The sequence below is a fragment of the Ciconia boyciana genome, chromosome 7 (assembly GCF_034638445.1).
Source record: "Ciconia boyciana chromosome 7, ASM3463844v1, whole genome shotgun sequence".
Lineage (NCBI taxonomy): Eukaryota > Metazoa > Chordata > Aves > Ciconiiformes > Ciconiidae > Ciconia > Ciconia boyciana.
In genome coordinates this window covers 36,193,744-36,482,101 of record NC_132940.1, presented here as the reverse complement: position 1 = coordinate 36,482,101, position 288,358 = coordinate 36,193,744, and the positions used below count along the sequence as shown (strand labels likewise).

The 288,358-nt window shown below is 37.6% G+C and overlaps 1 protein-coding gene across 2 annotated transcripts; it reads left to right on the top strand.

Moving 5' to 3' along the window:
* The first annotated feature begins 53,396 nt into the window (after positions 1 to 53,396).
* Positions 53,397 to 278,053, top strand: BRINP3 (BMP/retinoic acid inducible neural specific 3). 2 transcript variants are annotated; one of them, XM_072867509.1, is made up of 8 exons: positions 53,397 to 53,994; positions 72,392 to 72,677; positions 178,772 to 178,962; positions 189,308 to 189,498; positions 209,438 to 209,543; positions 212,423 to 212,659; positions 236,525 to 236,747; positions 276,732 to 278,053. In XM_072867509.1, exons 2-8 carry the CDS (start codon positions 72,442 to 72,444, stop codon positions 277,846 to 277,848), a joined length of 2,301 nt encoding a protein of 766 aa, XP_072723610.1. In that variant the 5' UTR covers positions 53,397 to 53,994; positions 72,392 to 72,441; the 3' UTR covers positions 277,849 to 278,053. The 2 variants fall into 2 exon arrangements, with proteins under 2 accessions (XP_072723610.1, XP_072723611.1); XM_072867510.1 differs by lacking the exons at positions 53,397 to 53,994; positions 178,772 to 178,962 and having other exon boundaries at positions 72,422 to 72,677.
* The last annotated feature ends 10,305 nt before the right edge of the window (positions 278,054 to 288,358 follow it).

The window sequence follows — 288,358 nt, the reverse complement described above, 5'->3', positions numbered from 1 at the left end:
TGTCATTATTCAATCAGTAGAAAGGTACAGACTCACTGTATTTGGAACTCAATTCTCCACCCATTTCACTAATTTGGAGTAACAGTTTGTTACACATCCCAATAAATTCCTGCCAGCTGTAGAGCAGTGAAATATGCAAGAGAAAATCCTGGCCAAGCTGCTCTAGGTGGCCTCCTTGAGAAGAAGGTGTGGACAAGATGATCTCAAGAGGTCCCTTCCAGCCTCAACCCTTCTGTGGTTCCTTGAATGTATGTATATCCATATATCAGTTAGGGAATTAGAGATCAGTAGGATAGAAGTGTTTAAAAGATTGATAAATCAGATCCATTTCAAACTTAAGGATTTTACTAGATTGATGTTCATTAACAATACACATCACCAATGGTTGGTTCTTACTCAATGTCCTGGTTTCGGCTGAGATAGAGTTAATTTTCTTCCTAGTAGCTGGTATAGTGCTGCGTTTTGGATTTTAGTATGAGAATAATAGTGATAACATGCTGATGTTTTGGCTGTTGCTAAGTGATATTGACACTGGTCAAGGACTTTTCAGCTTCCCATGCTCTGCCAGGTGCACAAGAAACTGGGAAGGGGCACAGCCAGGATAGTTGATCCAAACTGGCCAAAGGGCTATTCCATACCATATGACATCATGCTCAGTATATATAACTCAGTTTATATAACTGGGGGGAGTTGGCCAGGGGCAGCAATCGCTGCTCGGGGACTGGCTGGGTGTCGGTCGGTGAGTAGTGAGCAGTTGTATCACTGTTTTTTTCCCCTTGGGCTTTGTTCCTCTCTCGCTCTCTTGTTGTTTTCCTTCTCATTACAATTTTTTGTTTATTTGTTTGTTCCAATTATTAAACTGTTCTTATCTCAACTCACAAGTTTTCTCAGTTTTGCTCTTCCGATTCTCTCCCCCATCCCACCGGGGTGGGGAAGGTGAGCGGCTGTGTGGTACTTAATTGCCGACTGGCGCTAAACCACGACACTCAATAATAGTCCTTAGCACTACATACTTAAACAATTAGTGATAAGGAGCCTGCTTCCTGCCTTGCTCTGCAAAAGCAAAGGGGATAATATTATTGGCCCGCTTTACATCCGTTGTTGGTATCTTGCAGATTTTACTGCTTGCAGGTGATCTCCTGAACCCTGTTTGTGCAATTTGTTTGACCAAAGTCTTTGTTTGACCTCTTGCAGTTGCATATTATTACTATATTTGTGGTTGGCTGTGTTACAAAATGCTTGATGATGATCATGTTGTTAGTAAAGTTACAATGTTACAAAGTACTGTCACTGGTTATACTGTTTTAGTATACTTTGGTCTTGTTCTAAAGCAAGAAAACAGTAGCAACATCTTGTTTAGTCTGCTTCCACTTTATGGGTGCTATAGGCCTCTGCTTTGGCTATAGGCTGATAGTAAGAATTTTACAACTTCTAAAATGATATGCTGGAATATATTATTAACCTTTTCATGGTTAGATGCATGTGCTCTTCTAAGTGAGAAGCTTACTGTCACTGAGTGAATATCATATTTATAGATCACCTACATCTAGGACTCACACATAAAACTTGTGGGGACAGAAGCTGGGTAAATGTATAAGCCCTCATTTTTTTTCCTGTAGAAAAACATTGTAGTTCCATTGTAGTCTATATGATTCAAGTAAATACCCTGTAAATCTTCAAGTATACATATGCAAACAATGATGGCCCAGACTCTGCTTCCATTAGTATTTCCAAAGGTGTATCATTAACTGGGTATTAAATGTGTTAAAATTTAATAGCCTACAGTATTCAAGTACAAGTAGAAATCAATTATTGTTTCCTATTAAAGTAGCAGTAATGGACTATTAAGCAATGTCTCAAATGGACCAAGGTTATTACTGAAAAAAATTAATGGAAAACATTGTAACTCAATATGCTCATGAGCTCTCATAGAAAAAGTCTTAATCATCAGTATTTCAAAATGATGTAGCATTACTAATCAATACAGAGGTGAGAATGACCATCAGATTATATCAGACCTCTGTGTAATGAAAACTAATGAAGATTATGGAGAAGTGACACATGTTCACACACTTGGAGATAGGCTAAAATAAATGAATTTGCTCCACAATAATATGTAATTAACTTGCAAATCCCAGACTACATAAGACTTTCATTGCACAGCTCAGCTGCTTCTGTACAATGGATTTCATATAGGTCTCTAGTGCTCTCTAACAATTCATAGAGCTTTCAGAGAAATAGCAGAATTTAGAAATGAAGATGATCAGTTAGCACATTTTCAAACCTCAAGACAGTTCACATGAAAGCTAATTTAAATTAACTTTTCAATTACGATTTTGAGACCTAGTAGTAAAAGTATTGCTGAGATTAAAATATAATAAATACACTACACTTACTCTATCCACTAATTAGGATTTTTTAAAAAATAAAATTAGATTTATTCCTATAAATCTATCAATGCTGTAATTATTCTTTCAGTTTTAATCCAAATTCTATTTACGGCAATTGAAAATATTCCAAGGTCTTTGATGGAACAGGATCAGGCTCTTCTGTTTTAAATTTCATTTTGCCTGGGAAAGAACACTGGTATCTACTAAGTGGTGACAAAATGAATAGCTACTGCTCACTTTTACTACATAAAGCCTTTATCTATGTAAAATATTGCATAATACAGCTCCATGTACAGGTAATCACAGGGAGATAAGGAAAAGCTAAAATTTTCTTGCAAAATGACAAGTTAAACTGTTCAAAGACCTGTCTGTATTAAATATATTATTAAAAGAATTTACTACACGGGCTAGTTAAACAGCCCTCTTATATGCCTTCCATCAATCAATGGAAGATGGAATTCAGAAAAACACATCACCTCTGAGTTCAAAAGATAACAAAAAGGTCATGTTATTTTAGTGAGCAAATGAGAAAAAGAAATTAGAAAAAAGGAATGAAAGTTATTATAAGGATGGGATAGTCCTCTTTCAGCCTATAAACTGCAATATTCTAATATTAGCAAAAGGTAACCTTGGAAAGACTTGCCTTAAGTTATCTGAAAATTCTGGGAGTAGCTTTTTTCTATCCTAAAGTTCAAGTGTGTAATTCAGAGGAGAGACAAATGAGTATGCAGAAAGCCTATCCCCAACACTCTACCAAAAAGTACAGGGTGGCTTTATGGACTCTTGGTTCACTGACACTCACCCTTTCTGACTCCTTCAGTCTTCTGTTTCCAAGATCTTCTATCCCAAGGAACTGTAAAGGACTCTCAAATTTCAGATATGCACTGCAAAGGCATTGTGAACTGACTTCCTCAATTTTGCCAGGTCTGTAGTATACCAATATTAGATACTCATATAATTACATACTTATATAATTATATACTTTTATAAGTACATAATTATGGTGTAATTGTCCACTGCTTTAAGAGTTCTCCTCACTCAAGAAAAAAGATGATAGGAAACTAGATTTTCAGAACAGTTTAAAGAAACTAGGTGTTAACTCCTTCAAATCAAATAAATAGTGCCTTACAGGAGGCCTGTGGTATTTCTCAGAGACACACTCCACACGCTTACTTATATGGAACCCCTTCAACAACACTAGTAAAGTGCTTAAAAATTATTTTCCCCTTTTAAATGCAAAGATTATGAGAGGAGAAGGAAACACATGCATAGTAATGTTTCATGGAGTGGAATAATTATAAGCACACTGGCTGCTTGTTCTACAGGGATGAAAAAGGTTCAGCAAAAAAAGAAAGTTAAATCCACTTTGCAGTCAAATAATTTTGAACAAAATAATTCAGTCAATCCTATTAAATATTTTAGGCGGAACTAGTCTTTAAATTATTCTCTTGAGGTCTCCATAGGCCTAACAGTTCAATGCCAAACACACAGTGCAGCACAGCCTTCCTCCCTCACCAATTTCCACTTCTGAGAAAATAAATGAGATCTCATGCAGGTCTCTTTCTACCTACCTTTGCACACTTACGAAGCTTCATCCTGCTAGCACTAAATACTCCTGTTGCTGGATTGTGGAAGTTACTGATAACTTTTATTATCAAGAACAAATAGCCCTGCTTGTAACAGACTCAGAAAGAAACTTCCTTTCTTTAGAGAAAGGGATCTATGCCTTTCCAAAAAGATAAGGCTGATCACATAAAACATTCAAAGAAAATGTGTATGAAAATCCCTTCACCTTTACTCTTTATTTTTTTTAAATGTTGATAACTATCTTTGTAATATACCATATCCACATCCAGATAACAAGTCAATCCCCCTGCAGGAACCTAAGAAGGTAAATTGCAAACATTTTTTTCAAAGCTTTTCATTTGGAAATACAAAATGTCAAGAAATTTTAGAAATTGCTGTGGAATCCCCAGGTTTTGAGATACTTATTATTCAGCAGAACAAAGCCCTGAGGAACTTGACCTAATGTCACAGTCAGCCTTTCTTTGAGCAGGGTGTTGGAACAGTAGACCTTCTGAGGTCCCTACCAGACTAAACTAATCTGTGATTTTACGATTCTGCATTTAAAGAGTGTAATTGGCCAAGATACAAATATCTTCAGAGTTTTCTTTTTCCTTAAATGTATGTTGAATTTACCAAAAGGATTTTATGACAGACGGCATCATCTTATTTGATTATTCTTAGTTTGCGTGTTATAGTCTTTAATGCATAGGGGAAACTCTGCTGAGTTTAAGAGCATTTTTGGTTTTCTGGAGGAGCCTGTATGTAGGAGAAATGTGATCCACTTCTAGCTGTGGCTGTTTAAAAGTCACATCACAAGTGTGCACACACAGGGAGATGCCTGCTGTCTTCTTTAGACAACAGACTTAGAGAGTTCCTGAGTAAGACAAGGAGAGTAATAGCTGATTTATGAAAGTTAGCTGATCTAGGCACTCAAGGCAAATGTTCAAAAAAAAAAGTAGTGAAAACTTGACTTGCTTTCTCTACCTTCCCACTGCCTTGATTTTTAATTTTACACAGAAAATATCTTGGTATTTGACCTTTTTTGTCATGCTAGAAAGTTGCATGGATGTGCCTCGCTCAGACAAAAGGAAAAGAGTTAACTCCTTTGTGACTGGGGTGGAGCTTTCTAGTTCACTCAGGGTTTTGTCTGTGTCATTCAGTCACACACAGAACAACTGTGATTACATTTTCTCTACGAAGAGAACTATTGTTATATCACAAATGCTGCATAATTTTACAGTTTTTAGATCTCCTGTTGGTCATCTTCCTGCACATCAAGAGTGGTTTTCAAACTTTGGCACATATAGCTCAGAAATATAAGTAAGTCACACATGCAGGTCTGCTTGGAGGCTTCCAGGGACGGAAGACAGGTCTCTGACAATACAAATATTTAACTGCACGCATTTTTTGAATACCTGTACTTAAAACATAAAATATGTGGTATGATTAGGGTATCAATGAATGATCTTGTAGTTGTTCTCCTGTTACTCAAAAAAGCAACTAGGTGGATTCAACTGACAATCAGTTAAGTTTTTTTGAGAGCAGCAATTGAAACAGAGGGGTTAAGTTTGTCAAATAAAGGGGAAACACTCATTCACAAGCACACACACACTCACCTACTTATATACTGGTCCTGTGTGCATGCCAGGCTGAGTCCCTGTTGGAAGCACCTAGGATCAAATACCCCCAGCACCAATCCATTTTACATCCAACATAGACCAGACCTTCAGATGTCACAGAGGTGGCATAGCCCAGGGAAGTCATGCTAGTGTCTATCAGCTGAGTTTATTTCTTAGTAGAAGTGCAAGATCCAAAGTGCAAGAGTATTATTGTGCATAAGGGGATATAACAAAGATTACACAAAAAAGGTAGAAATAGTATACTGATATAGAAGAATCAACCCATGTCCTGTCCTCATTTAATTTTATTTCATCTCATAGTAAGTAAATAATTCAAAGTTGTATCATATTTTAAGATTTCTCTGCATAATACTTAAAGCTTTCTTACCTAAATATGTTGTTGGGAAAGGCTGGAAATCAAGATTAGCATTCAAAATGGTGTTGATATGTAAAAATAATGACCTAAAAAAACCCCAAATGAAATGCAGTTTAACAAGTTCATATGCAAAACACTATGCTTAGATGCAAACTATAACACAAATATTAAAAGGGGGATGATTGAAAGGTCTTCAAAGAGGGATCTGAGGTTTAGAGAGTCTTAGAAACATGCATAAATCAATAGTACATTTCTGCTGTAAACAGAAGAAAATGTGCAATATGTGCTAAGGAATACCACATATCAAGTACATTAAAAAATCCTTCCATGCTATTCAGCCCCAGTACACTAAGGATCCAACATCTTCTCTGGGGCAGGCAGTAAATTTCCAGGGCAGTACAGTGTCAGTGAAGTCTGATCTGTCTTTTAGGCTGTCTAAGGCTTTCACTGTCTAAGTGTCTTGAGAAGCTGTAAGTAGTGTGCTTTGATCTTGATAACTTGCTAATTACGTGCCGTCAGCATCTGCCATCCATATATCTCATCCTTGCTATTTAGTGTTTTCACACACCTAAATTCTCATTCAACTTGCATTCATACCAGTCTTAATATTTCTACTACAAATCTCAACTGAGGAAAGCTGTGCAGGCATATGTAGGATTGTTTTTATCAGCATCGTATAGCTCTGCAATACCACCAACAACTTGATTTATGGTGCAAAGAAGCACATACAGGCAAAGAAGCATGAACAACTAAAGATGGAACATGTAACTTTTTACAGGCTGTAAAAAGGGTGTATTTACACAGATGAGTGAAGACCGTTGCATGTTCATCCTGCCTTAAGATTCTTATCATAAGATAGGAGGCTTCCAATCTTTAAGAAAGAATAGTTCAAATTTCATTAGAAATTTTCAGTTGTAATGCTGAACATTTACCTTGATTTTAAGCTCTTGAGTTGAATACCTTTGCTGGGGTCTTGTAAGAAGCAGTAGAAGTCATAGATGGGAATTCAAAACACTGACTCCCTCTTATAAGAAAAAGGTTATGCTTCATTTTTTATGAGACATAAAATTGAAGATGATCTGATCTGAAATAATTTTGATTTGTGCCTGCTGAGGATCTTAATTGTGATTCATAGAATAATCCATTGGTTAAAAATGTGCAGATTTATCAATTCCTATATCCTGACTTATACTCCAATTGCAAAAATACAGTTTCAATTCTTAGAGACATTAATCTCTAACCAATGCATCAATCTTACAGTTTCTTCAGTGTAACTGAAAGCTGAATCTGCCCTGTTAACTCTTACATAAATGTTCATGTGGCATAAGACAGCTGGCACATATTGCCTTGAAATGGCCTCTGCATCAGCAAAAGGTTTGTATGTTGCTTTTAGAAATTTCTAAAGCAGTTGCAAGTACTTTGGGATGAAATTCACAATGCAATTCCAGCTTTATTACGCTTGGTTCCAGTATAATTTAACTAACAGGAAGCTCTTTTTCCATTATATAACAAAATTAAAAATAATTGTAGAGTAAATATTAAATTACTACAAATACAAACAAAGAATTAAATTAAAATTATCTTTGACTATAAAATAAATTTTCAAACACAATTTCGTAAGAAATACACAATACTGTTGTAATGTGACAGTGAAATGTGACAATTTGTATTTTTTTTCAGTGAAGTGGGAAATACAGGAGATGTTCAGAATGTTTTCTCAGAACAAAATCTGTTTTTAAGAACTGATTGAGACAGGACATCAATTTTAGATGTAATGTTCTTATTTCATTTGAAAATGCATTTCACTAATTCTTGGAACTAATCAAAGACAAGGTCAAATTACTTATGTTACCCTATACAAAGCAGACAAACATAGATCACATGGGGAGAACTATGTCTAAGAAACTATGCACTCAGGTCCGTATGCAAGGATGCACAAGCATATAGCTTTTCTAGGTTTTCAATTTCTGTTCAGTCTGTTTAAAGAGCACAAAGATAGACAGTAAGTTGTTCTTTCATGTTTAAAGTCAGATTCCAGATTTAGACTCAAGCCTTTTGGCATCTGAAATGAGGAAAACCGTTTTGACTCAGGATACAGAAACTGTTGTTATTTGTGTTGTCAGATTGTGGCATGTGATGGAAAGCACATTTCACTTCTTACTAGAACCTATGTATATAAATTATAATTTGTGTAATTAGAAATTAGAAAAGTAAAGGTTACAAAAAAAGCCAGACTTCATTCTCACTAGTGCCAATTTACAGTAAGGCAAATGGTAAAGTTGTATGTAGTCACAGAACATTTAAAACAAACAACAGGAACTCCATTAAAAAAAGCTTCCCTGTAGCCAATATTAACATGAATTTCACGGTTGGAAAAAAAAAATCCAATGCCGCATGTTTTCATAAAATTATTTCAGCTCTCTGCAGTTTGTCTCCAAACACTAATGATGACTAAGAGCAAATTAACAATAACAAAGTTTACTTAAGGTGATGATCAGCCAAATTAAACAGTATCCAGAACATGACCAAAGGACTTTAGATGAAAGAAGGAATCAGCTTGAAAAAGCGTAAAATTAAGGATGGAAAATATATGGTGGGGGAGATACCTAGGATTGAGAAGAGGGTAACAGAGCAACAGTAAGCCTGGGTTTGACACCACCAGAAGTCACCCTTCCAGCAACCCTCCCAGGCCTATGTGTTGCAGAAGAGTCAGAGATCTCTCAGACAGATCTAATCTAGTAGTTAGTTTATTAAATTCTAATTAGTAAATTTAGGTATGTAAAGTATTTAATAAGTACAGATGGATTGGCGGTCAATACTCTACTATTTACTACACTTAAAGTTAGTATGGGCTACAAAGATTATCGCATAAGCTTATTATATATATCTTAAGTGTTACATGCATGCAAAAAATGTCACTTACCAAGCCATCAATGTCTGGTGTCAGGTAAGGGCTCTCTCAGCCTCGAGGCGTAACCTTGAGAGGCATCCCTACTCAAAGGGAGATCACCACCATGCAGCCAGCTGCTATGGAGGGAGAGCTCAACAGACCCTGATGGCTGCAGATATTTATAGCATAAAATGGTTGATTTGCAGTCAGATTTTCTGCTGTGTTTGTAGAGTTTCAACCAGTTATCAGCCCAGTCTCCAGCCAAAACATTTTTTTTTAGTTTGATACTGAGGTCTCACTGATAGCCTCACACAACAGGACTAACTTCAGTTAGGCCTACTTTCTGGTCATCTGCCTGGACCAAAGTTCAGTTAGTTCAAACAGGAGAAGTGCATCCATCACACTATGCTTATGCCTCACAAAGAACGCTCCCCACCAGACACTGTGAGATATCAGCACCCGGATTGTGGGGTGAGAACACAGTGGAAGTACACAGGGACCCACCTTGGGTGTGCAACTGTGACTCTTGGTGTTGTCACCAGTGTTGGGGGTCAGCAGGGTGTGTGGAGTGGCAGGGGTACACACGAAGCTGGAGGACCTGCATGTGCCACAGAGGGTGTGCAAGAAGGGGAACCTGCAGTGCCAGGAAACGGGATGTGCACTGGTATCACTCATGGTGGCGGGGGGGTGGATCTGTGTGAGTGTGTGAATGACTGACTCTGTGTGTGTGTGTGCATACTTAGAACTTTTTGGAACTAGTTATAAAAGGGCCTTTAGAAATTTGTAGGTTTTTAACAGCTGTTGAGTGTCTAGTAATGTCATTTATATGTCATACTGCTGATATTGATCCTGAATGTATAGCTCTGTCATTGCCATTTGCTTATGTGTTATTTTAAAAAAAATAAATAAACAATTTTGATCCTGATTTGAGTTAAACTCCATAAGCAGAGCAGTTTTTTCTTGTGCCATTCTGAAAGTTCCATATTGTGCCTGCCTGTGTGGCTGGCATGGGCACCAATTATATTCTGGTAGCATTCTGGAAAGCTCAGTGAGGGATCACGTACTTATTTCTTGGCACTTCTGCTTTTGTAACACAACCATAACTTCTGTCTCTGATCTAATTTCTTCAGTGTGAAGCAGTGATGACAAGCAGTTCCCCGAGTTCCCTGCAATTAGTTTGCAGAATTTACTGCTGAACTACTGCCTGTTGGAGAAAAATATTCCAAAAATCCACATATATTTTAAAGAAGAGATATTTCTAGTTGTAAAGAAAGTCTTTAAAGCACTAGAAGTGAACAGGGGGATGCAATAATGTTTGGAGACAGACTGCAGAGTTTTTCTCTTTTTAGGCCAAGGATAAAAGGTTTTAAAAAAGGTTTTGTGACCCCCCCTTCGTGAAAACAACTGTTTGCAACCATTCTCCACCACTCACCTGCACTCTGCTTGATGCAGATCTGAGTAGCTTTCTGGCTGATGGCAGGAAGGGGAAGGATTTGGGCTGTTCAGGAAACACTTACTGCTCAAAAGCCATTTTCCTTTCTCCAGATGCAGGAAGTGAGCTTGATGGGACTCTTGCACAGGCCAGAAGTGTCCCCATTCTTTCTGTTAAGATTTATACTTTAACTTAGTTATTTAATAACTGTGTTTGACTTGTAATGTTTTATTCCTTCAAACAGTTGTACCAGCAAAACCAGTCCTGTCGTGCCATACCATCAAAACATCCAGCTTCAACCTGGACCACTTGATGGGGAGTTCCTCAACCAACCAGGGAGTTAATGACTAAGTGCCTTGTGTGTGGACACAGGCACAACCCTCATATCCAGCTACACCGTGATTGTAACTATGGCACAACCTGAATTTCACCCTGTTAACACACTTATAACATGAATTCCCTAGCTCTTGTCATACAATTCCTGTCCCAGATGTTAGGTACCTCCTTGCTTCTGGCTGGGTTGCTTCACAGCAGTGACTGAGCTTGTGGCCATGATAGGTCCTGTGGTTCAGCAACAGGAGAAAGTATGTCAGTAAAAAGGGGAATAACTTAATTATCTGAAACAGATGATTCTACTGAATCATCATGTGTCTGAAGACACAAACTACAGTGTCCCCAAATACTTTTGCCTCTGGAAGCTTGCAGAGATTTCTGCATAAGCAGTGGCCTGCATGGATGCTCCCTGGATTTTGTTCTACATGTCTTCACCTAGAGGAGAATAAACCAATTAAACTTAAATCCAAAGGCTGTTTAATTTATATTGACTTTGTCTAAAACATTTGTTACTTTTGTGTTCATCATTAAGTAATATGATATATTACAGTCAAAAAAAAAACAAACTTCCAGAAGTCCCATTAAAAATATATCTTGTAAGCTGACTTTCTCTTGCCTAGATGCAGCTCCACTTGTTTCATAATTGTTCATGTCTCAGTTTTCAGTGCAGAGGACAGTCTATTGGACCTTTTAGCACTTGCATTTTAAAGATGTTTGAAAGACAAGTGACACTAATGTATGACAAATCTGCAAAATGTTCTGTGCTGCTCTACCAAAATTGCAACCTCCACCTGACCCACCAACCCCCTGCAGCTACATTCATCAGGGCACTTTTTTTGCTGAAAGACACAAAGGACGCAATCCGCTGTAAATATCAACATAGGAAGCCTTAAAAGATTTAAGTGCTTTATGGCAAACATAAATTTGCATCTGGCTGATAAAAATGGCCACCGTACTCTGTGTTGGCATAATACTTCTTGTCTCAACCTGCTGTAGTGCTTTTGTTACTTTGGCGTTGATGATTAAATTTGAAAAGAAAAAACACCCCAAAACCTGGCAGAAAGTCTTAATTTAATTTTCCATAATTTGGGTCCTTGGATCAACATAAGGAGAGGTTAACTTAGAACTCCTCGGAGTCTTGAGTAGAGCTCTAAAAACAGGACTAATAGTTTAAATCCAATTGTCTTTAGCCCGTTTTTCAGAAGAGGGAGCGTTGAAGGATGGGTTCAAGGGCAAGAAGAGTTATTTTAGGGCCATTCAGAAGGAGCCCTCTAGAGTGATGTATGTTTTCTGGAAACAGGTCTGCCTGCTCTAAACTACTAGAGGGTGGTGATTGCTGTAATTTACCTGCAGAATCAAGGCAACAGTAAAGAAGACACAAAATTAAGCTGAGCTCCCTTTAACACAGTGAGCAGTCAGCAGATTTGCCTTTTGTTTCCTTATTTTCCTATGAAATCTGTGACTACCAGGAGCATACGTGTCTTCTATGTTAATTTAAAATGAATAAATAAAAGGGGTTATATATTCTGTGATGAGTGTATCTTTATTTTTGCTTCAGAAATGGGTAAATAGAGACCAGTTAACTTCTTCAGTTGTTTTTATGAAAATGGACTGTTTTTCAAATGAATCACTTTAGTGAAGCATAAGAAGTGGTGTTTGAAGATTGTTGAGGTTTATTTCTAATTAGGGCCACTGAGAATGATGTTATTTTATTTATTACTATGTTGAATTAATATTTCATATTTAACTGCAGGTGTCCATTTCAATGATTTAGTCTGTTTTAACCATTAAAAAATACAAAATAGAAATCCCTCCTTCTCAGAGACATACCATAGCATTTTTTTGCCAAAAATCTGGTTTCTGCAGAATAAAAACATATATATTTACACACTGATTTTCATAACTACTGAAGATGAAATGAAATTCCAAAGATACCAAAAAAAAAAAGGTCTTATCTTATATTTTTTAACAATTTTTTATTCAGACTCACTGAGAGATGCAGAGTTCCTCTCCAACCTGGGAATCCAAAGATGAAAAGGATAAATTAGGAAGGCAATTTTTAAGGGTAATTTAAAATTCAGTGGAGTTAATCAACTTCACAAAAGCCAATTTCAAGAGTCTTTATGCTGTAAATAATATATTTTTGGTTATGTTGGGCCTTAAATGGTGCTATCCTAGGAAATAAAAGACAACAGAAGCTGAAGAGTGCCTTGGGCTGGAGAAATGCTTATCTCTAAGGTATTTCTCAGAGATCTTCCATCCTTGCATGACATAAGTAGGATCTAGGCAGTTTTTCTTGTCCTATACACAATATTGGTCTCTTTCTCCCACTCTGACTCTTGCTCATGTGTCATACAGGATGTCCTGCTCATACAGGATGCACACCTAAGAAAATATTTGTTATTTAGGTTAATACACAATCCAATCCTGTATGGTTTTTTTACACTTGTGATTATTTCGTCTTTTTGTGTTTTTCTCTACAGATTAGAACAAATCTTAAGAGGGTTTTTTTTTTTTTAAGATTGTCTCTTGGAGTTTCCAGTGTGAACCCCATACATCATTACATAGCAGCTAGAGCTCTGCTGTGGATGCTCTGCTTTCTCTTTATGAATGATTAGCCATTCTGTTTTTGAGACATTGCAGGGAGGTCGCCTTTGATCCTGATTGCCTTTTGGCTAGGCCTCCAGATGTTGGCTTAAACAGATCAGAACTTTTGATCCTAGAATAAAAACATGAAAACAGTTTTTAGGAACAAATGTACTTCTCCTCATAGAAAGGACATAAAGACAAATTTTTGATTCTTCTTAGTTCAGCATAAAATTAAATGCATTTTATTATTTTGTTGTGCCTCTTTATTGTGGGTTTTCAACACAATTCAATTCAGAATAATTATAGATAACACATTTATTTATTAGTTAGAACAATTTCCCCTTGAATTATCAGAATGCTTTGTTCATCTTCCATTAGGAATTGTTTGGTATTCAATATGTTATCTTTTTGGTGTGGGACACAAGGATTGATTCTTTCCATAAGGGCAGCCTGAAGAATTACTTTGGTGGTGTGAGTTGGTTCATTTTAAAGAATAATAAGCTATCAATGTATGTGAACTCTTTCTGACAGCAAAGAAAGTATTAGCTTTAGGGTGAATATGTATAATATGAAAATAGTACTTCCTTTTTATAGTTTGCCTATATTGTATTGTAAATATAGTCATACCCTACTTGTAAATACCCTACTAAAGAGGGTACAAATGAATGGAGATGAATTGCTAATTCAGTTATGTTTTAACTTGTTTAATGTGGGTTTTTTGCATTTCAGAGAAGCTGAAACTACAATACAGAAGGGATATGAAGTAAAAATGGTTTTGTTAAAGCATAAAAAGAAAAATAACTTTGCACAAATAAGCAAGCTTTTTGTTGTTTGTTTATCAAAATCTACCAGAATTGTAAGAGACAGACTCCCTTTCAAATGAAATTTACTTTCTTAAATTACTTCAGAGGTGTTTTTTTCTTTTTATTTTCTTTATTTTGGTTTGGTTTTTTACTTTGATTTACTTTGTTTCATGACATTTTAGTTGAGTTGATAGTTGTAAATAGTCACCGAGTATCACATTGGTTCTGTTTGGCCTAGGTAGAAGTTTAATGAAAGACATTCAATGTGTTTCTATGAAGTAAATAGGTGGAACAACACAGGATGTTCCAGCTGAGTTCTTTAAGGGAACAGAGGTCAGACAGAGAGAGAGAGTTCTCCATTGAAAGGACATCTAGCTGTTAAGTCATTCTTTATTTTAAGGTCTCTAACCAATTACTTTAAGATAACAGATAATATTTTTCACTTTGGCCCATAGTGGAAAATGAGTTTATAGCCAAGTAGACTAGGTAGACTATCTGATGGATGACTCTGCAGCCCATGATGAAGACCATGGTGAAGCAGATCGTACCCCTGCAGCCCATGGAAGTCCACAGTGGAGCAGATATCTACCCTGCAGCCCATGGAGAACCCCACGCCGGAACAGGTGGATGCGCCCAAAGGAGGCTGTGACCCCATGGAGAGCCCACACTGGAACAATCTCCTGGCAGGACCTGTGGCCCTGTGGACAGGAGTCCACGCTGGATCAGGTATTCTGGCAGGACTTGTGACCCCATGGGAGACCCACGCTGGAGCAGTCCATTCCTGAAGGACTGCACCCCATAGAAAGGACCTGTGCTGGAGCAGTTCATGAAGAACTGCAGCCCATGGAAAAGACCCACATTGGAGAAGTTAATGGAGGACTATCTCTCGTGGGTGGGACCCCACACTGGAGCAGGGGAAGAACATGAGGAGGAAGGAGCAGCAGAGACAACATATTATGAACTGACCAAAACCGCCATTCCCAGTCCCCCTGTGCCACTCAGGGGGAGGAGGCAGAGAAATTGGGAGTGAAGTTGAGCCCAGGAAGAAGGGATGGGTAGGGGAAAGGTGGTTTTAGTTTTGTTCTTATTTCTCATTATCCTACTCCTTTGTTAATTGGTAATAAATTAAATAAATTTCCCCAAGTCGAGACTGTTTTGCCTGTGACGGTAACTGGCGAATGATCTCCCTGTCCTTATCTCGACCCCCTAGCCTTTTGTCATATTTTCTCTCCCTTGTCCAGTTGAGAAGGGGGAATGATAGAGCACTTTGGTGAGCACCTGATGTCCAGCCAAGGTCAGCCCACCACAGGAGGCCATGCAGATCACCCAAAAATAGAAGATGGAGAGACATATGGAAACAGTAGAGGTTTTATTAATGACTTTTTCAACTTTACACAAATGGATAACATATTTTTAAAATGTTGTTCACCTGAATGAAGAGAGTTTGGAGTTCTTGCTCTGGCAGAGCTCCATCAACTTCACTTTACCCATGTGGTGTATCTTGTTAATTCTGACACCTTCTTACATCCTTAAAGTCAAATATGATGTTCCAGGTGGGTTGCACAACAGTGGTGTAATCTGTCATTTTTTCTGCCTTCTATCATAATATGACTTTAACATATGCAACACAAAATCCATAATGGCACTTTTTCTTTCATCTGGCATACTGCCTTACTGATGCAGATTTAAATTGTTGCCTTTTATGAGTTCTACTTTTCTTTCATGTCTCCCACATCAACACTGAATCTCTGAAGTTTTGAAATAATTCTTCCTTAGGAGTATTAGCTTGACATTTTCAAAGTTCACTCTCATTGTGTTACTCTTTCCTGGCTCCCAATATTGTTGGGTCCCTTTGCATTTCTTTTCCTTGCCTTTAGCTTTGCTTTGCATATGAGTGAGTGACCAAGGACTGCAGTGTTCACTTAATAGAGAGATGCAGCAGTTAACAGGTGCAGGTGGCATCTTCATCTTCACTGAGCTGAAAACTGCCTTCTCAAAATTCTTTCTGAACTTAATCCTACTAGTAATACAGTTGCATCTTAAAAACAGCTAACTAACTCAGTTGTAGTAAATGTAGTCCTGTATTAACAAATTTGTTTTTCCTTATGGTATACAGTTGACATATATGGAGTTTTCATATGTTCAGCAAAACATATGTTCTGCTTTTCATTTATAAAATCATTTCATTTGCTAGTAAAATAGCAAGGTATTACAGGTAGACACTCTTATACCTATACAGAAGCCTTAAAATCAATCCTGTCTTCTGACTGAGGCTAAGTAAAATTGACATAAATTTTCACTGTTTATCGTACTGAAAAGCTTATTTTTCAGTAGGGAAATTTTCACTGAGGAAAAGGGAATACAACTATTATACGTGAGTTCAGCCAACAATACTAAGCAGTCTGTCCTTTGAAAATGAGAAGGCACCAGAAGAAAAGTAACTCACCTAACTAACTGGGTTATTACTGCAGAGTATGTAGGGAAACATTTTATCTGCCAGTAAGGCTAGGATTTTGTGGCTGTACTCTTAGAAGAGATTCCAGCAAGGTCATGGATGAGGTGGCAGCAGGTAGAGGAATTACCATGAACAAAACAGAACCAGCAGCAACAGAGAAGCTGAAGAGCTGTGCTTAGGTACTCGATACTGTTATTGTCTCACTGCAAGATTAATTCCATGGGCATCTCATTGAAATGATTTTAGCTGGCTAGCTGGATTTTCCCCTAGACTTGTCTAATAAGTGATTTTCCTTCCTAGAGATGTATTTCTAGTTTATCACTGTAAATTTAGGATAATGGTTTAGTACAGGCTTAACAAAAATCAGTAACCATTGCTCTAGAGAAAAAAAATAAATTTATATTCCACTTCCTTTGGAAGTGCTGGAAGTACTGTAGTAGAATCTAACCTTTCCAAAATTGCAGTGTGCCTGTAAGTGCATTTTTGTTTTTTCTTGTACTTACCATTCCCTCTTGTTCTCAGATGCCTTCACAGAAGACTACAAAGAACCTTTGTTGAGTCATTTCTGTTTCTCAGTCTATCTCATCTACTGCTATATAAAAATAACCTCTCTGAAGGATAGCTTGGTAGTAAAATTGTAAGTCTTTTGATTTCTGTTAATATGTACATTGTAAAACCTTTGTCAGCAAATTGGATGCTAACGAAAGCAAAGGAAAATCCGCATGTGTGTGGCTAAATTCCTAACAGTGGCAAATCTAACCAATGGACTACACTTAACTCTAGTATGAGCTGAAGACTGAGTTTACTGTTTTGCTAGAAACACAGATGCTAGTGCTTCATCATGAGTCCCTTCTTTTACCCAGGGGTGAGAGAGAGAGAGGGATTCTTGTAAGTAGCAGCAGATGGCACTTCTGACTATTTTAAAGCAGTCATATTAACAGATGCAACTGAGAAAAACTGCGTGGACTTCACTTTTTTTGGTGACATGTAATTTTGGAGAGTTTTGTCAGCTGATTTTGTCATACTGTGAGAAACAATAATTATGATTGTTGGTTATTTCCAGCTATAAGGTCTTCCCTTTGCTCAATTCTGATACTAAGAAAAGAGCTACAAAGGAAGGATAAGCAATTCTGGACTTCTTTAAGGAATGTCTTATGTTGCTGTGCTGTGTCAAGGAGACCAGAACAAGGCACACAGATTCAAATTTTTTCTTTTGCTCCTCCCCCTGACAGTCCAAATTTATAATTTCTTAAGTTTTTCACCAGTAAATATTGTGTCAAAATGTATTAATCCAACATCTCTTTCCATCTCAGGCTGAACTGTGACTACAAGTGTTTCAGAAAATGTCTTTTGTAGAGAGGAATTTAGGAAGATGGTCCACAGTTCATGAAAATGTTAATGCAAAATGGTTCAAGGATCTTAGCTGGGAAGAGGCCCATAAAAGGCTGAAAAAAGAAAGTGTTAATGAAACATCATAAATTCTGTCCTCTGGAAAAAAAAAAACAAAAAACAAACACAAGCCAAAAATTTAATTTTGGATTAGATAAAGCATTTTCAATCCAAAGTTCAACTCACATTATTATTGTTATTGTTATTATTATTATTACTATTGTTGTTGTTGTTGTTATTTTAGTCAGTCACCTGCAACGTACTTTGTCCAAGTACAAAGCTACACTGCCCTTAATATTAGTCCAGGGAATTCACTGAGGCTTTAAGGCTTAGTTGTTCTTGCTTTCTGTCTTGCTTGATTAGGTGTGCAAAGAAGAACTGACAGCTTGTTAATACATGACAAAGAGCACACTCTTTTCTTCTGGCTTTCTCACTTGCACTGGATAGCAAATGCTGTGCCCCAGAAAGCGCACGTCAGATCATGTAACGTATGTCTGCGTATACTTCAGAGAAGGAAAGCAACACAGATAGCTCTCTCGGGAATATCAGCAAGCGTTTTATGTTCCATTCGTCTCCTTGATTTTATTCTCACTTTCTCCAAGAGAAACAGACTTTGATACTGTACCTGTATGACTTATAGTCCATTATACAGAGAAACCTGAGAAATAAATTTGCAGGCATTCACACATCCCTCAAACCACTCAGCCCTGAGATGCTTTACTCAACATTATCTTCCCTGCAGAATCCATTAATTGACAAGTCTACTGAAGGCAAAAGCACATGAGAAATTTAAGGTGCATAGTCTGAAAGCAAGAGAGAGGGTTGAGGGTCTTTGGTGTAATAGTACAGGCATACGGCCCTATGTGCCAGGGCTCCATATCATGGGTTGCCCAGAAACAGTAGCACCATGCAACACAGTAGATGTACACACCCTAGAGCTGGCATGTGATATTTTAACTTATTGTTAACCACATCATCATTGAGCTGAGCCTGACATGCCCACTTTTTCATCCTATAAAGTGAGGAAGATTTTTTTTTTAACAGTAGTAAAAAAAGTAGTAATGTGTGTTTGTAATAGCAGTGGTTACTTTAAGACTTCTAACTTTTCAGAAAAAGAAAATCAGAAAATTAGTTGAGTGCCACAGAAGACTAAATATTTTTCATTTGAAATGTTCACATGAAAAAAGGCCTTTGCTCCACCCAGAAATCTGAGAATCATATAAATCTGAGAATTCATATAAACACTCAGCAGAGAGGCTAAGAGAAATGAGAACCTAATAGATAACCTAATAAATGAAATAGAGAACCCAAGTAAAAGTTCTCACAAATGGAAAGAGTAAAAGCTTTAAAAAGAGCTTAAAAAAACATATCTATTTCCTCACAGCCACTTTTATTTGTAACAGAAACAAATCAGAGCCCACATAATTTGGCAAAAAATTTTCAATATTAATTACTTTTTTTTTTTTTTTTTAATTCCTTCCATACCAATTATAGACCAGAAAAATATGACTCATCCTTATGGCTCTCTTGTATTTGTTTACTAATGTCAGTGACTTTAAAACTTCTCAAGGGAGTAAAAAAAAAAGTATCTTGTTCTTTTCCAATGTGTAAACAAAGCGCAAAATTGGTACATCTGTCCTTTTATATCCTTTTTTGGTCAAAGACAACCAACGGAGTTTAACAGTCTGCAGAGCAAATAGAAGATATTGGAATCTAGCCTTAAAGCTGATATTTATTGCCAGCATTTCTAGGTCTGTCAGTATATGAGGAGCTAAACATAATTTGACATTGCTGCATTTTAATACAGTTCATGGTTAATTAGGTTACCAGTATCACTGACAAGGCTTAATACTGCCCTTTTAGGAATTTTTTTTTTTTTTACTAGTGTGTGTAAATGATCACCTTGAGTATATGTGTTTTTAGAAAGCTAGCTCTTTTCCTTTCATTAAATACAAGGTTTATAACGTAACCTGAGGATGGAAATTGCTGTAGCTTTTTTTGCACAAACTATATGCAAGTGTATGGAAATAGAGCATTTTTTTACCTCCATTGTAAATTGTCAAAAAATAGCTCTGTATTCTCAATACATGTGTGCAAGAAAACATTATTTCGCAGCTGTGGTACCACAGGCTCAGTTAACAACCCCAAGGTTTCCAGTAATTACCGCATTTGGGTTAGGACACTAATCTACACAGAAGTATGGGTAGAATTGAATTAAAAGTTACTTTCCAAAATCTGTTTCATCCTCTACTTCAGTACCCTGCCATGTTCTGTTGCTCTACAAAAATGGTGATATAATGATATATTTGAAAGAACAAAAAAAGCAGTAGCTGCATTTTTACCTGGATACTACATATACTATCTATCATCTGAAACACTGAGAGTAACCGAAAATTTAAAGATTTCTGAATTAAACCTAGCTAGCTCCTGGTCTTCTACAGATATCAGATCTTCCACTAAAATTTTAAGCTGTCTTGTATACAAATGCTTCTTGTGTGCTGTTTTTCTTTAGCTCATATCAGTCTCCAGAGAAAAGAATCAATCCAAAATGTGATGTCTTACAGAAAATTTTGCCTGAACAAACTACGACATGTACATTCACATCAACAGTCATGTTATTCTTCCCTCATAACTTTGCTAAGACAGTAAATTTTAAAATACAACAGTATTTTCTCATTTCTGAATCTACACATTTATTTTGCACTGCCTAAAAACTGCATCCTGAAGAGACTGCACTGTCTTGAAATTTCTTTGTGTAAGAATTTACAAAGTGTAAGTAAATATTTTACCACAGTCCTTGTCTTCCACGAAGAAACCCATCAGAAGAGAAGCTTCATATCGAAGTAAGCTTAAAACTCTCTCCATATAAGGACAGCAAAAGGGCTAAAAGAAAGACAAGTTTCACTTTTTCCTGTCACTGGGGACTCATCTGACTGCCATGACTTTCAAATATGATGGAGAGCGGCTTAAAAACTACATATGCCAGTTCCCTCGAGACCCTGGGGTGCATATTGTCGGGTCCCATGGCCTTGTGTATGTTCAGGTTCCTCAGGTGGTCTTGAACCTGATCTTCACTTATGATGGGAGGGACTTGGTTCCCCCAGTCCCTGCCTTGAGATTAAGGGACTTGAGAAGTGTGAAAAGAGAGATTACCATTGAAAACTGAGGCAAAAAGTTGTTGAGCTCCTCAGCCTTCTCCATGTCAGTTGTCACTAGTCCTCCTGTCTTATTTACTGGGGGCGGTGAGGCAGGGGTACATCTTTGTTAATTTTCCTTTTCTGCCCAACGTACCTGTAGAAACCCTTCTTATTATTCTTCACATTCCTTGTCAAATTTAGCTCCAACTGTGCCTTAGCTTTCCTGATCCCATCCCTACACTCCTGGGTAGTATGCCTATATTCTTCCCAGGATATATGTCCCTGCTTTCACAGCCTATGCATTCCCTTCTTGTGGTTCAGTTTGACCAGGTGGTCCTTACTCAGCCACACTGATCTCCTGCCTTCCTTGCCTGATTTCTTGCACATGGGAATCAAGAGTTCTTGTGCTCTAAGTGCAATGTTTTAAATAGCTGTCAGCTCTCTTCTGCTACTTTATCCCTGAGGACAGCTTCCCAGAAGGTCCCATCGACCAGTTCCTTAACTGAAAGTTCACTTGTCTAGGGTTTTGGGTCTTGACTATACATTTCTCCTGGCCTATATCCCTCAAGATCATGAATTCCACCAGGGCATGATCACTGCAGCCCAGGCTACCACCAGTCTTCACCTATCCAATAAGTTCCTCTGTGTTGGTGTGCAATAGGCCCAGTAACACGTCTCCTCTAGTTGGGTTTTTGTATCACATGGATTAGGAAGTTATCCTCAATGAACTTCAAGAATCTCTTGGACTGCTTGCAGCTTGCTGTGTCACGTTTCCAGTAGATGTCTGGGTGGTTGAAATCCCCTATCAAGATCAGGGCCTGTGAGTGTGATGCTTCCTGTAGTTGAAGTAAGAACACTTTGTCAACAGGCTCCCTTTGCTCAGACTGCCTGTAGTAAGCATCAGCCACGAAGTTTCCTGTGTTGGCTTGGTCTCTAATTTTCATGCATAAGCTCTCAACCTCTGCATTGTTGTTCTTCAAAGACAGCTCTGTGCAATCAATACATTTTTTTAAGTAGCGGGCAACCTCCATCCCCCTCCTTCCTTGCCTGTCCCTCCTGAACAGTTTATAGCCATTGATGGCAGGACTCCATTCATGTGATTCATCCCACCAAGTTTCAGTGACAGCAATCAGATCATAGCCTTCCAACTGCACAGTGGCTTCCAGCTCCTCCTGTTTGTTACCCAGAAGCAGTCCAGAGCTTTCTCTTGACAAAGCAGAGTGGACTAGGAGACCTTCCACCCTCCCTCAAACTTCTAGTAACAAGATGTAAATTGAATCTGTAAATAACCAGACGTAAATGCTGTTACTATCTGAAAAGTGACTCAAGACTATGTCCAACTAAAGGTTAAATTATACAACATCTCTGATTATGAATTTTGCTGTATGCATGTTATTTGGCTTCCAGAATTGTCTCACATCTTCTGTGCACTTGGAACTGAGCTCTTGCATGTGAGCCAGCACTTTAGCTGGTTCTTGGTTTTTAACCCTGATTCCTCAGTGCCTATCCGAGGTCAAGATTGTCAAAGAAGCCAAAATAACCATAATTTCTCAGTTGCCTTCTTTCCTCTTACTGTCCAGTTGCTTTGTGTTCTGTACTCTAAGCATATAAGGATGGTACAAGAAACCTGCTTCCTCCATGGCAATGACTGAGAGGTTTATAGGGTCACAGAATTAATACTATCCAAGGTTAACAGTCCTGACTGTCTGGTTTGAATTGTTTGATAGAAAGCCCATGCATGGAAGTTGTTGAGAACACTGCCAATGATTTTTTGCTTTAAGAGCTGATCCAGGTCCACTAATGAACACACTTTCTGCATCTTGTTTATGTAATAAACAGACAAGTGAGCTTTTCTGCCTCTAAAATAAAACTGTTGTATTTAGTTTGAGTTAAATAGTCATAGCACTGTCTGAGTACCCATGAATGAATTTCAAAAGGGCATAGAAATAGATCTGTAGTTGCAACTGTATTTCTCTGCAAACCATGTGGGTAACAAAGAAGTAAAAAAATTCATTATTGACTACTACACAGCATTGTCATATTATATACTCTTTAACACATTTTGCTATGAGACTTATAATTGCTTAAAAATCAGAAAGAACTTTAAATATTGTCTGGCCACCTGGGAATCTAATTATCTGGTCATACTCTCAAATTAACTTCTATCATTGATGGGAGGATTGTGTTTCCATTTCTAGGTTTAAAAATATAGGTCCTACAAGGCAGTAAAAGCAAAACCTTCTAAATAGTTTTCATAAAGCTTAGAGTTGTATATATTTTTTTAATTTTCTTTTTAATTGTAAACTGTGTTTTCATCTCAGGAAGGTAAGCAAAACAAGACACAGAAATCAAAATCTTCAACTTAATATCTGCACAAGTCCTGCTTATAAGGCCTTAGAGCCTGTTACCACATTCAGTGGCAAGCTCAAACTGTTAAATTTTCTGAATAAAATTGTCTTTTTATTGTTATTAAAATTCTACAAAAACATCACATTACAAAACACAGCAACACAAAGCACCCTTTGGCAGTCAGGGTGCCTTACCTCAGAATTATCAGTACTGAAGAAAACTAACCTTAGACATAGTAAGCAAAATTCATCCCAAACTCTTGTGGCTTCACTGAAGTTACGCCTGCAAGGAGTTAATTAAATTTATTTCTGAATCATCACTAAACTTTTCCTAATTTTTTGTTCTTTAAAGAGTTGGTATTTTTTTTTTCCCTCCCCATTCTCTCCTTCCCCAAGGAAAGGCCCAAACCCATAATAAAATGATCCATTAATTTTTTAGAGTAGGTTAATTGGTGGGATACTAAGGGATCAAAGAAAACATTGGACATTTGTTCTCTTCTCCACCTGTTCCTATCCTGTATTTTTCATTGCTTGAGAAATGAAATGCATAAAAATGGAACTACCTATTTAAAGCCAAGCCTACAGTATGGCAGGAGATTCCCTTTTATTTCATTCATAAAGTCACGCCTAAGACAAACATAGAGTGGCATAACCCTTGAAATATATTGTTTAATTGGCCAACTACAGAAGTCCAAATTCTGTTATTGAATAAGACCAACCACCAGCATTTGAATAACTCAGACCAACATATGCAATGTTTTATGCAAACACAACTTTTGTCAGCTTAAAGAAGAAATGTTTTCTTCTTCTCTATTCCAGTTTTCCCACTGCCAAACTTTACATCTCAGTGGGATATATTGCCAGTGAAAGAAGCACTACTTTGTCTCCTAGTTCTGTGTATGTTGCAGTCTTAAGGATGACAGAGGCAGGAGACGTTTCCAGTAAACATTTCTAGTGACAGCCTTTCCAAACCCCTGCAAGCCTTCCAGTTTGACACATGTAAGCTATAACCCTACTTCTGACTGCTGAGTGGGAATACAGATAATACATTTAGTGGAAGACTTCCCCAGTAACAGATGAATATTTATTTGGCAATGGCCACTACAGCTTTGGCAGGGAAACATTATTTGTTATTGATTCAGGTAGAAACATAATTTCATCTTTAAAGTGAAGAGAAAATTTGTATGCATAGTCTAATAATAGAGGGTCCTAATTTTGACGGGTGAGTAGTGCAAATCTTGAGACTTTAGTCTTCATAGTCTGTGTCTCTCCCTCACCCTGTTAGCATATGTTAACATCTATTGATACATAAAGACATCTCACTTATTGAAAGACTGTTTATGATCTTATAGTATACATTCCATTTTTGTAGCAGATGGTACTTCTTGTTACTGATGCTGATCACATTTATTTTCTAGTAGAAAGTGTAACACTATCGACATAACAATAAAGTTAATATGTGAAAATAAAATGAGTTCCTGTATTCTGCATAGGGATGTTAAAGTCCCAGGAGACCTAGCTTTGTCTGACAAGGTGCAATCTCAGATACATACACTTTTTTTACAGTTATATTTTTCAAAATATTTCATCATGGCTTTCATCTTAAAATCTCAACTTTTCTTTCTCCCACAATGCCTTTGCAAAGGCAAGCTGTCAGGGATCATCAGAGATAATCACTTTGGGAGTTCCATCTTCTCTTTCTAATCTCCCCTCCAAAATGACGTGTTTATTCTATAAATCTAACAAAAGATCAAGCTTTTCTTTTTCCATTTCCATGGGCAGTATTTTAGGTGGACCTGAGGCTTCCCACTGCCTTAACCATAAAGCTGGCTTTTGTGGTCTATCCCTACATTTAGGTATATCAAACTTACATACAAGAAAAAGTTATAAAACAGAACTTCATAAAAGCCAGAAGATAACGGTTTACATGCAAGATGGCAAGACAAGTCTGGAGAGTATCAATTTACCTGTAAAAAGTTAAGACAGGTGACAGTACTCCCTGGTGCCAGGGATCAGCTGTTGTAGCTTAAACGTCTCCTAACTACTACTTCCTCTGCTTCTAGATGGAGGATTGTGTTTTGTGGGGGTAGTGCTTCGAGGGGCAGTCCTATCCTGTGACTCGAGACAAGCTCAAGAAGTGGGCCCATGTGAACCTCATGAAGTTCAACAAGGGCAAGTGCAATGTCCTGCACCTGGGTTGGGGCAACCCCTGGTATCAGGACAGAAAAATAGAATCATAGAATGCTTTGGGTTGGAAGGGACCTTTACAGGCCATCTAGTCCAACCCCCCCTGCAAGAACAGGGACATCTTTAACTAGATCAGGTTGCTCAGAGCCCCATCCAACCTGACCTTGAATGTTTACAGGGATGGGGCCTCCACTACCTCTCTGGGCAACTTGTTCCAGTGCCTTACCACCCTCATTGTAAAAAATTTCTTTCTTAAATCCGGTCTAAATCTGCCCTCCCTTAGTTTAAAACCATTACTCCTTGTCCTGTCACAACAGGCCTTACTAAAAAGTCTGTCCCCATCTTTCCTATAGGCCCCCTTTAAGTACTGGAAGGCTGCTATAAGGTCTGCCTGCAGCCTTCTCTTCTCCAGGCTGAACAACCCCAACTCTCTCAGCCTGTCCTCATAGGAGAGGTGCTCCAGCCCTCGAATAATTTTTGTGGCCCTCCTCTGGACCTGCTCCAACAGGTCTATGTCTTTCTTGTGCTGAGGGCTCCAGAGCTGGACGCAGTACTCCAGGTGAGGTCTCACCAGAGCAGAGTAGAGGGGCAGAATCACCTCCCTCAACCTCCTGGCCACGCTTCTTTTGATGCAGCCCAGGGTACGGTTGGCCTTCGGGGCTGCGAGCGCACATTGTCGGCTCACGTCCAGCTTTTTGTCCATCAGTACCCCCAAGTCCTTTTCCACAGGGCTGCTCCCGATCACATCATGCCTCAGCCTGTATTGAAACCAAGGATTGCCCCGACCCAGGTGTAGGACCCTGCACTTGGCCTTGTTGGACCTCATGAGTTCACACAGGCCCACTTCTCCAGCTTGTCCAGGTCCCTCTGGATGACATCCCGTCCTTCTGCCGTGTCAACTGTACCACTCAGCTTGGTGTCATCTGCAAACTTGCTGAGGGTGCACTCGATCTCGCTGTCAATGTCATTGATGAAAATATTGAACAGCAGTGGTCCCAGTACGGACCCCTGAGGAACACCACTCGTCACTGATTTCCATCTGGACATTGAGCCGTTGACCGCTACCCTCTGGATGCGACCATCCAACCAATTCCTTATCCACTGAACAGTCCACCCATCAAATCCATATCTCTCCAATTTAGAGAGAAGGATGTTGTGGGGGACTGTGTCAAAGGCTTTACAGAAATCCAGATAGATGACATCCAATGCTTTTCCTTTGTCCACTGATGTGGTAACTCCCTTGTAGAAAGCCACTAGGTTGGTCAGGCAGGACTTGCCCTTGGTGAAGCCATTTGGCTGTCTTGAATCACCTCCCTGTCCTCCATGTGCTTTAGCATAGCTTCTAGGAGGATCTGTTCCATAATCTTCCCAGGCACAGAGGTGAGGCTGACAGGTCGGTAGTTCCCAGGGTGATCCTTTCTACCCTTTTTAAAAATGGGCACAATGTTTCCCTTCTTCCAGTCACCAGGGACTTCACCTGACTGCCATGACTTTTCAAATATCATGGAGAGTGGCTTAGCAGCTACATCAGCCAATTCCCTCAGGACTCTGGGATGTATCTCATCAGGTCCCATAGACTTATATATGTTCAGGTTCCTCAGGTGGTCACAAACCTGATCTTCCCTTACAGTGGGAGGTGCTTTACCTCCCTGGTCCCCAACATGTTGTCCATTGACTCTGGAGGGCTGAGGAGAGCGGTTGCCAGAGAAGACTGAAGCAAAAAGTTGTTGAGTACCTCAGCCTTCTTGTCTGCTGATGCTAGGTTACCATTCTTGTTCATCAGTGCAGGTATGCTTTCTTTAACTTTCCTTTTCTGGTTGATATACCTGTAGAAGCCCTTCTTGTTATTCTTTGCACCCCTTGTCAAGTTCAGCTCCAGCTGCGCCTTGGCCTTCCTGACCCCATCGCTACACAACTGGGCAGTGTCCCTATACTCTTCCCAGGTTACCTCTCCCTGCTTCCACCGCCTGCGCAGTTCCCTCCTACTCTTTAGTTTGACCAGCATGTCTCGACTCAGCCATGCTGGTCTCTTCCCTTCCTCGCCTGACTTCCTACATCTGGGACTGAGAGCTCTTGCACTTTATGGAAAGCATCCTTAAAGATCTGCCAGCTCTGTTCTGCTTCTCTGTCCCTGAGGACCATTTCCCAGGGGGTCCTACTGACTAACTCCTTGAAGAGCTGGAAGTTTGCTTTCCTAAAATTTAGTGTCCTGACTATAATCCTCACCTGTCCCATATCCCTCAAAACTGTGAACTCCACCAATGCATGAACACTGCAGCCTAAGCTGCCTCCAATCTTGACGTCACTGATGAGCTCACTTGCATTGGTGACCATCAGGTCCAGTATCTCATCCCCTTGGGTAGGGGTGTCTATTACATGGGTTAAGAAGTTATCAATGCACTCCAGGAGTCTCCCAGATTGCTTATGGCTCACCGTGCTACTTTTCCAGCAGATGTAGGGTTGGTTGAAGTCCCCCAGTAGGAAAAGAGCTTGCGAGCATGAAGCTTCCTGTAGCTGGAGGAAGAAGGCTTCATCAGTAGGCTACCCTTGATCAGGCGGCCTGTAGTAGACACCAATCACAAGGTTCCCTTTGTTGCCTTGGTCTCTAATTCTTACCCATAAGCTTTTGACCTGCTCGTGGCTATTCTACAGGCTGGAGGATGAATTGATTGAGAACAGCCCTGCAGAGAAGGACTTGGGAGTACTGGTGGATGAAAAGGTGGACATGAGCCAGCAAAGTGCACTCACAGCCCAGAAAGACAACTGTATCCTGGGCTGCATCAAAAGAAGGGTAGCCAGCAGATCGAGGGAGGTGATTCTGCCCTTCTACTCTGCTCTGGTAAGACCCCACTTGGAGTACTGCGTCCAGCTCTGGAGTCCTCAGCACAGGAAAGACATGGACCTGTTGGAGCAGGTCCAGAGGAGAGCCACAAAAAAGATCAGAGGGATGGAGCACCTCTCTCTATGAAGAAAGGCTGAGAAAGCTGGGGTTGTTCAGCCTGGAGAAGGGAAGGCTCCAGGGAAACTTTATTGTGGCCTTTCAGTACTTAAAGGGGGCTTATAAGAAAGATGGAGGCAGACTTTTTAGTGGGGCCTGTTCTGATAGGACAAGGGGTAGTGTTTTTAAACAAAAAGAGGGTAGATTCAGACTAGATATAAGGAAGATATTTTTTACAATGAGGGTGGTGAAACATTGGAACAGGTTTCCCTGAGAGGTGATAGATGCCCCATCCTGTCACGGATGGAGTGACAGTGCACTTCACTCGTTAGAGAGAAGTAAAAAATATAGTTTATTGATACAGAATAGGGAGTTAACAAAGTTCAATGCAACAGTGTTTTAACAAGATTTGATGGCGAGGTACACTTGATTATTTACTGCATAGAGGACAGGGTCAGACAAAACTGTCAGGGAGACCCTCCCGTTGAGTCATGAGGTTCAGAAGGATCCCCTTGCTTTCTGAACTCCTTCTCAGAGAGGAGTCTAGGTGCGGCTAGATCCAGTCCTAGTCCCAGACTTGGTCAACAGTTTATATCTAAAGGATTATATGTGTGCGCAATCAATCCTTTATATCACTTAGCTAAGATTTCAAAGTTTAGCATGCTATTAGTCACTTACCGAGGATCTGTTGCAGCAAGGAATCTCTCAACCTTGAGGAGTAACCTTGAGAGGCGTCCCTGCTCAAGGGGAGATCCTGGCGTGCAGCCCGCTGCCGTGCAGGAGAGCTCAAAGGGCTCTTGGGCTGCTCACTATTTATGGGGATAAGATGATTGACCCATAGTCATATTTGCATGCCGACCACAGGTTTTAGTTTCTTCGGTGGGTGCATTGCACAATAGCCCTAGGCTATTGTGTTGTTATCTGTCTCCTGAATTCACTTTGAGCCGATGCAGCCATCGTGAGCAGATGCATCCATTACAATCACCACTGGTGGTTATCACCTAAGCAGGGTTACAGGAGATAAAGGTTGGGGGCAGGGGAAGCACACCGTCACACATCCCTGGAAACATTCAAAGTCAGGTTGGATGGAGCTCTGAGCAACCTGATCTAGTTGAAGATGACCGTGCTCATTGCAGGGGGATTGGACTAGATGACCTTTACAGGTCCCTTCCAACCCAAACCGTTCTATGATTCTATGACTCAAAGGGGCAGTTGTTATGTAAAGAAAAACAGAAGTGCTGCACTTCTGCTTCTCTCATCCTGTCCAGAACCCTCTCTATTGTCTTTGCAAAATTTGCCAAGAGAGCTGCAAAGCTGTGAGCCAGCTCTGCCCAGATAAACTCTGCCAGAGGAAAACAGCAAGCTACCATTGCTTTTTCTCAAAGTGCTCTTTATTACTGAGAACAGGAAGCTTTTATTCCATCCCTTTTCCTTAACCCCTCTTCTGCTAGTTGCTGATCTTGGATTAGAAATTGCAAGACCTGAGAAGAAAACTAAGAAAGTACTCCGTTTGGGAATTAATTCCTCTTAAAAGGGAGGGCAGATCTCCACCTGTTTCCCTCTCAAAACCTGTAATGGCTCTGAGCTCTTCTAAAAAAAGAGGATTTTTTGGTCAAGATAGTCTTGTTATGCACAGCAGCTGCTAGAGAAAAGTAGTCTCTATATAATTAAGATGCTTTGCTTTGGGACTATCTCTGTGCCATAAATCTTTACATAGAGGTTCCAGGAGATGTTTCCTTTTGTATCCCATCTTACAAAGTTCAACTATTCTTCCCCCATCATCACTATCCCCTTCATTAAGTTTTACTGCAAGGGTATCTTTTAAAACAGGTGCTAAAATTTTTGTTAGGGATGGGTTTTATTGTTGAACTGCAGATTATGTCACATGCATGCTGTGCATCACCAAAGCTGAATCAAATCTATTCCAGAGAAGAAAAATCACTTTTTGAATCTGTTAGCACAGATAGGTTATCTGCAAGATGGGAAGATAAATTTGTTTACTTTCCTAAAGTTCTTTCATGGGCACAACCTGGCTATGATTAGTTAGCTAAGTACTCCTTTGAGTGGATGTACAATCTTTTTTATTTTGCATCATGCCACAGTTATTTGTCCATGTCCTAATTCTGTCTAAATTACTTCAGGCTACTAATCTCTACCTTCATTTAAACTCTTACATGTTTGTTTTTCAATTAGCTGTTATTGTATTTAAATGCCTTGCACTGGCATTTGTCTTTCCCTTTTATGGTATTTTAGATCTTAGATTTTTCTCCAAGGTCTCAGTTTCCTTTGTGCATACTGACAGAGTCTGGTTTCTCATTCCTTATGAAGGAATGTTTGTTTCCAATGTTAGTCTAAGTACTTTCTGTCGTGTTTTTTTTTATCTTTTCCAGCTTCATATAGTCTTCATATAATATCCTAAAAATAAAAGATCAGAGTATTCCAAATGAGGCTTTGCTATTGCTCTATATGTGAGTTTCTAACTTCTGATTTATACGTCTCACTTCTAGAGATATGTGCCAATATGTGCCAAGACATGCCAAGACTTTGTTTACCTTCTTGCTGCTACCAGACATTGAGCAGATGGCTAATGCATTATCCTTAATCACTCTCAGGTCTTGCTACTGCTCTGTTTTGTAGATGAGTGTTCTTATTTGTGCTGTAAAATTTGCATCATGTGATTCTGGTCTCCATCTCCACTTTTCCTTACGCAAGGGATAATCACATCCTGTTGAATCAGACTGGAATTTAGGACCATGGCATAGGGATGCTTTGCAGGATGGTTGCTTCCTTAGAACCGCAAGGAAAAAATGCAAATACTGTTTCTGCATTTTATTCTCTCTCTCTTTTTTCCCCCCTTTTTTCATTTAGGGAAATACAATGAATCACTCCAGCTGATGACTCACAAATCAAATGGCTAGAGATGTTTGGGAATATATTCTATATCCAGTAATATAGAATATAGATATTTTATAGCTAATAACGGGCCTTATTAGACCAAGCAGTGCCAGAGGCCAGAAGTCCACAGTATATTTACAAGCCCAAAACCTAGTTGACAGGATGTGCTGAATAAAGAAACCCCACTGGAGTACCTATTTGCACCCACTACAGCATTCTGTGTCCTGTGTGGTTTAACATTAAATTTCTATACACGGAGCTATCCCAAGATCTTTGTTCCCCTCCTAACAACATAGTTTCTTACATAGAAGGATGTAACCATGGATTTAAGTAATACTCTGTACAAAGCTGAACTCTGAACTTGAGTTCCCTGAATACTGTTAAATAGCCCTGTGAGCAGCCTTGTAGCCACTGTAGCCATGACAGAATTGAGTGACTATTTGTTATTTGTATGCCTAAAATAATTCCAAAACTCCAGTTCCCAAACTCATTTCCTTGTCAGTGTGGTTTCAGTCCCTCTGACTGAGGGGGTAGGCAGGAAGCAAGAGCAGCTCAAGCACAAAAAGGGAGAATAAGTGAATCTTCCTGTTTAAATGTCAGCCTGCTAATTTGTACCTCCCTTTCTGAAGCACCAGCATCACCAGAAGAAATCTTCATTTCCACTTGAGTTCAGAAGGAACAAAACAAACCATTTAGGAACAGCATGTGAATTGGCTGAGCTGTTAGGTCACAAAAAGTGTTCTGTTTGCAAAACACCCATTCAGAATCTCATTACTCCAAATGAGCTCCACCTGCACTCGATTATCAGAGCCTTTTTTCTTTTTTTTTTTTTCTTTTTTTTTTTTAAGTGTAGGAAAATTTCACCTTAACTAGAATGAAGTCTGTGAAACTGTAGGCAACAGTGTTAAATGGGCAAGTTTAAATCAAAGTTTAGCTTGGTGGATGAAACATGTAATTGAGAGTAAAAAAGTTGTACATAAAACACTGCATCATTATAAGTAATAGGGTCAGAGGCACATTTGCTGTCTAAGTGTCTTCTGACCTTGCTCAGCTCTTAGGCTATAGAGACTTTTACAACTGGAATGTATTATCCAAGTTTTTGCCAGGAAACAAAAATACTTTATCTATTCTATTTCTTGAGAAACTGATTCCTTTCCTCTGATTCCTTAAATAAAGCAAAGGATGGTGAACAGGGACACTGAAGATAAAGACAGGAAGCCCAAGGGACAAATATGACTCCCTGTTTGAGAAAGTCATTGTTTTCCTAGAAATCTTGAACTATGGAAGGTTGATATTTTGCATTTCAACAAATAGTTAATTAACAAAAAATGTCAGCTTTCCTCTCATCCCACCTCATTTTCCAAACACTTGTAGAGATGCTTCAGTCACTGTTGTGAGAGGCTGAAAACATTTTCCTTATGCTCTGTCCTCTGATTCTGTGTTTTGCAACCAGCTTTTCTTCCAACCAGCTACCCAAACCCAAAGGACTGTTTCAAAGTACTACCTGGAGAATATTCTTGTCTTTCAACTTTCCACTTATTTCTTACCCCTAGGAAGTTTGTCCTTTCACTAGGCCTAGCCTATTGCAGTGTTTTACTCCTACTCATTCATGCCTGTTTACAAATAGGTCATGTTATTTTCATGAAAACAAAGTCAGTCATGACTGTCTCTAACGGTTCAGACGAGCACCTACACATTGTGAGACTTAAGTAGTGCTTCTTCTGGAGAGTTTTCCAATGCATTATCATGTTTTCTTTAAGATTTTCAAGAAATGCCATGTGATATTTTTGTATTCCACTTAAACCATCAGAACCAATTTCAGTTGCACATCCTATGTCAAGGTCATTCATTACCCCTTTGAACAATTATCCCATATGACCCTCCAAGCTATGCAAGAAGCACTGTACCCTGAAAAAATGGAAATTTCCTGATTTTGTTCAGCACTTACCTGAAACCGAGACCTCTTGGGGGGTAAAGGGAAAAGTAAATAGTTAATAGGCTAGTAATCTGGTCACACAGATTGCAAATGAGACCCATGTCTCTGTTCTACCTGATTAAGACTACAGACTTAAATATAATTTCATATAGCCCTGATGACTATCTGGTTTCCAAGCTATTAATTATTCTCTGATCATGAAGTCATACAGGGACCCCCTCCAAGATCTTTCATTGTGCAAGTTTAGTCAGAGCTAGTACATTCCCACTGAGAGATTTCAGTGTTGGATAAATAAACATTTTACAGAAGCCAGCATCACCATAGTGACAAAGGATTCCTATGTAGTTCAAGTTGAATGTAATCACACCCAAAGGGCTTGTGTAAGTAAGGGAAAGAGACCTCTCAGAGAAGAGGAACAGGCATTGGCTAGTCAGTTTACCGAATACTTTTGATTATTAGCAAAAATATTTGAATTGTTTCCCTTAAACCTGGAGTCATAGCCAGTTTTTAGAATCATTTAGTGCAGAAGAAATGAAATTTTTGTTCATCCAAATACAGCTTTTCCTATACTTTACTAATAAGGTTTTTACCCTATTCTGTCTGAACCACTTATATTATATATGCAGAAATTCATTAATACAGGTTAGCTTTAAACCTGCTAATCAACGCAAATATATCAAATTATATTAGATGGTTTATATATTTGGATTATTGCCACCACCAAATGAAAAAATATTCTACTTCAAAGCAGAAGTGACCCATGGCATAGAATAATAGAAAAAGAGCCAAAGGGTTTATTAAATTTGACACCTAATCTTTCCATTAAGCTTATAAAAATAAGACAGTTCTGCAGTAGTGTTCTAGAGTATTAAAGAAGCACTACTGCAAGATACATTTTCTGAGCCACTGCTGTAAAAATACTGTTTTAATAAAAATGCTGAGAAGCTAGTTCTCGTTTATTTTGCCGTACAATCATGTAGTTGTCATGGATCACACTGAAAAGCTGTTGCACTTAAGAATACGAAGCATTGTCATAAGTCTGGGAAGATGGCTAAAAACATGACTAGAAGGTACTTCACCTAAAAGCAAGAGGCTAGTGCTTCAGCATTAAACATTGTGTCACTGACTTAAAACATTGTAACCATAAAAGATACAACCTTCCAAAGTGCCAAGCTCATTAGCCTTGTAACAGTGGCTCAATTGTTTAATGGCTATACAAAGTGCAAAACAGGAGTACTGTGTACTCAACTAACCCACCGAAAGGTTCCAGAAATATGTTTTAACATCAAGAAGACTCCATGGTTATGGATTCCTCTCTGCAATAATGTAATCACAGAGAATAAAAGCCTAACTTAGACCCTGTTACCCTCAAATCAGGATGTCTATCGTGCCTTCTAGCATGTTGTTACTCTTGCATGACGAGCCTAATCACAGCAGTTCCTGTTGCTTAGCTTGGTTGAATTACCTGACAGGAAAGGAAAAATGCACATTGGCTGGGCAGTGGTCTGTACTCCTTTTCAAAGACCTCAATCACTCTAAGATTCCACCTCAAGAGCAGTCCTAGGAAGTGGAGCTTAGACCGCTGATGAAACCTTAACAATCAAAATATTGTTCTACGCATAAAGAAAAACTGCATATACAACACTAAGTTCTGGTTTTAGTCACATTAATCTTTTAACTGCCTAATAGCCCAAATTTTCTACTCGTTACAGAAAAAACTCATTAATAATGCAATGAAAATTATTATACAGAAAAAGACATTCCTAGTACTTACTGCTTTGTTTTAGCGCTATGTTTAGCCTTCCAATGTTCCTCTGTATCCCAAGGTTGACAGCTCTGGTCTTCCTCAAAGGTTTGGGAAGAGGAGGTTTACCATGTGCAATTATGATCCTGAGGTATTTTCTGGGAAGATTATGATGCCTGTGGTGAAGGTTTTGTTCTTTTAAGTCCTGGGTTCTGCTTGAGGCTTTTACTAGTAATGATCTTTTCTTTTTACTAGTAATGGTAAAAAATCATATCTATTGGGCTACAATCTAGTGAATAAGTTTAACTGTCTAGTTTCAATTCATAACACTTTTATGAAAAGCTGAGCTTTCGCCATACTGTTCAGCACACTGATCCTGTGCTTATCTAAATGTTTTAGTGAATTTAAATTGGTGTGTTTTTCAAGATTTTAATTTCAGTACCTCAAGTGGGCCAGATGCTTAGTTGGTTTAATCCATGTACTTCTGTCAAAGTCAATTAATCTGATATAATACCAGTGCAGGATTGTATCCACTACACTTTTATCAACCTGTGAGCAGGAGAAAAACCACAGCTATTTTTGCTGAGGATGGAGATAAGACATTCATTTCAAAGGTTTTCTATTTTTAACTGTGGCTCTCTTATTTTCTTCCCTCTTCATGGCTGAATTTTATGAGCCACTGGATCTGTCAGCTGAAATGACAAATTTCTAACTCAACCTCTGTCAATTTCTTGAGATAGCTGAATGTATAAAATACTGCATATAAGTACACAAATTACAGATTTAGTGAGTTTGACTGCTACGCTTTTCTCATTCTAACTTCTTTTTCTACCATTCCTGTAGCATGTATGTCCTATGTATTAATTTCCTACCCTGTAATGACTATTGCATTACCTTAATGTTGACATCTAATAGAGAATCTGTTTACTTAGGTTCCTTCTGAAACTCTTCATTTTAATTGACAATTTACACTCTTTATCAGTTTACAAATAAATTGGATTTTTTAAATAAACAAACAGCTGCTTTTTATGTGGAACTGTTGATAGCAGAGATAAGAGCTTAGGTGACTTTGTCCATTATACTCAGCAAAAGTGTCTTCCTGGTAGTGGCTGAAGTCTTTTTCTCCAGAAGAAGGTTGCAACACAAACACATGTTTTAGCCTTGATACCATGAAGAGGCCTCACTAATTCTAAAACCACTACCATGAAAGGAAAGTCAAGTAAATACATAGTTATGTGAGTCAAAGATATAATTGTAGTGCCTGGAACAAAGAATTTGTCTATCTTATGTTTCTAATACTTCCTTTGAGAAACTATAACATAAATTAAATTATTGCTTTCTTATTCTGTCAATACGGATATTAACAGGTCTATATAGGTATATACAGATCTACCTGGTTTAGAAAAGTAGCACAAATATTTCCAATCAGAAGGGAAATCTGAGTAGCTACACTTTTGCTGAAGATGGAATCAAGACACCCGTTGCAAAGAAACTATTATTGTTTCTGATACTTTTACTTCTTTTCTTTTATAGTAAGTATTTCCTATACAGCTGGGTCCCCTCAAGAAGCCTGCTTCTACTCTACTGTCCCATTTCCCCCCAAAAGCAACTAATCCTAATGAACAACCTACTCGTGGCAGAAATGTTTGGATGAGAAATGGGAAAAATTATCCTAAGCTTATTCACCGTGGGCAGATGGTTCTCATAGTGCAGCACAGGGAATACTACAAGATTACTGGAGGGTATTATTTGTAAGTTATACCAATAAAAAAGAGAAAAAATAATTGTAATGTTGAAGTTGAACTAACCAACTAGTTTGAAAAATATATTTATGTTACAAACAATACTGTGGTTTTAACCTTATTGAAGTTCAGTGTAATGTAATGTACAGGCTCCGTTACATGTTCTAAACTCTGGGCTATGAACCTGTCTACAGCAAAAGCAAAAGACTGAAGAAAATGGGGAACACCATGCTCTATATGCTTTTACTTAAGGAACAAATCCTTTCTGGATGGAGATGAGAAGTAAAGTGGTTAAAACAATTCCATAACTTCCAGAAAATGTCTCTGTGACTAGAAAGTTGATATTGCTGTTTAAAAAAAAAAAAAAAAGGCTTTGGAGAACACATTTATTTAAAAAATACAGAGAGCAAAATTAAAATGATGAGTGTCATGGTAACTCTATCCTGTCATTTTGGTTTGTTCCTTGTTTTTTTCCAACAGCCCCAGTCTCCTGACTGTCAATGCTGCTTGCCTGCTGTTCATTGCCTGGTTCCTTGCAGAGAGAATTCTTCTGCCAGAAGCAACCTGGATATAGTTGACCCAGGTCTGAGCCAGATGAGTGCAAACTGTACCATCCTCATTTCCCACAATCCAGGATACCACCACAAACACTGTCACGATGACTGTGTACATGATTTTGTGCCACATTCCATTACCTCACATACCTGCTGAGTGTCATGCTATTCAATGTCATTCTCATGAACTGTGACATTGGCTTCTTATAGTATCAGGTACTCTGAATTGAGAAATGTCAAAATAATAGCATGTTATAACCAAAGCTGGGACTTCAAGGAAACTGGATAAAAGCTATGGACCACGCAGTCACAAGAGGTCAAATTTTTGGCAGGGCAAATGAGACATTCAGTGGGTCCACAAAGACAGGTAAACAAGGCATGCTATTAATCTCCAGTCATATAATTATCTGGAATATCACTGAAACAGAGATTCTAAAAGACCAAAACTTGTTCCAGAGAGGGACTGCTTTCTAGATCATGTTTGATCCAATCCAGTACAAAACCAGCAAAAAGCAGAGTACAGAACAAAAATGATGACCATTTGACTCACAGGTTTTTCTCCCTAAAGATTTTCATATATATTGCATATTATATACACTCAGTATAACACTGGAAAGCACAAAGTAAATGAACATGTAGGAACCCTTTCTGTGAAATGCAGTGTTCTCTCAGAGCATCAGATGGCTTCCAGCCATTAGACGCCCATCAATAATACTAGACATCTTAATGAAACAGGCCTAGTTTTAAGTTTCTTTGTAGAAACCAGCTCAGCACATCTCTGAACAACCCTTATAAAGCCCCTAAGGGTCCGCACTTCTCCATTACAATTTCTGTACGGTATATTGCTAGTCCTGAGATAGTTGCTCCACATAATACAAAAACAGAATTTGGGAACACTGAATGCCATACAGCATGGAAAGGTGATAAAGACATTATGATTGATTGTGAAAAAGCCAGGAGTAAATCAAGCACAGACAAGACTGACAGCAAACTCTTGGATTTGTCTGTCAATATAGGATTCTTACATATACAGTGCATTGAGAAAATATTTTGTAAAGAATAATATACACACAAAGCTATTCTCATGAACATGCATTATTATCCCTAGAGGGGGAAAAAAAAAAAGTAGCAGAAGTGTAGAAAACCAAAGATTTGGGAGAAAATAATGAAAGAGATTTGTGGTTGGTTGGTGGCACTTATTTTATGAACTTGTCAGGGTTTCAAAGGTTAGGTTTCTCTGATCAGTCTGTGCTTACTGTGCCTCCCAGGACTGGAAGTTCTGATGGTAAGATGCTCTCAGTTCATATTATTTTTGCTGATGTCTAGATTCAGTGAATACGTGCCCTAACTGCTTTTTATGCTTTGACTAAATAAAATAAGGGATTAGCATTTGAATTCAAAAGAGGAGTGTGCTTTTAAACTGAATCTGGTCATCATGGTCACTTACTGCACTTTGGTTTTCACTGTGGAGCACTCTTGGACCTCCAAAAGTGGAATCCTTATTAACAAAATTAAACCAAGACACTCATTGTAAGTGTTAGCGGATAATCAGTCCACAGCTCTAGCCTGTCTAAAGTAACCTTACTCCTCTTCCTGAAACATGCATGGTGAGGTTTTCAGGTCCTTAATGCTAAATCTTTCATTCTACAGATCCTCTCTGGTTGCACTACACCTTTTGGTAATATAGATACAGGACCTTCCAACCCTAAATGGAGCATTAGTTAGGGATTCAGATGTCTCCAAACCACAAGTCCAACAATGACTACTTAAGGGATGTTGGAAGACATATTTAATGCTTTTGCTGACTACGATCTGTCAGTCACCAGCATGATTTTGCTCTATATAACTGAAAGCAGTATGTACTGCATGTCCAAATCTTGAGCCTGCACTTGAAGCTCAGAAGTGTTTGCCATTTTGTGGTTCTGTTCAGACCCAGATTGCCACAGAGAATTATGGCCCCAGCCCCTCAAATAGAGTGAAGCAGCACCACATGCTGTTTGAGAACCTTCATACCAAACAAAGCTTGTGCTCTTCTGAGTCTAAACTCTGTGTCAAGACAGAGACCACCTGGTCTTTCCCTTGGACCAGCAATTCCCAAACTAGAAATCACAATTCTGGAAGTGTGACTGCAAATGGTGTTATGAATCCAGCCACAAAGATAATTTGAGTACTGCTGTCTTAAATATAATTTAATATCCTGCTTACATGAAATGTGAAAAATGTGAATCTATATAAGCACTATTAAGATGGTTCTAAACCCCTCAAAGACAGTCCCTTTACTGTAGAGGAAATTTGCTGAGGTCAAGGCATAATTTTCCAGTTTGTATTGCCAGTGTATACGAAAGCAGACAGTCCACTGTATGGGTATGAGACTCTGTATTTTTCTCCTCTCTGTTGAAACCTTTATTTGTTGGTAGTGTTTGGGGTTTTTTTAAGTAGGAAATGGAAGTTACTCTCCAGTCTGAAATCAAAACAATTTTAACTACCCCCCCCCCCCCCAAACTACCCAAGTTGCTGTGATTTGCATACAAAGGGAAAAGACTAGATTTTCATGTCATGTACTCTCTGGTGCACCTCCCTCTCTCAAAAGCAGACTGGCAAAGAAATTGAGACTGCTTTGTATCTTTTTCAGTATACCATGCCGCAATACATTTGTACATTTTTACTGTATCTGCCCTCTGAGTATTTGGTCCTTTATCCTTCTAATAATTGCTTTGTTATTTCCTTGTAGTTTCACTGTACTTTGGCACTGGACAGAAATTATCTTGTATTCTTATGCTGATCTTTCTTTCATAAGGATTTCAGAAAAGAGGCAAATTAACAGAGCTGATAAAGTCCTAGGGAAAATTCTATTGTGCCTTCCATAGTGAGAGATGAAGAAGCTGGCATACAAAGAAGAGGACTTCTCTCTTGACTTTGTATTTAGTTCATTCCCTACCTTGACAACTTATGGAATGTGCTTGCCATTTTTTTTTCCCAATAATATATTTAAAATAAACTAGAACAGACTCTCTTTCATTTACGTATGGATTTTGGCCATGGCTCAGGAAAGCACTCAGGTGTATTTTTTGATCCATTTCTCTTCAAGACAGCATATAAGCACCTGAGCAAAGATAACCATACAGGTAAGTGTTATGAGAAGCATTAGGTAAACTCAAAATCTGAACTGAACAAAGGTCTCTCTTCATCTAGCTATAAGTTCATCTGGAAAGTCAATTACTCTTCTGTTTTCCTTTTCCCTCTTCCTTCAAAGAAAAGGCATAGACAAAGCTGCCAATGATGCACAGACATCAGCAACGGTGGCGGTGCCTCTGTGAAAATGTATTTAAGAAAGGGCAAAAATGCTGGACAGGCAGAGGAGTGAGGAAAAAAAGTGTGAGAAACAGCCCTGCAGACACCAAGGTCAGTGAAGAAAGAGGTGGAGGAGGTGCTCCAGGAGCCAGAGCAGACATTCCCTTGCAGGCCCATGAAGGAGACCATGGTGGAGCAGGGGAAAAGTGTGAGGAGGAAGGAGCAGCAGAAAGAACTGTTATGGACTGATCACTACCCTCATTGCCCATCCTCCTTTGCTGCTCAGAGGTGGGGGAGGAGGTAGAGGAGTTGGGAATGAAGGAGTGAAGTTGAGTCTGGGGAAAAACAAGGGGAGAAGGCACTATTTTAATTTTCTGTCTTTGTTTCTGATTTCCCAACACTATTTTAACTGGCAAGAAATTAAATTAATTTTCCCCTAGTATGTTTGGCCCATGACAATAACTGGTAAGTGATCTCCCTGTCCTTATCTCAACCCATGTACTTTTTCATCTTATTTTGTCTGCCTGTCCTGTTGAGAGAGGGGAGTGAGAGAGTGGCTGGGTGGGCATCTGGCAGCCAGCCAAGGTCAATCCACCACAAGTACAAATTATTTCTATCGCTGGAAGTACAAGGAGCACTTTCTACATGGTTCATGTACAATTTCTACCAGCTTAAGAGTTAAGTAATTGTGAATATACTTAGAAATCTTACCTTAATGATCATACATTATCAAAAGAAGTTTTAAAGAAACTTTTCTCAAGCTACTTAGAAACTGAAGTTTAAATAGTTGTCATTGTTGAGGAAAAGGAGAGCTTATATACTTACTTCCAGGAAAGGTTTTCTGTGATCAAAATAAGACTGTACTTAAGACTGGCCAGAGACATCAGTCATTGTAGTGACATGTTTTGGGAGAGGATTCTTTAAATAATGCTGTACAATGTCTGAGTAGAATGAGAATAGCTTTGGGTGTAGAAGTAGTTTTTCATGAAGAAGCTAGTAGGATCACTCTGCATGTCCTTTAGCTAACTTGAATGAAAAATCCTACAGAAAGCTTGTTAGGATAATGGTTTTAATCTTCCAGCACTGCAAGATGTTGCAGGTGATGATATAGTAATTACTGTGCAACGAGCACATTAAGAAACAACAGAACTTAAAATTACTTCATTGTTCCAATTGCTGATTTGAGAATGGAAAATACTCCCAGTACTATTATAAACAGTGGATATATTGGCAAACTTTGCAGAAGAATTCTCCTTTTCTGCTTGCCAACTTTATGGCCCTCCAGGAAGAGAAACTGTTTAACTAAGCTACTGTAAGTACACCACAATTACCTGTGACAAGTATAAAATATTACTTTATTTATTAGGCACCTTTTTATCAACTGTTGCCTATGGTACCTTGCAGAATAAGATCGTTTACATGCAAACACATGAGATGAATGAAATGCAGCCCTGAAAGAACAGGATATTAAAAAAATATTTGAGAGACATTTAACTTCCATTTCTATGGAAATATTTAACATATGAAAAAACCCTAAGTTCTAGTGACCATCAGTACATGTTGCTGAGTTCATTTCTTCACAGACTTCTAAAATGAAAGGGACTTGTTATTATAAGAATGAGGCACTTTGGAAGAACTGAAAGATTTGAGTCTACATATTTTTTTTTTAACTTAATGGCAGGTTTATATTATATGCAGTTAAAACACAGTCCTTAAAATATATTTAGAATTGAAGCTGATTGGAAGTTGTCAGTGAAATGCCTTGTAAATTTTGTCACAAACTGACCTATAGAAAGTGAAGATGAAACAGAGCAAGTTTTCTCGGATTTAGAGTAAAATTTTTAGTTGGCAGACTTACTTCAGTTAGCCAACAATCTGCAAGGAAGGGTACAGAAGATCTGATCAAGCAATAAGTGTCTGCCCCATGTGGTTCCGAAAAAGACGTATTCAGTAACCCAAATATCCATTGACAACTGAAATGATCTAGTGTCTGATCTGTTAGCTACTTTTGACATAGAAATTGTTCTAATCAAAACCTTCTATATTTTGGATTACTTCTAATTTGCAAGCAAATCGTAAACAATTTTAGAATCTTATTTTGCTGAGGTTTTGAAAAACATGTATTTCCATACCAGCTTGCTTTTCACATGTTTTAATATTTTTTTAAATACAAAACTCATAAAATAATTTCCAAGTCATAAACAGTTGATCTTACAGGTATAATCAATCTCTACATGATAGCATTCCACAGATTAGCAGCATCTCCTCTCTGTCTGCCATGTTGTCACGATACTACAAGGCAGTATTGGAGCCCTGCAGGGGCCATGTGTGCAAACTTACAATAAGCCAGAATTCTTTAACCAAAAAAGTTCCAACCTCACTAGAATCAAAGCATAACAAGTAAGCATAAGAGATAATAGCAGGCACTGTGAATGGAGGATTAAGGCAGTGATAAGATCTTTCAGTTATACTTATCAGTTGTGCGGGTAAGTGGATGGTAAAGCCACAGTCTATCTACAACCAAAGCAAGCTGGATGCTGCACAATCAATCACATCCACATCACACGGCACATGCATGGGGTCCCACAGGCTCTTTACTAACAGGTGCTAAAGCTTTTTAGGTTCCCAAATAAATCTCCACCTGCATTACATAAGACTTTAGCTTCACTTAAGATGTCAAATACCAATAAATATTATTATCCACCTCCAGCAGGGGCTCTACCTAACCCCTACTGGGTTCACTGATCCCACACATACTTTACAGCAAAATCACAGAACAAAATGAGGCCATCGGAGCCTCCATTTTTCTGTGAATAGCTTATTTTTGTGTGTGTTCAGCCACAAGTAGAATAGCAGGAAAAGTACAAATCGCATTCAGTTCTCAAGGAAATAAATGACCAAATGAAAGCACAAACACAAACAAACAAAACTCACCTAGCAGAGAAACATGACAGTGATTGACAGCTACCTAGAGAATGAAACATTGCAGCAAAAGCCAGCTTAATAATATTAGTACTATTTGTATGAGAATGTACTTCCACCTTCTTAAGTTTTTCTTCTTAATTTCTGTGCTTTCCTACATTTGTTAGGATCATAGATAAGTATTTCTTTAACAGAATTTGAGATAAGTGAAATAGGAAAGCTGGATGGAACTATAGTATTTGGCAGACAAGACCAATCTCTGTTTCAAAAACTCTACAACTGCTGAGGCAGAATGATTTCTCTATTTCCAAAACTGGTGTTGGAAGCTGTAGTGGGTTAACTAGCTGGGTAGGCAGCTAAGCCCCCATCCAGTCGCTCATTCACTCACGCAGTCCCCTGCAGCAGGATCGGGGAAGAGAATAGGAAGGGCAAAAGTGACAAAAACGCATGGGTTCAGGCAAAGCCAGTTTAATAAGTGTAAAAAAAACCCCAAACAACAACAACAAAAAACCAAAACTTTTGTTGTTGAACAACAACAAAAGAACATCAACCCCAATTGATGTCAAGGCAATCACTCACTATGTCCCACCAGCAGACTGATGCCTAGCCAGTCTCTGAGCAATGTCTACTTTGGAAAAGCTCAGCCCGCAGTTTTATTGCTGAGCATGATGTCATATAGTATGGAATATCCCTTTGGTCAATTCAGGTCAGCTGGCCTGAGTGTGTCCCCTCCCAAAATCTAGCCCACCCTCAGCCTACTGAACTTTGGGGTGGGGGTATGTGAGGACAGCCAGCCTTGCTGCTATGTGAGCATTGCTCAGCAATAGCTAAAACTTTGGTGTGTTACCAACATTGTTTTAGTCACAAATCTAAAACACAGCACCATACAAACTGCTGTGAAGAATATTAGCTCCATCACAGCCAGACCCAGTACAGAGGCCTACAGAAAACTAAATATTCTTAAGCAACAGATTTGACTATTTTGTACCAAACTAAACTACATACTGAATCAGTATACTTTTCCAACTGTAACCAGATGTAACCAAAATGATTAGTTTGTTCTTTTAACTAAGCAACAAACAGATAGGAGCGGGATAGACAATACTTTAATGTTGTGTTTATACATCTATGGCTATGGATATGTTGCTATGCTCCCAGTACAGCCCCAGCCCATCTTGACAATGAGTTGAGGGTAGTTAGAATAATTGGTTTGTGTTAAAGGTGCCAAATCATTGTTAGGGACCATGCACCATGAAGAAGGGAAGCAAGTTACATAAGCAAAGTGATATTGTGCATGTCCAGAAGAAGGGGTCAACTAAAGGACACACCTGTATGACCACCAAGGACCACCAGAGACCCCCACGGAAGACCCTCAGAGTTCGAAGACGCATGCATTAATGACCATGCAAATATGATAATTAGTTCTGGAAAATAGAATGAATATGCATGATCATTCCAGGAAATTTGATGCATGTGTATGTAATTGGACAATATAAGCTTTGGTTGATATAACCTGTGGTATGCACGCTAGGTGGAACGATCCCCCGTGCATCCGGCGCCGTAATAAAGAATGCCTGCTTCTTAATACTACATTGGTGTTAAGGAGTTTGATTCCCGATTTCAACGACACAATCACAATATTCCGTGCTGAGACACACTTTTTTAGTGAGTAACTTGTTTTGAAGGTGTGGTAGTAGAGCTTTTTTTGTTACTCTTCTCTGATCTTTTTTTCTGCTATTGTGAATGGAAAATTCATGTTCAAGAATTCCTTTTATTTTTGTGAGTAGAACAAGTTAAATATCCTTGTCCTTGCTTTCTCATTTTTTAATTATACAGAGGAAATTGTTTTACCCATTCAGAAATCAGAGAAACTGCAAATGTTTTCTTCATGTACTCGTAATTGCATTTTTTTTCTGTTATTGATGCAATTCTTTGCACTAGCAAGACAATAGTGCTGACTGCTGAATTTGAAAAAAAAATAAAATCATGCTACGGTTAGTTCTTAAGAGTAGATAATGATTGGAGCATTAACTGTAAGGTACAGTTATAAGGTATAGATTGGTTAACTCCATACCAACCATATTTGGACTAATACACATGTCCGCTTTTAGCTACAAATTTATTCAGACTCTAACAGTGCTTAATTGTCTCAAAAAAGCAATTGCCAATTACTTTATATACTGACAATGAATTATCCAATAAATTCCAGTAGTTTGTTGAGAAGACCTTCTATTGACTCTAGACAATCCAAACAGCGCTCAATGAGAATGTTACCTTAGGGTTATTTTGTTGTTATGTTGTGGGTTTTTTTAACTAGCTATGTAAAGTGCACAACTAATGGGGACATTGAGATTATCCTATGTTAATACGCTTTGTCAGTGTTGCTTTTCATGTCTTTATCTGAAAAAAACAAGGAAACAGATGTCTGATCTCCTAATTTAAAATAGAAACACGACTTAGTGTTCTGTTGTATCAGAGATTTCTGGCAAAAAGGGAATGTTATTTCTAAGGTTGAGCAAAAACAAGACAGCTAACTCAAAACTGGATGCACATGTTTTTTGAATCAGGTCCTAAGATTTTATTTACTTTCCCTCTAATGTCATTTAAAGAAATGCAACTGAAAACATGGCTTTCTGGTAAAGACATTTGCACCACCTTAAATGTACAAATTACTGATGCCATGTGATTCAGCGAAACACATGCTAGAGAGTAATCAAAGACATAAAGCCATCCTTGTTTGCTGAAGTTTTTAAGCACATGCTTAAAACTAAGCAGATTCCAGAGTGCTTTACAAAATACATTTGGGCTTTGTGCTTCACTGCTTTGACAAATGGAGAACGTAATCAAATAAATGATGTAAGAGTCATCTTTTTTACCGCCTCTTTTCCTTTGTGACTGAGAAGAGAATCTGACATCTTCCTAGTATCAATCCCCTGCAAGTCGGGAAGAAATAGAAATGTTACAAGGGTGATGGCTGCTGCTGACAAGAACACCTACCTGTTGTGCACTGTAATGACTCAACCCAAGCTGTTGCAAGACAAGAACTGTTAAAAAAAAACAAAACCCAAAAAACTTTATACATATATTACTTACTTATTTTTCATATCATGATGTTTGAGTTGGAAATTAGGTAAATGGAGTTCATCCATCCAAATTCTTCATGCTTTTTCTATCTCATTAGCTCCATGGCCTGGACAAATGATAAATGCTTGTAATATTGCTGTATTTTAAGTGCATGCTGGAGACTGGAAATACATTGAACAGACTGTTCAAGAAACTGTATTGTTCTTGTTCATTGTCATTAGTGGCCCATGTATTTTGATTCTTATGAGGTAATGACATATAATAACAAAGGTTATTTTCAAATCTTACTACAGATCTTTTGCTCAGCTCATTTTTATGGGAGATAACCACATCTACTGAGATAATGCACCAGATGTTATTCAGGGAATGACTATCAATTTGAACCAATATCTGTAAAATAATCTGTTTTCCAAATGCAAATTGCTTTCTCTACATGCTCTTTTCTTTCCAGCATAGCCACCCTGTAAAACACTGTCTTTCTAGTGTGTAATTCCTTAACACCGCAAAGTATCAACTGAGGATTTCACTCGTACCTGTCTGTTGTTCCCTTTTCGGTCCATGACAAATTTCTTTTATACACTCTGGCAAACATATATTTTACTTCTGCAATCATTCATAAAGGGAAAGTACGTAGATTCTAATCAGGATCTCTTATACCTTGAATACAGAATTGCTTTTGTTATAACTTAAAGTAAGTCTGCCTTTTGTACCAGGCATCAGATATAACAGAACTTCATTTGACTTCACTGCCCTTCCAAAAACTCGTCTTGTCTGAAAGTGGGTCTTGCTCTTTTACATGCACCACAGAAAATGCATTGAGGAGTCTTCTATTCATTTCCACACTTCTTCTGTCCTCCATCATTAGTTCAAATGCATTTCAGACTTTGATCTCTCTGGGATAGAGCTTTTTATGTTAATACCTTGCCTAGTCTGGAAGGGACTCAATTCTGACCACAAAGAAGTAACACAACACTAACAGCTAGATTTTATTTGTCTGTGTGACAACACTAAAATCAGCTGGGGATAGGAGCTCAATAGAAGATGCATGGCTTCTGTATTTAAACACAAACACACTAAGAATACACCTCCACTCCTCTACAAATCTGCTGAAGTGTTAGGCCAGTGTGTCTCACACTGCTTGTAAAGTTAGTGCTTGTGGGATGGAGGCCTCCGTTCCATTTTCATCATATCAACTACTGTAAGTACATATTGCACTACTTTCATAGGACTTTCCTTCTGGTATTGAACTACTACAGCCACTGAGAAGAAATTTTCCCTAAGAAAACCAGGCATTTGATACATAGGACTCTCCACCACAATGCTTCAATGTGATTTAAAATGCATCTCTTCCTTTACCTTTTTCTCTACAATTATCTTTTCATTTTCCTGAAAGTAACAGTCTTTTGTGATTTTCTAAAGTCCAGCTAGCAAGAAAAAGTGAATACCGGAACACATCGGAGATTACTTTAAAAATGTCAAGCCCATATTTTTGCCTACATGGCCATTAGCCATGGAAACATGGCCAAAATATGCTTAACTTAAAAAAATAGGGAAAAAAAGGTCAGTAACAGTATTGTAGCACATTATTATTGTCATTGTCCCATGGATTTGGAGACAATTACTTTGTTTTCTGTTGCCCACTTCAGTTCTACTGTCAAGGTTGGGAATACTTAAAAGAAGTCATCTGATTTTACCTATCAAGCTATAATTTGCTTTATGTGCTAAGGAGAATTTACAATCATAAACAATGTCTATCACAGTAGAGCCATTAAATCCCTTTGTTCATTCCTAGTTAGTGGTTCAGGCTGCTGTGTGTTTTGCAGTAAAAGGACACAACCTTGTAGCACTTTACCTAGCACAGATAATAACAGCTGTTTAATCTAGAGAATAGATTAAATCTTCCAAGAATAAGGGGCAGTAGATTGCCAACCCCTAGAGAAGTTCATACCTCCACATCTCAAGTGATATTGTATCCCTTCTAGACATGTATGTCTAGCTGTGTCTGGTGAGTTCATGTGAGCTTACAGGTCTTGCAATTAATATCTTCTGAAAGCAGTAGAGAAATATCATCAGTCTCTTCAAAGAGATATCCTATCTCAGAAGACTGGTGTTTTAATGATAGCAAGAGCCTGAAAAACCCCCAACTTTAAAGGAGTCCTCTGCTGCCAAAGGACAGGGCAAGTGAGTATGCAATCATTGTTAATGCTGTATTGCTTTGATCTAATTTTTTGGGGAGAAATTAAAGAAATTCTACAGTAGTAGTTCGTACTCTGTAAGTGAAATGCTGGGAAATCCTAAAAATAATCTCCTCTGCAAGAAAAGAAAAAGTCAGTGGATATAATTTTATTCAAGTGAATCATATCTTCATTAAAACAAAAATGTATAGGTCAAAATATGCTGTTGTTGGACAAGCAGCTGAACATGAGTCAGCAGTGTGCCACTGCAGCAACAAAGGCAAATCACATCCTGGGCTGCATCTGCAGGGACATTACTAGCAGAGATAGAGATGTGATCATCCCACTCTACTCAGTGCTTGTCATGCCACACCTGGAGTTCTCGTCCCAATTCAAGAAAGAAGTGGACAGACTGGAGAGGGTCCAAAGGAGGGCCATGAAGATGATCAAAGGGGCTGGAGAACCTGCCCTGTGAAGAAATATTGAAGGAGTTAGGTCTTTTCTCCCTGGAGGAGAGAAGGCTTGGGGGCACCTCGTCATAGTATCCAAGTACTTATAGGGTGGCTACAAAGAGCATGGAGGCTCTCTCTTCACAAGGAACTACATGGAGAAGACAAGGGGCCATGGGTACAAGTTGCACGGGGAGAGGTTTTGTCTCGACATAGGAAATACTTTTTTTACAGTAAGAACAATAATGTGCTGGAACAACCTCTCCAGGGACGTGGTAGAGTCCCCATCACTGGAGATTTTCAAGATGTGATTGGACAAGGTGCTAGACAATCTCATCTAGGCTCCCTTTCCCATGAAAGATTGGACCAGATGGTCTTTTGAGGTCCTGTCCAACCTGGGCTGTTCTGTGATTCCATGTTTCTCTGATATGTGTATAAAGCAAAATTCTGAATACAGGATATTTGTTTCTATGAGCAAATACAGGACTTATTTAGATATGCAGTTCAATTTATGAATGCAAATAGTAACTAGAAATGAAAACCAGGAATATGTGACACATTGTTTTCAAAGCGAAATATGAACACTGGACATAGGCAATTAAGCATTCCCTATGTTTTCTAGCTGAATATGCAAATTTGACATTCAAATCAGACTTCTACAAAAACTCACCCAAGCAAAAACACTAAGAACATAAGCAGTCCAAAGTTTAAGCCTTTTTGCTCTAACTTTAATTACTTAGCCATAATTTCAGTTAAGGGCAAGGCATTTTAGTAGGTCATCATTTTGCTCCTCCCAACTGTTTCAAAAGTCAAGTACAGTTTCCCTTGACAAAATACGTAGTGGATGGAATTTTTTGATGGAGAATTTACAGCAGAGTAGCATGCAGAGAATTCATTATAGCTAGGAGAAGGAAGGCACTTTAAGAAGGTGACAGTATAGTTTGCATAATAGATTTGCCTGTTACAAACTAAGGGTAACAACTGCTGAACTGCCTTAATAAATTACATACATTTCTCAGTAGCTAAAGATAAGCATGCAGCAGGTTCTGGAAGAAAGAGGGTCAAAACACTAATTATATGATGTAAAAAAAAAAAAAATGTTATGGGATACACTGTTAAAATGTGCATTTACCAACACAGACATACACCACTATTTAATGCAGATTTACAGTACAAAGGAATCTAATGACCTGTAATTCAGGACCACAAGGTTTTTAGGATGGGAGGACTTGATGTGCCTTTCCCATCTCACATGATGCTGTGCAGCTCCTTGGTTAAGACAGGGTGCCAAGTTTGGATTTAGCATTTTCAGTGGGTGGTATAAATTTCTGCCCCATTCAAGTACAGTTTGTTCCATTGTTTGCAATTTCAGTATTCTGCCCTTTGATGAGATTTTGTAATATTATATTATAAAGCCAGAGATTATTAACACCATTGAACTAAAGGCATCATAGTCCTCTACAATACTTTAACTCTGCTTCAGGACTTCAGGCTCAAATGGAACTGTGGTAGCAATTAGGTCTTGGAATTGACCACAGTGGAAGATCTGTGTTGTTACTCCAAGGCAACTTTTTTTAACCTTTAGGTATTGGACATGTATACACAAGTGAATAATATCAGAATATGCTTATTAGATTTAAAGTGGGAAAGGACCAGAAGAGGTGATACTAGTTGAGGAAACAAAGTTATACTTCTCTCTAGATTAAACAAGCTAGCAGGGAGGGAAAGGGAGCACAGTGAGATAAAAATCAGGGTATGTCCACTGCACCTCTGTATGCTATGAAATGAAAACTGAACCTAATTGCAAAGGGTCTGAGACAAAGCCTGGTGAAGTCAACTTCTTTTATTGGGAGGGTGGGGTTGGTCAGACTCAAAATTCTCCTTGGCTGATTTAAGCTACGTTTGGTGTGAAAAGGCTGCAGAACAAGTTCCGCCTAGGACATCATTAGGGCCAGCAAGAAACCTAAAGAGAAGAGCAGAAAAGCATTAGCATATCAGCAAGTCTCTTTTTATATATTCATACATGTGTGTGTGTGTATATATATATGTATATATATAAAGGTTCATTGGAACTTGCTAGCATTTGCAGTAACAAACACTGCTATGAAGATATTGCTGCCCATGCGCAACCTGGCACTGTTGATCTATCTCATTCACACACTATGTCTCTTCGTCTTTTGTTTTCTCTGGGATTTTATCAGTTCTAGAAAATGGGCAGTACTCTTATTGAGTGTCTTGAATCCAAAAGTCTATTTGATAGTCATTGCAGGCTTGATGTGCAGCGGTCTTTGTTAAGAAACACAGTGATCTTTACATAAACAGGCTGACCTTTGTAACTGGCATTTTGTCAGGATGGGCTAAAGGCGGGAGGGGGAGAGAAGAGGGGGAGAGGAGCCTGTGCTACTTGTTGCTGTAAGAGAAAGTGTATTCCGAGGCAAATAGGCAAGATGGCATGCCTTTCATTTTTATAACTGCATAATGAAAGCTACATATGCCTACATATTTAACAGCTACTACACTTGAAATGGACACTATTTTTTTCTTCCATAACATCCATAACATCCATAACAACCATAACATCCTTCCTTCACTTCTTCACTCCTTTTCTTCCCTCCTCTCTAAAGAAAAAGACAATAAAAACCAAAGCAGGCTAAATCATTGCTAAGATCAGATCGCTCCACAATTCTTTAGTATAAAGATTGTTAAACATGCTGACAGGAACAAACCAATGTGATGCCAGAGGAACCTTGGGTTTCTGCAGTTGCCGAACCTCTCACAAAACATTCTGGAAACATAAAACTGCCAGACTGGCAAATGTACATGAACACTTCATACTAGTGCTTAGGGAGACAAATGAGAGAAAACAAAAACCTTCTTTATCAAAAAGCTCAACAGAAACGACAGTCTCTTTTGAAGGCCATATGTAGCACAATGGATGAGTGCTGGTGTAATACTGGTGGTCACTCTATATTGTCCAACTTATACATCACATAGTCTATATGGTTACTGTGCTTACAGATCTTGGGAAGCATGGTGTGAACACAGCCAGGCTACCTTACTCGCATGCGGGGATGCCAAAGCTTCACAAGAAGCAGGCTGTTCCCTGACATGGACTGGCTTTCAGTTTACTGGTACCAAGCTCTCAGCCTAACTATACATAGGGAAATACGTTTTTATTAGCCATAAACGTGTGCGTCTGCTTACAGCACACATGTAGGAGAGGGACCGGGGACGGTGGGGGCTAACCAAGCTTTTACGGAAATGCTGGCGCTGCCTCCCCCTCCCACACACACCTTGAAATTCAGCACACACCTTGAAATTCAGCACACACTCTGCAACCACTATGCGAGGAAAAGGGAGATTTTTCCAGCGAGTGAGCTCGTGATTTCCATACAGAGAGCCTAGAAGCGCCGGGAAGGCGGGGATGAAAGGGGGATGCTTCTCTTACCCAGGGGAGGGAGGGGAGCACGGATGATTAGCAAGAACATTCCCGCCCATCCCTCTCCCCCCACCTCACAAATGATTATCGCCGCGATGTCCGCCTCCCCGCGTCACTCCGAGCAGCCGGTTCCCCACGCAAGGGCCCCCACCGCCGCCTTTCCCTGCCGGGGACGGAGAGCGGGCCCCGGCCGGAACGGGGAGGACGCGGCGGCCACAGTTGGGAGAACAGGCAGGCGCCGGCAGGGAAAGCCAGCTCCGGGGGAACCTGCCTGTGCAAAAAAAAAAAAAAAAATCTGAAACAAAGGCTTGGCTGAGGATAGGGGGAGAGGCTGGGAGCAGCGGTCCTCTTACCCGGTCGATACCGCCGCTGTGGCTCGCTGGATTGCGGGTGGAGAAGGAGGAGGAGGAGCGGGTGCCGCCCCACCTAGAAGCCGGCCAGCAGGCTGCCTCCCGCCGCACCGGCCCCCCCCGTCCCCCCGGGTAGTGCTGTGCACCCCCAACTGTGCCGCGTACCCCGGTCCCGCGGGCTGTCCTCGGCCGTGCCGTGCCCCCCCACCCTGGCTGTGTCGTTCCCCTTGGAGAAGCGGCGGACTGGCGCCGTCCGCCCCCTGCCCCGCGGCTCCCCACGCCCCGCCGCGCAGGCGGCCCCCTCCCCCTCTCCCGCCCTCCTCCGTACTCGAGGGAGATTGGCGAAGTCCTGCAAATCCTGACCCCGGCGCGGGGACCTCTGCGGAGCGCGCAGCCCCAGGACTAGGTCGGTGTCCCTTCCCCAGCGCCCCAGCCTGCCCCTCTCCGCAGCTGGCGGGATGAGAGCCTCTCTCGCTCCTCTCCGGACCGCCTCTGCTCGCTACAGCCTCCCACTTCTCGGTGCAGTCTTCTCTTTGCTCCACCTGGCTTGATAAAACCCCTCTCCTCCTGCCCGCTGTTAAGATCCCACAATTTGTTATTCTTTCCTTGAGGGTGACTACCATCACCACCAAAAAAACACCCTAGCCCCAGCAAATCCTATCCCTCCCCGCAACTCCTCTTGCTATTCGGATTTCCTTCCCTCTCTCCTCTTCCTCCCCCCTCGCCCCCCCATTTCCTTTGGGTCTTGAGCCTCTCTCTCCCCTACACACACACACACACACACACACAGAGGCACGCACGGTGTGAATGGTTTGTTGTGCCACTCGGAACTGCTGATGGTTTCCAAAGTCTCATCACCATGCAAAGCCCTCCTCTAGCTTGAAGCCGAAGATCATGGACTATATGCGTGGAGTCGGGATGCATTTTCCTCATAGCCGCTTCGCTTCCTGCAATTTCTCCCGGTAAGTAGGTTTTATTTCACGTTCAGATTGCTTGTTTTCAATAACAAGGACACTTTAAAAAAAGAAAAAGAAAAAGAAAAACAACGTCTCAGTTGCCTCGCCTTGCTTCTGAACCTTTCAGTAGCCTGGCTGGCTCCTCTTTCTGAACTCGAAGAAATTACGAAACACCAGCCCTGTTTGCCCGCATCCATTCCGTACGTTAGTGACTGCTCTCGGCACTGAGTTGCAATCCGCACCGCAGTCCCACTCGCAAGAGTCTTTACCATTCTACTGCTTATTCATCACATTTTATTAATGTTTTCATCGGGCGCTGTACCTGCTACATTCTCTAGTTTAACCCTTGCAGATACAGCTGTTCGCATCAATGCTGGAAGGGCTCAGTATTCCTCCCCGTGTAGGAAGATGGACAAAAATCGCTGGTGGTTAAGGAAGTCGTGAGCGTGTCTCAAGGAGTGTCTGGAAGTCTGCGTGGGGAGATAAGGTGGAAAAAGTTAATTACTCTTTCTGATCCCCTGAAGAAGCTTGGATTGGATTGAGGGTGGGGAAGTATTCTCCACAAGGGATAGGAAAGGATTTCCAGACCTGATTAAATCTGTCCTGTAGCTTGTGCTCGAAAGTGCGCAGGCAGGGGAGGCTGGGCGGGCTGCGGCCGGCGCGGGAGGAGCAGCATGCGGCTGCAGCCGGCTCCCGCCCGCCTGCTGCCTGCTCTCGCTTCACGCCCTTCCCGCACTTCTTAATCCCATCGCACCTCCTGATTTTATTTATTACTATTTTCAGGGATACCTATATTTTTGCTGGCCTGAGGAGCACAGGATAGGAGCTAGGCGTAGTCTTCACAGAATGTACGCTCACATGTGTATCTACCTGCCGCGTTTTGAAACGTAGAATATCTTTTGAATCAAGTAGGGGTTTCTTTACTTTGAAAGAAAAATAGAGAAGAGGACCAAGGGAAATAAACACTTTTTGTTAAAAAAAGGACAAGCCTCTTCCGAGTGCTGGTGTGGCCAATCCTTCCAGTATTTCTGTGTCTCTAATTAGCGGTAGAGATCCACCCACGTTCAATAGCAGAAGGTAGGGAGGGAACATGTTACTTCTCACGGGGAGGTATTGACTGGGCTCCATTTAACTATGTCATTTGGTGCGCAGGGTAAGTGTGTGTGTGTGTGTGTGTGTGCAGTCATGTCTCCAAAGCAGTACATGCAGAGATCACAAGGAAGGTGCTAAAGGCTTGCAAGCAGGTAGAGATGCCAGTGAGAAATACAGGAGATATGAATTTATTGCCTGGTGGCAAGCAGAAGACGGAAAAGATCAATGCCGCCTTCAATACTGTGCTCCCGAGAGTGCTCCCCCCCCCCGCCTCTTCCCCTCCTCCCCCCCCCGTCTCCAAATTGCTGGCTGATGTCGGCAAAGGGGGAGTGAAAAAGACCTTCAAGCGTGGGATCCCAAATTCATCCTTCGTCCAGCTCCTCTCTCCTCCCAGCAGCTCGAAACCCCCATGTCTACTTCAATCCTTACAGCAAAGCGTCTTTCTCCCGAAGGCTCTCCTCCTGGAGGTTTTCCCTTTACCGTCATTGCCGACTTGCTTTCTCTGCCCCCGCCCGCCCCTGCGCCGCACACGCCTCCTCCTGGTCCGGGCCCCTTCTCCCGGGACTGGGGTAATTTACCAAATTCCAGTCATTTCCCCTGAATTACCTGCCTCCGACGCTGCTGCTGCTGCTGCTGGGATCCTCCCACACCAGGCTGCTCAGGAAAGTTTCCGTGCAGTCATACCCCCTTCCCTTCCTAGGTATAGAGCATTACCTAGGTAAGTGCGTTTCGAAAGCTCTATCTTATTTTTAATCTTTTTTGTTGTGGTTGTTTAAAACTTTGCGGAAAAATAACCAAACAGGATGTCCTGAGGGATTAACTCGCTGTGGGAATAGCTCACCCGGTGAGCATCACCTCGCCGTACTAGTTAAATGATAGCGCTCTGCAGAAGACATTTATGTGCCCATCAGCAGAGTATTTCCCGGGATTAAGAGCACTCTGTGCCGACGAGGGTGGGAGATGGTAGGACACAGGATGAGGGCAGTGGAGTTGTTTAGATCACAGTCACTGTGATGGATGGCAGTGAAACAGTGCCCGGGCAGTAAAGCTGACACAGGTTGGACCGGGTGGCGTTTCTATATTCAGTAGAAGGCGGGACACACACACACACACACCCCCCCCAAACCGTTGCATATAAACATCAAATAAATCAATGCAATTAATGTAGGCTTAATGGGCGATTGCAACAAACAAGCGTGAGGTATGCTTAATAGAGAAGATTCCCATTAGCCTTGATGGTTCATTTCCAGCGTTCAGCACTCCCAGACCAGAGGATACCCTCTACTCAAATTGGGCTGGATGACTAAGAAAAAAATAGGAATGCCAGGCAGCAGCCTGACGGTTTTTTGCTCTGCTTTGAATGGTTCTTTTGCTTTTTGTACAAAAGACTTGTAATGTGTAAATACCTCCCAAGCGCCGCGGCCCATTGCCGCGGGAATGGTCCCCAATGTCCCTCTTCCCTTCATTTAGGTGTCCAGCCTCCCTGCTGTGTCTGTGTCTGGCTTCGCTGTCAAGGATTACCCCCACCTCCTCTGCTACCTTAATCTCCCCTGGAGCTGTGTGGCTTTGGGACTCCCTTTTGGCTGGGAGTTAATTTCCTAATTTCAAATATTGGCAGTGGCAGGCGGACACCCAGGGAAGGGGCTGTGGCAGAGGAAACACCTTTAAAGATGCATGTCAACGTCCAGCCTGCCTGGTCATCCGCCCGGACTTAACGCTACTCCGTTCCTTCATGATGTGCGTGTCCCCGGGGCGAGGTACCGCGAGGAAGGGGGGGGAAGGGGAGAGGAGGCGGGGGGCGAGGGCCGCGCCGCCGCCCGCAGCATCAGGAGGGGCTCCGGACGGAGCGAGCTCCTGCAGCCGGGCGGCAGCGCCGGTCCCGGCCGCGGGCTGCCGGGACCCCCAGCCTCTCACCAGTCTCAGGAGGAGAGGGTAGCTCGCTGCTTCCACTGCCTCGCCTGCCACTTTGTAGGGGAAGGGGAAATCAATCCTCCAAGGGAGCGGGTGCCTGCTCCGCTCCAGCCCAGAAGCCACGCATCTGTGCTGGCTTGCCAAGGCTGCCCGCAGCGGGGAGGGAGAGAGACTTGACTGTAAAGAGTTAATCAAGGGTTGCAGGGTGCTCCAAGCATGAGTCCTGTGTGCGCCTCATAGATGCACTAGCCAATCTTAGGCAACAGAAGCACGAACTACATGTAGCATGATGTAAAAAGCGGGGTAAAGAAAATAAGGTGTAAACTGTCACAGTATATTGGAAGACAGGAGACCTGATTTTTTGGGCTACGATTTCTGTGCGACTTAGAGATGGCCATGCATTTAAAAAGGTAAGGGCTTTTTTACCAGCAATCTGTATTGTGGTTCACTTCTGAATTCAAGTGTATTTTCTGTGTACCTTTCATTAAGTGTTAAATAGTGTACCACAGAGAGTGGGAAGAAAGTGGAATATGGTATGATTTACTGCTTGGGAATTTTTTTTTTAAAGACTACATCAGTTTCAAGTTGTAATGATTCCTTTTAGAGGTTAAGCAGGTGTATGAATGTGAAGTAAAGTCATGACTGGCAGAAAAATGTAATGTATGCAATAAGTGAAGGATGTTCTATTGCAGCATCAAAATCAGTCATGGATCCATATCAAATTAAGGCCAATGTGAGATAGACGTGATTTTGAAAAAAATATGTAGAGTAATTCAGAGATATATATCTGACAAGCAAGTCTGACAGAAGAAACAACAATAACTTCTTTCCTAGAAAAGCTCACGTCTAACTTTATTTACATATGGCATCAGAAAAGAATGCTATAAAAAGAAGTGAAGTCAAAACCTTATAGAGTCTGTATTTTCAAAGATGAGTGACTTTGACACATTAAGTGTACAGAGATAAAGCTGAAGTGGCCCTACTTACATTTACAAGATATAAGAAATAACTTTGGAGTAGCAATCTATTTAGATATCAGACTTTACAGACTGCTGTCAATGCTCAACTCCAACCGTACAAGGAGTTACTAAGTTTAAATAGGTGATCTATCAGCTTTACCATAAAACCCAGCTTTTAGAATAGAAACATTTGACTTTTATCTCTTCCCCTCTGTATCTAAGCATAGCAGCAGAACTGTAGTCTTAAATGCTGTTGCAGTGCTGTCTAATTATCGGAGTTCCATAAAGAAACTACCTACAAATTTTTGCCTTCAACCATTTTTCTCTCTACATCATGTACATAATTTAAGCGGGGGGGGACGACGGGGGCAGAATCTGTCATATTTTCAGTAACCTGATCCACCTCCAGTGAGAGCTAACCTCCCCTACAGATGCTGAGATCACCAGAGTTGCTGTATTTGGGGTGCTTGTTCATGAAATGCTGAAACACTGAGTGAAAACGTTAACCAGGAAACATGAAAACAAGCAGCTGAATGTTTTACAGATCTTGCTGCAGAAGGCAGCATTTGTACAACATGGCAACAAAACAAGTTGAGGATCTTCGAGTGATGTAATCACCCCATCTCATCCTTTCCCATTTTTTCTACTACTGTCTGAATGCTATTGTGAAGAATTAATTACAGAAGTCTACTAATTGTTTACACCAATGTGTGTCTGAAAAGTTATTTCTTTAGTCACATAGAGTGCTGTGACTTTTCAGTCCTTTCAGTCCCAGGTAGAGACAATGATTTATGGGACTAAAATATTTTTACTTCATTTGGATTAATTTGAAATTGAGTAATCATATCTGACTATGATCAGTCTAAGAAATTTCTTGCTTGAGATGCAACACCTATTGAAAACAAAAGAAAGCTCTTTTTACGAGCAAGCTTGCTTCTTCAGCAATTTTTGAAAATCTAAATGGAAAATTGGAAGATCAATCAATTTACGGAGGTTTTTGCTTAGAAGAAAAAGGGAGTGGTGGGAAGTATTAGGTGATATTTTCTGGAAACATTAAGTGTTTTCTAGCTGTCCTCTATGCCTAGTGCAGCCCTTTCTTATTCCTCCCAAAGCTTCGTCTCTTCTCAAAATCAGAAGTAGACATTGATTTTTTTGGTTCTCTCCTGAAACACTAGTAATCTCATACGGGAACAAAATCATCAGAAATACATTTTGACAAATAGAGCCAAAACACTCTTTCAGAAAGGTCTCGTTAAAGAAAACTGTTCTGTTAGACTGCTGCAGGTAGTAACTTACAGCTAGTCATTTTACGGGGAAGTTATCTTACTCTTCTTCTTGATCTTATCCTATACCTTCATAAGAGAGAGCATTTTTAAAAAATAAAATTGCAACTACAATCTCTTTGTAGCATTGTTTTCCTATTGTTCAATATGTCTGCTGTTCAGTTAGGGCCTGATCTTGCACAATTAAAGGAGATCAGAGCATTGCTATTAACTTCACTGAAAGCTAGATCAATTTCAAATATAGTAATTTGGAAAAAAAATGAACTTCAGATTTAGGAAAAAAAAGCGAGCATCATGAAGTTACATGCTGCATACTGAGCAGTGTAAGGCTTTGCATATCTTGAGTCAGATAGCATTAAAATACCAAAGAACTGGAGGACTTTTAACCTGCTCTTATGTTGGTTTAGGTCTCAGTACTCCATCATCATTGATAAATCAACATTTTTCTATATGAAGTTGAGGAACATTAAGAGAACTCCATTTTCTGAAGTGCTCCACTGAGCTGCAGGCATTCAGTACCTTGCGACTCAAGTCATCATACTGTTGAAAACTGTAATGTGAATACTTTGTTCTCCTAGCTCTGAAATTAATAATTGATATGTACCACAGTAAGTGTGCATACATAAACATAGTTTGTATATACATATGCATACATAGATATAAGTATGTACGATATACCCTACACATATCCACCCATTCATCCCTCCACACACATGGTATGTATAATTACTCTTTTGCCCTGGCTCATACCATGTGATCGATTATTTAGCACGGTCTTTTTCCTGTCTCCCATTGAAAGTCTCCACTTGCCCTATGTGCCACAAAATAACGTGCTGACAAGAAGAAAGAAGGACACTCTCTGCCATGTCAAAGCTTTTCATGTTTAACTAATGAGCATCTCACAAAGGCTACAGATTTTGTTCCACCTTCAAAAGAAGATTGACCAGGCAATACACACTGTTAACTAAATTAAGACTATTAAATTGAGTGGTTTCTCTTATAATGAGGTGAGATCCTAAGGCTTGTCAGTCAGATACCTTTGCTGTAGCAGTCACATTAATGGTGATTAGAAAATTCTGCTAATTTGCAGTAACACCTTCACTGCCACATCTACCAGCACTTGATTTAATGAGAAAAGTGGTTTCTATGGTATTTATTATACATTGCCAAGTAAAGAACTTAAATCTAGGGAATCAGAGCACTACTCTATACCTTTAATCCCATATTATTCATGGCTACTGAGAACTCTGTAGAGCTAATTCAGCTCTTTCAGTACTTACAAATCTATTGGAAATAACAAAAACTCCTGGTTAACTGAATATGCATGACCACTCTGAGGTCAAATGGGATTATTAAAATCCACTATAAATACATTTCTTCTTCATCTGTTTTTTTCTTTTTTTTTTTCTCTATTTGAAATCTCTATTTCTAAGGAGGCTGGTTCACCATCACTGTTGAAAAATACCACTGCATGTTGAAAAATGGTATTGAGGATTGAGGTGGCAGTCCAAGACTATATTTTTAATTAGCTATTTTTCACCTGAAACATTATTGATCCCTATTCATTAGCAGTTTGGAGGACAGACAGGAAAAATATTTATTACAACAAATTTTATCTTGAATAATTTTGTTTGTTTGTTTTGTACTTAATGTGCAGCCTTAAAGGCTAGAATTGCTGAATTTTGGACATGAAGTTTATAGATATATGTGTACTTTAGCATCTTGACCATGATCATATTGGCACTTCTCTTTACTTATAGGAAAGATTTAAAACAGTGCAAGCAGAATGTCTGCACTCAACCTTTTGTTCTTCCATCCTGAACTGCTGGCTGATCTACAGGGCAGAGCTGATACCCACCTCTTTTCCTCGAGAATGTGTAGATGTTCAGCATTTCTTGGATTAATTGCCTTATTCCTTAGTGTTGTACTAACATTTTTAATGAAGATGCTTGTTTATGTAAAGCAGCAATGTTTATGCAAGTGGAGACTCATCCTGCTGTTAGCCTCTGGAGACTATGAATTTATTTCACATAGAGCCATTAGTTGGTGATGGCCATTAGTTGGTGATGTTCTCTTTTTTTAATCACTGCTCCTGTGGGATATGAATCTGACTCATTGGCTTAAAAATTAAAAGCTTTAGTAACTTACTAAGTACCCTTTATGCTATCTGTTAGCATATGTTTATTAGATTGATTCACATTAGTTGAAGACACAGTAGTAGCTTTTTTTGAAAGGTACTCTTATTTATAGAACAGCTTAATTTCTTCATACTGGTTTGTCTTGGCTAGGCAAAGTCTAGAACATTTTCTTTTTCTCAGTCTTTCTGGATTAAAAAAGAAGAGGCTATAATAAAGAAAACCTATGTTCCTTACTTAGAGAGACTGCAGTGATCTGTAATCTCTAATAAACAATGTGTCTCTTATTCTGCACTGAAAAGATACTAGCTGAAAGTTTAAAGCTTTTCACTATTAGCTTAGCTCCTTTCTACTAAATCAGAATGTGTTTTTCTATGAGCTACAACAAGAAATAGTGATAATTTTGTACTAATGAGGTTTTAGACTATCACGTAGCTAAATTAAAACAGTTGGGAGATTGTAATTTGTGATCAGACTCTAAAGCCCAGACTTTCTGTCCTTGGAACATGATGTTCACAAGAAAGACATCTTTTAGCAGACAGACTTTTTTTTCTCTAATTTTGTAATTTCTTCTAAATTTGTCAAAAATCAAGACTTATGAGGAAGCTTTGGTGTTACATTTATATGAGATAGCAGACTGCCCAGTACACATGACATAATTATTACTTGTACAATCAAGCTTTGTGTATTATCCATCCTGAGATGCAATTAGGTCCAGACTGGCTTGCTGAAGCTTGAATCTTTGCTCAGTCAGCCATAAAGTCCCTACTCTCACTGTAAAAAATTAATAGCTGTAACATGAACATTTAAGAGGATCTGGCTACTGCCCATATACTAGTTACAGGCTTAGAATGTTGTGGCAGAGATGTATGAAAAGTAATGCAACAGTTTACAGTAGGATCCGATGTAGAACCATGGTCTCTTGAATCCTCTATGAGTCCTGTCTAGGGAGTTTGCACAACAGGTTACAAGTTGTTTCTGACAGGAGGACAGCGGTGGTATAAGTTGTTTGTTTTGTTTTTTTTTTTTCTAGCATAAATAAGTTGAAGCTTGGGAACCTGAAAGGAGTTTTAACCATCTATTTACACCAGCTGAAAACCAGCTCCACCATCTGTGAAATCAGCTGTAAAATATGCTATGAGCTTTTGAGCACTTTTGTCTGAAAGACATAACAGAAGAGCAAAACAAAAACATTACAATTCTATTAGATATCAATGTTAAAAAATAATATATATGAAATAATCTATTCCTGTTGCAATGTATCTGGAAAAGTGAAGTGAAAGAAAGATATCATGCCCTTAGATCTTTATGGAGATTATTTCTAACTACTGGTCTAAACTGTAACCACTCATTTTCACATGGAAAATAAAATCAAGAAGAGTGCAAATCCTTGATCAGATATCACTTAGATAAAATTAGAGAGCTATATCTCATACCTGAGCCAGAACTCCTAAACCAAAAAATTCATTCTTAGAAATAAAAAACCCATTATTTTTTGTGATAACATTTCAAAACATGAACAGGATTATGGATTAGGTTAGGTAATATCTGAGGAAATGGAAGTACATGAAGCTAGGCTGTAAGCTGGATTTTGTAAATATGTCTTCATTACAGTCAAGAGAGTTCATTGCTTCTTTGGCCACCTTCTTAAGACCAGAGAACAGTTACACACCATTATTTTTTGTATTTATTATTATTAAAACAAAATTAGCACTTCAGCAGCTTCAAAGAAACTTCTTTTTTGATCTGAGACTGACAATTCCTTTCCTCTCCACCCTTTTCTGAACGTTTGTTGCAGAATCTACAGAAACAGAAATTTTAAGTAGCAACAAAAATAGTCAGCCACTCTGTTAGTAGAAAGAACATCTTTGTTCTTATTTTATGACATTTTTGTCATCCAATGATTTGAAAGTACTCTATAGACATTAACTGTTCAGGCTTCACAATACCCTTCTTTCCCGATTTTATGAATAGAAACTATAATTAAAGAAGATTAAGGGACTTGTCAATGGTCATACAGTAAAAGCAGAGCTATACTTCAAGGTACCTCTGCTCCAAGTACTCTCCTTCCTGTATAAATTGAATCTTCTTCAGCTCAACAATCTGTTGGTAAGCAAAATTTCCTTGCACCCCATCTCTGTTTAGCCTGATATGACTCCTGCATTAGGGAATAATCAGTTATATTTGGATTGGTCCTCAGACTTGAAAACCTAGAACTAAAGCCTTAGTGTACAACCTGTAAATAGCTGCTTCCTCTCATTCTAGATGGCAACAAATGAAACAGCTCTGGGTTTTAAAACTAGTAGAAGGATGAAATTAAACAGGTAAGAGCTGTTTGTTACTCTGATGTGGTTTACTGGATATAGCTAACTTATATGTGTCTTAGTATGCATGCTCTTTTCATAGACAACTGGTACTGAGCTGATAAATTGGGCCAGAAAACTGTCTGGGGACTAATAGTTATGGGTGAAAGGTGATCTACTACTAGAACTAGTACTTCATGACTTTTCAGTGATAGTTTAATATTTAATTTTAGGGTGTACTCTTTGTAAATCCTAAAGACCTACTTAATTGCCATTAAAAGACACCCAACGAGATTATCGTAGCAGAGAATATTGAACATTTTTAAGTTAAGCGTTGCGTTTTAAAAAATTCCAGTAAGCTGGAATGCAAGTTTCTAAATATTTGTCTCCCATAAGGATTTTCTACAAATTCGAATGCTCCAGTATGCAAAATTGTACATCACAGTGATACATGTCAGCCTGTGCCTGAGGAAATACTGGACCATAAACTCTCCCTACAATGTTCTTTCTCTTTTCCTGTAGCACATGTCTCAAACTTGTTCAAAGAGTGCTTGTTCTGTTTCCATTCTAACTCTTTTCATACCATCAGATGTTTTAGCTGAAAGTTTTTGGATGATTTGGGATAATGCTTAGTGTAACTTGTGCAATGGAAGAGTGACTTAAGACGGGAATGTCACGCACAGTTCTACATGCAGAGATTTTTTGCACATGGGACAGTCCATGTGCAGTCATGGACTCAGAAAGATGAAGATTTAATCCCCTATGAACTTTTATGATTGCTAAAGTACACTCATCCAGCTTGGAGCAGGTTTAAAGCTCTCAAAGCAGCAGGTTTTACTGTGAATTTGTGGCATCCTGGATGTTGGTCAACTGAAACCCAGGGCTTGGTCAGGGTCTTGCTTAGCCGTTCCAGAAATTAACTTCATTTTAGCTCCTTGTGTGACTGATAGATGTTATCTGCCAAGGACTTAGGTACTAGCCCCCATTTGAAGATGAGGAACTGAGACACCATGAATACTGGGTGGATTTCTCTCTGTTATGCATCTACACAATTCATGTTTGAGGCATCCAGACGCCTCACATGCTTTCATAAACCACGTGCTCTGCCTTTAAGTGGTTGAGGAGCACGAGTCCTCCTGGCTCACAAGCGCAGAATGAGGGCTAAAGTAGCCAGTGTCTGCAGCCAAGCCAGGAGCCGAGCTGTGTCATGGTGACCTCCAGGCAAGGAGGCATGGGGCCAGGCCCAGTGTCGAGCCAGGGAGCCCAAGCAATAATGAGGGGGCTGGGGTAGTCATACCAGCACCACCAGACAGGGGCTGAAGGTCCATGAGCCCCCAGTTAGGCCCCAGGGGTGAGTGGAAGTCCCAGGTGAGGCCGGTCAGGGCCTTTGAGGTCCATTTGTGCACTCGGGGCCCTGACAGCTAATTTCTTTCCCTCAATGTGCTCCCTGAAGGAACAGATTCACTCGTTAAGGTGGAAAGACTAAAATTACAATTTGGGGACACTGTCCTATGTCATCAGCTAAAACACATAAGGATCCATTTGCACAGGAGGGTGAACTTAGATTGACAGATTGAAAAAGCACCTGGGGGAATTTATACATCATGATCTGGGCAGCAAAGGAAAAAATTAGGTCTTTTACAAATATCAGGCACTAAAACAATTACCTTGGTACATCTGACAGCCAGTGCCTACTTCAAAGCTAAGGAGACTGGCACTAGCTGTACTGGGATGCAATAGAAAGCATGTAGGTACATCCAATTAAAGACTCACAGACACTTGCAGGACTGAAATTCTGCAGCGACAGAGCAAACACCTAGGCATGCTTTGTGGGCAATAGCTGTAACCTGCGGCAATCAACTCTCATGTTTCAGACAGAGCAGATGATGGCTGCAGAGGTCAGGCTGACATATGCTCTCTCTTTCTGTGGGTGCATTTTATTTTTACTCCTCTTCTCTGAAGGCTGGGATGAGGCAAAAAAGGCAGGATTGCTTTTACAAAAAAAAAATCAGGCATCCTGTTTGTTCTCTGTTTCAGCTTTTGGAGACAGTTACAAGGGTGTTGTCCTTGTCTCACACAGAGAGGAGAGAAGCAAGCTGAAATCCGGCAGTGGATGAAGCTCTATTTGAGCAAAGAAAAGGTATTGCTTTAGGGTGCATGTAGTCAAAGCAGATACCAGGACCTGACAGAAGGACCCCACTTATTTTTAAGCCTGGAATGTTAAACTCACTTAAGGATGTTAGACATAGAATTATTTTCTCCTTTCAGATTTGCCAACATATCTGCTTTCGAGTCTCTGCTGAGGACAGTTCCTAGGTCAGGACTTATTGTAGATCACAATGAATAACAGAGAACAAGCTGATTCAACCCTGCTCACTGAAAATCATCTGTTGGCAAACATATTTTATCTATCCAGATGCCTTCTACTTTATGCATAATGGCACAAGCTGTAGCCTGCAGCTCATGTGTATCAGATCTGGTGGCAGGGAGAGCTCACCATTCTTTAACTCCCCAAATCCCTGTTCTGTTTCTTTGTCCTACCAGATGTACATGTTGGCTCTCTTGTTACTGCACCAGCCTTCTGGTGGTTCTCAAAATGTGTGAAAGTTAACCACTGTCAAACAGCTGCCTATGAGCACAGGACAGAATAGTCCACCTCAGACCGTGAGTCCTTTTGCTATCCTTCAGGAAGTTCAGCTTGGGAGAGTTTATTCTGTGGATTTGGGTATCTTCTTTGAAGAACAGAATCCGTGTGGTGGCTGAGAGCAGGGCAGAGCATAAGTGAGATGCTCTTTTGCTCTCTGCTATATCCTCTTCTTCTGTAGCACTTTCTGGTCTTTTCTTCCACAGCACGTCATCAGCTTCATGGCTGTTTCATTTACACTGGACTGTGTAAGAATTTCAAGGACAGGTGCCTCCCCAGATCTCATTTGTTTAAAGTTGTTAACATGTGGAAAATTGCTTTTTGAAAAAAAAACCAAACCACTGATTGTAGCACAGAGATCTTATGAGTAGGTCCTGTAGTGCTTTACAAAGGTGGACAACATGATCATCACACTTCAGATGAGGAAGTGAAAGCAAAGAGACATAAAGTGATAAACCCAGGGTCTTATAGCAGATAAAAGTAATCTCTGAGACTCAGACTATTGCTTTATTCTTTATGTAAAATTTCTTTCAATTTTTCAGGGTCAAAATACCTTTGAAAAAAATGGTTCTGACTTATCTTGCCTTCTGTGAGCTTCACTGCTTTTCATCCAGCTGCAGTGAATAAAATGTTGCTTCTTGCCATTGATTTAAAGTTGAAGTCAGTGGTAGCATTCCTGAGAATTTTGTGTAATAAAAAATAAAAAATTTACTTAATTCCTCTTTTCCATGATGTGCAATCTAAAAGAAATATCAAATGTACCCTGTTACACCTGGTATCATACTTCATCAAAAGTAGTAACTTTGAAATCATAGACTCATAGAATCATAGAATGCTTTAGATTGGAAGGGACCTTTACAGGTCATCTAGTCTAATCCCCCTGCAAGAGCAGGGACATCTTTAACTAGATCAGGTTGCTCAGAGCCCCATCCAACCTGACCTTGAATGTTTCCAGGGATGAGGCCTCCACTACCTCCCTGGGCAACCTGTTCCAGTGCCTCACCACCCTCATAGTAAAAAAATTATTTCTTAAATCCAGTCTAAATCTGCCCTGCCTTAGTTTAAAACCATTGCTCCTTGAGCAACGAAATCTCTAAGGCTTATAAGTGAATGGAGGGATGGAGTACCAAAAACGTCATAAGTGATGAAATTATGACCTTACTGAAATCTAACTACCTACAAACAGACTTGGTTGTATTCCCCCCATCAGTTCTCAGATTTTTTCTTTGTTTTTAAAAGGATATATACTTATTAATTATTATTTTGATTAGTTCAAAGAAAATGAGGCTTTCTGTTTTGCATAAAAATCCACCATCTTAGGGACTTTAAAGTTTCTAACACTTGTGGAGAGATGAACACAGTGTTTTCTGATAAGTTACTTATTATTTTCCTTTGAAATGACATATCTGAGAATAACAATCTTCTTAAATTTTTATTTCATCATTATGGGAAGTTACAGCCAGGAGAATCCCACTTCAGCATAGCAGATTCTCATCTTTCCATGGAGACCTGGGACATTTCAGCATTTTCACAGAATTCTAGTGAGCATAAAAACCAAAAGGCTTCAGAGGGATCTTGCATTTCCACTGTCAGAAGGAGATCTCTGTGAGAAGCAGAGAGAAAGAGGGAATGAAGGAGGCAAGGCTGTGCTCATTTCTGTGATGCTAACAGAGACTGCAAGGGCATTGTTCCATGTGTAACAGAGGAGAGGGCATCTCAGACCAATGCTACAGCACCTCCCAGACTTGCATAATAGAGATAAATATTGAACCCTCCCCCCCAATCTTTTTAAAAATATCTGTACATTTAGTGTACAGTTATTTTATTTTGATTCTTGGGAAACACAGGTGTAGATGTAGCCCAAAAAAGCTACTGATGATGCCAACTTTATTGACTCATATAAAAAGCTGCTCCACTGGTGAACCAGTAGGCAGCGATCTACCTAGTGGCTATATCTCTACTGCTTACTAGCTCATCTGTTTTCTACATGAATCTCACCTCTTAGGAAAAAAAAAAAGAAGAGTTGCATGCAGTGAGTTTACCACAGTTTTCTATTGTTTTTGTTTTTTTTTTTTCCTTGAGAAAATTTTATACTGTTTCCATTTTAGGAAGGATTTAAACTTATTGATTTGCTTTTTCTTGAACATTGGTGTCCACACATCTGGGTTGGCCCTATATTGTTCTGTATATCTTAGTATACGTGATTTATCAATTCGTGCTCTGTAAGCAAGAAAGCTCAACCCACAAATCAAGCAGACATTCCAATTTGTACTATTTTAAGTACAGTAGCTTAGTGAGTTCACAAACTACCCATATGTAATTATATACCATTTCTAATGTTAAAAAAATTATTTACATGAAAAAAGGAAGACTGAATTTGGTGGGTTTTGCCCTACAATAGGATGACAACAAAAAGATTACAGACTTCCTGCGTTCTTGTTCACAGCCGAAGCTTGATGAAAATTGTCCCAGTGGCCACAATGTTTGCTTTGCACTTGCCAGTGCTATATTCTCAGATTATGTAAATGCATGGATTTTACCAGTCTTCAGCACCCTTTACATGTTCATGAAAGCTAGGACTTAGCTATGGTATTTCCAGAAGATGCTGAGTCAAATTCATTCTGCATCAATGTCAGTGAGGAGACAATAGATTTCTAACAAAGAAGAATTTAGCCCATTATGCTTCTTGAACTCAGTCTAACCTCAGATTTTAGAATAGGAAGGACTGAAAACTTATTAGCATCTGCAATGCATCCCCCAAACCCTGGGGATAACAGAAAGTAATTGTGCTGAGTACCTGTACCTGATAATTGTCCTGTAAGCTAGCACTTTAAAGAACCAGCATGTTGACGGACAGTCTTCTCTACAGAGTGTCTTCTCCACTTTAAAATCCACCATGTCTGGTACTTAACAGGTGTTCATTTATTTTTCAGTTCTCACATCCCACCCTGAAACCAGCAGGTGCTCAACCACAAATTTAATTCAGATTTTTCCTCCCAGGAGTTCTGTGACAGCTGTTGTAACTACAACCTTTGTATGTTTCACATGCCTATAACAGTCTTTTAAAAATGTTTTCAGTGCATTTGCATTCATTAGAGAATTTGAGGATTTAAAATTTTCAGATATTTTTCACACTGTAACCTTAGGAAAATTCCTTAGGCTGGAATTTTCTAAATTATCTTTTAATAGGAAATACATATTTAAATCCCTCTAACAGCTTAAAAAAATCTTAGGCTTGGTCTTTTCATGCTTCAGTTCCTTGTTTGTTAAATTGAGGTAAAAGTTTACTTCTCAAGGGTGTTATGAGAACTAATGCTATGGAGATCGATTCTACAATGACTGGACAATATAGACAAGTGGATAGGTATCAGTTAAAAATGCACACATTATTTTACTCTTCCTGTGGACTAGCAGTATATTTATACTCTTTCGGAAAATACCTTCATATATCTTTAAAACAAGGAGATTTTCTTGTATTTTCTTCTGTAACTGCGCAGGTTCTCTAAAGGTGTTTTGCCAGTGGTTAATTTATGACATGCCATGAAGTGTAGTGCAAAGGCAAGCATACAGCAGGGCTCTTCACTATTCCTTTTCAAGTGCTCATTTGTTCTGGTTTTAGGAAGAGGCTACATATATAAAATAATTCATTTCCCAATCCTAGTATTATCATTTTAAATTCAAAAGGGACTTAATTAGTCATCATTACGGTCTAATGGCCTGAAACATTTTAGTGTTAATAAGTACCCGAAAAAATAAACTCCTACCTCTCGCAATTCAAAACATGACATGATTTTTTCCGTAGAAAAGATAATTTAGGAAACATGGAACCTGATGTCTTAGCTAGCAGTTTTATAACAGCAGTTGGTATGAAAATTAAAATTCTCATTATGCCCTTTGTAGTTTCACATAATGTGAAGAAATTATGCTCAGGGTCTTCCTAGTCTACGAAAAGGATGATGGAGGGGAATGAGTATGCTGTGCAATATATTTTTCCCTGACTGGTGGGAAGAAGAGGGACAGAAGTATTTGTGGATTTTCACTCTGTTGTGATGCAAAAGCAGGTCTGGCCTGTCTGGAAGTGACTAACATGTCCTCTTCATTCACACTGAGCTAACTTTTAACAGGAAATGGCAACCAAATGATCATAATGGCTTTTATGGACCAGGAGAGCAATCTGTTCCTTTTCAGTTTTGCTTCAGATCTGTGCATACTTTTTCATATGATGCCATGAAGGTTACAAATAGTGAAACCTCACATACTTGAACTTCAACCTGTGAAAGAAAAAAAGCACCAGTCTAGGGAGAAGATACTAAACCTTCATACAGTAGACACAGATCTGCAGGCTTTTTGCCTGTAAGTGATTGCTTGAGAGTATAAATAAAATTTAGAGAGCTCTTTGCTGTAGACTCCTGGAATCTCATTTTGAAAGGATTTATAAAATTAATGCAATCTGTATTTTATGATCATAAACCACTGTGTGGTTGTAATCATTTATGGTTACGACTCAGTGCTTTGGCATATGCTCAGCATGAAATATATGAATAGGGTATTTTTTTTCAGTGAGATTACTTACACATTTATTGTTTGCAGGATCAGGTCCAAATCATGTTACAAACAATTACATTTGTGCCTAAGAAGACAATAAACCTTGGCTATTTCTCTGGTTGTATAGACAGATTATTATATTCTCAGACTGTAAATTCCTGTTGGTTCATATGAACTTCTGTGCTCTTCTGGAGGCAGTTAACTTCCTGCAGCTGATATGTTTATAATCTATACAAAAGTCTGTTCAGAATATTAGTGTCTGGAATATATGCACAGAGCATATTTATTCAGCTACACCATTTCCATTATAATGGACAGGTGATTCTGAGTGTGCAGTTGCAGAAATGTTCTATTGGAAGTATCCTTCATTTAGGGTACACTTACAAATTAAATTACTGATGGTAAAGAAAAATCTCCTGCCAAGTAAAAAAAATCATAGCAAAGGGCACTGTAAAAATGTCATAATGAGTGCTGTTTTGAGTGAATGTGAATTAAAAAATGTTTTTCCCTGTAATTTCATCATCTAGAAAAATGAAAGCTCTCATATTAATATATTTTAATTAATTCTGTACTGTTTTACCTTACACTGAAAACTAGAACTGATTGTTTCTATATATTTAGGACTTTACATGACTTTTGTAATTTCCATATTTTTGAGAACTTCATGCTCTTGCATAGATGTTTTCACAAAATCTGAGCAGGATACAGAATCATTATCCCATTTCACAGGTATGGGACTGAGGTATAGAGAGAAACTGTGGCTTGTCTTCACTGAGTTCCTACATGAGTCTATAGTTAATACTTGATTTTTGATCTGGCACCCAAACAATTGTTTAGGCTCAATTTAAATATTATTTCTGGGCTGTTCCATTGGGTTGGAGTGAATTGGACTGCAAGTCAAGTGCTGCTGTTAGGGATACTCAAAATTGCAGCATCTGGAGCTTGAGTAACTCATTGAACTCATCACTGTGGGTAGCTCTGGTGCTATTGATCAATACAGTCACTCTTTGTCCAGCTACGCTAGTTTGAGCAGAATAACGTCAGTCTCTTAACCACATTTGTAGTGAAGACAAGCCATTAGGTGACTTTTCCAAGGACATAAAAAAAGAAAGTAATCTGGGTCTTCTGAATCTCATCTGTTTTCTGTCCAATATCTGAACTGCGACCTTATGCATAGACATTGCTGAATGATTTTGTACTGATGCTAACAGGCAATAATTCTTGTGTTGCATATTTTTCATTAATAACTAGCATTATTGAAAAAAACTCCAACAATCCCTCCCCTGACAATTTGTTAAGGTGTCCCTTCAACAGTAAATGTTATTACTGATGAAGTTAATGAAGACATTAGTTTCACAGCATTTGAAGTACTGAAACACTCCACTGTTAACTAGTCTAGTGGGGTTAATCTAATGTAAAATGTAATAAAGTAGAGGCCACTATCTCTTTAAACTGAAAGAAAGGAAACTTGTTTCTGCTTCCAAGGGATGCCTAGTGTGTGCTTATCTAATTGACTGTGTATTTTGTCTAGGTGTTGAGGGAAAGCTAAGAGAATGAAGGCTCTAAGTCCCCAGTGGAAGCATGATATGGCGATGCAGTGCTGGTGCTGAATTGTTCTCTCTGATGGCTCTATGGGAGTGGATAGCACTGAGTCTTCATTGCTGGGTTTTAGCAGTTGCTGCTGTTTCGGATCAGCATGCCACAAGCCCCTTCGACTGGCTCCTCTCTGATAAGGGACCCTTCCATCGCTCACAGGAATACACAGATTTTGTGGACAGAAGTCGACAGGGATTTAGCACAAGATACAAGATTTACAGGTATGAAGTAAAGGGAAAGCAATTACAGAGATATCATCCTTAGAAGTTGTAAACTGTCAACAAGGGTTTCCTTAAGGGAAAGTTTCAGATGTGGGAACAAATCCATAGACACAAAATACATTGCTGAAATATATGAAGGCCATATATGCAGTGTGTACTATAGAAATGCCTGCTTGTGTTGTTTCTATTTTGTTTAAAGAACTTTTGGTAATTGATTATGTTGCTTTGGAAAACGTTGTTACTATCTACCTCTACTCTGCCCTAGTGACTGAAAAGTGTCCTAAAGCGTTCAGACACTATCTTTGATTGCAGAATGCTAATATGGAAAACCCTTGATCATGCAGCAAGATCCAGTTCAATTGCTTTCAGTGTGGCTCAAGACATAAGCTGAGACTTTAAGAATGAAATTGTGGGTCCACGGATACTGCTGGCAAAGCATGGACTTCATTGTTCAAGTCAGGGCATTTCAAAAGTGACTCAAAAAGTTTCATGTTAGTTTATACCAGTGTTTTGAGAAGCAGTTTTCTCATCCCTGAGGGACTGATCTTTAAGAGCCACTGTGAGTTTCTACAGAAGTTTGGTCCATCACAAAACTCAGCATTAGGCTGGCCCAATTCAGGCTGAATGGGGGAAAAAAGAAAAAACAGGAGAAGACTTCAAAAATATAGGTCTGCTTGAGAATTTGTGCCTTGCTGTAGAATTGCTTTCATGATACATTTGTAACCCGTCATTTTGCAGTCTTTTGAGACAGCATTGGTGAAATATCTTCTTAATCATTTGCAAGAGGTACAAGCCAGTAACACCAAATAGGTTTATCAAGGGCATGGGAATGAAAAGGAGAGTTCAGTTTAATAGTAGTGACCTAATGGCAAATAGAAAGAAAGGGAGAAATGAGGGAGCATGAGAGATTAAGGACTCAGAAAACAAATCTATAAGCAGAGGTACTTTTTCACTTCATATTGTTATAGGTGCCTCCTGGCAGCAAAGAGAAAGAGGTGGCAGCAGGGCAATACAGGACAGGTTGTCAACTTCCCTAATAACTCTCCAACCTATATAGACAGACCATTTTGGTATGGAAAGACACACATTGATTTCATTTGATACTGTGAAACAGTTTGTGTAAATTTCCTAACTATTTTAAACTATTATTCCCTAGTGGTATCCAGCTCGTTAAAAGAAGGTAAGAGTGATAGATGCGTATATGTGTATACCATCCTTTAGTTCAATGTCCAGTGGCCTGTGACAAAACTGCTGGCCTCAGTCTGTAAAGATTTTATTTTTAAGGAACTTGCTTTATTTTCCTTTCCTAAATACATGCAGTAGAGGGCACTCTGTTGCAGGTCAATTTTGCAGTGGATTGCTTTGCCATATAGAGAGAAATTATACATATTTTGAAAATAAAGTGTGATTTGGAAATATGCTTGATGAAGTGACTTGTCTTAACAGAACAGCATTACCCAATATTTACTGCATTTTAAAAGCTAGCTGTCAGGACCAATAATGTAAAGCCAATAATGCAGAGACTGAGGCAGCATATTTTATTCCTATTATTCTGTATTAGCCAACAAAACTGAATCAAAATTATCTTGCTAAAAACTTGAAAGATGGAATTGTATTTAATTTCAGCTCTTTCAATCAGGTCTTTGAGAATTTTTCTGCTCTCAGGCATCATTACAGAAACATTGTTAAGTATTATAGATCTGTAATCATATCTCTAATATTTATTTGTGAGTGTGCATAGGTTTCAATTGACTTTAATTTACACAATCGCACAGAAAGTGTTTCTTGTGTTTATTTCTATCCTCTACCTATCCCCTTCAAGAAATGGGCCGAGCAAAAGAGGCACAAGCTACCTGAATCAAAAGAAAATCTGCATTTTTTGATTTAGTCTTCCAAATACAAACCTTACTGCAAAGTTTTCTTGTAAAATATGGTCCCATTAGCAAGTAGTGCAGAACACGGTGACCTTCTTATGAACCACACACTGTAAATTTAATCCCTGTTGCTTTTCTACGAGCTTTCCCAGGCTAAAGGATCTGGAGTCTAATTGGTTTGTTCATTCCCTCACCTATCTTTTACCTAATGAAAATGATCCCTTAGGGACACAGTCCTGATTTGAATGGAGAGGTAAGGAAGGGGAAAACACGGGCCTGCATTGACTCAGCTGAATCATATTAACAAGAAAGAAAGGTGCCACTCCAAACAGTGCTAACAGGAGGGCCTCCTTTCCCTTTGCTCTTCACTTCAGCCCTTAAAGTCCACACGTGAAGCCTGACTTTTAAGAGTGAAGAGAAAGGAAAGTCATCTCCCTTCATTTTATTAACCATGCCAGGTGAGGCAGAATGACTGAAGACCTTTTTTTTTCCTTTTTTTTTCCTTTTTTATCTTTTCTTTTTTCTTTTTTTTTCTTTTTTTTCCCTTTTTTTTTAAATGGCACAAATGTGGCAAGTAGCTGCAGACTACCTAAAGGTGTACGTCTCTTTTGGGGAAGGAGTTGGCTCCAAAAGAACTGATGGGACTGTGACAAATAGCACTCTCTTTCCATGTCTCCAGAGCAATGACATCCAAGCCATACACAGAAGATGACCCATTGTATCTCTCTGACAAAACCTAACAAGTACTGCTTCCCACGGGAACTAGCTCAGGACGACCAACCTAACACTGGGACTAGGTGTTTACAATTAAAGGAATTAAATGGTTTCAATAAAAATAACATAAAAACAGCAATGAGTTGCACATACTGCATGTAGTACTTTAAAATATGTTGGAGGAGATTTCAGCAGGAGACTGCTGTATGACTTTTGTTTTCCAACAACGGAACAATTATACAGCAACTAGAATGGTATTTAGATTCCCATTATTTTTTCCCCTCTTTTGGCGGTCTCATGAGAGGCAGTAATGACGTAGGAAAAAAACCCCCTCAATTAAATCATTAACTTCCCAAATTGTTTTAAATTTCAAAATAACATTCCCTATTATAATCAAAATCATATTAAAAAGCAGAGAATACATGTTATTCTGCTTTTGGTTAAATTGGGTAATGCATATTTATGTAAATACCGAAATGCCAGATATGAAGGCCTTTATTCTGCACCATTGTTTGATACTTATTTGAATGGGATCAAGGTCACATACTACAGGCCCGTGAAAGATATAGAATTATTAAAATCAAGATAATAGGACAGAGAACTGGAAAAGCACATATTAAAGAGAACAACAAAGAATGTTAAAATGAAGATTACTTGAAACTTGGAGGAAACATTGCCATTATTTCTCAGCTACTGAGTAAAACAATGTTGTGCTACTTGTTTTATTCCTGTCATTTGCATGACGGGACACAGACTGATTTTAAAGTTTAGTTTCACCTAAACATGTATGGCAATTGCTTTCCATAATGTCCAGTAACCTTATTTTTTTCAGTTATTAAATTATATAACCTGTTTGCATTTAAAATAGATGGAGTCCAACCTTTAGACTAAAACACTTAAGAAAAATTTATCACTATATGGACTCTGTGCTAGCATTTCTATTTTCCCCCTAACTATTTGCATGCCAATGAAGCAAAAAGCAAGTGCTTTGTATGCCCACTCGCTGGTCATTATAAACAAGTGTTCATCTGACTATGAATCTGTTATAAATTGTAGAGATGAAGCCAAAGGCTGGCACTGAGGACCACACTTATTAACTGAGCCCAGTTTCTTATGAGAGGTCTTAACTTAAGCATAATATATTTTTTAAAGATAAAAGTTACGTTTTGCCTTATCTCCCCATCTAGCCTTCAGAGCATAAAACAACCATGTGATAAAACCAACTGATGCATAAATTACAGGAAAGTAGCAGTAGAAAAATCTGCTGTGATCCATATTTTAATCTATACATTAAAGATCAGTTATGTCCATGGGCAAAAAAGCTGATTCTGTAGTGTGCTTAAATCCCCAAGGAGAGGAGCTTTCAACATTACAGGATAGAGCTGAAAGAGACAAATATATATGTAATAATATTTTAATCAGATATTGCAGAACACTAAATAATTGCAACTGATGTTACCAACGTTGTTATAAGTTGGGAGTGGTGGGCTGGTTTTGTTGATTATGTGGCAGTGTGGTATTCCCTATAACTCTTTGAAGGAAATACCCTCCTGCAGGAAATTTAATAATTGCCACAGTTTTTGGTGGCATTCATTGCCACTGATCTATGAAGAGAAATACCAGGAAAGCACCTGGATGGTTGCTGAAAACCTCTAAATTACTGGGAATGTTGTGTCAATATTTTATGGAAGGTGGCTCCTGTAGTTAATATCAGTAAATATTTTGGCAAGGAAACCCGCGTTTATAATTTGTTATTTAATACACAATGGGAGTACTGTGCCTCTTATGTAAATCAGCTACCTAGACAAAGGAATTTAAATCCAAACAGAATGAGAAGAGAGGTTACCAGGAAGGAAAAAGTGATTGTGAAATTATGCAAAGAGCCTACATTTTATCAGAAGAGGTAATTTCTACAGAGATAGGGATGTACCCATGTTATCAAATAAGGAAATCTCCATATCCCTGAGGAAATCTCCTCAGGGATAATGTGTAGTTTTGTTCAAGCAAAAAGATTTAAAATCTGAAACAGATGTGAAAAATCAGGAGAAGGACGAGCCTAGCTTTTTATTTTAAGATGGAAATGTTTGGCACATTTCGGGGAGTGGGGAGAAGAGAGCTGAAAAAGGATACAATTCCTGTCAATATACATATCATAAAGTGAGATGAACTATTTAAACCAAAAGACATCACTGTCATAAAACCAAATTGGTATAAACTGTCTATGAATAAATTTAAGCTGGCAATTTAAAAAAGGTTTATAATCATTAGAGTAACATAGTTCTGGGACATCTTAAGTTACAAAACCTTACCAATCCTGTGAATAGGGGGAAAGGGTTATAAGATACAGTGCTTATGATAGTGGACTAGGTTTTAGTAATCATTGAAATCCTTTTGAGGTAAGTATCCCTAACAAGTGTAGAATACTAGACTGCAAAAGGAAAAAAAAGAATCTCCTAAAGAACTGAGTAGCTCTGTGCAGCATGGTATTTGTGTGGCTTAAGAAGTGTTCCTTTAGAGGCTGTTTTAAAAGGGATTGTATTTATTCATGAACAATTAAAAAAAAAAAGGATTAGAAAATAATGCTATCAAATTAAACATTATTTTGTATTAGGATATATTGGGCTCCCCTCGTATGTTCTGAATCCTCTGGTAACTGAACCTGTAGGGTAAAGTGAGCAAGACTGGAGACTCTAGTAGAGTCTTGCTAATATGTTTTAACACTTGTGTGTGAAGTTAAGTAGAGCCAACATTAAAGTTGATTGTGTTTTTTATTCCCTATCAACATATTTTAGCCCACAACTATCACTAAACTTCTTCACGCATGTATACTCCTGACAGATAGTGCTAATAAAAAAACTGAGGGGTTCAGTTGTGGATGTAAACTTCAACATGCCCTGATTTGCAATTTTCACCCCAGTGTACAGTCTGGAATGACATTTCCTTGTGCTCTTCCCAAGTTTGCTTTGAACTGATAATTTAGGAATTTTAAGACATTGAGAATTAATAAAATGTCTTCAACAATGTCTTCCAATGCAAATATTTAGTAAAATGGAAGGCTGAAAAGAGATGTCTGCCATCATAACTTTCAAAAGTCTAAGGAAACAATGGTATGGCATTTCTTGGTGCTGTTATTTCTTGTACATTTGATCACACTCTAGAAGCCATCATCACTGACCATCATTTTTTGGAAGGGCTCATTTGATACTGGAAGCATCAGAGCTGTTGTCTTTTTTAAATAAGACTGTTTCTTTAGAAACTAAGACAGGAGCTCATTTCTCAGCCATGGACCTAAGTTTCCTTAACACAAAACATCACATACAAAACCACAAAAGGTGAGGCAGGTAGTGACAGAGGAGTGGAAGAGGATATATCAAAGAAAGGAATGAGGCAAATTAGTAGTGTAGAAGTTGAGGAAAGTAATGGGCTGTAGTCAGCAAACCGTGACTCTAACCAGTGATGGCGAGGTAGCTTTCAACAGGTAGCTTAGCAAACCAGTCAACCATTTCCTTCAACTCTTCAGAGCCTTTGCTTCCTTGGGCATTGAATTGCATGCAGTGTCACTGCTGGGCAACTGAGAACTGGGATTATAAATGCACCAAAGAGCAAACAAGTTTATCTTCCACAATTGCCATATCAATAGGGAATAAATAGCAAGAACAGTTCTGTCTGCCTTTTCCAGAAATTCACTGTATCAGTAAATTGCTTCTGGCCTGCATTGTAATTGGTCAGTTTGCTTTAAGAAATTTTCCATTCAGCCTGGTGGATAAAAGGTACAGTAATTGGATGGATCATCATTCTCAGAATGTTTACAAAAGGCTAGACTACTGAATGCACAAGGTCCTCTTTCTAAATCCAGTGGCTCATAGGCTGGGAACAGAGAAGACCAGCTCAAAGAAAGTTTCTGGGATTGTGAGGTGACATATTTCCACTGAAAAAATAGTATTTGTAGTCTAATACTGTCGCCTCATTATTACAGGCAGTATAGATACACAGAACAAAAAGATGCTGATTTTGGTCCTGAGGTATCAAACAGCAATAGTTCCCTACAGTGGAACAATAGTTTAATTAAAGAAGAAAAAAAAAAAGGAAAAAGTAGGACATTTTTTAAGAATGTCTGGATCTGAAAAATATAAATGAGTTTCATTTCTGATTGTGATATACTTTAACAGCCTCTCTTAGTCTAGTTAGCTGGCCATAACAAAGACATGACACAAGTTAAATAACTGGCTTTGGTGAAACTGCTTGCATAAGTACATACTTGAGCAAAATAAAAGCTTTAAATGACTGCATTTCCAGGTCTAGCAATACCTGGACAATGTTCTCCAAAATAATTTAATTTCCAGCCCTTTGTTTCAAATGCAAATCTCCTTCATAAGAGAGCATTTTTCTTTCATCTTTAGGGCCTAAACACATATCAGGTAGTGATGCTTTACAATTAGCAATTCCTATTATCAAAATTATATTAGTTTCTTGATCTGTTTATCCAGGGCATTCTCTGGAAGGTATGCTTGTGAAAAGGTAGAAAAAAAGAAACAGATAATTTAAACTGAGAAGCTACGTATACATAACAGAAACTTTAAAAAATGTTTTCAGACTAATTGTAACTGGAGCCTAGTTTAGTTTACCAGTGATCTCAAGGGGCTGACAAGTACATTGAATGTATGTTCACAAAGGTGAAGCAGTCTTTCACTGATGTTCCTATGGCTACCATGTATGGGCTACCTCCAATGGCATTGGGAGCCTAAGGGGCCCCTCAGATGGGCACCAGAGATACCAAACATGCAGGAGATAAGGACTGGACACCTATTTAGGTCTGTTCCCACAATCCCAGTTATGCCGAGAGGTCTGCCCCAAGTAGGAATATCTCCACAGGCAATGATAAATTATATCTCCAAGGGCAATGATAAAAGAGCTTGAGCTCTTGTGGACACTTGTGGCCCAGGAAGAAGGGCAGAGAGACATGAAGGGCTCAGAGGTGGGCAGGAAGGACCAAAGAGAGGTAAGGAGTTCTGATTCCCAAAATGTCCCTCTGTTTCCAGTTCCTTTACATATGTGAGGCAGCAGAACAGAGAAGTCATCTGCTTTAGGTAAAGGGCTAGCACTTATAACTCAAGAGCACAGGAGAAAGGAAGCTCACTTCTGACACTGATCCACAACCTCAGCCCTGAGTCCATCTTTGGAGGTCTTGGGAAAAGCATGACCAGACCCTGATGAAACAGTATATTTTTAAGAGATGCTGGCTTCCTACAAAATCCTGCAGAAATCTCAGTGAACAACAAGAAATTTATCAGTGAGCCTAATCCCACACCATTCAAAAGCCTCTAAGTTGTTTTGCCACTGAACAGGGTCAGATCTACCCCATATCCCCTCACTGCATTTTCTCGGCTCAGTATTAAACTACTGGGTTTCAAAATAAGAGTAGAGTTTTTCTTGGTGAGATAAAGAAGTGTTAGCACTTGCAAGGATATTAGGGAACAGTGCTGGCTAGGCCAGCAGGATTAGGAGTGTTCTCAGGAGTCAGTTTGTTTGACAAGAACACAAGCGTGTTTCAGCTTGGCAACAGACAAGAATATTGATGCCAAGATTGCCTTCTGTGTTTTTTTTTTTTATAATACACTGCAGGAGTCTGTGTTTTGACAATCTCTCTTTGTATTTCTTCTTATTTGTTTGGTGTATTTAATCAAAGATCCCAAGGAAACTCAAATGGTAAGGAGGAGAGTGAATCTTATTTTTTGTAAACATTACCATAATGCATTTCCAGAATATACTCATTTTCAAAATCTAATATTTTAAAGATAATTATTAGATCAAGCCTCCTACTGATAGGTTTTCCTAGAACAAAGAACATTTATTTAGAGAATATGGTGTGTCATCATTTCAGTTAGGAAGTTCATAAATGATTTAAGTTGCCCTAAAAAAATTAGGGTAATAGAGGCTGTAACTTAATGGTTTCATGCAATCACTGAAGTAGTATAAAAGCTGTTTAACACTAATAAGAGATTCATTCTTCAGTCAGCAGGATACTCTGCCAGGACCTTGGGCTTGAAATCAGGTAATTTTCATTAATTCTTTGAAGATATTTGGTTAGTTGGGTCTTTGTTCTTTCATTTGCCCTTCCTTTCCATTTTTGTTTAAATATCCCTGCTAGTACTATCACTGTTATTCAAGATGTAGGGGATTTCAAATGCTGATGACTTTCATAAAGGGGAAAAACAATTACCAAGATTTCTTTTGGTTACTGAAAAAAAAAGGTTTTTTTATTACTTGAATCAAGTTCTCTGTATTTTCATTTTAACCCCAATAGTGTTATTTTTCCTTACTGCTGCTAGGTCAGTAGTCGTCTCCAAACAGAATGGCTTTCAGGTTTTTCTTTTTGTCCATATGTTAAGTCTGTATGTTATGGCATGTTATATCTTACATAGGGAAAAGAACTGAGTAGTACAGAAATGTTTTCTGTATAGAAAGGCAGTAGTATTGATTGGAATGTATGATTCTTTGTATAGAAGGGTATTTGTACCTTTTCCTTACAGAAGAAGAACAACTGACACCAAATGTGCTCACTCAAGAATTTTTGTCATTTTCTTCTACTATCATTGACTTAAGGTTGTGGTCAATATCCCAGAATTCAAATCTTAGTTGTCTTCTAGCTCTGATTGATTGATTGATTCTACAGGTTTTACTAGTCATTATGCTTGTTCTGAATTTTTATTGTGTAGCTACAGATTCACTCCAACAGAGACCCTTGTGAAGAAAAGCAATACTTCAAAATAATGTCTTGTTGCTCGATTCTCCCTCAAATCGCAATATGATTATTATGGATAATAGTGTTCTTAAGGTCATTAATGGCTCCATATCTCAATTCATCTTCTGATACTCTCAATTTCTACTTTATTTATGCAGCTTGAGAAGAGAAGATACTTTTACTGACCAGACAATTTGATATATATAAAGCTCTGAAAACCGCACACACAAAGCTCCCTAGCAATTTAGAAGTTGTGTATGCAGGTCTTATGCATAGAACAGATAGCATCTGGCTTTAAGTAATGAATATCAAGGGAAAACCACATATACAGGTTTTAACTTAACATAATTTAAAATCAAAAGCGTAAGATATAATATACCAAATATTCTGAAAGATCAGCAGAATCTGAGACCTGAGGAAATATAATTGTTTAATTTAAAATAAATATTTGTACTTTAACTAATTCTGAACTATATTCTTACAGTTCTTGAAATTTAACAAACAGGAATTTTTAACCTATACCCTGACTGCTAGTAGTAGAATTGGATGTTTTACTAGGAACTCAAATACAATATCAGCTTTGCCTACTGATAAATATGCTCTATTAATAGAAAGTAAAGAGAGGCAACACATTTTTATTCAGTTACATCTAATTGTATTTTATTTAATCCACATCTTTAGCCATTTACATAAAGTACTGGTTATAGGTTATAATAAAACTAAATTCTAAACATTATACAGCATAACCAATCTGATAACTTGCATTAACAAACAGAATAAAGTCTTTTGTCTACATTTCACATATTTAACCATACAAAATAAATTTAAAAATAATAATTTCAACTGGTTAAAAATGAAGGACCTGTACTGAGGTCTCTTGTTACATAGAACAGTTCATTGCCATTTTTCTTTTATAAAATATCTAATGATACTTTTGGTAGCAAACCATGAGACTCAATAAATTAGAATAAGTGGAAAACATGTAATCACTGGTGCTTGTTCATTTACTGATTTCTAGAAACCAAATATTTGTGATTACTGTTAGAGTGAATCCATCTGAATACGAATGCATGTGTGTTTATATACATTTATGTGTATATATATGTACACATGTATACATATGTGTGTGCATGTGTGTGTATGTGTATATATACACGTCTATATATACTTTTATATAAAGATAGATATGGATGAGTGAAAATAAATGAGCTTATTACTTCACATTTTTGCAGTGAGAAGAATACTTTTTATTAGAAAGAAAAACTTGTATCTTCTACAGTCAGGTGTTTGAATAAGAGCCTTTGACCAATACATTAATGAAGTTTACCGTGGACACTTCCTGATGAATCAGAGATCCAGAAATTCTCCATAACACTGGCAATGACAAAAGATCTTTCCTCATTAGATCCTTGTATTAAAATGCCTCTGTCAGAAGCGTTCTGTCAGATCTTGCTGCATTTTCCCATGCTTTTGGTCAGCTCTAGATTATGCCACTTACATTAAACTTTAGCTGTGGCTACAATCTGAGAATCTGTAACTGAAACACATTAACATGAACCTTCTGTTTCATACAGGGGCTATTATGACTTTGTTCCAGTTTTTTTCTCTATCTTTTAATATGATTCTAGATATAGTTAATGAAATTAGCCTTGACAGGATATAGTTTTTCTATGTTTTTCTATACAGAAAAAAATATATATGCATGTATGTGGCTACAGAAGCTCTATATTTAACTCCCAGTTTTCCACAGATTCCTTGTGTGATAATGTCATGTGAAATCCATATGCCATAGATTTTCCACCTGTATCTTCACTTGTGGATCCAATATGTGCTCATGCTTGGACAGTGAAGTCTCTGATAAGACTTGTCAATATATCTGTTTGAAAAACATTATAAGTTGTGTATAACTCCTAACTTTCAAGGAATCTGAAAGAAGTTCGTGCTGTGTTCAGTGATTAAGTTGTGTGCCCAAGTTATGACTAACAGCATGTGAGTACAACACAAAAACTTGTTCCTGATCGGTTCTTTCATATGCCTCTTAAAAGGCTCACTAGCCTCTGTTTCATTGCTAATTTCCTCAAGGACTGCTTTCCTGCTTAGACACCTTTGTCTTTTCACTTTTTTTTTTGTATCAGGGATTGAATAGTATCTGAAAGATATTTTTATTTGAATTGCCTCTGGAATTTGCTTTTCCTTTTAAAAAACCTATTTCTTATATGGTTGACTTTGAAGGTCCATCTGTTTATTTAGAATTTTGCCTGAAGAAGTAATAGTTATGTCTATTTTTACTGCTGTCTCCTTGGCCTGGATGAGCACAAGCAAATGTGTGCTTGTTTCCTGGTTCTGACACTGAAGTTCTGTGTGACTTGGGTATGTGTGTCCTTGATACCAAAACCATCAAGGAGTGTTAGATATGAGTACAATATATGAAGTCCCCTGACACTCACCCTTTCTGTTATGAAAGGCAAAACAAACAAACAAACAAAATAAACAAAGAGTTCAAAAATTTTTTTGAGTGTGGTGGTTGTTTTCCCAGGCAATGAGATTGATAGAATATAAATAACTTAAAAAGGAATTGTAACCATAGTAATTTATTGCAATTAAAAGACAATTAACATTAATGTTTAAACTTAAAAGGTTTGTGAACTAAGACATTAAAATAAAACAAAGTGTGCTTCTACTTTTAAAAAATGTCTCCGTGCACCTATTCTATACTTATTGGGAGACAAAATTTTGTATATGTCACACTTATTTCACTCTATTTCTTTTGTCTTCACAGTTAAAACATGAGAATTCCAAAACACAAGTGGGTTTGCAAGACTTTATATAATTGTTGACAGCAATAAAACAGTCTTTATTTGGTATTTATGCTAATATGAAGTAAGAATGGCAAGTTTTTACACAACAAAAGCTGAGGTCACATGACTTCAGTTTCTAATTCAGTTTGAATCTTTGGAAATTCCCATGTATGGTTGATAGACATGAGTCAATATTCCTCTCTCCCTGAGAAGTACTGGTATTTGGAATGAACTGTATTTGGAATGAAAGTATTTGGAATGAAACTGTAGGAAAAGCTCAGTTTTAATTAAGTAAACTTGGTAGCTATATCTCAGAATTCAACCAGGGAACTTTTGAGGGAGAGGGAGGGGGAAACAGAGAGAGGTCCAGTTACACGTTATTGAATGGATCTGTGGCCAAAAGCTGTGTCTGAAGACAGTGTGTACCCGATATGAAGTGGTTTTATCCTTCTGAAATCTGCATTTCCGACCTGTGGTGAAAAGGGGCTTGTGTTTTTCTTCTCTGTTTTGATGTGAGATCATCCTGAAATGTGCTAACAAAACAGTAATTTCAGAATTGCTAGTCTGGCAAGTAACATCCCTTAAAGCCAGAAAACAAAGGAAAATTACGGTAACAATCCCAGGTGTGGAAAGGCCACTGGAGCGATTGCCTGCTAACTTTATCTGCTGAGCACAGGGCAAAAAGAAAGTAGCTTAAGCTTAATACCCACAGGGTAATTACAGGGAACCAGCTGTTCTTTGAGTGCCATAATGAATATGGATTGTTTTCTTACAACTTTGTGTCTTCTGGTTGATGGCTGGGTCTGAGTGGAGCTTATCTTGCAGTCAAGGCATTTATAAAAGGGTCACTCTTCTGCACTCACATTCAGCTCTGTGGGGTCATTTTCAGGTGTGCCTTTGTGAACGCATAATTGTGCCCACTTATGGTCATAAAATGTGAAAATAGTTTTAAAGTGATTTATGGTTTAACTTGTCTTGAAATTTGTTTCAAGTGGGACAGTGAGTTCAAAAATTATTTGGAAGAGATATAGCCATATGCCTGTAACGCCCACTTATATCTACTACCAGAATAGCCTCCAGTTTTTAAGAAACTAGGCTAAATCAAATCTAGAATCAGCCTAAATGAGAGAGATTGCATTCTTGACTGACAAGGATCACTAATGCCACTGACTTGAAAATGCACCAGTTTACTGAGGTGAGATTTTGAGCTAGTAGGACAGGAGCTTAGGCCTCAACTGACATCTAGAAGGTGATGCAGGCTGGCTCCTCATGCCCAGATTTGTGACAGGAAACTCAGGACCATGCCCCATCTCCAAAGTCCCATTGTAATCCCTGCTCTTGTGAAGGACACCTAGACAAGGAACAGTTGTCCTTGTCTAGGAACAGCAGGAACAGCAGGGCACATTGCAAAGTATATTTGCTCCACAGGTTATATGTGGCCTTGTTTTGTAGTAGGGAAGGATTAACTTCATGGCAGGTGGTAAGTGTTTAATTTTTCAGGAGCTGGGACATTTGTATTCTTGACCAGTAATGTCTTAGTAACATAGTCTGAACTTAATTTTTTAAAAACACAGCTCTCAATTTTTCCCCCACCCCAGATATGTTTGTTTCTAATTAGAGAAATGGAGCATGGATTTAATGCTTGCTCATCATTCTTGCACTAGAGATTGTCTAATGACCTATGGTGCATGGAGATTTCTATCAGCACTATAAACAGTTCATAGAAGTAGATCACAAAGTACACACGGTGTAGATGACTGAGATGATATAGCAAGAATGGTTTATATTTGGCAAAAGATTTTTAAGTTTTGGGCATTGAATATTACATCCAAAATCCATATTATATTTTCCAATTTTCTTATGGAAGGATGTCACTATTATACACAGTGTTGCTGCTGGGCCATACTACATTAATTGAATTATTTGTTCTTACCAGATCAAAGCAACAAGGTGATTCTCTCCCTCTACTCTGCTCTTGTGAGACCCCGCCTAGAGTACTGCATCCAGCTCTGGAGCCCTCAGCACAAGAAAGACATGGACCTATTAGAGCTGGTCCAGAGGAGGGCAATGAAAATGATCAGAGGGCTGGAACACCTCTCCTATGGAGAAAGACTGAGGGATTTGGGGTTGTTCAGCCTGGAGAAGAGAAGGCTCCAGGGAGACCCTGTTGTGGCCTTTCAATATATAAAAGGGACTTATAAGAAAGATGACGAGAGACTTTTTACCAAAGCCTGTAGTGACAGGACAAGGAGCAATGGTTTTAAAAGAAAAGAGGGTAGCTTTATATTAAACATAAGGAATAATTTTTTTACAATGAGGGTGGTGAGCCACTGGAACAGGTTGCCCAGAGAAGTTGTGGATGCCCTCTCCCTGGATGTGTTCAAGGTCAGGTTGGACAGGGTTTTGAGCAACCTGCTCTAGTGGAAGATGTCCCTGCCCATGGCAGGTAGCTCTGAACTAGATGATATTTAAAGGACTCTTCCAACCCAAACCATTCAATGATTCTATGATTCTAAGAGTGAATGCGAGAAGCTGTGTGGCTTCCATCATTCAGGCAATCAGACAACATGAACAGTTTTCCGCTGCACCTTAACACTATTCATCAATATAGTTCTTGTCAGTTTATAATTTCATGAGATACGTCACTGAATGTCTCACCTGTTAGGTTTTAGCTAAATGTTCAGTGGAAAGTGGCTCACAGCATATAACTCAAAATCAAATACAGTTGCTATTTTTTCTGCTTCACTGAAAAAAAATCATTACATTATTCTCCTGCCACAAGGGTAAGTAATACCTTTTAATCAATGCCGAAATGCAATAATGGAGCAAATTTAAAGACTTCACATTACAGATGCCCTGGGCAAAGCCGCTATTGTGGTTTAACCCCAGCCAGCAACTAAGCACCACAGAGCCACTCGCTCACCCCCCCACAACCCCTCCGGTGGGATGAGGGAGAGAATCAGAAGAGTAAAAGTCGGGAAACTCACGGTCTGAGATAAAGACAGTTTAATAGGTAAAGCAAAAGCTGCACACACAAGCAAAGCAAAGCAAGGAATTCATTCACTACTTCCCATGGGCAGGCAGGTGTTCAGCCGTCTCCAGGAAAGCAGGGCTCCATCATGCGTAATGGTTACTTGGGAAGACAAACGGCGTAAGTCTGAACATCCCCCCGTTCCTTCTTCTTCCCCCAGCTTTATAAGTTGAGCATGATGTCATATGGCATGGAATATCCCTTTGGTCAGCTGGGGTCAGCTGTCCTAGCTGTATCCCCTTCCCACCTTCTTGTGCACCCCCAGCCTACTCGCTGGTGGGGTGGTGTGAGAAACAGAAAAGGCCTTGACTCTATGTAAGCACTGCTCAGCAATAACAAAAACATCTCTGTATTATCAACACTGTTTTCAGCACAAATCCAAAGCATAGCCCCATACTAGCTACTATGAAGAAAATTAACTCTATCCCAACCAAAACCAGCACAGCCCCTCTAGTTATTTACCCTTTGGATGTTACTAGATCCTGAAAATCAGGGACCACACTATCCCTGTAACAACCATGTTATGCAAGAATGACATGGAGTTACCTGTAAATTAGTCTTCTGGGATAGTAAACTCACTATCGCAGTTGAAGTAGTCCATTTGTAGTTAAAGCAAAGGGTCTGAACTGACTGACTACAGAAATTGCTGGGTTTAGACTAGTATGAAATGGTATGTTGATCTTCATTGTGAATAGACAGGCTTACACAGAGGAAAATGTATAGAAGTATAAACGTATCCACTGTGGACTTGATTCTGAGACTAATCCAGCAAAAGGATTAGGATTTCGGATTTATTTAACTCCTTTCTGACATAAAGAAAGATGTTTTTATCACTGATAACAAATGGTGGAATTTGGAACAGTGGCATGGAGATTTAATTCTCGTGCTCTGAAATGAGGAATGGTCACATTCCTCATAGGCAAGAAGCAGAACGTGGCCTTCACAACTAATGTGTTCAAGGACTACACATTTACTTTTTATGAGATCTTCATCTACTAATGAATGCAGTATATAAATGTGATAGCTACCCCACGAGTTACTGAGTCTTTAATAATTTTCCACCAAAATACTTTCTTAATGGCAAGCCAATGGTCAATTAAATAAAAATTTCATGTTTTTAAGGATTCCTTGAAAACTTAAATTCAGACTTGAAAGCAAACAATAATTTATTTCTACATCCGAAATATCAGAGACTGTCAAGAATTGGCTTCTCACCCCCCAAAACCACCCCAAGTGCCTTTGACATTTGATTTTCTTAGATTAATTTTTTTTCCTAGGAACAATTCTGAACACCAACAACTAAGAATCTTAATGCCACTCCCAAATTAAACCTGAATATAGAGGAAAAAACTGCCCAATGCTTTTTAATTTTAGCTGCTGTTCTCATCCTGTTGTTCTATGGACTATTCATAGTGTGCTGGAAACCTAAATACTCCGCATAAGAAACTGAAACATTGGAAGGTGATTTGTGTATCAGAGGGGTAATTTAGTCCCAATTATGTTGGTCCAAACAGTGCAAGATCATAATGACATAGTATGGAGCAGGTACAAATGCTGCATGATGCAGCACTCTTTAATACCTACCACTAAGCGGTTAAATTCTTCTGGTTTGTGAGGTTTCTCTAAGGTCTTCCCAGGTTGTTTGAACACCTTTTTCATACCAAATAATATTCTAAACCACCATTTTCAGTGAAGTCAATGATATAATTAACTTTTACTCAAAAGAAATAAAACTTTGAGAATATGTGTGAGTATGTGTGTGCAGATTTTGGAACCCATTTTGAGGCAGATAGATAGGATGTTAGACACACACACTGTGTTTCCTCTGAAGCAGTTTGTAGTAATTTCTGTTTTCAACCATTTTTTTAATGCTGATAAGCTAAAATTAGCAATTTCAGGAAGGAACACAACTGTATTATAAACACCTCCTATTTCCTCTGGTCTTATGTAATGTGCTCATGTCATTTCTGCTGGGTAAATCTTGTCAAATTAGTGGTATTTGTGAAAGGATTAGCTTTATTCTGTATCTCTCCACTCTATTGCCAGGAGTATTCAATGGTACAAGATGATATTTTATTCAAAATCTGGCAAAGTGTAGAGTAACACACTCCTCCTTGCTATCCAATAATACCTTGAAAAGAAAATGGAGTTCACCTTTACTATTTTACTGCAATGCTTGTTCCTATTTTTTTTTTTTTTTTTTCCCCAGAGCCATAGACATACCATAGCTGCAGCATGCAATGGACTGCAGAAGGCTCCCTCCACCAGCTATAATTGGCATTGCCTCTTCTGTTTAAAGATTCACAGTCTTGATTCCACGCTAACTATAGCTACCACACTTTCAGTTGGTGAGGGGGCTTTTATTCATGCATTGGTTCATTGGGAAAAGTGATTGAATATTGCATGATGGCAACTGTCCTACTCTGGTTTTACTAAACTGGAAAAGTTAGCCAGACATGTCAGATGTATAAAGAGATAAATTGTAAGCATAAATTCTAAATTTCCAGTTATGTATTTAACTGATTTTGTAGGATGGCTGCTACTCAAGTATGAAATATTCTTGTATCTCACTCTTAAAGCATAAGGTATTTCACATTTTCACATTATTTTCACATCATTCAGGACAAAATACTAATAAAAGTAGAGGAACAAAGCTGACTCCGAGTTTCATATTAATCACTAATAAAAAGTGGCCCATGTAAATTCTTCTAAATACTAAGCCATCTCTTGCTATCAATATAGACACAATTCACTGATCATCAGCAGTAAAGGCTCTTTAATTGCATACTTTTGTTACACATATTTCTAAGTAAGCATCTCAAAAGTATAAAAAGCATAATTAAAATCTATAATTCACCTGCCTGGGTCCATTGATAGAAATATAGCCACATTTTAAATGAGCTTTAACAGATTAACAGCTCTGTGCTTCAAAGAAAAGTAGATTAATACAAATAGCCTGCAGGGAAAGATAAAGGTTCAGATCTCAGCAATCTGAAAAACTTTGCATTTCTATGGAATCCAATTTCAGGCTACACAAATAAAGTTAAGAGGATGAGTAAACTTGCTGCATAGAATACTTTGTTATCCTAACTATTGTTGCTCATTGAATTAAATTTGATCATTCTGCTGAAGTTCCAATTTTGCTTCATTCCTCATGATACAGCTATGTTCTGTCTTTGGTGTTCTCTAAATATCATTGAAGCTAATGCCATATCAATTAAATATGCTGTTTAAGTAATATTTTTTTCTCACTAGTCAATCGTTGTTGAAATTTTCTGTACAGCTTAGCGTTGACATTCAGAACCCAATTCTCAAAAAACCCTCATATTTTCAAAATACTTTAGTCCTTGGTGTGACATTTATTTATTTAGGTACCTAAGAAGGGTAAGAGCTGTACTGAAGAAGATGGTTCACCAGTTTTCAGATTAATAACTAAGATAATTCCACTGTCATTAGTGGTCTAACACTTGCATTAAATTCATGTAAACAGTTGATGTGTTTAACAAGATTATGCCTAGTGTTTTGAATTAGTAGGTTCAGATCCTGATTGCAAAAACTTTGGGACAGAGAATGATAGAGGAACAAAATAAATAATGATGTGAGGCTACAAAAATAAAAGAAAAAAATTCAGTCTGTCAGGAGGAAACCTTGATGGTTTTGTGAGGTAGAGGAGTTTTCTACACGGGTATGAATTGCTTACAGGAGGTGACCTAGTACTATGGATTTGAAGATTAGGGAGCATGAAAAGAGTCTGCAGAACAACAGCATTTATATAGAATAATGAAATTAAGAGGTCTTCAAACAGGAGTGGGGAAAAATTTACAGCTGACAAGCTCAGATAAGAAATCTATCATTGAACTGAAATTATTTTTACTGTATATTTTTGCATAATATGAAGTGTATTGGTGTATCATCGTTTTATATAGCTTATGTCATCCTGCCTTGAGTAATTTTTGCCACCTGTTGTGGCAGTGAATGACATTAGATCAGTCAGCTAAACCCAAAAAATTTTATTTTATAAATTTCTAACATGTTACTTTCTGTGTTGCCATTAACCACCCTTTGTTATGGATTTAGGAGATAACATTTCCCTTCACCTTTCCCAGGCCTCTGAACTGTTGGCGTTGGCTTCTGACAATGGCACTGACAGTGACCTAATTGGTTTACTTGCAAAGAGGTGTCTTGACCCAATGTCAGATGTGGAAAAAAGTAGGAGGATTCCTTTTCATTCCGGTTCCTAATGGCATACCCCACATTTGAATGGCTAGAATTATAAATTAATTGTTCTTGAAAGATGTGAACTCATAGTTTATGATGGTCTATCTGAGTAATTAGGAAACAAATTTTGATAACATAACAGAAGAAAACAAACAAACAAGAGAAGCAGTCTTGGCACTGTAAAGTAGCTATACGTGCCAGCTGATACCACTGCATTAGCCAAGACGTTATGTGGCTGTGTGGATGATACGTTCATTGCCTGTTTACTTTTCCTATTGGCTTTTTGTGAAGAAGTTAATGCTATTGCGAATCCATGAGTGTGCAGGTGTCTGTCAGTAGAACATAGAGCAATCTGTTGAAAACTTTTCTCCAGGATAAAGGAAAAATTACTGAATGCTTGTGAACAGTTCAGTCAACATATCTGCTTTGATTATTAAGGTTTGCCCTTGTTTTATTTAAAAAAAACCAAACCAAAACGCTTCAGAGGCTGTGTGATGGTGTGTTTGGTTGCATGTTTTCTTTTGGGGACTAATTTATTTCTCAAATGTTCTGAACAGGTCAAGAAGTATTTCTGAGAGGAGGAAAACATTTTGGCTGAAATTTTACTGTTATCTACTTACCAAATCTGTATGTCCTTTATTTCCCTGTTATTAGGGGCAGTGGTCTTGTAATGCACCCTGTATCAAGGTGAGAGGGGGCATTCTGTATTAACAGTGCAGGAGCACAGAGGCAAGAGAAAGTCATGCACATCTTGCTCCGGTCTCTAGAAGAAATTGCCACATGGGAAAGAGGGATTAAAAAAACAAGAATAGTGACAGCTAAAAGGCAATATAACAATTTTTTTCTTTATGTGTTGGCAAATATGCGCTCAGATGGCGATTGTTTAAGCTTTTAGTTTTTGGCAAATGGTGTCGGAGCTGGATTCAGCTGAATTAGTAATACAAGCTGAATTAGTAATTAGAATTAGTAATAGAAGTACTAGAGCTGGATTCAGCTGAATTAGTAATAGAAGGGACTGTGGATGATAGTGTTTCTCTTCCCTGTAGCCTGATTGGAGGTCCCATAGTAAAATTTCCCCATATAGTACATTTTTCTTCTGCTGAAACCACTGATTGGGTGTAATTGTCATTAAAAAGTAGATCTCTGTTCCAATACCAAGTGAAAGTGAACTGGGCTATTCCTTGTGTGGATACTCATTTGTAAATTAGATTAGAGCTGAATCCATAGCATAGCTAAATAACTGAACACATTAATGGGAAATTTGTGGATTGCTTGACACTGGAGCATAAGCAGATACAAGGAAACTTGTACTCCTCTGCACAGGATGTGTCTCATAGGTCCAATGTGGGTAATAAAAAAAGTGCTCTGCCAACCTGCTACGCCTCATTAACTGAGACAAATCAATGGAGAAGCCTTAGTTGGCAGGGAGTGAGTGACACTGACCCTGTGCTGTTTGTACACCTCAACCCACTTTTGTTCTGCTCTATCCACAAACATAACAGCAGGCACCCCGAACTGGTGTAGATCAGGAAAATTGCCCGTGACAAGTGATGGGTGGGTGCAGATAACCTCAACCCTGGAGCAAGGCAGGAACCCAGGCACCAATACAAGTCACAGTATGCACCTTCATCTCTCTTGAAACACCAAGCCTACACGCTCACCTGGATACAAGGCAGAAACACACAGGCCTGAATGAACAAATCTGCTCATCAAATCTTGAAAGATTTGTCTTGAGCTTTCTTAAACTGAATTTTGCAGATCAGATCTTTTTGGGGAGAGCAAAACTGAGACCTGTCAGACTTTTGCTAAAAAAATGTGAGGAAAAATAGTAGCTTTGTTGTTTGATTGGTGTGAGGTTGGCGCTGTGCTGGGGAGTAAACAGATCAAATAGAAATGTTGGTCAATTCAAACAAGCTTTAGAAGTTTAACTTCATTTTTTTGAGATAGTGTTATTTCACTGTCCATTGACAGCCTTTCATGATTTTCCTGTGAGAAGCATCCTGACAGCTTCGCAATCAGAATATTTTATGGTGTCCATGTTCTGAAATTCATTTGTTGTTTTAATTTGAGTGTATACATGTGTGTGTACCTGCATAATGCAATTTTTCATCATCTTGCCTTTGTAGGTTGCTTTATGTGGGTTTTGAGAACATCCTGCCTTCATATTAAGTGTTACAGTGTCATTATGTAAATGTAAAAAAGCTCTAGACTTCTCTGAAGTTAGCTGATATTAATGAAATACCATTTGTAGTAAGCATGTATGCATACATTCACATCACATATTTGTGTGCACAGATGTGTATAAAGAGATGCAATTTTGCAGGATACTTTACGTGAACTTAGACTAATAGCTTCATGCAATCATTATGATAACATCAACAGCATTGTTAAACAAAACCAGCAGAAATGTGAGCTTACTTTGGGAAGTTACTGCTCTGGAAGTATTTCAGAAAATAGTGTTGATTCACATCTGTTTCATCTGTTTGTTTTAAAACAGACTTGTAGAAGGACAATACATGATGTCATATCAGTAGCATAAGGCTGGAGTTCAGATGTCTTCCTTATCTAAAGAGTGAACTGTCAAACTGCAGATTTTTCCATGGTGGGCTGTTCTCAACCTCTGAAACTGTTTTGCAAGGCATAGTCAGTCATTAGCCAGACTGAGGAACTCTTCAACATTAAGTCATAAATACCCTCAGCTACTCTAAACATTTCCTCCAAAAATTGAAGACATCTATTCTGTGCCAATGTTGCAGCTTTGTTGAACTGCTTTAGGTACTGTTAGGACTGACATTTGCTTTGGAAATTTGAAAAATATAATCAGCTCCCTGACTGCCATCTTTCCCTTTATGGAACAGACTCTAATGCTAGAAATGATCTAATTCAGAATGTCAAATATTCAATGCTGATAATTCCAACAGTTAAAGATCTTTCCCCCAGTGTCTTTCTGCCATTTAAAAGTAAAGTTATACTGACAAAATGCTGAAATAAATGTATTAACATTTCTCTTCAGTTCACTAGGTTAATTTCAAGTAAGAAGTTGAGAATAATAATATGCAGGCAGAAATAGCTACAGAAAATCCCAAAGAAACCAAGTTTATTAAAAATTTATTTCTGCAAAAATAGTCAAGACAATGTATGCCAAACACTGCATTATGCAATATTTTTAGTTCTACCTGAAAGAAAGGGAATAGCCACCAGACAACCCCAAATTCAAAAGTGATACTGCTGTAACCTATTATCCTCCCCAAAATCCCTAGATAGAGATTCTTCTCTGTAACCATCTGGATACAGCTTCCTAGAGTTTTTATAAAACATACTTTCACCTAACAGTTTAATTTAAGTATAGCATCTCTGTTGTAGACTTGTGGGATAAGTGTCATTTCACTGTAACAGTTAGCATATGATACTTGGAGCTGGGAGAAAGAAAATTGAAGTTCAAGCCAAGCTGTCAGGAAGCTACTAGCATGTCTATAAGATAAACTGTGCAGAATTTCTTCAGTGCTTTGGGGCTCCTTTCTCACCTACTAGTATTCTGGTATTTATATCTGTATTTGACAGTTTTGGAGCCATCACAGGATATCCTTGGAGGTGAAAGAAAAAATTCTTCAAAAATTCTGGTGTGTTGGCATATGTAATTAAAAAGCTGTTGAGACTATCACTCCAATTAGTGAGCGTCTCTTTCAAACTGCAAACCTTGGATGAAAATAGAGTACGTTGAGCAGAGGGACCCCTTTGATCATGGCTCATGGATTTACTTGCCCATCTGGCCTTTCCCAGTCACATACGCTACAGATCTCACAAACTTCTTAGCAACAACAGGTGAAAGGCAAGGTTAGACCCTAGACAGCCTTTGGTTTTCCATCTATCTTCTCTGCTAGAACAATCTTTTTTCCTGTCTGTTTCTTATCATTTCAGTTTTCTTACAAAAACTGGCTTTTAGCAGAGAGAGCTAATCCAACAGGCTTTTTCAGGACAGAAGCTGCTCTTGTAAGGACCTTGCCTAGCATTACTAAATCATTACATTATTCAACACCTGTTTTGCTGGGTGAAAAAAAACCCACATTCAGATGCAGCCACTCACCTTCCTGTCATGCATGATAAAGTTCACTGAAAGCGTCTTGCAGCCTTAAACCTGCTTTGAGTGTGGAAATCTGCACTGATAGATGAGATTTAAACATATCCTACAGTGTGCCTCTTAGGGCCTGACTGGACAAAACATGCCACTTCCTAACACCACAACTTGTCTCATCCACATTTACTTGTGTTTTTAATTTCAATATGTTTACCTCTCCTGAAAGTTAGATTAGTGCTTGTAGAATGTGTCAGACGAACAGCCTGTAGAAATGCTGTTTTTTGAAATTTTTTTGTATATTCTTAGAAACAGTTCTGGCAATGGCAATGCAATTTTCGCTGGTCTTATGCCGTGTCAAAAAGTAGCAGTTCTGATTCAGCAGTAACCGCAAACAAAGATGATACACTGCAGTTTTTAGGCACTTCTATTAATCATCTAGATTGTGCAGCTAAATAACAGTTCACTGTCTGAAAGACAGAAGCTCAGTATCATTTAACGTTCACAAGTTTTAATTTTGAAAGCACTTAAAAATTATCTCAAAATTGTTTTTGGCATTCAGATTTCATTTAAGCACCCATTTAAATCAGTGAGTTGTCGAGAACTAAATACTTCTTCATGATCTAAACATAAATTTCTCCTAAATATTTTTTCCATAGCTCTTCATGGTCATTTCTGGAATTATCTACTTCATTATAAAAACATCAAAATGTGTGAATTTAATATGGTGTAATGACTTGCAAAAGTGAACAGTTATATAAAAGATGTTTTGTGATTCTATAGAGATTTAGATTGTGGGAAGTAGTCACAATTCTCATCAAAAAGTAACTAAAATCCTAATTTCAGCTACCCTCCGGAGAGAACAATCATCCACCTGTTTGTTTTAGTTCAGATTTTCAGTTTGTAAAACTCCTACAATTTGATTTATTAAGAATAAAAAATCACACCAATGAAATAACCCCTTATATTAATATCTAGATAGAAAAGGAAAAAACTAACATTCACGCACTTCCCTTTTCTTTCTAAAGATTTATATCAACGAAATGTGAAAGTGATCTGAAGTCTTAAATGCTGACAGTTTCCTTCATTTTAAGAAAGCATTTTCCAATTAATTCTTTGTAATGTTGACATATTAACACAGTTTCTCTGACTGTTATTGCACAAATCAGTATTAGCACTACTCAGTGCTATGATCTTCCCCGTTGTTACTGGAAATTAGGTAATTATGGTGATATTTGTGAAGAAAAAAACACAAATACTGTGAAAATGATGATTTTATATGACCTGCACACTCATTTTTCCATTATTTCCTCATCGTCAGTATGACATCAGTATGACATGTTGGAGTTAGTGTTTTCTGATTGCTTCTCATCTGAGCCTCTGATCAAGTCTTTCATTTGAGACAGTCACTCATGCAAGCTCTCAGTTCTGGGAAAAGTGATAACTTTCATGCTGCTGAAAATCTCATTTTCACATTGGTATGGTTATGCCTAAATAAAGTAAATCATCCTTTGAATATATCCAGAATCCAGAATAATGGTTTACCTGTGGGGCAACCTCATTGCTCTCTACAGCTGCCTGAGGAAGGGATGTGGAGAGGGAGGTGCTGATCTCTTCTCCCCAGGATCCAGTGATAGGATGTGTGGGAATGGTTCAAAGCTGCTCCAGGGGAGGTTTAGACTTGACATTAGGAAACATTTCTTTACTGAGAGTGTGGTCAAACACTGGAACAGGCCTTTCCTAGAGGGGTGCTCGATGCCCTATGCCTGTCAGTGTTTAAGAGGCATTTGGACAATGCCCTTAATAACATGCTTTAACTTTTGGTCAGCCCTGAAGTGGTCAGGCAGTTGGACTAGATGATCATTGTAGGTCGCTTCTAACTGAACTACTCTAGTCTAGTCTAGTCTAGTCTGGTCTAGCCTACCTAAGTTGCTAGATAGAGTTAGACTTCCCTTCTCCCCTCCCTCCCTTCTTTTGTTCCTTCCTTCCTCCCTCCCTCCCGCCCTCTAAATATACATTTTAAATGTTATTTTGGGGAAGTAGACTGTATTCAAATTAGAATTGTATCTGGCAAATTATTTCACACACTAAAATGTGAAAAAAATCTGCAGTCCATCTTTTTCATAATTAAAAACTACATTTCAATTTCATTGTATTGTCTCTATTTCAAAGTAGAATGTCCCTGCCCATGGCAGGGGGGTAGATTAGATGATCTTTAAAGATCCCTTCCAACCCAAACTATTCTATGATTCTACAATTCTAAAATAAGCTTTTTTCTTTCTTGTACAAAAAGTACAAAAAAGTTTATATATTCCAGACACATGCTGAGCTTTTTATGTGTTGATCGAACCCCTGGTACCACTTTGCAAAACTGCTGTTTCATCATGCCCTTCTCTTATGTTCTCTTTCCCTCTCAGTCTGGTCAGAAGCAAAGAAAGAAGGTGGAGAGGTGAGGGGGGGGGGGGGGAAGAGAAACAGTAGTAGTTAACTGTAGAACAAAGGTCTTTTGTCACATTCTTGTTAAAAATAGAACAAACATAAATTATTAAAAAAACCTGCAAAACCCACAAAACCTCCCAAACAAAACCAGAAAAAACCCAAACAGATGAAGTTCTATATATATATGTAAAAACAAAAACAAAGTTCTTGCAGATTGCAAATAAAATGTTGCTGGTTTTAGTGTTTCTTTGTCTATTCAAGAATGCAAAGTATAGAGGCCACCCACTAAAATGGACACCATTACAGATGAACGTTTTATTGTAGCTGTTTTAATTTTAACCATTTACCTTTCAATAAAGGTAATAAATAAAGTCACAATAAATAAAGCCACAAATTAACAATGTTTGTGCCCATAAATCACTGTTTGGGAAATGATTCTTAACTAGTGCAGTTCCTTAACTCATAGAAAGGTTTCTTCAACTTGTGTAAATAATATTGCCAAATAATTCTCCTTTTTTTCTGTGCATGTTCTTAGGGCAGCAGTCTTGCATGCACTACTGTTAAGTTATCCTGTGCAATAGCTGCTATAATATACATTTTTACTTTATTATAGCATTACATTTGAGATGTGTCTGCAGTCAAATGAATCTTAAAGAAACTGTGGCACTCCCTAAAATGAGATTCCATGCTATCACTTTGGCTAACACATGCAGTCAAAAGCTTGGCAGAAACATACATATTTCTGATTATTTGGTCTCCTGCTGAAACCCGAGTAGCATGCTGAACAACCTGGAAAAGGAATATGTTAATCTTTGTGTTAGGGAGGTCTTTGGGATTTTTTGCTCTTTAGAAGAAATCAAGCATGCAGAGATGTTGCAAAGGTTCCAAATTGTGGCTAAGGAATATTTCTGGCCAGAGCATCCTTGTTTATATTCCCATCATTTAACAAAGGGTGCAAACTAGTACTTATCTATGTGGCTTGCCCTATGGGATAACTACTGCTATTGAGAACGGAGCATTTCTTTATTAATTTATTTGTCCTCAGTCCTTATGTCTATAGTATACCATATCATTTTAATGTTCCTAGGATCTCCCTCCCTGGGGATTGAGGCACCTATCTGTTGATCTGATTTGCTACCTAGGGAGTTTTGCTGCTTGCTGGGGTCTCAGATGTGGATGTTTTGGAGAGACTGCTGGGGCTTGTCTGGCCCTCAGACTATTGACTGTTGCTGCTCATCCACATGGGCACCAACATTACTGTCAGAGGAGACTTTTGGTGTATCAACAGCGGCTGAAGGTCTCTGGGGTCTCAAGGGCATGGAGGCTCAAATGGTGTTTTCCTCAGTTCCCCCAGTGAAGGGGAGAGGCTGGGGAATGATTGTGGGATCCTGCAGGCCAACACCTGTACAGACAACAGGGGTTTGTTGTTGACTATGGAACCTTCTTTGTGGATCAAGGAGGGCTAAAGAGAGATGGGATCCACTCAACAAAGTAGGATGAGTGCATCTTTTCCAACAGACTGAACAAAGCGGTGAGGAGAGCTTGAAACTGTGAACAGCAGGGGATAGATATAGTGAACCAAAATCAAATGAGGAAGTGCAGGACTGGGTTGGAGAAAGAAGAGTGCAATATGGTAGGCACAAGAGCAACGAGGCACTTGCCTCAAGGATGTGTACACAAAAACATGTGGCCTGGCAAATGAATAGGATGAACTGGAGCTCAAAGAGCAGTCACAGAGCTACAGCATTATTGGAATAATGGAGACAGGGTGCGACAACTCATACAACTGCAGTACTGCAATGGATAGATTCACGCTATGGTGGGTTAAACTTGACTAAGGACCAGACGCCCAGCCAGATGTTCTCTCACTCTCCTATCTCAACAGGAAAGGGGGAGAAAATAGGATGAAAAAAGCCTGTGGTTGAGATAAAGACAGGGAGATCACTTACCAGTTATTGCCACAGGCAAAAGAAACTCAACTGGGGGAAAATTAATTTAATTTATTACCAGTTAAAATAGATTTGGGTAGTGAGAAACAAACCCCCCAAAATTAAAACACCTTTCCCCATGCCCTTCCTTCCCCTCCTTTTCCCAGGCTTACCTTCACTCCTTCATTCCCAACTTTGCTACCTCTTTCCCCCTAAGAAGTGCAGGGGAATGGATAAGGGGGGTTACAGTTAGTCCAGAACAGTTCCTCTCTGCTACTCCTTCCTCCTCACACTTTTTGCCTTCTCCAGTGTGGTCTTTCCATGGACCACAGCTTCCTTCAGGGCACATCCTGCTCCAGTGTGGGGTCTTCCAAGGACTGCAGTGTGCATATCTGCTCCACCGTGGTCCTCCATGTCCTGCAAGGGAACAACCTGCGTCACCATGGTCTTCACCACGGGCTGCAGGGGAATCTCTGCTCTGGCACCTGGAGCACATCCTCCCTCTCCTTCTCTGACCTTGGCGTTCACAGTCTTGCTTCTCCCTTTTTTCTCTTACTCCCCTGCCTGTCCAGACTTTTTTCCCTTTCTTACATGTGTTTTCATCCACTTGGTTGATGGACTCATCTGTGTCCTGCAGTGGGTCTGTTGGAGGCTGCTAGAACCAGCTGGAACCAGCTGTGTCTGGTATGGGTCAGCCCCAGACTCCTCCTACAAAGGCCACTCTGCAGCCCTGCACTGTCAACACCTTGCCACCAACACCCCACAGAAACTCGTCAGGAAAGACAGGCAGGGACAACAAGGAGGTCATTTGCCTCTATGTTAAGGAGTAGCTCAGATGTCAGAGCTCTGCTATGGGATGGACAACAGCCAGGTAACAGCTTGCGCGTGAGGGTCAGAGGAGAGGTGAGCAAGGGTGACATTGCAGTGGCAGTGTGTTACAGACCTCCTGGTCAGGGTAAGGAAGTGGATGAAGCCTTCCTTAAGCAACTCAATCACAGACCCTGGCTCTCATGGGGTACTTTAACCTTCCTGACATCTGTCAACACAGTGGGACACAAGCAGTCAAGAAGGCATTTGGAGGCTGACAGGGATAACTTCTTGATACAGGTACTGGATGGATCAGCAGACATGAATGCAGACAGATCTGTCTGTTAACTACAGGAAGTGCTGTATGGCAGTGTGAGAATTTGTGGCTGTAGTGATCATGAAATAGTGATATTCAGGATCTGGAGGGGAATGAGGACGGAGAATAGCAGAGTACAGACCTTGTGCTTTAAGAGAAGAGACTTTGGGCTTATTCAGGGAACTGGAAAGCTCCTTTGAAGGCAGAGAAGCTCTGGAAAGTTGGCAAAGCTGCAAGGAGAACATCCTCTAAGCATCCTCCAAGCACACTCAGGAAAATAAGTAAATGTATCAGGGGACCAGCTTGGCTAAGCAGGGAACTCATGACAGAGCTTCAAAGCAAACAGGCATTATACAGGAGGTGGAAACAGGGACAGACTACCAGGGAGAAAGTTAGAAACTTTCTTGAACATGCAGCAATGGTGTTAGAAAAACTAAAGCTTAACTGGAATTGAGACTTGCAAGGGACAACAAGAAATGAAAAGAGCTCATACAGTTATGTAAGCAACAAAATGCTGAACAAGGAAAATTTATGCCCATTGCTGAACAGGACAGGTGATTTAGAGACAGAGGTACAGTAAGGCAGAGATATCCAATGCTTTCTTTGCCTCTGTTGTTACCAACAAGGTTTCTTGTGCCCTTAAACTGAGTGAAGAGGTTCAAGGGGGAGAAGAGCTACCAGCATAGAATGAGGGTTGTCGGAGATTACATGAGAGAACTTGACCCATGTAAGCCCATGGGACCTAACACGCATCCAGAGATGCTGACAGGTCTGGATGATGTCCTTGTAAGGCCCCTTTCTGCTGTCCTTGAAAGATCATGGAGATTGGGGAAGATCCATGATGACTGGAGAAGCAAATGTTGCACTCATCTTCAAAAAAGGCCAAAAGAATGATCTGAGAAACTGATCAGCTTTGCTATGATCCATGGGAAAACCGTGGAGTGAGACCTCTAGGAGCACATTTCTGGGGACATGAGGGAGAAGAAAGTGGCTGGGAACAGCATGGATTGACCAAGGATAAATTATGTCTGACCCACCTGATTACCTTGTAGGGAAGTGACTGGATTAGTGAATCTAATTGGATGTCATTTACCTCAGCTTTAGTAAGGCTTTTGTCATAATCTCTTACAATATGCTTGAATACAACTTTTAATATTACAGTCTAGATGGGAGGACAATCAGATGGATAAAAAACACAGGTTGAATGATTGGCCTCAGAATGGCGTGGTTAATGGGTCTTACTCCACCTGGATCCCATTAACAAGCAGAATATAACAGGGGTCTACCGTGGGACCTGCCCTGTTTAACATCTTTATCAATGACACGGAGGATGAGACAGAGCACAGTCTTGTCAGATTAGCAAATGACACCAAACTGGGAGGAAGTGGAACCATTTGACAGCTTCAACGCAGGGCTGCCATCCAGAGAGACCTGGAGAGGCTGGAGGAGCAGGTGTAGAGGAACCCAGTGAAGTTCAACAGGAACAAATGCACGATAAGAGTGCAAGAGACAACAGACATAAATTGAAATAAGAGTGGTACAGATTGGATGTAAAGGATAAACCTTTTCTCCACGAGGACCGTTGAGAATTGAAGAGGTTACCCAGAGAGACTGTGCAGTCTCCATCCTTGTCTGACTTCAGGGTTGACCCTGCTTTGAGCAGGAGGTTGGACTAAAGACCTCCTGAGGTCCCTTGCAGCCCTTGAGCCTATGATGCTATGACTCTTTTAATGTTGGTGAGCTATTGAGAATGTACTGACTACCATTAGATGTGTTCAGAGAATATTTTTGTGTCAAATGTCGACTTTTCAGTAAGAATGAAACCAAAGCAACAAGAGGACAAAATGGTGCTTTGGGATGGCAATAGGTATGTTGTCTTTTACCTCCTTTTTCCTCTTTGGATTGAGACTGCTTATCAGCTGTGCTGCCCATAAAATGTTGCAGAGACATGTTTGATGATTAGTTCAGTACAGTGCTATGACTGCAGCTGCATCATGGGAGAGGTAATGTATTCATTAACAGAGGAAATAGAGTATGAGGTGAGTAGACTGAATCCTTCATGAAGTTCCATGATACTGTTTTCAAGTGAGAGCACTTTAAGTTTTGGCTGAACATGGAGGAACTTCTCACCCCCACCCCTCCCAAAACCCAATGAACAGCACTCCTCGCTTTTTGAAGACACAGCTTTTCATGAAGAAAGGAAAAATGAAACTCTGTGATGAAGACTCATGCTCTGACTATACTTCTAACTGATAAAAAGCATTTTCCCATTGAAAAGTGTTTAAATGCAGAAAAAACGTTGTCCAGCTTCATTATTCATTTCTTGCAGAGAAAGGATATTCCGTTGTATTTTCCTTATGTATGTCTTAAATACATCTGCTTTATGAGCTGAAAAAAATAGGCAGTCGTATGTGCATATATTCTGGGAGATTTAGCCCTGCGGGTTTGAAAGAGTAGAGTCTGGTCTTTCTTCATTAAGTTAAGTTCTAGAAAAGTGCTGATTTATACATCTCATTAAGGGACTCAGAACTGACTGCCACCTGAGACAATATGGATGATTAATCTTATATGCTTTTGTTTGAAATAGATTAAGAGTCTAGGACTTAGGCTGCTTTTTGCAACTTAGAAAACTTATGCCCAAATCTCTTTTTCCTTATAGATTCACTGTGTGACCATGCACAAATCTTTTAGTCTGCTTTTCCAATAGATAGAACCAATTTCCTGCCTCACAGGAATCTGTCAGAATGAATACATGTAAATGTGTCCAGGTACTACGGGCAAGGGTAGGGGGCATAGAGATTAACTGAATACCACTTTTGCTGAGTCTGAACTTGCTTGACCTTTCCCATTTAGACCACAATGTGTCTTTCCAAGCTGAGCTCTCTGGGTAATAATATGTAATTGTAACCAAAAGAATTCTTCTTATTTAATAATATTTAATAATAAATATTTAATAATAAGAAGAATTGTTTTGCTGTATAATGATAATGTCCATAATATTTTCTCAAATATTGAGCACATGATCATTAAGCTAACAAGGGGCACGCATTCTTATTTAATCTTTATACGGGTGTAAGGGGATTGTTTCTTTTATGTGTTTATGTGTATCTCCTCAGTTTAATCCTCCAGAAATGAAAAACATAGTAGAAGGCAGTAATAGTGATTATAAATTGAGTTTATGATTAACAACTTTAACTTCTGTTAGCACAAAGGGAGGAATTTAACTTTTTCAATGATAACATGTTGCATGGTTTAGTTATTGGTATTACAGCACTGTCCCGATTTTCAGTGTACTGTACAAATCTTATCATTTGTATTGTAGGTTTGATTTCTACATCAAGGTGGTGTTTGCTCTTTGTAGAAGGAAAAACAATAGATGAATGGAAGGTTTCAGGACAAATTTTCCAATCTTTTCACCCATGAAGAAGTAGGATCTGGCTTCCAGGTGATGGCTTTGTGAAGGAGTGACGGTGAGACATAAGCTGCAGATGACTTTTAGTTCAAACACAGCTCCATACAGATCCCTTGATAAATTTCTTGCAGCTGAAAGTGATAAAGTACAGGGTCACAGAGGAAATACAAATATCAGAAAAGTCTGATTAGAGTTTTCCCTGGACTAACAGGGGGAAAGAAGGAAGGTTTATCCCAGAAGTTGGAAGCTGAAAGGAACAAAGAATTACTGTGGATTATCTAATAAACGTTAGTTTCCAATGTACTTGGTCACACAATACATTTAAGAATTTGTAGGCATTTATAGGACTTTGTCACTATCTTCTGTAGCTGTTAGCACTGCAAGTAAGAATTAGATCCAGAGTGCTTAATTCATGAATGGATGTACTTAAGAGAGAGACTGCTGTTCAGTCACAGTTCCTGGAGTAGTATCATTCACTTATACTGGAAGGAGGAATCTTTCTCTCTAATGGACAAATTACGAGGCACAATTCACTGCCCTATGCTGTAGTAGGTCAGATCAGATGAACTCAACAGTCCCTTCTGGCCTTAAAGCACATGAATATATGAATCTCTGAAATAAGGATGCACCTTGCCCATAGCTCATAACCATGTCACTAGAAATGAGGGGACAGTCCACACAATGAGAGCATCTGCGGCACTTTCCATATCTTTTTATACAGTACATTGCACTTACTTTCCCACCAATATTTACACTGCATTCATCACTAGAAGTACTTGAGCACCATATAAGGATTATCTGATGCTCACTTTTTTCCTCTGAATCATTAGAGACAGTTTGAGACAAGTGGGAGCTGCCCTCATGTTTTTATTTTGGTGTGTTAAAATAAAGCAATCAACAAGTATGTATAAAGCACTACAGCCAAGACAAATTTTAACAATCCACATCCAGTGCTTTCACTGTGTTCACCTTTTGAATATCTGTTTGTTATACCCAGCCAAAGTGATGATAAAGTCATTCTAGGATTCAGATACTTTTCTTTGCAAATGCTGGAGTTGCAAGCTGAACTTTCTAGCATGTTCAAATATATCACAGAAGAACAAGTGGAAAAGCAATATTGATTTCATTCATTATTCACTGGACAGAGGTACAATAGGCACAGCTTTGGGGTATTACCAAAGTTTCTCTCATTGATTTACCTGGACAACAAGGATCAAGATTTTGCAGCACAGGGACTTAACAACTTTGGAGACAGGCAGTGAAAGGGAAAAAACTCTTTGTTTATCAGTTTCCTTGTACTTACAAGTATCAAATTACTTGCAGTATAGATTTGAGAAAAGGTGTTGCTTTTCTGAAAAAAGAGTTCCAAGCATGAAGAGTTACTATGCCTCTGAATTAGAATGTGCATGAGATATAAGACAGTAAGGTAGTACCTTAGGAAAGTGGAAAGGACTGGCAAGTGAGTTTTGTAATTGCCATCATAACTTGACTAGTTCTTCAGCAAACCTAGTAGATGTGCAGAAATGGAGCTGGGTAGGAAAATGTTCTCCCATGTTAAAAAAAGGTTTCAAATACTGGACTGAACAGTTTAAATTTTAAAAAGTGTTTGTGAACCAACAATCCAAAGAGGAATTATTCAGTTCAGCTGAAGATCTTTATTACTTTTTCAAAATGTCAAATTCTGACTTTTTCACCTCTCCTCACCCCATTTTCCACAAGGCTTAGGAATATGCTGAACAAGAGAGGTCCATGTGGGACACAATGATAATCTTCTCCCTTGTGCACAACCCATCATTTTTTTCCCTATTTTTGTTTCCTGTCTTTTAGCAAGTTATTAATCCACTAGAGGATCTTCTCTCTTGTCCCATTGCACCATGGCTTCTTTATGAGATTTTGACTAGGAAACTTCTCTAATGTCTGTGAAAAGCTGAATGTTCTAAGACTAAAGTGATTCTTTTTCTGTTTGCTTGGGGGAAAGAATGCTCTCCCTCTGGTAATCCCCTCCAGAAGAGCTGTAATGGGACCATGCTCAGCTAGTGTCACTACTACTGTAAAATCATCAAAGCCTGCCCATTTTTCTTTCCATACTGCAGTGGTACCCTGGGACAAATCCTGTCACAGGCATAGCAAATATTTGTGTCTCACCAGAGACATTCTGCCTTGTATCCACAAAATACTCCTCGCTGCTGTTGAGAACCCTGTTCCTATTTTCCCAGCACCTTTCATCATGACTCACATCCTAAGCAGTAATAAACCTTTATCAACTGAACCAGCACAATTCAAATTTCTGGGTTTAGATCCTGAATCAAATCGAGGAGTCAGTGCTAAGTAAACACGTGTCTTTGCAACCCCCTGTGATCACATCCTTCTCATGTAATTTGTAGCTGTATAAGATTAAAGTTGTAAATGAAGAGTAAAAACTGAATTTCTAGTTTACTCAGTAGGCAAGCCATATTGCCTGTAGGCTTAGTACCAGATGTATAGTAAAACAGGTGTCAGTATCTTTCCAGTCTCATTTTCAGTTGTCCTGGTTTCAGCTGAGATAGAGTTAATTTTCTTTATAGTGGCTAGTATGGGGCTACGTTTTGGATTTGTGCTGAAAACAATGTTGATAATACAGAGATGTTTTAGTTGTTGCTGCGATAGTCAAGGACTTTTCAGCTTCCCATGCTCTGCCAGGTGCAGAAGAAGTTGGGAGGGGACACAGCCAGGATACTTGATCCAAACTTACCAAAGGGCTATTCCATACCATATGACATCATGTTCAGTATATAAAGCTGGGGAAGAAGAAGGAAGGGGGGACGTTCGGAGTGATGACATTTGTCTTCCCAAGTAACTGTTACGCGTGATGGAGCCCTGCTTTCCTGGAGATGGCTGAACACCTGCCTGCCCATGGGAAGTAGTGAATGAATTCCTTGTTTTGCTTTGTTTGCGTGGGTGGCTTTTGCTTTCCCTATTAAACTGTCTTTATCTCAACCCATGAGTTTTCTCACTTTTATTCTTCTGATTCTCTCCCCCATCCCACCGGGGGGGAGCAAGCAAGCGGCTGTGTGGTGCTTAGTTGCTGGCTGGGGCTAAATTGCAACAACGGTGCAGAGAAATCTATTTGACCTTTGCAATACCATGAGACAACAAAGGTATGAACAGTGAATAGAGAAAGAAATCAAAAAACTTACATAGAAGGTATAACTTTGTTCTCCAGGAAATTTCCTGCAAATAGTCTTGTATAATATGAAGAAACTACACTGAACAACTACAAAAAGGTATAGTTTAAAACACTAGTATATTTTCATGTGCCCTTTGATTGTGGTTAAAAGCTAGTATATGGGATTTACACAACATTGTGAAAAAGTTGCATTGTGACAGTTTATATACACTGTTTATAAAGACTGAATTATTCCCATATTTCTATGCCATAGATTTTGAAACCCTCTTTTAAAAATGAGTCAACTAAACCTCAATTTTGATGCCAAATTTATCTTTGGGAAATCATACGTTTTCTCAAAAGCAAAGCACTTGCTTGTGTTGTTATCAAAATGTCAGTTGGTTACTATTTTGCATGTTGTAATCAGTCAATTTATTATTCATACAGTACACAATGATCTCACTGAATATAAACATATTCCATCTCCTGGATTTATAAACGAAAGCTGTAGTTTTGCACAAGCTGAGACCTCATGTCCTTTGCTGTCTCCACATGGATACTTGTAGCATCAAGTTAGTCATGTGTGTAAGATTTCATACAGTCAGGAGACAAGACAAGGGAAAGGTAAAGAAAGTATGACCCAGTAATTTCTTGGGAAGTTAATACTTCATCTGAAAAACAACGTGTTCACCCCAATTGAAGTATGTAATGTCTCCACCAGTGAGTGGCCTTGTGATATTCTCTATTCTCTATTTTCTCTGCTTGCCAAAACTGATGAAACCATTCTGTACAATAAAATGTCTGCATAGCTCTGAGGCATAGGATCAAAGACAAAAATCAGAAGCAAGATTTTTGAGAACAAGGAATTGGCTAGTTTGCCGAGCATGGAAAATGCTGCATGTACTTCCCATGCACATAAAGGTGCAGCTCCATCAGTCAATCAGCCATTCTGCCCCTCTTGCTTCATTGGGGATATGTTGCTAAATTCACTGGATCACTCCACATGTTTATACAGTGGAAGTGTAAGTCCTTCACTTGGAAGGCAGGATATTTAAGTGATAACATACAACTAAATCTGTGGAATATGCTGTCACAGGATAGTAGAAGGAGAAATATTTTGCTTAGATTGCAAAAAGCGCGTCCAGAGAAGGGCAACGAAGCTGGTGAAGGGTCTAGAGCACAAGTCTTATGAGGAGCGGCTGAGGGAACTGGGGTTGTTTAGCCTGGAGAAGTGGAGGCTGAGGGGAGACCTTATTGCTCTCTACAACTACCTGAAAGGAGGTTGTAGAGAGGTGGGGGTCAGTCTCTTCTCCCAGGTAACAAGTGATAGGACAAGAGGAAATGGCCTTAAGTTGCACCAGGGGAGGTTTAGACTGGATATTAGGAAATTTTACTTCACTGAAAGGGTTATCAAGCATTGGCACAGGCTGCCCAGGGAAGTGGTTGAGTCGCCATCCCTGGAGGTATTTAAAAGACATTTGGATGAGGTGCTTAGGGACATGGTATAGTGGTGGTCTTGGTAGTGTTAGCTTTACGGTTGGACTTGATGATCTTAAAGGTCTTTTCCAACCTATATGATTCTGTGATTCTGTGAAAAGGTGTGGCTATTTCTATGAATAGCATTGACAGCTGTAGATCTTCTAACATAAAATTGACAAGGCTGCTAGTGTTCATATTTTGGTTTTTAAACTGGTAACCAACTGGGCAATGAAGAAATTTGCTTCTGTGGTAAGGTATTGCACAATCAAGGCTTATCGGTTGAGTGCTCAATGCCTTCAGCTTCCAGTGAAGCTGAATACCTCACAGGCTCTCATCCGTTGCCAAATGCTTTGTGGATGTTAATCCACCCATCTGTGAACCATCCACTCTACCACAGCTGGAGGTGAGATAGAGAAAACACTGGAACAATAGCCTGTTAAACCACGGTCATTCTGTATACTTATACTGAAATGTGTGGCAGGAGACAGAGGATCCGAGGAGGAAAGTGTAAATAAAGCAAGAGAAGAATTATAAATTCCTCATAGAGGCAGCCTCAAAATCATACATAACTAAGTTATGAGCCCATTTCTCCAAAGGAAGCTTCTGGACAGGGATAGATATTAAAGGGATTTCTAACACCTGTAATTTATTTCTATTGTTGTTTTTCGCCTAATATTAATGTGATAAATTTACTTTCCATTTATTTATTTTATTTAGCTCCTTTGGAACTTTTGAAAGTGGCAGACTCTACTTACAAAATCCCTCTACTTATAAAATAAAATAAGCTCAGACACACACATAGACTTCTTCCTCTGCATCCTGTTGCTGTGCTTCAGGGGCACTGATGAGAGAGGCACTTTGGGGCACAAGAGAAGAGAGTACAAGGGAAGAGTAGAAAGTAATCCTCAATTCAGAAGAGGCTTTCAGTCCCTGTAAGAATCCCAGTCAGAGGTAAGTCAGGGCTCTTACTGAAAAACTGGAATTTGGAGAACAGGCAACTGAAGAGTCAGAAAACATAAATTATTTTATTTCTTAGTCAACTAACTGTTTTAAAATTGCAGTCTATGTGAGGTGTGGCTCACCTTACATTTTTAGCTCCACCAGAAAAAAGCAAATAAAGTGACTATCAGCCACCAATTTTCAGGAGAATATTTCACAGATAAAATATTTAGATTTTGAATCATCATCAGCTGCCGACCTTTTAAGAATATTGAATTTCATTCAAACTGCCTTATGTCACAGCCGCAGGTATGTTAAAAGAGCCACTTGACCTTGGAGAAATTAATATATGAGTAAAGCACATGACTTCCACGTTCGACTGGTAACTTTTTTATACTTTCTGCAGAAACCAGCTTTTAATTTTTCTTCCATGTGGTAATCTCTCCTTTCACCCTCTCTTTTCCTCTGATTCTTTAGAATTCAATATCTGTCCTCCTTGAGCCCAGTTTAATATTTGATTTGGGTGGTAAGAGGAAAATATACAGATTTTAAATGAGAAGAAAACCTGTTTACAGGCTTTAGACTTCCTTTGGTTTCCAAGCTGTGCTGCATAAAGCAATGAAGCTTACTGAAAATATAAAACACCATTTGCCTTGGGTGTCTCACCTCCATTTAAAGTAGTTTTGCACCTGCAATGAGGTCATGATTAAAAACATATTCAAATTGGTTTTTACAAAGTACCGTCACAGCTCAGTAATAATTTTCCCCAGTCATGCAAAGAAATTCATATGATGTTTCACTTTTTTTTCAGTAGAAACTGAGAAATGGTATAATAGGTTATATTCTTTAATCTCTCTAAGACTTGCAGCTCATACCCACCCTGAATAACTTCATTGTTTTTCCATTATTTTTCCATTCCATTTATTGCACCTTCTGAGAATTATGCAATAAACATGCCCCTCTAAGAGATTTTTTGAATGTTTATAAGATATCAAGTAAAGTTGCTGCTCTGCCCTTTCTACCTGAGAGGTCTGATCCAGGCCTTTTTGAAGTCAGTAGGAAGAAAACATACCTAGAAGTTTTACAGGTGGGACACAGTGGAGAAAGGCGAAAAGGGAACAGGTCCTTAGCACTCTGACAAGATACTCTGAGCATAGCCATAACTAAGTCTCATTCATTTGACATACTTAAAAGTATTGTTGGACTAGAGCAAAGTTCTGTCATCTTGCAGAACTGACCCCACAGTGAGAAAGCAAGAAAAGTGGTCACCTCATTCCACAAAAAATTGGTATAATAAGTGAAAACAATAATCTCTGTCTTTTTGACAGGCTGGAGAGCCTTTGGGTAATTATCAGTATTCTCTGATAAAAAATGGAAATAAATAAACTGATGAATAAGGACATTTGCAGTAGGGGAATTTGAACAAGCTTTCTATTTCTTATCTTCATATCAGATGATTTCTGTTCTTTACCCTAAACATGCATACGTAATTTTTTATCTGACCAGCACATTTTCCTTTGTCTAGCCTCTGGTAAACATAATTGTGAGCCTATAAAATCCCTCTCCCTTTAGCTTTTACGGTGATGCAGCAATAGTTCGCAGCAGCTCCACATATTTTCAAGTCAGTAAAAATGGCACTTATTCTAATGTAATAATCTTAGAAACTGCATTTCTTTAAGCAGTTAATGAGTCTTGCTACAGTAAGTTTTCATTAGCTTGTTTTTTATTTTCACTTTATTTTCAAGTCCCTTCTATTGTGCAAGGAATAATGAAGCTTGGTATCACGACAGAAGTTTTTGTTTCATTTGCAAGCAGCAGCAGTTCTCTGAATCTCCGATTCTATGAATCTTCTGCACCATACCACTTTTTCCATAATACCGTGAAAACCTCTGAGGTTAGCTAGGCACATCCAACATAAAGAACCTGGTGGGCTCACGTAAAGTCACTTGCTTCGCAGTTCTCTGGGAGAAGTTTGCAGTCTACAACATTCAAGAACTTTGTCCATCGAAGCATGCCCCTTCCTTTCATCCCAAAGTTATTACACTGCAAATAAAATTTGTTATTTTTGCTCTTTGTTACTCAAATTGCTTTAGCTGGAATACTTACAGGTTTGAAGTATCTTATGTAAAGGCTGTTTTTGTGACCCTCCTTTGCAGTCTTCTTCTTACACTTGACAGTGGCAGGCTGTAAATCAGTCATATGACAGTTAGTTATACTGCCTTTGTTACTAACAATTTCAGACAACCCTAGTGTCATCGGTTTGAAGGCTTGTTTATCACCAATAAGTAAGGCAAGGAAATGAAATGCAGCAAATATATAACTAGATAGATGTATAACCACAGTAACAGCTTTTTTGTATGAGATGTACAATTCAGCTGACTGTGACTCTTCTGCATCTAGATCACCCTCACATTTCCTGGAAAAGGATTTCAACCAGCCTTTTTCTACATGAACTGCTCAAAAGTCTCAACAATTATATCATGTCACTTTATACTTTCTAGGCAGCTATAGCTTTAGTTACTACTTTTCTGTATAAGATCTCATATACTTCAGGACATTCTGACAGTTCAAAACAGGGTGTTCTTCATTAAATACTCTCTGCTTTGGAAGTATCTTCCAAGCCACTTGGATTTTGTGTCTTTCAGAAATGCTTATGCATTTCTCTGTGCCTTTGTGAGGCTAGAAAGGCTAGATGGGGTAGACTGCAGGATATAAATATGTAACATTAGACTTTTAAAAACATTTTTTTAGCTTCCAGATGTAAAAGTACGTGTTTGTTTATGAAATAGGTAATGAACAGTGGACATAAAAAGAAATCAAAGCCTGTTTTCTGCAGCTATAACCAGGAACCATATATATACATCTACTATTGTAAAAGATAATGTGAGATGCAGTGCAAGGTCTCACTTTCAGTTTAAGCCATTGTGGGATAATTGCTGATGTGACTTACAAATTAAACTTATATTCACACTTTTAGGTAAGGTACAGCATTGAAGAAGCTTCCTGGGTGGAGTGCGGTTCACATGCAAGGAATCCATTCCATGGAAGTTCCCTAGGCCTGTAATCTTAGACGTTGGTGATGCCAGGGGAACTTGGTGTGCTGACTCTAAGAGGTACTGCTCGGGAGGTGGAGTGGTGTGGAGATACCGCGGCCAGGCTCTGCGATTATATGGGAACTTAAAGGTATTATGGAACTGATAAGCTGCATATTTGCTACCCTGGGCCAACCGCCTGTCACGTTTTTGACAAAATGCTGTCCTTTTGGTGAACTTTGCTCATTATAACATCAGTATAATACCAAAACACACCTCCATCCCAAAAGCTACCTGCCTCCAAGGTGCGACCACCCCCCACTGAGCTTGCACTTTGAGTTTTCCTAGCCTATACCTTTAAAAGTGAAGCGAGAAAACTTTACACCAATCCTAAACAAAGTCATGTATGACTGGAGTCACTCAAGCTCCACCTGAAAGGTGAAAGATAGTATAAAATGGCTTAAGAGAAAGAGAATGTTAGGGAAGACACCATCATGTACCACTCTGACCTCTGGGATCAGTCGACGGGCTAAGCCTCTCTTCTCCCCCATCGGGACGCCTTTGGGTAAGATTCAAACACTTGGTTATACCAAGTGCCTCCCCGGGAAACTTAGAAATCTCTCTAGAGTTGCTTTATCATCTTTTAATGTGCTTATAGCCGGCAGTGTCACTCATACTCTTGGTATTTGCATGTGCTTTGCAGACAGTGAATTTATCACCAGTAATCCAAAGAATCTGTGTGTCTGTTGCTCTAATAAACTGCACTCTTCATTAATCTAGCCATGGTAGTTCTCATTGAACACGACCAGACTCTTTAAGTGTGGCCGTGATAGTTCATGCAAATGACTAGACTGGGGGTGCAGCGTGTTATTAGTGAATCCGTAATTGTGAAGTTCAGTACGCTGAACACAACCGGATTTATAACGTTGTAAATTAATGCTGTCACCTTAGTGAAAGCCCTGAGAGGGCTCTGACTCTGATAAGTGGCTACATATACAGTCCTTAGAAAATAAACTGTTGACCAAGTCCGAGCCTAAGACTGGATCCAGCCACACCTAGACTCCTCTCTGAGAAGGAGCTTAGAAAGCAAGGGGGTCCTGTCTGAACCTCGTGACTCAACTGGAGGGTTCCCCCCCCAGCTACTCCTCAGACTCCTACGCGACAGTAACTCTTAACGCAACAGCCATCCCGTGTTTTCTCATTAAAACAAGGAGCGAGAAGTAGGTTGGGAATCAGAGGCAGAGTGTTTCCTGAATTGACCTCGCCTTTGGTGCCAGTAATAGAACTGGATCTTTATTAAACCACTGAGTGTCATGACTCTTAACATGCCCAGCTGGGCCATGTCTTTTTAGGCACTTATGCTATTTGCATCACAGTGGCAGGACATATGAAAAAAGTCCTGGGGCCATGCAGCTTCCATTTCTTTAAACTACTGCTACTCAAGCACACTTAAGAAGTTAAACAAAGTGTATTTTAATAACTTCCTGCTGTGTTCAGACCAAAGAATATAAGTTGATACATTGGACTCAAGCACAAAAAGTCCCTGTGTACCTGCTGAGATGGAAGCATCTGAAATGGAAGAGATGAAGGAAGCATTGGACCACCTGGGCAAAAGGCAGGCACAGCTGCCACTCCTGGGAAGAGTGTACAGACTGTGCAGCCCACTTCTTCCATGTGCCAACAGGGAGGACTGGCTCCCTGAAAGGCAGAGGAAAGAGTTATTGTTTTTCTTGGTGAGAAATGTAGTTCTCTAGTGGGCTAGATGTTCTGAAGCAAACTGGTATCTGAGACACCAGAAATTTGTAACAAAGCAGTACAATTCAGCACCTCACTCAATGTGGGCTGGTGAATAATGTTACCAATAATAAAGTTACCAATTACAGCAGCATACTTGATACAAATCAATAGTATTGAACTATTGCTCTAATAGTTGTGAACACTTCAGTTATTTCTTATTATAGATAGAGAGAAAAAGTGTTTATATAGTTGAAAACAATTCATCTATAGAAATAATCACACATGACTGGGAGACATACGACCCATAATCTGTCCAAGTGTCTTGGCCAAAAGGCCAAGAAGTGTTAAAGGAAAGGGATGTGAGCCTCAAAGCCTGGATCACTTTCCATTCATGAAGTTTATTTTCCCTTCAGCTTTAGATGGAGAAGCTATTCTTCAGTTCCTTGCCTGTGCCTGACTGTGCTGCCATGAACTGTTAAATGCCTCTCATATTTCACATCAGCAGTAGTTCCACTCTAGTAGTGGATGAAGTGATTCATCTGTGGAGCCTGCATATATGTGAAAATTTGTCTAAGAGCTTAAAGCTGCTTTGGAGTTCAAAAGGCAGTACATAAATGAAAATTGTTATTCTATATTAATCAAAGTCAAAACGTTTACTTACTTTAGTTGCTTTATTCTCAGTGGAGGAAAACACAATGTCAAACAGTGAAACCTTTTAATAGTGTCCTTTCTGAGCCAAAAAAATGGTGGCTGTGTCAAGGTGTTTTCTTTTTTCTTTTTGTCTCTTTTCTTCACATGTCAATGTACCATCCCATAATAGCATAATCACTGCCTATATCTTTAAATTAGCTTGAGTCAAAACCAGGCAATCAGTAAAGGATGGTTCCCCCCGTCTCCCCCTTCCCAGTAACTAGAATATTAAAAAAAAAAAAAGAAAAAAAAATTGCTGCTTGTGTTAAAAAATAAAAGTAAAAATCATTTTCATGTATAGTAGAGATTAACTAAAATAGTAACACATAAGAGGGTTATAAGCTTAAATTGTCCCTAGTATAGAATGGGAAAAAAGAATCTCTTGATATTTCAAATTAACAAAGCAGAGAAAGATGTAGTTTTCCTTTTTTTTTTTTTTTAAAGGCACTAGACTGGAGAGGTTTTCTCCTTTTCCTTTTCCTTTTAATGTCGATGCAGGAGAAAATGTAGTACCTTGGGTGTTATAGTATTTTCAGTATATCTTGTAGTATGTGTAGAATATCTCATTATTCAGGTTAAAGAAGACCACATAAAACAAGAAATGAATGCATGGCAACCAGTAATCTGCTCTGAAACATGAACCGTATCAGTTCATATCAAATGAGTGTGACAGAAGATGGAGGACACGAGCTGCCTCTAGCTTTATCTCAGCAGCAACCAAACGAGGCTAGTGAGCCTCCTGTTGACCACCTCACTCCTCATGCTAAGCCCACCTTAGAGATCAAAGCATTCATTAGCAGCAAAGAATAAAACACTTGTTATTGTTATTATTCAAACATACGTTATTCCATCAGAAAAGAGGGCAGATTTATCATTTAGCCAAGCTAATGAAAGAAAACTATTCCCAGAGGAAGAATAGTGAAAGAGAAGGGAAGTAGGTGAGTGCTCTAACTCTTGGTGCCCTGGTAAACGACATGCTGAGCTGCAAAAGCAACACACTGGGCTCCACCCTGGCTGTGCCGAAAATGTTGATGAAGGATGCTGCTTAACCTGCTGAAATAAATATTTTCTCCTTACCTTTCTGCTCTGCAGTTGCATTTCTGCTGCTTGCCCTGTGCAAATTGAGCACTTCTGCAATATCACATTCAGCCTGACCAGGCAGGAGAAGACAAGGCATCCCTTCCTCCCTTTCTGGTAGCAACACAAGCTTAACCAGTCTAAGCCACCTCAACACCTCACTCGGTCTTAAGTGAAGATTTCTAGATGTTCCTGCGATGAAAACAAATAGAACGTTTACATTTATCAAGTAGGAAAGGGAGTCTATGAACGTTTGGTCTGGCTTCCTGGGTAATACAATCATTCAATAATTTCTGAACTGAGCAGAAATAATAAATGCCTGAATCATGTTTGGTTCTCTGTGGTAGAAAGGTATGAAAAACACATGGTAGCTCTCTGTAGCAGCAAACTTTTCCTGTCACATGCTCTTATGTAGCACATAGCAGTATGCATTAAAGTGATATCCGATGAGCTCATTACGACTGTATTCAGCTTCTAGAACTTGCACTGTAGAAGCAGCTGAATGCCTCAGAGTACGAGCATTTTGCTTAAGTGAATTACACAGGATTTTGCAGGGAATAGAATAAAGTCAGAAATGCTTTCATCAGTAAAACGCTTGGTAACAAATATTCTCTTCTTCTGAAATACTAGGCTTTCATTAAGGACAACTAATTGATTAATTTTGAAAGGTTTTCTTTCCTTCTGCTTTTGGACTGCTGTCTGAACCCTCCAGCATGGTAATCAGAGACCAGTGCTGGCACTAAGATTTCTTCTTGTGTAGCTCATCACCACTGGTTCCATTTTCGTGCACTCAGGTGACAACACAAACTTTAGTGTGGTTCTTATTAATACAGAAGTCCTTCTTGAATGCATATTAAATTTTCCATGAGCCAAACGTAATACCACCCCATCTAAACTGACAAGACTTTACTTCTATACTTTATGGTTGGACCTATTAAGCTCCAATGTATCTTGATTAATAGTTTTGTATTTGGAAACAGAGGACTTCTTAATATACTTCTCTGCTTTAATTGTTGATTACAAATTTGTTTGGTCTGCCTTTATATTTCCAATGATATATTAAACACATTAGATGTTTTATTGTGAAGATTAGTCCTAAAGATTTTTTTATTATTAGTTTTGAGATAGATTTCAATGTTTGCTTTTGCTAGAGTCTACCATGTTTTATTTGTAAAGTCCAGAGTCTTGAAAGTCACATCGGTGATTCTGGTCAAGAAACAATAAAATTGGTGTCATTTCTAGAAAGAATAGTAAGTAGAATGACATTTGGTCTCTTTATAAAAGATAGTCAAGACCAAGCTCTGCTTAATGGATGCTGATGCTGAATTTTCTTTTGTTTTATTCCCCATTCCTTGCCCCCTCCCCCCCTCCCCCCCTTGTGCTATGTTTTTATAAAAGAAAAAGATGAGCTGAACCTTTAGGGGTGAGGAGGATATTAGAAAGCTAGGGCAGAGTTGCTTTCAGAGGGAGCAAACAAGTGAGTTACAGTGGGAAACTAGAAGCATGAAGGAGACAGTCAGACTGTGAGGTGAGGGAAATCCCTTGAAGGTCCTGGGAAATTTCTGAAAGGATGGGGTTCAGTGCTTCAATGCATACCTGTTGAATTGGTAGAATTGAAACCAGGAGCAGACAGGTAGAAAGCAATGCATAAATTAATTTTCAATTTCTATCTTACCTTTTCCAGTTGCTTTGAGTTTTGCATATTTTAAAAGTTGGAGGGTTTCATTTTGTTTATTCATGTATTAAATCTTTATGTGGTTATTAGGAGCAGGACTTTCAGTCTTTTAGGGTAGTTCAACACAGATCAACATCAGAGCTCTGCTCAGCTTGGGGTCTCATCACACTCAGCTAATGCCCGCTCTTGAGGGCTGGCTTGCCTCTGAAGGCAGATTTGGGCTCAAGCAACTGCTTCATCTCCTGCTGAAAGATATCATTATGTTTCAAGATGAATTTGAACATTGCAGGGATTCTGTTTTGTTGGCAAGTATAGCTAACATCTGTATTTGAATTTGAACAGTATCACAGTGTGTACTTGCTTAGGCTGGACTGACATGGTATTCTTAATGTTAAAATAATAAGCAGTGCAAAGTTCTGTAGGAAATGCAATCAGAAGATAGATAAACACAATTTAACTACTTCCAAGGTTTTAAAGTAGCACCCAAGCTACTTGTGTCATAATGTAATAAGAAGGATTTTCAATGAGCTGACACGTCATCTCATGTTATTTAAATTTCTTATCTTTTTCTGCATATACTTCTCCTGGGCTTCAGACAACAAACTAGTTTTTCACAAGAAGCATTGATGGCAGCAAGCTTTTCTTTCAATATCAAGTCCTATACTAGCTCCTTATCACTTTTTAAGCTCATTTCTGTTTTGATAAATTAATAAACACTAGCCCTCCAGTAGCTAATTTTCATCTGTTTGAGGGAGGTATTGCAGATAACTGCAGCTTGGAAGGCAGGTTCACAGAGTCTCTCCCCTTTTCTGTGTCTGTAATTGCACAGTGGTACTTTCCAGTACTTATCATGAAAAGTTTTAATTATTTCTAGCAATACAAGATCTGTGGACATTTATTGCTGTTAAATAATTTTTAGAGGACATTCCTACTCTGTTGGTTTCTGCCTGTGTGAACTGTAAATAACCTTAGTGGAGTTGAAGCTCTCTAGATCCCTTGTTTCCCGTAAACATTCATTTTTTTACAGCAGTTGGTCTGTTTTTACAACATACTTTTCATTTTTATAACTTCAGCTCATAGGTATCTAGTTTCACAAACACTTCCAAGGGTTTTGCTGACCACTCTTCATTGCAAATAATTATTCTTTTTCATGGGCTCATTTAGAAAGAATTTCTTACTTTCTATACATTTTTCATTGGATATAATTTCAGTTGTTAAGGTAATGTCTGTGGCTCTCCTTGAGAGCCAGATATGATACTCTGAAACACAGTGAGTAGGACCTTGCTGCGGGCATGGCCCACTGAATTCTTTTGATTCATCCTGTGACTGGAAATTTGTCTGGAAAAAATGCCTTTCTTCATAGCCTTGCAATAATTCAGGAAATCAAAGAAGATAAAACTGTTATCTCCATCCTTGATGGTTTTCACCGCTTAGCTGGATAAAGCTCTGAGTAGCCTCATCTGACCTCAGAGCTGCCCCTGCTTCGGGCAGGAGTTTGGACTAGAGATGTCCTAAGGTTCCTTCCAGCCTGTGATTCTGTGATCCTACTGACACAATCAGTATCTGTTCATAAAAAAATGTTAGTTTTTTTTAAATACACTATCTTATCAGAAGTCATAAATGCTTAGCAAGAGTTTAACACTTTATGTTAGTTTTCAGCAGTGAAGTCTCTGAATATTTTCACATTTATTTGCTATTACTCATTTTTTTATATTTTTTTCAGGAATATACTTTTTTTTTCCCAGGTTTTGTAGACTGCACATCAGGGACTTAATTTTTATCAGGTCTTTTCTTCAGTCTTTCATCTATGGATTATCCATAGTGCTACTCTCACCTATATAGAAGGAGGGAAGCCTCTCTACACCTACCTGTAATGAATTTTGCATTAAGCTTTCATGACAAATATGTTAGCAGGTGCATAGTTTGTTGCTGACCTCCCTTTAGGTCTTCATACTCAAAATTGTGCTGAAGTCTTGCAAAATCCTCCCACTGGAAAAATTTACATTACACAGAGAAATGAGAACTGACTTGATTGAAAAAATAAAAAATTGATTGCAAATATCACCGTAAAGGCATTGTTACCATGTACTGAACTTGTACTCATTTAGAGGTTTTGTCATCAGAATATGCCTTGAAGTGCCCCAGCTTCTTGGACAAGGTACTCTCAGGTAGTCTCTGAAGCTTGTGTAAACTAGTCAGGATTTCTTCTTTAATAGCCTGTCCACCTGCAGCTAATCATTTGGAGGTAGGATTTAGAATTAAAATATAAAACAGCTTTTGCTTTACAAGATTCAGAAGTTTTGTACTGTGGTTACCAATTACTTTTTTTTATTATTATTAATAGAATTTCTTTTTTAAATTTACTTCTTGTATTTGATGCTTGGGCATATCCTTTTCCATCTGCAGTTCTGAGTGTTAGGTTTCTCAGGCTCTCTCGATTCCAATCTCATGACTGTGTGTTAAGGGTCTGAGCACCTGACAGCTATGTGGCACCATGCTATTAGAATTACTTTCATATCCTGGTTTGAAATGTGTATCTTTTAGTATTATGAAGCATATATGTCATTTATCTGCATGATATTTTAAAGAAATCTGCCTTTTGAGAAACACATTCTCATCTCTATCTCTAACTGACACTGCCTTTTCAGGATTTTCATCAGAAGGAGACATATCGCTGGGAAAAATTGCTTTTTCTCAACTGCCTTTACCATCTTTGATGCTCAAAGCATGGCCAGTGTGTAATTAGAGTCACAAAGCAAGTTGTACCAGATGATTATTTGCTTCCCAGCACCTAGTTTAGTTAGACTGCTTTCGTTTTGTGTCTGAACATGTCTACTTTTCACAACTGGAATATGGAGGAAAACTATAACTTATTTATACCTAGGTAAAAAAAGTGGAACTCAAATTTAAAGTATGAAAGGCCTGAACTTGGGAAAAGTCACATATTGAGTTCCTCAGTTTGGATTGTGACTCAAATAAATAGAATTACTCATATGTTCTCAAGCTTCTACTGTTTGCCTTTTGTTATGGAAGAAAGACTTCATCAAATAGATAAGTCTTACAATACCATCAAGCTTGCATGGAAGAAAGTATATTCTGATTACATTTTCATAGATAATATTTAAAACACTTTTAGCTAAGCGCAATAGTATAAAAAGTACCAAAGATCACTCGCTAATGCATGAACCTGCAATGATCATGTCCTAAATATCCTAAAAATCCACTATGGTCTACAGTGTAGTTATACACACTTTGAACATATATATCTTGCTGCTTCGCTTCCAAAGGGACAAACATACCATCCAACACTTTGTTCAAAATCGGGCATCTAGAAAGAACTAGAAAGATTCCATGTTTGAAGTAATCTCTCAGAATTGTTTAAAAATTCCTGTGCACAGTTTTAAAGTGTTTAATTAAGGTATTCATACTGGTATACCCATATGAATGGTTTCAGAGTTTATGAATTACAATATTTTTATTTTTTAAACAAAACAAATAAATTATTTTAAAATATTTTTAAGCCCTAAAGGGATTAGGTAACCAATGTTATAATAATAAGCTTACAAAAAATCCAAACTTTATAATGTAATATCTAACATAAGTCAAACTATGAGATAGACTAAGTAAAAGACAATAAGAGACAAATAAAAGACAGATAAACCCAAGACAATACTGCAGCAGGATCTGGATCACTGCCTTCAGTGTAGCCATATGAAGAAGTTCATGCCACCATGAAAGACTGAAAAATAGTCAGTCTACTTTCATGAAACAGCTAATGAGGCTGTTGTTAGTGAGAAACCCTATTTTTCCTGTTTCCCACATGTCAAAGTGGAAAAAATTCTATCAATTAATAGTCTTTTAGACTCGAATGTCCTTACAATTATTATTACTCTCTATTTGTTTTTGATGATGAGCTGAGAAATCAGTCTTGTCTATCACCTGCTTTGGTGATATTGATCACAAAAGTGACTGTATGGTTTAAGTAGTCAAGGCTAGCTAGGCACTTGCCAGCTTGACTTGCAAGAACAGCCTTTTCCAAACACGAAACACAACAGTATGTGTAATATATGTAAATTGCTGTTAGATAGTAAAGCTGCCTAGGTTTTCACATAACAAAAAGATGCCAAATAGAACCAATGTGTTTAAGTTAACAAAAGCTGAAGCAGCAACCATTAGGAGACTGGGCTTGTAGATTTTAGCTGATCTCTGCTTCTTAATATACTTCTAGCTGTTATGACAGGTGCTTTTTCCATCATCCCTCATTCTGATGCAGCAGGTAAATACTGCTTTATTACCTCTGAAATTAAAATATTCTAACTTTGTATCCATATTTTACCAAAACAGCAGATTGCATATTCACGATTTTTTTTACCTTTAGTTTTATATACTTTCTAGTACCTGAGGGTTTAATATAATGAGTTTGAGAATCTGTTATTATAAATACAACAAAGTATCCACAGGATAATGGATGGAAAGTGATGAATTACCAGAACATAAATCTATAACATTCACTCATGGTTAGTAATAACAGAACAATAGCAAGGCTGATTTATTACTTGCTAGTGTATCTATTCCTGTTCGTGATTTTTGAAATTATAGTACATAGAAAAATTTAATTCAAGTTATTAAAATGAGAAAACTATTTCCTGTTTTCTATTCTGTAACTACAAATGTTTTTCATTTTCTCATAAATTTAGGAATAAGCATAACATTCATCAAAGTGTAAAGAACAATGTTAAACATATAGCTTATTTTAAATCTCATATTTCATCAACAGAAAGGATACTCTGTGTCAGAGAGTGCAAGAAGTCTGAGCTTTAGAAAGCCTACCATGGAAAGAAATCATCTTTCATAAATATCTGAAGTCTTCATACAGACAAAACAGACTAAATCCATTTAGATGTTAAAATAATACATATAATATTGGCATAATGGTTTTATTTCCTGTTTGAGCCATGCCTCTTCAGTACATTGGAGAAGCCTCCTTGTAATACATTTCGGAACCTCTGTCTCTACTGTGCTCTAAACTCTCCCAAAAAGTAAGAAAACCAGCAGCTTTTACTGCTGGTCACTGTCCCATAAGTAACCGTACCTGAAAGGGAACTCGATATCAGAAAAAAAATCAATTTCTATTCTTATTGTCCTGCTGTTGACAGCTTTTTCTGGATATGGAAACATATTGTTTGCTAGCCAGAAGCTAGAAACCAGTGACCTGCAGCACAGAAGGGCAAACATCATTAGAAAATTGGTAAGACTTGAGATATTCCCTCCTCATTGGTTAGAAATGACTGGGGGACTGTTGCCTCTTCTCCTGGGTAGAACTGGGTCCTGACTCACCCTTCTGTTATTGGCTTTCACAAGGTATATATATAAGTGTAGTAGCTATGGTATATATAGTACACTTTCAAATAGAAGTGGAAAAGCCACAGGACGAGGAGACACAGCTATCTGAAGTTGCCAGGTCTTACACTGATAACTGAATACATTGCCTGTGGTTATAGACAGGACAGAGTGAGCCAGAAGCATGTTAAATACCATGAGGAAATGAGCAAAAGTTGCATGAAGAGAAATTTCATTTAGGCATAGAAGAAAAAAATCACAGTGAGAGTGGATAAGCAACAGAATATGTTGTCCACAAAGTGAAAATATGAATATCTCCCTTCCTGGGGATATTCGAAATTTGACTGGACAAAAGTGTTCAAAACTCAACTGAAAAAGTCCTGAGCAGCCTGAGCTAATGGGACCTGCTTTCAGCAGGGGGTTGGACTGACCCCAGAGGTTCCTCTCAAGCTAAATTACTCTGTGAGTCTATGAAATAATACAGGCACTTGAAACTCTTCTTTCAAAAAACCACACATGGTATTATAAAGATTCTTTCTTTGATGCTCAAACATGATCCAGATTTGGACAAGGAAAGAAACATGCAACAAAACATTTCTAAACCTACTACAATCAGTTTTCCATCAGACTATCCCAAAAGATTTTAGAAAAAAAAGGGTTTAGAAATGGGTTTCTCCTTCCTTAATGGGTTTTTATTTACTGACACTTTATTTTATTGTTTTCTAGCCTTCCAGTAATTTGAATGATTTTTTGCAGTGGATCAATATGATATCTCACTCAAAACAGCAATTTTATTTTACTCAGGGAAGAGAAATCTAATTGGCAGTTAGATCAGCTTTCAAAGCCTAAAGTAAAAGACAGGCCAGTTAAGGTTTAGGTTCACAGACAGTGCCCAGATGTGATTTATTATCCAGAGTTAAACTTCAGCCCAAACTTAGGTAATATTTTACCACTTCAAGAATTCTCAGCTCTACTTAGGTGTTTGAGCTTTTGTTCTTACAGAAGGGATCTTTCTGCTAAGCCAAAGACATAAATCAGACTTTAAATTCAGAGCATTCTCAGGGCTGCCAGTCCTCCTGAAAAGATTTATTAGCTTTTAGTCCTACCAGATAGTTAACCAAACTGCACTAGCAGAGTTACTATGTACAGCCTGCATAGAGGAAAAATAATGAAAAGTTTGATAAATCCAGGTAAGATAAGTGAGCTTAACAGATGAAGCAAGATCTTAACAAGTGATCAAAAGGGTGTGTTAGCTCATACCTAAAGGAATGCTCTTCAACAATTTGCCATATTTCCTGGAAATGAGTGTTCCCATGGTGTCTGTCCTTTTACAGCTAATGAGAGGTCAGGGTGGTTTCCTGAAAGATACCATTTTAGCATAGCAGAAGATGAGAATTTGAATACAGCAGGTAGTTTCCTTTGAATCAGTTTCTAATTTTTTTTCTTCTTATTTTCTGTTAGATGTTTCCTATAGTTTAACCTTCTAAAAAGCCTTTTGTCCTACACCAAAAAATGCTGGTGATAAGGCATCTTCTACACTTGGAGAAAAAATATTCTTCAGGGAGAGGTAAGGAGAAATATTTCATATAGGCAGGCAAGAAGAAAAGGGGAAGAAAATCATATGGGTTAACAACAGTAGAATAAATGCAGAAACAGGGAAGGCAGCTTGATTGATCCATAGCGTTTCTTATCTGATGAAGTTAAGTTTTTGACCAGCGTACAGAGGGAACAGCTGTGAGAGCTGTATAAAAGCTTCACATATTTTGAGAAGGAACATTTACCCATATATATATATATGTTTGTTTATTTATTTATACATATAAAAATATATCTATTTAAGTAATTACTGCAGTGTGCTAGTATGCACAACAGATAAATACTAAAGGCTGCTCATGCTTTTAGGAAAACACCGGCATCTTCTCTAACACGCTTATATGAGAGCTTAGTATAAGCCTATATTCAAGGCCATTCCAAAAACTTTATAAGCATTTAAGGACACACTGAAGAGTTAACATCAGAGATGGAAATCTGTGGAACTTAAAGAGCATGCTGAGTACTGTGATGACCAGTAAACATATGAAGATTTCTTTGTTGCAAAGGATTCTTAAAATGAAAGTTCCAGACAGATTATTAAAAGATCATTTCCTGAACTAGAGTCTTCAGCTGAGCTTGAACCCGGCATTTTCTCAATGTGTGCACTTCATTGGACATGATCTTTTTTTCATAAATTATCAGTGTCCAGCAGTGAGAATGACAGTCAGTTGTGCTAAAAGAGATCTTTTAGAATGTACTAAACAGGTCAGCCAGCATGTTACTCTAGTTTTCAGCGCAAGAAAACTGATCACAGATTTTTACCAGTCATACCTGTTGCCATTTCTAAATTGTGAAATTCCTCATTTCTTAAGACAAAGCTCCCGCATCTTGGTGAGAAGCAAACTTTTTGTCCTGAAGCAAGACATTAATAACAAAACTGGACTCATATCCATGGTTTTACAGCTGTGTTGCATTACTTGAGTCATATTTTATTCTGTTGCAGTTTTTGCATGACATAGCTACCAGCATTTGCATCCGTGTAGAACCTAATAACCCCTTACTGTGCCTGCCCAATGCTTCCTACAGCAGAACACAGTATGAGAGTGCTTAGTACCTGAATGAGTAACAGCAAAAAGGGAGTTGGAAAAAGACACATTTATCACCCCTGTTTCTTAGATGGCTGCAATGCGCAGAGGTATTTATCAAAGGTCATATAAAAGCTCTCTGGGGCACAAAAAAAATGAACTCCTGTAGGCCATATGCTGAATTTAATGCTTTACCAACATGATTCGTTTTCCTCAATTCAATAAGGAAAATTATGACCTTTAAAGCAGTGACATGAGTATACGCTGGACAGGGAACCATATGAGCATCTCCAAGCATGATTTATATTTCTGTTAGAACCAATGAACTGTGCCTTGCATGCAATAGTCTGTTTTAAATATGTTCATTTGAAGATTATGTAAACAGCCTATTTATATTCATGAATGCTCTATAGTTTTGCAAGGCATAAAACCAGTTTTATGTGAAGGACAGGTTTGCATCATTGCTTGTTAGGAATAATTCTTGAATATTTGGGCACTCTTTTGTGTCATCAGATGTTTGGGGAAAATGGTTAATTTGGAGCAATAGGATAAAAGCTAACGGATGTAAATTTGTATATATAGGAATGCTGACCAAGCTTTAGCTCAGTAAGAATAGCTAAATAAAATTCAGACACTGCAAATTGTGCACAACTGGTTCACTACCAACACAGAGAATAAGAAAATATTTTTTTGCCACAATATGAATTAAAAAAATCTGAGCTGAAATAACAACAAAATCAGCAATTCAAGCCTTCAGGTAACTTACAGGAAAGTGGCATGACTTCACACACATCTGCAATAAAAGTAAAGATAAAAGAGAGAAATCAATCTTTTTGTTGTAATATCTGTTTCATCAGATTCGTCATTTTCCAACGATGATGAGGGATAGATGTGCTCTCCTAATAGTCCTGGATGATACATCTGCAAAGGCAAGGAGAAAATGACTCACAAAGCTTTGTCAGATAGCTGGAGCTTAAACCATGAATCCACAAGGTCATAAAATAATCTGGGAAAAATGTTTATAAACAACCCTTCAGGACACATCTTATCATTAAAACAAAATCATTAATGCAAGTGAATTTCCAAAACACTAATGATACCCTCAAAATCAACATGAAAAGGCTGTAATTTTCACAGAAAGCTTCCTAAAATGGATAGATATAATTATTTTCATTTCAGCAGCTCTTTTATTTTAATATTGGACTATAAAAAGATTGCAAAATAAAACAGTTTTAAAAAAGCCACAGTTTGGTTTAGCTTTCTGTTAGAGATCATGATCAGAGACAAAGTGATTCAAGAATAAATCATGAGCTTGCAGAGGGTGTGATGACTTGGCCTTTACCTGTGCTATAACACAAATATATATTCATCCACTATAAATAAAAATATTTAGATCCAAAATTCTAGACAGATTTTTTTGTGCTCATATGTTTTGTGATAAATCCTTACAAAATGGTACACACACATAATCCTTTTTTTTCTGTACCATCCCAGAAATTCAAGTTCTGTTTTCTGTTTAGAGCTAGATTCTGCTACCCTAATTCATGACAAATAATTATATATTTCATGGGTATCTCTCCCACCTACAAATACCTATGGTATTTAAATCAAGACTCTACTGAGACACATAGCATAGGTGTTACATATTTGAATGACAGTGGAAAAAAGCACCAGGAAGTGTCTACCATCTTTCTACATGACAAGAAAGAGTAAGCATCAGAATCAGAATAATACCCAAATCCTCAACATAGAAACCCTGATGCAAACAGTAAATACATTTCTATGGCTCCATGTGTACATACTTGAAGGCAACAGAACAGAGAGAAAAACATTTTCCTTTGTATAAAATTATTCAGAGAAAGCTGAATAGGAGATTTAGTGAAATTAAGTGTATCCCTTATATCTCTGAAATCTGCCTTCCTACTCCCTACTCAAGCCTGTCCTCCATTTCTCGTGTAGGAGAATTGATCTAATTAGCCCTGTGAGGAGGCACTGAATTTCCTTGCAATCTGAAGTACAACATGCTTTCATATTAAGAGGAAATATTATTACAAGAGTGTTGTGGGTTAACTCTGGTAGGCAGCTGAGCCCCACCCAGCTGCTCGTTCATTCCCTCCACAATGGGAAGGGGAGAGAATCGGAAGGGTAAAATTGGGAAAACTCATGGACTGAGATAAAGACAGTTTAATAGGGAACGCAAAAGCTGTGCATGCAAGCAAAGCAAAGCAAGGAATTCATTCACTACTTCCCATGGGCAGGCAGGTGTTCAGCCATCTCCAGGAAAGCAGGGCTCCATCACGCATAATGGTTACTTGGGAAGAAAAATGCCATAACTCAGAATGTCCCCACTTCCTTCGCCTTCCCTCCAGCTTTTATCGCTGAGCATGACGTCAAATGGTCTGGAACATCCCTTTGGTCAGCTGGGGTCAGCTATGCCAGCTGTGTCCCCTCCCAACTTCTTGTACGCCCCCAGCCTACTTGCTGGCGGGGCCATGAGCAGAAAAGACTTTGACACTGTGTAAGCACTGCTTAGCAATAACTAAAACGTCCTTGTGTTATCAAGACTCTTTTCATCACAAATCCGAAGCATAGCCCCATACTAGCTACTAGGAAGAAAATTAACTATTCCAGACAAAACCAGTACAGAGACACATGTATTTTCAATTGGTGGAATAGCTATGGAAAACTTGCTCCTTCTCTTTGAAATGCATATTCTCCAGTTGAATGCTTTATGAAGACCATCTAATTCAGACTCAGGTTTAAAATTTATCTGTTTCTGCAGTAAACATAGACACACATTGAGTGGGCTCATGATGGTATAAGACTTCAAGAGAAGTGAGGAAGGTCAATACATGTATTTGTGTAGAAAAACTATCCTGGTTTGGATTAAAAGCACGCTGAAGTTATTGACACCATATAAAATGTAAATAGCTTATAAACTGGACACCTCAATTTTTTAATAAGTTCAAGCTTACTAAAATCTATATGGATTCCAGACTTGCTCTAATTACTTTCAATTTGAATTGTTTTCTCTGTGGGTATGATACATTTGCTTTAGGATACATTCCTCAGTATTCTCAGATTGATTCTTAAGAGCCCTGGCATCCTAGTAGACTGCCCTCTAATATGGTTTAGTTTAGCCTCTGATTCCATGGCTTTATTGCACTGGGTCCTTGAGGGTGGCCAGCTGTAATTATGACCATTGCTTAAGCTAGTGGGGTCAACTCCTGAAGTAATATTGTCAGTTTTGATTGCCATTTCCATCCCCTTGACTGGGGAGGAAACAGTGCTGAAATACTCCACTGAAATATCTGGAGTCTACTTGGTTCTCGGAAGTGATTTGTACTGAGGTGTTTACAATCTGTTCGCAAATTTTACTTGTGGGAGGAAAGTAGCTGAGAGTGGCTCTTCAGCCAGAGGATGCTTGTAAATGGCCTCCTAGATAGGTTTGTCCCATTCTTCAACTTTGCTTTCTAGTCATGCACCTGATTCCAGCAGAACTATGCTCTGACTTAAGACTGAGAGTAGTAACACTTGGTTATGTTATACTTTTTGGTGGCTTTTTGGTACAATCAAGTATGTTCTGTTACCTTGGGGACTAATGTATATTGCTGATATGTCCGAAGCACCTAGTCCTGCTTTGGAAAATCATCAACAATGAATTTCTGATTAGTGACTGGCCAAGCTGTAACTTAGGCAATAAGCATTTTATGGATAAAATTTGACATATCTTCAAAGCTGCTGAGGATGTCATAAGGTTGGGTACATCGCTATGTTGGGTACCACCAGTAGTTATATATTTTGTGCCAGATAGACCTTTCCAGATTGAAAAATGTCCAAATGATAACGAGTTGGAGGCAGCAGATTTCATTCACTCCAAGAAGACAAAAACATAGCTGATGGGACGGACAAGGCTTATTTTAATGAAATAGTTCTTTCTTGCCTTCTCTGCTAGAGAGAACTTGTCTGAAAGCTTGGGAAGCAGTAAGTAAAAGTTAAAGGCTCTTCTCAGTTTTTGATTGTGCTTAATTATTGAATGCCTTTTTTGTAGGCTTTGGAACTTTGTTCAGACACACAGTTATCTACTGACAATCCAGTAGAAATTCACACTGCTGCAATCTCAGAACTCACTTATTGTAATCGTTTTGTGCTTGATTATTGGTGAGGCTGGTCCACTGAGTTAGAGTTAGTTCCAAAGACAACAATATGATTACATACTTTTGTGTTATGACAGTTAAATTCAGCCTGGTTCTTGTACTTCACGTTTGGCACCTATTCAGTTTAAATTGCTATTTTTTATTGTAAGAACTATGGAATGTTTTGGCTAGACCCTTTTTGTGTCTCCACCTGATGCTCCTGTATCAACAGGTGAACACCCATGACATAAAGTCCATGACTGATGAAGTCACTCTTTCAGAAATAGATGTCCCTTGAAATCCAAAAAATTTCACCTTGCCATACTTCTAAAGAATATCAAACATGATTTTTCCAACTTACCACCTCTTTCATTTTATAGTCTGTTTGTTTTTTTCTTATTTCTTTACAATTTTAATGACTTTAGAGAATGATATTTGACAAACAATTTTGTGTTTGGCTTTTGTTATTCAGTATCTCCAATACAATTACACTATTAAGAGGGAGAAATATTAGTTCTGGTCTGTATATAGGTATGACTATTTTATATTACTGTTCAGCCTCTGAAGGTGAGACTTTAACAACAAATTCTTTAAAAAGAAAAAAGAAAATCCTGTAAAAGCAGCAGTGTTTTCAAGAGTAGCATATCTTTCTCCATTAAACCATGTCAAGTCTTATCTCAAGTATATTTCTGAGTTTGCCACTTTCCATTCTTGTTCTAGTGTCACTGAATTAACCTTCTGTACACAGTATGATCTCAAAATCACACAGTTGTTAAGACTTTGAAGGTAAAACTCTAAAGATGGCATATGTCTTCAGAGGATTACTTCCCTGAATGAAGTTGTCTTCCTTTTTTCTTTTAAAGAAAGGGAAAAGTACATTGTAAAAATACCAAGCTTCAGCATAGTTGGGAACCCTATCACTGTTACATTGCAGAAACCAAATGCTCAGCTACCATGGAAAATAAGCTGTTCTTTCTTTATCAGAAGTGTCATGTTTAGGACTGAGTTTATGGTCACCAGTACTTTGAGTTAGCTTAACAGCTGTTAGTCTTGTTTTTACATCTTTGCCTTGTGACGGGGTATAAAAATGAAGAATTAGTCCCTGAAGTTCTGTTTGTGCCCTCCAGCGTTCCCTCTGCAGCTACTAGCTACTACATCAACTGACTTAAGGAATGGCTATCTAAATCTTTTAATAATTTAATGTTCTAAATAGAACATTAACCAAATGTTCTATTTATGATAGAAATTCAAAATGTGCCCATTACTACAGTATCTCTCAGTCTTTAACGCAGTCATCCTCCTATCACCTTGGCAAATAGCGTACAATTAGGAAGGCCTTATAAAGGGATAGGCAATAGTTGACTGGAAGTACTATACTTGATATAAATGAAATTGTTCATTGCTAAAATTAGCTAAAAAACAAAAAGAGAAAAGAACTACATCCCATAGGGTAACTTAAGGAATATAAAGGTCTTAGTTCTCAAGACAGTTTGAGGAGACACAGACTAGTTGCTTTCTTTGGTTTTTATTTCTATTTGAAGGTTGAATAGCCAGGAACTTTTGCCCAAACTGACAGCTTTGGACTTGCATCAGTTCGTTTTCTATCATTTTTTCATTCCTATTTCCCTTCCACCCTGTAATAGGAACTTTGACATGAACTGTCATGGGGGAATTTAGCATGGGGTAACCACAAGAACAGAACCTGGTCACTCAATGTCACAAAATCTAAAATTTATCTGCTTAGTGGGATTGGAATAGCATGCAGATAGTGATTTCTGCTCTCAGATTTCTATCTTTGGACACTCACGTATTTCACACTCATGCCTGCCAAGGCCACAGATCCTCCAGTCCAGTTCAGAAAGGACACTCACTCTCACCACTTGACATGCCTGAGTCCTGGCTGGTGATCCAGTCCCTAGCTGTAGCGGTGCCACCTTGGGCTTTGACTTCAACAGAGTGTTGGATGTTCCTGTACAGAGGTCCCCATGGGTAGACTATTGTTTTCACTATTTATTGCTTTCTGAAATAGTTTGTTAGCATAAGCCACCAATGGCCTTGCTAATTACATAGTCTTGGGACAACTTCTTTGTTTTCCTCCTTATCTCAAAGCCAGATAGTGGCCTGTCACTATTAAAACACAACGGTTTTGTGCAGAAAGAAAGAAGCCTGCAACACCAAATTCAGAAGGACTTAGGGTAACATTAGCTAAGCTTTGTTAAACTGAAGCATTCTTTATAGCACTTACCATGTATTTTGCCATCATAGATGCTGTAAACACAGAATTTGCTGCATATGACGGTGTAATTTTTCAGTAACATGGCATATGCTATTAATCTTGTGCTACAAATGCTGTTAAAGGTATTAATCTTAATGTCTTGTGCAATAATGTAGTATCATGATGCACATTGATATGGAATTGAGGCTGTTTCACTATACAATTACATGTACCAGTATGTGAAACTTTAGCATTATGTTAATATTTGGGAGCACTAACTATCATATGAACAGGTGATATTTCTGACATGCCTCTCTGAGATCAGTCTACACTGGTTTAGCAGCTCACTGATAGTACTTCCATACTGATAGTACTTTACTCCCTCATGGATTGTTATTTCTCAGACAGAGGTAAGAGATTACTTGATTTAATCTGTTAGTACATTTTCTAGTGTCACTTGTGTTTGTAATTACATGAACAGTGTCTTAAAGTTTGTATACAGTTTGTTCTTCCTGAATACAGGTATCGTGTTTTATGTGTCATGAATCTAACTTCAAAGCCATGCCCTGAAAAATGTCTTCAGTTGCCCAAAATAGTGGACAGCTTTTTCGTGAGATTATATAGTTCAAGACTGAAATAATAATTGTCTGGGAAACAGAAAATGAGCAAATTCTAAGCATTTTTCATATTGGCATTTCCAGCTAAATGTGATTGTCATTTTGGGTCACTAAATCCAGACAACTGCACTGAACAGATGTTATTCTAAAGCTGTATTATTAGCCTATTTCAAATACGGGGCTATACATTTTCATATGCTTACTCAGAGGAGAGGAAAAACAGTAGAGGAACTCCAGCAGAAGAGGCAAGATTCACGGCAGGAACCATGTGTATAGAAGGCTATACATAGGCAAATAATTTTAAAATTCTGCCATTTCTTTTAATATTTGCTTCATAGCTTTTTCTGAAACATCATAGATTTTGAAAACTGATGCACAGCCAGTGAAATAAAGATAAATATATGTAATACATTTGTATAAATTACCAGCTAAAAAAAAATTTCTGCCTACATAAAAAGGGGACATACAATTTATGACTTAATTTAAATGCCATCATTCACAGAAGACATACTCAAAGGTAGTGAAGGCACTAGTTTAGAATAAGCTCTCTTTAAAAGGGCATTTCAATGCACAAGTTTGCTGTTGATGCTACACTATGACTGAATATTAGCAGAGTAGTATTAAAACACTATCAAAAGGTCTTGGAAGTGCTACCATGTCTCCTGGTGAATACACGTCTTTCAATTTTCAACCTCTTTCAAACAGATGTGTAGCAAACATCACAATATTGACTGCTATGGCTAAGGCAAATGTTTGTAGATCTTTGAAATGGAAAGGAAGGATTATGGATTTTCATGCCCTGTGATATGCACAGGGGATGACACACACAGAGCAACAACAGCCTTTTTTCCCCCATGTTTCGTCATCCTTGAATTCCTACAGTGAGTCATCAGCACTTGACATATCTTTTTCTTGACCTGGGCACTTCCATTCTAGTATTTGGTCTGTCTCCAAAAATACACATCTCACGTCTTGAAGCTGAAGGTTACATTTGTAAAAAAGTCTATTTATAAATTGAGATCTTGAGTCCATGGTAAAGGCTGGTCACAAGAAAAGGAAGAATCCAGTTTTAATACCCAAGTTGGCTGAAGTATGATCCACATTCCTGAGAAATTATATCATTGAGTATTGCCTTGCAGTCCAAAGAAAAATCTGTAATACTGTAATAGGGAAAAGTCTGTACTCACCTTTGTGCATATCATATAAATGTGGCATGAGAGCCCAAGCTGCAGCTGATCCTGAGGTGTGGGTTTGGAACAGGGTCAGACCACAGTATCTTCCATAGTTACAGTTTAGTCTAATCCTCCTTACCACTCATTTCTGTCAACGTGCACACACACGCCCACACACACACACATCAAAATCCAAAATATTTTTTTATTATTTACAAGTGTGATGGAATGCCCATTGTAATTATCAATTTATTTGTTACAGAGCTGATCTAGTTGAGTTGAAAAACTGTTTTCACTTACACAGATAGGAGCAGTACTAGCCTGTAATGTTTACAGAACAATCTGGTGTATAGAAATGTTACCCGTGTAAACATTTTGCTACAAGAAACACAAATCAAAACTGTGGGCTTCCAAAAGATAACAAAGGCCCTTAATTCTTTCAAGGTAGTTGTTGAAAATCTGTGTGGTCATTTTTGATATAGGACTAAAAACTGCATTGAAAAGAAATATGGTAATGAAACATTAGTTTCTTAGAATTGAAAATTAAAAGCATATTTTTACTGTCACCATAAAATATTTCTGCTCTCCTTCACAATGCAGCATTATTGAGTATTCACTTTCAAAATCTGAGTGTCATGAATGCAGATTGAGCTGATGCTTTTGACAGGATAAGTGTTTGAGCCCATTTAAAACTGGTTAGTGTGTGTATATGAAGAGTGCAGACATATAAATCTGTAGTTTAGGCTACAAGCAGAAAGTGTTTCTCTAAAGTGAGAATTTCTTAAGTTCAAAGACTTGTCCAGCTGGCTTAGCCAAGAACAGCTTTCAGTTCCTCATCACTGTGTACCATGTTTTATTCAAGTTATACTTGCACAGAACTTTCACAGCATTCCCTTATTGTCTGAGATGATAGATAATTTACTTTCAGCTTGATCTTGAATAACTGGCCAGAGCTGGTTTTGTTCACTTGTGAAACAGAAGGTACTACTTCAGTGCTAAAAGTGCTTATGGAATGCAAACACTATGGAAATACCATCAAAAAGTATACATGCATGAGAGTATTAGTACTTTAATTTTAAGCTGCTAAAGCAACCCACGTGAGCTTTTGAAGTTTTTGAGCAAGGGTAAGTTCCGCTTACTTGCTAGAAAATTCCCAGATGCATACAAATTAGCATTAAACTATATTGCAGAATATATAATAATTCACTATTTTATGGTGAAGGGGAAATTCAAATTGTAGCTGCTCAGTAGTGGTAATTTGGGAAAGAGGAACGATCTGGCTCAGAGGGCAAGAAGGCCCAGCTGCAGAAGGGGTTAAACTGGCTGGAAGCATATCTTTCTACCAATATCTTTCAACCAATCTACTCTTCATAGATTGTGACTTTCTTTGGACTTCGCTTTTGCCTTTGTTTCTAATAACAGAAGGTTATATTAATGAAAATGTTCCTGGGGGTAGGGCAGGAAGCTGATGAGGTTTCTGATCTTCATTAGGAAGAAAAACTGGAATTCCAGTTTTTTAACACACAGAGGTATGTGTTTGATACAGTTCTACATAATCCTTGTTTGAAACAAGGAAAATGTGTCTGCATTGATTTTGAAGAGTTAGATCTAAACTGAAATTCAAAATAGAGAAAACACTGCCTGTAACTGAAGCAAGAGAGTTTCATATTCAAAACAACTTTCAGTGATGCAATTTTAATTAAATTCTAGCATATTAAAAAGACCAAACCTATTTATTTCCCCATAACTTTAGAATTCTGAACAAGATAACTTATTGTAAAAGTCTTGGAACAAGATTATTCATAAGCACTATTTCTTTGGACATGTTTAAATGGTCTTCAGTTATAAGATACATAATTCCACTTTAGTTTCGTATGTGAATTCATTTCCAGGAATGCAAATACACGTGCATTCAAGCAAGCCATATATGACACTAATGTAACAAATTAGGAACAAGCATTTCCCTAACATCCCTTTTCAGAAAAGCAGATCGTCTCACAAACATTGTCCTGTCTCAAGGGCAGTAAAAGATGACAGCTTGGAAATAAAATCAGAATCTTACAATAGCTGAATAGGTTTTGCATGATAGAGTGGTTGCTCTTCTGCTGAATTAGACATGCAAAATACACCCCAACTAAGAGAACTTAAGAGGCGTGGTAGTTTGCCATTGAGGGCTATGTTGTTTTGGTATCCTATGGGAAGATGTTGAAGGGTAGAGGGGGGTACAAGAGATTGAGACGCAACCCAGCAGTCAGGTTTCCAATTAATATTATTAAAATTTGTCTTAGAGCTAGTTGAGTTCCCTGTACTACCCTTGTGGATTAAAGGACAGTTTTAGTTTCGTTTTTACAGAATACTTAGTAGACTGGAGTCTTGTTCTACAAGTGAAGTTTGCAGACATTGTTCTGATAATGGCACTACTGAATTTGGTAGCACTATGCTAATAGCAAACCTTGATCCATACATAAATAAGGGAGCAGAAGCCTTACCTTCATCCATATCCATTCTCTGTACTTTTGGGAAACTAATGCTTGCAAGTTTGCAAGGAGAGAATTGGACTTTACTCCTCAGTCATGCTAGAGCTTTCTTTTGATGGTTCAAGAAAAAAAGCCCTTCCGCCTTTGTACACGTATATGCAAATCTCAGCCACAATCTGGCCTTGCTTAGTATAAGAATGGGGATTTTTCATGGTTGATTTTCCTCTAAGGCTGGGGACCTTCCACTGAGTTCATCCCTACAGTTAAATTCTAGAAGATACTGCACAAAGGAAATGGTCTCAGCAACCATCTCAAGCGATTTATAATACGTCTGAATCCAACATGTATCTCATTCACATTATGCCTTATGCTTTGATGCAGATTTGTCTAACCAGAGTGTGTACAAGCAAATTCTCAAACACACACAGACACACACTCTGTAATAAGGCTTCCTACCCCTCCAGGAGCTTTGAAAAGATGTAGGCTACTTATCCCATTTTTTTTCATTGATCCATCAGTCCTTGAAGCAAAAGACATACTGTATTTCATAGCTTCAGCCACAAGGACCTCCAGCCTCACTGAGGAATTTTCTGAACCACTGACTCTAATTTCCATATTCTAGAGAGAACACTGGAATGAATTAAATTAATATCTGAACTTAGTAAAGCATTTGATACCATAGCTCACAAGAATTATTCATGAAAATAATCTATCCTGGCTTGGCTATGACCGTTTGGAGGAATTTGTACTTAAAAATGCTTAAATGTAAATGTCTATGATGATGTAGTTGATCTAGGGAGCAATCATGTCAACCCCAGACCTCAGAATGAAAATAAAATTAATGTCACTTATGTAGTCCCTTATCCGACTCAAGGGATGAAGCACATAAGTTTAGATTCAGTATAGTGTTTGAAAAGTGCTTTGCAATAAGTGACTAGGATATTTTGGCTGACATTCTGGTTTTTAATGGTAACAGTTTTATGCTTACTTGCATGTAAATACGAGCTTACTTATTTTCCCTAGGAGGCCTTTGGATGAATCTCATCAATTAAAAGAATATTTATAAACTATTAAAAATACTCTGCCAACAATTGGCAACACTCACTCAATGCCAGAATAAAATTAAACCTGCCATGGTGCCACTAGTGAAAAGCAAATGTCACCCATACCTTTTTATAAGACTTTGTTCCTTCATTATAATTTCAGAGAAAGACAGACCAGCAGATAACATAGTGATGGGCATCGATGAAGTGCTTAGGTGAAATACAAATGCCATGGAACTGTAAAAGGGAGGAGAAGATTTGTTATAACCAGTTCTGGGAAAGAAGCTTCTGTCATCTCCTGAGGTGATGTGGAAGAAGAGCGGCAGGGAGGTTACCTGGGAAACCTCCTTCAGGGAGGTTACCTGGGAAATATTATTGTATGTCACACAGTAAGAGCAGTCTTGGAGGATGCCTGACTGCTGACATGTGCTGTGGTATTTGGGTTATGGCTGGAAACCAGTAACTTTCAGAACCAGTCACCCACTGATCAAGGGAATTGCTGCAAACCAGGAAATCATATCAGAAATTAGATAGTTCTTTTTTGTCAATAGTGCAGAAAGAAACAAAAAACTTAGATACTAGATTTTTTCCAGCTCTCAAGTAAAAAGGTTAAATTATGACCCTTCAGAATGGTTTCATTTACTTAATTTATAACTAGTTGCTTGCTTTTAATTTACCTGCAACTATAGAGATGGATAGAAAGGCATTCATACCCATTAGTTTGATCATTTTCAGGAGTTTCTGACTTCCAAGGATTTCCTGTTCCAGGAATCTCCTATTCCCAAAATCCCCTATAGTACATCTACTGCTAACATAAGCGGGGGAATTCTGAACTGGAAGCTTCTTAAAAAGAAGGCTGAGCATGAATTTGGCTTTTCTTGGGGTAGGCAAGTTTGATGCTTTCTAGCCTCCATATATGTTTTAGTGACTGAGATAAATTTTGTGTAGCTTATGCCTTGAAAAGTATAGGAGCTATCAATTTAATAAGAAGTTCAACTTGCTGTAGCTAAAGTGCTTTGCTCAATTTTTTGTGTGCCATGATCAAGTACAGCATGAGGGTCACTAAACTGTATCTTTATACTTTAATTACATGTCCATATATGTGATTGACTTAAAAAATTGATAATTTTGACCTCATAGAAAACAAATACCTTTAAAAAAATGATACAAACCAGATTTTCTGTTAGTTGCCTTGTTCCCCTGCAGCAAAACTGTATGCAACCCTGACAAGGAAGATACAAGGTTAATGGAGATGCTGACATTTAATGCTAGTAGTAAACATTTCAGCATACAGAAAGCTAATTATTTACAGCTTAAGCAGTGAGAAATGACAAAACTTGTCTTTAGACCTTGTGGCTTCTTGGATGGTATTTGTATAGGTGATGTATACACAAAAGGATTTCTTTACTGCTGTATTTTCTTTACTGTATTCTCTGTAGACATGATTGTGATGAACTTTCTGAAGGTTAATATCTCACAGAACATAATAAAAAGTGGCTATATAGAAACAATTCCACAGCTATAATCCTTTTTTTTTACCCTCTAATGCACCATTTTAATAACTTTCAGCTGAAAATACTGTCCTAATTTCCTAAGAGTTCCTCATGTTTACTAAATCACCTGTAGGTATTATCCTTTTTACAAACCTCTCCTCAAAACCAGCTTGTAAAGTCATAAGTAAAAGACTAGTATTTCAAGTAGCAATTAATGGGAACAGAGCAGTGCCTTGCACTTATCAGAAGGAGCAATGTAGTATAATGCAAGCTTCTTATTCTTTGAAATAATAAGTCTTTTTAGAAGCTTCTCTAGGTTTTTTCTGTTAGAGTGTGTACTATAATAAGATTTTATAAAGCCTGCTGTGTTTTGTCATTTCACAATCAGGAAATCACACATTTAGAAACTACATTGCACTTAAGTAATATGTTCTTTATAAAATTTGAATTTAAATAACCTTTTCTATGCCACAAATCAATTATGATTATGGATTATTATTATTAATTATTATTAACTGTTATTATGGATTATTTTAATCCATAATGTCATGGTAAGTACCAAAGATGAGTAAACTAGGAATTTAGAAAATTAAATGTTAGGTGTTTTCTTAGAAATTATGAGAAACTAATCAGAGATTTCTGATGTTAAAATGTTGTTTTCCTTATTACTAGAACTAAAGGAAACAAGTAGTCTCCCACTGTGCTTCCATCTCCCAGGCCTATGTAATTGAGGTCATGAATTAGAAAAAAATGTATTATGTCCCTCTTGTGCCTCTTTGGCTTGACTTTGAGAGTCTTTTTTATTTGGTACTGCAGCTGGGAGAAGAAAAATCTACATTAATTTTTGCATTGCAATGAGTGCTGGAAGAAAAAAAGGGGTTTGAAAAGAAAATGTTTGTCAAGTCAAAGATGAGAAAACCCACTTATCCTATCTTAAAATCTTTTCATTCTCTGTGTAGATTTTAGTAAGAAAAACATTACTTGCCATGTCAGTGTGGAACTCTTGCTTTGAAGATGAGCTTTCTCCACTCTGTATTGCACTGATGGAAATTGCCAACATTCAGAATTTTGTGAGCTTGGCTTTTTTTTTTTTTTTTTTTTTGGGGGGGGGAGTCCCCTCCATCTCTATAGCAGTCTGTACAAGAAAAAGGAAACAAAAGTTAAATGACAACAGAAAGTGCCAATAAAAAAGTTGAGTGAAGCAAGGACGTTGTGTGGTTACAATATCTGAGAACTAGGCAACTCAATAAAGATCAGTGAAATACAATGCAAGAAAACATGAATTAGGGGCACTAAAAACTCTTCTAGATAAGAAAGGGGTGTATAAAAAAGCAGGAAGGATTAGGAAAGCCAGGAACTTTGTGGTGCTCTTAAACACTCAATGTTAAGCTCTCACTATAAAATTTTGGGGTTTTTTGTGTTGTAGTGCATTAACCTTAGGCAGCTTCCAGCTCCTACCCAGCCACTCTCGCACTCCCCCTCCTCAACAGGGCAGGGCAGGGGGTGAGAATAAGATGAAAAAGCTCATGGGTTAAGAAAAGGACAGGGAGGCCACTTACCAACTACCATCATGGGCAAAACAGGGAAAATTAATTTACTTTATTGCCAATTAAAATAGAGTAGGAAAGTGAAAAACAAAGACAAAAACTGAAACACCTTCCCCTCAAACCCCTTTTCCCAGACTCAGCTTCACTCCTTCACTCCCATCTCCTCTAATCCTCCCATACCCGAGTGGTGCAGGGATGATGAGGAATGGGGGATTGTGGTCAGTCCATAAGAGCTCCTCTCTGCTGCTCCTTCCTCCTCACACTTTTCTTTTACTTCAGCATGGGTCCTTTCCATGGGCTGCAGTTTGGATATCTGCTTCAGCTTTGTCTCCTCCATGGGCTTCAGGGAAATACCTGTTCCACTGTGGTGTCTCCATGGGCTGCAGGGGAATCTCTGCTCTGGCATCTGGAGCATCTCCTCCACTCCTCCTCATCTGACCTTGGTGCCTGCAAGGCTTTTTCTCACACTTTTTTCCTCACTCTGGTGTGTAAAGTTTTGCCTTTTTTAAAATGTGGTTTCCCAGAAGAGACACCAGCATCGCTGATGGTCTCAGCTATGGCTGCAGTGGGGCCATTGCAGAGCCAGCTGGAACCAATGGGACCGCCTGGCCCAGCACAGGGCAGCTCCTGGTCTCCTCTCATAGAAGCCATCCCTGCAGCCCCCGCCCCTGCTGCCAACACATGTGTGAGCGTTTCATGATCTCTCAAAGGAGAGGGGACAAAAGGCTTCTGAGATAGGTATCTAAGAACATTTTATTTTTTGTTTAAAAAATTGTAATTCATCCTTGTGTGTGGTCTATTCCATTCCCTTTTTTCCTCCTCTCTCTCACCATCAAACACCTCCCCCTCAAAAAAAAACCTCCCAATGAACAGTCCCTTTCCTTCCAGCCCTCGAAAATTCTTGAGCTGACAACAGTATAAGGATATAGCTGGCCTTTCTCTTTGGGGAAACAGGAATGGGACACAACAGATGTCATTCTTCAGCTTTAGGCAAGACAAATCTGGAATCTAGAAAAACACTGTACTGCCCTTGGTAGCTGTACTTGGATTCAGTCTTGGCTTCCCAACAGTAGGTGCCCCAAATGGCCAACTTCAGCCTTGAGTTAGCATTTTGGATGCACAAGACAGACAGTTTAGATGAGGAGATAACAGAGACAAGACTGAGGCTTGAGCTCATGTAAAGATGTCAACAAATTTTGGTCCAAGTGCCTGGCTTGGTGATAATCATGTAGCTTGCAATAGGTTCTCCTATTCCTCAAGGTTTATGTGGTTCCTCTTCCTATTTATTTGTATGTGGAGTTTTAAATTTCTGATCTTATTTCTTGCTTGTAGGATAAATTTTCTTCCAGTGCATTTTTATTCATGCAGGCTCCCATTTGATCCTGCTATAAGATTCTCTCTTCCTTTTCATGTACTCAAAAACTGTAGCTAAAGCAATTTCCATAGGCGTGCAATTATGCAGCTGCTTAACGCTCTTGTCTTTCTTGTTGTGCTTATTCTCCTTCTTAGTGTAATCTCACTGACAGGAGTTATGATACTGGAGTCTCTTAAATCATCAGCCTTAATGCAAACCACAAAGTCTTCTTCCACTTTGAAACCTTCAGCCACAGTTCACACTATCTGCAGTCTGAGCTACATGCAAAGTGTGTCTTCCCACAGCCATATACAATTCTGTCTTCTCTCGGCTACTCGGTGTGGAGGGTCTCTGTACCTATGTATCTGATGGAAAGCAATCATGCTTCGTTCTGCATTTGGAGCATCCGTGTGACCATAGTATTTTCAACTGCTACATAAAAAAACCACCTAACAAATTGCAAAAATTATTTGCACTGCCTTTGAGGTATGCCATATGCATCCCTTAAAAGTCATCTTGAAACACAGTCAGTATGACCTACAGATTGCTTTTAATTTTCTTGCTGTCATGGACACTTCATTCTGCCATACTCCATTCAGTTGGCTGAAAAAATGGAAGTATGCTTTCAGATAAATAAAGATGCAATATCACACTCCAGCCCCTTCCTCCTCCCCTTGTTTTTTTTTGCTTTTGAGAAGAAGCTGATGTCTGATCTGTCAAGATCACATGCTGGAAAGTATGCAATGCAGGTGCTTGAAGTTGTCTAGCAGTCTGGAAACATTTATTTGTGTCACAAACAAATTGTTCATTTAGTCCTCAGACTGTTTAGATCTCTGGCTCCTGACATTTTCAAGTGACAGTAGTAAAAATGAATGTAGTAAGTGAAGGGGAGTTGTGGCTGCTGTTTTATGTACTGCTTGAACAAAGAAGATAATGAATCCCTTTTCTACAGTATGAGGTTACGAAGTAAAGCACAAGAAAGGCTTGTGGGAGTAGAAAAACACTGAATAACATAAAAATTATAAATCAGTTCCTGAAATACTGAAGTTTGAAGTGTTTTAGGAAGAGGTCCTATCTTCTGAGCTAAATTTAATAGAACAGTACACTTCCTCCAGTGTTAAGAGAAGGCTGAGGCACATCCAAAAGGAACAAAATATTTTAAAGGACACAAAGAAAAGTCATTAGTTGAGGAGGACTGGCTTCAATTCTGCAGTAGAAAATCTGAAAGAAAACCTTTAACAAAAATCCATGTCTATTCCACCACAAGAAGTACTATCCTTTCATTAGGGGGAAAAAAAAAAAAATCTACAGTCTTAGGAATCAAAAAATTACTTGGATGAGGAAAGGAAGAAAAGATCATGGGAGAAAGATTCTCCACTAGCTGTAATACTAACGTTTTTCAAATAAATCTTTTATTATAAAAGATACCTGTCACACATCCAGCTTTACCTTGTGTAACCAGGCCCATGGGCTTCAGAACATCTGCTTCTGTGCATCAGTGGCATAGATACCTGTTGCAAAGAAAAAGTGGTTTCATGAGATTTAAATCAAATTGGAATTGAAACATTTTATTGATGCTAAACAATTAACTGTCAGGATACATTCAGGATCAATATTGGTAATAAAGTGGATAAACCGCAGTGCTAGATGTCTACAAGCAGTAAATATACACCTTTAATTTCCAGGTATACTTCTACAACTGATCCCAAGAGCTCTAATCTGACACGAACAAACACAAACATGCCCCTGTCCCCAAGCTCCCCAGGAGTCACAGCCGTGCACCCAAGGAGTGTCCCTGGGTGCTGTCCCTGTAGTGTCACCCCACAAGCTGGGTGCTGGCTGAGGGACAGCCCAGGTGGTGGTTATGATGCTGGTGGGGCAATGTCTGGTTGCTGCTTAACCTGACTGACAGCTGTCTTCCTCTTGAACATTGTCAGTTTTGGGGCAAATGTCCTCTCAGATGGTCCATTTACACTATTTCCACATATCTTTCTCTCTGTCCATTTTGCCTGGAGCAGTGTTATCCTCACCTCAGGAATAGGAAAGTTCATGTCAGTGGAGAGACAGACAGGAATAAGAAAGGGAGCAAAATGTGAAACAGCATACATAAAAAACAATGAGTGCTTGGGAGGAAAGTGGACTCAAACTAATAAATAGTAACATTGCTATCGCTGAATCTGGAGAATAAGAATAAGCCCATGCCATAAAAAAACATAACCAAGAGAGCAAACCAGAAAACAGAGATATCTTAGTAGATAATATTTAATTTTTATATAAAATAAATGTAATCTTTATAATAGAAAATATCTAAAACTTTGTGAAAAAATGAGCAAATGAGGGGAGGAACCCTGTGGGATTATGTGTATGAAGGGCCAGAGAAATAACATTATTTAAATCATCATTTAATACCAGATTTAATCAGGTGTGAAGGGTTGTTTCTCTTTAAAAAACAACTTAAAATAATGCATTTGCAGTAAGATTTTGTATTGTTGCTACAGTAAACACGGATTAATCAAAGCTTACATATTCTGTTCTTTTTATATATAGAAGAAAAAAAAATGCTCCTACTACTCAAACTGCAAAAAAAGCTCAAAATAAAAAGCTCTTTTTATTTCTGTTTGATGCTTTATTTTAATCTCCCTAGAATTTTTTTCAGTTTGTAAAACCTGTTAGCACCTTTCACACAGGTGACTGAGTAATTATTTGTACAACTAAGCTCCTATAAAGCTTGTAAAAAGATAGGAATAATTATTTATGCACCTAGGGAAACAGAGTAGTAATCAGAGAAAAATTGACCTTATATGCAATGTGCTCAGGTTTTAAAGGGATTTCAGTGTTTTACTTGAAAAAGCAGAGAGAGCTTAAATTATGATCTTTTCTAAATACAATAAAACATGTTTTAAGTTCAGTTTCTTTATGAAAAATCACCAGAAAAATATCAGAAGGTGCCATTTTCCTTACATTCTTATTAATGTTGTAAATGATGCAAGTGGTTTCTTAAGGAAAATTTTGAAACTGTTTCAATGAAATCTCAGTCTATTGAAATTCTGTGGGAATTCTGGGTAGCCAAAACTGGTGGGCTTCAGGACTCAGGGGAGGTTCCCTTCCTTCTTGCTAGCCCACCAGCTGGTTGAGCAACTATTCCAGGGGTGCAGATGCACACGCACGTGCACTCACACAGCATGGGCACAGCTGGTCATGCAGACCCCACACAGGCTCCATTTTTAGCCCTTTTCCACCAGTTCCCCATGTTGGTTCTTCCCCCAAGTACTGTAATCTCTCCTTCTCTGCCCTGGGCTTCTCCTAAATAAATGACTTGCCCCTAGTTACTTTTTACCTATATAAGTTACTTTTTTTTACATCAGTACACAAATTTGGTATTTCTGATAGCATTTCCTAGGCAATCTTGGTGTTACTGATCTGGTTCCCTAGGTGCTGTTGGCCTTTCAGACTGCCCCCCAAAAGGTCCCCAGTGTTCCCTCCAAATATTTGTAAAATGTGTCTTTCTCTCACATAAACCCCACTAAACACCTGTAAAATCTGGCCATTCCTAACAGCACTATCAGTAACTTTTGTCATCTTCTCACTGCGTTAGTTGTTACAGCAAGCAATTTCTCATGTCATGCCTGGTAGTTTCCCAGGGTCTGTTCAGTTACCCAAATCTCAGGTCAGACTTAGTCATCTACCTCCGTACCTTAACACTACATGCCTAATTCTCTGAACTTTTTTAATATCTCAAGTTAAAAGACCCATAAATCTAGAAGAAAAATGGAGAATTAAAATAATTATTAAATTCTAATATATTTTTTCCTTTATTGCATACGGTTGCACTTACCAGAAAATATTTTGATGTCTTATTTTCATTTTTGTTACAGTATGTTTAAATCTTCATGACTGCACACCAGAAAATTTAATGTCCCTTTTTAACCTATTAGCAAGAAGACATTATGAGTGTTTTCACAGCAACAATATACCAAAAGCAAAGGACAGCATTTTCTTCAGACTCTAAATGTAAATCTTTTTTCTGTTCAAAAATATTTCCAAAGTCTCTCTGCTTTTACATGTTTGCCATGTTTTTTCTGTAATCCACTACTAAATTAGCTCTTCATAGCTCTGACTGTGCATGACTACCCATGTGATTCATTTCCCCTTACCCCATGCTCAGCCTTGCACTATATCAAACTTCAGTACAGACTGTTATGTCAGAAGGCTGACAAAAATGTGTCTCCAAAGGATATAACCCAAAAGTTACTGTCTTTTGCTTAAGAAAAATCCATGAAGCCAGTAAAATATTAATCATATTATATCTAGTTTCCATCAGGAGCCATAGACAATAAATATATGACAAACTGATTTAAAACTGGAAAAAAACCTCTCCAGTTGTCCTATATATCCTGATTTACATGACAATAATACCAAAGCACATTATGAGACCGTGCCACTAAATGTGATATCCCAGTGATTCTACAAAAAACACATACTTTGGTAACAGCAGAAAAAGCTGGATACACTGGCTCCCTGAACCTTGTTCTGTCGTATCAATGCCGAAGAGTTAATGACCTCAAAATCCCCAAACATCTGATCAAAAAGACTTAAATGTACAATCAGTAACCTCACACAGATTGTACAATCAACAGTTTGAACACCAGAAATCTAACCTTCAAGATCAGCCCAGAAAGGCAAAGTATTTCTGCTTCTTGACACTGAATTCCCACAAGGACAGCCTTGGATTAATGATCTTACTAGGGCTTGCGGTTCGTTACCTTTCAGCTGCAGCTGTTGAGCCGTTAGCTTTCAAAGAGTTCCCCATCATCCCAGCAATCTATAGATACCATTCCTTTGACCTCATAGAAACCTGTGTATACTTATCATTCCATCAAGAATAGGTGCTGAGCCAGGAGTTTAATGCAGTCCTATGCTGTCACCTCAATGCAGCATGCAGAGAACCTGAGCTGGAGACATCCCAGAGGCCTTCGCCTTGACATTGGTGCAGACTGTCATGGATACAGATTAGTCTCCCTTGGTATTAAAATGTACCTGACATGCCATAGATACCGATCACAGGAGGTTTTGCAATGAGCTGGAGCTTATAACCAGTAACTTCACAAATGCCTGATACCGTTACATGTGAACATTAGAAATATTCAACTACTGCAGCAGCTTTTGCCTTGAATTTTGCCCAGCAAGCTAATGAAACTGGAATACTGTTCTCCTGGCAGCCTGTTTCCTTAGGCTATCAGATCAACAAGCATGAACTCTTGAGTAACTGAACTGACAAGACTTTAACTTTAACTAAAGCATTAAAGCAATGCTGATCCCTTTGTGGAGTCCTGTACCTTGATGCAGAAATAGTAAGCCAAGCCTCCCAAAGGCTAGTTTTGGCAATATTTCAACAAGCAAAAGATGTTGAACTGGAGGCCGTATAAAAGAGATACGGACCTTTGAAAAACTCAAAATTTGAGTTCTGCTCAGATGCCTTATGCCTGGCTGTAAACTCAGAAAAAAGAAAATGCCAAATCCCTAACCTGAGGAACAGGTAGTTAACTCATGAAAGCTGTCCAGATGGTTACCATCTTCTTACCTCTGCTTAGGCCAATTTGTATCTTTGTATATAGCTTCGACAGCTATTAACTTCCCTTAGTTTTAACACTGGATTTGGAATGCATTTAATTTTCATACTAAGAGACCCAAATTGCTGATGTGGGATGGAATCCAAAGCTCACTGAACTCAGCAGAAAACAATCACAGCCTGACTACATCTTGGAACTAATAATTAGTACCTGAAACTATCCTATAACTGACATCATACTCTTTAATAAATGTACTATAGTGCTGAAAGGGAAGACATGCATAGAACTGTATTGCCACATGCATGATTTTTCTACATTTATTGTCTTGGCTTATTGTGACTAAACATGATTGAACGTGAGGTGGAAGGTATTCTGGTAGGATAGTCTGGTTCAGTCAGCTCATCATACCATGCAGTCTGACATCCATATACCAGGTAAATAAACACTTTTGTAAATGGAGGACAACCACATTTCTAGTCTTTTAGTACTCCAGAGCCTCAGCTGACATATAGTAAGGCAGCACATTGGCTTACTCAATGGGGAGTAATTCATGCTGTGCAGCTATACTGCTTCTCATAACCAGAATAGTTTTTTTTAAAAGGTGCCCAGTACTGCAAAATCTTTGTTTTCACAGACCCAAGATAAAGGCTGCTAACAGTAATTTACAGCATTTTATGTATTATCATGTTGAAATCTATTAAAGTATTTTATTTTTAAAGCTTGTGTACAGCATTTTCTTGTTCAAAGTATTTCCACTTTATGTTGCAGGCTAACAGGCAAAGCTCCCATGCTTTCTTGGCCAAGTGGTATAAATCTCCAAGTCACTGGGTGAGGTGGAACTTGGAGGACTCTGCGTATCTCAGGTCAGGCCAGGCTTGGTTTAGTTTTCTGTCCAAAATCCATTTCAATCAAAAGCTCTGCTGACAGTAGCATCATTATTCAAGCTGGGAAGAGTCGTTCTGTGATGATAAAATTTGATTTCTTTTTCACAGTCTTTCACACTGTATCCCCACAATGTGTTGCAATTTTGCACAAAAAAAAAAGGGTGATTTAATGCACTGTGGTTGTTGCAATTACAAATAGTGTTCACAAAACTGAACAGAATTCATAATTGGACAGGCACATTCTCCAAAGTGTCACACTGTCATTCAGTCACAGCACAGCTGGAAAAAAGACTGCTGAAGAAGCTAAGCAAAATACTGATTTGGATGATTACAATGAAAATGGTTTATTATTGCTACACAGCAGAAATTACCCACTTCCTCCCCCTTGGTTTTTGCTGTCAAGTCATAACACGAAACATGTAATTCTTACTAGGGAGGCATACCAGTTTGAAGTTGAGACACTCTGTAAGAAGATATCTCTGCTGGTGTCCCCTCTGTAGCATGGAAGTCTAAAAATGGCAGCAAAGCCTGTGCTGAAGCTTAAAGGGATAGAGATGGAAGACTGATGGATTTGGGCCTTTGACTGAGTCTTGTAGATGTTTATGACCATTCCTGGAGTATTAATCTCATTACTGTAACAAAATGTTTTGGAAGATCATTTCACAATCATTGATGCCCTTGCTAGTCAGGTTATTTTTACACACATACATGGAGAATTCTCCTTTCCTTCAAGTAAATCAGAATCAAAATATGCTTGGATGTACAAAGTGAGAGCTCATTTTTATTTCTCTTATCTATCTAGTTGGTGCTTATGACAACAAAGTGGGACTATACAGGCTCTATTGCTGCTTCACCCAGCAAATGGACCCTACCACTCCAGCTGGCTGAGGTTACAAGAGGCTCCTGCCATAGTCTTTGGAGTGCTGTGGGATGAGTTACCTTGTAAAGTAACTTTTAAGTGAACTTTTCACTTATTCAGTACATGAAGCAGTGAGGAAATGCATATAACATCTGAGAAGTACCAATTATATTCTGTTTTCTAGATCAAGTCATTGAAACACCATGAGGATCAGTATGCAACGTTCAGAAGATTTTGAAGAGGAAAATATCTGTTTAGTTATTAATTAATATCATTATATTAATAACAATTCTAGGAAAGCATTTACCTCTATGAGTATTTTTATTTAAGAAGATTATTTCTGTTTCTCCCATAACCTTATCTGGAAGTGCAAACTGCCAGCACAGAAAAGGAAAAGACCAATTAGATGGGGAAAAATATGCATTGTAGTCCAAGCACTGAGTTCCTGTCATCGTTTAGTCTTCATTAAGGCAGCTTCCCTTCTCAGTTTGCATCCTTTCCCTTTTCCCTCCCACCAGTTCAGAGTTTAAGCTTTTTTGGAGTAGCAGAAGCTATTCAAACTCTGATTGATCAACCACAAACATAAAAATAGGTCACAACCTAGAGCATCTCTGAAACATACACTTCACATAACAACAATATTGATACTGAAAATACTAATTTTAAGAATCATACGAGATATCTAAAAGCTTTCTGTTTCTCTGGAGAGTTACAGAGACTCCAGCTCTTATTCCAAACATTTCAAAATTTGGAAGGACTCTGAAAGTAGGCATTCTTCTATGAAATAAAAACTTCTGTGGAAATTATTCTGGGATGATCTTTTCCCTTTCTTATAGGTATGCAGTTGTTATGGCTGAACATAGCCTGCACACACATGCATCTAAGTTACAGAGAGGTATTTAAGCAGTGAAAAACAATAATGCCAAAAGCAACTGTTACAACTCTTTTTGTGTTTTCTCATCACTAGTTTTGCTTCCCTGTCATTCATTATAGATAGATCAGCAACTGGGCTAGCTTGCATTATCCCTTGTTTGAATTAAGTGATTATAGGGCCAGTCAGGGAAAGAGGTGTCTTGCTAGCCAGCTGGATGATTTTGAACATTTTAACTACAGGTAGCACCTTTAAAATGGGGATAGTGCTTCTCAAGTCCTTTGTAGACTGCTCTAAAATGAACTGACAAGGAAAAGTCAGGAGGTAGATACACTTCCAATTCAGATACACTTAATCTCCAAATATGATTTATTTAATGTGTTGTTTTGAACACTTTTATTACTTTGAGTATTTTTAAACTAACTGCAGATCTTGTTAGAATTACTATTGAATTTTATGAGGCTAGAAACCACCTCCTATCTCTCATGGATACATGTGGGATTAGGATCTGATGGATTTGGCTGTCTAGTTTCATCAGGGTTTCCACAGTGAAGCCATGCTACTTATGTTCAATATCACGAAAACACCAGTCCAGCTTTTCCCCAGTAGATATTGTGGAAACCTCACAGTTAAAAGCAAAATAACCCCACAACAGCTCTCCAAACATCAAGTGCATATTTGTATTCTCTAAAGTTGGAACACATTTTACATATATTCTGTTTTCATTTTTAGTTGTTGAATCAACATTAGCAATGGTGGAATTATTAGATGCTCTTCCCAGATATAATGCTTTTAAGAAGAAGGAAAGAAAGGAGAAGGAGAGAAAAATCTCTTTTTGGAAAGCGTTATTTAGTTGACTTTGTCCTCCAAGATTATGTATGAATATGTATAACGTGCCAAAAATATGTGTATATACACATACATGTATATATACCAACAATGAAAGTCAAATTAAAGTCTGTTGATATTAGCTCTTCCACCATCTTAACTTTTATGAGTTAAAAGAAAAAGTAAGTGCTAAGTAGGAGGGCATTACGAACAGGTACAGGAGACTTGGGTCCATTTCTGTGTCTGTCAATTGTCTCCTGAATAGCCTTGGTCACTTCAATTATTTGTATCTCCCCTGTTATAAAGGCAATCCTTTCTTGAAATACTTTTCAGTCTACTGCTGAAAAGCATGAGGTATTGTGGTTATAAATACTAAATTGATTAAAATTTAAAAAAAAAAAAAAGAAAATGTATTGAGGATGTGAGAGGAAGGTCGGGATTGAACCTCCCAGTTATGCGGAAGAATAATGTGGTTGTCTAATATAATACTCACTGATTTGCTGAGTAACTGAACTTGGAAACACACTTCGTGGTATCCAGTATAACATTTCCAAAAAACATAAGCTAAAACCATCAGCATCTCATTACTGCAAAAGGAGAGTGTCACAATTATAAAAAGAACATAATTTGTATGAAATAATATATCCCACCTGAATATCTTGAGTTTTTCAGTTCTTGCTTCCTTTCTGGTTATTAAATCCTGCATAATTTCAATGGCACTAGCTTTTCTGTTGCACTATGTCAGCATTTCCATTAAAACTCTCATTTTAACGGGAATGCCATTCATCTGCAAAAAGTGTATTCTAAGCAGAAAACTGGAACATCCAGGATGAAATTCAAACACGCCACTAGTTAAAAGAGTATTAGTAATTTTAAAGAGAGTCACTTGCCTCTTTTTGAAAACAGAACCATCAAGAATTTCAGTTTAATTTTTGAAGATTTCTTAAGTCTTGGCTGCAAATCCAAATGGTCCTTAAACCACTTTTTAAAGAAATATCTGCTACCAGGGGAAGGGAGGGGCCTGGGGAAAAGATCTGTTAGACCTGTTTGATGTTGTTAACACAAATCAGGAAATAAGTGACAGCCTGCAAAAGCAGGACACCAGGGGGAAAAAAATCTAGTAAAAATAATGAATACAATTCACTGTGATCCTAAGATTCCATTGGGAATTTCCAAATGAGACCCAGGGGATGCATGAAAAGTGATCTTCAAAGGAAGTGTACATAGGGCTGTTACAAATGATATAAGGTTTGATAAGGCAAGTTACAAGGTCTGATAAGGCAATGATCTGGCAAAAATACTATTTGAAATCCAAAACAATACAAAAAAAGCAGTAGTAGAAAGAATTGGCAGTGTATTTTGACTGATCTCCATCTGCTGCTGAGCAGGACAGAAGAAGGAGAGGGGGCCTCGCTCTGATTCTGGCATACAGGACTGTCATAGGCATTATGGATTAATTCATTGTACTGTCATCTAGTGATTTCCAGAGCTGCAACCACCCTAGAAAGAGTGAATATTACAGTTATATATGATGTGCTTAACTCTAGACTTTCACAGATTTGAGTGTTGGAGATGTCATAACAGTATGGAAGGCCAAAGGAGTTCAAAGCTGAGGCAGCATCTTCAGCTGTACCTTGGTGTTACTGGATCTGCATGATGCCGACCTGTGTAGGTTCCATCTCTGATCATGAAGCCAAGAATCACCTTGTGCACAGAATGTAAATGCATCAGATCACATCGTAGCTTGTTTCCCAACACAAGCTTGTTCATACACTAGTTGCAACACTTCCAAAATATTTTTTCCCTTAGCCAGAGCTGTAAGAGCACAGCCACCCAGAGAACAAGTGCTATGATTGCAAATTTAATGGTTTCTTCAGCATGAACTTTTCTCTAAAATGTACCCATTAAGCATCTTTCCTGTGATTTGTGGCAGCTGTTGTGTCACCATGCCAACTGATTGGTAAAACGGGGAAGGGCACACTCAAAGTCATTTCTGAGCTGTGCAATATCTTGTGAAGAAAAGCTAGTGATTATAATGAGAAAAGTAATTTCTCACCATGAAAGCTGACTGAGAGCAAATGGAGAAAAGACAGACTTTCAGCCAAAGAAAACCTGAGTAAGATTATCATCCTACATGAAAAAGGTTGAATTGCTTTGGAGATGCGACCTTCCTCCTGCCCCCTGAGAGCAGCTCCTGGGAAGGACTGAGAATTGGCTATTGTGAGTACTCTGTGTGCCCGCGTTTGTGTGGTGATAAAAGGTAGGAGGATTTAAAGTGAATTTCCTTGCTTGATAAATCCAAGCATTTTACCTGTGGAGAACGGTTAATTTTGGCAGAGGTGTGTGTGTAATTGCCTCAATGCAGATGGCAAATGGGGACCGAAGAAATAACACACAAGTCCTAATAGCAAGAGAGAGCAAGAATCTCGTCAGTGCCTTCATCAAGGTACAAATATTTCAGAAATGCAATAATTAAAATAGAAGTTCTTTGCCAAACTAGAACTACGGTGACAAGATACACGAAGAGAGCAAAACAAACCCGGGGGAGGACAAGCTAACATTGAAGCAATGACACAGTTGCTGCATATGCAGCAATCTCAGCACTTTCTCAGTTGTGTAGTCGTTATCCCAGACAATATATTTAAGTATTTGCTGCAATGCTATTTAGCAGATGATAATGAAATAGCAGGAAAATATACATGAAAGAAGACAGAAATATCTTGCACCTCCTCACAGGGAAGCTATCAAGCATAGAAACAGGGAAATGATAAACAGAGGACTTGGAGGAAGGTGATTGCTATTAGCTATTTCTCCACTGTAAATTGGGCACTGGGGAAAAAAGACAGAAGTTCCACTGAAGTGTAACAGAGGGTAATATTTACCACCATGTGTCAACTGTGCACTCAGAGAATGCAGAGGAATGAACTGCAGGAGAGACTAGTTTTAGAAATTAATCTGTAATAACTTTCTAATGCAGAGGAAAATCTTATAAATAGGAAATAGAGAGTAATGTGAAAGATGATGCCCCTCTCATTTCAGCTTCAAACAACCCTACTTATGTGTACGTTTTACTTCTTCACTCTGCTCTGTAGTCTCTGTGCTGAGTCTGAAATATTGTGTTAATTTAAAATATTTTTTTATGGACAGATCTACTGACATACCACATCTCTTTTACAGTCCTGACCTGGGTATCACTTCAGGATCAGCATTGAGATTACAGTGTAATCTCCTATGATACATGTAGTGTATGGTTTGAATGTCTAACTTAAAGAATAAACACAAAGGTAATTGATCATATCAGATTGTAGTACCTGTTGAAAGAATTGCCTTCACAAATGGATTTTTGCTACATTAAGCTCATCCTGAATTTTATATTCACTTTCTAAGTTGAATTTACAGAATAATAAAATAGATGTACGCACAGAACATGCGGGTAATATAAATGTGGTATGAGGTGGACACAACTGAGTGGATTTCACTATTGCCTAGAAGTTACATCAACTTTGCAGTTAAGGCTAATGTATATAGCTGTGACTAATGCATTTAGTCATCTATACTTTTAATGACAATTTGAAAGGGTTTCTTTTTCCCCTTTTTAATGTCAAAATAAAACCAGTAGCATTTTGTGCATTTACATCAAGCTTTGAACTGCTTCTCCTTTACCGTTCAGAAGTTGTTGGCCAACTTTAACTTAGAAATTACAAGTCAACAACTTTGTAAGTCCTTCCCTCAAAACAAAACTGTTGCGAATACTCTGTGTTAGAATATATGAAAATTCATTGTCCCATGCAAAATTAAATTAAGCAAAGACTGCACATTCTTGGTTTTCCTTGCTAGCAGGCTTGCTCATTGTCAGGGAGCTTCCAGAGGAGATTCTGACAAAACCGTTCTCACTTTTATCTACTTATGATACTGCTTAAGAAGAGGTGTGAGGAGTATTGAAAAATACTTCTAACAAACCACAGATCAGATTGCAATGGAGAAACATATAGATTAACTGACAATGACCTTTCTGAGTCAACGTACCTGCACTTTGAACTTCAAACACTTTTAGTTCTGCCTTTTTGCCTTTGATTCTGACCTCAAAAATAGGTCTGTAAGGACCTAAACAGACCCCTGTAAGGGTCTGTAGGAAATAAACATAGGTCTCTAAGTTAAAACCCATGAACACTGTACTTCAAATGTATCTTTCAACTTGCTTGCTAGAAGCCTTAAAAACTGCATTGTACACTACTAATCAGGGGGCAATATTAACAGTCACACCTCCTCAGATTAATTTAGGATATGACATTTTCATTTAGGAATGTATTTTATTTAACATCAGTAAGCCATTTTTTTGGGGGGACAATTTCCTATCATTCACATATATTGTAGATGCATACTGTATCATCACATGGTAGTGGCATGTTATTTATAAAATAAGACAGCACAATATTTTACTTATTACTCTATTAATAGAAGACTGCATGAATTTTAGTTGCAACTTGCTGTAGCATGTAATTTATATAACAAACATTGCTGATAATGTAGTTTAGGGTACCAGGGCACCGCTAAAACATAAATAACAAAGAAGAACTAATCGTATCTGAAACCTTCAAGGCTGATATATTCAGACTGGAATTAAAAGGTCATTAACTATTCTGTTAAAGCCATCTGAGATTTTGATCAATAAAGTAAAAATTGGATATTTCTATTCTGAAACTTGATTAACAAGCAGATATACTACTTTCATCACATTAAATCAAACTGTAGGCTAAAATCAAATTTCTTATATACTTTGGATAAAAAAGATCTTCTAGTATAATATCCTTTAACAGGAAAAAATTGAGTCACATTTGTAACAAATGGGGTACGACTTTTGCTGTTGTCCAGTTCTCCATAATTTCCATAGATCAACTGGAACAGATAAGTGAGCCAAAATTAATGAAGCTAATTTTAGTTGGCTGAAATCCACACCATCTGGATTTCTGGCCTTAGTAACTTTATACTGATCCAGTTCTTTTAGAACTATTTGATACCAAATACATAAGCTAGTTTTTCAGATTCATAATTTGTAATTTGGATGGCCTGTTCAGACATCCTCTCCTTTGAGTGTTTCAGATGCTGTAACTTTCTTTTTTGATTGGAGTGAATAATCCTATTTTGGTGTCTCTACCAGGTAAACATTAATATCCATTTCTTTGCACAATTTTGGAAATTAAACATTTCAATTTAAGTTATTCTCTCCCCAAAGCCACAGAAAAATTTTCAAATGGACAGATCAGAATGTTCTCATGTGATTCAGTTCAGCTATATATCTGCTTGCTTATCAGTTATGTTAATCCAATCAAAGAAGATTCATGCAGAGATCACAGTTAACTGGCACTTTGGGTATGTTGTCAAGTAGATACAATGAATTATCCCTAGTATGAAATACAAGGAATATATTCTCACTAGATTCAAATATTGAATAAGCTACGAAAAATAATCTGCTAATGGACATGCTGTGAACCAAAAAAATTCAAATTGATCATGAATAATCTACTCAAATATAGTTTTAAATCGGTTTTAGACCAGAAGAATAGAAATACCATTTAAAAATCTTTGTGACTTGTGGATTTATTTTCTGACTGTCTCTTCATTTACTTCAGTGGACTTTGTATTGAGCTCTTATAGAGTAGACTTATAGCAGACTTCATTAAACTTAGGGTCCGTTTTACCATTTGCTTCTATAATTTTAGGACTTGATATAAAAAATACTTTGCATTTACTAACTTCTTTCTTCTGTGAAGATCTCTAAATAAAGTAAATCAGATGCTCTAACCTCATGGGATTGTCAGCTTTTCTGACAGTTTTTAGTTTTAAATTTACTTAGAGACAGTAGGATTATCCACAGAGCTCACTAATGGCATTATTTGTGTTTAATGTAGGTATTTTAGTGTATGGTTAGTGTACATCTCTTACATATCCTATAGAAAACCTAAATATAGATATACATTTATTTATACCTACTGTAAATTAATAAATAAGCACTTAGAGATTCACTTTTCTTTAGTGACTGATGTCCATTCAGTGGCAAAACATTTCAGCTGCTGCCATTTCATCAATGTTAGATAATTTTGCCTTTGCATATCATTATGTAGTGTCACAACCACATGTTACAGTATCAGAGGGTTTTGAATCCTAAGGCTCAGAATAATCTTGTACAATATCAATGTCCTAAAGCATGTTTATTAGACACTGGATAAGCCCAGAAAGTTGTCTGTCTTTGATGTTGGTGTAAACAACAACTTCTGTCTCATTATTGAGGACACCTCCCAATGCTAGGGGGCCTCCAGTGGCTCATGGTAAACTTGCATACCTACAGCAGGTGCAGAACAAACATTATTCACTTCTTATTCTCTAGCCATTTCTGAACTGCTTCACCATAATTTGTATTTACTTCATTAGTTGTGCTTCCAAACTTGTCTTTAGAAGATTACTGGTTTATTTGAGCTATTGAAAGTATTTTGATGGCTTATCCTTGTAAAGACGCCTCAGGGAGAAGTTAGATATCAAATGTCTAGGTATAGCTAATAAGGAAGATGAGCATTTTTAATTTTTTTATACCTATTTTTTATCATCTTTAATCAACTAAGTCAAAGGCCAGGTGGGAGATGGAAAGGAGAAAGAGAAATACAGACACTTAACACATCTACTCCTTACTGAAGCAGATGCCGAACTTAGAAGATCAGATTCTACCTTAAATTAAAATTATTCTATCTTTAAATTTAATGATTAAATTTATCTCCTTTCACACTAGCAAAGTTATTCTAGATTTTTGCAAAATCCACTGTTTCCATCTTTTATTTTTGTATTTTTTGGCACATTTGAAATGCTTAGGATTTCCAGAGGGGGTTATTTCCATAGAAAGTCTCTATTCTTTGATTTATCTTGATTAAGGTAAGATATGGGCAAATTACCCCCCTCAGGTAAAAGCAAGTTTGTTGTTTTATGATCTTTTATCCAGCTCTGCAGTGTGTTTCTGGTTTTTACCTTTACTTGTGTTTGTATGTGTGTTGTATAGAAAGAGAAGCTAAAGTTATCACAGAAGCCCCTAAAATATCCAACAATTTTTTTCTTACCTTGTCAATAAACTTGTCACAGAAGTGTTCCAGGTTTGGGTATGAGTGTTTGACCAACAAGCACAAAGTGCCAAGCAGTTATGTTTGCTTTGACATCTATTGAGGTAAAAGACCTGCTGCAGTAAAGGGTAGGTAGAAGCCAAAAGGGCTTCAGCAGGCAAAGGGTTATACTGCTCTCATTATTCTGACTGTCTTGCATCAAGTCTATTTGAAGTATTCATTTTCATTTGTACAACAGACACAGCTGCAGTTTAAAATGATAGCGTATACAATTGTAAAAATATAATAAAATCAAGTATGCCCTCTAATCTCAACTCTGATGTTGTGAATAATATACCTTTGCTGCTGTCAGCAATTTGACTGACAGCTTGATGCAATGATGTTAAAATGAACTGATCCATCCACCCTTACCCATTTTCACCTTCCCAGTAATGTTCAAGGCTTGTATAAGTGATATAGCCTATTTGCCTATGAAACTAAATACACTTGAATCTTGTCAATTTTGACTATTGGCACATTTTTGAATAGTTATAAATATATGACTTAGATCATCCTATAATGCCACAGTTATTACCTTGCTAGAAAAAATTATGCTAACAGGTCTGTATTCCTGTCTCATTATATGACTGAGTGCAGGTTATAGGCCTGTGTACATCTGAACAGAAATGCAGATAATTGCAACTTGAGTATCTCAAGGAGAACAAACAAGCTACGGCTGTTAGGAGCAGTAATGATCACCTAGAGCTAGTGAAGCTCCACTGCCACATGGAGGTGCAATGAGGCCCCTTAAAAATACAAGGGTAAACACAGAACCTTCCCACTAACTATTAGTACAGAGTTCAAAGAGCATCCCCATCCTCATTTAAAATTATTTTTGCAGAAAGAATATGATGTTGGAAGAGGCATTTAAAATACCTTCCTAAGCATCCTCTTTCTTTCCTCACCTCACCTCCTGTCATTCCCCTCACCCTGAAACAGATGGTCATTTAAAACCAGCCCTTCCCCAAGCATAACCTTCTTTAAGTGCCCTGGGGAAATTCCTAATTCCTCCCACCTGGTTCCAGACACGCTTCCCCCAACAGATTAGCTCTATATGCAGCTGTGGTTGTCTTCTAATCAGAGCAAGAGTATTAGCCCTATTCTTGCTGGTCCCTAGACAGAGGCTTTGGATCACTCTGTACTTTATCGTCCCCATAACATGAAGGTGCATTTTGCAGTATAATTGGGGCGAAGGGTACAGAATTTCTACCCATGCATTATTTGTCAATCTAATAAAGAGATTGACCATGACTGGCTGAAAAGAGAAGAAAAATATTGGCAACCCCAAATTTGCCTTCAGGGTAGTGAGATGTAAAATCTCACTATCTTGACTTCTAGAGAACACAGAGAGGAAAAAAAGAGTGTGTGAATAGGTTCATCTGCAAATATTCTTAGTTTTCATTTACTAGGTTATGTTCTTCCTGAGCAGCTTCTTATAAAATCCTACTCTTCTTGTATTGAAGAAAGGCATTAATTACATTCCCACTGTAGACATTTCTGATAAAAGAGTGGCACAGAATTGTGCTTCAAACAATATTTTACAGATAGAACTATTATGACTTCCACATGTAAGGAATAAATGTCTCGATAACTCATTTTCCAGGTGGGAAAACTGAGGCTTAAAGGGGTTGTTCTCTATGTTTAAAGAAGTGCAATTTGCAATGGCTATATGACTGAGTTTAAAACACATTTTGCTCTTAAAATTCCTAAAGCCCCTTCCCAAACATCATAAGGTTGGGTACGTACTGATTAGTCACATATTTTGTATCCCAGAATACTTGCTAGAAAAATGAAAATATTTATTCTGCTACTGCATAAAGGTATAATAAGGATATAAAAAACCTATAAAGAGTATGCTTAGTCACCCATGAAAAAGAGATGAGATATCTTACAGATCTCTTTTCAATGCCAGGCCTTGTTCCCTGTACAAAACCATTTTCATCCCAGATGTTGGCTGAACAAATAGAGTAGAAAAATATTTTGATAAAGAATCTTAAGATTATTTAAGATAAATAGAATCTTAAAATAGGATTTCAGTTATACTTTCTCAAGATATTGTCATAAAAGATCTAAAGCAGGATGTTCCTGTAAACATTAACACATTTATGATGTTTTCACCTTTCATCTTCTACAGCTAGCATGTAAGGTTTGTAAATGTTTAATGAAAGATCAATCCACTCTGTTTCCAGTGTGACAGCAATCCCGTTAGGGGATCACAATTATCACAGCCAACCTGAACAGTCTAAAACTGCTGTTCTAGTAAAAGCAGACCAGTGGAAGGGCTATACCTTTCACATGGGTCTTGCTGCTGCTTAGCCATGCTCTCTCTTTTGTTCTCCTCTGGCAGCATATTTCAATTATGTCAGTGTCTCAACTGGAAGAGCTATTTGTCACCTTATCTCCAGTTGCCAGGGTACCTATCATCTCTGAGTTACAGGCACATTTGAATTACTGACTGTCAGACTGAAAGGGCAGGATATCGCTACAACTGTAGTTTATTAAAGACCCACAGCTGTTCTGCAGAAAATCTGGAAATACAGTTTCCTAATAAATAATACTCCTCCAGTCTGAAAGAGACATTTTTCTTTCTGTTTTTCTTCCCACTGAGGATATCAGCTTCTAAAGAATCACCTATTCTTAGAGCATTCACCGGAAATAATCCTTATAGTTTTTTATAATAATTTAAATTTTGTAGGAATTTTTATGACTTGTATAATCACTATTGTCAAGACAGCACTGTAGTTTGTAGCAGTGATGTAAACCAAATTAGTACTTTACATGGTCATGCTTCAGACACTTACTGAAAAATGTACTGGAAGAATGCAACAACATAACCCAAGTAAGAGCCAAAGGAGCAAAACCCTTCATGCAAATTAAGTTTTCTATCATGAGGTTTCCCTCAAATCACATGGGAGTAACTGATTACTTTGTAAGGGCAAGGCCGTGCATGAAGGACAACATGTATACCTGCTGTCATATATAGGACCAATTTTTCCTCTTTCTGTGACTTCAAGAAGAAAGAATTTCATGGTTTCAGAGACAAGTGACAATTTTTCTTTCTGACTATTGCTATTTGTAGGAATATACTTATTTTTTTCTCTCCTCTTCCTGGGTGTGAGATAAAATGATAAGTCAGTTATCTAAAAGAAGGCCTAGAATCTTAATAATAAAAAAAATTATACACATATATGCTTTTTCTTATTTTTAACCCCCTGAGGATAAAAACTACATTATACTACTTTTAATTACACAACTTCTGTGTAATTAAAATTACATCTTATTGGTGTCTCTGAGTCAAAATGTATCAGGTTTGGAAAAATATTAGTCTCAAAAAAATGTTAGTCGATTAAAAAATAATCTTGAAATATTTTTAATATCACAGAAACAAACCATTTTATCTAAGTATAGTAAATCTACTGAAATACTGAAACAGCTAATAAATACTGCATATTTGACATTTTCAGTGAAAACAACATTCTTGACTGTATAGCTCTAGACTACAGCTTCACTCTGGCACTCCAGAATAACGCTCCTTGCATACTGCAACACCCATTATATGATCAATCCTTTATGAAATACAATTACAATTAGCACTTTAAAATTCCTTTTATTTCATATTCTCATATCAACTTGTAGCATATCCTTACCCTACATAAAATGTAATTAAACCCAGTTCTTTTGGGTTCCTTATTTTCCTTCAGTGCTAATGTTTCTACACTCCTTTCAGGAATAATTGTGTAGGGATAGCACAATAACTGCTACTATTATTAATTCGTGTACTGGGAATTGCCAACAGACCAAGACTCCCTATACTCCTATACTAGATTACATACAGACACTGAAGGTGCCCACAAAATGCTTGCAATGCTGGCAAATGCAGTCTAAGTCAAAAATAAGAGCTAGTAGATGGATGTCAGCAGAACAGGAATATAGCAAGTTGTATGACAGCATTAGTCAGCGTGATAGTTTTACTCAGATTTACAGTGCTGGATTCACAGAAATGTAGGGCTGAGACAGATCTCTTATTCAGCTTTCTTTGCCCCAAATAAAGCTTGTTTTCCCTAGTTAAGCAATTGTTCATCTCCTGTTTCTGAATAACATTTCATATTGGAAGCCTGTTGTCATGTCCTCCAGAAGCTTTTATTCTCTTGAAAAAACAAAATGTCCAACTCCTCTTAATAAGGAGTTTCTTTTGCTTTTTTTATCTCCTTGTTGTTTTCAAAAAGATTTAAACAGCCTTTTTTTGTGTGCGTGTGTATCTTTCTTTGGGGGCACTATTCTCATTGAGATCTTAGCAGAACTCTGGAAAGTGACATAGCTATTTTGTTGTCATACATAAAATGTTCTTGTTTCATATAAGAATTTGCCATGTTTGCAGTGAAATTCCAAGCAAGATTTTAAATCTATTCTATTTTACTATATTTCTACTTGTTAATTATTTATTTTGTATGTATTTTCTTTTTTTAAGCATAGTACCTTGCTTTTTATTACATTTCATCTTTTTGATTTTCAGCCATTTCTCTGGTTTCTATAAATCTTCAAAAGCACTTGCCATAGCCCTCAGCTTAGTAATGTCTGCATATTTTATAAACATACTTTCTATCATCCTGCTTAATAATAAAAATTTTAAAAAGGACCAGGTTCAGAATAATTTCTGTAGGATCCCACATATAGAAGCCTTCTAACTTGATAATGTACCACTAACAACGTACACTTTGAAAGGGATCTAGGTCCTATTCCTACATTCAGACAAATGACTGTAATCACTCTTCCTGTGGAAAGATACACAAAAACTTCATAATTTATTGAGGCTGTAGATGATACTAATAGATCAAACTGCAGCATGAAAGACTCCTAGCTGATGCATAGCACATAGTTTTTGCACTTCGTGATGATTACTGGGGCTACGGAGTTTCTGTGGCAAAGGAGAAGATTATGGAAGCCTGCAGTTAGGTCTTAAATTATTCTATGCAAAAGTCTTTTCTCTCTACTTATGTTGTAAAAGTGCCATTCATATATACAGAATGCTACAAAAATTCCACTACAAACCCAAAATTTGCATGTTTCCTAAGTTTTATGATACATATTTTTCTCACAGAAGCCAAAGTATACTAAACTATTAACCAGAGAGAGAACAGATTTAAAATTACTATGCATGTGAAAAGTGTTTGATTTATAACCACTTTAAGTACTTTCACCTTTTATACTTTTAACTTTTCATTGGTTCAGTAAATTAACTTTAGTATGACATGGATGTAAAGACGTGGAGGATATTTTTTCCTGTAATTTCCTTCAATTTCAGTAATTGCATTAATTTTCACATGATGTAGCAATATCCTATAGGAACAAACACTTACAACAAAATCAAGCATTTTATTTAAAAAAAAAAAAAAAGACTTGGGTTGCTGCAACTCTATTTCTGTTTCAAAGGAAAAAACAGACAGGAAATGAAATCACCTGCTGTCCCAATTAGCATTTAAATAGTCTCCATTTGGCAGTGAATTTTGTGATCTTATTTAGATTTCTTCACCTTATAGAGGTGAAGAAAGTGTTTGTTCCTATCTGTGCAGCTGCTGCTGGGTCAAGTTTTTCCTGAAATGATGCAAGGATTCATGACTATGTCAGAGTTGTTGGATACAAGAGTGCTTCCTAATTCTTCATACTGAGGGCATTTTTTGGTCTCATCCACATTCAGACCAGGATATCCATGCATTCTCCCTGTGCCTTAATATTCTTGGAAAAAAAAGACCCACGAATGCAGGCTGGAATTCTCGCCAGATTTCTGTGTCAGTGTGTACTTCCCTGCAGCTCAGTCATAGCAAGGGGGATCATATCTCAGAAGGGAGCCTTCATGAAAACAAGATTATCCCCAAAGGGGCAACAGTATACAGGCTCCATGTAACACATCTCTTCTAACTTCCAGGAGTATATCTGAGGAAACCCAGTGTTCTTGTGGGAGCTACACATTTCTTTTTGAAACTGGCTTTTCTAATTTTTCTACCTTGATTTCAGTGAGGTGAAGCCACTTTTGCTAAAGACCACCCCTGGCTGTGGATGTCTGTGACCCCTGCAGGAGAGAAAGTTATTCACCACTCTAAGGTGACCTTGTAGTCAGGGGAATTAAATCTCAGCCACACAGAACTGTCAGGTTTAAGATGAGCAAAAAGCAGGAGTAATCAAGAGGATAATTCTATACTATCTGTCTGAGCATTTGTTTTAATTTCCTGATGCGGTGCTTGAACTCGTGCCAGAAAATCAAGAGAAATGTCTACCTCTGTCTCTTCCTACCTGGTGGAGAAGTAAGTGATGTGTAGGGGACATAGGGAGGTTGTGTTTTTGTAGGTTTGATTGTGTGTGAACAACTTCTTACAAGAAAAGTAAGGCAAGGAGCCTCATGCAAGGGAGATTTCTGTTTCTGTGCTGTTCAGCTATTTCCTCATTTTCTACTCCAAATTTATTGTCATTTTTGGCACTTTTTCAGGTCCCAGGTTCAAGGGTGAAGTAAATTACTCCACACATATGGTACAGTAACCCACTTTGACCTTGTCCAAAACACATCAAGAATCACTACTGTCTGCACCACAGTAGGTCTAACTCAGAGAAGATGAACGTATCTATGGATGTTGATGACTTGTTGCGGATGGAGTGAGCGTGCACTTCACTTGTTAGAGAGAAGTAAAAATATAGTTTATTGATACAGAATAGGGAGTTAACAAAGTTCAATGCGACAGTGTTTTAACAAGATTCGATGGCGAGGCACACTTGATTATTTACTGCATAAAGGACAGGGTCAGACAAAACTGTCAGGGAGACCCTCCCGTTGAGTCATGAGGTTCAGAAGGATCCCCTTGCTTTCTGAACTCCTTCTCAGAGAGGAGTCTAGGTGCGGCTAGATCCAGTCCTAGTCCCAGACTTGGTCAATGGTTTATATCTAAAGGATTATATGTGTGCGCAATCAATCCTTTATATCACTTAGCTAAGATTTCAAAGTTTAGCATGCTATTAGTCACTTACCGAGGATCTGTTGCAGCAAGGAATCTCTCAACCTCGAGGAGTAACCTTGAGAGGCGTCCCTGCTCAAGGGGAGATCCTGGCATGCAGCCCGCTGCTGTGCAGGAGAGCTCAAAGGGTTCTTGGGCTGCTCACTATTTATGGGGATAAGATGATTGACCCATAGTCATATTTGCATGCCGACCACAGATTTTAGTTTCTTCGGTGGGTGCATTGCACAATAGCCCTAGGCTATTGTGTTGTTATCTGTCTCCTGAATCCTCTTTGAGCCGATGCAGCCATCGTGACCAGATGCATCCATTACAATCACCACTGGTGATTATCACCTAAGCAGGGTTGCAGGAGATAAAGGTCGGGGGCAGGGGAAGCACACCGTCACATGGCTGTATGAGTTTCATGCTAATGCAGCAATATGTGTTACAGAACAGCCTTGTACCAAGCCAACTCAATGCACAAGCAGCATAAAGGTAGCATTTAGCTTGGTGAAGGGAGATTTTTGACCATCCTGTTTTTTTTTCCACTGCTTACATCTTCTGACACAGGAAGAACAAGCCCTGGTATTATTTATTTGCTGCATTGTTTTAAGTGAGTATTTATGAATATGCTGATTAGCTTCCTCCTGTAATACGTTTGTGAGATATATGCATTTACGCCAGGAACTGGAGTTGGAGTTCCCTTCACACTGGCCAATAGACAACCATCAGATGGTAAAAATGCTTGCTTTGTTGCCACATTGAATTGTACTCAAGCTGGCAATCCAGAGGCGCAAGATTTTGTAACTCATCACAGGCCCTTACTTGAACAGATTTGTAGTAACGCACTGCCATTGTTCATAACTACAATATAGATTACTTCATTTATCCTCACACCTCTTTCATTTTATGTAATATATTATTATTATGTATAAAATACTGGACTATATTTAACATGCAATCTTGATTTATGAGAAACAGCACACAGTTGTGGAGGCGCACTGGTATTTTTTCATGGCAGCATTGCAAAGCCGGAGTGTTCCACAATAGAATGGAAATCATTCTGGCAAAGACATTAATAGCTAAGGTTAAGTTTACTGTGGCCAAAACAGAATCCCTAGTTATTGCCCAGCATTGCTCCTTATACAAAGAAGTTGGACAAAAAAACCATCATGTCTGCTGGGCATATGGCTGGGAAAGCCAGTTAATCTTGGTTCTATTTCTAGATCTGTACAACCATGTTGCATTCTGTTTCTTCCTAAGCAACATTTCTAGGAAAATACTGTAACTTCCATGTAGGCCCTCATTATCTTAAGGTTGGTGCAGAATAGCAGCCAGAACAATGGGGTCCTAAGCACAGTTGCTATACGGTGGTTGATAATCTGAAATTATTGGCTAATCAACCTCAAATAGAAATATAGCTAGAAGATAATAGTCTTTTTGCTAATTTTAATTCAAAAATTACATCTCTTCTTTATTGCAACTGGCCTGTATAGCTTGGACTGCCTCTCAAATATGTTATAACTCCTGCTTCATGAATAAAATGGAAGAGAAGAGAAAAGAAGGCTTCTGACCCTGGCAAGCTGACCAGACATGAACATGCAGTAGAGCTGCATTTGCATGGCACTTCACTCACACTAACAAGCCACCATTTCTGATGATGATGCTGTTAGATCAAGCACAGTGATGACACTGTTAATACAGATACCAGTGATAAAGAACAGGCTTTTGATCATCCATGTTAGTATAAAGGCAGAGTAACCCTGAACATAGCTAAATGTTTGTGAGGATATGCCATGCATCACTTCTCTTGGTTGTTTGTAAAATATGTCCCTCTTCTGCAGTTCTTGTTCCAGCTTCTGCTGGGTGCATGAAGTCTCACTCCTTCCCAATCTGTGTCAATATTCATGGTATTATAAATAAAATTTATGGTGTACATGATAATTATATGACATTATAAATAATATTTTACCTCCCACTGGTATTTATATCCCATTTGAAATTTTCCACAATCACTTTTATTTTTCTCTCTCAGATCTATTACACAGAGGTGTTGTGAGGGATAATGCAATGGATGCAGATGCACAGAAATTTTATAATAATGCATTCTCAATACATATATTTTACAATGGTAAAATTCAAAACAAAAAAAGCTCATATTTGGACTCTGTAGAGGGATTAAGTATCCTATTCAGCATTTTTTAATGTAGTTTGAGCTTCAGAATAGATCTAGTTGCATACAAAGTCTCCAACGTATGTATTATAAGGAGTATTACAAGCTGACCTACCCAGTGTTATACAAGTCCTAGAGTCCCGAAAGTTTTCTTTCCAAGTTTGCTTCCCCACCTTGCATAATCTCTACATCCATGTCATTCAAGAAGGACTAGAAGTAAAATTAAATATAACAGGTATATAGGCTTTATTCTTTCAGAGAATACAATTAATGCTTAACTGTTTCTGTTGCAGAAATTAGTAACTCAACTCCAATTCAACACTTTTATTTAGTTAAGGGCATTAGAAAGCTCTGGGTTTGTAATCTGGAACTATATTGACAAGATAATTGTCCTGATTCTCTGTTCAGCTCACTATTGTAATTCTACTGGTTCTTTAGAGATATTTGCAATTTACGCTACTGCAAAAAAAGAATAACACCAGGGCCATTTTTAAAAACCAAAGCTCCAAGTTTATTTTGGAGTTAATACAAATAGTTGTGCTAAAACAGAAGCACCTTTTGTTGTGGTAGAAAATAAAATTGAAACATTTTTATATGCTGAATAAACGTCCCTGGCTTTATTTTTTGTGTGCGAGTAGAGATCTGAGCATTTCCTGCTATCAGTGAAACAACATTTAGATAGGAGGATAACATTTAGATGCAAAGAAGATCAGCAGCACATTCCCCCAAGAGCTAAGCAATACACAAACAAATAACAGACCAAAGTATTTTCAGAAAATATTTTGGTTTACATTCTACTGCTGTCAATAATTTGAATTGCTACAAACAGCAATAGCATAGTTGTTACATTTCACAATATCAAAACAGCGTTTAGGCTTATATGTGTGAGATTTACACTTGTGTAAAGCCAGACTCATCCCAGAGTGTTGGTAGAATTAACTGCCTTTATAAATTCAAGTGCAGGTTAAGTAACTGTCATCTATCAGTGCTGTAAATAGTACTTCTGGCATGCACTCAGCAAGAGTGGCATAGAAGTAAATGGGAGACAAAATGTCTCTTATTTGGAAGGATAAACTTATAAATTTTACAGAAAATGAGCCAAATAATCTATACTATAGAAGATTATTTAAGTTTATACAACACTCATACTGGAAAAGGAACAATTCTAGACATTATGTATAGCTTGGTAGATAAGGATTTGGATCAGTATGTGTTTGAGAATATATTGAGAATATATATTTTCTCTGAAGCCAATCATTTAAGGCACCTTCTTCCACTTCCAGGAAGACAGGAGCAACATCAGCCTTTGGTTTGAGTAGACAGGAATTTGGTGTCTCCATGGCACCGAGCCTCAGCCAATACTGAGCATCAGTAACATCCGAGAAACAAACAAACAAACAGTTTTCAAAGGGTTTAAGAGCTCACATTTTCTGCCACACTAGCCAAGTCATAAAGCTTTTTGGTCAGCTCTGAGTATGGGACACAAGGAGGTCGTGCCTGCTCACAATACTCTGTACCCTTAGCCTTATCATGCCTCAATTTTCCAAATGAGAAATAGGGTGAATAAGAAGCACTACCTTTTAATCTTAAATTATTTATCACAGTTTGGTTTTATCTGTATGCCTCTCTATTGCCCAGGACAACAGATCAGTTTTGTAGTTCTGAAACAGAAATTACAAAAATAGTAATAGAAGATATTTCAAAGACTTTGAGACTATGAACTGTAGCACATAATGATGAAGAATTTTAGCAGTTTGTGTTTCCCTGTGATTCATCTGGGAGTATCCACCAACACTGAATCAATGAATCCTCTATTATGTTTTATTTTCTCCAACAGATCTTTGTTCTGATTCAGTCTTCACAAACTATATTTTCTTGTGTTGATTCATGCACTAAAACACTTCCACAGATTCAACTTTCTTCCTTATCTCTACAAGAAATCTGGTTCCATTCATTTTATTTTAGTCAGGACAAGAAGAGAAGGAGGAAGAATCTGATTTTCTTGTGGATTTTGAAGCACTAACAGGTACAGTCAAATCCATAAAGCCCCTCCTCAGCGAAAGCTCCAGAGACTTCTGAGTTTCATTTTCTTATAAAATTCCAGAGTCATTAAGTTTTGTTAATGTACAATCAGCTACAGGAACAGGACCATGATATCTATTGACTCTTAATTGACAAAAAGACTGTAAATACACCTTTCTGCTTCTCTTTCTCATAACTTTTTTCCTTACTGTATCAAAAAACTCTCTTCCAACGCAGACTTCTCAATTTTAAAGGTTAACTATGGTTTTAGCTATAGGTAAGATACCTGCTTCTCTGAAAATGTTCTGGGAAACAGAGTGAAGGTAATCAGTACATTGTGGAAAACATAAGAAACAGTTTTTATACCACATTTACAAAATTTACATCCATACTTCTTCATAACATTGAATTTTAGACAACATTGGCTTTCATAATGGTTGAAAATAAATTGAAAGAAATGCAAGAATCTTCAAGTCAGAGGAATTTTTTGGGTTTTATTAGTCTTCTGCAAGTCTAAGCAAATGCACCATTTTATACAACCTGTTGCCTAGATAATAAATGATTCCTATGGGCAGATGTGAACATGGAAGAAAGGATGTTTTGAGCTTGCCAAGACTGTAGAATGGCTGGATTAGTCTGAGTAATGCGGGTATGAAGTGTTAGAAACTCTCTTGATACTGTCAAGGGGAGAATGAACAGTCTTCTTAACCCTCTTGGACATGTGACAAACCATGAAATCAGTACTTCTTGCAGGGAAGAATAAATATATAAACCAGTGACAATGAACAGTGACCCGGACATTTTGTAATTAATTGGATGGACAATACTTGTGACTCCAAAAGTGCCACCATCTTATCTAGCTAATAAATCCGTATCATTATTGTCATTAACACAGGAAAGAATACCTACTGGCCAGAGCACATCTAAATAATCAAAACCCAGAAATATAAAAAAGCTGCAAAATCTATGTTCTGCTTACCCAGACTGTAAGAAGCATCTCTCAAATACCCTAGTCATTCTCCATTTCAGATGTAGTAGAGGCAAGGGTATGTTTTACCAGGAATTCTCCCTTTCCTCTCTGCTCTCTGTGACTAATTATTATCATATGTAGAGCTAATGAATTATTTGCTTGGAATTTAATGCTTGCCTTAAAAGCCTGTGGAAACTAGTGCAATTTTATAAGCTAATTCACCAATTCCTCACTATTAGATGGACAGTTAATACAAACAAGTTTCAGTTCGGAAGTGTTCATACTCCACCTGTTCTTGCTGTCTAACTTTTGTGCAATTTACAATGTATTTCTAGTAAGTGCATTTCTTCATGCTATTACTATATACTGCTTGGGTGATTGAGCTGCTTCTGAGGAAGAAGGTAAACAAGATTAAGTCACAAAGAGCTATTAATTTTGTGCAAATACCTTTGCATTAATATAGGTGCAGCTAAATATGTGAACAGTGAGCCTCTGAATGAATGTTCACAAGTGTGTTTGGAAGTATATCACAAAGTATAGGTAAAAGGCAAACACAAAGCCACAAGACAAGACAGTACAAACAATTCCCTCTCAGATTTCATCAGAGGAGGAATTTTTTGGTGCATATGTTACAGAGCTTAAACATCTATCATCAGACATGGACAAAAGGAAAGTCACCTTTCTTCCTCTTCTGTAGTGAACCCTTCCCATGTTCATGACAGGTGAGGTGTTTCAAATCATTTATGTCACAGTATCTGGGAAAATAATCTGACTATGAGTAGTCATAAAAAGAAATAAATTTGATAACATTATAGGCAAGTAATGTATATATTTTTTATTAAAATTTGTTCATACTTTTCTACATATTTCATATGCATAATGCAAGAATATAGTGAAGCTGATACTAATGAATTCTAGTTCTGGAAGTAGAATTTGAAGTGCTAGGAAACTGATAAGATGAAAAAACATAGAAAGGCAAAAATATTACTAGACTGTTTCAAAGGAATAGTATATTAAGATAAAATAAATCCTAATGATAGTGCTTATTCATTATAAGGTGAAAACCAGTATAAATATAAGCAATAATATGGAAAATATATATGTGTTCAGCAAACATTTCTGTTTTGACTTTGGGAAAATGCCAGACAACTATGAGGATATGGTTAATGAAGAAATACTTTCCATTTCAACAATGGGAAATATGTTTAAAAGGAGCTTATTATATCTTTAATATTTTTCTTTTTATTCACCGTGTCTGGATAACTGACAATTTTAAGAGGTATAGATAAAATGTATTCTGTACTATCAGGCCCTGCTTCTTCTTCCTGTCAAGGGAAGCTGTCATGTTTATTTTGCCCATATTGCAGTGGTTGTCCGTATTATCACGTTTCTATACAAAGGTCGATATTTTCAGAAGGCTGCTCAGTCAATATATGACTAATTCCCTTCTTCTTCAGCTTGAATAATAAAAATCAACTGTAACAAATATTTAGTAAAGGTCGTGGCAGATTCTCCATCACTTAACTGATTGTAATAAACAGTGAAAGTTCTATGACTTGTGCTGGTAAGGAGAATTTTTTCACCTGACAATTTGTGAATAACACATCCTTGGTTATTACCTGCTTCTGTTTCTGTCCACATCTGGGTGAATCTTCTCTTTAAAAGCCAATTTTTTCTTCTTTTTCTGCTAGCAAATGTTTTCCATACTTAGGTGTTAATGTTGTAGAACTGCTGGTAGGAAGCTGCAAGGTGATGGGATATTGCTAGTATGGGATCCTCTTTTATAAAATCTGTAGGAATGTGGTGTAGTTGAGGCCAAGGGGTGCATGTACGATCTACTCTGAGCCTGTCTCCTATAGAGGAATTAGCCTGTGTACAATTTCCCCCGACAGCTATAGCTATACATAGCTTTTGCATTGAACGGATCAGAGGAAATGTGGTTGATAGTGTTATGAACCCTATCAGAGCCAGGCAGTTGAGCTTGTCTTTGGTTTGTGTCTGTGCAGCTGGCAGCTTACAGGAGCTGCAGTCACAGATCAGTGCATGATGCAAATCATGAGCATTATAAGGTTTCGTTGACCTTTTTCTTCTGAAGCTTAATATGGTAGTAGTTTCACTTTATATAATTTTGGCCTTATTCAAGCTATGGCCACAAGCATTAAGAAATCCTCAGGCTTTTAAAGAAGGTAGGTGGAGAAAACCACCATATATTCTCCCATTTAGCTATTCTACCAACAGATTAAATTGCAGCTGCATGGCAAACTGGCTTCAGAATCCCACTGTCATTCCAGCCCATTTGAAGCAGTCACCTTCTCACCATCCAAGAGTGGAGCTGTCTCGTTTAGAAGACATTAAGAGAAAGGAACACAGAAGAGTTCTCTAGTGTTAAAAACTATGTGAAGTTCATTTTCCAAGAGTGCTTTCCAAACTATGCCACACTACTATTCATTAACATTTAAGCGTACAGGTACTAATACTGTTTTACAAAACACATCAGTTACTTACAATGAGGCCTAACATTGTTAATTTTGCCTGGGCTCTGTTTTGTGTATGGCTGACCTTAGGAGAGACTGTTGTGGTTAAGAAGAATCCATCAGACTCACAGTAAACCTCTTTGTAGGCTCTGACTTAATAATCTGCAATAGCAGAGATTATATTTCCATTTCAAATCTTCTACACACTACAGTTTTAGAGAACAATGGCATTTTTTTTTTAAATTTCCTTCAACTAGATGTTTTATATAGAGCTTTCCCTATATCTTCCCATACCGTATGATTTAAAATGTATTGAAATGAATGCAGTGGTAGAAGAAAATGTATTATTTACATACACGTTTGAAAAAAAGCTATGGCTTGAAATTAAAGAGACATTGACAGCCCTTGTTGGCCTGCTTCCCTAGAATAACTTTCAGATCCACTTGCAATTTAAGTTTCTTTCAAGATGAAAACATGTCCACAACTTGTACAATACTCTACTAAGGGGTGTTTCATATCAGAACATTATTCTTAGATTAAACTTCACTCTGAATGTCATAGCATAGCAACACAAATAAGAAATAGTAGGAAATAATGAAATAAATAGTGTTGAAATAAAAACTGTGTTTTAAATTGTGCTTGTTTTTACCCCACACTGACTCCCTGAATGATCATTCTTCAACCCAACTTTCTCTAAGTAAGTAGAACAAATGGCAGGAGACCCCCTTCAGCAGACAGAGGCTATGGCATGCATGCAGTATAGCTGGTCAGAATTGGCACCACTGGAATTAAGGACTCTTGCGTATGTGTTAGCCAACCAGCCAAGAAACAGATTTTTGGTAGGACATACAAACCCATGGTTCTGATATGTAGGAAGATGGAGAGAATGCTGCCCATGGCCTCTGGCACTACTTATGATAATAATGTGGTTCCATTTTAGGCTTCATCCTAGGAGCCAGACTGCCTTACTTCCTCTCTCTTGTACAAGCCCAGGAACTCAAAGCCATCATCCTTCTCAACAACAGACTTTGCCCTGAACATTAAAAAACTCTATCCGATGGTTAGCATATTGTTTGGGCTGGAAATAGATGGGCAGCACAGGGGGTACCACCTGCTATTAAACCTTAGCTTCTTGATAGCACCATGACAGCTGCTAGTCTTGGCTCTTACACAGTAGAAGAAGAGGAAGAAGAGGAAAGAATAAGCTTCTAATTCCTCTAGTGTTTGTATTCAGTGCATAATTGGTTTTCTTGACCAGCAGCCAGCACTGATGCTATACTGTTCTGTGGGAGGTGTTCTTCTGATGAATGGTACTGCAGTGACTTTGGAATGCAGTATTTTCTCTACTAAGAAGAAGATCATTAACTCTGTCAGATCTGCTAGTCTGCCTTTGGCAGTGGACAGGAACATGATTTCCAAAGGAAAATAATGCACATTTGGTACAAAAATCGTTTGAGGGTTGGAGAGTTTATGTTAGAGACAATGACTGCAAGACAAACAGGTAAATAAAGGCTGAGCTTTACTGTGTGATAAGAGAGGGGAGAAGGAAATAGGAGAGCATATACCGCTGCTTGCAAGGTGAAATCAAGAGAAGAAAGGGAACTTATATGTATAGGTATATAAACATATATATCTATATAAGTCATATAAAAGGAACATAAGGATATGATTTCACTCATAATGAGATTTCTGAAAGAGAAATTAGCTCTAATTTCAGGATAGCAGTTCCTAGTTACTCTCACATACCCAGAAAGCATTTGTGAAAGCCTCCTCACTCAACATGCTAGAAATAACGTAGCGCAAACATGCCACCCTGAAATCCAGCCCAGGTTTCCCTGCTACACTTTGCTCTTATAAACCCAGTTACTTCTGAAGTCTGAAATTTTTCCTCAGGTTTCCTGTGGAGAAGGTGCTAGTCACTTCTTGCTTGTCCATATCTAGGTATCACTGCTCCTGCAGCCAGGTAGCTAACTTTTCGTGTCCCGTGCCCCTCTTTTATCTTCAGAGATGAAGCTTCCTCTTGTCTCTCCCAGAGGGATTAGGTCTTCATCTCTCCATATTCCAAGACACTTTATTTAAGAAAGACTTCAGGAAAATATGATAGCTGGTTTATAAGTTCTTTGAAAGGTTCAGCTCAGTCTTTGGCAGAGTTATAAAACTGTCATCTTTTAAAAAAAATTTCAGTTTTCATATTCTACTCCCTCAGTTTCCTCAGCAGTGAATTTCAAAGGATGGTACCTTGCCGTACTAATAATTGTTTCCATTGATATGGTCTGAATCAAAAAAGAATGCAAAAACTTTTATGAAAGCATTAGCCTACTTCCTCTCTCTGAAATAGCATAAGATACAGCAAAACAATCTTCATAGCAAAAACTGTGGAAGGAACTCAAGTTTGATTAATTAAGCCAAACAAATTTCTCATAGTGCTAGAATAACTCAGTCCCTGGATTCAGTAAATAAAGGACTTGTAGTAGAACGGGAGGATCTCAGCTTGGAAATACTTCCTGAATTTGATGTGGATGAGGCCATAATTTCTAGTTTTACTCTTCCAAGAAATCATTTGCCACTTTTGGAGAAGAGCTGTAAGATGTATCGTCTAAAACCATAGTTCACATAGAAACACAAAAGAAGGCAATCAGCTTTGTCCAAGGTTAAGAGGACATTCAGAAAAGAGCTGTAATTAGTTATATAGAATGTACCTAATATTTAGAAAAACTTTTAATCTCCCTGACATGCATTAAAAGCTCAAAAAATTGGAAACTGAAGTTGGCAATGTTAAAACTGAAAATAAAATGCACTCTCTGTAGTTAAATGATACAACAGATTGTTGAGAAATTCTGAGAAATCTTCAGCATCAGCTTTTAAGTCAGGATGAGATGTTTTTCTGGGGGACGGTTTCTTCTTCAGTCACAAACTTGCTGACATAGGCAGCAAGAGCCATTTGGTGATACTCCTTTGACTGCATTAAAAAGGGGGCAGATGAAGGGATTATGGTGGTCTTCTCTGTCCTTAAAAAGTCTGATAATGAAAATCGAATGAAAAGTAGCAGCAAAAGAGCTTTTATAAGAATTGCAACTTTTCTGCTATTCTTGTTTGAACCTCAGCTTTGATAAGGACAATTAATGAGATAGCAAGTTTAGAAGAAAAGATTTCATCAAGGTATAAAATGAATATTTTACTTTATAAAGCTTGTATTCTTTTCTTGCTGTCAAAGCAATTCTGTCTTGATGGTCTGCTCAGGAACTACAATTGACCTGTATTTTCTGATGTGTTCAAATGAAAAAAACCTACTCAAATATGCCCAGAAAGCACAGAATTTAAATAAATACCATTTTTCTTATTTATTTTTTCTTTCACTTGTAAAGTACATTTACAGTGCATGGTAATTCATTGTTTTTAGTGCCTGCATTAATGTAGTCAATATGCTTAATGAATATTTTTTCATTTTAGAGACAAAAAATGTTTATGTGTAATTTTTCTCATCTCTTTCTAGAAAAATGCAGTAGTTCCATAAAGGATGAAAAAAGAAGTTATTGGTTTTATAGCTTCTTAAAAGGAAAGTAAATTTGTGAGAGAAAACTTTAAAAACTGACAACTAAGTTGAAAAAAACCCACACCTATCAAACAGCAATTTCCAAATACTAATTTAGGCACACTGGTGATGTGCAGAGTCTTTAAGAAACTGTGGGAATCTGTTTAGTCTCATGCTCTTGACTGATAAATTGCATTAAATTTCAGGTGAGTTACATGAAGCTCTTTCTATTGTAATTCTTCCAATTTGTTTTTGGTAAAAAATGGCATCTGCAAAAATGTGTCTGAGAGGAAAGGAAGTTCATAGGAGCTGCACCAAATTGTCACCTATTATGAGTGTAAATCTAAGATAGACTGCGGATAAGACAGTTTGGATCTGCAAGAGAAACAGGAGGATGCTTGAAAGTAGAAGGGCTATACAAGAATGTATTTATCTGAGTTCTACTAATTGTTGTGGACTTCAAAGTACTAAAAATATTAGTATTGATTATGTATTACATAGCTCATCCTAGTCATTCAGCTGCAGGCAACTGCTTTGATTCAGATATCCCTCAAATATTATTTGCTTGCTGCATCCTTGATTTTTGCCTTATGTGTTCATTTTGTAAATGAATGTTGTACTATATTTAGCTAGGACCTTCAGTAGGATCTTTCAAGTTCTCTATTTACTTTTCTACAATCTTATCTAAGGGAAATCTTAATTGACATAGCTATATGAATGACTCAACAAAGTGGTAGCTAAACCACAGTCCACATGTTACCTTGGACTTAATTCTCACAGTACTCGACTCTGTAACCAAAAAAGCTATTGGTGTACCTTGCAAAAGCAAAGTTACTGCAAATGCTGTGTATCTTGGTTAGATTTTGAGGACAATGAGTCCTTCCACTAATAAGTCTATCTGGTATCTTAATTGGTAAGTAAATGAATAAAAGATGTGTTTATTGCTGTGTAATTGACTTGTTTGTTTTCCCTGCTATCATTGATTTATTTTGGAGAGGGGAAGGGAACAAGTCTTTGAAATAATTTATATCCCTCCTACAACTGAAAAGTCACCTGTTTTTAGGAATTGGACCTACTATCTGCATACTTCCTTAACATGGAGGCCAAAAGTACAGAAAACTGGAGATATCATAGTAAGGTCAAATGTGGTGTGATAGTGTTTCTCTAAATTGTTCAAATTACCAGCTATGTACCTAAGTGACTTGTCATCAAAAAGCAAATAACATGGCCTGTTTCTTGAAATGTTTTTAAAATTTGCCTTGTGCTAATGAAGACACTTGTTGCATTTAGTCCAAATTTTGGGAAATTTTTAATTTAGTTTCAGTTTCTAGAAAATCTGGTTGTTCTAGGGCTGTATTCACATCAGGGGCTAAACATAAACAATAGGAACAGCAGCATCCTAAGTGGCCTTTTTTTTTTTTTTTTTTTTTTTGGAACAATGATTTTTTTATGGACTACTGTCTCCATTTCTAATAAATAACAGTCATTTCTTGTTCTATACCTATAACACATGACAGAGTATCACTGTCAAGGCCTATTGTAATACCCAGCTAGTTGCCCCCTGCTAGTCAACAGAGCAGAGTAGTTTGCAAATGAAGGACATTTGTCTGAATGGCATATTTCTGAATGAGAATTGCTTTGTTTTGCAGAGAGTTTGGCCGCTGGAAAGTAAACAATCTTGCTGTTGAAAGAAGAAATTTCCTTGGCTCCCCACTGCCACTTGCTCCTGAATTCTTCCGTAACATAAGGCTGCTGGGACGTCGCCCGACCCTTCAACAGATCACAGAAAACCTTATCAAGAAATATGGGACACATTTCCTACTATCAGCTACCTTGGGAGGTAGGGTTAACACTTGGAGATATTGTGCATGAGTTTGGCGTGACTGTACTAAAAGTGTTGGTCACAACTGATTTCTCCATAAAACCGTGGCGTTCCTTTCTCAGATCAGCTGGGCTGAGCAACTTTCCCTGGGCTGGAATTTAAAGCATGGGAGCAGGTTTTGTCTACAAGCCTCAAGGCTCCTTCTTCTGCTGGTGTTAAACTTTGCTTTATTGATTCTGCATAAATAATTTTAGGGACAAAAAAATAAGAAATGCCGTTGTTAAGATTGAGGTACTTTTCCCGAGTTCCTGGTGTGCCATGCTCCTGGTCTTTTGGGGATGTTTCTCTGCACTAAGAGGACATTTTTTCTGTATGACGAAATAATTTTCTGTATGTAAATGACGATTTACATAATAACAGGTTACACAAGTATCTGGGTCCATTACAGTACTGTAGAGAAGAAGCAAGAAAAACAGTAACAATTATTTCCAACAAATCTTTTCAGCTAGGAGACTTTTAAACTACTTTGACTGCTGGGAAGTGCCTATATTGTCACTGTACCCTTTTTAGGACTAGTCTCCACTTAACCAGTGGAACTAAAAGTTTCAAAATGGGATGATGAGGCTTCGCCATGCGATTCCTATTAACTTAATGGAATCTGCGTCTCTAAACCCCCACAGACTAATTTGGAAAGGGTAGCCTAATGTATAATTGGGATCCAGTCACCAAATGGATTGAAGAAATCTAGTGAAGAGGCCTAATGTTCAAGAGAGAGCATAAATTGTTCAGAATGAAAGATAATTAGTGCCTGCGATTACCCATCCAGGCATTACAAAATGAGCTGACATTTTAGAAATGCAGTTTTATCCCTTGGTGCGTGATTATATTAAAGATAATTCTGGTGATTGAGTATCCTTCCAGCAGGACAGTCTTGTCAAAATCCTTTATTCACCTGAGGAATGGTTCTCTTTAATACATTTCATAACTGAATTCTAACCATATATTAATGAAATGACAGCCTTCCTATTCCCTTTTGGCTGATAACTGAGATCTCTAACAACTGAAAAGGCTCACAGTAGCTCTATTTTGGAAAAGACCATTCTAGAAACAAGGTGAATTTCTGTCTTACTGTAGTTATTTAAAATAATAAAGAACTAATTCCTATAATTATTTTGGGAACTAGTGCTTCTATAGCAAACCCTTCACCATTAGAATTTTAAGAACAAATTACATGTGTTGACCAGCAATTTGGAATAAAATTCCCAGAATTTCTTTTAATTACTCAGTATATTTCTTCCATGCAAAAAAATACACTTTTTATGAACTTCCATATATTTTTTTGTGTATACAGCCCATAACACATCTGAACAGTACACTTAACTGCAGAAGAGAAGGAAAATGTTTCTTAAAAGATAAGCATAATAATTAAAGATTTGGCTGCAGAATGTATCCTAATGCAAGGGTTATCCAATGGTAAAAATTATTTTTTAGGATTATTAGCTATTTGCTAATTATTAACTAACATAACTTTCAGTACTAACAGCCATATGATGAAATTAATTTTCAAGCAGAAATTGGACCTAACAACTTGGGAAAAACAGTCTAACGCAAGCATAGCTGCTCTTTAAAAGTACAAAGCAACAGTATCACACTGATTGCAAGAGAGCTACAGACCTGACACCTTTTCGGAAGTAGGACCTTAAGTGAAAACTAAAACTTAACGGTAGTTCTTTTGAAGACATTTGAAAATTGTAGCTTAAACATTCAATATTCTCCTCAAAGCCTCAGGATTTGCTGAGGGAAACTGGGGTACGGTACCCTTTTCTCATCCTTCTTCAGACCACCTCACAAAGGTCCTAAAATGCAGTAGCTGCCACATACTTGCAAAAATTTTCCACTCATAGGGGGACAGTGTTGACTTCTGGGCTCTGTCAACGCTTAATGAAGTTGAAGAGAGTTTTTGCATTAACTTTGATGGGTTTTGGTTTAGGTCCCAAGCCTCAATTTTTAGGTATGATTTCAGGCACACCTGCTGCCTTCCAGTATCATTGGATGAGTACTGAATACTTCAAAAAATTAGTTCAATTAAAATAATTACAGGGAATTAGTAATTTCTAAGAATGTTTTCATGAGGTAGCTAATAACCCTATAGTTTCCTGTATGTGTTAGTTCTCATTTTTGGGCTAGACTGAATGGGGATTCCCAGAGATGCTTGTCCACACTTTATTAACAAGTAATTAGATTTTTTCTTTCAATAATGTATTCATACTTTCCCTTTAATTACAAATTGTTTTATTCTGAAAGCTTTGTCACTTATGTACCTCCTTAAAAGCAGAAGACCAAATTGAGTCTGCACAGTACTTTTATTTAATGAATACCCAATCATCTGTATTCATGGACATAAAGGAAAGCTTGGCAAACAAGCCATCCTGTGGTAAGATTTGTGTGCCTCTGTGACCATTGGCTTTCATGAATATCCCTTTTTGACCATAAAGGGAACTCTTGCACATGGTTATTTGTGATACATTCCCAAATCTTTATTCACAAACACAGAAATATAATCCTCAAGGGCATTCTGAAATGAGAACTTAGGGAAGTTCTATTTTTCTTGCTGCCAGAAGATAATGTGGAAAATGACATTTCTCACTGCTTCTATTTCATATGGAAATTTTATCTTCTTGTGACATAAGCCAAATGTCCATAATGAGCAGCTTCAAGCTGCATGATAGAAGGACCCTAGGTAATCCAGTGCTTGCACAGCAAACACTGGATTGAGCAGTGGGTTCACAGGGGAGCTCTCGTGCCTGTGCACAGAAGTAACTTCTGCTTCTGCACTGACTATCTGCAGTGCCAAATCTTCAGAGAAAGGACAGCCGTGGCTGCCCATTTTTTTTAAATCTTGTGCACAAATGGGGATGCTGTGTTGAGCTGGGCCATCACTCGGAAGTGAGGAGGTTTCATCCACTCCTCTAGGACAACACATATCCTGTTTGTGTTAGCAAATTGCAAATATACACAGCCCAGACAACACTGACCAGAACAGCTTTAGGAGAAAGGCAAGAGAGGACTCATACAAGGAAACTCCATCCCTGAAGGTGAGAGAAGACTCTACTGGACAAGTCCCTGAGCATCTCATTTAATTAGAGTTGCTTTGAGAAGGGTATTGGACTGGATGATGCCAGAAGTCCCTTCCAGCCTAAATTACTTTCTGACTCTATGAAATATATTTCTAAATTCTGTATTAGCTTTCAACTAGCAGTTCCAAAAAGCAAAGATTCTCCTTTGAATGAGACACAATACACAGTATTACTTTTTCTCCTTCTGTTCTGCATTTATACTTTTCTCTTTTGCTTGCATACAGCATGATGCAATGAAGGTCCAACTTGCTGAATATACAAGAGCATTAGCTGCTGTCCACTTTAATGGTTTACAAAAAATAGTGTGCAGCAGTGATCTTCAGAACTGGAAGTTATTGTGAAGCCTAGGGCACTACTGTGGAATAAGTGTAGGAGGATGAAAATATCAGGGGGTCCTACTTTAAAAGGCATTCATTTTAATGCTTGTCTTACATATAGATGTGAAGGCTGCTCAGCAAACCAATAGACTCAGTGATGAGGAAATTACAGATAACTAACATAGCACAATGAAAAGATAGGCCCTTGTTCCAGACATTTGGGTGGCGTGAGTCTGATTCAGGTGCTTTGCAAGATGAAGATAGTGGTCTTTGCAAATGAGTCCTCCTTGCATCTGGAAACATGGTAACTGTTCTGAATAAACAAATTTGCAGGAGTATGCCAAGGCTTCATATGAAATTGGAACCTTTTTAGGTAATTGGCTAAACGCTAATCTCAGTTGTTTGAGATAGATTGATTTATTTTTGCTGTTACTGTCTGTCATAATTGCTCAAAGTGTTCATTACCAGACCATCAATACATTCACCTCTCTGGGTCAGGAAATATCCCTCGATAATGTTGAAGGCTTTGCGAATCAAAAGAAAAAAGGTAGTTTTGTCTTTACAACAGACAGTCTTGAAGGGCAGCAGCAGATCAGCTTAACCCCAACCTCTTGTCATTCTCCTCTCCACTGATTACAGTTCTGTAAGTGTGTTTGATAGTTACACCTTTACTATTCTATGCACTGAAGGGTCAGATTTTCTGCCCCGGATTAATAATCCTCTTGCGCAGTATATTGCTCTGCATACAGAGACAGTGGAAATTGTCAGGTGGTGTAAACCAGTGAATCTCAATGAATTCTGAAGGATTTATGATCATTTGCACTAACTGCTGATATGACCTCTGTTTTCTATAACACTTCTTTCAAGGTAAGATACAAACTATTGGCAAATAAGGGAGGGAGAGTCCAGTTCTACATGACTGATGTGAGAAAGAAACTTGAAAATTTAGCATTAGACTTGCAAACGTCCCCCCAGGTATGTAAATTTTCCAGCATTTAATATTACGGATGCTAAGGGGAAGAAAAAAATGCAAAAGAATTGAAAGGGACTTTCAGTCCCTTTTCTCTCTCCATCTACTCAATGAAGAAAAATTTCACATCCTAAACCAGATGGCATATATGGTATTAGCATGCACTGTTATTCACTCAAACCACAGAAATGATACGACATCTGGCCTAGCATTAATTTATGTACTCTTTGAACCTGTGTACTTCCATCAGCATCTGTTTAAGTTTGGGGAAATGACCTGATAAAAACCTAATGGTACATTCTGTGATCCATACATAAATAGATTTTCCACTAGCACTAAACTATTTTTTATAACAAAGGTATAACAATAATTCTTTCTTTCTTTTTTTTTTTTTTTAACATTTTACTATAATGCGTTACAGCTATTGTAGCTGAGATATTCTATTTAATCAGAAACTTTTGAGGACTTGTCCTTGTTTCAGCTGGGAAAGAGTTAATTTTCTTCCTAGTAGCTGATATAGCGCTGTGTTTTGGATTTAGCATGAGAATAATGTTGATAACACACTAATGTTTTAGTTATTGTTAAGTAGTGCCTATACTAAGTCAAGGACTTTTCAGCTTCCCATGCTCTGCCAGGTGCACAAGAAGCTGGGAGGGAGCACCGCCAGGACAGCTGACCCAAAACTGGCCAAAGGGATATTCCATACCATACGATGTCATGCTCGGTATATAAACTGGGGGAGTTGGCTGGGGGGCAGCTACCGCTGCTCGGGGACAGGCTGGGTGGGTGGTGAACAATTGTATTGTGCATCACTTTCACTTGTTTTGTACATTCTTTTATCATCATCATTATTATTGTTGTTATTATTATTATTATTATTGTTTTATCTTCCTCTGCTGTCCTATTAAACTGTCTTTATCTCAGCCCATGGGTTTTACTTTTTTTTTTCTGATTCTCTCCCCCATCCCACTGGTGGGGTGGGGAGGAGAGTGAGCGAACAGCTGTGTGGTACTTAGTTGCTGACTGAGGTTGAACCATGACTGGAGTTCATAGGCCAAAGACTTTTATGCCTTTGTAAGATACATATATGTGTATGAAGACAGAGCTCTAAATAGGTAACTGTGGATGATGCTCAGATATATCTGCCTTTGAGTGTTATACTTTTATTACTGTTTCCTCACTTTCTGACATGAAGTGATGGGAACTGCTTGGATCACTGCTTTTTCCTACCACCACCCAGTCTACAGATGAAAATATGAAACATCAAGGCATATGATCCTTTCATCATTAAAAAGATGTGGGTACAGAAAAACAATCTCTCAATAATTCAGGCAGAAGATAGCACTAAATATTTAAATGATATGCATATGTATTATTATGTATAACAAAACATATTTACTCCTTCAAATAGATGGTTATATTTAGTTACAGTTGTTACAGGATTTCTCCAATTCTACTGTGTCAATGATGATGATTTGCATATTTTATTTAAATAATTCCTGAAGATATTCTTAAGATGGACACAAAATTAATTTCTAATTTCTGAATGACATTTATAAACTGTTATTTAGGAGTCTTATATCTAAATGGCCACAGATGGGTTATGAGTCTAGGTAAATTCCTATATATCTATTTTATTTCATACTTTTATTTTTTGAAAAACAGCATGTAGAATATTTTTCTCAACTCAAGAGTTTAACTTATAAATACAAATCCTGGAAAATACGTTCATATAAAACTAGAAAGAATTAAATATATAGGCTAAGTTACAAGGTTGCAAATTCCAGGGCTTACGGGGACATTAGTATATATTGTGCCAAGGTCTGTCTATAGTGTGAACGTCAGTCTCTTGCCCAGGTGAATATGTCAGTGACAGCAGCTACATGGTAATAAAGCATCAGACTTTGCTAATTTCTTGAACCATTGGATTATGTGGTGTTGTTTTGTGAGCATTACCAAATGTTTTTATGCTATGTCTTTTAAATCTGAGAAAGTTAACTGACTCTTGAATTTGGTGAAGTAGAGAGAATACTGATTTCAGCTGTGTGGATCTGATCCTGAATAACCATGTTTTCTTAGTATTTACTGTCATTAATCCCTTTCAGTTCTTAAATTCATAATCTTGAATAGTTTTCTAAATCACATTTGTTTTTTAGCTGATGTTTGGATGTCTTCTCAGCCTATTTCGTGCTGGCAGACTGTAAGCAGTAAAAAACAAGATTCATCCATGTTTCAAATGTGACAGAAGAGTCTCTTTTGGCATGGGTCTAATTTTCTCTAAATTAACTTAAAACTCAAATTGTCTTCCACAAATTAAATATGGCTTGGTGATGTTACTTTACAAAGCCCCGAGTTCTGGGTGTGAAAGGGAGCTCTGTTACAACTCTGCAGTGACAAGGATGCCTGAGTTTCAATGTATGGGGGAGTCGTCTGGTTTTTAATCCACTTTTTCTAGCAAGTGCTAAGTCAGCTCTGACAGATGAAAAGCTTTCAGAATCTGTAGGATGCCTTTTGAACAGCAAATATTTTTGAAACCTACCTGATTGCAAATGGTATTAGCATAGTGTCTGAGAATACCAGTGATGAACTAGGACCCACTTGTTTGAGATGCCATACAAACACAATGCAGAGATGTTTGAGGAGAAATAGCTTCCTTCATGTTTACACCAAAGGCCCCATCACTCCAGCTGTGTGCCTTCTCTCAACCTTGGGAGACATAATCTGATGTGATCTGAGTCAAAGTAAACATTCAAAATCTTTTCAACTTGGTTACAGACCATGAAAAACAAAATGTATCTGTCAGGCAGCAGGGATGAAGACTGCAGGGCTGGGGATACTAGGGGATCCTGCCTGCCAAAATGCACCCACCAGCAACTGCCACGGCAAGCATGGGATCAAGCAGGACTAGGATAATAGGATGATGTGATAACTGTGAGGGGGTTCAAAGGTTATTTTCCTCACATTTTCTAAGCAAAACAAAACAACACAACACACAACACTGTCCTTTTTCAAGCTATTTTTTTGAAATCAGAGTTTTTATTGCAGTTCTGCTCTCCACCCCCTGGACAACAAATGTTTTTGATAGGAGAAAAACAAACAAACTCTGTTTTAATAATAAAACTTGCCAGAATTCTGTTGAAATAGAAGCAGTCCCACCATCTCTGCTAATAAATAATACAGATCAATCAAAAGAGTTTACCACAGAGCAAGGTGGGGTGTTATGCTGGCTAATGAAATACAAAGAACCTCAATTTTTTTTCCTCTGCTTTTCAGAGATTTCCTGCAACATTAAGGGTTTGGTTTTTTTTACCTTACAATTAATTATATTTTCAGTAGAAAGCTGGTCAAGCTTGTAAAAGTCACTTTAATCTAAATATACTAGCTAAGATCTATGGAAAAGGGGAAAAAATGGAGAGAAATCTCCTAGTGAAATTTTGCACCTTATTTGCATAGCCCAAACTGGTAACTCAGGTATTTACCTCTGTGAGTTCTGATGTTGTCTGCTCTGATATGACTGTGTCTTTACAGCTCCACAAACAGCTGCACAAAGCCCATGGCCCCTGGCTCAAATCTCAGCCCGCTCCATTGCTTTTCAATTCAGAAACATCTTTCATACTAGCTAGAGTCACAAGGCAGGTTTTGAAAAGGCAGGTTTTATTGCATAGGCGTAGTTGAACGCCAACAATGCTGGAACCTAGACCAGGTTTTGATGGCAAATTTCTCTCAAAGTACAAGTCATTAGACTTTACTGTTCTTTCCCCGTTCTCTACTTGTGGCAGTTAGCACGGATGCAGCATGGTGTGAATAATGGCCCACCTGGCCACAGGACCGGCACCACCTCGCATCAGGGTAGGGTAGCAAAATGTGGCGCACACGTGTGCACTAATGCAACGTGCTCGCCCCTGCCCTGCCAAGCAACCCTAGTCTGCTTTGCAGGTGGTTTTGGCAGCAGCTAAATGAAATGCGAACCTGTGTCTACTTATTACAGCAGAAAGATTAGGTAAGTGGATGGGGAAGTCCTGTAACTTACAAAAGCTGCTTTAATTCCTTTTTCTTTGAAGTTCAGGAAATTAATCCCTGCTTTGATGACTGCATGCACAAAAAAATGACCCATTACAAAACTGTAGGAGGAAAAGAATAAATATAGTGGTGAAAACTGAGGTAGGCTCCAGCTGGAATAGCCAGGTGTCCTGCGCAGCAGCTCTCCCTTCCAGGACAAACTGAACATACTGGACAAGACCAGCAGGTCTAATCGGATAAGAGGTTCCTGGATAATGGCAGTTTTGTCTATGTAAGGTCAGAAGGGCCTGACTGTCATCTGAACTTGAGAGAGATTGGAAAACATTGTAAGGTACATTGATTAACATGAATTCTTTCTCCAAACACAAATGAATTTTGCAAGCCGAGGTAGCTGTGTGTCAAATTTGTCAACAGATGTGGTCTCCTGCACCGAGGTATGCATTCTTCATTTAGCATTGCTTACCACCAAGATTATCTCCCTTTAAAGATGATGTAATGTTTTCATCCTACATATTATCCCTCTACAGCTATATTTTTTGGCATGAAAACCCATCCAAAGCTGGCACCACATCCTCTGAATAGGCAAAATGCCACTCTAGCAGATGGGTGAGCAATGAAACTAGCACAAGTGGCAAGTCAGACCATATCAGGGTAGCTTCCTTTCCAGGAACAAGGAAATGGCATTCAGTGGAGTTGTTCAGCACCTAAAATACAGGTATAATGATATTATGAATTGATTCTTGAGGTTGATATTGAAGAATGCAAGTTATCAAACACAGGCTCAGAAAGTGAGAAAAGTGTTTTTGTAGTTACTTCAGACATAAGTTGCACAGAAGAAAATACTGAGTCAATTAATTAATTTTCTAATTTGTTTTCTGAAGCAAAGAGTTTTGCCTAAACACATTACTAAACGAATGAATTCTTGCTTAGTCTGAAATGCAGGAAATCCATAACCTTGAAATAAACAATAAACGTGGAAAATTCCTTACAAATTTAACAGTATCTGTAGGTCTGATCTGGAATTGTTCTTAAGCACTCGCTCTGTCAAACAAATGAGATTTTGTTTTGGTTTTGTTTTCAATAATCCTGCAGGAATTAAAATTTCTAAATTAAAGAGCATTTCTCCATGTCTCTTTAAAGAAAAAGGAAGTGAGAAAACCACAATGTAAGATGCTGGAGCTTCTCTTTGTTTTCAGAAAAGCGCCTCTACTTTGAAAGTTAGGAAAGTGTTATTTATGTTTCACTTTTTTCAAAGAAATTGATTAACATACTTATTATATATTTTATACTATTCAGTTATATAAATGTAGTTTAAGACATCCGTTATATCAAGTTTCAGGCATCTTAGCATTGACGAATTGATTAGAAAGCACAGGATTGCTTATAACAAGATTGCTTATAACAAGTTGTAACAAGGTATCTTTTTCTGAAATCAGACATGATACATGTTTTGAAAGAAGGAAACAAAAAAAAAGAAAAATCTCAAGTATTACACTGGTTTCATTTTCTTTCATGCTAACATTAAATACTTAAAAATGAAGGTATTAAGCAACCTTGGACATAAACACATTTTATACACGATTTAAATTGAATGTCTACAGAATATCTTTGTATTGTTCATAAATAGGAGTTAGTACAGCAGACTTATCCCCAATGCCATTGTATTTTAGGCATAAGTGTGTCCTATTGTATAGTTGTTATTCATACAAGACGCCAAAAAAAAAAAGAATAAATACCTAGAATAGTATCTATTGTCCATGTGCTTAGGCACTGAAATATCTGCATCTGCCACCAGGAAGAGATATCTAAACATTAGACAACAGCTAGGGTAAAGTTTGGCTTGCCACCTTATTTCTGGCAAAATGAGACTTGCAGAAGATGTCACTGATGAATACTGTGGTTTCTGTTTCCCTGCTTAGGAGAGGAGTCACTTACAATTTTTGTGGACAAACGGAAGCTGAGCAAGAGGTCAGAAGGAAGTGATCCCAGCACGAATAGCTCTGCAGTGACTCTGGAGACCCTGCACCAGCTCGCAGCCTCCTACTTCATTGACAGGGACAGCACACTGCGCAGACTGCACCACATCCAGATTGCCTCCACTGCCATAAAGGTAGGGGAAGTCCTCTACCTGCAAATGTGTTTCCAGATTCGCTAGCTGCTTCTCAGGAGAAATGTGTTTTGATTAGTAAAAAAAGATTTGTTAGCAAAACAATAATTTTTGTTCTAAACATTTTTACCTGAATCAAAGCATTAAATTGAGAATGAAGATTCTAGTTTAGAAGTGGATAAAATGCACTAAAGGTATTACTCTTGATGAGTGATACATAATACAGTTCCCTCGTACTTCTTTTCTTCTTTCTTTTTCTTATTATTTTTTCAAACATAGTTATTGTACTGTGACTGAAACTTTTTTTTTTTTTACTGATCTTTGCAACAATTCGGAGCTCTTGGTTCTGCAGTTTTGTGGAGGCACATCTTATTTTCTGTTAGGAACTTCTTTTAGCACAGTTTGTCAGTCAAAGCGTCCTGCCTACTGACTGCTGTAGGTCACTCATAGCACTGGAGGATGCTTGACTAAGATCTGTGCCCCAGCAGGTATTATATAAAGCAACAAGTGTTCTTTTGAGCAGCTCTTTAGCCTAATGTTGCTTATTTGAAATAACCTCTCTCAGTCCATTTCCAGCACTGAAGAGCAAATACAATGTCAACTTGCAGTTGAATATGCATTAATTATGAAGCTTTTAATGTAAGATGTGATTTAGAATCCATTCTGCCCATTGGATCTTTCCACTGGTAACTAAGGTCTTCATTAAAGACCATCTGAAGCCAACTGCAGTTTCCAACTACCTTAGCTGTTACCTTAGCTCAAGTAAATATAAATCCACCTCCTTGGGAGTGCCAGGGCCTTTACAGTGAGAAGGATACAACCAGAATTTGTGGCTTGGCAGCACCTGTTCGGTTTGTCTGCTGGTATATGGAGGATATTACTCCTATACCATCCATCATGGGCTGGCTGCATGGCAGCTAACCCCAGCTCAGAGCTGGTCATCTGCAGGTGCAGTATGGCATTTGGCTGTTCAGGTAGCACAGCTGAAAATGCAGCAGAACCAACACAGAGTCTGATCTCATCTGAGGGCTGCCCATCAAATCACACAATCTTGCTGCAGACCATTGTACTACCCATCCCTCTGATCTGATTTATCTTCATAATCTTATTGTTTATTATGTAAATGTACAGCAACCTTTAAAACTAAGCTACTTCCATCAAACCACATGCAAAACTTTCCTTCTATGTTAAGATAATTTATGGCTGAAATCAGTGGTAACTGAAGTGATAAAACATAGAAATGTAGAGACAAAACAGTGTCTAAAAGAAATTTCTCCTTTCTATTCATTGATTTTTTTTTAAAGCAAATTTGTGTCATAATGCAAAATTCAACCCTGCTTGCTAACAATTTACGTAATGAACCTTCTGCATGTCCAAAGTTTTTTACAAACACTACAAAATGACTAAGTTTGCTCTCCACCCCCACACTGAGATGGATACAAATGCAAGCTGTAGTCTGTCAGCAAATCTGATTTGGTTAATTGACTGTAGGGGTCTCTAGAAAATGGTTCTCACATCAGACGCAACAGTGCTGATACATGAAACCCTCGCTTTTTAGCTTGTTTTCATTGAGAGACTGGGAACATTTGCATTACAAATTTCTATTGTCAGAACACTTAACTGAACAAAAACCCTGTTTCTGTTGAAAACTAGGAACACAAAAAGCAGCCAGGGAAGGCATTTTTTTGTTCTCTCTCCACAGAGATTTTTGAAACACTACAGTTTTTTAATTGGAAAACCATCAAATAAAGTTCCAGATCCATGGTCTAAAAAGCATATTTCAAGATTATTTATTAAAACATATATACTGACATCTGAGTTAGACCACAGGCTTTCTGTAGAGCTGCAGAGCCAGATTTCTGTGTTCCAGTAGATCGGCTTGAGGGCTGATACAGGAGAAGTGACACCCTGGGGGACCTGAGGACCAGGGTGGCCATCAGCCAGCTGTGTGCCTTCCCCTCCTGGGCTGCTCCAGGGAGGAGAGTGAACCCATTGCTTTTTACACCAGGAAACTACTGGGCAGCTTTTTAAGTCACAGCACCTTCTGTGTCTGGCTTGCTCATTTCAGCTCTGCTCAAAGCCTTCCTCTGCGTGAGAGATCGAACTGCAGATTTGCAAAGGCAGTCATAACTCCTTTCTGACCAGCATCAAAGAAATCCAATATAAAGGTATTGGAACAGGTTTAGAAACCCTTGAAATTCTGAATTTATATTAGAAGTGTTCCAAGTGATACACAATCATTTTTTGATTGCTGACTAGTTAACAAAAAAAAATCATGTTCAGAATCTATTTAGTCTTTGTTACTATCATTTTTTATTCACTCTCAGATAGCAATTCTGTGTCTTAAAACACAATTTCTATGTAGATATAACTTCATGTCATTGAAAAGAAAATACCAAAAAGGATAGTTATCTTTTGAATAGTTTGTTTTCCCTTCCTTTTTTGTCAGTCAATTTTATTTACATTTTGCACATTTTTTTAATACACGGTATACTAGACTCTACCATACTAGGAGAGTTGTTTGTATTTTAGGAAGCGAGAACTGAGAGTATTAATAATGTTTCCAATAACACATACTCTTATTAGGAAGAAATTAACTATCCTTTTGGGAATGCACATCTGAATAAAACAAAAAATTATATTATTCAGAACAGGCAAGAATTAAAGCACAAATCAAAAGACATGATATTTGCAGATAAATCGTAACACTTCAGTGCACAAATGAGCTCTGCCACAGAGGTCTTCCTGGAGTTTTGGACTTGGAAACAAATAGGAGTAATTTCATAATATTTGCTTGTTGGCTTGTTTGTTTTTCATATTTCCTGTGACTATGGACAATCTGAAACTACAGCAGTAGTTAGAAAAACTTTACACAACCATGTATTTGCTGTTTGTAGTGTTCTGACACAGCTATCCTGATGGCTGTGACACCCCTAAAAATATTATTCAAGAAGAGATACACTTTCCTTCCTTGAAAAACACAAAGTCAACATTTTTCATTCCTTTTAGTTCCAAAATCAGTATACGCCTCCCTTTTCAGATTAGACTACATCACTCCTCACACCTCTTTTTTTCTATAGTTGTACCTGCAAAAAAAAGCGTGTTTTCTCTTAAAAAACAAAAAGAAAATACTTATAAACAACATGATGTGTCTCCTAAACAAGTTACTATATTAATTCTGTGCCCTTGTGATTTTTCTTTTCTCCTGACTTACCTGTCTTTTAGGCTATCTGGTTTAGGAGGGAGTAATTTTATTTTTGGAGACATTGTAAATTGGTAACACATCAATAAGGTTTAATGATCATTTAGCAACAAAAATGTAATAATAATGTTATGGGAAGAAATATTCTCTCATCTACAGGAGCATGAAACAGTAAGAAAAAACCTAAGCATGCAGTAGTAGAGGAGGTCTTGAAGCTACCTTAAAAGCACCACTAAGAATGAATTTATCTAGGACATGAAAGAGAATGAGCATTTAACGGAGCTATAGCAGTGCTCAATTATATGCTAGGATAGCAATGAGCAACTCCCCCTTTCACAAACTAGGGATGTGTCTAGGTTTGACCATTCAGTTCCTGATGTTTCCAGCTTCTTCCTCTAGTGCTTCCTTAATAGATTAAGGTCTAAGGTCTTTACAGATGGGACAGGGAGAGGGATCCATTAAGTCTCTTGAGTTACAGAGCCAAATCAACAGTAGATCAAATATTAGGTGAGAATGATCAAGCTCCATCAGTCTTCTGGAAAAAAAATCACCAGCAATAAATATCTGTTTTCCCAAATTCTAAGAATTTCTCTTTGGAGGCAACACATGAAACATTTTTCTCCCTTATGTAATTAAAAAAATTAAAACTTGAGCAATTCTTATATTCTTCATTCAAATTCACTGAGATATGTGATAGCTGATTTTTTTTTCTTACAGGCCTTGATACATTATTTTGTGGGACTAATACAGGAAGATAATATTTTGATAAGTTTTATAATTAAGCTTTTGTATCAAAAACCTAAGTTATGTCACAGAGAAAAGAAAGCATTAAGGAGAGGGAAGTGAGAATTAACATTAAACTTTTCATGTTTAATTCTTATTTATCTAGTGAAAAACAATACCGTTCAGAGCAAAATCTGTTAATGTGCATCATCAGGAAAGGAGTGGAAGAGATGTATTTGATAAATCAAGTTTGTTAATCAAATTTGTTTGTAGTCAAGTTTGTTAGCTGTGACATAATTATCCTTAAAAATAACATGAGCACAACTGATGGAGTCTTCCCATTAATCACATAGATAATACATTGTTTTGTTTATTCCACATTAAAAAAGGTAAAATCACCACATCACAACATTTTCCAACTGGAAATCAAATGTCCATGGGAGCTACCCTAAACCTTTATCAATATTTAACTAATTTAAAAGTCCCTGATACATACATTCTTTCAATATTATTTTAATGAAGGCATTTTAGTGTATGTGGTTAGGCTCATATGCTAAATCAACAGTTTGCAGCCTCAAGGGCCTCATTGGAAACTCACCAAGTGCCTGAGGGCTGCATCTAATCTGCATATACATTTACATGAATGTACACCCTGTTGTGTTTGAAATATTACAGATCCAACATTATTTCCTTTGCATGCTCATTTTAGAAGCTTTTTTGTATGAAAATTTCTCTTCAGACGCACTGATGGCTGTTAGCTCTCCATTTTAACGCCCCTATTAGGATGATGGGGTATGCTCTCCCGTTGTTTAATAAAATCCTGTACAGTTGTGGAAGCAGAATACAAATAAAGTCAGCAAATATTTTTCTTTCCCTGTGTGATATCTTTAATGAACAATATTCTCATCTCTTCCAACTTGACGTTGTTCTCGCTTCTGTACAGCCATGTTAATTTGCACCCATTGAAGATCTAACCATAGCTGGAAGCACAGGGGAAGGTGAAATGACCTGAGACTATGCAATGACCCTAATCCACAAGACTGACCTCTTTCCTTTGCTGATTGACAGATGGTGTAAACAAGACATGAAGGTCAGAAGTTACTGTAGCATCTACTGTGATTCTGGCAACATGTCCTGTCATTGCCCACTGGTAGAATGGCCTTGGTGTACTACACTGACATCATGCATCCATGCTCCTAACAACTAATTAGGAGACTTTTTCAATCGTGGGTAGATGGGAGAGGGCTGTGCATAGTACATCTGGATTTCATTCTGCTTTCTGAGTCTAATGCAGTTGGGAGACAGTAGTATACTCCTGCTCAAATGACCCCAATTCCTGTTCACCAGAAGCCATAATTCCACCACTGTCACTAATGAACTTCCGCACTAAGTCCAAACAATTGTGCAGAACACAGAAGAAATACATTGGTCACATGGTAAATTAAATATTATTGAATATTCTCACTGCATTCTGTAAAAGGATAAATACAGTTTTGTTAGGCAAGTACAACATTGCCAGTTAATAAAGTGAGGCTTGTTACAATAGTTGTCTTTTGTAGGATATCTTCTTCCAGAATACATTTTCTTTCAAGGGAGTTGGGGCAGGTGAATACAATGTAGGTGTTATCTTAGGGTCCAAACAGCTGTGGGATAGCCACAGTGCAACAAAAGAACAGGAGGCAACAGAAGAACAGATGCATAAATTGAATTTTCCACCACCTATTTACAGCCAGATTACAGCCCATTTATTCCATCTGAGTGAGAAAGAATAAACAACCTTGAGAATGTGCCCTCTAACTTCAATTAAATTTTACTGTGCAATTTACTTTTTTCTTCCCCCAAAACACTTTTTTTTGCTATGAGAGATTTAAGCACTTTTGTTGTCTCTGAAAACTTTAGATTACAAATAGTTTATAAGAACAGGGTTCTATTGTGATGATAAATATATCTGATTATCTATAATTAACCCATGTATACTCATGGTGAGCTATTAGAGAGGAAACTTAATGTAATGAAATTAGTTTCTCACTGAAAACTCAGACTGAAATCCAGAGCATTTTTTTTTGTTTCTTTGTTCTGTCTGAAAAAGCTTCCTTGCTTCATTTTTTTCCTATGTCATATGTGAATGTGTTTTCTTGTGGATTCAAGCAACTGTTGTAATCAAAAGTAGAAATGCTGAAATACTATAAAGCCTTGTACTTTGGTCAGATTTCTGGCACATTCTAAGTGTAGATAGTTTTCAAAGTTTTGTATAAACAACCACATTTTTGAAACTTTTGAAATCCAGATCTTGAACCCGTCTTACCCTCACTTTCCCCATTCAGTCTGTGGACAGGATTTAAGACTGTACAGCTGAGAAACCTTGTAAATGACCAAGACTTGAGAAGTTCAAAAATCTGTGCCCAGCAAGAGCCTTAAGTTGTAAAATCACAGTTAGAAACATTGGGCCGGAAAGACCTGTAATATCAGGTATTTATTGACTCTATTGAAGAAATTAAACAGTAAATGTAAGTTTAACTAAACAATCCTCGGGAACTAAAAGCCAGAAATGATTGTCCTTTTTCAAAAATTTGTGGCTTCCCCATTGTGTAGATATGGTGACATTACTTAATCATGTCAAGGAAAAGCCACAGTGCAGATTTTCAAGGACAAGTATTGTTCAGGTCCATTATGAAATTTCAAGTTCTCCACTACCTTGGGAGATCAGACTGCCTTCATACAAAACCCAAGTGTGAAATTTTTCAAAGGAGGAGTTAAAAATTAAGATTTTCAGGAAATACATACAAATTGTGCTCCTGAATCTTTGTCTTGCTGTGGTAAACTCCCATGAAATTTTTGTGAGAATTAAATACTTTTGTAGGTTACTTTGAAAATCTCACTTATTATTAAAATCTTCACAAAATCAGCTCGCTATTTATATGGTTAGGTATGGATTTTTAAATTTAAATTTGGGTCATTATCTAATCTTACCAGAGGAACTGGGACCTGCAGTTAGGCATCTAGCTTCCATTACATTTTGGGCATCACCTAGCTCCTAAAGTTCTTTCAGTAATCTGAATTTAATTGTGGATTTGGATAGGCATGTTTAGACAGCTGGAATCAAAATGCTGACATTCTGGTCTTTGAGCATGGCTAAGCCATGCCACAAAGCACAGCACAGAGGCCATGTGCTAGTACATGGTTCTAATATCAATAAAATGTGAAACATAGGACATGACCTGAAAGCTGTACCACAATGTTGTGCCCAGACAAATACACCATGTTTCTCAATAGCGTTTATTTGCTCAGGAGTAGCCCTGGACTTCCACAGCTATATCCCTTCTTTTTCTGAAGCTAGACCAGTCCCAAGTAGCTAAGATGTCTCTGTATCATGTTCTACTGCACAGAACAGGATTTGTGTTTGTCTCATTATAAAATTGAAATACATGAGGTTTTATGCATTTATGCCTGGGAGCTGTTGAAGATCTTTGGATCAAATTCACCATAGGTATAAGAAATCTTGTTGGAATAAGAAGTTATGTGTGGACTGTTAACTAATTCTAAGAATACACCAAGTGTAAAGGTTAGGTATTTATTTCCATCTTATTCAAGAATTTAAGGTGATAATATTAAAAACAACCTTAATTCATTTGGGCAGCCGAGTTTTAATTAAATTGAAACTCCAGGGCTGCTTTCCCTAAAAGATAATGTAGAGGTCAGCTCTTCAGCTGGTGTAAAACAGCACAATTCCTTTGAGAATCTGGCCCTCAGTATTTCAGAGAGTGAGAGAAAAGGGGGAAAAAAGGACCAGCAAATTAATGCAATAACATATTTTACTAAACACTCTCAGAATGCATACTCAGCAACATAATTGACACAATACATCACAGCAGCTGCAGCATGACACTCGTAAAAGGATGTGTTTTAGCAGCCTCTAATACAGACTACTCTGTCTCATTATATTTTCAGCAATGTGCATAGAGGAGTAATGAGTGCAAGAAGTTATAACATCTCCAGCTAATTGTAATGCAGCATGAAATGCTTTCAAAGCAACAAAATAGCACATAATAAAGATGCTAGGATATGCATTTTGGAAAGACTTTAGATAACTATTCTTCTCTTAAAAAAAAACCCAAAATACAAAACAATAACAAAAAAGGATAGACCATACAACATGATAGACCATAACAAATTGAAGGACTTTGTTATATCAGTTATGTAGTTTAGTCAAGACAGAAGGGTAAAAAAACCTCCAAGAAAATAAAGACTGCCAAACCCTAAGCAGGTTATAAACATACATATGTAAACACGAGACCTTAACAGCACTCACAGAACACTTGCCTTCACAGTTGTCAAAAATCTATAAACAATTCATACTACAGTTCCTTAAAAGTTTCATATTCTTTTTTTTTCCTTGAAAAGTGAAACTAAAGTAAATAAATCCAGAAAATTGAGGTTTTTAATAGTGAGAGATCCATATTGAACAATGCAGTTAAAGCAGAGCATTCCGGCACTAATTTGGAGGCACTCAGATTTGTATGGATTTTAATTTGGTCTTTATTCTGGCTGTGCAGTCATTTGTGTATGGGTTGAAAAACTTACTTCAGCACTCTCAATGTCCTCCACTCCCTGATTGACAGCTACAGCCTGTTAGCAGGTCAGAAAATGTCAAGCAAGGACTATAAAATTCACAGAACGTTTCCCTACCTCTGAACCCTAAGAAATATGAGATACCTTGTATCAACAACATGTATGAACACAAAGGTCAGATTAGGAAGAATATCTCAGGGTAGCAGAGACTCAGATTCAGAAGAAATAAGGTTAGAGAATAATAAAAGGCTGTTGAAAGGTTTCAGTGTTCATATTATTTTTCCTATAGAATTTATACCCATAAATGTTTTGCTGTTATAGCTTATGATTCAAACTGCATTCATCCTCTTCAATCTATTAATTTAATGGTACAAAACACCCCTGAAAATATCCTTCATATGAGAAGCCTTTAGAGAAAACTTATTCTGAGAGTTACATCATTAATGTCTTCTGCAGCTCACTATTATTTCTACCTGTAGGGCTTCACACAGTACTTCAGCAGGATTTACATTTCTGACAGCAAAACTATACTGTAATCTCTAACAAGATTATGCTTATAATGCCTATAGCTTAGAAAGAATTGTGCACTGCATACAAGCTAAACGTTCTAATAAATAAAAAGGCATGAAAAAAATATACAGTGACATATATGAATGTCGTGCAAACATTTACATGTGAAGACCTGTAACTCAAAAAGCAACTTGTGTCAAAGGGTTTTTCACCTACCATGTCATGAAAGGAGCTGGATACCTAGATATCTCTAGAAATTTTCTAAATTACATGGTAGTCGACATGGAAAAAAATCAAAACCTACAGGCAGTAGAGGTCCTTTCAATTCTGAGCAGAACAAAGTCTTCCTACTTCCATGGGACTCCACAGTACTGATAGTAAGAACTATTCTCTTTTTGTTTCTTCCTTTTTCTTCTGAACTTCCCTCTTTCCCTAGATTCTCATGCTCATAGGATCTCTAGCTCTCTCTTTTTCTATTTTTTGGTTGAAGAAATGCACTTGTCTTTATGATACATCATTCTTTACCCTAGGTGTTGTCTCATCTATGTCAGGTCCAGAAAGAAATGAATAAAACAAGCCCTTGGACAAGATTCTATATTCTAAACATTTTTTTTGCAAAAATTATATCAATGCAAGATCCATAATAAGACACATTCATGTATGGCCTAATGAACAGGCCTTGATATTTGATAGGTCTTTCTATTCCCATGAATCAGGATGATTTGAATGATTTTCCAGCTAGGCACAGCAGTCTGTCTGGATAACATTGTCCCTGGAGCCTAATTCCAAAAGCAGTCTTCTGTACATTAAAAATTCTCTTTTTGTCTAGTTCATGAAATAAGAATATTGAGAATCACTCAGTTATTACCCAAAACATTCCAAAGAGCAGTCAGTTTGTTCATTCATGAATCTTTATCGATGGTGAATGAGTTAAGGTCTAACAGCAGAGTTTGACAAAACATGCTCAATGCCATGTGCCAGAGGTATTTTCACCTGTCAAAAACATGGAAACCCCCATGGTGCAAATCCACAATGTTCCACTAAATTCAGTGTTGATTTACACTGGGGAGGATCTGGTCTTTCTTGATGAAAATATAGGATCTTGGTATGTCTCTAGGAATCTTCCATCCAGCTGTATTTCCTACCTCTCAAGATGGCTTTTTTTTAAAATTCTTTGTGTTTCAACTTTGTAATGGTCTTTATTACTGTAAATTTACAGAAATACTTTGATATTTGATATGTTTGCAGTTATGTTATTTGTTGTTGCAGTTATTTATATGTTATATTGCAGTTATTTGATATGTTTGCAGTTGCAACCATTTGATATGTTTGCAGTTATGAGTATTTTTATTATGGAATCAAACTCAGCAAACTTACGAATCCAGTTTTACTTTCGTTCTCTAAGTAAAACCTTGAACTCTGATTTGAAGTTTCCACCTCCTGACGTCATGTGCAATTTTGGACAGAGAGATACTCTTTCTTTTCTTCTCTGTCTCTTTTTCTTTGTTCATTAAAACTTTAAGGAATATAATGAAAATATAGTTTGGTACCTACACCTTCCCATTCACTAAAGGCAGTTTCTGCAATCTTCAGACTTTTGAGTATTTGACATTAAAAGTTTCTATTTTTAAGGGTGTGTATAACCAAAACTATCTCAGTCCTTATGCTACAGGGTTCTTCACTTGACTTGCGCATATTTGACAGGACTTAAGTGTAAAAGAAATGGTTTTTTTTCCATTTATTTTGACAGACCAAATCTGAAAGATCAGACTGTATACAGAACACAACTACCAACTCTCATTTCCAACAAATATTGACTGAAATGAGAAACCTGGATTCAGTCCTCCTTTCCGATCTATAGCAGAAAGGCAATAGACTTATCTGGAATACAACTGGTCTCAGAGGGAATAAAAAGGGGAATTTATTTTGTTTTGGTAAAAGTGTTAAGAGCTTATGGTTTATTTTTAACCAAACATTTTTATTTCGTATGGTCCTTCACTTGCAAATTTGTTTCTTTCCTCTTGCCTTGCCTCTTCCAATCATTTTTTAAATCTAGAATAATGCTCATTATCACAGTGGCAAGTTTTCTGTAAAAATTGCTACCTGAAAAGTAATTTTTAACTATGTACATATAATTAATTATCAAAATAATTGTTTGGTTCATAGTAGAGAGTTCCAGGTCTAACTGTGTGAATATTTGTATCTTAATCAAATATACCCTCAGGTTTGATGTATTTATCTTCACCTTGGGCTTGCAGCAAGTTGACCTAACATAGAAAGCTAATATCCCAAATAAACTGCCTCCTTTCCCCGTCGCTCTTCCCTGGTGCTTCTTCAACTACTTCTGTCTGAAACCAGCCTGTAAACGTTGATGGTTCTGCATTCCAGACTAGCAACTATCATAGAAACAGGGACACTCTGGGAGACTTTTTTTGCTATGAGTAATTTCCATACGAAGATTGAGCATGGTAAATGAGGACCAATTGTATTCTTTTCTGACCACTGGGGTTTAAACTGTTGTAGACAAGCCCTGAAATGTTTCCTTAACATTCAGCACTACAGTGAATTCAGAAGTAGTCTGGATGACAGTGAGCCAAAACACTACTAAGATTTCCTACATCTCGCTAGAATCTCACAAGTCAAGTCCTCAAAACTGCTTGGATGATATAAAAGCTGTGGCTCATTTATCAAAGTAAGAACCCAGCACTGTTGAGTCTTGCAATGAGTTCCTGAGTGCTTACATTAGCTTTGATTATGAGCATTGCTCCTTTAACTCACTTCAATGAGTTAGAAAACATCAGCAAATGTGTATGCTTCAGAATAGATTCAACACTAAGTCCTTTGGGCTTTACTATTCTTTAGCCAATTTGGTATTTGTCCTTGATTGGAGTTTCAAGTGCAACTGCAAATAAATATTTGAAGATGCTTTTCCCTACGACATAATATTTGACAAGGAACATATACATTTAGTTTAAAAGGTAAGTGCCAGACATTTGGTTTCTGAATCCTAAGTCTGTTATAATTTATACAGTGAACAAGTTTGCCAATCCTATTGGCCTACTTTGAGTAAGAATCATATAATCTGTAGCCATGCACTATTCATGATATACATATTTACTGCAGTAAAATTTGGAATCAGATTCCAGTCTCAGATGTTCTTTTCATGTCCTTTCATAAGTTCATGGGATTTAAAGGCTGAAGATGTGCTTTCACCACAGATGAAACTACATGATAGTAATGCAACAGCATAATCAAAGTTATAGAGCAATATACCAAAACTAGTATGGTATATTGCTCTATATATAACACTGAGGAGGCATCCATATTTACTTCAGTAAAAAGTTGCTTTTCTTTTCTAAAACATATTTAACCAAGTGTTTCCCTTTAGTTTGAACATCTGATAGGGATTTAATGATTAAATTATAGATCAATTATAATTGTTAACTCTGTAGGTAGGCCTTCAAATATGCAGGAAAATATGTAGAAGCCAGTATCATAAAAATAAGAGTTTTGCAAAACTATAAATTGAGAGTTGGCAGTACCAATGAGACAGAAAGGGTAAATGTGTTACAATCATTTACCAGAGGGAATAAATGGGAGGGAAGTAATGAGGATACAACCTAAAAATAAATCCCTAAAAACATACATGTGATCCAGGCAGAGAGCAAACCAGCAGACATGCACATTATGGACAGTAATGTGATTTCTTTTGAGAGGTTAGAATGACAACCCCATAAGGGGTAGTTTGACTGGAGTATGGTAAAATAAAGTGGATATGCAAAATGTCCTGCAGATGTGCAGAATATGCAGATGTCACAGTAAGTGAGGTGCAGAGTGTTAGGAATTGTAGTGCTATGGACAGCAAAAATAAATCAGGAGTTTACACGCATTCCACGGGAGGAAATATAAGATCTGGAAATAGCTTAAATTATTAAGTTTTAGAGATATTACTGAGGAGAATATTGCAACTAAGTTTTAGAATTGCACAGAAATACATAAACATAGGTAGGATCTCCATGGAAAATCTGTTTCTTAATTAATCTGCCCTTATCACTTTGGTTTTTGAGCTTAAAGACTTTAAGTCCTTTTTATATTGTTTTCAGGTCCTAATGTTAACCTTTAACACTTATTTTTTCTTTAGCACAACGTATTCTTATTTTTTATCTTAAAATATAATATATATATATATTTTAAAACTGACCACATTAATGGTAAAATGTTTCCAAATTATCCAAAGATAATTTTTATATTGACCTAGACTTTCTTTTTCCTGTCACTTCACAAAGAAAAAGAACATTTTAACTTTTTATTCTGATTCAGGAAGGACTATATTTTTTTATTCACACTTTCCCAAAGAAAATTATTTTCCATTCAACTGCAATATTATTATGGCTAATAATATCTGTGAGTCTTATAAATAGCCAAATCATGCTGTCTTCTTGAAACTAATGGGGACACGGTGAAAAATCCCAGTAGCCTCAGCATTGCATATTGGAACTGAGCCCTGAAGATATAAATCTTATTCCTAATACTCTTGGGAAGTCCTTGCATGGGATTTTGCAGTAGGGCTAAATGTAGGTAGATGATCTCCCTTTACAGTATGTGCCCCAAGATTTCTTTGGAGCTTTTTGTCCTTTATATAGTAATGGAGTTATGTTTGGAAAAGGATGGAGGGTTGGGAATTGGGCTTTACTTCAGTGAACTTCTTTGCTTTTGCTTTCTGCAGATACCTTGAGATTTTTATGAACATGAAATATTATTTTAATTTGTATCTTGCTGTCCTCTTTGTTTCTAATTTTATCTTTTAAACAAAATATATAGATTTCATTTATTGTTTGTTGCTCAGCTGTCTCTTTAGGCAATAAAAGTTGTGAAAAAATAATATTAGTATTCATTTAAGTAAGATGTGGGCAAGCAGAAGTATCTAAATGCAAACTGAAAGAAAATACTAATATTTTTCATTAAGTTTTCTCTAAGTTTATTCTTTCTCCATAAAAGAACTTCACTCTCATCTATTCTTCAAGATTAATTAAAAGAGATAACTTGTTCTTTCTGAGGGAATGCCTGTCCTTATTCTCTGCATAAGGCTGATGCACCCTTGATTTCTGAAAGTGCAGGAAATAAAGGCTCTGGTGCCACTGCCCTAACTGGTTTGCCAACACACTAATTTCCTGCAAACTTCCCTGTTGCTTTACATAAGGTTGCCCGGAAACATGGCATCTGACATGCAGTGGATTTAAAATGTCCTTGAAAAGGGAAAATTGTGGCTCCGATGCCAGAGCTGTCAAAGCTGCCAGTGATTTCAGCTAGGGTAAATCCTCACTTTCAATTTCCATAGCCTCAGGAATGTTGCACAGTCTGCAGAGTCGATGTTACAGAACAGCATAAGGAGTAATCATTTTCTCCTCACTTCCTGACCCCTATCTCAAGTGTCTTTAGAAGTCAGTTCAACCTATATATGTTTCGTGCTAGCTGAGAGCTGAGGCATTCCTGACAGTCTTGGTTTCTTGTCCAGTTTTCCTGTGGCACAGCATAGATTCAAAGACTTGTTTTGATGTTCTTGTGGATTCTCCTGGAATTCACAGGTAATAAACTGCTCTCTGAGATAGTGGGGAATAGACTTGAACATACAGGTGTTTGCTCCCTATCAGCTGAACTTAAACAGCCTTAAAAAATAATAATATTTTTAAAGAATGTAACAACAGAGCAGAATTCAAATAGTCTGAGTAATATTCCAATTCCTAGAATATTCTGATTTCCAAGGTATTTTATGCTTTATGTGTGGGTAAATCTTTTCAAGTTCATTGTTGTTGTAATGTAATAGTCTAGTTCAAAGTAATTCTAGTTCTAGTAAATTCCTGAGAGTGTAGAAGCAAAGGAGAGGGAATGGAGGGATTACACTGATCTCTTGGGAAGCATTTTTGCTGCATTCAGTGAAATTGAAAGTTGTTTCCTTGCCCAAAAGCTTGAAAGAAGTCCTTATTCTACTTCTAATGAAGTTAATGGAAATTTTGCAATTTATTTCATTTGCAGAAAGATCACGTTTACTGTTTCTGTTCCATCTTACAACAGCATATGACAGAAAAATATGATGGGAGCGATTCCAGGTCTCCTGAGTTAGTGGGCTTTTCAAATTAAAAAGTCAGTCTTATGTCATCAATACTGCTGCTAGAAAATGTGTTGAAAATGTTACATGCCTATAAGGTATTGCTTTAGAATGTTGGCAATTAAAAAAAAAATTAAAAACATTAATCCAACCCCTGACATTGTGAGTGCTGTTGGTTTGCCTATACCTCCCTCAGAAATGTTCATCTAGCTGGTAGCATGACAAGTGTCAGTGCTTGGAACATTCAGAAGATTTGATTTATTTTAATTACACACTAATTAGTGGGAGTCTTTTAATATGCTCAATGACACAAGGGCAGCAGAGCAGCAACTATTGTGTGGTAAAGGAAAGTGCTGAAAGAAAGGTGCTTTTGTGAAAAACTGTCGACCCTGGGGGTAAAAAAAAAAAGAAAGTTGGAAGGATAACCACTTCTAAATAGAAAGTACATTTAGTTCCTATTCATTTGATCAACTTTTTTTTAGGTGAAATGAGCACTGACTGCAGAATGTGCAGGAATGACAATATGTGGGAACATGGGCTGGAAGACAAGTCATGAAGGTGAGGTTGATAGGAGAGTCATACAGGAGAATCCTAAAGACTTCAGGTTTCCCCTCCCTCCATACTTTTGCCCATTCTCCTGTCTTCACCAATCGTTCAGAAGAGATGTATATATGACGAATTTGCTCAAAATCATTATTTTAATGTTTAAAATATTAAAGAGGTTTATACAAATATGAATGCAGATGCTTATTTTGAAGTTACTATCATTGTCTCATTCTCCTTTGTGTTGGCTTAGTTATCTTCCTTAGAAGCCAAATACATTGTTAAAGAATCCTGCTGAAGAGGATAGTCCTTTATGCAAGACAGCACACTACCTCTGCATGGGCATGTAGTTAGGAATATTAGCTATGTGCATTTAAAAGGAGCACTAGGAACAAAATCTCTGCAGAAATATATTTCCCTTTTATTAGCAAACCCTTCTATAGGCTTAACTATCATGGACAAAAAAAGCATACTGTTTCCCAGGGAAATACTACCCACTGATATCACAAGAATTCAGCCCTGCTTACGTGCTAGGAGGTATGTTCTCAGTGCACTTATAATCGGGTCATTATCACCATGGTTATGAGATTTAACTCACTGAAAACTGTAGGCATTTGTCCCATTAATGCCAAATGTTATAGTTTGTTTCTGGGAACTGAAAACCCTGCTGCCCAGGGAAACCTGTTCTGTGACAATCTTTGAAAACAAGACACTTGAGAATAGCCTGCCTGGTTCATGTCAGATGTTTTCACACATATTTTGTTATTGGTTTTTAGGGGGTTTTGGTTATTAAATAACTTTGTTCTGTGCTATTTTGCTTTGTGAGTTAGTATTCTTTATGGACTGCAGGCCTAGCTCTTACAAAACAAGCATGTGGTTATGATGCTCTTTGCTCACATGCAATCACTTCTGGACTATGCTAGCATCTTAGCATACTCTTTGCATTTACATTTTACCTTTCCCTCTCCTGTTTTTGTTTTATCTTTTATTGTATACTTTCAGACAAAACACTTTTCAGCTGTGATCTTGGGACTGAATATAGCCACAGTTCTCTGCTTGGAAGATAATTAAAGAAGTGCCATTGCCTTTCCAATTTTGTTTCTATTGTTCCTGAAAGAGAAAATGTAAAATCATCAGTGATTTCAGTAACACTTGGATCAAACCAGAATTAATACATTTGGACCTTTTTTTTTTTTGCTCTGTAGTCTGCTGTTACCAAAATGAGTTACCCCAAAATTAAATCCTTGTATTTGATTAGAAAATTTGACAGTAATTTGAGGCTTTCATTTATCAACTACTCAGATTTTTCTTGATTTACAATCTTTGTTGAGTAGGATTTGTATAGAGTATAAAAAAGCATATGTAACTACAACACTTTGACTTCTGACTAGAAGTGTCATTCATGGAAAGTTGCAGTTTGATTATTTTTATCTGCTTTATTCTTTCTTTGTTCTATATTGGGACTATACATTTTGGTTTTGTTCTTGCAATATATTTTGTATGCAGAAGCTAAGAGTATCAGAGCAAAGGAGATGACAGAGGAAGGCTAGGGTACTGGGAAAAGTGAAAGAATGAATATAAATATATAGATTTGAGTGAAAGCATAATGTTTGGAAAAGGTCCTTATTTATTGCTCTATTTATAGAGTATTATTTATTATTGTTATTATTAGAACAATATTTTATTTCTTTTCTGTAACAATCATGAATGTCTGTAAGTCATCTCAAAATCTATCCACGCTCAGCTTTTTTCATATATATAGTTTTCTTTTGAATCAGTGGATTTATATAACCAGTCTCTAAAAAAGAATTCAAAATAGTCATGTAATGATGATTTTTCCCCATTCTGCCTCTTGGCACACCTAAATACACCAAGTGCTATCACTCCCATAATCAAAACAATGGTAGACTCTACCTATGTCTTGCACAATGCAAATGAAGAACGAAGATGCATGAACAAAAAGGGACAAAATAATTATAAAGCTGCGTACTAACCTTCCTTATTTTGTGATTTCAGGAGGCATAAGAATAATAAGAATGGATAGGAATTGTAAAATTGGCTTTATAGTTTCTACATTTCATATAACTTTATGAAGCTGCATTGCTTTATACACAAATGATTGAAAATAATGATAGTAATATACAAAATAACACTAAATTAAATGGATCTTTAAATAAAGAATTGCATAGATAAATGCTGAGCATAATCTTTCAGAACTAGTATAAAACTCATAACAACATTCACCCCTCTTTAACTGCCTTCTGGCTATTTATCTTATGTAATGTAGGTGACTCTCTTTGTTATTGTATAAACAGATTAGGATTCTGTTTATGGGCTGGGAGTACTACACAAAAATGAGATTTTAGAATGGAATTTTACATCACTTACTGGGAGAGGGAGAGGACTGAAGGATCATAGGTAAATCAAAATTGTCATTCCAGCAATGTCCAAGCCAATTCTGACGCCCGTGCAAGAGTCTTTTTACTGATTCAGGATAATTAAGAAAAAAACATGGTAAATCTGGCCCTGGCATAAATATTAAAGACTGCCAAATGTGTGCAGGGAAGAGACATCCTGACTCCATCTCATTTCGTTGCGCAGCTGGCATTCTGCTAATGCGTTTGGCTGAAGCCAGTTCTGTGTGTCTTCTCCATGGGCTGCAGGCATTGCAAAGGGTCTCCTTCTCCACTCTCAGGAACACTAGTTCAAACTGACAGAAAGATGCCAAGAGCTTGGAATAGCCTAAGATTTTGTATTCACTTTGCAAAGGTGCAAGAGATCTTGGAAAATGTGAAATCTCAGTGGTTTCAAGAATAGCATGATCCAGCTGCAGCCACCCACACATGCTGGTGGTAGCACAAACTGTAAGAGAGCCAGGCAATCCTAAGCAACATGAACATTCATGGATTATTTTAGCAAACCTTCATATTCCTTTCAAAACAGATTGTTAAAATAGCAAGCTTCCTTCTGTTCGTAAGAATTAATGTTAGCTGTCTCTTTACATGTCAGTCGGCAGCTCAGTGGAGGTGTGTATTTTGGAAATGAGCTCCTTGACCCCATAATTTAGGCTTATTCTCCAGGAGATCCAGAGCAGAATACAATACCTGAAGTAACAAAAAATAGAAGTGGTTGTATTCAAAACTGAGGCAGATCCCCAAATAAGGGTAAATATGGACACAACCTCTGAAATGGTAAAAAGAAGAGAGCTAAGAAGTTCCAGGATAGTAGCTGGGAGCAGTTTGGGAGGGGGTATGATAGAGGAATTGGTTGTACTTTGATGGTAGACTGGGACAATATCCCATGGCCAGCTTTTCCTCCTAGGGCTCTGTTTGTATTACTTTTAGTCCACTTTCGCTTTCTTCTTTCTGCCTAGTCTTGGTATAAAGGAGAAAGAACTACAAAACCATGATTTTTCTACAGCACCCAATCCAGCTTAAAAAAAGTGAGAACATTGTATACCTGTCTATCCTAAGGGTTTGGGTTTTTTCTTTTACTCCCTATACAGATTAAAAAAAAACACAACAAAACCTGAGGTGCTGCCTAGTCTGTTGTGGAGCTGCCCCCTGCCCTCTGGGCATCACAACAGTGCTTCAAAACCTGCAGTGCTTCATTAGTAGGAAACTACATTAAACCCTTTTTTTTGCTTAGGATAACATTTAAAAAAGAAATTAGCCTTTATAGTTATTTTGTTGACACTTAAGAATTATCTATAATATTCCATTGTCAACTTTTTAAAAATTATTTCTTTACTCATTTAACTAACTGCCCATTGCCAAGCACAGTCCTCAACTGTTAAGCCAGAGCTCTACTTGTGGCGATTCTGTTTTGGTTAATGTAGCTGTATTTTGATTCTGTGGTCATTGATTCAGTGATTACAATAGGCAGGATGTCCAGAGTCTTATGTCTAATCTTATCTTAGGCCTTTTTCTGATGAAAAATATCCCACCACTCCCACCATTATAAATAGAGCTCATCATAAAAGGTTTTTACTTCTGGATCCTGCTGTGCTACACAAGAAGTCAAAGTTTTTCCAAGGAGTTGCCATGTACACAAGTTTCATCAGTGAAAATCACACTCTTCATTTTTATGAACCACTTTTATTAAAGTTTGCAGTACTGGTAAAACATTTGTAGTCACACTTTTCATAACTCAAATGAGCTATTTCACCTTAATTAAGTCTGAAATGTACCCCCAGCTGAATTAAAGGGAAACTTTATGAAACAAGCTTCTGAACTCCTCAGTCTGTTTTGAATAATACAGCAAATGCTTTTCCATTCCCTTACCATCAGGTAACAGAAACGCGGACTGGTCCTCTTGGCTGCAGTAACTATGACAACCTAGATTCTGTCAGCTCTGTTCTGGTTCAGAGTCCTGAAAATAAGATTCAGTTGCAAGGTATGTAGGTGCAATTTCATTAATTTGTTTTGGAACAGGATGACATTTATCACACTATTTGTTTTTCTTTCTTCCACCTCATAAAAGGTCATTTTCCTAATTTTTTTTTTCTGTGTGAAATAAGTACATTCTAGACAAAGTGAAGGAAATGTCAGTAACTCATGTTGCCTTTGAAATGGAAACCATTTCTGTACACATCAGAAAACAATTTGAACAATGCTGTTAACATTTTACAGCCCTATTTAGCAATCACTTGCACACCTTTTAAACAGCCTGAATTCACATAGATTCCACCAAGCAGGGGATGACATTTAGTGTGCTCAGCCTGCTTTGCATATACTGAGTAGTAACTTACATCATCTCATGCAGTCGTCCCACTGAAATGAATGGAGTCACCAAAGGATCAGGATATAGATTTTCAGACTCTAAATAATGAAGAGTCCAAAGGCTCCTCTTGGGAATGTTAAGAAAACCTGGAAGGTTAGGCAAGTCACTCATTAGAAAAATAATAGTAATTATCTATTCGGGAAAAAAAAAAAAGAAAAAAAGAGAGAGAAAATGAAAGGGAAAGGGAAAGGGAAAGAGAAAGGGAAAGGGAAAGGGAAAGGGAAAGGAAGAAAAAAAGCATAATTTCTAATTAATTTTTTGATAATTCCAGTAGATGCATTTCCCAACCTGCGTATTAGATGCATAAACATTTTTGAAAAGTCACCCTCTAGAGTATTAGGCCCTTAGTAATTGCTTTTTTCAGTTACACAAATGTAACATGAACAACTTATTATTATTACTATGAATACAAACTAAATTCTCTTTAATTTATGTACTTGTGTATACCCCTATGTATATACAATGAGAGAAGAATACAGTTCTTAATTTGCAGTTACAGGTAGCTATACAATTATTTCTAGTTTTAAAAATTTTCCATATTGGTTCATAAATCAGTTGGACATATATTGTGAAGTTGTTGCTGGTTATTAAGAATGGCTGTCAAGGAAAGATTATCATCCTGTTTAAAACATCCATGTGTTTTTTTTCCCTTTCCTGTCTCTCTCCCCAGGATAGGTTAAAAACCATAAAATCATACAATGATTTCAGAGATAGTATATATTTTTTAAAAAAGAACTTGTCATTTCCATTGAGATGCAATGAAATGTTTCCAGAAATAATTTGTGATTTTTAATGGTCTCCAGCATATGCACGATATTTGTCAGTTAAAATTTGGAAAATAATCTTTACATCCCTCAGACTGTGGTTTGACACATGCCATTGGATTGTCATTATGAGAAATATATTATGAGAACTGTATAAACTATTTCATACTTATCATGGAAGAATTGAACGAGACTCAAGTTTGCTTATCTGGGCTTTCTTTTCCTTTCTCAATTTCGAGGCTTTTCACAAGTATACAAGTACATTGAAAAGTTTACTCAGGTAACAACAGAGTTTTACATATTTTGACATGAGGTAGAAGAAAGCACAGACGGACTTGGGTTTAGCAATTGTGATATGACTTTTGACTGGGAAGTGTTATGAAATTACTGTTACAGCTATCATTTTTATGTACGTAAAAATAAGGGATAAATCTCCATGAAATTGTCCAAGTGCCTATGTAGAAGAAACCTACATCACAAATAACCAAACCATATGATGAGAAATCACTTGGCCCACAAATAAGCTCCACTGGTTCCAGAGTGATTATTTTTGCCACAGAAAATAACAACAAATTATAAATAAAAACTTATAACGTACCTTGCAGTGGCTTTTTGATTGGTTGTGTACTAATGTAGCTAGAGTGACTGATAGTTAGTTAAAATGCTCCTATATAAAATACTCATTCCCATCATTGGGATCATGTAAACAATGGTCAACATTTTCAGATGAGTAAGTCTAAATTTCTGGTCACAAATAGTCTGAATTTTTGATTCACCTATTCTGTGGTTCTGAAACACCAATGTGACAGGCTTTTGCAAGACCTCTGCATGCTGTGGCAGGGTAAAGTGTGAAAACACTTTGCAAAGGGATTTGCAACATAGCAGGAGTTTTTTGAAACACCATAGGGTCTAGACTTTGCACCCTTTCTCCGTGCTAAACCTTTAGTAGATTTAAGAATTAATTTTGTTTCTCAAGGTTTTATAGCCCTACCCATCACATCACATTGACTGTCCCTTAGCAATTAAATACCAATGTTATAAGAAATTAAATATCAGCTGAATTTTATTTTTCTAAAATTTCCTCCAACCCAATTTTTCCCATTCTTTGTTTCTACAGAATCACAAAGAGACAACTAGAGTTATTTAGACAAGCTATATCTTGTTGTGTCAAAGGCAACATGGAAAACAAGTCCAATACAGAATGGAAACATTTACCTTCACACCTCTTTTTCTGATTATACTGTCTCTTTACTCTGTCTTTCAGGGCTGCTTTCCCTTCAACAGCACTCTCAAAATTTGCATTAGCTGCTAGTTCCAAGATTATAAATCAGCTGCATGCTTCCCTACTGCAAAGCTCCTACTGTTGAGGCTGTTCATTCAGCAATTCTTTACAAGGAGAAGTTGATGTAATCCTTTCTTTCTGTTTTTGACAATCCCCCTAGAAAGAAATTACACTAGTAAATGGTCTATCTGAAGAGCACAGGTTATTAGTTAGTGGAATGGATGTTCCATACTGAGGGAAATGTGAGGAATATATCTGAAAATAATTCTTAACAAAGGCAATATATGACAGTGCAAATGCTAGATATGTGTAAATTGTCCTACAAAAGCCATATAGTTTCCTTTTTCATAATTTTTTTCTTTGTTTGTTACATATGTTGGGGGAAGCTGCTTGACTCAAGAATTCCTTTGCGTTTAATAACATAATATTTACTCTGTTTCCTTCAGGTCTTCAGGTCATCCTTCCTGAGTATCTGCAAGAACATTTTGTCCAGGCAGCTCTGAGCTATATTGCCTGCAATTCAGAGGGGGAGTTCATCTGCAAGGACAATGATTGTTGGTGTCAGTGTGGTCCTAAATTCCCAGAGTGCAACTGTCCCTACATGGACATTCAAGCCATGGAAGAAAATCTGCTCCGCATAAGTGAGACTTGGAATGCATACAACAGTGAATTTGAAGAATCTGGTGAGATGTTTTATAAAATTTTTGTCTGCTTGGCTGTATCTTACAAAAAGTATTTCTACAACAGACTCCATCTGATATCTCCAGAATGGTTCATACACCTGAAACTAAACATCCTGGATGTTTAATGCATCTTGGATCTGAGTCTTAATTATTATAACATTCTGATAGGAAGTGTTGCCCTCACCTTGTGATGATCAGCAGTCTGTGTAATTACATTAAGATTTAGGCAGCTGGGTTTGAGTATTCATCTGCTATACTTTGTGGAGTCCATGGCTGTGAGGACTTGGTCCCTGTTGGAGCAAGAAGTGTATTGGAGGAGGCAGAAAGCAGAACAAATGAGGAACAAAGTCAGGTTATACATTTTATATGGGTATTCTGCATTTTTGTTCTGTAATGCAGCTGAAACAGCTGCTTCATTTCACATCCATTTTTCAGTGTTGGGTCAAAGTTTCTCCTGTACTTCCCCTTTATCCTGTCCCTCCAGTGATACCATGGAGCTGACATGGAGAGCATAGCCAGCCCTTGATTTACCAAGTAGTTAATAGTTCATCCCATCATAGTTGGCAACTTGCTTCTTTGTATGATTTGTGTTTAAACTGGACCTATCCATGTTGTGTCTACAATATGTTTGTGCCACATTGGTTTTCTTTAAAGCATCGAGGTTTGTTTCATACATCATTTCCCCTGTCCTGATCATCAGAACTCCCAGTCCCATAGAGAATGGGAACCACAGGTAGACTCAGCTTCTGAACAACTGTTTTCACAACTCACACAGCAATATTAGTAACAGCTGTCTAGCCAGATGGTGGGAAAAGTAAGGCGAGCTCAGCAGACCTAGGAAAAATCACCGAGGGAAAAAAAAAAATGAGGGAGATAAGGAAGAAGCAGAAAAAAGCAAAAATCACAGTTTTTAATGAGTTGTGTTGGAGAAAGAGAACAAGTCAGTAGAAGAGAGGGGGAAGAAGAATATTCAGTGGTCATGGGAGAGAAGATGAAATATCAGTACAATACTTAACTGTGAACAGTACATTGTACACATTCATTTTTTATATTTGTTGTTTTATTGTTAAAGACTGATTTCTCAGTTCAAGGTTGAGAATTTCAAAAGACCCTATATCATTGAAAATGTCAGTTGTTGTAACTTTTAGTGAGACCTGATGCCTAAATCTGAATCTGTTTGGAATATCTCAGGCCCTTTTCCCACCCCCAGTCTCACTCTTAGCATGAGGACACCGGCACTTATAATATTTCTCCTTGGAGGATCACAGACTTCTCTGATTATAAAAGCATTTGAATGCTTTTGAATTTATGTTTCTTTTTTTGTGTACGTAAAAATGCGTTTTCCCAATGACTGTTTTGACACCTTTAAGCATTTATGGAGTCATGCTATCATTTACTACTTTGCAAACTTGGTCAAGCATATTAACTCTACAGAAAGGCACAGTTTTGTTTACCTTATTTTGTCCTATTTGAAAGGGATGCGATACTGTCCAGTGCCTGAAGAATGTCATTTGATGGCACCTACTTAACAGTAATTTTAGTTAAGCTGAAAGGGCACATTTATCTGAATCTGTGGAGGATTCTTATAGCAAGCTGTATAGGGGCATCAAATTACTTACAAGTTTGAATAGTTGTCAGCTACATGTATAGTCCTATGTTCAGGATTGAGACATGAATGTCAGGGGAAAAATGGGTAAGAGTTAAATTCTGTGCTTTTAAAAAAGAGTCTTTAGCTATGCTGTATGAATCACTAAAATGGCAACTTCACATATATCTGTCAGTTAGGTAATTGCTAGTAGGTGTGGTTACTAAAAAGTGTGAAATACAGATTATTAACATCATTAAGACATATACCATACCCACTCTCTAGCCCTTGAATTATTTAAATCATTTCTAAACTAATAAATATACAAAGCATGACTTCCACATCTCATAGGTAGCTTAGAAAATCTCTGCTTTTAACTTATAAGCTGTTTTGCATAAAGATGTTCATGGAAAGATGAGATAGGTAACCTCGTATGTGCATGGGTCTGTACTTTGTTGAAAAAAGTCAGCATGTGAACTTTTGATAGATAGCTTAGTCATTGCTCATTCAACCTTCCTATATAAATCATATATTACCATCTGAACAGCTCTTCCAGTACTGTCACACATGGTCTGTAAGAATTTTTAGCCACAGTGATTACTGAGACATATTATGAAAAATGTAGAGCTTGTGCAGCATTTATACTATGAAAAACGCTATTAACAAATATCAGCATGATCTGATTCATGTTAATAGCATGTTCTGAGAAAAAAAGTGCCCTTTATTAAACAAAACTAATGTTTTAAATAATAGATATTTTATAACTTTGATGTGGGATATATATCCTTCAGTCTTTGTCTAAATCAGTGGAAGTCAGCTTTTGAGCTAAGAGTATGTTGTTTTATTTTAATCAATTTATAATAAAAATAAATTAGCTAGAAAAGAGTAGGGTGAAAGAAGGCCAGATTATTTATTAATTTAGATTCTGAGTAGACAAGGGGCAGGATAATCCAGAGCACTAACTACTGGCCCATATAGTCTACTACTTACTGCAGATGAATGAATGAATGAATTAATTAATTAATTAATTAATTCCATTTTTTTATATTATGAACTCCAGATTCAAGTAAAGTTAAATACAAGTGTATTGATTTTCTAACTTTTCTGCCTTCCAAACTCTTCTTTACCTTACATATAATAAAATAGTCCTCTGAATCCAGAAACAAATTTTGTCCCCTAATATAGACCTGTAAATCTTACTGGGTTCACTTGAGGTCATGCACATTATCTGTAGACAGAATTTAGTCTAAAGAGGAAGAATTAAATAATCTATTTAAGATGATTTGTTTACTGTCGGTGTTATCTCTTCTTCTGTCTGTTCAAGATAAAACAACAGAGAAATAGATTTTTTTAAAGAAAAAAATGGCAGTTCTTCAGTGCCTAACTCCCATTTGAAATCAATGGGTAGCTAAATTTAGTTTGTGTCTTTGAAACTCTCCATTTGAATTTCCAGCAATAAAGAAAAGAAAAAAAAAGCAACAAGACTGTTTTCTCTACAGCCTACTGCTCTGTTCCAAATTAGGCAGATTACATTATTGTTTTACCTTTTAAATCATGAGATGCGGAAGAAAAATGTGTGTACCTAGTTAAAAGTCAAAGGTCCTGAACACTACAATTACAGCTGCAAAAAGGTCATAATTTAGTATGACCACGCTATGCATACATGTCCAACTGCAATGAATAATCACGTTAGACAAATGTAATGTGGGGTGAATTGAAAGCATGTACCACATCAGGAACCTCATGAAGTTCAACAAGGAGAATTCCAAAGTCCTGCACCTGGGGAGTCCTGCACCAGGCACCAGGATGTGCTGGGGGCCACCCAGCTGGAAAGCAGCTTGGCAGAAAAGGACCTGGGGGTCCTGGTGGATACCAAGTTGACCGTGAGCCAGCAATGTGCCCTTGCAGCAAAGAAGGCTGATGGTATCCTGGGCTACATTAAGAGGAGTGTTGCCAGCAGGTTGAGTGAGAGGATCCATCCCCTCTCCTCAGCACTGGTGAGGCCATACCTGGTTTACTATATCCAGGTCTGGGCTCCTCAGTACAAGAGAGACATGGACATATTGGAGAGACTCCTCAAAGATGATGAAGGGTCTGGAGCATCTCTCTTATGAGGAAAGGCTGAGAGACATAGGACTGTTCAGTCTGGAGAAGAGAAGGCTCAGGGGGGATCCTACCAATGTGGATAAATACCTGCAGGAAGGGTGTGAAGAAGACGGAGCCAAGCTCTTTTCAGTGGTGCCCAGTGACAGGACCAGAGGCAGTGGGCACAAACTGAAACACAGGAAGCTCTATCTGAACATCAGGAAACACTTTTTCACTGTAAGGGTGACTGAGCACTGGCACAGGTTGCCCAGGGAGGTTGTAGAGTCTTCCTCCTTGGAGATATTCAAAAGCTGAGTGGCCATGGTCCTGGGCAACTGGGTCTAGGTGGCCCTGATTGAGCAGGGGTTTGGACTAGAGGTCCTTTCCCACCTCAACCATTCTGTTACTCTGTGATCAAAGAATTTTCCTGGTTTTCCCATAGGAGGACTCTGGTCTGCAATTTGAGATTGCTCGTAGTGACAATTCTCTTTTGAGCAATTATGATTATTATAGATTAGATGACCAAACATATTCAGAATGTGTCCTTCATCGTTATGTGCAGATTTTGTTTCACTCAGGCTCTTCTGGCATCTTTTAACTACTTGAATCTCATTTTGGAGGACATGTTATGTTTGGAGGACATAACATGCAGTATGTTATTTACCTGTCAGTAAATCTGGCTGCCTTTCTCATCTCTCTAGCTGCCCTCCAGCAATACATACTTGATCACTATTAGCTCAATGAGCTTCATATCACCTCTTAATATCAGGGTATGTACTAAGTTCTCAAAGAAATTACAAGAGCTACTTTAAATTGTTTACTCTTGAACCATCTGCTTATTCTTGATTGTATCTTGCCTCCAGACTCAGCTACTACCCTTGCAAATGAGCAGCTGTTTCCTTATCAAAAATCCATACTAAAGCTGTTCAACCTTTATTAACAAATTTCATTAGTTTCTTGAGGCCTTTGGCTGAATTAATGTGTAAGCAAAGTTCTCTCTGAGAACATAATTTCAAGAAACTGTGTTCTTATCATCTAACACATGGCCTAAAAATATCACCTCTAATGGAATCAAGCAGTGTTTCATTTACCCTTTCTTAATGTGCATGAAACTAGCCTTTCACAGGAATTTGTAGCCTAAAAGGACAACTAGATAATCTAGTTGACCTGCTGTTATCACAAGCCACTAAGTTTCACTGAGATTCCAGAATATGGAGTCCACCTATGTTAGTTAGATTAAAGCACTGAAATCTTCACTAGTATGCCTGTAGCCCACCCCAACTTTTCCATGTGTTGTTCTTTTCATATTGCCAATTTTCCTGTACCCCTTCTGCACCTAATACTAAGAGCATGTACTTGTCCAGCTCTTCCTCCTACCTCATCCTCTCAGTAAACTTTATCTTTCCATTTCAGGAAAAGCTTTGGCCTAAGCACTCAAGTGCTAATTAGTTTCACACAGTAAGGAGTGTCAAAAGATTCCTTGAAAAAATTCTGAAATTTTTGAAGTATGGAGGACTTTCACAGCTTATGGTTACAGCAATGTTGAAGATGGTGTTAGTGAATATGTTGTCTTGTTACACATCGCTGATTTTGGAAGTTTTTTGGACTCTCTTGGCAAGACAATGTACAAAGAAGCAAATTCTAACATGCAACTCTGTCAACAACTGACTGGCAATTTACAGAGATTATGACCCACTGCTCTAAAACACATGAAAGGCATGCAGACCCATAAAAAAATCCACAGGCTCTGGATTCTGACAGCAAGGATAAGAATATGATCATGCATTACCTGTACCATAATCCTGGTGTGGCTGGCTGCTGAGTACCTTTGGAAATCTGGCCACTCCTTTTAAACAATTTGAATGACAACAATTTTCTTTTAAGGTCGTCTGCTCACTGACATCTAAAAGATATTTATAGCAATCCATGTTGTAACTTAATTTCATTTTTCTAAATTAAAAAGGCTATTAAAATAAATACGGACATGGATGATAGGGTTGCTCAAACAATAGAAGATGGCAAAAGTGCATTTTCATAATTTCTTTTTTTACCACTAGCATTTATGAGACCTCCTGGAAACATGAAAGTAAAATCTTCCATCCAAGGATTTATTTTCACATAGTTCACATGCAAGGCAGCTTGCTGCCTTGTCACATTTTTTCCAAGTGCTGAGCAGTTGATTTTTTTTTTTTTCCCTTGAAGACAACAAAATCTCTTTTGGAATATTTCCTTGAAAGGCATGGGATAAGGAGATGTGTAACAAATATTATGAGATATATATTCAAAGTAGTGTTGAAATTGAAAACTCATTCTTTCAAATATTTAGTTTAAATTCAAAATACTCTGTAAGGAAATCGCACGCCTACAACAAATTAGGCAGAAATTTTACTGTCACAGTTGCACTTAAAGGTGATTCAGTGAAGCATTGAAATACGTGCTTATTTTAATCATTTGTAGTCCATTAACTTCATAGGTTTTACTTGTGTACTTAAATGTTCAGCATTACCTTAAATAGATCATAGCCAGAGCCATCTAGGACCTTGAAGAACTTGGCCCACTGAACACAAAAACTGTTTATGCTGCCAGACATGTGGCTTCACAGGCGTAATTAAACATCAAAGGTCATCCTGTAAATATTTTGAAATGTATCCTTCTACAGCTTTAAAAGACAAACTTCTCTTCTCAAAATGTGGAGTTTGATTTTTTTCAGTAAATTCTGTACCTGCTTTATAGAGATATTTCAAAAGGTAAATTTCAGTATCACAGAAGGTACAACTGGTATAAGTACAGCCAAAGTAAACTGATATTAACTTTCACATTAATATTTGCTGAAACTATTTTTCATTGTGCATCCATCCTCCATCATGGCTTTGATTGCAAAGTACTAGCTGAAGTGAATTGCTGTTGCAAGCTATTTCTTCTTAAATCCCTGGATTAACTGAATTTGGACTTCACGTCTAATGCATTTCATAATTCCCTAATAACTCCAGGATGTCTTGCTATTGAGCATTGGTTATCTTTTACATGTACTAACTCAAAATTACCTGAAAAAATCCAGAGTTTTGAAAGGTTCACCTAAAAATTAGATCTAAATCATCAGTTAATGTATAGCACTACATAGAAAGTTACCAAAATTTTCTTGTTTGCCTCAGCATAGATTGCTTTTGAGACTTTAAGAATCCTGCTTCCTCAGTTCAATTATATTTTTCCATTTCTTTGAAACAATTGAATTAACGATGTTCCCAAAATCCCTTGTATAAAAGAATTCGATTTAAAGGGTTGAAGAAAGCAGATTCTAATAGAAGAGATGATAAGCATATTACTGAACTAAATATCAGTAATACTGAAGATGAGGAGGTTCAGTCATCCCATTCTTTTTTGAGGGTAGCATTTGCATCTCGTATAATTACTTTTATGTAAAATCTACAGAAAGTAATAGAACAGATCATCACCATTCCATAATCTTCAGTGAGATTTAGAGAATTATGCATTTAATAGTGTCATGAATTTATATCTCCATCTTCAAAATTGCAAAATGTCATAGTAATGGAAAACCACCATATTTTGATGATACACTTTCAGAACTGTCTCACTTCTCCTTCACTTTGTATTTTCCCATATGAAATATGAGTATACTGTAAAATGCCAGCTTTGAAACAAGAAAGGCTCTTTCCACTAAGCACAGCTACTTCCCAGATCTGCAAATCTGTTTTATTAAAACCAAGCACAACAAAAGCCCAAAGCTGGTCTTGGAAAAAGTGAAGAATTAGTGTTCTCTCACTCTTGAAGTTAACCTAGACCTTAATCAATTGAAACTCATATGCAAACCTGACCCATATTTTTACTATTGAATACTACTAAAAGACAGAATATGTTTCAATTCACACTTTGCATTTTGGGATTGGTGGTGGTCTTACTGTATAGACATCTGAGTCATCTGGGTCACAACTTCTCAAAAGATTGACCAATCATTTGTGGTCACACTACACGTCTTTATAAAATAGCACTGTGTGCTGACTTCATGCTTCAAAACTGTTCTACTGTTTCTTGTAAAGGTTGAAGATCCCTATTTTCACAGTGAAGGTGGTTTCCAATACCCAGGCTGCAAACTGTGGTAAAATACAGTAAAATCAAGACTGGAAATTACAATTGGCACTGACGTGGAAGCGCGGAAGCTCAGGGGAGAATTCTTTACACCCTCTGCTAGCCTTATGAATTTGCTACAGATGGGCAGCATTTCCTTTATGATTATTGAGGCTGTAAAGAAGCTGTAAAGGAGGAATTCTAAGATTGTTCCAAAGTCAGAGACTGGGTATGACAGTCACACAGTCAGTCAATACATACATCCATAGCAAGTGATCATATTTGATCACAAAATCTACACAAATCTCTTAGTATTTCTCAGGAAAGAGAATTTTACAGTCATTATTCTTGCTCGTAGAGACTCTTAGATGCTGAGCACATAGTAATACATCTGGTGAGTTTTTTTCTTTCAGTCAGTTTGAGTAGCAATTAAAAAATAGCAGACCTAGCCAGAGTAATCAGACTTATTTAATTTGTTAAAAAAAAAATTATGCTTAAATAAAGCAGACACAAAACCAGACAGTTAAAATGTAAAGTTAAATCTTTAACTTAGATTTAAATAGATTAAATTTAAAGTTAAAACAAAAATAAATTAAATAATGTAAATAAATTTAAATATTGTCCAGTGCTGAAGACAGAAATCTTAGACGTCTGGTTGACAGAATGCATTATGATGAAAACCAATGACAAATCCAAATCTTCAAGATCAAATGTGAATCACAGCATAAAGACACAGGAAACCTGGGGGAAAGAAGTTTGCATCATCAGATAAGTACTAGCTTTTTTCATCATTTCATACACTGTTGTCAGCTGAAGTTCTGCAATCATCTTAATTATGAATTATATTAATATCTCCCAACAGTGCATTAAAGAATGCAACTGGTGTCCCTCATGTGGTTCATTCTTCCTCCTCCTCTCCATCAGACACACATTTTAAAATATTGCTGTGATTATAGTGTGTCAGGTTCTTTCTGATGGCTGACTCCAGCAAAACTACAGCAAGTCTGCATTTAGTCTGTGATGTTTAACTTTAACAATCCCTCTAGTCAGAAAAATCTAATATAACTTTGTTTGCCATCCCAATAAGTCACAGATTTTTGCTATTCCTCTGGCACAAATTCTTTCTAAAAACTGCTTTAGCAAAAGTGGGTACCATGGGATTCCTTTTTATTGCCTCTCATAATCTTCAAATCAAAGTCACCTAGCTGACAAGTAACAAGGTAACTTTTCCCAGCTGCTGAGCCTGCAGATTGACTACATCATGTAGACATTAACCTGGGTTCTAGCCTTCTCCCTCATTATCAGCAGAAATGACAACCCTAAGATCTAAACAATGCCCTCAATAACTCTTGTGTAAACTACAGTGATGTTGTTTTAAAAATTTTCAGACTGGCTTTTAATCACTAGGTAAAAGTTATCTTGGTGTTTATAGGGTTCCCTATGATCCTTCTAGTACAGGAGAAAATAAAAAAAAAAAAAAGAAAAGATAAAAAACTAAAAAAAAGAGAAACTGCATTCTAAAACAAACATATTAAAATATAGTTAGTGTACCAAATGTCTCATTTACACCTTTTCTAAATTACTAAAAGTGAGTAAAAGGGCAGAAGATAACTGCAGGTTTAATTTTGAAGTGTCAGGTTTAATTTTGAAGTGTCAGATTAAACATAGATGTTGCTATACGTACATTGTGATCGGAAGAAACTTCTTGAAATTATAATGGAAGAAAAGTGCCAAGACTGACTTTCAGACTTTATGTTGAGATTCCAGGCCTTAAGTAACATTGCAAGATGACTAAGTTTGATTCGGCATCACAGACAGACTGTAAATTTAGAGTCCCAAACAGTCATTTACAGTGAAAACAGTTTCCACTAGAAGTTCTTTCTTACTACAGTCCAGTGACATATTACTGCTTTTCCAGTTAGTGTTTCAATTCAAATGCATGTAGCATAAGCTTAAAAATGAAATCTGGAACTAAAACTGAATACTGGAGGGAGGATTTCTTCAATTTATAAAATCAATAATTTTAACTTTGCCCTCTCATAACCTTTGTTTTCATTGATTCAGAAGGATGAGAAAACGTAGCCATCAAAGGGCCCTTGCAAGCTCATTGTACATGGTATGCACAAGGTGTAATTGCACAGGTTATTCAGGTAGCACAGTCTGTCTCTCTGTTGACCAGAATAGACTGATTGCGATGCAAGGTGAGTCTCATTTGAAATCTTAATGGAAAGACTCCTTGTGAGAACTCACTGGCAGTTGAAGGTGCTCTTTAATAACTGAGAATAAAGACTTCAATCAATATGGTTCAAACTATTTGCCCCTGAGCAGTAGAGTAGTGGCTTTCTTTAAAACAGTGCTTACAGCTTCAGGCTCAAGGCCAAGAAAACTTAGCCTCCTGAGTTCTTAATATGATTATTGTTTTCTCTATTATCTTGCAAAGGTGTTAATTTGCCTCCTAGTAATTAACTTCCCTATGTGGTTGTCAGGAAGATTAATCAATAACATGAACAGATACACGGACTGTCATTCCTTCCGTGACCAATACTCCCCTCCCCACCTCTCCCACCCCTGTGGAGGTGTCACTGTTTTAATAAAATGAACAGGTGGGATGTGCATAATTTCTTCAGAGACTCAGTGTCTAACTTGTTCATCCCCTACTCCAAAAATTAAGGTACAGCCAATCAGGTCCCGTCAATATAATTGCCCCTGTTCCAAAACTAAAAGCATTATATGACTCCTGCTAAAGCAGCACCTGGCAAATCAACTTACTAAAGTTTTACACGGCATTGCATTCTCTTTAAACATTGTGATGACATTGTAATAAGAGGAGGAGCAGAAGGCTTGATCTAATATAATCCTACTTATGTCCATCATGTACAGGACATAATGTAATTCCCTTCAAAGCTAGTGACAAAACCCCTCATTCTTGTTGGAATTCCAATCTGCCTTGGCAGCTTTGGACTTTCTTTATTAAGAGGGATGTCACTCTGTAACCTCTCTTTTCTTCTAGGGCAGTGTTGTCTGTTCTGATTCATAGCTTCTTAAATCTTCTCTTGTAACAACTTAACACTGGTTATTTACTTCAATGTGTTTTCCAAGAATGCTTTTCAGTTTCACTCATTCTCTTCCCTGAACTATCCTTCTGTGATACATTACGTGTTTATTTACCTTACCCAGTTTTCAAACTGCAGGAGTTACCAGCATGACCAAGAACAAGTAAGGTAACTTTTGGGGTGACAGATTATGTCTAAACCTAAGAATAAAAACTATGTCCTTCGCATTATGTGCATTTATGGTGCTATAAAAGGTAATAATAACTAGTACTATATAGAAATTGGAACATCCATGCTGCAGGAATACTTGTAAACCATGTTGAAATGATCAAAGTATTTACAAAAAAAATCCAAAATAACCCATAGATAAATTTTGGAGAAATTTTTCTTGAAAGCTTACAATGAATCCCAAGGGACATTCATTTGAAAGGTAGTGATACAAACATTTTTAAGAGAGTAATGAACCAAAATCACACCCTAAAGAAAAACTGACAGAATGAAGGGAATGTCCTTTAAATGTTAGGATTTACAGAGGCAGCTGTTGGAGTCTGGCTTTTTGGTTTCTGAAAAGTGAACTTGCTGTCAAGGTCATATTTAGATGGAGAATGAGAAACGAGTCAATTCTTGATTATAGGAAATGTGAGTCCTTTCAGCTCACAGCAGAGTCTAGGGAAGGCTATTATCTCCTGCCTAGTAAAACTTCAGAATTAATCCATGATTTGCAGGATGATATTCTATCTTTACTACCACTTTTGACTCTGCAATTTTTTCCTCTTTATCTGGGCACCAAGAGAGTCCCAAGGCTTGTGAGGGGCATATATGTGGTTTCCTGTTCCTATAACAGGTTGACATTACTTTCATTAACTATATATATAAAACATACGTATATATACATGCCTATATATATAAACATACGTAACATACATGTAAAATCAGTTGTTTTGTAACATTTGCATAAGGTTCCTCAGAAACTATATATTAATGGATGATCAGAGGATCTCTGTTTCCCATTGATTCCACCTTCATTTGCACTGATACTTAGCCTTATTCTTCCCTCCTTGCAAAGCCTAGGGTTTAGAGGAGCTATCCTTGCAGCATTTGTCACTTCAAAAAAGAAAGCCAACAGAAAAAAACCCACAAACCTACCCCACTGCAAGAGTCATAAAAATTTGCTTCCCCTGAGGCTTACAAAGTGGCTAGATTGTACCAGTTCAAATAGCCTGTCCAATTATTAAGTGCTGAGCTTCTCTCCTCCGTCATATGCCGTCCATATCTTCCAGAGCACATACATTTCCTTCCTTCTCTTTGTCCTTCAGTAAGTTTAAAGGAGACTTCATTTGCTTTGGAGAATAAAATGTTTTAATTATAGGGATAGATGAATGATTTAGCCTAGATTGGGGGGAGGGGAAAGGAAAATTCAGCTTTACTATCTTTTCTGTGAAGAAATAAGGTTGTTTCAAGCTGCAGTCTTATGCTTCCTTGAATTGGATTATTTTCAAATATGCATTTATTGGAACACAGCTGCTACTTCTTTGACAAATTAAGTAATGCATCATGAACAACTAAAATTCATTGCAACATAAAAACAAATATACTTTCATTATAGTACTTTGTTTTCTCCAGGCTTTTGAATCATGGTGGGATATTTTAAAAAACATATATCTTTTATAAATCTCTTTAATAATATCTACACCATACTGAGGCAGCACTTTATTGAACAGCAACTGTATCTGACCATTTGAAATGTAGGTCCTATTGATTTTTATTCTCTCAGACTACCAGCTTTGTGGTTTGAGGTTTCAATTTACAGCTGACAATGGTATTTGACTTGCTGTCATATTTATTGCCCTGATTACAATTAAAAGCGTTGTTATGGAAAAGGAATGATAATACCATGGTCACATTGTTAGGGTAGAAGGTTTTTCACCTACAGTCCATTTATGTAAAAAGTGTGATAAACTTGTGGGGATTATGAGATCTTTCCTACCAGAACTCTTGCTCCTCACACTAATTGCAGCTACCACAGAGGACTCCAAGGAAAATGCAGTTGCCTGGAGCCATAAGCAAATTTATTATTATTATTTTTATTTGTAATACATGGCAACAATTAAATTTGGGGTCTATTGTGCTAACTGCTCTATATGTAATAAGAGACAGGCTCTTCTCTGAAGAACTTGCAGACTAAACAGAAAAGGCAATTGAAGTGTAGCAGAGACAAAGATTTATCTACAGAATATTACAAAATATTGAGGCAGCTGTTTTGAAAAAAAAAAAAACAAAACAGGAATAATCTTCCAATAACTGCAAAATGATGCTTTTTTGACAGAATACAGTAAAGCGCTTTGACCTTCATTTAGAAAGGATTATTCATTTTGTCATTTCTTACTTTATAACTTTTATGTTATAATACTAAATGAAAGGTTGACAGAAAAATGTAAAATTTCTGTTTTGTCAAGGTGAAGTATTTTGGCTGATTCAAAGCAAAGTAAAATAAGAAAACCTTGGAATTTTTCCTTTTAGAGGATTTCAGATAAATTAGAAGCATTTGGAGAATTTTAGAGAATTTCAAAAGATTTAGGTTGCATTCTAATTTTGGAATGCTAAAAATCCTTTTACAAAATGGATTTTCTATGCTCTGCACACTTCTACTTAAGAGCCTTCTTTGTTATGAAATGAATAACTTTAGCAGCTTTCCTCAGCTTTTGTGTGAAATTAATTGGTAGTCTTCTTTCCAGCTTCTAACCTATAACAAAAATAAACCAGTATTTATATTAAATAGTAGGCTTATTTACAGCATCAGCAGATAAGATCAGCACTGAAATGGGCTCAGAGGTTAAGCGAATTGGCAGAGCAGGGTTGGATGGCTTGTTTTGCTGCTCTGTGTCAATTTTTCTGTAGGTAAATAGATTGCTGGAGTTACTAGAGATATTTCCTAGTGTTTTTCAATGAAAGCTTTTGGTCTGAATATTTCTTGTTGGCTCTGACTTGCTCATTTTCCTTATGCAATACTGCCTGTTTATTTTTGCTCACTATTAGAATGAATTGTGCCAAAGGAAGGCTGAAGTCATATTAAAACCAGGTGTAGACAAAGGATTAACATAGACAAGGAAACAGGTTATTTTGAAAAAAAAACCCACACCCCAACTGAAGTAAAACTGCAGCTGAAATTTCTCATTCAATGTAAAGTTTCAGGTTCCTTAACTAGTTTTTCCTCTGACAGGCAGGAATCTGGAAGGTCATTATTACAGGCACTTGTCTTTGAAACACCATCTCATGAATCACCCCTCAGAGAGGGAATAGTATTCCTTCTGCAAAGCACTGGGCAAGATGAAAAAAAGACATACGATCTTCACAGAGACTCTGCAGAGCCAAGCATGTGAACCCTCAGCTGCACATGATGGGCAGCCAGAGTCTGTACTCCATCAAGTGGCAAATGCAGACTGTCAAGATGGGGGAACAGGAGGTTTGTGATGTCTGGCACCAGGAAGACAGCTCCTTTTCCACCTGTAGATCTGTGACTGCAGAATAGGTTCAGTGTCCTGGGGACCCACCAGAGCCAGCCAAGCCTGACCCACATGCAGGCACTAAGAAGCAGTGGGTGATGGCATTTGAAGATGGAGGTCCCCCTCTGCCAAGCTGACCTGCTCTCTAGGGAGGTTTTCTAGGAACTTTGATCTGGGAAGTTGAGGAGAGACTGCTGAGGCTCATTTGGCTCATCTTAGACTATTATCCCTTGCTGCTCAGCCATGTGAGCACCAGCAATACTTCCAGAGGAGAACTGGAGTGTATCAGGAGTGACTACGTGGCCCCACCACAGGCCCATGTGGTGTCTTCCTGGTCCTTCTAAGTAAAGGAAAAATCCTTCTTAGGAATACATAATGCAGGGTGACAGTAACAAGAGTAATGATAAAACAGGGCAAATGGAAATCCACCTCAAATATGCCTACTCAAATGCACTCGACCTGTGAAATGAGTAGAATGAACCAGAACTCTGCATGAGGTCACAGGTACAACATTGTTAGGATAGCAGAGGCAGGGTGGGACAGCTTGCCTGAGTGCGATACTGTGAAGGATGGATCCAAGTTCATCAGGAAAGATAGGCAGGGACAATAAGGAGGGTAGTTGCCCTCTATGTTAAGGAGTAGCTCAGATGTATGGAGCTCTGCTATAGGATGGACCACAGGGATGAGAGCTTGTGGGTCAGGGTAAGAGGAGAGGCTAGCAAGGGTGACATTGCAGTGGGAGTGTGTTACAGACCACCCAGTCAACATGAGGAAGTGGATGAAGCCTTCCTTAAGCAAGTTAAGGATACGTCTGGATCACAGACCCTGCTTCTCGTGGGGAACTTTAACCTCCCTGACATCTGCTGAAAAGCCAACACTGAGGGACATAAGCGGTCAAGGAGGTTTTCCGAGGGTGTCAGGAATAACATCTTGATACAGATACTGGATAGATCAATAGGAGTGCCACAGATCTGGACTGGCTATTCCCTAATAAGGAAGTGCTGTTTGAGGGTGGGATAATCAATGGCAACATTGGCTGTAGAGGACATGAAATAGTGGTGTTCAGGATCTGGAAAGGAGTGGGTAAGGAGAGAAGCAGAATGTAGACCTGGGCTTCACAAAAGCAGTCTTCACCTAATTCTGGGAATTGGTAGGTGGTATTCCCTCTGAGGCAGCTCTGAAGACAAAGGACCTCTGGAAAGCTGGACAGGTTTTAAGGATAGCATCCTCCAAGCATAAGAACTGTCCATCCTGACACTCAGGAAAATATGTAGATACACTGGGGAACCAGCTTTGCTAAACAGGGAACTCATGACAGAGTTCCAAAGCAAAAAGGCAGCATACAGGAAGTGCAAACAGGGACAAGCTACCAAGGAAAAATTCAGAAACATTGCCCAGACATTTAGAGATGGTGATAGGAAAACCTAGAACCAATGCTTGCAAGGGATGCCAAGAGCAACAAGAAAAGCTTCTATAGTTGCCTTGGTGGTAAAAGATTGAACAAGGAAATGTGAGCCTGCTGCTGAATAGGTTGAGTGATTTAGTGATTCATTTGTTTCAGCGTAAATAGAAAAAGCAGAGATACTCAATGCCTTCTTTGACCTCAGCCTTCACCAGTAAATATCCCTTGAGCTTAGTAAGGGAATTCAAGGGGGATTCAGCAGTGAGTAATGGTGGAATCAAGGGTTATTTGAGAGAACATGACCCATGATAGTCCATGGAATTCAACAGACTGTATCTGTGGCTTTTGAAAGAGCTGGGTGATATCCCTGTAGGACTTCTGTCTCAGTTTTGAAAGATCATGGAGACTGAGGAAGATCCCTGATGACTGGAGAAAGGCAAATATTATGCCAATCATCAAAAAAGTCTGAAAGGATGATGCCAGGAACTACTGATTGATCAGCTTCACTTTAGTCCCTGGGAAAATAATGGATTGAGTCCTCTTGGACCATTTTTCTGGAGGTGCGTTGGGTTTATGTGGCAAGGTTTTGGTGGGGGGGGGGCTGCAGGGGTGGTCTGTTTTGAGAAGACACTTGGCGCTGCCCCCATGTCGGACAGAGCCAGTGCCAGCTGGCTCCGAAACAGACCGACCACTGCCCAAAGCTAAGCCTATCAGTGACACTGGTGGTGCCTCTGTGATAGCATATTTAAGAAAGGGTAAAAAACATTGCACAGCAGCTGTGAGAGAGAGAAGGGAGAAAATGTGAGAGAAACAGATACCTGCAGACACCAAGATGAGTGAGGAAGGAGAGGGAGGAGGTGCTCCAGGTGCTGGAGCAGAGATTCACCTGCAGCATGTGGTGAAGACCACGGTGAAGAGGTTATTGCCCTGCAGCCCATGGAGGACCACAGTGGAGCAGATATCCACAGTGCAGCCCATGGAGGACCCCACTCCACAGGAGGTGGAGATGCACTGAAGTAAGCTGTAGCCCATGGAGAGGAGCCCATGCAGGAGCAGGTTTTCTGGCAGGACCTGTGGCCTGTGGGAAGGACCCGTGCTGGAGCAGTTCATTAAGGACTGTATCCTGTGGGAGGGACCCCACCCTGGAGTAGAGGAACAGCATGAGGAGGAAGGAGTGGCAGAGATGAAGTATGAACTGACGGCAATCCCCATTCCCCATCCCCCGCACTGTTCGTGGGGGAGAGGATATAGAAGAGTTGGGAATGTAAGGAGTGAAGTTGAGCCTTGGAAGAAGGTGGGTTTAGTTTTGTCTTTTATTTTCTCGCTACCCTGCTCTATTTTTAGTTGGCAATAAATTAATCTTCCCCAAGTTGAGTCAGTTTTGCCCATGTCAGTAATTGGTAAGTGATCTCCCTGTCCTTATTTCAACCCATGAACTTTTCATCTTATTTTCTCACTCTGTCCTGTTGAGGAGGGGGAGTGAGACAGCAGCTGGGTAGGCATCTGACAGCCAGCCAAGGTTAAGGTAGCACAAGGGACATGAGGGAGAAGACAGTGACTGGGTAAATCATTGTCTGACCCGCCTCATTCTCTTTATGATAAAATGATGATTTGTGGATGAGGGGAGAGCAATAGATGTCATTTACCTCAGTTTTAGCAAGTCTCTAGACATGGAATCTGGCCATGCAACTGGATTTTTACCCATCTATTTGTCCTTCCATCCAGACCACTGTTAAGATAAACTTGGATACCAGAATATAGTGAGAGACAGTGTAGGGTTAGTGGGTCACATGTCCTACCTGAGGACCAGTGGGCAAGTGGAATACAGCAAGGGTCTATTCCAGGACTTGCTCTGTTTATCTTCTTTAGCAATGACCTGGAGAAAGCAATGAAGTGCACTCTCATCAAGTTTGCAGATGATACCAATTTGAGCAAGGGGGACGGGAACCAGGTGATATGCTCAAGAACAGGGCTGCCATCCAGGTGGACCTGGACAGGCTGGTGGAATGGGACAACAGGAACATGATGAAATTCAACAAGGACAAATGCAAAGCCCTGCCTTGGGCAGGCAAAGCCCAGCAGCGATCCAGGCTGCACCTTCCTGGCCAGGAGCAGCTCTGCAGGAAAGTTCCTGGGACCTGTTGGCAGCAAGTGGAGAGGAGCATGTAGTGGCCTGACAGCACCTAGGGCAGCAGCATCCTGGGAACAGGAGCATGACCAGGAGATCAAGGAGGGGATTAGCCTCAGTACTTGTTAGACCACATTCAGATACTGCATCCAGTTTTGGGCTCCACAGTGCAGGAAAGGCATTGGCAAACTGGAGCACGGTCAGTGATGTCCCCAGAGCGGCTGGGGCTGCAGCACCCACCCTGGGAGGAGAGGCCACAGGAGGAGGGCTTGGTCAGCCTTGGGCATGGAGGCTTCAGGGGACTCAAAGCAGCCACCTTGTCTGCAGGGAGGGGATTAGGAAGACAGACCCAGGCTCTGTATGGTGAAAGACAACAGGCATAAACTGAAACAAGAGAGCTTCAGACTGGAGATATGGAGGAACCTTTTCTCCATGAGGTCAGTTGAGTCTTTGTCACTCAGAGAGGTTTTGCTGTCTCCATCCGCAGCAGATTCCAAGACCTGACTGGACCAAACCCTGAGCAACCTGGTCTGATGTCAGAGATGACCTGCTTGGAGCAAAAGGTTGGACGAGAGACCACCCAACGTCACATCAAGCCTGAATTAACATCCGATCCTATCATTACAATTTAAGAAGGGAAATGGCTTCCCAAAGTAGTAGTGGTCTATAAAGCATAGTGGTCATTTGCAAGTAATTCTCATTATAAGAGTGAGAAAAGATGAAATGCAATGTAGAACATGAATTCACTTCAGTTAATTTTGAAATTGTATGAAACAGTCTCATTTGGACTAGCATGTCAGGCTACATAATTTTTTTTTCAGACATATAGTATTACACCCTTATTTGTTAAAGACTAGTCAATTTTTGTCAATTTGCTTTAAGCCCATTGTAACATTTTGTTAGAGCCAAAGCAGAATAGTTTTTACATGAGGTATTATACACTTCTAGACTGTGATGGCAGAATTTTAGTACCTTTAGAACAAGTTAAGGAGCTTGATAGAAATGGAGGACATATGTACAAATGACAGATGCATAGATTTTACAGAAAATGCTGAAGTGTCACTAATGCTGTCAATCAAACTAATGAACATACACCATTTTATTCACTGCAAAGTTTGTCAAAGATTTTTTATTGTTATTCTTAGATAAATAAAGGAGAAAAACGTTTAATTAAAGCATCATTTAGAGAAATGACAAAACAGCCCATTTCAATTGCTGTCTAATGGTATATTTTGACATGATAATATGATGTAAAAATGGGTTTTCTCCTACAGACATACTTTTACCAAGCTTCATTAAAGGGAAAAACTGCTACAGTACAAATTCTTATTCATTTTAGAAAATAAATAGACTACATATAAGCCTATTGTCAATAGTATGTTTCAGTCAACAAAGGATTCTTAAACTGGCCAGGCAAAATACTTTTTCAGTTATTGTCAGGCTGCTTTTGCTCAGAAAAGATCATTGCTTTTTCCCTATTTGAATATTGGTAAAAAAAATAAAATTAAGTTTAGGTTAGACTATGTAATCCACAATTAGACAGGGTTATATATTTACTGAAACATTATGTTGTAATTTCCAATACTAAAGGTTTTAACGCCATAAGATTAAATTGTTTTGTTTTAGGTAAAAGGGCTTATCACAATATGACATTAAATTAAATGTCAGAATAAAACTTGATAGAAGATCAGCTCCACAGAAAAAGTCATTTCTAGAGACTGAGAGAAGATGACTGAAATTTCTTTTAGTTTACTTTGTTGTGAAACTATTTATTTCTTAACATATCACCAAATGCAGGTTATTTTCAAACTGTGTTTTGCTTTGCATTCTCCTAAACTGCATGTAGATTGACCCCTCACTTAATTTGTTCACATGCACACATATGCTATCATTCATTTCAGTCATAATACAGAGCCAACAGAAAAAAAAAAGGAAAAAAGAACTATGTGTATTTTTTTTCTTTGTTAGAAATCCATGTCAAATTTGAATTTTTCTATTTACCAGGGGACTCAGGAATTTTGATCTTCCATAAAGTATGTTACTGAAACCTCCCTATACACAAGCTATGGCTTAAAGGAGCTATTGTTTTGTCCTCCTACTCATGCTATCCTGACTGCAGAAGCTGAGATTGTTCTCTGCCTTTACACAGAGCGTGTCTTGGGCTGTGAGGAGGAAATCGCTCTAACACCCATAGACTAGAAATAATCTCTGTTACATTGATCGAGGAAACAGTGGCTATATAATTTAAAAGAAAATTTTAGGAATCACACTCAAAGCTCAAATTCAAAGCTCAGTCATGGTCTTGCTCTGTTTAATCTAAACAAAATAGGAGAAGCAAGTGCAGTGATATTACGTGGCATGTTAATATTGCCAGCATTACATTGCACAGTCAGATGTTAGCCTGTGTTACTTGTGTTACCTTGTTAACCTGGTGTTCTCAGTTCCCAAGCTGGTATAAATCTTTTGACTTCCAAGGTGTTTCCAAAGATCCTCCAAAAGGGATCTTAGGAAACAAGCTAACACAAGACATTTTGATAACCTGGAATAGTTCCAAATAACACTCAGCCTCAGCTGAAATGAAAACAGAAGTGTGCTGTGGTCTTGTAGGTCTGATACAGATCTTGTAATTCAAAATATCAAGGATATGCAAAATATTCATAGCAGAGAAATCAGGGGTCCTGTTCTCTTCCAATACAGAGCAGGCTAAGTAGCTCTAGGTATTTCTTACAGCCTAAATATGTCTGACATTCATCTGATTTCAGCAATAATGTTTGCTCCCGTTGTGATATTTTTCATTTATGCTTTGCCACTGAAATATGGAATGCCATTTCAATCTCTAGACACCGTTAATACAAGGAAGATTTACCTTGCAGAAAGGGGGAAGTGAAAAACAGACATGACCAGCCATAAAATGAAAGTTAAATAAACTTGTTTGATCAACCACTGCATATAATATTTTACATTTTTCCCCATCATTTGCAATTAGTTAAGAATATTAAAAAAGGTATTGCATGTACTACCCATGTGAAAATAAATGAGCAAGTGCTGAAATCATACCATATGTGGTATCAAGTATCGTGTTTTAAAAGTATCAATTTCTATGGCCCCCAGCACTGTAATACTGGCTGTTAACCCTCAGGAATGACTGGTACAATGTGTTAATTGGAGTGTAATAGTTTAATCATCTCCCAGTGATAGGAGTTCTTGTTGTAGTTTCACAGATCATGAAATGTGTCTGTTTAAGATATGAGCACATTATCTTTTCTTCTCTTTTTTGCAGAAGGCTCTATGTGACCATGCTCATTTTATCTCTGTCTCTCTTTTACCTTCATTATGGTGCTCATTAGCATGATCATACAGGGCATAGGGATAGTCAAAGATTATGTTTATTATAGGGAGACAAAGAAGCATTTTGTTATTGGAGATGCTTTTACATTGCAAGTTAAGGAGTGTAAACCCTCCTTATCACTTCTAAACATTGCATCTGATTAGTTGTTAGCTGTAGAACTTATTGCCTTTGTGCAAAGGACAGCAAATTGACAATGTTTCTTAAGTAAGTTATTACAGCAATATGAAAACTGAAAAGGCATCTTCTGAGTATATTCTCTCCTCAGGGATTTGGGTTTATTTTTGGCTTCATGAAATTGAGTTTAAGTAGATATACCAGTGTCTCAAAAGAACAGAAGGAAAATGAGAAGTTAGTGATTAAAACAGGTAGTCAGGAATGTGGCTTTGGGATCTGTTCCTCCCTAGGAGTATTAGTACACTCCTCTGAAGTCAGGAAAGCTTGGTTGACTTATACAAAATACAGATCTGTGCTTTGCTAAAGGACATACTTTGTAACAGTTCAGTTAACCTTATTTCCTATTAATTTCTTTTTTTTTCTTTTTTTTTTTTTTTTCCTGTTTTTTTTACTACCAGTTTGTTAAATTTGAAAATGCACTCTTTAGGCTTGGAAGGCTTTACCAAGCCAATGGGACTGTGGCTCCTTTAGACAAGACAGTCATAACCCTCTCTCACAGCATCTGTGCAAGCCTTGAAGGGAAGTGAGGACTGGGAAGTGTAGAGGGAGGAGACAAAGGCATAATTGTCTCTTGGGAAGGGGAAAACAGTGAACTGCTTTTCCCAAAACTACACTAAGACTCACAGAGATGCTCATCTGGTAATGTAGAATTTATTAAATACTCCTATTAATTCTAATTATTAAGCTACAAACCCAGGAACAGATACTTACTCTTTTTGGACAGAGGATAAGAACCAACTCCTTAGACAAAATTAGGGAAAGGAAAAAGCAAAGGATAAGAGTCTCTGAATACTTGATAAAATAAACAGTTCCTTTCCTCAGTGCCTTAATTTGTACCCAGGGACAGCAGAGGGGCAGCTGTACTGTCCTCAAGGGGGGAATACTGGACAACTAATACCCAAAGAGGAAGGCATGAGGAGAAAATGAGTAACACATTGCCAAGGAGCTCCCAGATGAATTATTAAAACCACTTTTTAAAATATAAAATCATCACCTTTGCCCCTTGCCTTTCATTTTTTAGCTTCCAGAAGATCTTTCAATGCCTTTTGTCTTCTGATGAATCTTCATCCATCACAGAAAATACTATGCCAAAATAGGGCTGTTCTATTTCATCATGGCCCCGTGTCCCTCAGGATGTGGATAAGGGTCGCTCTAGCTCATTTAGAAAAGATTTTTTTCCTCTGCCCATAAAAAAGAAAATATTTTTGCCTTCTTTGTGTAAAAATGTTGTTAAAAAAGCAAAACTAAAGCTAAACCTAAAGCTAAAACCAAAAGTTTTACGAACAATGACGGTAATGGAGTATTCTTTTATGTGAGCATACATTTTCCCCAATCAACCCTCTCCCACAAGCGACATAATATTACAGCAACGTTAAATATTATGATTAGCTCTACTTTTAACCAGGAAGCTACTTCAGTCAGTTGGGTCACTGCATTCACGTAGTCTGCTGAAGTGTAGACTACCCAAAAGGAGCATCTGGCAGGGTGAAAGCCAAACTGTGGGATAAGTGACTTCACTGAAGGAACATGCTGAAAGAAAAAATGGATTTTGAAGGGTGGGAGGATAGCAGCAGGCAGGAGGGCAGACAGGAAAATATACTGATATATGGAAACAAGAAAGAAAAAGGATAAACGTGCATTCAAGTGTGCTACTAATTTTCTCTTTTTTCCCCAGTAATTAGAGCCCTTTTAAATGGAAGTATATTTAGGCTCAAAACTTATAAATCAACTTGTAAATTATCCTACTTATGCAAATAGACTCACTGATTAATAAAATTCTGTTAATAAGATACAGTCTATGGATCTTATGTGGACTGAGCTACCAGAACAAATCACAAAGCATAGGATGTTCACAATAACAGTGATCCTGTGATTTAAGAACTCCTTTTTACCACTTTAGAGATGGGGACATGAGTCAAAAAGAAGTTATGGGGGACATTTTTTAAGTGTCAAAGTACCATAAAATGCTTTGAAAGGCTCCATTTCAATTCTAAATAATTCTGAAAGTCTGATCCTTAATGGCTTGTCTCAGGTGAAGTAACATGTCTAAAAGAGAGCTGGCCTGTAAAATCACATTTACTTGCATTTCCTAAGTATTGGAATATACTCTTTTTAAGACAGTTTCCTATCTTCTCCAAATAAGTTAATATACATTGATCTTTAAATGCATATTTACTTTCAGATCCTAGATTTGAAGGTAAGAATCTTTGATTCTTATTTAATCTTCATATTATCCAGGTTGAGAAATAATGACAGTGCTTGTATTTGTTTTAACACAAACTTAAAAGTTATATATATTGACTTTTGCTGGTTTTATTCTAATATTACCACTAAAAATGTAGTTAATTTTCTACTTTGAAAGAGTTAAAATCTTAAATTCTAAAATTACAAAAGTTCAACTTTAAAAAAATTAGAAGTTCAAGAAAAAGCAAATTAAAAGTTAATTTTTGCTGCAACAATAGCCATAACTACATAATTAAAGACTTTTTTTTTTTTTTTTCAGATGAATTCAAATTATTTATGAAAAGGCTGCCCATGAATTATTTCCTGAACACATCTACTGTAATGCATTTGTGGACAATGGATTCTAATTTTCAACGTCGCTATGAGCAACTAGAAAACAGCATGAAGCAACTCTTCCTCAAGGCACAGAAAACTGTTCACAAGCTCTTTGGCCTTAGTAAGAGATGCCATAAGCAGCCACTCATCCGCATGCCAAGGCAGAGGTAAGAAAGCCTATGAAAAACCTGAGAAACTCAAACTGCTGTCTTGACACTAAAATCTCCTTAAGGCCATAGATGTGGGAATGTGTGCAGCATATGGTACATGTACAGTATACAATCTTTATATTTGTAGGAGTTGAACAATCCAGGCTTTCAATATTGCTCGATTCATGTTTTCCTAAATACTATGGGAAAGGTCAAAATAAAACCTGATTTGTATATGACTCTGTATTATGTGAGACAATTTAAAAATAACATGAGCGTACAGATTCATCCCATTTGGTCTGCCTCTGTTTTACAGAACCATATTTTCAGTGGAACTTGGCCAAGTGTAACAGTGCCAAATAATTGTATACGGAATACTGAATGCCTATTCTGAGGCAAGCACAGCTATTTAAAGAACTTTCCAGGTCATTATACAGTATATACTACATACTATTGATTTCTTGTCTCATTTGTCAGATATGAATTAGATTTGAAAGGATGCCTAAGGAAAGAAAATAGCAGTGTTTTAGTCCTTCCTAGAAACAGAGAGATCCTGAAAGCTAGCTAGTCAAATCTATATTAACATAAAGTGGTTATAGTTGATTGCTGATTGAAAATTGCTTTATTGAAATTAGTGGAATGACACTAGAGTAATCTGAAATGAATGAGCTTTTAAGGACATTATTCTTCTGAGCACAAGGATCATGGGCCTAGTCCAGTGACTCCTGCATTTAGCACTTATGTCTATCGATTTTAAAGAAATCTAGTTTAGGTTCAGTGTTCCAGAACTGCCAGGGATAATTTGCTCTCCCCTGATTTCACCTCTCCTATTGCAAGCTAAGGATCCATCAGTTCCTCTTTGCCTTTTGGTGGCACTTAGCTAACCCTTCTGTTTTTTCTTTCAGAAGGAGACAGCTGTTATGGCTCTCACGCCCCTCTTTTTCTACATATTGTGCTTTGCTTTGTGATCTGCTAGTTGAAACAAAAAATGTATTTTTCACTTGTGGGGTCATTTCACAATTAGAAAACATTCCCCTTACAAAAGTTATATAGTCACTGCAGTGCTTTGATATCATCTCCTGTGTTCCTTGGGCATCACCTGAATAAGCATTCTGCCAAAGAGATGGTTCAACTTGAAAGACTTCAGCAGGAACCCAGAGCTTTTTAAAACACAAGAAACAGAATCCAACCTCACTTTTTTTTTTCCCTGCCAAAATTTAAAATAATCAGGTCTTCCAAAATAGCCACTATAGGGTTTTGAGGCAATCTTTGGTTGCCATCAGTAATGGCAATGATGGAGTACAGATGAATTGAGATATAAAAGGCAAAAATCATTAAAATGATTGATCAAAACACACCTTTTTGTTTGATTTAAAAGGTTTTTTTTCTCAAACACAGAACTTGTGAGTTCATGGTTTATTTGCTAATAATAAGTTTTACTAGCAATGAGTTTGCCTGTTTTACAGGGAGTTGTACGAAACTTTCATAACAGTTTGATTTTGCAATGCATCTCTAACTTAGGAATATCATAACTTACTTTTAAGATAATTATGTCCCATTTTAGTGACTGCCCTAAAATTTTTTCTAGTCAGTATAGAGGGATATCGGACATATGATGACGTAATGATGATCAATAGATGGCTCAAAGATCAATGCTAAAGGCAGGTTTGGGAATACTTAGCCAGTGGGACGCATTTGCTAAAAGAGAACATTTTCAAAGGCTGGATTCCATCTGACGATCTGGGAAAATTGTCTTCGGACATCAAGGCTTTTATGGCTGATAAGAAGAGCTTTAAACTGAGAAGTGAGGGGAAAAGGTCAAAAGAAACTGGTTTAATTTCCAAACCTGATTAAAAAAAATCTGATAGACCAAGATACAGAAATCGCTATAGGAATTTCAGTGGTGAAAACACTGATAGTGAGGAGAAAGGAAATACAGATATTGATTGATTAGTATTCAGGTACTTCTCATGATGAGAGTATACCTAAACCAAACAGGGTACTGAATTTTTTGATACAGAACTGCTAACAGGTAAGCATGTAAATGGATAGTGGATAATGCAATGGAGAATGAATACGTGAGTAATGCAATGGAGAAACATGAATTATTGCTCAGGCTGCAATACCAGACATTTCAGCAGAAAGTTAGTGGAATAACAGAACCAAAACCAAGTACTTTTAAATTTCTTGTGATTAAGGGAAGACAGAAATAAAAGCAAAAATCACAGCTTCATGTGCCAATGATATTCTAGGCTCCAAAGAAACAAGAAGGGAGATTTGGAACAAAACGTAATCCTTTCCAAAGGCTTTCCAAACAACTCCTTCAGATTAGTGTTTGAGCTCTGCGATTGATAGTTAAGGGTGAATTTTATTATGGAAAGAGAAAATTAGACAGACTTAATGGAGATATAAATACTATTTTAAATTGTATTTTATGGGCATTGTCTTTTCAGATACAGATTAAAGAGCCAATGCTTCAGTTTTTAATAAAAGTCATGATGCTGATAGTGAGTAAAAACAAAGTAACTGTGCTAATGTTTAATTTTACACTGCATTTCACAAGTCAATAGAAGATATATACAAAATATTTTTCAAGGAATATGTCGAAAGTGAGAGCTGATTTTCTCTTTCATGAAGCTGGGAGGTATGTCCTAAAAGTTTAATATAATTCATGAAAACTTTCTATGAGACTGAATTTTGCAGGGATTTATCTACATAGTCTGCCAGAAATTGTTTTGTCACACTTGAAGGAGCTCCTACATACGGTCAAGGTTATAACTAATTACTGAAAATACCTGTATCTTTTCTCTGGCCTCAAAATTTTGTTGCTGAATATGAAACAAATTGTTGCTTGATTGTTTTTAAATGGGATTCAATTAATCAGTTAGACAGAGTTGCTTGCAACTTTTTTCATATTTCCTGAAGAACCAAGCCACTTAGTAATCATAAGACTAAATTACATTCATATTTTAATTTTCTAATCCTTGAACCAAAATACCATTGAATCCTCTCCTAACGTAATTGTTCATAGTAGAAAAAAGTCTTTAACTTGCGAGTTAAAGAGACTACATTCCCGTGTCTCCTTTTTAAACACAGTTTATATTCTTCAGCTAGAATAATGTATAAATAGTTTTCTTTCAGTGTGCACCAGTGATCAGAACAATGTCTTATTTACTGCAGCACTTTCGTATACACAGGGGATGGGAATAGGATTACTATTTTTATTTTATTCTGTTCATTGCAAATCTTTTCAAGTTCCAGATGTTCTTCCCAGATTTTAAGCTTTCTTTCATTAACATGAAACAGACCATTGTTCCTTTTCCTGAAAGTAAAATCATACCAAAATACATCAAAAGTCCATAGATTTCCATTATAAACCGTTACAGTACTGTTGAGTGTAACTCTTTAAATTCACCTGAATTAATCAATGCACTTTCTGTAATCAGTGAAGTATTTACTGGTTGCCTGAGTTCAAAGAAAAATACCAACTGAAAATTCAAAACCAACAAGGAGCACAGAAATTGCTATGTAGATAATTTGTTCCCATGTTGGATATAGGGATGGAATGATAAAAGATTCAATTTCAAGAGATAAAGAGAAAAACAAGGTTAAAAAAATGCACTCTGAAAAAGAAACTTGATGTTCTGTGGAATAACGCTACCAGGTGAGCTAGTCCCTCTATGAATTTGACAGTCTGCTGCTTCAAAAAGCTCAAGTGATTATTACTAATATGTTCTCATTGCATTGACACAACAGCCTTAAAAACTTCCCGTATCATATTCTCATTCATTGTATTTGCTTGGCCAGAGTCCACCGCATGCAGCAATTGTTATTCCACTAGATGGCCAGCTCTTGCTGAAGTTTTTCTACCGGAAGGTTGTTGAAACTCCGCTAGTGGCACAATACATTTTGCTTTGCAGGCATCAGTAGGTGTTGTAAAATGTATATAGGAGGGTTGTTGAAACAATGCTAGAAGCAAAAGACATTTTGCTTTGCAGGAATCAAGATGAGGTATAAAACGATATGTCTGCACTAAGGTCATCATGCATATTTCTGTATTAGGACCATGAGGTGTAAGGAACAATTGTTAACCTTCAGAAGCAGTTTTTATGTGGTATCTGTGGTCTAGTATATCTACTCTGAGAAAGGGACTGACATAGTCATTAAGTTAGTCCAAGCTCTCGATTCCAGCAGCATCTTTCTCAAATGAGGTGAGAAAGTGATGCTATGTTACAGGCAGTAAAGGGCAGGCTTCCTCACCGCTTAGGCTGAGTGTTGTGACTCACACCTGCACTGAAAGATGAGATCTGTGCATGCATAATCTCATGTTAACGTCACCTTCAGATTGAATCTTCTCATTTTTCAAAGACAAAATAAGCAGAGGGAATAAAGAAATATCAATTTTACTCAATAGGGATGTCCATATAGGACACTGTAGCTCACATATGGCAATGGGAAGATGTAAAGCAGCAAGCAAAGTTGTGGTTATACATTTGTCACTGTGTTATGGGGAGGGAAAGTTGGTTCTGTTTCTGTTTTGGTTAACATGACAGTAAGATGTCTTTTCAAATGTAATGACTATATGCTGAGAAGCTGAAAATCACAGGAACAGAAGGCTTAATCCTACCAATGAATTGCTGTCACTGAAACACCTGACATGAACCAGAGCTGAGGGTAAGCAGGCACTTACATCCACTCAAATTATGGAACCAGAATGAGAAAACTAGAATATCTATGCTTAAGAGCATACAAGAAATATAAACTGTGTTATTGGAGAAGGAGAATCTTTACTTTCCCAAATGTTTTTCAATAAGAATGGCAATGATTTCCAGTGATTAGATTTAATATCCAAACACTACTGAAAGACATTGAAGACAGGAAAAAGCTTTAATTTCTTTCTTCAGAAGTGCCAGTTTAGCACTTGACTTCGTTCTTTTCTGTGTCATTCAAATTGGTTCCTTGGCTAATGGTATCCATTTGAGTGAATGCACTCAGTACAGTATAATGCTATATGTACAAAATTTACTCGTATGTAATTTAAATCACTTCATAATGAAAAAGCATCACCTGAGGCCAAATTTAACCAGCACAATTTGTGATTTAATAAAGACATAAACAAAAATATTAAAAGGTGAAATGTAATGTAAATACAACAATAAGACAGTGGAAAAAAATTCATCTTCCTTGGCATAATAACAAAGTGGAAATCTGCAGCAACAAACTGCAACTGAAGATTATGAGCAACTCAAGTAAATAAGAATTTTAATTTTAAAAGACCAAGGTACAACACTTGCACACAAAAGCATGTAATCTTGAATAAATGTCAGTATTTGAATTTTTGAAAATACTGGATGCTTAATACTACCATATAATTTACAGTGAAGATGTTGGTTATACCAACAGTCTAGACAGTTTTTTAAAGGATCTTATTCTGGTAATGCAAGCTGAAGGCAAATATAGGCAAAACTACTTAACTTTAAAAAAATATTTTAATTAACATATAAAAATCCTTATTTCTGAAAAGAAAGCCATTCTCAGCAGCCTTACCTTCATAAAGGATATTTTTTTAAGAAACGTACTCTGAAGCTCATTTAGACTTAGAAGGAGTTCGTCACCAGAGGCAGTGAACGGCTGCATCAAACAGAAGAGTTGCAGAAAGAATTCTGTTTTTGAAAACCAGAATTTATCCTTGAATTTCCCGCAGAATGCACCACGGGCAGCTATAAAAGGAGGAAGTGTCATGAATTTGCATTTTCTCATTTTTCTCTTCTTTTTGAATTTCACAGAGTAAAAAATTCACATACCCTAGGAGCACAACAGGGCCTGAATATGGTAAAAACACTTCAGAGAAGGGACTTGTATCTTAGTCTTCTCTTCAGTCCATATGCAGAAAAAAGATTTAAGATATCTGACTTTTTAATAGTATCTGTAACACAGTCCACCAGAACACTGAGGCCTTGAAATCTGTTTTCTTCAGAATGTTTCAGAATGAAGTACACAAAAAAAAGACAGTGTAGATTAATCCCATGCCCTCAGGATGTTACACAGGATTAGTTCCTTAAACCCCAAAGTTGGTTATCAGCTACTTTATATTGCTTTGCTATAAGTATAATTGATTCATGGGCACAAAATTACTAAGGAATAAAATCTTCCACCAAGGAAGCCACAAAGTTCAATAAATGGAATTTTCACAGTACGTCACACATTTTTGTTTTCAAAGCACATTTGTGGCATTGGATGTAAGGGAAAAAATCTAATTATACATCACTTAGCAGACTGCTAGAATGAAGGTGAACAGTGAATCTAGATTAAAATTGTGTCATGGAAAGACAGTATAAGACAGCAAAAGCTCAGCTGAATGGACTGGGTCTAATGTATATGAAGCTTCCAAACAAGAGGTGCTAAACAAGCAATATTCTGTCTGGTTTTAAAACATCTCATTTTAACAAAGTACAATGTATCTAAACAAAAGATGTTGCTAAACAAAAATCATTCCAAGAAATAACAAAGAAAAATGTACTTAGATTGCACATCATTTTGTATTATAAAAAGTACCAGAAATTTTTTTTATCTGCTTCAATTAAGATATTGCATGTGGGAGTTAAAAATGGATTTGCAAGTTTCAATGTAAAGGAATGCCTCTCCAGTCAAAACTTTGATTTGATCTAACACACCAGGTGCACATCTGAAAGTTGCATGCCATAGAAAAGGAAGGTGATAAGATGAAAGTATCATCTGAGATAAAATGAAGGTCAGTTTGGCAGTGGTTGCTTTACTAAACTGAAAAATAAGTCAGCATCTTTTCTCAAAGGAAATAAAATGATCCGCTTTGAGGTGATACCTTTAATTGGATTGGGGATTAGAGTTATTTAAAACTAACGTGACAGACATAAAAATATGATATACAGGCCTGCAAATAATAGGTCTGATAACAATGAAAAGCTAAGATAAACTCTTGTGTATATGTGTGTTTTCACACATATTTTAATAACTGTGTATACATAGGGGCATACTGCTCTTAACATCTGTCCTTGTAATGTTTTCTCTCAAGGAGATTTGTTTTTTTAATGTTGCAGTGCTTCATTACATACTCATAGAGGCTGTTCTTAATCACATGCTGTATATGAAAATTTTTCCAGCTTCCCCACAACTCCACTTTTAATTTTTTTGATGAATAGCAACATTAGAATGAAGTAATTTTACCATATCATACAGTGCTGTGAAACTAGTAGACAGGTTATATTAATGTCACAGAGCAGGAGTATGCCTGCTTCCATGCTCTGGAAATACCATCCGTGCAATATGTGGAATGGTGTCACATGTCTCATGCCAATGTTTTGTTCTTTTAAAGTATGGACTACTAACCAGTGCAACTGTACCCTAGTAGTAGTGCTTTAGCAATCATATTTTACATTTTTTCACATGATGCAAAATGTTAAAAAAAGAAAATCAGCTTAGCAGGAATCATCTGACATGAAAGGAGCTATACTAATATAGTATTATATGATGTGATATTAATATAATGTTGCAGGATGTTGTATTACACCTTGTTCTGAGACTTGCAATACTAAAATGTGATTACTGAATCACTAACCACTATTAGAGTACTGTTGCACTGTCAAACAGTCTATAATTTAAAAGGACAAAACATTGGCATGAGAGACGTGACTTCATTCCACGTATTGCCCATATATTATATAATATTGCTGAATATTCAGTGCAACAGCAGAAGATGGCTCAAGGAAATAATTTCACTCAAGAAGAATGAATACTTTAGTGTCCACCTCTTTCTTGTGGGCTCTCTTCTAAGAGTAACAGGGTGACAGGAACGGAAATCCCGTATTCCTTTGCCTCTATATACCCATTTACTCTATACAGTCCAGTTCTGAGAAGTGGAAAGTTGGGCTCAATTTCCCCTTCTTCCTCATGAAACAGTATCTAGAATATCCATTTTTTTTCAGATCTGCTAACACTCATTCCACTACAAATTACCTCTGTCCCTTCCATCTACCAAAACCCCTTGTTGCTTCCAACCCAAATATCCAAATTTCCTTATTTTTCCCAGGCAAATTTTGTAGTGCAATTGGTGCTATCAGTATTGGAGCCCAAAAATTTGAAGACAATAAAATACAAGCAGCTTAAAATAGCATTTTATTTTATAGACATGTGGTATTAAAAAAGAAAACCACAGATTAAGAAAAAGCTGCTGCAGAATTTCGGCTATAAAGATACAGTATTCAGCACATTTAATCCCTAGTGTAGATCTACAATACTGAGGGGCTTGCTTTTGGCCTTTTGTTTTTTACTGTGACCAAACTGGTGTAAAGGACCTTCCTCAGGCCAAATTTAAAGATACCTTAATCACCTATCCACATGAATCACTTGTAGAAACAACATCAGAGCCAACACTGTGGTGACTCACAAGGCTTGCAAGCCTACACTTCAAAATGATTAGTTGACATGTGGATAGATCCTGGTACACATTTCTGGGCTTGGCAGCATCTGTTTGCTCCTAGCCTCATGACCTCATGTCTTTGTAGTCATGACATATGACGTGATGGCCATGATCCTCTCTAGATAACACCTCCCAACATTCAAGGATCATGGTAGCATACACCACAAATGCAGCCAGAGATCAGACAAGGACACCAGTGTGAGATATTGGACCTTGGAGCACCCTAGACTTCAGGTTATTCCTGAGTCCAGAAAGTTGCAGTATCTTCCAAATTTCACCAGTATAATAAAAGCATATTTGAACATTGCTTTATCTGATCCAGAAGAATACAAAATGTACCATAAGGACACGTGTTTTATAATCTATGAGTTATTAAGTAAGACAGGAGAAAAATAAGAAAGAATGATCTTTGTTATTCAGTCTCCAGCATCAGGCTTCCTCTGGGGAGTCACCAAAGTCCCTCTGTCTGTGCCCACCATAGTACAATAGGGCTGACAATAGTCTGGCAATATCACATCTCCCGTGCTCTCTTTTGTCTATTGTGTTTCTTTAGAGTGATACACAGACTATTTCTTGCTATGTGTTTGTACAGCACATGTCACAGTGGGACCCCAGTCTCAGCCCAGGCTGGAACAAATTGCTGTAACATAAATGCTTTTCTGGTCTGTGCTATTTAAAGTAAAAATGTGTCTCCTCTGTGGGAAGGTGGTATTAATGCAAAGCGCAAGAAAGCTTTGACATGAGTGCAGAATAAAAGGGAAGATGAAATTTGGACTTGTGGGGAGTGTGGAAATATTATTATGCTTATCCATATTTCAGGCAAAATCTTTCATGGCTGTAATGCCTTACTTTAGCAAAGAGGTCTCTGCTTGTCAGGTCATGTCTGTCAGCACTCTGAAAACAAGCTTTTCAGGCTCTGAATCAGAAAAAACTTCTCAATTAAACAAGTCAAAGAACCGCGAGATATGCATTGACATAGAAATGGACACTACAAGCAAGTGTCTTGTATTTCTCATCTGTGTTGTCATATGCAATTTACTCTGTCTGCTTACTCAGAAGGTGAGATACTAGCTCTCCAAGGGGACATCAAATGCCAGGCTTTAACCTTCAGGGTTGTGCCTCAGGTCATCTTTGCTAAAGACATATAATAGCTTTGTCTTCAGATAAATTTGAAGATTAGGTAGTTTCAGTTCTGTAGATGGTGGGTTTTCAAGCTTTTGATTTTTAAAAATGCTTTGAAAAGTACTGTAAGCCTGCATCTGGATTGTTTGTATTGTCTCATGTCTACTCTTTTGTTTCTTTTTAAAAAAATAAATCCTTTGCTTCCAACATGCAGAATGTACCAATCCCAGTGTGTCTTAAGTACTTCCAAATGACATCGTTCTGGGAACAAGTTTCCTATGTGGCCAATATGTACAGATATGATCATGAAAAAACTTATTCAAAGTTTGATATGGCTGTATCATACTATGTCATTCTTGCATTTGCAAGACAAAGAAAGAAATAACTCTAATATATCAGCTTAGAGGTCATTCAAAGTTAATCATTCTTTCTTATTTACAATCTATTATGTCTTTTATAAACAAAAAATACATTAACTTTTGGTGTAATATGTTATCTATATTTTCTTATGTGCTCTTGATAAGAGCAAAATAAATGAGTAGAAAGAATAAGGTGCATATTAAAGGGTAAAGGGTAGGGAGACATTTACTTTTTCTGAAATTGAACTGCTAGATAAGAATTCAGTTTGTGCATAATCGCTATGGTTACTGTCAAGGGTAGAGTCACTTATGGACAGAAACAGTAGGAAAAAAAATATATACAACAGTAGCTGATTTCTGGAAACTGTCATGGTTTAACCCCAGTCGGCAACTAAGCACCACACAGCCGCTCACTCACTCTCCTCCCCACACCCCGCGCCAGTGGGATGGGGGAGAGAATCAGAAAAAAAAAAAGTAAAACCTGTGTGTTGAGATAAAGACAGTTTAATAGGACAGCAGAGGAAGATATAATAATAATAATAATAATAATAATAATAATAATAATAATAATGAAAGAATGTACAAAACAAGTGATGCACAATGCAATTGCTCACCATCCACTGATCGATGCCCAGCCCATCCCCAAGCAGTGATCGCTGCTCCCTGGCCAACTCCCCCAGTTTATATACTGAGCATGACGTCATATGGTATGGAATATCCCTTTGGCTAGTTTGGATCAGCTGTCCTAGCTATACTCCCTCTCAGCTTCTTGTGTACCTCCTTGCTGGCAGAGTATGGGAAGCTGGAAAGTCCTTGACTTAATATAAGCACTACTTAGCAAGAACTAAAACATCAGTGTGTTATCAACATTATTCTCATCCTAAATCCAAAACACAGCACTATATGAGCTACTAGGAAAAAAATTAACTCTCTCCCAGCTGAAACCAGGACAGAAACATAAAAAAAAAACACTCTGAAAAATTAAAAATTTCAAATTATGAATTCCATACTGGTATCTTATGCATGCAGATGTATACAGACTGGTAAAGACAACGTACAGTTCATTTACCCCAAAGAATACCAAGTGGCAAACTCAACATCTCTAGTGACAGTAGTGGTATGACGTGAGAGAGAAACTATCTTTGCCCCCTCCCCTTGTCTTTCTCCCTTCCTGACTTTCCCAGTTTCTGAATTAATTTAGCACTCCAGAGAGGTGCCAGGCAGACAGCTCAGAAGCATCCAGCCCTCTGATGTGCTCCCAGAGAGACAGGATCAGTAGCAGGCACAGGCTTGCACTGCCTTGCCAACAAGTCTCAACTTTCAGTGGGAGATATCATAGCTGGAGGGTGTGAAAGCAAGTCCATGATAAATAATAAACTCTGTAGTGTTTTATTCCTTGGCTTCTCGGCTGAGAGCATTGGCAAGGGTGCCAGTTATAGTGGTGATGTGTGCTTTGGGGACAGATGTCACCCAGGGAAAAGCTTTATTGTTGAGGTATTCACCTCATATTTTGTGTTGTCAGAACATTTACATTCCTGACAGATTTCTTATAAACTTAATGTAGCTCAAGAGCTGCACTCAGAGACCCCAGCTAACACAAACTAACTCCAGAGTTTTCAGTTCAGCTTATGTCTGGTATGTGGCAATATCTAGCAAGGTATAACCTTGTTTCTGATACGACTAAAACTTGGGTATTTTTTGCATCTCAGAAGATATTCAAAGTATTTAATAAGCAGCAGATTACAGTCTCTTATTCTGGGTAATATTAGAATTAGAAAAATTTCAAGAATGGGTTCTGCTATCCTTACGCAGGTTGACAAGGTTGCTTGTATTTGGAATAGGATCATTTGCTTTCAGATTACTTACCAAACAAGAGAGTATAAAACATAAGAGTGAGAGAAGTTGCCATTAAGAATGTTAATTTCAATGCAATCATTAACTGCCATGGATTTTTATAGTCTGTGAAGAACTCATTAGCTTATTGACGTGTAAACTTAGGTCATATGTTTTGTATTGTTCTGGAAAGAAAAAAAAATATTTATTATTGAAACTTTCTGTAAGATGTTAGTGTACAAAAGGCGTAGACCTGCATTTGTGCATTTTTTTCCCAGATATTTCCAGATATTTATATTCTTTTGGAAAAGTGCCATAAATATACCACAGAGAATGAATACAAAGCACTGTGTTATCAGTAGCATTCTTTTTAAAAAATCCATTTTAAAGTCGTCTTTTAGGCAGGAAACAGAAAAGCTCTAGGCTGAGAGAATGCAAATAAAATTTTATTTCATCAACAAGTGAAGGAGATCAGGGCCTTATAGCAACATCTGAAATGAAAACAAGATTGCCTTCTATCAAGTTTCCTTCCTCCGCATTCACATTTCAACCGGTATTTTGGAGTTGTCTCCATATCCTACAACTGCATAACAACCGATGAGAAAGAGAAAATCAAATGTCTAAGACTTCCATATCCCATGGCTTCCCCACACCTCACTGAAGGAAATGGCAGGAAGGTTTTTTTTCCATAGGAAGGTGTCAGAATTCGTAAGAGGAAATAACATAGAAATCACATTCTGGGATCCCAAGTGATCTGTCCCACGTGGCTGGAAGGCAAGTGCTGATGCAGAACATGTTATCTGTTTACCCATCTAGTGCATGCTTTTTTGGACTCTAAGGCATATTAAAGAGATACAATCAGTAGTATAGTTTAAAACTGATGACCACAGATCATTAAAAAAAATCTCTCAAGTAGCAGATGATACAGCACAGCTGCAGAAGGCATTAATTTCAATTAATTTGTCAGGAAATTATCCCAGTCATAGTATTATCAGTTTTATAGAAATCCATATATGCAACCACAGATTATAAGTATAAAAAAAAAAGGACTTAAGTATTGCAAGGAGCAGAAGTAGTAAAAATTCTTGGCACTCCAGACAGAAGGTGACACTTGCTAATATTCTAACGTAGTTTTATTTTATTATCTTTAATGACTGACTTCTCTCAATTGTCAAGATATTGAAGTAAGAAGATGACCCTATCCAAATCAAACTAAAACCTTATCTGAATTCTACCCAGAATCAACTTTTTTGCTTACTTTTCAATAATAAATGAATGTATTTGTTCAAAACTCAAGAAATTATAAAAATAAAGGTAATCTCTACAGAGTCAAGCTTTTTTCCCCATTGTGAAGCTGCTGTCATATCTACCACAAGATTTATTTTCTCCAGGTTTTAGTTAAAAAAGAAAAACAATCAAAATTTTTTATTTTTTATTTTCCTTTGATTATGTGGCTTTTTAGTCTTTCAGATTCTTAGATAAATAGTTCCTGTTCTACCCATATGACAGGAATGACTTCAGTATGCATTCAAACCTTTCCTCATTACATAAAAGTGCAGCAAATGTCAGAATTTGTTGCATCAATTAAAATTAATGTATAAGTCTTTGTATTAAAACAGAAAATTTGAAAGAAATTAACTTTTCAAAATGCATACATTTTGAAATGTTAAATTGCTAAAAAACAGCAATTAGAAATCTCTCTCAATGTTGCTTAGACTGTGTCCATTACATTTCCCAAGATTCTCCTTCCTTACTTTAAACAGTGATAATTCCAACAGAATCTGAAATCAGAATAATTATCTTAAACTTTTATTAGTTTTCATTTTTTTTCAGTCTTCCAAATTTAAGAAACTTCTGGTTGATATTTAAGAAGAAATAAAAAAAAATCTTTAATTGACCTTAGAAGAACCCAAAGGCATCATGCCCTTGAAACTGTGCATATGTTATTCCACACATTTTTGGACAAAGTTGCCTAAATTTTGGAAAAAAAATGGAACAATAACTGATGATTTTTTTAATGTAAGTTGAAAGCTTACCATCTGTGTAGATCGCTTCATCAGTGTATTATCTGCAGAAAGCACTACTGGTTTAGATGATTTCTGGAGTGATGGCTAAGATACAGTATAAATATAAATGAGATAGTTGGCAAATATGTCCAAGATATGAGCAAGATACTGTGAAATGGATAGCTAAGCTGCTGACTGTGTTGTCCCTAATGTTTCTCTACAAAACTTCAGTTAAATAAGCTCTGAGTAGACCAATGCAGCAAATCCTAAGACAACATGCAGACTTTCTGTTTAATCTATTTAGCCCTCAATACATTGCAAAACTCCCGAGTAGCATTTTCTATCTTGCTAAGTCCAGACCACAGTTTAATGAATCTTGCCACTGGTATGAGGTTGTTCAACATTAAGTGATTTTTTATTTCTTCTGCTGACCATCTGCTGCATATGTAAGCGACTTATCTATGTATATCCACATTTGGATATAATGTCAACTGTATTGGAGAAGAAACATTTTACTTGTGGATTAAGAGATGAGCAAAAGTTCATAAAAGCCAGAATCCTCAGCTTTGAATGACAGAAGTAGAGAAACAGGTTTCCATCCATGAATATTTAAAAGGAAGTCTATACAGAATATCTGCATCTGTGCTTCTAAGTGTTGCTGCAACTTGGGGTTGGATTAACTTCAAAGATAAAAATAGACCCTCTGTCTATGAAAGGCAAAATTTCTCTGTACTGAATAGAGATTAGTGTCCTGACAGAAAGGAATGAAGCTTTGTAAAGAAGAGTTCTGCAGGAGGCACCTGTGAATCTTGGCAAATAATGATTCCAGAGCCTGTTTCTTCTTTTTGCTGAATAGCAGACAGTCATCTGCTTATAGATCTCTATAGAAAAATTCAGATGAATGGTGCCATGCAGTTGTGAAATTGATGACATTGCAAGTCTCACAGTCTGTGGGATCACACATCTCACCCAAACTTGCAAACATATTTCACAAAAAACATCTTTTAATCTATTTAATCTTTGAAGTTTGCAAGACCATTCACTATATTCTTTCCACCCTTTTTGTGAAGGCAATAGTGAAATGGAACCAATATTCTGTGCGTGTGAAGTTAATGTAATTTTTATGTAATTCCTAGTTTAAATGTCTAGTTTTGGTAGTAAACATAAGTAGATATACCTTGCAATGTTTGCAGATCTTAAACCCTAATCATTGATATAAAACATACAACTCTGCTCACACAAAATCATATTCACACATTTACAGAAATTTAATGAATAAAATTAAGAACATTTGCAGAAGTCTCTCTTCAACAAAACTGTACAACTTTCCTTCGAAGTTGTAAAAAAGAAATTCCTTGTGGACACAAGTTAAAATTCACAAAACTTTGCCTCTTAAAAAAAAAAAGTTTTCTTAAATCCACCTCCAGGAATTTTATAAAATTATCCTGACTTGTGGATTCTGCTTTCGCACTCTGAGAAGCTTTGTGTTAGGAGGTTACATCACGGATTAATCCCTCTGAGTCATAGCACTTGCCACGCTTTGGAAGAAAAGGCTTTATTTCACGACATTTCCTTGGTTCTGATCTGAGGTACTGCCATGATGATTAAGTAGAAAACTGGAGTTTCCAACTATCACATAAAAAGTAGTAACTAGTTACAGTAGTTTCCTCTGTCCTGACCTTATTACATATTCCTTTTTAGATTTGAACTCGGTTGCTTGATCACAATTCAAATCTAACATCACATCAACGCTACCAGCTCCAGGAAAGAAGTGAGCAGTTCTGAGTATTTACTTGTTTGCACTCTTATGTCTGCAAGCTCCCCCAGACCTTAATAAGATTTTCATTTCTTTATTGGCAACATCAATCTAGCATTGATTCATTCTTTTGAACCCCAAATAATCTAATCCCCTTTACCCACAATGATGTAGGTTAACCACTTACTGTTATCTGTGCCCAGTATCTTCATGGAAAAATACAGATGCTAAATCAGTTCACATAATCTGTAAAGAAACAAAATAATTGAACTTTTTTTTTTAATGTGGTTAACACTTTATATTCAGGTATGGAAGCTGGTATACTTCTGAAGTTTCATTTGCTTGCCTTGATTTCTAGGCTGTTCTGCATATCTTGTTGACATCAGAAGGTGCTGAATTAACATTTCCACTGGAGGAAAGGAAAAGATTGAGTGTTTAATTTCTTGAGAAGTTAGTTTTTAAAATGCAGTTAAGGTGTGCAACTGCCAGTATTAAGGCATCTGAATGGCAATAACACTTTGCATACTTTTAGGCTGTAACGTAAAAATGAGTATGATTAATGGGATGGCTTTACACAAAACAGGACAGCTGGGGATTATGTTATTTTATATTCACCTTCTAAACTCCCATAAAAGTAGATTACTGTAGCATAGCACTTCTGAATAATTACATGATGATTGGAGTCTTAACAGCTCCCATGTTCTTAAAAAAGGAAATATACTGCATAGAAACTCAGTCTTCCTCTGTGGAATTCACTCTTCAAGGAGGATGAGGAATATAAAACACTGGAAGGGTGTTTAGGGGATATTGGTGTCATTATACAAATATTGGAAGAGATGTAAATATTTGATTGAGCATGGGAGTACATGAACAGAATATCTAACTTCTGTGGCCCAGGTGGACTGAGGAGAGGTTAAGGGCGTGGCTGGGGCTGGGGGCAGCTGACTGCTGGGCACAGGTGCTCTGAGTCCCAGCATCATAGTTGTTACTGTACTTCACAGTGAAGGGATTAGCCACAAAGCCGTGACTACAGTGTGAAGAAAGTGCCCATATACTTTTAAGGATCAAGCACATATTCTTTCAGTGTCATGTCTGAGCCTGAAGAGATGCCCCAGAGTGTCTGTGGCACCGGTACCAGCATCCATGGTGGGACCTGTACACAGGCACCTGAAAAACCTGAACAGCAACAGAGAGGTGTTAATGCATTAACAACTCTGAATAAAAAGGGTATTTGACTTAAGGTTGTCATTGCCCACTAATTAAAAGACAAAAATTTGCAACCATCCAAATTCTGCTGAAACTCAGCTGGAATTAGAGTTGCTGCTATGTGTTGTGTGAAATCTTGCTCACAAAGGGCTGCTGGCATCAGCTGGAAGATATGCACTGATCTCACGACCTAAGAGTTCTCCTTTATAATGACTATCTAAATTAGGATACTTTTTATAACAAGTGAAATTTTCCTTGATTAATAGTCTTTTTTTCAAAGATATTACTTATGACCAGTTGAGTCACAAGAAGAGAACTTTCTTATTGCTTAGGTTCTCTCCCATTCTTTTTTTCTGTTATTTGCAAGACAGTGTAAGTTTACCATTAATGAAATATTAACACTTTATTTTCATTAATTTTAACTCTACCCATAGTGAAAAGGATTCAGTTTGATTTCTGCAGCAATCATATTGATCTACAGAAAAACGTGCTCTCAGTCTGGCAGGTATCAAACAGATACAGGTACAAATAAAATTAACAATAAAAAAAAGAATTTTTTCTGAAGTTCTTTTACACAAATAAAATTTCCCAAGTATGATTTTAGCTCTTTTTTCCCCCTTTTTAATGGAAGAAAAATACTACCTAAATGCACATTTCTGAACTCTATGTTCTTCAGTATGTATGTTAAGGACTAAACAAGCTATTGACATGAGCTCAGATACTACTTTCCTGTAATCATTTTTAATTTGTCATGGATATGTTAAGCTTTCAGTGAATGAATAAGAAAAAATGTTAAATGCATTTTAAGACCTGTAATTTTCTATAGAAAATTAACTTTATTCAGCTATTTATTTGTAAGCATATGATATTGTATAACTTTGTGAGGCAATGACTGTGTACTAAAACTAAAGCTAAACACTGAAGACTGTTAGTATTTTCGATATAGTACTGTAGTGTCACTTTTGTGTTCCTCAAGTTCTTACAAGGATAGATCCTGCTAGGAGAAACTTAAGTTTAATACAAAATACTTTAGCAGGTCAGAAGGAAATGAATAATGATAGGTGACGTGTTGCTTTACCTGACAACAAGTAGGAATAATGCAAATATAATAACCTTAGCAAAACCATCTTAATGATAAATAATGTAAACACATATTAACAAATTGTGTTCTATCGTTAAAAATATTCTTGTTCTTTATGCTTTAAAAAATACATGTAAATAATAGTTTTCACTCCAGCTGCTCAAATCCTGACATACTGCTTTAGAGAACCATCTTTGACTGTGAAAACAAGGGTATCCTTAAAGAGTATGCCCCCTTGAAATGGTTCAGCTTTGCACATTGACTGTAGATGTGAGTTTGACCATCACTCTTCTTTGGCATCCTGTGATAAATAGATGTGCACAGTACTAGGGGGTTTCTGAATATACCAAATGTTGGTTACGCTATATTGAAGAACAAGCAAGCTATTGACATGAGCAATGAGTAGTGTTTTCCTGTGGTCATTTTTCATTTGTCATAAACGCTTTAACCCGGGAGAAAGGTGATACATCTTAATTACTTTAGAGAGACTAGTTTTGGCTTTTGACTGACTTCAGTGTTCATAGAAGATCTGTTAAAGACGTGACTTTTACAAAAAGGCAATTTAAAATAGATCAGGCATGTACCAGAGTGTTTCCTTTTTTTTTCCTGTTTCCTTTTTTTTTTTTTTAGGAATCTTTGTATTTTTTAAGCAGTTGTTGCCTAAAAAAAAAGGTGATTCAAAAAGAAAACAGTTCTGTAAGTGCTGAAACTACCAAGTCTTGTTTCCCTATAAATTAGCCTCTCATTGTTGAATTCTTGTGTGAATTTATGGAATAAATGGGCTCACACTGCAACTTAATAGTATCTCCACCCTATGGACTATCTTCTTGTTTTCATAAAACAGAGGAACTCAATGTTTTTGTTATTTCTGACCCTTTGCCAAATTTTGTAGACGTTAGCTGAACAGTTCCAAAACTTGTTGGCAGTTATCATGAAGGAATGATAGACAAGACTGATAGACAATACTGCTAAATAAGCTTTATTTTCTTCAGAATCCAAGTGGGAAAACATGCAACATGAAAACAAAACAAACAAGAGTGGTTCCTTTATAGTCCCAAATGGAAAAACTTAAAAGGTTATCGGAAGTCCGAGCACTGAAAACAAAATTATGAGGATTTATCCTTAATGAGTATATCCTCTCCTCATTAGATTTGTGCATACATATTTGAGAACTTCTCTATGTTCATATATGACCATGATTTTTTTCCTAAAATTCCCTTGATTTTAAATTATTTATGAAGCAGAAAATCTATTCACTGCTTTTTCCTTTTCCTTTGAGATCTCTGTTAATTATCATTCTCATGGACAGATTTTTATATGATGTTTTTCAGCATCCAAAGAGCACCAAGAAGGTTTAAGTTTGACAGGCATTTATGTGGAGATTTAGGAATAAAACAAAAGAGAAACAGCAAATATACCTCCACATGGCTATATAGTAACTATAACAATGCTGCAGCAAAATTACTTTTGTCTCTACAGGTTCTTGGATATTTAAAGGAATGGTCCATCAAAAACAGACACATAAGCAGTTAACAGGGAATACAATAGACCACTTTTAAGTTAAATAAAAACCAAGCTGATAACATCTCAAAAGAAATAGACTGTAAGTTTGAAGAGATAGATGAAATTGGGAATAATTTTTTTTCTAACCAACAAATCCCCTCACAATGTAGATAATGTAGGAGCAGAATCTTAGTCTTTTTTTATTTATTTATTTTTTTAAAATCAAACCATCACGGTAGGGTTTGCTAAGTCAAAAACGGAACAATCATTTTGCCTATCTGTAGTAAGTTCTCTAAAGTAACAAACAGGAAAAAAAAAACTATATATACACAGTGATCTTGCGGAAAATTGCAAATTTAACAACAGATGGCAGGAAACAGAATTTGCTGTCTTATCAGGGCAATAAAGCAGAAAACATTTGGGGTAAACTTGTTACAAAGGAAAAAAAACTTGCAAAAGAAAATAGAACAGATACTCTAGTTCACATTTATAGATTCTATTAAGGACAATCTGTTTTTAATTGGAAAGGACTTCCTGAGCCTGTAAACATAGTATGCATGCTCATCTAAAAAAGCATTTGCAAGTTATTGTCGTGCTGAACACAACAGGTGCTGCTCATGCACTAGATTAGATTCACTGCTCAGAGCCTACAAGACTCTAGTAGCAAAACAGCAGAATCATGAGTAGTGTCTGAAACATCTTCACAAATCACTTACAGTGTAGTTGGTCCTGAGTAGAGAAGCCACATATTTTTACAGATGAGCTCAGTCACTGTTGTATCAAAGGTTCTGAAAACTTATTATACAGATGACTAATATATTCAACATGGCTCAAAGCAAACTAGAATGGTCTGAAATTCTCTCTAAAGCAGTCAGACATGGGAAATTCATGAGCCATTTTCAGTGCAAATGGATGAAGAACTGGTTGCAGGAAAAGACAAATAAATAAAAGATGACTCCCAGTGGATCCATACAATACAGGGAAATCTCAGGTTTAGGGGCAACCACAAATGTTTGCACTTCTAAACTTTGGATGCTTTATTTTCTTGTTTGTTTGGGGTTTTGTTGTTGTTGTTGTTGTTTTGTTTTGTTTTAAGGTTTGTATTTGATGAGGAAAGGAAAGGGGATGAAAGATGTAACACAGTGATAGTTCTGAGTTTACTGTGATGTGACCTCATATGACCCTTAGAAATAGCTTTGGTCTCTTTGTCCTTGGTAGACTATACTTTGGGGGCAGAAAGTCTTATCCATCAATCATTTCTGAGAAAGATCTCTAATCAAGGAGAAAAAGAATTGCAGCTATGTCCAAGTTCTGAACTAGTCACTGGCAAAAGAAGAAAAAGTCATCTTTTATCCACCCCCTTCTATCTGATGTGAGGACAGCATACTGCTTCCACCCTCCCCACAAATAAGAAAACTATTCCATAATTGCTCTGGGCCTAGAACTAGCATAAGATATTTCTCAGCACAATGTAAGTGATTTATTTTCCTTGATATTTGCCAAGTTTCCCTAGAAAAAAGATTGTCGACCATCTTTTGTTTATTAGTAATCAATGTCCCAGTCATATTTAGAGGAAAACCTGGTCACCGTTATGTCTAAGGTGTTCATAATTAGCACTGTGTTTATATAAGATATTATAACTCTGTACTCCAAAGGAATCACACATAAATGAAAAACAAACAGAAATTAAAAAGTAGTCAAGAAGAAAATAAAGAAATGCTTTCCAACATTACAAAGATAGTAATTTTCTGTAAAACAGTATGAGAGTTGAGAAAAGATGATTTTTCTTTTTGATGCAACACTGCTAAAGCTAGGCTTCTGCAGAGAGCTTTTACTTTTTAATCTGTTCTTCACTTTGATTCCATTTTGCCTGAAGTCCAGTGGCTCTGTTCCTAAACTGATGTTCCCTGACTCTAAGTTGTGATTTGTGCTTTAGCAAAGGGCATAGGAATTAGCTACCTGAGGCATCCTGTCAGAATTCAGTCAGTCTTACTACTTTCTGACTTCTGTTCATGTATTTGAGAACTATACTTGACTTTAGCATTACCTGAAGGATAAGTACCTTGATTTGGGGGTGGGAGATTATGTCTTGGCATTGCAGATATTGCTTTAAAACTCATTCTGGTGGGTTTATGTTTTACATACTTAACAGAATTAGCTGAATACAAGTTGGCTAAAAAGCATAGTCATTTTTTTCATGGTGCACATTGTAAAGACTGAAATATAAACTATATTAAACTGTTCAAAATTTAAAGGGTCTATAAAACAACCTCCTTGACAACCATGCTCAACTTCAGCAGGAAATTTTAAGTAATGTCAGTAGAAAGAATCAAACAAATTGCAGATCAGTACGTACCAAAAGCAATAACCCCCTTGGCAAGCGAAGAAGGCTTTCTCCCACAGCACCTGAGATGAATAACCCTTTCCTCCTATCTTTATAATGGTTACTTTAACCCTAATATCTTCTTCATATAGAAGTTGGGAGATTGTTTTGATCCTCAACCTGCAGGATTTAGTAGGATGCATTAGAGATTATGCCATGGCACTTCAAGTTTCAAGTTTTCACCTGTCTCACCTGTCTCAATTATTTGATCCTGGGAAATTAAATGGTCTTATAGTACCCAACAAATCCTTCACTTCTGGAGCTAAGGATATAGGTACTTCATTTAAGAGTTCAAGTATTCATATGTGGACAGGTAGTCTATGCAGCAATTCAGTCCTATGTGAAAAATTGAATAATTTTTGAATTGATTTCCATAGAAACTAAAAACAGCCAGTGGAAACTGCTAGATAGTATTAAAAGAATTCAGTCAAGTTATATTTGAATAAATAAGGATCATTTGCAACATACTAGTGTTTGCAAGGACAGGTGGTATTCTTCTTAAATATTTTAAAAATTATATAATTAAGCTGCAGCTTCTAGTTGGGTATGTGGTTTCTCACAGGGCTACAGGTTGGTATTAGAAATATTAGGACTATGTAAGTGGTTGATCATGAATGCTCTGAAGTTAAAAGGGTCCTTTTTACCGATGCCATCATTTTTTTTTAGCAAGTCCATAATGAGGTAAATTAAATAAAGAGAATAATAAGCATTCAGATAATAGTAATGTTTGCCAGAACTATATTGCAATAAGTGGCACTGATTGTAAAACTCCTGCCAGATATAAAGCTAACATTAGTTTGCACTCCTTATATTGCATTCAGTTTGGCTTTCTGTGAATTAGTGTTTGGCTGTTAAGAGTTAACTTCAAAATCAAACAAACAAGCAACATTTGAGCAGGGTCAATTTTTCTTTAACTTTCTGGTAATGTTAATTCTAGCTGTAAGCAGCCTTGTGAAAAACACTGGATTATGTGTGGATTTGGGCTTCGCAATCCATTTGTCAGCAGAGACTGATTGTGTTTCAGAGGCAATGTAATTACTCATCAAGGTGAGAGTGTTTGTGTTAGAGCACTGCTTACTTTCCCAGTGACAAGGCCGCTTACCTTTGCTGTCAGTCAAAAGCACCACAAAATAGTAGCAGCTAGGGACAAGGGAAAAAGCATTAATACATTGTATGAAAGTGCCATAGTAAGCAGGCTGAAAAAGATCCCATCAAAATCTCTCTGCCCCTGCAAATGGTCCTTTAATATAAATGCTAAGTCAACTTATCCACCAAAATGCATGCAAAAGATACTTCCAAAACCCATGCAGATGGATTGTGTATTGGATAAACAGGAGAAATAATGGATGATATGTTTGCCTGAGGATGTTAGAGCTATTTTTGTGGCTATTCCTTGTTATTCAGTGGTATTCACTGTGCACAGTAGGAAACCCTCTGCAGGACAGAGGGAATATTAAAGATCCAGGCCTGTACTTTAGCTAGTGGCTCTGCAGTTATCCACCTCTAGTCCTCATCATCCCCTCACTATATCTCTAAAACCTTTGTGAGCACATCCTGCATCCTATTTCTATTCCTTTTTTCTGTTTTGCACTTAGATTGGAAACTGTTCAAGGCAAAGACTCTTGAGGCAGATTGGCATTTTCAATTTGGACAATGTCTTCAGGCTTTTTCTGTTGTAACTTTTATTATAAATACAATTGAATGTACAATAGCATTTGTAGAATGTTGAGAAGAATAGATGGAATCCTTTTTGCGACATCTTGGTAGTGCTGTTACCCTAGTAATTAACTATTTTAATATTATCATTATGAAATTCTTCATGTTTCTTGGCCTGATTCATAATCTTAAAGTTTAACCATCCTTTCTGAGCTTAACTAGTTAAAAGTTTGAAGATATTGAACTACAGGAGTTGTACAATTTTGTACAAGGTAAAAAAATGAGCTATTTATGCTGTATATAGGTTCCAAGATGAATACATATGACATCCAAATACATCAAGCAAAATACAACAAGTTGCTGTACGTGGCATTTCATTCTGTAATAACTGGGGACATTATTGCACATTTCTGCAGCTTGTGCACCAATCTCCCTTCAGGTAACTCTCCAGAAATAAGCAAGCTTCTTGCATTTCAATACAAATTTCATATCAGAAACCCCATTTAACAGAAGTACATTTTAACAGCTAGACATAAGCATACAGCACACATGATTTCTCTAAAGTTTTGGGGTTGTGACCAGCAAGTTACACTACAATGATTCAGCATAGCTCTTTTTTTTTTTTTTTTTTTTAAGTCAATCTTGCACTGCTTCTTGTATGTGGGAAACATTACAATTTCTCTGTCCCAAATAAAAGACTCAAATTTATCTCACTTTATTTCCATTAATTAGAATCATCATCATTCCCCTAATGCCATCATGACCCTTGTTCCCTTGGTTCAGTTGCAGCCCCTGAGACTGGGTTTGGGAGGACTTTTTAAGCGATTTTTACAGGCTTTTTTTTTTTTTTTTAGGTGAGAGCATCTGGCCTTTCTGGAAGGGACAGATAAATCTTCCACAGAGTGCCTAGGGTATTAAGGAGGAGTGTGTGCTTATATATACACACATAGATATATATAGGAAGCATACTAGAGGCCTTGTTAATGATAGAGTTCCTCCAGAGTCATTAGTATCCCACAGTGCTTATAAACAAAGATATTTAAAATAACTGTGTTAAGAATGCTAAAAATGTCTTAAAACATATGCTGTTCTAGGCTCTGAAATGTTATATATCACTTGTCAGAAGAATATATTCTTTAACTGATTTTTTTTTCCTACAGGGAAATCTTGTCTGCTCCAATCCACTTTTGGTTATTAATGTTAACTTTCAGAAATTCTTTGTGAAAGACAGGGTCCTTAAATTAATTCCTTCCAGCAGCAGCATATTAGTTTCACTAAGGAGGAATTTAAAAGGGACTAAAATGTTTGTGGGTTTGTTTTTCTTTTTTTTTTTAAACTATACTCCCTCAAATAAAAATTGCAAGGTATTAAGGAAGCTGTTCGGCATGGGGAGATTTTCTTTCTACCCTTTAGTAATACAGTATATAAAAACACGTAATAATGAAGAAGGGGATCAACTCAACAGAATGAGATTGAATATCTAGATAAATAGCACATCAGAAGTAATATATTCTTTCTTTGTAACAAGAGTTGTCACTTCTTCAGGGTATGATTTATAGTTGATTACCCTTCACACACTTTTCTCAGGGGGAGGGGATTTGCACACAGTCCCACTGCTACACTCCAGCATCTGTGATTAACAGCTAAAATGCTGATGCAGAAAATAAAACTATGGACAAAACAGATTGCTCCAACCATGTTTTCTAAAGCAAATTTTTCCAGGGGAAAAAAAAAAACAAACAGAAACCAAAGTTCAATTAGGTATCTGTGAGATATCCTAACAACTCTGAGTTTTTGACAGAGTTACAAAGTATTGTACAGGAGTTAATGAACTTCAGTGGTGGTACATACCACAACTGCATATTTTCACGTGGCTCTGCCAGAAGAAATTTGGAGGGGTTACCAAGAGATGTTACATATCCTGGCTTCTGCCACTGACATCACAATTGCTTGTGGCTCCTGTGTGTTATTGTAACCAGAGTGAGCTAGTTATATTGATGAGCAGAAAGTATAAAGGTTTCAGCAATCTGCAAGAAAGATTATTATTCTGAATTGCATATGTAGATCTTTTTTTCTCAGCAATCAACAGTTGGTGGGTGAGTGAGAATAGTTCTATAAATAAATCACTTCATCATTGTATACTTGTATATATTCCAAAAGAAATTTCCACAGCTTCCTAAGGTGGGAATGTGGTTCCTCTCCCTCAGTTATCTATACTAATTTTCCTCTTTTGCAGATCAACGTGTAGAAAATTGTTCTTTTGTTGACCCAATGTCAGCCTTTCTATCAACTTATATATTGCATTTCAGGCTGTGGCTTTGTTTGTTTGTTTAAGGAAGACAAAATGTCAGAAGATATGCAATTACCTGATATTTGCTTATAAGCATTATCATTACACTGTCTCCTAATTTATATTGTATACATGCAACATCTGGTCATTTATATTAATACTTTCCCTGTTTATGACCATTACACAAGTGACATCTTATTACAAGAATTATACATTATTAAGTGAAATACATGCTGTTTTTAAAAACAGCATGATACAACTTTTCTAGACAGCCTTTAATTTTCCTTCAGAAATTTAAGGCTTTCCTTACAATTTATTCAAACGTATCATGGCAGAAGAACAAACCTCTCTTCTGTAATGTATTTTGTGCCTATATTAAAACTTTAAGGGTTTGCTCAAAATTATAGTTATTTTCAGTTATTTTCAGTTATTATAACAAGAGAGAAAAAAAGCACACTGAGCTCAGAATCTTATTTTATCTTATTTTGTTTAATATAGTGATAAGTGAGGTATGAATACAGAACTGAGTTTTGTATTCTTTAATTAAAACCATTACTCTTTACTGGGAGATTCTTGCTTTGGTGTAATACTTCTGAGTCTACACAATGGAAGAAAATGACAGATTATTGCTGTTTATATGACAGTAACGTCTAGAGGCAACTAAATGTATAATCCAAATAGGCAAACAGTGGGAAAAAAATTAAGATCATTATCAAAGGAAAAAGGCAAGTGACTTGTCCATAGACATGGTCATACAGAAAGATGGTGAAAGAGCCAGGAATAGAATCCATATTTTCTCTACCTCCATAATTATAGCTGTAACAAATTTTGTAGGAACAGAAACAGATTTTTTTTTTTTTTTCTTATTTCAGTTATTTCTATCTGGGAATAAGGGTGCCTAAAATAGGAATAGAGGTCCTGTCTCAAAACCAGTAGGAAAATAGGAAACTATAATGGTCTTGTATCAGTTTCACAGATGTAATCATGGATTTGCCTTTCTGCTACTGGCTGTTAGTGAGGCTATGATTTTACCTGTAGTAATGAGGTTTAATTCCAGAAAATTATACAATTGATGGCTGATTTTTCTGGCACTAAATCTCTTACCATATCCAGATTTACCCCTTGCCACAATTAAAACTTTGGATGCTTTTGTCAGCACATTTATTTTTTTTTTCATTTTTAGTATGGTTTAGAGTCACCCTACCAATTACCCTTCCACATGATTTTTAATTATCCTACAAAATATTTGAAAGCTTCCAGCTCAGAAATTATCTCCAGCCTCTGAACTATTTTACTCCTGTTTTGAACACAATACTCCAAGAACATGGATACTGCTTTCCCCTATCCTAAGTACAACATTAAAACATACAGTAATCTGCATGCATTTTGCACTAGTCTTTGTGATCTGCTGCATTACATATGAAGACTTTTCAGTCAAGGTTATTTTTTTATATTAATTCTAGAATTTCCACTGCAAACTAGAGCTGCTGGTACATTCTGTTACTGTTGCAAATGCAGTTCATCATAACTACATCTTAGACTATGTTTGAACTTCTGCATTTGGCATCAGGATGTATGCTGACAAGGGAATCCAGTTGGTCTTAGTAGCCCCTACTGGCTTCCTTCCTCCTACAGATTAAGTATTCAAATTAGGTTTATGCCAGCGTATACAAGCAATCTGATGAAGCCCTGTCCTCATAATTATACTACAATTGCTTCATAGCTATATGTATTTTAAGATACAAAACACCCCTAAATTAGCTACTTTTACACTTCCATCTTACATTATTCAGTGGAAGATATTTTCATTTCAAAATCCCATTTAATTTTTCTCCTTTTTCTAAGGCAGAGTGTTCCTTCCCTTCAGTACATTCATTATTACATCTACCTTATGGGCAGCTGAATACAGAGCAAAGAGCTTCAAGCGGCCATTGCTCAAGCTATATTAATGTGAACCTCCTTCAAAGCTAATAAATCCAGCTGGGAGGGAAAGGCTAGCAACAGTGCAGGGAAACAACTGGGGGAATACCCAATATCAATACAGACTGTGAGATGAATGGATTGAGAGCAGCCCTGCAGAGAAGGACTTGGGGGTACTGGTGGATGAAAAGCTGTACATGAGCCAGCAAAGTGCACTCACAGCCCAGAAAGACAACTGTATCCTGGGCTGCATCAAAAGGAGCATGGCCAGCAGCTCAAGGGAGGTGATTCTCCCCCTCTACTCTGCTCTTGTGAGACCCCACATGGAGTACTGCATCCAGGTCTGGGGCCCCCAGCATGAGAAAGACATGGATCTGTTAGAGCAGGTCTAGAGGAGGGCCATGAAAATGATCAAAGGGATGGAACACCTCGCCTATGAAGAAAGTCTGAGGGACTTGGCCTGCAGAAGGGAAGACTCTGGGGACACGTTATTGCAGCTTTTCAATATATAAAGGGGGTTTACAAGAAAGATGTAAAGAGACTTTTTACCAAGACCTGTAGTGACAAAACAAAGGTTAATGGTTTTAAACTGAAAGAGGGTAGATTTAGACTGGACATAAGGAAAAAATTTTTTTTTAGGATGAGGGTGGTGAGACATTGGAAGAGGTCACTCAGAGACGTTGTGGATGCCCCATCATTGGAAGTGTTCAAGGTCAGGTTGGACAGGGTTTCAAGCAACCTGATCTAGTGGAAGATGTCCCTGTCCATGGCAGAGGGTTGGACTGGATGATCTTTAAAGGTCCCTTCCAACCTAAACCATTCTATGACTCTGTGATTGTGTATAGTTGTTTATGTGTGTGTGTGTGTGTGTGTATGTGTATGTGTATGTATGTATGTATGTATGTGCATGTGTATGTCCTCTAAAAATAGAGGAGGGGGTCTACTTTCAGTTTGTCCAATTTTATGACACTTCCTTGGTTTTCCTTCACACAAAAAAAGCTGATTATATTACAGTAAGCTTGGTTGTTATTTTTCTAATGCCTCAAAGGGGCATATTAATCTGACCATCGCTGAAGCATCTAGATAAGTTTTTCATAACTTCATAATTTTTTTTGTAATTACACTTTAATATACAGCTGGAAAAGTTCACCTAAAATTCCACTGAATTAATGGATAATCTGTGGCCCAAGATGAGTTTTGCACTCATCTAACACTACAAACACAAATACACACATACATACATACATAACAGATGAGTGGCTTCAAGAAATACGCTTGGGTTGGTTTGTTTGCAGGGTTTTTTTGTTTGCTTGTGGATTTTTTTGGAGGGGGGTGTTTGTTTTGGTTTTTGTTTTGGTTTTGTGTGTGTATGTGTGTGTCATCTTTTTCCTCCTGTACATGAAAACTCTTAGTTTTCCTAATACCTCTGATTCCTTTAATTCTGCTTTTGACACCATTAATTAATTTGACTGATATTTCCTTTATCCCTGCTGCACTATGGATCACTATTTAGTAAAAGCTTTCAAATCTTGTCTCTTCTTTGAACCTCTTTAAATAAATAGCTGGTACTACAAAGCAGTTTGATTCCTATTTCAATACAGCACAATGGTCATTATGATTATAGCTGTGTCAAAAAATTGTGGGTATGTTATCTTCAAATGGTTTTTTTATAGCCATCCTTCGGTGTGTGTAGCGGAAATGTTTCATACTAGAAAAACTTTGCTATGAGAATTAAAAGTGTGCAACATTAGCATAATCAGAGCTACAAATCTTTGTAAATAAATTCATAACAGGCTAACTAGAAATATCCTCTGAAATTAAATATTTTAATGTCAAAATATTGTTTAGTCTGGAATATCAAGTAACTCATGGCAATTCTGTTCTATGATGTGCGACAGGTTTATATCATTTAATATAGGGGCTTAATTCCTCTACCTCTCATAATACAAACACTACCTGGAATTTAAAAGTGACATGCATTATTGGTTTTAAAATATAGACTATCAGCTTTAAGAAGGGGGGGGGGGCAGCAGCTGCAAAATGGTGGCACAAGGGCTGGAGGATCTGCAAGATTCTCCTTAAATGTGATTAACAGGGGTGAACAAGGTATTTTACTTCCATAAATCAACATAGATTCAGTTTAGATTATTATTAATCGCAGCCACATAATCTCAGAATCAACCTCCTGGTTCATCCAGTCCCTTTCCTGTAGTATAGCCACCATAGAGGAGTCTCACACTGAGGTAGATTCCTTTAGTTACCCCATCCACTTCTATGCTGGAAGCAATTTTAGCATATGGAAACAACATTTCCATAAAAATTTCATAGCTAATTAATATCCTTTCTGTGTATGCTAACAGGGGATTTTAGCAAAGGCATCCCTCTAGGCAGAGGCTTTTCTTTCCTTTATATACATTTAGAAAAGTATCATATTCCTTCTTTACTTCACAGTATGCTTACCTTGTTTTCACCATAGTCCACATAGCTAGCTCAGACCTTTAGATCAGCTTTCAGATATCTGATCTATCAGATATCTGGCTCGGTGGACCCAGCTGTGAAATTGTAAGATATGAACTCAGAACAGCTGCCCTGCTCCTGTTTATCATCTTTTTGAGTAGGATTTGCATCTTTCATTGGAAGTCTCACTGACATACCTGTAACATGAGCCACAGTAAAATAATTTCAGGCATGTTTATTTGCAGTGATCATAGTACTGCTTTAATTTTGTGAGGCTGAATAAACTAAAAACATTCATTCCTCTAATCACTCGCTGGCTTTCTGGTGACTGTACAATCAGTAGTTTTACCTTGATTCCCAGAAGAAAAGTACATTCACATAAAGACCATTATCAAATTTAATAGCAATTAATGTTCTTGTTATGAATCACAGCACAGAAAAAAAGTACTTGGAGTCTTATTTGTCCTTCCCAAGAGATGATCCCACAATATCAAGAGTAGGACATTTTAGAGATGCCTGTATACATCACATTTGCCTGTACACACAGAGATGCCTCTACAACACATTTTGTGTTGATGTTTCTGTCTTACAGATTTATACTGGACTCAGCCTCCAAAGGAGGGAAAAATAGGTAATGGGTATTTTACTGCCTATACACTTCTTGTTAAATTGTCTTCATTTCTTTACTTAGCATCTGCCTCACTGAGTACTCATCATCTGCTGCTGAGCCATCTGACGTACAACAGATGTTAAGCACTTAGTGAGGCAGAGAAGGAGGTAAAGTATCGTATTATGATAAAATACTTGCTACAGCTATTACACAGGGTCACCATACTGCTTTGTTCTTACATTTAATGTTACAGTGTATTGAACAAGAGTAAGCACATGTTTTGTATTAAACTTGCAACTGCTATTATTGAAATAAATTAAATTTTTTTTGAAAGCAAAGTTATTTCATAGCAAAAGAAAAATATTGCAAAATATTTTAAATACACTTTAGAATTAAGAATTGGAGAGCATTTCATAAAGAGGTAATGCAGTGCAACTTCACATAGAATTATTTCACCTACCAAAACACTTAAGATTTATATTTCTCATTAAGACGATTCTCATCAGAAACTTGGCTGATGTTAACTGAGACTTTAACTTCTATAGGATTATCTTATTTTTTTATCATGCTTGTGTAAATGCGAGATTGTATGGCAGGCTTTCTTCACCCTGCAAGTGTTCTAATTGAAAGCATGGTAGCCAACTGCTTAGTGTATTCTATGCAACAAAATGTTCACCCATAAGAGTCTCGTCATCCAGCATCAGCAGCCTGATCTTCTTGTAGTATAATAGGAAAAGCATTGAATGTGAGAAGATGGAGCTGGAGCTGTTATTAAACCATAATTAGTTAACAATCTGTTTCCCAGTAAATTTTAAGAACTGAGAAAATTTGTGGAATATTGTCACACACAAATAAGTATATTCATATTGATGTATATGATCAAAAAAATTAAATAGGGATGGAGGGACATGTTCATCCACACAAGACACGTGGTTCACATGACTAGAAACTCTTTGCAGTCAAAGATGAGATTGAAACCTCAGAATAGTGGAGAGCCAGTTTAGGGATCTTAACTAAAGGGTAGGAGTAGGTGATTTGTATGGGTTATGTGGCTCAAGTGTTCTACTCTGCATAAGCCAGAGCAGAGGCTTGATGGTCTATTTCCTATAAAGACAACAGGAATTCAATGAACACAGCAATCAATAATATTTATGTTTTCATAGAAATTCCATTCTGGACTTAGCACTTCTTTTGTAACTTTGGGTTGCTTTTGAAATGTTGATTTCAAATACTCAATATTAATAAACAAAAGAAGTCTTAAAGAATAAGAAAAAATTCTAAAGAATTTTCAGGGAGCTCTAATTCATTATATAATTTGATAAGAAGTATCCTATACTTATCTAGTGTTTTATTTCATTATAAATTTAAAATTTTACTTTAAATATTACTTTATTTCTAAAGTTGTGATTTCAAATATATGATTCACCAAAAATAGCTTTTGATTATAGCTTATCACGTAATTTTGCATGATGGTGAAGGCACATATATTTCAGGCACCCCATTTTGATTTGAAGCTCATTGAAATAACTAGGAAGATTCTTGCTGGTTTCAGTAGGTTTGAAAGTCACAAGTTTTATATTTCAATGTTTAGAAAACTAACACATTAGGCCAGTAAATATAATTCTCCAAATCGAATAATAATGTTTGTGGTGTCATTAAAAGAATGAAGAGCTCTTTCAACTCTCCCTCAGAAGCTAATTGCCTTAATTTATTTATTAACTTCTATAAACAAGAAGCAACTGCATGGTAAGCATCCTTTGTCACTAGTCCCCCATTAACACAATGAGAATATAAATGTTTAAGCAAAACTGACTAAAAGTAAAAGAACACTAGGAGTGCATACAGAGCAACGTAGTAAGGAATGAAGTACGAAGAATTTATTACACTTGAAGAGAAGAATACAATTATACTAAATTTTGAGCAAAGCCTTTTATTAACTTTAATCTGGACTTGAGGAGCTTAAAGTCAGAGATTCAGATTCTGTCCCTATCAAAGTAAACAGTTTTTCTTAGTGACTTCTGTAGACCTCACATATCAACCCAACTTTGAAAAAAAATGAAATAGTGGGAAAATACAACAAAGTCCTATGAGAAAGTTAATAAGCATTTTTCCTTCTGGCATCAGACTAAGGAGTGGATCTTGAATATGTCAAATGGTGAATAATGAAAGAAAGGAATTAGGAGTGGTATACTCAAGTTTGCATAGAGTACATAGACAACCAAGCACTAATTCAGCCAGCTAACTTAGAAAATTAAAGAATAATTAGACCTAATATAGTAGAAAAAAGAAATCTAATGGATGGTAACAATAACTGACATTGGCTGAATCTTATGTGAAGAAAATAATTACCTGGAAGAAAAGTGAGATTTTGTTTGTCTCATGCTAAGTGCACTGAGCTTCAAATAATGTTCCCACTCTGGCATTGTCTGGAGGCAATGGCAAAATTATCTAAAGGAAAAAAGAAAACTGGATCCCTTTAAAATCCAAAAAGATATTTAACCAATGTTTCGATTTTCCTTGAACAGTTTTTCATTTTAATGATGTTTTCAGAAGTACATGGAATAATATAAGAGTAATTACTGAACTGGAATGTCATTCATTTGTGTGAAGTTTTCTCTCAACCTGTGGCTGAGGTCCTTGTGGAGGATATTATACAGCTCAGTCATCTTGATTGGTCTAGGTTGGTCTTGTATAATGATCTCAGGAAAAGTAGCAAAATCTTGGATGGCTTATACATTATCCAGGAAGAGAAGTTCTTATTCTCCCTAGGTATTAGAGATCCACCCTACTTCTACTGGCAATAGGCAATGAAGGAGGGCAGCATCTTAAAATATGAAGTTGTAGAAGTACATAAAAATCTCTAAAGCAGCATAGTTATGTACTGATTTTAATACTTCTAATAATATTGTTCAAAAATTCCACCTACAAGTAAAATGAAAACAGAATCATAGAATCATAGAATAATTTAGGTTGTAATGGACCTTTGCAAGTCATCTGCCCAAACCAGGGTCACCTTCAAAGTCTGGTCAGGGCCTTGGACCATCAGGTTTTTAACATCTCCACTGATGGAGATTCCAGATCTCACTCATCAACTTATAGCGTTTGGACAACCTCACAATTAAGAGTTTTTCCTTTTCTCTAATCAAAATTGCTTTGCTGTTTCTTGTCCTTTTACTGTGCACCTTGGAAAAGTGTCTAGGCCCATCTTCTCTACATCCTTCCAGAAGGTATTTGGCAACAGCATTTAGATCCTCCTTTAGTTTTATGTTCCTCAGTTTAAACAAATTCAGTTTCTTCAGGCTCTCCTCATATGTTATGTGCTCCAGCCCTCTGAACATCTTGGTGGACCTTCACTGGACTTGCTCCCGTCTGTTGATAGCTCTCTTGTACAGATGATTTAAATCCAGACACAATGTCCCAGGTGCCATTTTGCAAGTATCAGACATGGGGGAATATTTGCTGCCCTTGACCAGTTGGCTTTACTAATGGACTTTGTCTTCTTTGCCACAAGACAATAGTCATAGCTCATGTACAGCTGTTCAGCTTCATATCTGCTAGGATCTCAGGTGCTTTCCTGAAAAGCTGTTTTCTAGGTGGTATACCCAACCTGAACTGTTGCATAGGGTTTTTCTGGTTCCAGGTGCAGGACTTTGCACTTCTCTGCCTTAGAACAGATCTTGTTAAGATGACAGCAAGGCAAAGAAGACACTAAATACATTAATCATTTCTGTTGCCAGGTCTCCTTTCTCCTTCAGCAGCAGGCCTCTATTTCCCTCGGTCTGACTCTTGCTGAAAACATGCATGTAGAAATCCTTTCTGTTATCACTCGCATTGCTCACTCATTTCAAAACAGGCTGAGTTTTGAAACGTCATGTAACTTAATCACTGTATGTCCAGGCCATGTTTCTGTAGTCCTCCCAAGTAGCCTATCCCAACTTTCAACTTAGGTAGACTTCTTGTTATTTGTGCTGTGCCTGCTCAACTTCCTGAACATCCAAATGGACTACTGTGCTATAAGGACATCATTCTTGAAGACCAACCACATCACCTGGGCTGTTTTACCTTTTAGAGCAGCCTCACCTGGTACCCAACCTAATTCATTGAACAAGATAAAGGCTGCTCTCCTGAAGACCAGGATAACTATTATTTTACTTGCTTCCCTCACTTCCTTCAGGATTTTTGACTTGACCATCCTGCAGTCAGTGCAGCCAAGGCCGCCATCATCTTTCACATCCTCAACAAGTTCTTCCCTATTTATGAGTAGCAGCTCCAGCAGAGCATCTCCCCCGCTCAGCATAAATTCATCTCCCCCACCTGCATAAAAAAATTATCCTCAATGCATTTCAATACTCCCCTAGATTGTTCATGTCCTGTCATGTTACCCCACCACCAACATCATTGCTGGGATTGTTGAAGTCCGCCATGAAGGTCAGGAACTGTGGTCATGTTGCTTTCTCTGGTTAGTTAAGGAAGGCTTCATCCACTTCCTTTTCTTAATTTTCTGGTCTGTAGCAGATTCTGACCACAGTCTCCCTGTTGCTGGCCTCTCCTCTGATTACAGCCCTTAAGATCCTCAGCAGTTCATTGCTCATTCAACAGCAAAGTTTTAGTTCAAAGTACTCTTTTGTGTGGAGTGCAGCTATCCCCCCTGCCCACCTGTTTTCACTAAAGAGTTTCTATTCTTCCATCACAAGCACCCCAGGCTAATCCCACCACATCTCTGTGATCCAAATGAAGTCATAGCATTGCAACTGTGTCCATGTCTTCTGCCTGTTTCCCACACTGTTTGCATCTGTGTCTAGGCACTTGAGATGGGTCCCTAGTAGTACCACTTTCTGGTGGGAGTGTTTTTCCCAGACGCTTTTTTCCCTAGTCCCCATTTTGACTCCAGCCCCAAGCTGACATTGCTTGAAGCCCTTCTCACAAGGTCAGTAAGTTTGTTGCCTAAGATGTCACCCGTTATTTTCTGTTAGATCCCATCTGTCCCCAGCTGCCATCCATCCTCAAAGAGGATCCAGTGGCTGTAAAATCCCAAGCCCTGCCTATCTGACTGCACCAGTTGTTCAGCCAGGTGTTGACCTGTGGGAGGCATCTGCTTCTAACCAAGCCTTTCTCCTTCACTGCAGGGTCCAGAATTTTAAATTATCTTTTATTTCTGGGAGAAAAAGAGAGCTTTCAGAATGACATTCCAGTGTGAATTTATCTAATTAAGGATGAGTGGCTTAATTAAAGTAGGTATTGCTGACATTTTATGTACTTTCACTTAATTTTCTTAATTTACTTGAGTGAAAGCAATACATTTACAAAGAGTAACAGTATTCCTTAATGACAACTTTAAAAAAAAGCAGTTAAGGCAGTTGATTTTATTTTTTAAAAAATAATTTATGTTTTCTGATCATAGACAAACTGATCATAGATCAAAAACCAATCAAAGACAAACAAGTATAAATAGAACTTCTTGAAATGTCTCTGGTTAAAATCAGGTAAACAAATCAAAATAAGGTAAAAACTATTAGAAGGTTATTGTTTTGAACTTTACTTGGAATAAGGAGAAAACTTCCTTCCCTCTACAGTTCTTGGTCTCCTTGCAACTGCTAATGATCCAAGATATAGTTTTAATAAGCTAAATACTAAGTTATAAACTGATAACTAAGTTTTAGAAAGTAAACTTATTTAATTGTGCAGCTATGTAATTTCATGCAGACTTTTAGACTGATTCTTCTATCCCTTAACAAAACAAAGAAGGAAGGTAGGCTTATTAAAAATAAAAAGAACAAAAAAGTGACATTAAAGATTTTGCTTCTCTTAATAATGGAAACAGTAGATTGGATCATTAATAAGGAAAAAAATGTTTTAAAGACTGTGTAGCTGGGAAAGTGAGTAACCCAAACTAAATCAACCCTTGCCAGCAAATTAATTTTGTTGGTTTAAATAGGCTTATTCCAAGAATAGAAAATTCTCCTCTTTCAACAGTGCCATCTCCCTCACCAGATCTCCCTCTTTCTATCACCTCCGTGGACCGAGAGAATTCCTTCCCGGCTTTCCCAGCTCCCTTCTCTTCATCAATCTGCATTAATGCCACAGTGTTCCCTTCTTTCTTTGCATGGCAGACCCTGCATTCCAGATACTTGTCCCATCTAATCATGCTCAGGTGTATGCACAGGAGGAGTAATCCCCTTCTTTTCCCAGAAATTCCTCTATATGAAAAAATTAATGTGCAGAACATTATTTGACTTATTTCAATGCCAAATAATACGCAGAATATTAAGTAGTAATATAATATATTTAAAAAACCCCGTAATCCTATCCACTAGATCTAAGAGGAAGAAAGGGTAGATGAAACATAACAGGGATCAATTTAAAGCTGCAAATTATCACATTTACCTTATGTGGTGGGTTAACGTAGGCTGGCTGCCAGATGCGCACCCACCCAGCTGCTCTCTCTCTCACCCTCTTCAACAGGAGGGGAAGAGGAAATAAGATAAAAAAAGCTTGTGGGTCGAGATAAGAACAGCTGGCTGGAACCGGCTGGAACCAGCTGGAACTGTCTGGAACCAGTTGTGTCTGGTATGGGGCAGCCCCTGGCCTCTTCCCACAGAGGGCAGTCCTGTACCTGTCCCTCTGCTGTCAAAACCTTGCCAGTGACACCCAATACACCTCAATAAAGCAATATTCAAAAATTCACTCATTAAAATCTATCAGAAAGTATGTAAAATTAGGCTCCAAAAATTCATAGCTGGTGTGTAGTTTAAAGCTAACTGTGCCTGAGCTCCAAGCCAGGATAAATGCTTAGCCTTCAAGCCATACAGAAATTTCTTGTCCATACTAGCACAATGCCAAATCCAAGCTATTAATCTCTGCTGAAAACCTAATGTAGTCATGTGGTTCTGTTTGGCTTTGGAGCTCAGGCACAGTTAGCTTTCTTCTCACTAGAATATAACATGCAAACATATCTTCAGATGCTACAACCTATGTAGCACGGTTGATGTTTTGTGTGACTGAGCCAAGCAGATTTAGTCTCTTTGGTTGACACTCTGTGATACACAGAAAATCTTCACGGTAAGTCTTCGAATGTTTATCCTCTACTGAGATTAATTAAAAACCACAGCTGTAAACTCAGAATTGGTCTATGCAAAATGAGGTTTTCTGGAAATGTACTTCTAATATATAACAGAACTTTTGAAAGGCATGGACTTCTGTTCACAAGAGAAGTGGAAGAGGATGCTAAAATTCACATTTACAAACCGGATCAATATCAGCTGTTGAACGTGCTTAAACCTTGATACAGTAGTCATGTGGTACCAACTGGTAGTAACAGTACAAGCAGAAAACTTGGAGATTCAAAAGCAAATGACGTATTCTTGAAATCTGCCCAGTTATCTGTCCAAGGTAACAGATCAAAATAATGTAACAACTTTATGAAGGTTATTGTGAAGCAAATGGCATAACCCAAAGATCGAAAGGAAAGTAAAAAACCAGACTTTTATATCTTACATCCAGGAGCTTTTGGAACTCAGTATCACTTCTTAAATAAGCACAGAGAGCCATAAGAAGTTCAGAAAAAGCTGTAATAAGAGACCCTTGAAAGGTTAGTTTCACTCCTTTGAACAAGGATCTTCTCTGTTTTGATTGCTATGGTGCATCACAGGGCTAATAGCAATAAGATAGACCATGTGACACATAGCCTGGCTTCAAAGTTCATCCCATAATGGGAAACAGGGTCATAACACACCTGAACTGCAGTTCCTGTGAGCTGCCAGGGCAAGCCCAGTAGGTACAGATTACTGTCAAAACAAACCAGACAAAGTACATGGGAACTTCCCATTCCGTCTGGGAGAGCAATAGCTTTAATGTTCTACTCAGTTGTGGAGTATCTTTTACATTGTGACATTGACCTTGCTTGTGGAATGGACATTATGATTTTTAATCAGGAAATGAAGGAATAAACTTGCCAAAATATTTTTGCTTAATGCTGACTTTCACATTAAGCACAAAGAACAGTGTTAAGGCATTCACGTCATGGATCTTATTATATTTACTTATACTTCTAGAAAATACTAATAGACTATTTGTATATAAAAAAACCAACCCAAAACAACCAAGATTCCTGCCCCCAAGCAAAAAAAGAAAAAGAAAAAAATAAAATAAACAAAGTCACCAGAGTATACAATGTTGTAATTTCAGTGAGCTTTATTTTCATGTTTCTAAATAATTAGAATTTGAGATGCCATAGATTTTTAGTTTTAGCATTTATTTTATAGTCAGAAAAAAAAGACAACAAAAAATTAACATTTCGGGACTATTCAATGCTTGAGACAAATTCAGATGTGACTAAAAAAGTAAGTCAGAAGTAAATAAGGATCTTGCATTTCCTCTTTGAAACAATGCAATGAAAAGGGAAGAAACTGTACAGCCATCGTCATTCATGTGGCAACAATAGATCTGACTCTGCAGCAGCCAAAACAAGTTCTTTAAACTGTGCATTGCTAGGATTAATAAGAACTGAAAAATACAGACATAGAAAGAAGATAATTTTTCTCTTGACTATTTCCATGTAACTCTGTTGTCCCCATTGTCTTTTTTCTAGCAACTGTGCCTCATCAGACTGTTAGTTTCAGTATCTGTTTTCCCAGTGTGATGTAGGACATTTACTGTTGCTTCTAGAAAAAACAAAATGAGATGACAAGAAGAACATTAAAGTGATCTTTTAATTTCATCTCCAAAGATGAAAAGTAAACACAGCATGCTCATGCATGGATTCCTGTAGTGATATTGTTGTGCTGGAAGTCATCTGAAGACTGAATCTATTTTAATGGGGTGCAGGGTCCTGTTTGCTATTCCAGGAAAGCATTTTGGCTCACTGTCTATAAATCAAAGCAGCTCCAGCCAGTAACAAGAAAGCTTGCAAGCTTACAAAGATCTTCATAATGAAGAGAGAGAGTAGAATGAGAGATGGTAGAGTTATACACACTTAGAAATATACAAAGCACCTCCCTGATCAAATAGTATGAGTAAAAATAATCTCATCTGCATAGGATTTCAAGATGTTAATCTGAAGAGGGTTATAGAAAAAGAGCTCTTTGTCAGGCTTCCTTGACAGAGATATAGAGAGAGCAAATACATGAACAAAATGTTCCTGTTGTGCCTGTAAGTTTATAAGGAAACTTTTATTTTGTGATTTTGCATTGTTAAAAGGCAATTTATACATGTATTTATCTGACAGCAGATGCTGTCATCTGACTTTAGTGCCTTAATCTGCTACTAAAAACAGCTTTATTTTTCTCTTTCTGATAAAAAATAACAAGGTTGTATTTATTGTATGCAGGTCTCTCTTTGTGTTAAAATTAGTTATTTTAACATTGCAGATCTTCCAACTATTGGCTTAACCGCATCCAGTCCTTTCTCTACTGCAATGAAAATGGCCTCCTGGGAAGCTTTTCTGAAGATACTCACACATGCACCTGCCCTAATGACCAGGTTGCCTGCCATGGGTTCCTTCCCTGCACGGTTGGAGATGGCTCTGCATGCTTGAGCTGTGCCCCCGACAATCGCACCCGCTGTGGGAGCTGCAATGCCGGCTACATGCTGAGCCAAGGGCTTTGCAAGCCTGAAGTGGCAGAATCAACAGAGCACTACATTGGGTTTGAGACTGACCTTCAGGACCTGGAAATGAAGTATTTATTGCAGAAGACAGACCGGAGAATTGAGGTCCATGCCATTTTCATCAGCAATGACATGCGCCTCAACAGCTGGTTTGATCCTTCTTGGCGCAAGCGAATGCTCCTTACTCTTAAGAGTAACAAATACAAGTCTAGCCTGGTCCATATGATACTGGGCCTCTCTCTTCAAATTTGCCTAACTAAAAACAGCACCTTAGAGCCTGTTCTTGCTGTTTACGTCAATCCTTTTGGGGGCAGCCACTCTGAGAGCTGGTTTATGCCTGTGAATGAAAATAATTTCCCAGACTGGGAGCGGACTAAACTGGACTTACCCCTTCAGTGTTATAACTGGACGCTGACTCTGGGCAACAAGTGGAAGACATTTTTTGAAACTGTACACATCTATTTGAGGAGTCGAATAAAGTCAAATGGTCCAAATGGCAATGAGAGCATCTACTATGAACCCCTGGAATTTATTGATCCCTCAAGAAATCTGGGCTACATGAAAATCAATAACATCCAAGTGTTTGGCTACAGCATGCACTTCGACCCAGAAGCAATTCGAGACTTGATTTTGCAGCTGGACTACCCCTATACTCAGGGATCACAGGACTCAGCACTTTTGCAGTTGTTAGAGATACGGGATCGTGTAAATAAACTCTCTCCCCCTGGTCAACGTCGTCTAGACCTCTTCTCTTGCTTGCTCCGTCATAGACTCAAACTGTCTACCAGTGAAGTGGTGAGGATTCAATCTGCTTTGCAGGCCTTTAATGCCAAATTGCCAAACACAGTGGATTATGACACAACCAAATTATGTAGTTAACCATAAATGTGAGCACAACGCAAAACCTTGAAGGAGTTTTTACAGTGCTTTTGTGGAACAGTTTATGTTTGGAAGAGTAAATTTAAATTGTCTTTTCAATATCTGTCTTATATCAGTCAATACTGTTGGATGGCAATTTACACACATGAACTTGCTGACAATGAATATATTATACCTGCAGTTTTGGTTTATGAATGAAATAAATACTGACACCAGTCTAGAAGACATTCTACTTTTTACAATAAATTTCATTTGTAATTTTATATGTTCCGTGGCAATGCTTTTGTGCATTACATCCTCTAGAGGGAACATAGAAGGATACCAATAAAATTTTGTAGCTGAACAGTTATTAAAAAGAAATGCTGTGGGATTCTTTTTTCTTACACAAAAGTAGTAATCTTGATACACTTTTGTGTGTGTTGAACACAGGAGGTGTAGGTACAGAAAAGATAGTGACTCAAGATTTTAACTGAAACTGTAGAAAAGTCAAAGCCATAGAATATTTTATTCTTAGGATGTGGATCTAAATGTTCATGCTGAGCTGAAGTGACAACTGTAGTGATGCTTTACTTGCTACACCTGAGACTTTCCTGATGCATGTCCTTTTCAAGGTGCTTAACATGACATACAGACTCCCAGAGTGGTAATATTGAGTGTTTTAGGATGGCCAGGAGGTTAGTAATGTGAGATGCACAGTAATGAAAGGTTGCATTAGCTCAACAGAAGACAGGTGAGAGGCTGTCTTTGCAACTGATATTACTCATGTTACAAAAGAAACAACCTTTTCCAGCCAAAGCGCTTTTTGAAAGTCTCCATAATGCTTTGTTTTGCGTATTTATAGAAAGAATTAAGCACATATATGCATTACCTCCTCCCAAATACACACACTATATTATTTATCTAGAATTATCTGTTTTGAACTATTTACCTAAATACCATCCATGCTGATTAGATTCAAATTAATTTAAAAAAATTCCCTGACAATGCAACTGTTTAGTATGTGGATATTGTCTTCATTGGTACAGATAATATCCTCTCAGTGAAAGATTTTTCAGTTTTAAAAAATATACCCTTCTACAGATACATGACAGCTATTGAAAACTAGTTTATAGAGCTGAAAGTGCAAATAAATATGTCATTATCAATGAATGAAATTAATTAAATGTGCATGACTGTGGATCAGAATTAGGTTCTTTGGTATTTTACACATTCCAGCAGAAAAAACAGATGTAAGATGGCAGAACTCGAGACCCTCAAGAAGGTTTTGCTACCTCTTTCAGGAGAATAGTACAAATGGCTGGGCTGTCAGAAGTCCTTGTTAGTAAATACAGGGTAAAGTGAAAGAAATTGAGACAAGGTCTTTTAGTAGCACCTCTTTATGTTAAGTCTGAATATGTGTCATTGATGCAAAAGCCAACTTGTTTTTTTAAAATGGGAAAGAATTACATGCAAAACTACCATTTTATGTGCAAGCACAGAAAGAAAAAAAAAACATATTTAATTCATATACAATTTTAATTCAACTAGATTTCAATTGATTTCAATTAAATTCAATTTTATTAATTTCAATTTAGTTATATTACAATTTAATTCTGAATTGTAGCCTAATCTGAATTTAAGGTACACTCCTCACTTCATTTCTAGCTAGACCACAGCAGGACAAGAAATGCAATGCTTCATAAATATATGTAAGCAAAATATAATGCAAGGCCAGAAACACTTCAGAAAGCCAAAGAAAATCTTTTCTTTAGTGATTCCTGTCTCTCCTGATTTCACCAAATATTTATAAAGATTACTATTTCACCACCACAGATTCAGGTAATTCCTCAGACCTTCTATACTAGGAATCCCCCCTGAACTAAAATCAGCATTTTTTTATTGTAATCAACATCTAGATTAATTCCTGTTTGTTTTCTACTTACAGCTTTTTTGTGCTGTATAAATAATGTATCTCTGCCCTTCTTCTATGTGTCAAAATTTTGACTTGCTCTTGCATTAGTAAGACCTTCTCAGTTGAGATTCTTATTATTCCTGTTTCCATCTCCAAGTCTTTACTTTGGTATGTCTTTGGCAACTATAATAAATTGTAGAATTAGGTAGTTTGATTTTACTACTCAGTACCTTGTGTAGTCTTTTGAAATAAACAAAAGACTATGATGTTATAAAATGAACAAAAAGCAAACAAATCCTCTTCTGCCCATAGAAAGTAAAAGTTAAAATAGAAATGTGGGGCAATGATAAATAAAGCATTTGCTTATGTTATCCTTTCACTGGGGAAAAATACTAATATGTCATGGTAAATGATCCAAGGGTTTTCTTTTTCCCCTCTTTCATGCTCCTTCCTAAAATAGTTCCTCAATGACTATTGTTTGTTTTTTAATATCTTTCTCTGCCAAGATGGAAGTTCTTTGCTATGCCCAAATATGTACACAATAGAATGTAAATAACAAGAAGCCAAAAGAGGCTTCGGTCAGACATTATTGAATTATTATACAACACATTAAGTGTTTGATGAGACTAGTGGAAAACCCATCATTACTGTATCTTTGTGCCAAATCAAAAGTATGATACAATTTTCTTAGCCTACTAGTCATGGACTAGCTTTGGATTTTGGAACCTGTGGGATCTTGGAATAGTGAGGGTTTCTACTTTACCAAAACTGGATTCCATAAAGATAAATACAAAAGGGGAAAAAAAATTGAATAATGAAAAAAAAGTCACAGGATTTATCTGGTTCTCAAGTTACAAACAGGAGTCAACAATATTTCCCTTTTCGTACTTTTCCAACCAAAATCTTTCTACGTTCTCAAAAAGAATTTCAGGGTCTGTAAAAAAAAGAGAAGTCTGGATAAGTCAAAACAGTCGAGGACTTGATCCATAAGAAAATTTTGTAAAAAGATATGAACACACTTGTGGGGAAGACAGAGCTGTGGCTACATCTATGTACACTCATTGCCATCTGGACATTGCAGATAATATTTTTACTACTTAGTGTACATCAGATGCTGTCTCTGGGTTTTTTTGCTGTCCATTTCACTTAGCATGCACCAATACTGTTATTACCTGCCATTATAAAGTGAAAAACACCCAAGGAAATTATAGTAATATATGGAACTGTACTATGACAACCTAAAACAGTATTCAGAACAAACTTCAGTGACCACACTTCTAATAACTAGGTAGATATTAATTATAACATAGTAACCTTCATGCTTAAGTGAAGGCAACTGTTATCTCATACAAAACTCCTATAACACTATTTTCCAAGCAAATACAATTCAGGTCATGTCTGAAGGCTGGGAGCCAAACTAATGTCTAGAAGTTCTATTGCAGGAACAAACCGTAATAAGGATGGGCTTACCTTATCACTGCCTAGAAATCAGAATTAGGTTTGCCACAGTGATCTAAACCTCTGGGTGATACAATTCAGAATACAGAGGTTAAATTGAATCAAATTAAAAACATCATGAAGATGAGTAAACTTTCATTTCTCTCATTTCTTACCTAAAAGATAGAGGCAGAAAAAAAATGTGTTTAAACTCTAGTGGCTGAAGGTGAGGAGAGGTGTAGTTACATTTCAGAGTATTTCTTCCTTTGCCACAGAACAGTTATACCTGTACAAATATTGGGAGACAGAGCCTTTGTTTCCCAAAGTATGCATATGCTGACTGCATTTATTGTGAAAGTGCTTATTCAGTATATACTTCAAATTGGTAAAGAGGCAAAAGCCAAGAAAAGTCAGTTTTTCCAAGGCTGAGTAAGCAGCCACGCAGCTTGAGCAGGAGAGAGGACAAAGACATGAAGGAGGGCACTGCAATTGTCAAAAGGTCATTTGCTTGAAAATACAGCACATATTCCAGGTACAGAGCAAAACTTAGCAGAGCACCAAGGAAGAAAAGTGATCAACACCCACATCACTACTCTACTGAGCTACATCTAAACTTTGAGTCCTGCGTGGCAATAGAGCTGCAACAGCAAATACGTAAATGTGATATAGTAAAGGATCAGTCTTTTACAATTGCCATGGTTTAATCCCAGCTGGCAACTAAATACCACACAGCCGCTCACCCACAGTGGGATGGGGAGAGAATCAAAAGAGTAAAAGTGAGAAAATTTGTGGGCTGAGATAAAAACAGTTTAATAGGGAAAGCAAAAGCCACGCACACAAGCAAAGCAAAACAAGGAATTCATTCACTGCTTCCCATCAGCAGGCAGGTGTTCAGCCATCTCCAGGAAAGCAAGGCTCCATCATGCGTAATGGTTACTTGGGAAGACAAATGCCATAACCCCGAACGTCCCCCCTTTCCTTCTTCTTCCCCCAGCTTTATATGCAGAGCATGACATCATATGGTATGGAATATCCCTTTGGTAAGTTGGAGTCAGCTGTCCCCACTGTGTCCTCTCCCAGCTTCTTGTGCACCCCCAGGGTACTCGCTGGTGGGGCAGTGTGAGAAGCAGAAAAGGCCTTGACTCTATGTAAGAACTGCTCAACAATAACGAAAACATGTCTGTATTATCCACGCTGTTTTCAGCACAAATACAAAACATAGCCCCATACTAGCTACTATGAAGAAAATTAACTCTATCCCAGCCAAAACCAGCACAACAATACAGCAGCAATTGTTTCTTTGACTGGTAGGTGACAGAATCTGAACTATAGCTTGAGCTAGCACAGTAACTTTTATGAATGGGAGCATGCTCTAGATGGTACAACAGGGGCTCCTACCAAGATAGCTAGAGTGCAAGCAGGAAGCCAGGAAAAGGTGGAGAGAGGGAAGTAACCAGGATCTCATTTTATTATGCTTTTAAACAAGTGGAAGAGAGCCTCTATGTCCCACTGTAGTTAAAACAAGAGACCAAAATCACCTTGGGTGTGGTAGGAGCTTGGTGACAAGAAATGTCATGGCTCCTTTTTCATGAGAATCAGTGACATGAGAGACCTTGACACCACAGCTAGTATGGTGTTATTTCCGCCATACACAGTTGATTGAGACTTACAGCACAGGCAGTTTATAGGACTGCATGACTGACTTTGGGTCTCTTCACTCAGCTTCATATTCTAAGCAAGAAATCCATTCTAGATGTAGCATAGTAATCTAATGTTCTTCTGCATACAGATATCATTTATTAAGCAACCTATAACCCTTGGGCACAGTGTAAATAATGTCAACTTATCCACATGACAGAGGAGTGTATGGCTTTCTGAGACATTCTAAATTCACAAATTTGGCAGAGTGTCCGCACCACAGATTATACTGTTTTGGGAGGGAGTTCGCATGGAGGAGCAGGAGTCATAATTTCTTTCTCTCTCCACCAAACCAACAACATTAAGGTGTGAATTATGATTAAGGAAACAGGTTTACCTCCCAGAAATGGTGCAAATTTTTCCTTCCCTACAGATTATTTCATGGATGGTAAAGTGCACCTAAAACTATCAGTGTCTCTTGTCAACACACTTACATATTCCTCTTTATTTTATGGTACATTTTAGTCCAATCTATGCATATATGAAAGAGAAATACAGCTAAATGACAATGCTAGTAACAATAGCTGATGCAGGGTTGTCTGCTCTCTGGACACAGCTGCACTAGTTATTGTATGTCTGCCTATGATCTCCTCTTCAACATACAGCAAACAGAAAAGAGGTAAAAACACCTGGGAGACAGAGATGGTTTTGCTCTGAAAGCAATACTGAGAGGTCCTAATCCAGACCTTTTGGACACATTACAAGAGCTTTCTTTTTTTAAAAAAAAGATTTTTTGTCATTTCTCAGCTGACATGAAAGGGGAAAGAGAAGAGGAGGATTAAAACAAAGCTAGGTGTGAGCCTATCAAACTATGATTCTTCTGTGGGCAAAGGGGGAAGAACAAAGAATCTTTGAAGTTCCTTTGGGATCTTATCACAGGTGCATAGCTCACTCTAAGAACATTTAGATACAGAAGACCAGAAATACAAAGGTTAGGTACAATCGCTTAACATCAATGTGACACAGGAAAATTAATCATAATTAGTTTTGAATACACAAAATTTTGTCTTACACCTTTCACTCTCTCTCAGCAGTGAAGAAACTTTAAGCATTAAATGTGCATAAGAGAACAACAAAACATAATTAATATTACAAATGTATATATCTTCTTTTATGTGTCCTTTTTATTGAGCTCCCCCCACCTCCACTTTGGTTATTCAGTATATCAGTTATGTGTTAGAACATAACTCCTTTGCCTACAAAATTAAGGCATTGTAACATGAGAGCAAATTATTGTCATCTGAGTTAGATTTCCAAATAATTTTAAATAACTATGTCTTGCATATAATTATAAATTTTCCAAGTAAGTCCTTCCTCACCATTAAACAACCCCCCCCTCCCAACTAATAAAATGTAGTTAAGACAATTTCCAGAAGGAGATGACTGGTGATATATGATGTATACATCTTGCTCAATGAATAAAATTAATTCAACTAGTTCTGTTTGCAGAAGCTGAAAGCAGTTCATATTCTGTTCTAACAGTGTAACAAATTTATCACATTTTTTAGTAACAACGTAAATTATTTTGGTGCATATAAGTGTGTTTTTAAAAGACATGCCATATATTAGACAGTAATTACAGTAATTCTACACTGTATCAGTGATCTGAAAATGATTTTTTTTTAAAACTGGTTTTGTTCCACTGATGTTCTATGAATTTAATTCCTCTATTGATGTCCAATGCTTAAGATTTCACTACCAAAATCAGTATTTCTTGAGGGGACTAGTTTGATGGCATTAGATATGAAAGTTCTTGTTTAAGAGCAGGACATCAGATAGCAACACAGCTATCTTTTTTATATTTGGATCTATAAAGTTAAGAAGAGGACTGAGCTGCTAAGCATTTTAAAATGCTGACTTGTCAACACAAAATAGAAAATGGAAATTCTTAGTTAAAAGTTTTATCTGGACCACTGAACACATTAAAGTCTCTAGCCAACCAGAATTTAGTTATAAACATGGAAAACTACCAAGCATTTATTTTCATGTATTATTTCTCAGCTTTAACAGTTTAAGAGCACAAAATGAACAAATGCAACTGACTGAGATTGAAAATATCAGTGTTATTTCTAATAAATCTTAGGTTAAATGGAATATATTGATGATAAATTTTTTCCTTCATCAGAAAAAGCAATGTAATCCCTGTCATATTCTCTTATTAGAATAGATTGGAGTAATTCTATCACTTCAGTTCATCCCAGATATATTTGAAATTTTTAATGTGATTATTTATTAAAGTAGCTGGATTATACACACACACACTTATTCATTGAACTTGCCTAGTTACTTTTTTCTTCAAGAGGCAAATTCTAGTGTTTTTGATAAAGATGGGAAAAGCTATTATATAAAGAGCTCAGATACACTGAGCAGTAATCGCCCTGCAAGTCCAGATGTTTGACTTTAAGGTTAATAGATGTCATTTCCACATAAGGACTCTAGGAACAAACAATTAATTTGTTCGAAGTTGCTGAAGAAGCTGAAGATGCTTTGTAAGCAAGTACGTTGTCACATTGATATAAGGTAACACATGTTTCAGATTGCTGAAGCCATCCATACTTAGATGGAGGTATTCGTCTGGTAAAAATTAAGGCGTCTAAAATTAGGGTTTTAAGATAGAAGCATAAGCTTTTTCTATTTGCAATAAAGCTCAGAAGGGAAATTCAGACATCTCACTAGGCCATACCTGTCCATCAACTATCCAAAGATCCCAGGCTCCTAACCTAGATTAGATGAATAATTTTGGACACTGTGAATAATCAAGCCATGCACAAAAATGGGCAGAAGTCCTAAGACTGTTATTTATGCCAACTCTATTGAGCCTAGGGCCATTCCCTAGGAAAATCTGCAATGTAAGTAAGAGACTAGGGGGGAAAAAAGGAAAAAAAAAGCAAAAAAAAAGCTGTCATCAGAAAAAAAGCAGTTATAAAAAAAAAAAAAGCAGTAAGAAGTCATTAAGGGCCACATTTAGCCACTGCATAATCATGCAGGAAGTTTCCTTAGTCAATGCACTGAAATTCAGTAAGGTGTGATGTAGGTCAATGTGAAGACTACTGCAGAATCAGGCCTTAAGGAAATATTTTTAAAACTTTAGGAGAAAATGTAAAATCTTCTTATAAAATATGATGTTTGGAATTATAAATGAGTTTCCCTTGGTAAGTTCTGGGAAATTTCCTTATGTCAAATTAAACTCAGGGAGATCAGCCTGCCTCATAAATCACTGGTCTGAACTAGGCATGCTTCCAGTGGTGTACATCCAAGTCAGGAAGCATGAGGATAAATTTGATGACATGAAATGAGCCTGTTAGACCTGGATAAAACTGTGAATAGGCACTTTTTATGCCTTGCCTGCAACATTTTTTATACCTAGAAAACTGCAAATGAGGCTTGTTTTTGTAAAATATGGGATGAAGTGTCCACATGTGCAATATATATTGCTACAGACCCACTTGATCTTATTCAAGAGCTTATTGTACATTCACAGTAATGAAAAACTTTTCTGCTCAAACAATTTTGGAGGTTACTTCAAAACTTGAATCTGAAAATGCTCAAATAAGTACCAGGTCTTGGATATCTGCTTCTCCAATGTCTGTGGTAGCAGGCAGGAGGCAACTAGAGAACAGGCAAAACACTATGAATGAAGCCCCTTCAGCTTAGGAAGTTTATCGCTGGGGTAAGAATGAGATCTTCTTTCTCCTTAAAAAATTATCACTAATTCACAATGTAAAGCTACACTATATGACTGTGCAAGACTTCATATACGATCAGTTAGATATAGTGGAAGGCATCTGTGACCAGCTTCCACTTGCTAGGAAAGCAGCCATTGCACTTGCCAGGTAATTGAACTTCACTCAGGAGGTGTTTGGGTGGTTCATAGTCTTGCACAAAAGGACCTGCTGGTGAGGGAAAGCACCTGTGCCTGGCTCCTAATTAGTATTTAACTGGCACTTAAGGAGGACAGTGACCTGGAGTGCTACAAATAGGGGCTGCTAACAGAGATACAGCAGTTTGCATGCCAGTTGGGGGGGGGGGGGGGGGCGAAATGTCCCAGGGTACTGCTTGAACTGCTTTGAGATAGTGAGGTCTGTGCTGGTGTTCTGGTAGGAAAACTGGTGATCATTTCAGACCGTGGTGACACAACACAGGATGCTGCTCCTGTAGCAACCCCTGGGCTGTTCTTATTATACCAGAGGCATCAACCCAAACAGAGCTGCTGAGGGGAGATGTGTTTAGCCAGGTGATGGGCTGCAGCAAGTGCCTCGTGCTCCTCCAGGACCTTGACTGTGGGAGGTGTGCCTTCAATTACTAAGCTATCAGAAGAAGGGATGCAGGAAGAGGTCAGTGGATTATGCTCCATATAGGAAGCTGAGCAGCAAATCAATAGGGTGCTAGCAGTGATGATGAAAGGAGAAGAGCTGAGGCTTCGGGGTGCAGAACAGGATGGCCAAAAGCAAGGTTCAGGCAGCGGGAGGGCAGTGATTCTTAGGACAAGACATCTTCAAAGCCTGGCATCCATGGCACCAAGATAGCCTCTCTCCCCTCATTTGGAAAAAAACAGATGGAGAAGACACATGGGGCCCTAGCAATAGAAGGTGGAGAGAAATGAATTAGTTCTTCTTCTGCTGGAAGAGACAATTGGGCCAACAGCTCCTGCTCAACAGGTCAAAGCCAGCAGGGAGAAGAAGCAGGGACTACTGATATGTTAGGACTGGAATACTGTGTCCAATTCTTCCCAGTTCAAGAGAGACATTGAATAACTGAAGATGGTCCAGTGGAGGGCCACCAAGATGATTAGAGGGTTGGAAAACTTGACAAGGTTGAAAGAATTGGCGTTCAGCCTAGAGAGGAGAAGGATTGAGGAGGAGATCTAATCCCAGTCTTTCAACAGAAGAATGCATAAAAGAAGATGAAGGAACTCTGTCTACCAGGATGCAGGATGAAAGGAAAAGAGGTGATGGGCACAATTTGCTTCAGCAGAAAATCCATATGGATATAAGGAAAAAAATCTTTATTGTGACAACAATAAACATTGCAATGGATTGCACAGAAAATTGATGGAATCAAGCCTTGCCTTGGCAGGCTCCTGGATGAGCTGGCCTTGGTCTCAAAAGACGGTGGTACCAGATGATTTCCAGACATCCCTTCTAGAGATCCCAGCGTGGGATTTTCTGTGTTTCTATAAGGTTAAAGGAGTTAAATCTTACGGCCCCAGCCATACATGCCACTTCTGTTACGGCATTTCTGACTACAGTACAAGATTAATTGGTCCAGTATTAGAAATGCTCAAAAATAGTTTTCAAACTAATTTTAAACTGTAAATAGAGTTTATTAATTTATCTGGCTTGTACTGTCAGTATTGAATTCTCCTGTGATGCATCATTATGAATTATCACTGTAGTGCATTCATATTGTGAACACAAGAAACCCAGCTCAATACCTTCTAATTAAAATTCTGTGATTCACTAGTTTCAGTTACAAGATACATTT

Excerpts from the sequence above, each read along its gene's own strand:
- BRINP3 (XM_072867509.1), top strand. The coding sequence starts at position 72,442 with ATGATATGGCGATGCAGTGCTGGTGCTGAATTGTTCTCTCTGATGGCT. Across the intron at positions 178,963-189,307 it reads ACTATCAGCTACCTTGGGAG|GAGAGGAGTCACTTACAATT; the intron begins GTAGGGTTAACA and ends TTCCCTGCTTAG. Across the intron at positions 189,499-209,437 it reads TTGCCTCCACTGCCATAAAG|GTAACAGAAACGCGGACTGG; the intron begins GTAGGGGAAGTC and ends CCTTACCATCAG.